This window comes from Diceros bicornis, chromosome 27 (genome assembly GCF_020826845.1).
Source record: "Diceros bicornis minor isolate mBicDic1 chromosome 27, mDicBic1.mat.cur, whole genome shotgun sequence".
Lineage (NCBI taxonomy): Eukaryota > Metazoa > Chordata > Mammalia > Perissodactyla > Rhinocerotidae > Diceros > Diceros bicornis.
Genome location: NC_080766.1, coordinates 5,138,834 through 5,427,191, shown reverse-complemented (window position 1 = coordinate 5,427,191; position 288,358 = coordinate 5,138,834). Strand labels below are relative to the sequence as shown.

The 288,358-nt window shown below is 37.8% G+C and overlaps 1 protein-coding gene and 1 long non-coding RNA gene across 2 annotated transcripts; both read left to right on the top strand.

Moving 5' to 3' along the window:
- Positions 1 to 128,544: 128,544 nt before the first annotated feature.
- Positions 128,545 to 230,784, top strand: LOC131423102 (uncharacterized). Its single transcript, XR_009224231.1, has 3 exons — positions 128,545 to 128,872; positions 142,786 to 143,040; positions 230,432 to 230,784. It is a non-coding gene; the product is annotated as an uncharacterized LOC131423102 (long non-coding RNA).
- A 31,726-nt stretch (positions 230,785 to 262,510) lies between these two features.
- On the top strand, positions 262,511 to 265,109 carry CSNKA2IP (casein kinase 2 subunit alpha' interacting protein). The gene has a single exon (XM_058523371.1). It carries the CDS (start codon positions 262,797 to 262,799, stop codon positions 264,981 to 264,983), a length of 2,187 nt encoding a protein of 728 aa, XP_058379354.1. The 5' UTR covers positions 262,511 to 262,796; the 3' UTR covers positions 264,984 to 265,109.
- The last annotated feature ends 23,249 nt before the right edge of the window (positions 265,110 to 288,358 follow it).

Genomic DNA, 288,358 nt, shown 5'->3' with positions numbered 1-288,358 from the left:
TTGGTCTTCATCCATGGTTCCTTGCTCACAGCTCCCCAATTTCCTGAGCTATACGAGCAACGGGAGCATCTTTTGTTATAATATTTGGTCTTTTGTCCTCACTTTTTGAAAACACTTCAGAGCCATAAAGTTGAAATGGGTGTCTTCTTATTCATAACAAGCCCCTTTCCACCACAACTGGGTTTATGTTAATAAGGTGACTTTTGGAAAGCACCTAAGGATGGGAGCTTGTTGCCAGGGGAACCAACCATGAACAGATGGTTGGAATTTTCAGTCCCACCACCCAACCTCTAGGAAGGGGAGAGGGGCTGGAGATTGAATTCAACCACCAGTGGCCAATGATTTAATCAAGCATGCCTATGTAATGAAGCCTCCATAAAAACTCAAAAGGATGGGATTTAGAAACTTCCAGATTGGGGAACCAGAACAATTCCACATGTCACCCTGCTGGGCCCCAAACTCCACGAGGACAGAAGCTCCTTTGCTCAGGACCTCGCCCTGTGTATCTCTTCCTCTGGCTATTGATCCATATCCTTCAATAGCCTTTGTAGTAAATCTGTAATCTAGTGAGTAAATGGGTTTCCTGAGTTTTGTGAGTCACGCTAGCAAATTAATCGAGTCCAAGGAGGGGGTTGTGGGAACTTCTGATTTATAACCAGTTGTTCAGAAGTACAGGTAACAACTTAGGCTTATGATTTGCATCTGAGGAGGGGGGCAATCTTGTGGAATGGAGCCCTTAACCTGTGGAATCTGATGCTATCTCCAGGTAGTGTCGGAATTGAGTTGAATTCTAAGATACTCAACTGGTGTCAGAGAACTGCTTGTTGGTGAAAAAATACCCCTCCACACACATTGGAATTCAGTGCAGAACCTAAATAGGCAGCCATAACAAAATAACACAGACTGGGTGGCTTCAACAACAGGAATTTATTTTCCATAGTTTTGGAGACTGGAAGTCCAAGATCAAAGTGCCAGCAAGGTCAATGCAGACGCCTTTCCTTTTTTGTGTGTGCTCACAAGGCCTGTCCTTGGTGTGTGCTCACAAGGCCTTTCCTTGGTGTGTGCTCACAAGGCCTGTCCTTGGTGTGTGCTCACAAGGCCTTTCCTTGGTGAATGTGAGTAGAGGAAACAAGCTTCCTGGTGTTGGGGCCCAGGACAGGCCACCTCAAGGTGTTCCACAATGGCATATTGACTATTTTGAGTTAAAGTTACTTAAAAAGCAAAAAGGGCTTTCTGACCCTCCTGTCTCTGTTCCCCCTGAAAGCAGGAAATAAATCTCCCATGTGAAAGGTGCTCTCCCTACATCCTTATCACTAGAGCTAGGGGATTGAAAACCTTGCTAATTACGTACCCCAAACCTAAGTTTCTTTGTCCTGTCAATTCTTCACTAATTTATTGTTTCCTTGTTTAAAAGATATATACACTGCCTGCTTTGTTCAATCTCCGAGCTTCATCTTTATGATTCTCCCATGTGCACGTAATTAACTAGGATTTTTCTCCTGTTAATCTGCTCTTGTGTCAATTTTACTATTAGTCCAGCACAAGAAAACAAGAAGGGAAGAAAGGGCATTTCCCCCACCCTAACATTGGTGTCTTCTTATAAGGGCACTAATCCCATCATGAGGGCTCCATCTGCATGACCTCATCTAAACCCAATTACCTCCCAAAGGCCTATCTCCAAATACCATCTCATTAGGGGTAGGGCTTCAGGATATGAATTTGGGGGTACACAATTCAGACCCATGGCAGATGGGGAGGGAGAGTAGGATCCAGATCACTGGAGTAGAGAAGGACAAGGAACTGTGTAGTTATTGGTTATTGGAGTGATCATCTATGAAATCACAGAAACAACGTTAGAGAAAGTAACAGTGAACTAGGATTTAAAATTCTTAAAGAAGAGGAGTGCCCTAGGATCTGTAGATGATTGCAGCAAGGAGGGCATTGTTTGGCACAGTCCAATGGCATGAGATTCAGAGCTGAGCGTTTTTAGGAAAGAGTGTGGAATAACAGTCACCCTCATGCCAACCCATAAGGGGAATGTGGGAGAGAAAATAGCTTCTATTTGAAGAGGCTTCAGAGAAAGAGAAATTCTCAAGTTAGCCTGTGAGCAAGAAGGTGGAGAGAGAACATTCATAGTAGAAGCCCAATGGACACTTACCAGGAAAGATACTTTATTTACCTGCACACAAAGCTTCACTGGCCTTGAGGGATCAGTCAACCTTAACTTGGAAAGTCTTGGCCATGTTTTCACAATTATAAGAATTGCCTTGTCTGATTTTTCTTTTATCAATATCTAAGTTTCTGGGAATTGTATATAATTAGAATTTTAATAAGTAAGATGTTAAGTGCAGTAGGGGAGTCTATTATTTAAAGAAGCCTAATGGTAAATCTTTCCGTGAAGTGCCGTGTCTTTATGAAGCAGATTTCCCATGTTCTCTTCACTGACAGGTCCACCATAAGGAACAGCTTCGACTGTGAGAAGGGGAATCACAGAGGCCATGAGGGGCTGACTGTGTGAGGACCAGGGTCGGGTCCTGGGGCAGATGCCAACAGTGGGAGTTATCGGCTGTGCTGATGCTGCAGCCAGGGGGATTTCATTACTGCTCAGGAGGAGTCAACAGGCACCACTGGACCCAGACAGGGGGAGGGGGAGGACACTGAATCAGCATTTTTTTTTTTTTTTTTTTGGCACTGTGTTATCTCCACGATGCTCGTTTCTCTTTTCCAAATTAACGTTTTCTGGGTTGACTTTGCATTCCTCCTTCATTAATATTATACTAACGATGGATGATGGCTATCTGCTGAAAGGAAGTTCTGGAATGCCACTCTACCTTATGCAAATCTGAAAAAAAAGTGATTTTGCCCACCAGAAATAACTATTACTTTGCTGGAAGAGATGTATTATAGAAGAATGGCTAACAATTTAAATTTAAATGAGTAGACATTTTGTAGCTAGTCGAGATGGTGGAGGTGGGGAAAAAGGGTTTGTAGAATGTGAACGTTTAATGGTCTACAGTAAGGTTGGCAAATACTTGATTCCAAACTCCTCTTCCCTCCTTCACCACCAAACCACAGCGGACACTAATAATCAATCTTCTCATTATTTCCCACTGGGCTTAAAGGAGGTCACACATTCTTGAATACATTTTTCCAGGCACCATTCCTAATCAATTGACTTCAGCAAGAAAGGCAAGATGGAGCCATCATCTCAGGTCTAGATGTCGTCTGTGCTTCAGGGCAAGTTCAATGTCCTTGTTATGTTCTTCAAGGGGAGCTGTGTCCTTGACCCACCGTCAACGGTTGTAAATGTGGTTGATTATTCAATAACGTTTATTTTTTATTCTGACTATGAATTTTATTGTGTCCCGTGAATATGGGATATATCCCTCAGCAGTTTGTAATGTAGATATATTTACACAGTGCCTCTGGTATTGGGAGATGATTATCTGTACAGTAAATCCTCTGTGGTGATTATCGTGATTGTATATAAGATTTGGTTTAATAATTTGAAATCTGTATTTCTAATATAATAAATAAATAGACTTTTTGGTTAATAACATTATGTCTAGTATTTACACATGAATAGATATTTGTTTATAGTTTTCTCCTACTGATTTCAGTGAGAAATTTTTCTTGGTAATTTAAATATGTTTATTTAAAATCTCATTTAATGTGAAAAATGCATTTCATCATATAATTATATGGTTTAGAGTTTGGAGAGATCTTAGAGATTATCTATTCTACCCTAAAAAGTAATACAGAAATTTCCTCTGGAGCATTTCTTACAGATAGTCACTCAAATTTCTTAGAATATAATGGGTAAGAGGGAGGTTGCTATCTCTCTAGATAGCTCATTTAGTGTGGGGGCAACTGTAATTATTAAAAGTTATTTCTTTTTTAAAAGCAAATCCCAAATATATTATTTCACCCTTAAATACTTTAACACATATATTTTTTAAGTGGAGGAGAGATTTGCTAACAAAACAACTACACTACTGTTACATCTAATAAAATTTAAAAAGGCAAAATGGATTAAATAATTATTGAAAAAAATATGGTTGGTTTAGCTGGGTGAGTGGTAAATGGGCATCATCATGCTCTCTACTTTTTGATTTGAAATTTTCCTAGTGAAATGATTTAAAAAATATTACTAGAAATAACCAAAAGAAAGTATAGGGGGCCGGCCCGGTGGCGCAAGCAGTTAAGCACGCGCGCTCTGCTGCGGCGGCCCGGGGTTCACTGGTTTGGATCCCGGGCGTGCACCGACTCACTGCTTGGCACTGCTTCACACTGCTGTGGCAGCGTCCCATATAAAGTAGAGGAAGATGGGCATGGATGTTAGCCCAGGGCCAGTCTTCCTCAGCAAAAAAAAAAAAAAAAGAGGAGGATTGGCAGATGTTAGCACAGGACTATCTCCTCACAAAAAAAAAAAAAAGAAAGTATATATACATATATATTTCATAAAAAAACAATCTTACGTTGAGTGGAAATCTGCCATTTTGTAATTTAAACCCATTTCATCCACCAGAGCTTTAGTGTGCATTTAGGTTATCTGGAGGGCTTGTAGTAACATATTGTTGTCCTCCACAATCCCCAAGACACTGGCATGTCTTAGCTCTGTGGTGACACTAATGTCTAGGGCCTCACTTTGAGGACCACTGGCTCATGGTAGCTCTAGTGCAGCCCGTGCTGTGGCCTCAGTACCATAAATAAGAATCAGGCAGCAAGTCAGCTTCTATGCCATGTTCTTGTGCATCACTTTACATTTCTAAATGTAGATACACAGGAACTTTACACAGCCTGCCCACCTGAACTGAGCTTTTGACTAGATATAAGTATGAATTCTACATATGAACATGTGCCTTTTACCATGCAAATGAGAATTTAAAATACTTTTACTGCTATGGAAAACCCAATTATTCTGATCCCTGAATTTAGCTGGGGTAGGTAAATAATTGTGGTAGGATGGTAGCGTCTTCCTGGATTGACAAGGTTGGCACCTCTGTAGGCCCGGTAATCATTTCAGTGCCAGTTATACTTGCTACACACTTTTACTTCTAAAAACTCATTTACTCACCTGGAAGATATAGGTGAAAACATAATTTAGAAATGATATGTGCATTTTTCACTTTTATATTACTCTAAGGGTTGAAGCAAGTTTTCCCTTCACAGTAGCTTCAGATGAGAAACCTGAAGAAACTGACTTTACTCATGATTGGCAAAGCTTTTAAAATGCCGATCTTAGGAATCATTTGGGATAAGGACATCTTGAGGAGACTTTGGTTTCCTCAGCAAATACGTATTGAGCTCTGTCTGTGTATAAGATAGTATGTTAGGTATACAGGATATGCAAAGATGAAAAGACGTGGATCTTGCATTCATGGCACCAGTGAGTAAGCAAGATATAATGTGTACGGAAGTAACTTCAAGTTATCTTCCATGCTCAGAGAGTTCCACAAAAGCTGCTGTTTACTGAACTCAGAATGTGCTCATCTGAAAATGCAGCTATGAGATATTCTCAGTTCTACTTCCTTATTTCTCTCCTTCACACCTAAGCTTCTGGAAACTCTACTTTGTGTTTGTTTCCTTTTCTTTCTTATCTCCAATTTACTTCTTAACCTACTGCAATTTGGCTTCTGCTCAAATAATTCCCCTGAAAACTCCTCTCAACAAGGTCATTAGTGATGATTTTAACTGCCAATTAAAAAAAGAAGTTTAGAGATTTTTTTATCTTACTAGATTTTTTTGCTGACTTAGTAGAGTTGGCAAATTTCCCTGAAGATTTCTATTCCCTTGAAATCCATGACACCCTGCTCTCCTGCTTCTTCTACTCTAGCGACTGGAGTAAGATCTTAATGAGAGCAACCTAGTCTGTTTAATCCGTTTTGTTGTTATATCACCCAAAGCTTGGCACATTACAGGTTTGGTGTCCTCCGGGAGGAGTTAGGGCAACCGGCCATGAGTCTTCAACAGCAAATGTATTCTGGACATTTTTTGTATGTAAGCATTTTTAAAAGGCACTATGAGAGAAAAAATGAGGAGGATGTGTGTATATTCTAAAGGAATTTACAATCTCTAGGATACTATGTAATCAAATAACCACATGATAAGGAAGATTAAGGCACAAGCTGTAAAAGAAGTAGCAAGTGCTATTTAGAGTTTCTTTTTGGGAAAGTGGCCATCAAGACAGCTAAAATCCTTCAGTTTTTTAGGAGGAGGGTAGAGACATTGATTAACTTGAGACTTTATGTAATCAGGCATGTTACAATTTTAAGAGTGACTACTAGAATAAATTGAATTTACAATCTCTAGAAAGCAAAATGAATGGGAAACATGAAGTTAACAGAAAGTGAGGTTAAAATTCCTGAAAAAAGCAGGACAATTAGAAAGCACAAAATAAGATGTTAGCAATAAGTCCAAATATTTCAGTAGCCATAATAAATGTAAATGGATTAAACTGCCAGTTAAAAGAAAAAGATGGTCAGACTTGATAAAAATAATTTTTTAGCTATTAGTACCAATGATGATCCATGTGGAAAAAAATTATCACTCCAGATCCTATAGAAATCACTTCCATATGATTTAAGGAACTAAATCAGAAAAGCAAAATTTGCAGTCTCTTAGAAGAAAATAAAGGAGAACACATATGACCACAAGATGAAGAAGTATTTCTTAGATAAGACATAACAGCACAAGCCACAAAGGGGAAAAATGACTATACTTTTTTTTTTTTTGGTGAGGAAGATCAGCCCTGAGCTAACATCCATTGCTAATCTTCCTCTTTTTGCTGAAGGAGATTGGCCCTGAGCTAACATCTGTGCCCATCTTCCTCTACTTTGTATATGGGATGCCACCACCGCATGGCTTGATGAGTGGTGGGTATGTCGACACCCAGGATCCGAAGCCAAGCACCCTGGGCCGCTGAAGCAGAGGGTGTGAACTTAACCACTACACCACCGGCTGGCCCTAACTACACATTAAATTGACTACACATGTGTAAATTATTTAATTTGTGTGAAGCATAATTAGACAATAAATATTAGCTAGAATAGTATTATTTTTAAAATTCTGTTCATCTAATGAAAACAAAAAACTACAAAGCTAAGCCAAGGTTGAGCAAAGATATTTGAAAGTGTAAGAGTGATAAAGGTTAGCATCCAAAATTTTAAAACTCTCTTACACTATATGTAAGGAAAAGACAATTCAATTGAAAAATTGGTAAAATAGGTGAACAGGCAATTTTCGGGAGAAGAAAGACAAGTGTCTAATAAACTTGTTCAAGTTCATATATAATCTGGAGAGTACAAATTAAAACCACAATAAGAAACAAGTGATATATCTCAGATTAGCAAAAGTTAAAAATCCCTGAAAGGGGCCGGCCCTGTGGCTTAGTGGTTAAGTGCGCGCGCTCTGCTGCTGGCGGCCCGGTTCGGATCCCGGGTGCGCACGGATGCACCGCTTCTCCGGCCACGCTGAGGCCGCGTCCCACATACAGCAACTAGAAGGATGTGCAGCTATGACATACAACTATCTACTGGGGCTTTGGGGGGGGGGGAAGAAGAGGAGGAGGATTGGCAATAGATGTTAGCTCAGAGCCGGTCTTCCTCAGCAAAAAGAGGAGGATTAGCATGGATGTTAGCTCAGGGCTGATCTTCCTCACACACACAAAAAAAAATCCCTGAAAGCACCAAGTTTTCGTGAGAATGTGGAACAATGAGAACAATGCTAGGAGTGAATATTGGAACAAATCCTACAACTCAGTAATTTAACTTCTAGGTATATAAACTCAGAAAAAAATCTGGAATATATGTACAAGAAAATGATTTTAGCAACATTGCTTTTAATAGTAAAATACAGTGGAAGCAATTTAAATGTCTATCAGCACAGAGAATGGATCAAACAATTATATATTATGACAATGAAATATTCTATATTGGTAAAAATAAATGAGTTAGGATCACATTTATCAGCAAGGCTGAGTGTGGAGCAAACACTCCTCCCCTACAAATCCCCCTAAGTCATAGGATATGATATACATCATGACATCATTTCAATATTTTTTGAAAATGAGAAACCATATTATTTGTTATTTAGGATTACATACATATATAGCAAAATTATAAAGAATGCACATGAGTGAAAAATACCAAAATTATGTTCTTGGTTACCTCTGTGACAGGAGAGGAATTCCTTTGGGGAAGGGTACACTGAGATCCTCACTATGTTTTTTGTTCTTTATTTGTTAGTTATATTCCTCTCTATACCTTCTTATATATTTGAAATATTTCAAAATATATGGTTTTTGAAGGACTATAAGAGCTGGGGGAGGGTGGCAAGATCCACTTTGACTGGAGGGAATCAAGGATGGTAACAAGCTTGCCAAAGAGGCCAAGGGATGAAAGGCAGAGATGGGAGCGAAGAGGGAACCACAGCTCGAGGAGACTCCATGAGCTTCTGCCCGGAAACTACGAGCAAGCTCAGAAAACCAAGGATAGCCTGGTTCCATGGAACATGGAGACGGGTAGAGAACAGGAGGAAACATAATTTAGGGTGCTTCAGGAAAAGCTTTGACTATTGGGGTTTTCTATTTTTTTCATATACAGTAGAGAGATATTTAGGGCTTATTAGTAGGGAATTGTAAGATTTGGTGTGTGCTTTAGAAATACTAAAATGGTACAGAATTAATCAAGACTTGGAATGTAAAAATGATAAATCTGATACGTGAAGATACTTGAGAAACCACTGCAGTATTCCAGACAGGAGGTGACGGAGAGTTACCTGCACATAGGAGAGGGCACTGGAAGTGGAGAGGAAGAGGTGGGCGTGAGAAACAGTATTGAGGTAAGAGTGAAAACTTCAGGGTCTGAGTGAGCGTGGAGGGTAGGGACGACATGTAAGATTCGCAGATAACTCCAGGCTCTTGAGGCTAGATAGCAGAATAGTTACGGCATTAATGGAAACAAATAGCAGGAGAATGCACTGGTTTTGAAAAGAAAGTTCAGTTTTATACACACTGAATTTGGTATATTCCCTGTAGAGATATTGAGAAGGCAACTGAGAACCATGTGCTCAGTGCTCAGTGGTGATATTAGAAGACAAGTACAGTAGTTATGATTCCATCCAAAGGAAACAAGTAAAGAAAATATTGGTGGGAATAGAATCTTCTAGAATGACTATTTTTAGAATGCTGGAAGAGAACCAGGAAGAGTTGCATAACCATTGCTAAGAAAGGGACTAAGGAAGTGGTCACAGCATCATGCTGACGTGAGGTGAGGAAGTAGAACTGAATTTCTTTTCCCCCAAAGTTGTATATCCTAGCTGTACGTGTTTCTAGCTCTTGTGTGTGGGACGCCACCTCAGCATGGCTTGATGAGCGGTGCGTAGGGCTGCGCCTGAGATCTGAACTGGCGAACTCTGGGCCGCCAGAGCGGAGCACATGCACTTAACCACTATGCCACCAGGCCGGCCCCTAGAACTGAATTTAATGATTTACAGGTCACTGTGCCTATTGAGAGTGGTTTTTAAAAAATGGCTAAAAATGTAACGCATTGTTTGAAAACTCTAATGAAGTTCTGATTATAGCTTACTTTTTAAACATAAAATTTCTAATGCTATTTTAATTAATTGTGGCCTTTGGTTGCAATTCTTTTACTGATTGTTTCTTACTTCTCTTCCTATTCATCACTCGTCTAGGGACTTCCTCATCCTCAGAGCATTTACCAAACAGCAGTTTGCAGAAATAGTTACAGGACAAATGAAGTGTAGTGAACAGTCTAGCTTCATTTTTTCCCCTGACAGAGGCATCTTCTGAAGTCGAAGGTTTTGAAAATGACTTTGCTCTGGTGATTTTAGTGGTAATGCCTATTATGTGTACCTCTTTTAGCAACATCCATTGAATTAATGGAATTAGCTTATGTTTTTCTTTTTAACTCAAGTAATCAATCTGTCCAGCACATGACATACCCAGTCCCTCAGATATAACAATATAATTGTGGTATTCCTTGTACTCAAGTCCTTTATCTAGAACATTTACATGGTCTAATTCATGTCTTTACAGATGCACAGTTGCTTTCTCCTTAAAGTATTTTTCTAAAAACTCCTAGTAAATCCTAAATATTTGGCATTTAGTTTAAAAATTTATATTTGTTCAATGATTATTTTCACATGCAGACTCATCATAGAATCCTAAATCTGGAAGAGGCCTTAGACAAAATGAACCTGCATCATTCAACACAGGAGAAATGAAAATCTCAGAAAAATAGAGGACTAAGCACAAATCACATGACATGTTAGCACAGCATACGTGGCTCAGAGCTGTGCGGTTACAAGGACCAGCACACAATGAGGCGGCTAGGAATGGCCTGCCCATTTCAGTCATTGTAAATATTATTAGATTGCCACCATGGACATCACACCACATTAGGAGCTGACGAGGACACGAAAGGAGGTAATAACATCGTCCCTTCCCTCCAGGAGGTACACACTTGGAGAAGTCTTGGCTGTGCCATCCATAAAATCTAATATAGAAAGTTGTCAGTGCTGGATGAAGGAAGAACGAATGAATGATTTTAGCTAACAGAATGTCTTTTCTCTATTATGTGGTAAAATTACTAACAAACAAGCCAGTCAAGGGATTTTATAGATTAATATTTTTTAAACAAAGCTGTCAAACCATCATCAAGTGCCAGGTGCTTTGAGGGCTGACTTCAACCAAAAAAAAAGGCTTTTTGTTGTTAAAAAGGCTTAACCAAGGAGGATTGGGAAATTTAGTTAGATTTTTTTCCTCCTTTGTCCTTCATTTAGGAAAACTCCTTACCTTGCACTCAATACCAGAAAAAGAGGCTTGTGCACAAAGGCACTTTGAAGTGGGTATATGTGACAACGGTAGATCTTAGGGATTCAATCTAATTGCACATAGTTTTGAAAAAACTGTAAAAGAAACTGAATGCTAAAATAGAAGAAGAGATATGGTATAGTTCCTTCTTTATTTTTTTTCTTCTAAATCATGTGTTTGAGTTAAAAAAAATTTCTTTTGGATATGTGTAGGATGAAAGGCAGAGGAGAGGACTATTAGGAAGGAAAAGTAAACTGTGTCAGCATGACATTAAGCCATTATGATTAAGGAACACTAATAAAATTCTGGACTAAGATTAATTTTCAGGAAACTATTCAAATGAGTTCCATTTAGTATTGAATAAATGCTTGGGTGCTTTACCCTTGCTTGAGATCTGAACAGCAGGCGTTCCCACAGAATAGTGAGCGATTCTGGGTCTGGCCACAGTGTGGAGATGTTGCAACACGGATTCATCCTGCCATGCCCAGGGATGCTGAGTTCTCACTTGGGAACATGGCTTCACACTGCCTGCACTGATTTTCCTTTTCATTTTATAACATCTTATCATAAACTAGTGCTCCCAGTTTCTAGCGTAAGTTCATAAATATGTGTGGCACACTGATTTTCGGAGGGAACATTAGAATTTCTATGCATCTGGTGCCTGTAACTGTTCACATGTAATATGATGCTTTTAACTGATCCTCCATACTGTAACTAGGAATCCACGTGATGCTAAATAAACCAATTTCAGTATATAGTGCTCTCGAGAGACCCACTAGAGCATATAAAATAATAGCAAATACCATCACAGTTCATGGATTTCATCTAAGAATGAAATGGCATTCCCTGTAAAAAACATTCATGAATTCATGTGCAAATCTAGCTGTTCCTTCATTCCACAAAGGTGAAGTGCCTACTCCGTGCCAGGCACTCTTCCTGGGTATTTGGAGAGAGACAAAATAGACCTGATACCTACCTATAGGAATAGAGTGACATTGAAAAGATACACAAGCAGGGGGCTGGCCTGGTGGTGTACTGGTTAAATTCATGCACTCCACTTTGGCAGCCCGGAGTTCGTAGGTTCAGATCCTGGTTGCAGACTTACACCACTCATCAAGCCATGCTATGGTGGTATCCCACATACAAAATAGAGGAAGACTGGCAACAGATGTTAGCTCAGGGCCAGTCTTCCTCACCAAAAAAAAAAAAAAAAAGATATGCAAACACATAATTACTATGTGAGATAAATATAATGAAGGGAAAATAATGAGATATAAGCTTATTTAGATGGGAAGAGAGGTAGGAGGGAAGTGATAAGTTAGCCAGGTGGAGAGTGTTCCCAGGCAGAGGGAACAACATTTGGGAAGGTCCTGAGGGGGGAAGGAGTTTGGCAAGGTCAACAGACTGAAACACTGTTACTAGGTTAAGAGGGCTTGAGCTGTTCAGCAGAGTAGGGTGAGAGCGGCAGAAGATGAACCTGCCAAGTCAGCAGGAGCCAGAACATTCAGGCCTGTGAGTGAAACGACAAGGATTGTAGATTTTATTCCAAGTTTTGTGGGAGGCTATTGGAGGGTTAGTAAGAAAGAGAGCAAGAAAATCAGCTTTTTGCTTTCTGCTATACTGTGTATATTCCAACTCTGAACATTAACAACTGGGCCTGCCCAGTGGCGCAAGAAGTTAAGTGCGCACCCTCCACTGCGGCAGCCTGGGGTTCGCAGGTTCGGATCCTGGGCGCACACCAATGCACTGCTTGGCAAGCCATGCTGTGGCAGCGTCCCATATAAAGTGGAGGAAGATGGGCACGGATGTTAGCCCAGGGCCAGTCTTCCTCAGCAAAAAAAGAGGAGGATTGGCAGATGTTAGCACAGGGCTGATCTCCTCACACACACACAAAAACAACAACAACAAAAAAATAAACATTAAGAAATTTAAGGATTTTTGCTAGCTTTCTTTTTTCTTCAATTTTATATTTCTTTTCCCAGAAAATACCTTAGATGGGGAATGCTTGAACTTCAAGGAATAGAGCTTTATGTAAAAAAAAAAAAAAAAAAAAAAAATCCCTTTGAAAATATGTATGATTCTGGTGATAATATTCCACTTTTATATTGCAGCATAATTCTCCACTCAGCAATGAGTTTGTATAGTTTGATAGTTAAAAGGAATTTAGCTTTATTTGAGAAAATTTTGGATCATTAAACTACTAAACTATATTTTAGCAGAGTGTTCAACAAATTTATTATTTAGGGGAAAAAAGGGCAAAAAAAAAAAACCCAAAGATTGTGTTCAATACATAATTTGCAGGATCCTGTAGATCCTTTAAGCTGAGGTGAATGTCTTTTGGTGGGAAGTGAGAAGAACCTAGGTTCTTTGCTATTAAATGAATTTGCTGTGTCACTCTCTGTAAACTATTTACCATTCTTTTGCATTCTTTAAGAATTCCAGCACCTACATTACCACACAGTGTGTCCTGGAGAGTGACTGTTATGTGCTGAAGTGACAGAAGGTGCATCAGAACCAGCTACATGTTCTTTCAATAAGTTAAATACCGTCCACCGTCTCCAGCTGCAATGCTGCAGCGTAAGGGGAGAAGCGGCAGAATGACGGAGAGCGGACATTAGTTACAGGGATGAAACTAAGATACGGAGTTCTCTCAGACTGACTCCGCTTGTAACCCACCCTGAGGACAGAAAGCAGAAAATTTGCAGAAATGGACGCATGGGAAACTTGTTTCAAAAATACACAGTTTTGGAGGGATTAATTTGCTTAATGTTTTTAAACATGACATTTTAAAGAAATTAAATTGGAGATGAAGGTCTTTTGTCCTTACCACACACCATTTTTGATGTACTTCTTTTCTTTGTGTAGATTCAAGTTTTCATTTGTTATCATTTTTCTTCTGCCTGTAGAACTTTCATTATCATTTTTCCTAGTCCAGGTCTGCTAACTATGAATTCTCTCAGCTTTTTTTGAAAAGTTCTTCATTTCACTTTTAATTTTGAAAGAGCTTTACTCTGGGTAGAGGATTTTAGGTTGACTTTTTGTTTTCTTTCAGCATTTTAAAGATGTAACTCCATTCTCTTATTTCTGCCAATGGGAAGTCTGAAGTCTTTCTTGTCTTTGCCCTCTGTACATAATGTATCTTTCCCCCCTCTGGCTGCTTTTAAGATTTTCTCTTTATAACATTATATAGATTTCAGGTCTACATCATTATATTTCTATTTCTGTATAGACTACGTCGTATTCACCACCCAAAGTCTAGTTTCCATCCATCACTGCACACATGTGCCTCTTTAACCCTTTTGCCCTCCCCCCACCCTCTTCCCCTCTGGTGACCACCAATCTGTTCTCCGTATCTATGTTTGTTTGTTGTATATTGTTAAAACCAGTGTTACCTCAATTTACAAAAAAGAAAACACGCATGTGAAAAATTCGATAATGATATGAATTAACTAACAATAAAAAAAGAATTTCTCCTCTTATCACTTGTTTTCAGCAATTTAATTATGATGTTCTCAGTGTAGTTTTCTTTGCTTTTTTTAATCTTGCTTCAGATTTGTTAAACTTTTTGAGTCTGTGGGTTTATAGATTTTATCAAATTTGGAAAAATTTCTGCTGTCATTTCTTCAAATGGTTTTTCTATCCTACCCCTCCCTGCCCCCTTTCACTTCCCCCAAGACTCCATAGACACAGCTTAGGCGCTTGGTGTTGTCCCACAGGACAGTGACACTCTGTTCCGTTTTTTTCCTTTTTATTTTCTGTGCTTTATTTTGGATAGTTTCTATTACTAAGTCTTCCAGTTTACTTCCCTTTCTTCCCCCCTAAAGTGTTTAATTTGTTCACAACCCCATCTACTGAAATTTTCATGACAGATCATGTATTTTTAATTTCTGGAAGTCTCATTTGATTATTTTTTATATCTTCCAGTTCTTTCCTCATTATATTTATGTTCTCTCTTAAATTCTGAGCATATTTACAATATTTATTGTAGCTCCTTTTAAGTCTTTGTCCACTAAGTTCATCACCTCTGTCACTCCTTGGTCTGTTCATAGTCATTGATTTTTTTTTCCAAGTTAACATTTATATTTTCCTGCTTCTTGGAACATTTAGTAATTTTTGATTGGATGGTCAATTTCTTACTGTTGAGTGCTAGATTTCATTGGATTCCTCTAATAAGTTCTATATTTTGTTCTGGCAGGCAGTTACATTATTTGCAAATAAGTGTGGTCCATTCAAGATTTGCTTTTAAGCCATTTTTGGGTGGGTAAATCTAGCCATTCTTAGGATTAGTTTATCCTCAATATAAAGGATAGTATTTCCTGAGGACTCTATCAACTCCCAGTGTATTAACCTGCTTGGGCTGCAATAACAAAATACCACAGACTGGGTGTCTTAAACAACAGAGATTTATTTTCTCACAGTTCTGGAGCCTAGAAGTCCAAGGTCAAGGTGCCGGCAGAGTGGGTTTCTGGTGAGAGAGAGCTCTCTTCCTGGCTTGCAGACGAATGCCTTCCCATCGTGTCCTCACATGGCCTTTTCTCTGTGCACGTGCTGAGAGAGATTGAACTCTTTTGGTGCTCTTCTTCTTCTTATATATAATGACAGCAGTCCTATTGGATTGGGGTCCCACTCTTCTGACCTCATTTAACCTTAATTACCTCCTTAAATGCTCTGTCTCCACCTACACTCACATTGGGGGTTAGGGCTTCAACGTATAAATATTGGGGGATCACCACTCAGTCCATTACACCCAGCATATTCAGTGAGGTTTCTCCACTTGGCTGGTGGGAACGTGAATGATCCTCAGCTCTGTATGAGCTGTCAGGTTCTTTGTCTTATGGGTACCCAGTAATTCTTCTTTCCCTTCAGTATTTTTCTTTTTTGGCCCACTTTTGTGGAGTTTCACCTTACACATACTCATATTGTTCTTCATTCAAAGACTTTAGGAAACTCCTATGCAGATTTCTGGAGACCTTTCTTCTGTTTCATCCTCTGCCTCATAAATTCTGGCTTTCTTGGTATCCCTGAACATCAGTCTAGGTTTTCTTACCTTAGTGAGACCACCAACGTATCCTTAGATTGACCAAACATGTGAAAATAATGAAGCTCTTTGTTAAACAATTGAATTTCACTGATCTCATGAACATTCTATAGCAATGTCACTCAAACTTTTGTGCAAGTAATTATACAGGTGCAAGTGTGGGGAATGCATCTGAGTTTAAAAGTTGCACAGGAGATAATTATGCACATCAATGTTGAGAATTACTATTCAGGAGCTCAAATGAGTGTGCATCGATCAGTTGGAGGCCTTGTTACAACACACATTGCCCAGGCTCTCCCTGAGCCTTTGATTCATTAGGTCTGACCAGGGCCTAAGACTGTGCATTTCTAACAATTTCCCAGGTGATTCAGCTGCTGCTCATCCTGGAACCGAACCTCGAGAATCACTGCTGCATAGCATAGTTATTTGTGCCATTGAACCCTGGCAATAGTAATTTTTCAAATAAAATATTTTATTAATAATGTGATAAATTTGAGAAGACCATATGGTATAGTTAAAGAAATATGAGAACTGGAATTAAAGTGAAAACAAACCACCTTGGTTTAGATCTTGCTCAACACTAACTGGAAAGTTATTTTGTGTCTCTGAATCTCAGATTCATCATCTGTAGAAAGGGAATTATAATATATGATTGGCTACCTCGCATAAGTAACACATTTAAATTAATTAATATTCAATAATAAACACTACTTTTACTCCATCTCTTTCCTCATACACACTTCACTGAAAAAAATTATACTGACAATAGTGTATGGGCTTATTTTAACGGAAAACTCTCCAAACAATTAAGGCAAAAGTCCCTGGAGGACCCTTTATCAGGGGATCTGGAACATAATAATCATTTTAATCTTCTCGGTCAGTTCTGGAATAGTCCCTAACAAGTACATTGGGCCCCTGAGTTCTGTTGGAGAGATTACATCTTGGATCTCTTTAACACCTTCTTGGAACACACAAATTCTGGATTTACTTTATAATTAACCAGAACTTTTGAGGTTCTAATAATCTGAGGCAGAATTATGAATATATCCACCATGATTATTTCAGACTGAACTGAAAACATTTATATCTACTTTATTGGACTTTCTGGTTTACTTTTGGTCATTTATGAGAAGTGAACATGCCTTCACTTGAGAGTTTGCTTGAAAGCTTCTGCCAGTAAGATGCGTCAGTCATTAGGAGGTTACTTCTCAAGATGGACACATTACACAATGTTCTTGACTATATTTGCCTGCTGGAAGGATGTGTAATGTATGTTACCACTTCTATCATTAAGGGTATGGATCTTGCTTAGCATGACATTTTGTGGGATCCTAGTTGTGTGGTATATTTATAGGCATCTAACTGGATGAATAACATCTGATGAGTTCAAAGCACACACATTAATGGTAGTTTGGACATCTTTCTGAATAAACTACAAAAACAAATCCAAATTCTGTGGCAATGCTTCCATCTGTCCTATGATATTCAATATTGTAGAATATCATACAGTGGTGGTGTCACAAATGTTATGTCTCTAGAGCATCATGTAACCTTGGGAGCAGAAATATCTGAAGAACCAAAGGAGAGTAAAGGCTATAATTAAAAATAAGCCCCAAGAAATAGTTTCCATGTGGTTGTGAGAAGCCCTTGAGCACAGCTGGAAAATTTCAGGCTGAAATATGTTGGAACAATAGTTTACAGAGGAAAGTAGCTGGGTTTGTGGTTACATTTGGAAGTGAAATTTCCTTGCTTGGTTATAATAGCAAACTAGCTATAAAGTTTGGAAGAATATTCCCTAAAGAAGATTGTTACTCCCTGAATTACAAAGAGAAACATAATAGAAGATGATTTCTTAAATGAGAGTATGGGCTTATCTTCACATTAAGAATAGTTTATTATGTACAAATGAAACTAAGTTTCAAAGTGTAAAGAAAAATACAGACTTATTTGATAATAAAAGGTTGAAGAATGCAAAATCCAGTAGGGGAGATTAGGATTTAGTATACAGTTGTAAAATAAGTAACATTTAAAAAGTCTTGGGGTACATATTTCTCTTTTTAGTATTTGAATAAACATCTTAATATACCCAAAATCAACTCATCATTTCCTTCCAGATTCGCTGCTTCTTCTGCATTTCCTTTTGTGTTGTTGTTACTGGCGTCATCTTCCTTCAAGTCATCTAATCTTGAAACTTTGGTGTTATTTTTTATTTCTCCCTCTATTCATCTTCCATGTTAAATCAATTGTTAATTTCTTTCAACTCTACTGCTAATAGGTCATTCACATCCATATCTGTTTATTAAATTCTTTTATGACGTTGGGATTATAGAAAATAGTATTAAAAGAAATGTCAGGCAAGCAGAGCAGTACTGTGAAGTTGTAAAGTCTTCGGGTGTGGATAATCACTTGGAAATGGGATGAGGGTGTGGCAGAGTGGTTAATTTGTCGTTGGTGAAATTTTAAGAAATCAATGCATTGAAAAGCTAGGGAGGGATCCAGGGGTAGGGAAAAAAAGCTAAAAACAGATGTGTGGCAGGCATATGTGGGTAATCATGAATAATATTTTGGATGATAGGGGTACATTTTAGAACAGGAACGTATACTGCTGCTGACAAGCAGTATTATCAAACTATAAAAAACAATTCCAAATATGGGTCTATCTAGGGTGGAAATGGAATCTCCCTTTTAAGAAAGTAGCCTCAATTACTATTTCTTCAACCTTCAGACATATTATTAGTAAATTGTTTAGTTGTTAGAATATAATGCTGGAGATTTTGTTCAAAGTTTTTTTTTTCAAATAATGGTAATATTTTTATTGTTGCTGAAAAGGAATTTCAAAGACCAGTGCCATGTATAGCTGTCTTAATGTGCATGCTGGCTCAGTGATTTGGATGTCAACATATGTCAAATTGAAGGACTTTGTCTGAGATCTGAATCATAATGGAAGTTCAGTGAGTCACTTGATGGATGCTAGGATTGTTCCATGCTGTATTAGCTTTCTATTGCTGTATAACAAATTGCCACAAATTTAGCAGCTTACAACCCATTTGTTACTCACAATTCTGTAACGCAGAAGTGCCAGATGGCGTGGCTGGGTTCTTTCCTCAGGGTCTCACAGACTGAATGCAGGGTGTTGGCTGGCTTTGTTCTCATCTGGAGCTCGGCCTCTCCCCGTAATTCCTGTTATGGGCAGAATTCAGTTCCTTGCAGTTGTGGTCGAGAGGCCCCATTTTCTTGTTGGCCATCAGCGGGTGGCTGCTCTTATCTCCTGAAGGCATTCCTTCTTAAGTGACTCCCTCCACGCTCATAGCAGCAAGTCCTCATACTTCAGATCTCTCTGACTCCCTCTTCTGCCATCAGCTGGAGGAAGCTCTGCTTTTAAGGGCTCATGTGATCAGATTGGACTCACCCAGCTAATCTCCCCATCTTAAAGTCAACTGTGCCACAGAGCATAACATAATCAAAAAAACGATATCGCATATTCACAGGCTCTGGGGGTGGGGGGAGCACCTTTCCTTGGTGGATGGCATTTTAGAAATTTGCCTTCACACCTGTGTAGTGTCAGAAATAGTATAGTGAGGTTGTGGGTTGCAATGTGATCCTGTAGAAAAGACAGAATGGAGTTGTTCTTCCTATTGGGTCTGTAGTGATACTCTTGTCTGACCGTAAGTTGATTTAAATAAAAAACAAATTGCAGCAGAAAAGCAAAATAAACCCTATTCCCAAGACCAGAATGCCTTGATTAAATGAGAGTTAATAATGCAGGAATTAATAATTTTCAAAGAATTAGAGTAAAATTCACTTAAGATGATATTAAACAAAATGAATATGAAGACATCTTTGGTAAATTTGAAGACAATGAAGTCACCAACATTTTATGCAACCAGTCTCATGATGCCAAGAAATTGCATAGATGTTGGCCAAAGAAGTGTAGTGAGATGAAAAAATTTATCCGTCTTATATATTTTCAAGGAGAGGCATAAGAATGAAACCTTGGATTGCCATAATTTTCTATGGTTTAAGAGAAAAACAGTGAATCAGGAAATACTGCTTTCTTAAGAAAACATTTCCTGATAAAATTAGTGGGTCTTTTCTAAGATTTCCTTAGGAACATGTATATACACTGTTTCCTCACCACACACATACATTGTGTTCTTATGATTGCTATTAAAAAACTCTCATAGAAAGAACTTTTCTGCAAAAAAAATTGGGCAGATTATACTTAATTATATAAACCATTATAATTTAACAAAATTCCATATAAGACACATTCAAATTCACACACATGATTCGATCCTATGAATATGTCCTTTGGAAATGGTAATGGATGTTTCCTTCTGAGAGAAAATATGAAATTGAATTACTAAAAACCATGAGTAACTCTGTTTCTGGATTTAATCATAAAGAGGAATCTTATTTTTTCTGCTTTAGCAATGGACAAATAATTGATTTGAAAAATTTTAAGATATTGAGCTGAAATTGAGTGAATTCCCATTTCCATTTTCTCATAGGAAATTTGGTGGTAAGAGAAAAGGACAAAAGTTATTAAAGAGTTATGAGAGTTGGAAAATTACGAGTTATTGGCAGAGCCTTATAATGTGTGTCACATGTGATTGTAATGTAAAATAAACTAATTTTAATGAGATTCAATTTATTTTTAAGATTTTTAAGGAATATTGTATAAACATCAGTACTTTTTGTTTTTTAAAATTTAATATTGTTATTATACTGGTCCCTACAAATGTAGTCAGATTATCATCTATGAATCTTTTCCTAGAATATTAAAGCCAAATTATATCATAAATTTGGAACATTAGTTACACCATGGAAGCACAGAATGCTTTTCCTTCTTTTCCCTTTTTATTCTTAAATAGGTAACTTTTCTTTTAATTTAACAGGTCAGTTTTTTTCCTTATCATAACATATAATACCATGAATATATTCTTATTCATGAGAAATGTTATTCAATTATCTCATTTAAAAAATACTTATATGAATCAAATGATTATATATGAATGATTCATATTATATATAAATGAAGGATTATATATGAACTTATATGAATTAACGATTTATCAGCATGTATCATTTACTTCTAGTTTAGAATAAACTGTAAGTACAGAAAAACTCATTAATCAGAATGTCATTAATTCAAAATGTGTAAATATTCAACTTGGACTAATTGGAATTAACCTTTGTATGATCTGTAAAGAGATAATTAAGACATATTTTATTTTTATACAGAGCCAGCATTGAGACAAGGGAAATGTTTAGCTTGATATAAAAAGAAAAATTTTTCCTTAGTTCTTCTATGTACTACTACCTTATCTTTCAAAATATATCTTTTAAAATATGTAAAATGTATATAAAATATAGGACATCACAGAGAAATGTATTACCTTTCTCTAAAGCAATGTTTAACTTTCATCATTCATTCATCCAACCATTAAATACTTATTAAGCACCAACAGTGTTCCAGGTACTGGGCAGGATATAATAATAATAATGGAAATTCCAGTGGAAAATATTTACTGAGCAGCTGCTATCTGCCAGACCATTTGCTAAGCTCTTAACTCTCATTATTTCATTAAGGCTTTCCCACAACCCTATTAAATAGGTGCTATAATTATCCCCATTTGTCTGATAAGGGGACTGAGAGTACAAGGTTAAATAACTTGCCCAAAGTCACAGCTAGTGCTGGATCCAGAATATACATGAGGTAGTATGACTCCAGAGGGAAAAATTATCACCATTAAACTAACAATAGTGAAAGGAAAAAATAGTATTCTTGCCTTCATCAAACTTACATCCTACTTCCTGGAGACAACATTAAGGAAATAAACAAGCAAATATATAACTATAATTAGATATATATTTTATGAAGAAAAATGGTAAGGAATTATGGAAAGACCTAATTTAGGGAGAGAGGTGAAGGAGGTTATCACTTCGGTGATGGTATTTAAGCTTAGACTTGAAGTAGAGTGAGTGGGAGTAAGCCAGGACACAAATGGGAGGGATGGATGGCATTTTCCATCTGGGGAGATGAGTGTGGAGAAAGATCCTAAGGTGTTAAGAACATGGTAGGTTGAGGAACTGAAAGAAAGTCAGCAAAGGGAGAATGGCATGAAGTGAGTTGAGGCAGGACTTTGTAAGATTTTATTTTAAGTTCTTTGGCACTTAAATATGAACTTTTCTTTGGAAAATAATCCAAGTGTTTCAAATCTTTACATCATTGTTCAGGGCATAATTTGAAGAATAGATCAGAAGGGGAAAGAAGGTGTTGAGGAAGACCAATTAGGATGCTACTTCAGGAGATCAGGTACAGGAGAGTTTGGCTTTGACTAGATTAGAAGCAGTAGAAATAGAGATAAATAAATGAATCTGAGTACTAGTTAAAACAGAGGTAACAATTGATGTAGGTGTTTGTGGGGATGGTGCTGGTGACGAGGAAGAGGGACATGCGTGGGGAAAAGGGAGGAAGTACGGAAAACCAAGAAGAAACAACCAGAGAGATAGGAGGAAAACCGGAGAGTATGGGGTCAAAAAGCCTAGGAGAGAAAGTGTTTAAAGAAAGTGTTCAACTGTGTCAAACACCACTTTGAAATCAAGAAAAAGGGTATTGAAAATTTTACATTATATTTGCTAACATGGAGGTCACTAATAGCTTTTGCAAGAAGAGTTTTAGTGGAATAATGGGAGCTAACCCCAGATTAGGGGCAGTTAAGAAGTGAGTGGAGATAGCCGGGGTAAACAATTCTTTTGTGAAGGTTGAAGAATGGGCAATATCTAGAAAAGGCTATAAAGTCAATGATTTATTGACTTGAGATAGATTAAAGGACACAAATTATTTGCTACATCTCCCACTTCTAATTTTCCTCTCCTTGATTTAGAGCTGGCTTTAGTGACTTACTGATCAAAAGAAAGTGGCAAAAGTGATGTTCTGGGGCTTTTGAGGGTAAGTCATTAAAAGCCTTGCAGCTTCTAGCTGGGCTTCTTGGAAAACTTGCTCTTGGAGCTGTGAACCATCATATGAAAAGTCTAAAAACTGAGAAGGCTATGCTCTTGGAAGCCCAAGCAAGCCACATGGACAGGCAACGTGAAGAGAGAGGTACCTGACTGGCCCCAACAGTTCTGGCCATCCCAGTGCAGGCAACAGGCCTTGAGTGAAGAAGCCATCTTGAATGCTAAAGCCTCAGCAGATGCGACGTGGAGGGTTGAGAAACCCAGCAGACAGCCGGAAGTGCAGCTCCAGACATATGGCCTCAGCTGAGCTGTGTCAACTGTCTTAACCCAGCTGAGACCTCAGTTTTTAGGGAGCAGAGGCAGACCGTTACCACTGTGCTCTGATCCACAAGATAATAAGCATAATAAAATAGTTAATGTTTTATGTCACTAAGTATTTCCACAATAATAGATAACTGGAACAACCTTACACATAGTAGTCATTCAATAAATATTCATTTAATTGAATAGTACAATTCACAAAAATTCAATGTATTTAAAATTTTGCAGAAGCACATGCCAAAATTGGACATATAATTATGTACAAATTAAAAATTTCTTAATATAATATATAATTCAGCATTTCAATTATTTAATTGATCATTTTCCTTACTAGTCAAAATTAGTGAAAAATTTTTATATTCATAAATTATTTACACTCAAATTACTTAAACTTCATGTACATTTCAAGCAACTTTCTTTATCCCTAAATGCTGAAAAGCGATTTGCATTCACTTGATATTCGCTTACTTTGTCCCAGCCATTATTCTAAAGGCTTCATGTGTATCAACTCATTGAAACTAAGAACAACCATGCCTGGTGGGTATGATTTTTATCTGCATTTTACACAAGAGCAAACTGAAGCACAAAGAAGTTAAATAATGTCATCAAGGTTGTACAGCAAGTACCTGATCAAACAGGGATTTGAATCCTGTCGCAGGCTCCAGACCCTGTGTCTTAACTACTCAGCTATGTGACAAAGCCGCCTGGTTGTCTTAAAGCAGTGACAGGCCTGCCGTCCCCTACCCCACACACATGTTGTTTGGGCCATTTCCTCTCATGTCTGGCTGAGAAAGAATATGTTGATTGGAGTGCTTGACTATCAAGATGGGAGGAAAGTGAAGGAAAATTCTGGAAGTATGAGCACTTCCCAGACTGGCTATAACAGTGAGATCCTAAGGGGAAGGAGGTAGTCGCCCAGAGGGATGACTTCCCCTTTCTATCTCAGCCTAGGTCTGACCCTCACACCGTCCTATGCCCCAGGGATGGATGTCCTGAGCCTGTCTGTTCTAGGATGCATTTAAGATTTCCTATCTGCTCCAGTATAAAATCTCTGAGACCAATTTTACTTAGAGCCTCATGTACATTTTAGTTATGTGTTATATGGGGTCTGAATATTAAGTCACACATCCAAATAGAACTTAATTGTTAAGCTCTGCAGTCTCACCTATACTCAACTCAATATTCAATATTTATGAATAAATCCAACGCCCCTTCTCCCAAAGTAGGCATAAATAAAGGTGCTATACTGTTCTTCAGGAAGGTCTTGGCAGCTTTCGAATATTCCTTAGCAACAATATCCCACATTAACCTTCAAGGAAACGACACTGAACTGCTACCAAAGCTTTGTTACGTGTTACCTGGAAACATGACTCTCAGTGGTGAATTCTTGTAACTTTCTCTAAATGGGTTATTCCCATCAGCAGAAGTGGTATGTGTTACAAGTGACTACTGATTGCGCTGGCAGGAGATAATTCTTTAGGAGGAAAAGCAACTTGAAATTTTTTATGTAAGGTTGACTTTATCCCATTGAAAGTGATAGTATATGAAATTAAAATATCTTTCTAAGAATGAAATTGTATAGGACCAGCCCTATGGCCTAGTGGTTAAGTTCCGCTCACTCCGCTTCAGCGGCCCGGGTTTGGTTCCCGGGTGTAGACCTACACCACTGGTCAGTGGCCATGCTGTGGTGGCGACCCACAAACAAAATAGAGGAAGATTGGCACAGATGTTAGCTCAGGGCAAAGCTTCCTCAAGCAAAAAGAGGAAGATTGGCACAGATGTTAGCTCAGGGCGAAGCTTCCTCAAGCAAAAAGAGGAAGATTGGCACAGATGATAACTCAGGGTGAAGCTTCCTCAGACAAAAAAAAAAAATGAAATTGTATATAGAATACAATGTCTGTTCTTGCATGCATTTATTTCTTTTTGCAGTTAACAGTACTATTCACCAAATAATGTTTTCAATTAATTTTTTGGATTAAGCAGATGTAATTTCTAGAATAATAACATTTGTGACCAACAATACCCTCCCCATCAGGCATGGCTTTGCATGGGGACAGGAGGGATAGCTGTCAGTGTGTGTGGTGGTGAACGTGAATTTATCGTGCGGAGGAGCAGGGCAATGAAGAGGAAGATGAGGCCACGCACGACAGGCATGTAGGTGAGTGTGCAAGTAATAGAAGGGAAAGCCAGGTTCTGTCAGAAGGCTAGCATGATGGTAGTTAGGCAACAAAACAGTTTCTGGAGACTACTGAAGGGGGGATTAGAGAAACCTTTATTGATGGGTAATTGAAGTTTTCTCCCATTCTCTTTTCATTTCAAGCAAAGATTATTTTCCCTTCTTATAAGAAGCCTTTGGTTTCTAGACAATGATAATTTTCACATCATGAAAAACTTACATAGAATCTTCTAACTCAGCTGCTTAAATATTATAAGATTCTGTTCTCTGGTATCATCTGCTTTCAGATGCTTTTGCTGTAGTTATTATATTTCAGAGACCATTTTCTTATTTTTTAGGAGAAAATGGCCTCGAGGTTTCTGCCATTCATTTCCCAACCATGGGTATCCCAGACCTTTGAAACAGAGGGCATGGGGTAGCACGCACTATCGGCTGTCTGCCCATTCTTTGTCATTCTCAGGCTCCTTGCTGCGGGCAGGGCCCCGAAAGAGAGCTCCTTTTCAGCCGGAAGAGGGTAAATCTTGATTAGTCAAAGCCAAATATGGGGATTAATTCCATCCAGTCATTGGTTTAGGCATGTGCATGTCACGCACTTCTGGCCAAGGAGACATGAGGGAAAGTCATCGGGGCCGTGTCAGTTATTGATCGCCTCTCCGCTCTGAACTCACCCTCGGATATATGCTCTGTGATAGGAACGGAATTCCTTGGACCACTTCCTGTTTAAGGTGAGTATGGTGTGAAGCTTGCTCGGTAGGGGGCGCTGGAGGGACACTGCAGGAGGAAGAGGCTTCCTGCACTTTGCAGCCCGAGTTGTGGGTGTAGGAACAGTGGGTGGAACCTGCCTGAGCCACAGGCCCAGAACGCCATCTCTCTGCCACCTTGTAGCCTCGGCCGGGCCATTACCGGCTGGCTGCGTGCAGCTACCTGTGACCCAAGGGGTGGGGGCCTGGGAGGGGAGAATCCGTCCAGAAGGCTCCCTCTGCAAGCCCCTCCCCGCCAGCCCTGCACTTTGACGGCCTTTGCTACCTCCTCCCTCCCGCCGCCGCCCCCACAAGGGACCCCGGACCCCCAGTGGACACCCACACCACGGGGACCCGAGCCCCTGCTTCCTGGCCTGCCCTGGGCGGGGCTGCCTATGGTTTGCCCAGCAAGTCCCACCCCGCAGATCTGGCTGAACTAGCCGCTTCCCTGCCCTACGGGGCTGATGCCCTCCTTCTCCCAGGCCTGAAGTCCATCCCGTTTGCCTGTCCTTGGGAACTCGCCCTTAGTCCTGCGTACGTTTCGCGTTCCTTATCTTATCGTTCCTGTTTGATTGTAGTGAATAACCCCATGTTCAACGTCCCGTGGTCAGCCCACCGTGTGAGGTCCAGCTCCTGATGAGGTCCGGGCTGCGTGCGCCAGGGGTTCTGGGCACCGGCCCTTCCCTCAGAAAAAGCAATGAATGCATTACGCTGCATTTTTCTGCCTCTGAATGTTAATCCGTGTAACCTCTGGAACTCCAGCAGTCATTTTTGGCCAATGGGAAGAGACAAATAGAAAGAACCTGGGTTTGTGATGACATCATTGTGCTATTGAGTCAACCAACCCTGGTAGGGTCCTACCCACAGACTTCTTATGGGAGGTGGGGTAAAAAAATACCCTCATATTTAAGCTGCTTTTGGTTAAGATTTCAATTACTTGCAGCACAAGGCTGTACACAAAGATGTATAATATTCCCTTGTTTCAAGTCGTCATTATTCTAGAGGTTTTTTTTTAGCAGTCACGTTGTCTCGGCCATCCTCTGTGAGGTGGGCTGTTCCTCTTTGGAGTGGTTAGGTTGTATTCCCCACATCGCTGGGCAAATTTCACTGTTACAACCCATAAGATCCTTACTTTCCTTTCACTGATACACATATACAAGTTCCTCAGATCATAAAAGTATATAGGCATTTCTTTTTTTATTTTAGCTTTCCTTTCTGATTATGTTGAATTTCTATCAGTTTTTGTGGCAAAAAAGCCATTGACATGACGGCCATGTGTGTCATTTTTTTTGAGACTAAAACATCTCTTAAATGTCAGTCCTTCCTCAGAAACGCAGAATGGTCTCCTGGGAAGCAGACACCTCAGCGGATTTCCAGATTCTCTACTTGCATGAAGCTGTGTATAACCTAAATCTACTTAGAATTAATGTATTTAGAATTAAAAATATACACGTAAAAGGAAATTAAAAAAGAAATACGGCACTCTAAATTCTGTTGTCTCACACTGCCTGTGTCCTATAGCAAGGACTTAGACATTTCATCCTCCGTTAGAAGGAAATCTTTCCAGAGTGGGGTGGGCTACAGGGAAGAAATCAGCCCATGGCTTTTGCAGGTGTGCTGTGTGCGGCACCCTGTCCTTGCATGGCCACTCTGCTCTGTTTTCAGTGTGTGGTTCCCGGAGTTCCCTTTGCTCACTGTGACTTCTCTGAGGCTTCCTCCAGAAACATGTCCAGCACGCTAGGTGTGTCCAGCCCAGCTCAGCCGGAGCAAGCAAGTGTGACTTCTTCTGTGGAAGAACAAAGATCTTAAAATAATTCACCCATCCCATCCCACCCAATCCACGTCTTCAACCTCCCTCCGCTGCATAGGATAATGCATCTGATTATTATTCTGCTCTCTCTGCCAAGATCTTGTCAATGAACTGCGTCTTTTTTCCTCTTCTTCCTCACAGAGTGGCTTGCTCTGCGCTCCTTGAAAGCACTGCTTCTGTTCTGGGCTTTGGGAGACCCAGCATCCCCGAATCCCTTCCCAGACCTGGTAGCCTGCAGAAAAACCTTCCAACTTGCACACATCTTCTAGTAAATGATGATGTACATGCTTTCTCGTGGAGTTACCTAGGCAGTCTGGCTCCTACCAAAATTCATCACTGCCTTACTCACAGGAAAGGAAGATTCAGACTCTTAATGTGGAAAATTAACTCCTTGATGTCTGTCTCAAAAGAACTAGGATTCAGAACTTGGATACGGTTTAAGGGGCAGGAGAAGAGTAGGAGAAAAAATAGGACTTCCTCTTACTGCCCACCTTCAATGCCTCCCCCCTGCCATGCTTGAGTCTAAGAAAATGAAGGTGAGACCCTGGATACCTAGTGAGTGTGGGAGGAAGGAGCACCTCAATAGGAGGTTATGAACCCCCACAACCAGAACCCCTCAACAAGCCAGCCCCAGGTGAACAGTATCTCTACATTTCATTCTCAACCCTGCAGTGCAAAATTGTCATCACTGATGACCTCCTGATCAGAAAATGTCTTGATAATTGATTTTTAAAAATCAGAAAAATGAATGTCAATGAACATACCTCTTTGGAAGTCATAGAAGCCTCCAAAGATGAAACACGAAACTCAAGATCTGAGTTTTGAGAAGCTGTTCATTTAACAATGGGGGCAAGGAGCCTGAAAATTAAAAATCAAGAGTGTAGCTTTCTTTTGTGACTTTAATGTAAGGCCTGTCCACATGCTCAGTCCTTGCTCTATCTTTGTTGCTTTTTTCTTTGGAGGGAAACGAAGAACTCCTAAAGTAATACTGCAGATTGGAATCTGTGGCCCTGTTCTACTTCCATCACTAAGTGCTCTGCCTCACTTCCTCCAGAAGTGAATGGTGACGAATTAAATGAGGGCAGCTGCTGTCGCCCTATCTCGGGACACTTCACAGGCCATCTTCTCACGCTTCAGCACAGCCAGTCCTGCATCTCTCTCCTCAGGAGAGAGACCTCTAATCTCAAAACCATTAAGGTCGAGATAGGACAGGAAGCTTCCTGACTTCCCACTTTCCTTTGTACTAGGGACAATGTAACTTTATCCTAATTGTGCCTCGGATCCTTAATAAAGTGTTAATTAATGCTTGACTTATCAATTGTTGTCAAGTCTGAAAATTTTGCATAGCACTCCCATACTACTTTTCATAACCAGGAATTTAACCTAAAAGTTATGGATGTATATAAAAATTCAGCTATAGAATATTTATTATAAAATTACAAAAATAAATATATACACATATATATGAAATATATCTACATATAGCATATACATGTATAATAGTCCTTAATCATGTTGCTTTTGAAAAATATTTAATAATCTAAAAAAATATTTATGTTTAAGTGTCAAATCAAGTTAAAAAATGAGAACCGTATGCTATGTCTACGTCATCTTGTGTCATGTGTGTCTACGTGGGCCGTGTGTGCATCTGCGTCTGTACCAGCCTCATCATCTGTTAGCTCTGTCACCCGCATCATCTGTCTCTTCTTCCCCCAGCCAGCTCCTTCACCACTCATTTACCCTCCTCCCCCTTCTACCCACGGAAATCTGAAGAATGTACTGTCTTGGAGTTAAGATTATGGCTGGTTTATATTTTCTTCTTTCTTCTTGCCTGTATTTTGTAATTTTTCTGTAATAATTGTATGTAATTTGGCTTGCTCTATGACTCCTACATGACTTCCTGTAATGATTCATCGTTAGAACTTCAGAAGCCTCAGAAATATTCTTAGCTATAAGGATTACAATAAAAAAAAGACTATTCTGCCTGAATTATTAGCGGTTTCTTATGGTTTGACTGGTTCTCAGTTTACACAGACTCTGAGATCTAGAAAAACCTGAGAGGCTATCCAAACCAGTCCCGCATCTTAAGAGGAGTGAACTGAAACCCAGAGAGGCTGACGCTCAAGCAAGGCCACAGAAGAAGTCACAGAGTTGGCAGTGAGTCCAAGATTCTCACTGTACAGTGGCTTTTATGACTACAATATGAACATGTTTGAAATTCTGTTGTTTTATGTCGTTGGCTGTTGGAAAACATGAATACCTGATATATACATGCTTAATCATGGCAACAGGGTTGACATCTCTCAGAGTATTTAAAATGGAAGTCAAAGTCATAATTCCAATGTAAGTATGACAAATTTAGATATGCTGTGCTCAAAATGGCTTCAAATTGTGAGTTTAATTTTATTTCATTTTGAAAGGGAAACTCATCAAAAATGTCCATTATAAAAAGAGAATCTTCCTGAAGATACTATGCTAACAAAACTCAAGCTGTAGCCTTTACCCTTAAGAATGGAATGTCAGTATACCAAGAGATTCTTCTCAGCAATTGTTATATTTTAGATCAAAATTTATCGTAAAAATCAAATGTGAGCTTAAAATAATTCTTGTGCTTATTATACGGGTGTGTGGCTGAAGATAATTGTTGCCATGGTTGAAATACAGTAGTAGCTTTACCTTCCTTGAGCTACTTTTTACGTCTTTGAGAAGAGAACCTCTATGCTCCTACCTACCTCCTACCACCCAACACATACAAATTGACAATCTAGACCTGACCATGCTCAGTAAAATTGCACCAGAGAAATTTTCAAAGAGCTCTGTTTGAGCTCCTGGTTCCCTGGTTCCCGTTATTTGGTCTGGCTCAGTCTGGCATGTTGTTTGTGTTTATACAGTGTAATAAGACATCTGCTGCCCATCGGAACCCATCATGATCTGTGGCACTTCCCCGCTGACTGCTGTCCTATTTATATTAATTGAACGCAGTGTATTCAGCATACACTGCTGATTACCCTCATTTATTTCAGTTCCTAAAGACCCAGGATTTCTTACATGCCCTTACAACATTGTTCTACTCATTTGGCTCCAATTAGCTTCAGCTAACGAAAATACATTACAATAAACCCCCGGTTAGCCATTGCTGTTTCTAATGACATAATTTGTGAGTTTTTAGTCCTTGAAAGAAAAGACACTGGGAATTAAGTTATAGTATCTTCTGTGGGGCTGAGAAATATTAATTGCAGGCATCTGGGCTCACTTCCTTAAAGAAGATTTGTGATTTCTATTTAAGTAATCAATGTTGACATAATTGAAGAGCTATAAGCTCCATATGTTGGACTTTCTGAGGAATTGCTGATTACACCCTTATTCAGTTAAGTAAGAAAATACTTTGACATTAACACTATATTGTGGTTTATTTGCACTTAATATTTTATGATTATACCAAATGGTTAAAGCACTCATTCGAAAGAGTTTCTTCAGGAGTTTATTAAGAGATGCAAATTTATCCCAAAACTATTAAAAAAGTCATTAGTTTAGTGAACAGTTATATTTTTAACTTAAATTTTTCTTCTCAATGAATTGATTTTTCCATTCTAGTGCCCTGTTTTAGCTGTGGAGTCTGGGATCAGAGTCTAGCAGCTTATTATTAAAGATAATAGTCTTTGCAATGAAGTTTTTGAATATGGATGATTACTTCAAAGGATCTTTTTAGATGTAATCTAGACATTTGAAAATAATTGAGTGGATCATAACAGATTCTATAACAAATTACATTACCTTATTCCTTATTAATAAGAAGGTTATAACCGAGACATTCAGCAATTTTCCTATTTTCCAATTTTCTTTTCGTCTAGGTTTTGCATATTGCACAACTGTCCTTCATGGTATAAAATCTGGATTTTGATCTGTTTTGAAATATAATCAATTACCGCATACTAGTCTGAGGAAATTTCATTGCTAAATTATAACCCCAAGCAAAAAGTCTTTCCACTTATCACTGCTTTCAAAGTTTTAAAGTGGTGTTCTCATTGTATTTTATGTTTTTTTCCTCTTCCACCCCAAACTTGAAAAGACAAGGCCAATCATAGTCAAATACCATAAAACCTGTGTTCCCCTGGTTTTTATGTACAGTTAATAAAACAAATAAGAGGCAGCCGTGCATTTCAGGACCTCACTCCATTCAGGAGCTCTGGGAACACTGTAACCGTGGGTGTGAAGCTAGAGTCGCCAGAAACCCGCAATGGAATTACAGCTCCATAAATCAAAATGTACTCCTTCTTACCTTTATGATAGAACTCTGCGTTCTCTGTGGTGCCTATGCTTTACAGTATTCCTACTGCTATCTTTTTATTATCATGGAACTTCTTGCTTCCTGTTCCTGCAGGTTGGGATTAGGGGGCGCAGGAGACTTTTGCTGAATGCTTGGTTGCAGTGGGTCTCAAACATTTTGGGTCCAGGGACCTTGGCATGGTAGTAAATCCCTCTCACTTGCCACCACCCAATAAGAAAGGAAGAAAGAATGAATATGAAGAACTGTGAGGCATTTTGATAACATTTCATGGAGGCATATAATAAATACATCCATGCCACATTATACTATCACACGTGGTGACAGGTCTGTGGACTGCCAAGTGGACCACCCAGAAGCCCCAGCAGACTCCTGAGTCTTGTAGTTGCCTGATAGGCTGTAATTTACCGTTTCTGACAATCACTGCAATACAGTTGTCATTCTTGTCTTTAACTCATATATTCCTTGGTGACAAACCAGGTGAATTATCTTTTCTCAGCAGTTCTTGTTCTCATGTTTTCCTCACCTCTATTTTCATTTAAAGTAATAGCAAAATCTTAGTTTCTTTAATTAAGAGAACACTAGACAGATTCTTCTAGCTAAGCAGACCAAACACCAAAAAATATGCATTAGTATAGAGCCTGGGTTCAAACCCTGGTCTTTCTCATTTCTTGCCTCTACAACCATGGACAAATTACTTAGTTTTTACTATCAAGTCTCAACTTTTCCCTCAAATGGCAATAGTATTAGTACCCATCTGCTAGAATTGCAGTGAGGTTTATCAATTCTTCTGCTATGTAACAAACTACCTAAAACTTAGTGGTTTGATACAGTAAACATTCATTATGTCTGTAACTCTATGGATTGGCTAGGAGGTTCTTCTGATCTGGAGAGGCTTGGCTGGAGATGGATGGGTTTGGATGGGTTATTTACATGTTGGTGGTTGGCAGGCTGTTTGTTCTAAAGAGGCCTCACCTCATGTGTGCCAGATGAGCAGATATCACTGCCACATGGGCAATGTCTCTCTCACCCCGCAACAGGCTGTCCCAGGCTTCTTCCCATGGTGCTCTCAGGGCAACAGAAGAGAGCAAGTCCGCTTTCAAGCCTCTGCTTGAATCACGTTTGCTGATGCTTCTTGACTAAAGAAAATCACTTGGTCAAGCCCACATTTAAGGGGTGCAGAGAAAGACTCCACCCCTTGATAGGAGCAGTGGAAATTCACATCGCAAAGGAGCATTCAAGGATGAGTGGAATTGGTGGCCTTTTTGCAATTTGCCACATAAGGAGCCCACATTAGTAGTGCCGAGAGCAAAGCGCTTGGAATCAGTGACTGGCGAATAGTAAGAGTTCGGATGGATGTTTTCTGTTATCATCTTCACCGTGTTCATAATGAGCACCATTCTCACACTTAGCCCTTGCTGTTAGAGCAGGTTTTGTGTAGTTATCTCTTTTACACGTAAATGAGAAATTATATCAATTTAGATGCTGTTGAAATTCTGGTCTTCAATTTCTGCAGTTGCAAATATTCTCCAGGTGTACTCTCTTTAAGAAGGTGAGTAACATGGTCATTACAAAAAACAAAACAACATTTTCTCTCTTCAGTTCATCCTCCACACTGCTGCCAGAGTGATAAATATAAAAAATCTGGATTTTCTTCTGTTTAATTTCTAACTTTCTGGCTCCATTTTCCACAATATTCTCAGCCTGCCCCTAAACCCAATCCACATGGCTTGAATTACTGCTTGAACTTGCTGGAACTTTTTGCAAATGCATTTCCTTCTGCCTGGAACGTCCTCCAGTCTCACCTAGAGAATTGGAACTTGTTGAAATGTCATGTTTTTTGCAGACTGTCCCTCACCTTTCCTGCAGAGAGGACTCCCTCTTCTGAGTTCTCCTAGCATTCTGCACACGCCAGAAACCTAACCCATGTTTCATTTGGCCAGAAAAAAAGAATCCTTTTCAACACAGTACTTCAGGTAGCTACTAACGTTTAACTGTTCAACACATGTGCTTACAATCTAAGGCTGGATTCTGACTATTGTGAACATCTTCCTTTTTTACGTTTTTTGAATGCTCTCTATGCTCACTGTTACAGAGGAACATAAACCAAAAGTTTGGTAAAAGTGAGGCAATCACTCTTTAGTGGTAAGAGTTGAAATAAGTGCATGATCAGGATATCTCAGTGAGATTGAGGGACCTATGGGGTTAATTCAAGCAGGACTGAGATGTCAGAAAAACAAACTCCATCTTTCGGAGTAAGGGGACAGCTGCCGTAGGAATATACACGCTTCCCTGCGTGAGGCCAGGATCTATCAAGGGGCAGTAGAGGGTGGAGGTCGGCTGGAGGGATGCTGAAAGGACACCAGACTAGCATAGTTCGTTAGTTGATTATTAGCTCCTTGAAGGTAGTGACAGTACTGACAATTTTTCTATGTTTTGTTGTTGTTGTTGTTAGCGCATAGTACCGGGCAGGAAACCTGAAATAACACTGCAAATAACTATGTCTGTGGGATCAATGAAAAGATTCATAAGGTAGTACCCAGTTTCAGGTCATACAAGGAATACAGACTTTCTTGCCATTAACACGAAGCGTGAGAACAGCTTCTGTCTGAGGAGTAGCTTCCATCAGAAGACATGAATGCACTTGGTCAGTGTTGTCTAACTCTCCCTGAGGTCTATGGACTCTCTTGGAGATAACGATCTGAAACTACATCATCTTTGTAGAGTCTGTTCAGACCACTGGAGTTAGCGGGAGATGACCCTGGACTCTGGAGGAACCATCCAGATTAGATGAGTGACTCTACCTGTTGAGACGTGTCTGCTATAGGATTGTTTCAGGATAGGCCTTTTAAGTGGGCCATTGTGCATGCACATGATCTGACTTCAACTCAGATAATCTTGGTGTTATTCTTTCTTTAGACAGGATTCTCCACTGCTGGTGATTTTGACCCCTCAGGGACATTTGCTAGTGTCTGGAGACATTTCTGGTTGTCACACTGGACAGGGAGTGCTACTGGCATCTAATGGGTAGAGGCCAGTGATGCTACCAATCATCTACAATGCACGGGACAGGTCCTCACGACAAGAGGTCAATAGTGCTGCTGCGGGGAACCTGCTGTAGAGTGTAGCTAGTATCGGCCTGGCTCAGACTTTTGGATTTACAGGATTATGCTTGATAGGATTATGCCTAAGCAATGAAGTAAAATTCTTTTTTCCCCCAGTTTTATTGAGATATAATTGACATACATCCTTAAGTTTAAGGATGCATTGACATGCATCCCTGTGCAATGTAATGATTTGACTTACATATATTGTCAAGTTATTACCACAATAAGTTTAGTTAAAATCTGTCATCTCATATAGATACAAAAAAAGAAGAAAAATTTTTTTTGCTTGTGATGAGAACTCTTAGAGTCTATACTCTTGACAACTTTCCAGTACACCATGCAGCAGCGTTAACTGTAGTCACCATGTTGTACAGTACAGCCCTAGTGCTTCCTGGTGTCTTAACTGGAAGTTTGTACCTTTTGACCGCCTTCCTCCAATTCCCCCTCCTGAAGTATAATTCTTTAATAATATGTGTTAGAATGACAGTAATTGTATTAAATATAGCATTGACTATTTTCTTTTCTTGAAAGTAAAATCTTTAAAGATGTGAAGTTAAATGGTTTTGAAGAGATTTTATTTTAAATGAAGCAAAAACTTACCACTTGAACTTAAAATGTCTTTGAAATAAACTAAACTGACTTCCCTCAACTGGAGTCTCTAACTGATAGTAACTGGGTCGCAGCTAAAAGCACTGTTCACAACCGGGACCTTTGGAATGTGAAGTGGAGCCCTTGAGGCTGATACAGTAGATGAACTCATATTGGTTTGGATTTCATTATACTTAATAACTATGATGAATGCCAGTCATGGATTCTTGCAAATTCAATCCTGGGAGAGTTTCCATAAAGATGTGACTCAGGTAAAACAAATGTGTTTTAAGTATCTAATCTACAGCAAACAATTTGTCCTATCCCCGAGGAACAAAACAATAATTTCAAACACATGTTTGGATAACTGGACAGTAAAGGCAGCATGAGGATTGCCATAGTGGCTTGTTTAAGAAAGCAGTATTTATTTGTAATCTCACCAGCCAGATTCTACTTGGACAGTGAAAATGATACTGTCCCATGAGGAGAGACATTGTTAGCTCCCAAGAGCACCTCCCTCTCCTCCCACCCCAGACGTGCGCCTGACAAACTGGGAACCAGCAGTGCCATGGAACTACCTCACCGAGCCCCAGAGGACCACCTGAGCTTCCCCGTTCACAGGGAGACCGGCGCTGGAGTCAGCCCTTTCCTCCCGCCTCTCATCCACCGCCGGGGGATCTCCTTTCTTTCCCCTGAAGCGTTTGTGGGGAGATCCTAGTGGCTTTGACATGGAAACCATGCAACTGTTTGCCTGTTTGTTGAAACCTGGTAGAAGAAAAAGAGCACAGCCTGACTCAGTAATTGTAGGAAGATTGAAAAAAATATCTGCACCAATGTCAGGGGACATAAAACCTATTTCTCTTCCAAATATTATGATGATTTAGCTGCAGAACATTTCTCTTGTAATTAGACTTAGAGTAACATCAGCTGAAAACTTCAGTTTCTTTCCTTTGGACACATAGGCTTCTTGGTCGGGGTGCAGGAGAGGGAGAGGGCCTGATGGCTGAGGTGGATTTAGAGGGCAAGGCCCCACCCTGACCCTTGGCCCGTGCACCTCCTTGGGCACGGACTGATGGCAACGTTACTGGTGCCTTAATATGGTTGAATCTAGACTCACAAGGCAAAAGAATTTTTTTTCCTTCAATGAAATAGCAAGAAGCTCCTTGGGAGCAGCGTTTTGAATAACCACAGGTGATGGATGCTACTGGTATAAACGGATTAACTACCTCAATCTTTACAGTAAGATTGGAACCAAGGGCAGGAGCTTGTGTGTAGGGGCGTGAATCCCAGGCAGGAGCAGGAGTTGAGGCTTGTGCCGCAAACAGTGTGTCCTTAGGGAATAAGCAGGCCTGCCAGCATCCCCACTCATTAATTGGGTTGGAAAGGCTGCTATTCAGTCCCGCCTTTCTGCCTTTCTTGCCATGGGGTCCCTTGTTTCACCCTTTCCCTCCAGCTTGTCCCTCCCTTATGTACTATGGCTTTATTGGACCAGAGGCCGAGGTAAGGAATCACCTCTTCCCTCCTACCAGAGGGGGTCGGCTGGAAGTGAGATCTGGGGTTTGGCCTGGAGCTCACAACTCAACTACAAAGTGAGGAAACCTGGGGAAGTCAGAGCTAAGACCTCTTCAGCAGGGTTTCTTTAGATGCTCTAACTCGACTGTACCCTCTTCTCAGTCTTTGAGGGGACAGTGGCTCTGGAAGGAGCAGGGGTGGAGCAGGATCCTTTGCCCTGAGAGAGTCCGAGGGCCAGTCCTCTGCACTTGCTCAGGCCATCTTTGCAGTTGTGGAGTTCCACTGGGCCATCCCAGCCCCTCCGCACCCTCTGACGGATTTCCTCATAGAAGCCCCATTTCACTTTTGTTTTATCTACCTCTTAGCAAAACAATAGAGATAAATTAGGTAGTGGCACCTCCACTTGCTCAGGTTGTGGAGGGAAATGCTTTTTTTCCCCAAAAGAAATAAATCACATTATTTAAAAAATTTTGAATTACTCTCAAAAAAAAAAAAAAAGGAGAGAGACGTTTTCCAGTGACCATTGGATTATTTTAATTTCCCAAACTTTTCTCTTTTTCCCCCTGTAAATAGGTTTCACTCGTTGGCACCTTTCTTCACTTGTCTAAGGTAATGTGCCATTCTAACAGGCACAGCTTTCAGAGTCTGCCCCCCAGCTTGCTTTACCCCCCACCCCATTCCTGCCAGTGATTCCTACCCGTGCTTCTCACCCCTTTGCCCTCCCACCCAGGCGACTTCAGTGACCCCCACCAAGAGCCAAGATTTGTATGCGTTGGCAATGCTTAAGTCTTTATTCACCATTTCCCCCTTTAGGGGTTGAAGGGTGTGTTGTAACATTTCTGTGCAAATTATATGTAACCTACTGTTATGTGAAGATGTTCAAAATGAGTTTCAGCAGGTAATACATTAGCATAATGAATAAACTTCCTGTACCACCATTTGGATTGCCCCCTTTCTCCAGTATCTCCATCCTGATCCTAGAAACCAGAGTAAGTCAGCAGAGTCCCCTCCCCTGAGGAAAGTGAATTGCTATCCAGTTCTGATGCATTACTTACTGAGGATAGTGAAAAATTCATTTTCATGGACGGGAATCAGAGTGAGGGCTAGAGGGGGCGCTCCTGCTTGTGATTGTTTTTAAAAATAAGTGCTACACTGTTCTGAAATTGTGGCAACTTTGAACATTGTACTTTACTGGAAATCTGCCAGCCATCACCACTCAAATTTTGATTTTACACTTCCTGCCATCCTTTAATCTTGTTCTTTGCCTTGTCCCAGGGAGGTGGGGCAGCTGGCTCAGACTTTGGGGGTTTATTCTTTTGATGGATGAGCACTCCAGTTTTCTTTCCTATGAAGGTTGTTTCAGCCACAAACCACTTCATTCCACTCTTTCAGTTTAAAAAAAAAAAAAAAATTCGTATAAAAGAAAGATACTGTCTCAGTTAAGTTTGCTAATATAAACAAAGAGAAGACACTAATGAAAACTGTCACAGTGGACTGAGGCTAGTCTATGAACCTGATAAGAGATGTATGCGGGAACCAGGAGTGGGAGGTTGCAACTGGATTTGGCTGCTTGGGAGACTGCAGTCAGGGGAAGCAGGATTTCTCACACTCAGATGTAATAATTCATTTCTTCCTTTGTGCATTCATTCATGACAGTCTTCCTGTGCATCAGTTGATAAATATACACTGAATGTCTAATATAAATAAGGTACCATGTTAATCTTTACGAGGCAGAATTTACAAACTCAAATGTCTTCAGTGTCAGGCAGTGAATAGGTTAGCGAAGTCGGCCAAGTATTAGGCAATAGAGAATGGTGGGGACTTTGTCAGGTGGACTTCATCCTACCTGAATAGGCAGCCACTCCTCAGCTCCTGTTAAGTCCAATATTTTCCAAGTCTTCTGATTTTTCAAAAGACTATGGAATTTCAGACTTTTTTTGTGTGTAAAATTTATTGATTTTAAAATGGCATGTCATTCCATTAAATATAATACTCGTGGTTCTAGCCACAGTAATTAGGCAAGGAAAAGAAATAAAAGGCAGCCAGGTTGGAAAAAAAGAAGTAAAACTGTCTTTATTTGCATATAATATAATTTTTAATACAGAAAATCCTAAGGAATCCACTAAAAAATAAAGCTATTACTACTAATAAATGAGTCTTCAGCAAAGTTAGAGAAATGCCAGATCCATGTACAAAAATTAATTGCATTTATATACACTTGTAATGGACAATCTGAAAATAAAATTAAGAAAATTATTCTATTTACCATACCATCAAAAAGAATAAAATAGGAATAAATTTAACAAAAAAGTTCAAGACTTGTACATGAGAACTAAAAAACATCATTGAAAGAAATTAAAGAAATCCTAAATATGAAAAGATAGTACATATTAATGTGCTGGAAGACAATATTCTTAAGATGGTAATATTCCCCAAATTGATTTACAAAATCAACGTAATCCTTATCAAACTTCTAGCTTACTTCTTTGCAAAATTGATAAGCTAATTCTAAAATTTCTTTGGAATTTGCAAGATACCCAGAATAGCCCAAACAATCTTGAAAAAGAATGACAAAGTTTGAGGGCTCACACCTCTGATTTCAAAACTTACCACAGAGCTACAGTACTCAAGACAGTGTGGTACTGGCATAGGGATGGACATACAGATCAGTGAAATAGAATTGAGAATATGGAAACCAACCCTCACATTTTGATCAATTGATTTTTGACAAGGGTGCCAAAACAATTCAATGGGGAAAGAAGTCTTTCAACAAATGGTGCTGGGAGAACTAGGTATTTACATGCAAAAGAATGACATTAGACTCCTCTATCAGACCATACAAAATGAAGAAAAGATTAACTCAAAATGGATCATAGACCTAAATGAAAGAGTTAAAACTCTTAGGAGAAAGCATAGGAGTACATCTTTGTGGCCTTGGGTTAGGTAATTCTTTCTTAGATATGACACCAAAAGCATAAGTGATGAAAGAAAAAATTAGATACACTGGACCTCATCAAAATTAAAAAAAATTGTGTTGCAAATAATACCATCAAGAAAGTGAAATCACAACCCATAGAATGGGAGAAAATACTTGTAAATCATGTGTTTGGCAAGAGACTTGTATCCAGAATATATAAAGAATTTTTACCACTCAATATTGAAAAGATAAACAATCCAATTAAAAATTGGACAAAGGATTTGGATAGACATTTTTGCAAAGAAGACATGTAAATGGCCAATAAGCACATGAAAGCATGCTTAACCTTATTAATCATTAGGGAAATGAAAATCAAAATCACAGCGAGAGACAGCTTCACACACACTAGAATAGCTAGAATCAAAAAAGTCAGACAATAACAAGAGTCGGTGAGGATGTGGAGAAACTGGCCCCTCATACACCGCTGGTGGGGGGTGAGGATGTGGAGAAACGGCCCCTCATACACCGCTGGTGGGGGGTGAGGATGTGGAGAAATGGCCCCTCATACACCGCTGGTGGGGAGTGAGGATGTGGAGAAACTGGCCCCTCATACACCGCTGGTGGGGGGTGAGGATGTGGAGAAACTGGCCCCTCATACACCGCTGGTGGGGAGTGAGGATGTGGAGAAACGGCCCCTCATACACCGCTGGTGGGGGGTGAGGATGTGGAGAAACGGCCCCTCATACACCGCTGGTGGGGGGTGAGGATGTGGAGAAACGGCCCCTCATACACCGCTGGTGGGGGGTGAGGATGTGGAGAAACGGCCCCTCATACATCGCTGGTGGGGGTGAAATGCAGCTACTTTGTAACCAGTCTGGCCGTCTCTCAAATGGGTAAACATAGAGTCACCCTGTGACCCAGCAATTCCACTCCTAGGTGCATGCCCAGGAGAAACGAAAATATATGCCTGCACAAGACTTTGTACACAGATGTTCATAACAGCGTTATTGATGACAGCTAAAAAGTGGAAACAACCTAAATGTCCATTAACTGATGAATGGATAAATAAAATGTGGTTTATTGATAAGCAGACTATTATTTTGCAATATAAAGTTGTAAGGTACTGATATATGATACAATACGGGTGGATCTTGAGTATATTACGCTCAGTGAAAGAAGCCAGCAACAGATGAATCCATACAGTAGGATTCCATTATATGGAGTAGCCAAAATAACCAAATATAGGGAGACTGAAAATAGATTAGTGGTAGCCTAGGGCTCAGGGGAAAGGGTGGGGAGTATCTATTGATAAGTTTCTAAAATTAGACTGTTATGATGGTTGCACAATGCCTTGAATATACTTGAAAAACAACTGTGTGGGGGAAGCGCACGCGTGGCGCACGCACGCGCGCGCGCGCGCACACACACACACACACACACACACACACACACACACAAACACATTAGGCCAACCAAACCAAATACATTTGCAGACTGAATTTGCCATGCAGGTTGCTGATTCATGATTCCTGTTGGGGATGGAAAAAAGACAAAAAACAGATGTTCTTGCCAGATGTTCTCTCCTTCAGATTAGTAGGACAAATGAGTAGATAGACATAAATAATTATAAAAAGAGAATTCTGAATGTAGGAAGCTCTGGCCATATGATCAGGGAGAAGGTGTCATGAAGGTGAAGAAATAATTCTATTTTAAAAAGAAAGAGAGTAGAAAATTTATAGCCACATAACGCATCAAAAAATTTAGTTGAACTGTGTTATGGTTTTAGATATGTACTCCAAAAGTCAATTCTTCTCTAAAAGCTCAGTGATGGAGTGATAAGATTGGTGATTTCCCAAAGCCAAGGCCAGATGCAAACATCACCATAATAGAATGAACTGTGAAATATGAGAGTAGATCTGAAATTTTATTTAAATATTGTTTAATATTATGATTATTACAATTTAGGGGAGTCAAATTATAAAAGTTGAATATTGTGGACCCAGAGTGGTTGTTTCTCTCACCTCTTAGCTACCAGATGGCTTGTTTAGTCATTCTGGTCACGTTTGAGGCATTAAATGCACATTTACTTTCAACTGGCTGTTTAGTAATATCATTAATCTTTTTTTATCCAGAAGAATATAATTCAAGAAAACAGTTTTTAGTTACATTTTATAAAATGAACTTAAGTCAAATCTTAAAAGAGTCTTTATCTTCAATATATGTATAATAATCATTTAAATTAGTTTTTGTTTAATTTTTAACCCCATAGACTCAAAACTTAAAGCAGTCTTACAAAATTATTATTTTGAAGTTTGATTAGTGAGAACAAAATATAATGTGGTTGAATCCTTTTTTTTTTTTTTCGCTGAGAAAGACTAGCCCTGAGCTAACATCTGCTCCAGTCTTCCTCTATTTTGTATGTGGGCCACTGCCACAGCATGGTCGCCAACAAGTGGTGTAAGTCTGCGCCCAGGAACCAAACCCTGGCCCCTGAAGCGTGCTGAACTTAACCACTAGGCCACCCGGCTGGCCCCAAAATGTAATTTGGAAAACCTATTTTTCTTTAACATTTTCTTTTTTGTTTATACTTAGATTCTTTATCATATTTACCTTGAAGATAATTTATTATGGAAGTTGTTATACAGGATTTTGGATATTTTCCTCTTTGTGAAATGTCAATGTGGCAAAATTGACATTCTAATTTTAATTTATCTCATAAACTACGAAAATTCTTCAAGCAAATCTTTTTCCTGAAAGTTTTAAGGCTTCCATGGAATTAGGTAACTGATAATTAAATAAAATTCTTAAAGATTATTTTCTTTCATGTTGTAACTGCTCACACGATAAGCAGTTCTGATACGATTAGAATGTGACAGTGCTGAGTTGTCTGTTCTTAATCCGGCACCAAGGCCTCCCCGCTAAGGCTGAGAATCCAGCTTTTCAGAATCCTCTTTGCTGTATGGCTCTGCTCCGAGTGTCCTGTGGAGAGTAGCTTGTGTGGGATGTGGAGGAGGGACGTGAAGTGGAAGACATGTGCTTGAGGAATCTTAGTGCTAGACACGGTGGCTTTGCAGGCCGCGTTACGAGCTCTCGCCTCTCGGTCGGAGCGGTGGTTTCTCAACCTTTCCTGCAGCCTCGTCACGCTGCGGGCCTTCGGGCTGGCGTCGCTCGTAGCTGCTCCTGATCGCTTGGCTTCGTCCTCGCAGACCTTGACTCCCCAGCTCCATTTCCACCACGGAAGCCTGAATTCCTGTATCACCCACCTTCCTTTCAGAATTCATATAGTGGCTCTCTTTCTGCCATCAAACAGTTTTATTCTAATCTCCATTAATAAATTTTGTATTATTATTAATATTTTTATAAGCATTTCTTGTCTCCAAAAGAAAGTGTTTTTCCTAGCTTTATCTGATTAATATACTGTCTCCTAATATTAATTTAGCTGTCAGTCTGTTTTCTGTTCAACCATTGGAAATATCTTAACATTTTTTAACCAATTTGTTAGCTATTATCGTTGATTATTATTTCTGCAATTAATTTTGACAATAATAATGTATTGTACTTCAGCCAAGTGACAGAATTTCAATGTATGAAGCACATAAGATTTTTTTGTTCAGGTTATATCTAGAATGCTTTTATCTATATGAATGTAAATTTTCAAAGCATGACACTAAATCTGCATGACACGTCTTATCTATGTTACTGATGTTGTTTTACTGATTAGGTATGTTGGTAACTTATCAAACACCTGTCGTCGATTGATTATGCACAACTTCAGGAATGCCAATGGTTTTTTAGCTTTGTGATGGTCCAAATGCCAAGGCTGAAGCTGTAGTCAAAGGGAAGATTTTGGTAGAATTCTGGGGGGAGGTTGAACGTCAGTGCATCCTGAGAGGGCTGTGCATAGTGGGGAACTCAAGAAATATTCACTTTCTGACTAGTTGAGGATATTAATTATGATTTACAAAAAGCAGGGGCAGTCTCAAAGACATATAGCATGCATCAGGAAGTATAAATGTTGAGAAAAATAGGCTGGCTTCCTCAACCCCAGTCTTGTTTAGAGAAGACTTGCTTTCATTTCCCTTTGAAGTTCATTGAAAGGGCTGCTTGGAAGCTGTCATAATCGACTCAGCATTTTGTAGCAATTGGAATACTGAGGAAACACTTGTCATTTCATGTGAAAGAACAACAGACATTTGAAAAAATAAAATGTCTTCTCCCAGTTTCAAGATCACTCAATGGTAAGTAGAAAATTGCTTTGCATTAGTAAAATACATTTTCATTTATAAGATGCCAGAAGTTTGATTCATTATTATTTTCAGTGTCTGGGTCATCTCTATGTAACTGTCCTGTAAGCATCCAGAAAAGTGAATTATAACCTTTGGCAATACTAGTATTATCTAGAGCACACTTATGGTATTGCTGAGGAACTTGAGAGACAAAAGTTGTCTGAGTTAGAAGCGTATAATCATGCATGTAGGAATATATCAAAATTCTGAAGGCTTTGTCCGAATCCTTAGGAGAAAAATCTATTAATCTCCCACTTTCCAGAATGTCTTCAAGATAACAAGAATAGCATTCTTTGACTTTCGTTTGCTGCAAATGGGTCTAATAGGTGACAACGGATGTGCTCAGTAATAGAACAGAAAATCAACACGATTATTTATGGAAATGTCTGCCCCCAGGCATTCTGGGGAAAGCAGGGACCTCCTGCCAAGATTGTTTTCCTCAAGGACCTAAGTACTAATAAAAATTGGTGCAGACACATTAATCAAAAAGAGAAGTTTTTAAACAGTTTATTTTTGAGGTTTATTGTCACTATTCTTAGTGAATTGATAATCTTAATTGGATATATTTGGAATTGATCCAAATTCTTATTTGTAGATTGAATTGTCTTAGTGATTAAACAAAGTAACTGAGGTTACCACCCTATTCAATAAGATATTTTTTTGGCATGTAATTAATTATAATATCATTGTAAATCCTTTTGATTTAAAGATTAATGTTCATTCTTTGCTTTGATTATGCTATTCATTTGTTTTTTTAATTAAAATTAAGGCATGAAACAGATCACTGTACAACTTCTTTAAGATGTTGGTACTATTCATTTAAAAGCCTGTCTTATTTTTTAGTCAAAAGCAATGGATTTGGCATAACTACATTGCTGCTGTTATATTGTATAGGGACTATGTATAGAGATTATGTATTTTGTCACAATTATTTTCATTTATAAATGTTAGTTCTATTGTTTCAATTTTTAAAATATGATCAATTCCTCTAGGTTTTTTTCCAAGAATTTATGAATATTTTACTCATTTTCTTGGCCATACTTTCTTTTTACACACACACACACGCACACACACACACTTAAAAAGAAACTATGTTGACAAGGATGGTTGACTTCATTGTTCCTTAGGCTCAGGTTAAGTACTCATGGCAAGCTTTTCTGTGGCGTTTCAAACCAAATGAAATGAATGATGTCACATATTTTCTTACGCTCAGAGTTACTATTCTATTTAGCAGCTTACAACTCTTATTCGGTATATGATTTTTTTGTCATCAAGAGGGATAATGCTAGAAATTAGAGTTATAAATTAGGACAGTATGTTTTGCTATATATATAGTATTATAGATTTTAATGGTTTACGTATTTACTAAATATGGAAATCTTGTAATAGTAGTAATACATACTACTAATTTAACATTGTCACGTATATAAGAATGAATAGAAAAATGACATATAAGAAAGCCATCCATTTATTCTTAGGAATAGAAACAACTTAGGTAAAATGCAAAAGAGACACCAGCTTCTGAAGCACATGATACTATATCGCACCTTCTAATAATAACTTTGAGGTTATTTCAATATCTTGTAGTCATAAGATTAGCCCGTTGGCCTGCCTCCTGCAAAACGGAAGGAATGGAGATCAAGTTGTGCTGATGGTGAACTTCAAGGCACTGGTAGTTGAAGGGCCATAAAAATCACTCTTCCTCTGCTCCTTGGAGTGGGCTGTTTGATTTCCACCAAGACAGTGGATGCCAGAGACAAAGGTCAGAAACTAAGGGGAAGGTGTGCCAAACCACTGAGTAGGAAGATGACAAGTAAAATTTGGCAGTTATTTGAGCTTCAGAGTCTATAACACTAGCAGTGAATTTTAGGATGATGCAAGGTCTACCCAGAAGCACTTGGACCCAGGAAACTGGAGGGGCTTCTAATTCTGACCTTCGTATTCTCAGCTAACTTCTCCCCTGCGCCTGGAGGTCAAAGCAAAAGTGTGAGAATTTTCTTTGCCTCCACCCCCAGACAGAGCTCTGTTCTTTCTTTCTCACAGGGGGCCTGGGTCTAGTCTAAAGATGTAGATAAAGGTAATGTAGATTATTACAGAGATTTTGTTAGGTGATTCATGAAGGTGAATCTTAAACGTGGGAAGATAGCATAATTTCAGGACGACTGTAAACTATTTAGTGGGCAATCTATTTAAACCCTGGAGGTGGTCTCCTCCCCTGGTAAGGATCTTTGGGGTCTTGCAACCCCCTCTTAACCTCTCTGTCTGCCTTAGGGCTCTTGGGGTCCTACGGTGAGGATAGTTGAGGTCCTGAATATGGCCCAGAGAAATCTGCTTTGCCAATTATCTAGTTATCAACTGAAGTCTGATCCTCAAGAGAAAATGGAATTTCCTATTTCTATATTGCATAGTCTCATGACAGTTAAGTGAACCAGAATCCATCATTGATCTTCCTCAGATACAATCCTTCTTCACGAAGGCAAGGTATTTTCTACTAATAGTGCTTATTTATAAGGAAACTGCTCAGTTCACCACAGGGTGTTGTAAGGTGTGGTCCATGTCACTCGTGGAGTCAGGCATTTGACTGATAATCAAGTAAAAGAATATAATATGAGGTAAGGAGTACGTAGGATCACAGACCATGACCTCAGCTAATGTTAACTTATATAAGCCATTGAGTTGGGACATTAATTCTAAATTTACTCATGTCTAAACTTACTTATGGAAAATAGATCATTGTGATTACTTTCTACTAGTAGTCAAGAAGGTCAGTTAATTATAATGATGAGACATGATTTATCAAGTTTTTTATCCTAGGTTTTTGAAAAGCATTTTACCAGGAGTGGAGATGATTAGCCTTATTATTCTATCATCCATCTATCCATCCATCCAAATGTGCAGACCTATATAATGTAAGACATTTACAGAGGGCCTACAGTGTTATGTGCACTGTACCGTGATCTGGAAATACAGTAGTGAATTAGACAAGTACCTGCTCTGAAGATGCTTACAGTCTATATTTAGGAAATATTTGAGTAGCAGACATTATTTGATTGCCTCCTAGCATCCAATTGTCTCCCCTTTTTTCTTAGGACTGGTTAGTACAACCATGATGTTTGGGGGAAGTTGATGTTAAACTAACCATCATATTCCATCTCTCTGGTTAGTTGTGGGCATGGGACCTAAGCTGGTACAATCAGAGTAAATCTCTGGATTTTTGCTTGGAATTCAATTAATGGTCTATGTCTTTGGTCACTGCAATCTTCTATTACAGACAGGATCACAGGGTAGAAAAGTAGATAGGACACAGGTGCCATCTGGCTAATAAATGGGCCAGATGTCCTAGTATATTTGGTCAACCTATTGTGAAGTACCCAATAAAATGGACATTAGACGTTCTGGAACTTGCTTTATTTACTTTTTAAAACACAAAGATATGGAAGTCAATTTGCCTTGTTTATTGGATTTGAAAAGAACCATTAATTTAAAAAATAACATGAAATCTATTAGTGCATTCTTATTAATAAAATCTGGGGCAACAATTTGATGTAAAATCACTGATTAAAGCAGGACAAGAATTCATATCTTTAAGAGTTACCAGAAAGATGTATTTATTTATTTTGACAAAATTGTAATATATTTAAAGTATACAACGTGAAGATTTGATATACGTATATATTGTGAAAGGATTTCCACAATTGAGTTAATTAACACATCCATCAATCACATATTTACCTTTTTTTTTTTTGGTGAAAACACTTAAGTTTTACTCTCTTAGCAAATTTCCATTATACAATACAGTATTATCAACGATCCTCAAACCTTATTCATCTCATGCACGTAACCCCCGGCAACCACCATTCTTACTCGATGTTTGACTTTTTTTTTTCTTTAGTTTCCACATATAAGTGATACTATGTAGTTTTTGTCTCCTTCTGCCTGGCTTATTTCATTTAGCATAATGCCCTCCAGGCTCCTCCGTGTTGTCAATTGCAGGATTTTTTTTCCTTTTTAAGACTAAATAATATTCCATTTTATGCAAATACCACATTTTCTTTATTATTCATTTGTTGACACACACTTAGGTTGTTTCCATACCTTGGCTATTGTGAATAATGCTGCAGTGAACATGTTGTTGTCAGTGCTGTGAGTGGATTCCAACTCCTAGGGACCCTGTGATAGAGCACTGGAAGGTGAGAGGATGGCGCAAAAAGACCAGGCAGGCTCCACTCTGCTCTACACAGGGTCGCCATGTTACTCACAGGGATTTCCTGACCAATTTTTTTCGTAAGTTTGCCAGGTCCTTCTTCCTCATCTGCCTTAGTCTGGAAGCTCTGCTGAAACCTGTCCACCATGGGTGACCTTGCTGGTTTTTGAAATACCATTGGCATAGCTTTCAGCAACTCAGCAACACACAGCCGCCACAGTATGACAACTGACAGATGGGTGGTGTGGTTCCCTGATTGGGAAATGAACCCACAGCAGCAAGAGGACAAGATCTTAACCACTAGAGCACCAGGGCTGGCTGGAATGGACATGGGAGTACACATATTTCTTCCAGATAGTGACTTTGTTTCCTTTGGATATATTCCCAGAAGTGGGATTGCTGGATCATATGGTATTTCTGTTTTTAATTTTTTGAGGCGCCTCCATACTGTTTTCCGTAGGGGCTTTACCAGTTTACATTCCCACCAACCATGTACCAGGGTTTCCTTCACTCCACATTCTTGCCAGCGTTTGTCATCTCTTGTCTTTTTGGTAATACACATCCTAACAGGTGTGAGGTGATATCGAATTGTGGTTTTGATTTGCATTTCCCTGACGATTAATGATTAGCAGTGTTGAACACCTTTTCATGTACCTGTTGGCCATTTGGATGTCTCCTCTGGAAAAATGTCTATTAAGATAGTTTGCCTATTTTTAAGTTGGATTATTTGTTTTTTTGCTATTGGGTTGTATGAGTTCCTTGTATAGTTTAGATATTAACCCCTTAATGGATACATGGTTTGCAAATATTTTCTCCCATTCCACAGATTGCCTTTCATTTTGTTGATGGTTTCCCTTGCTGCACAGAAGCTTTTTAGTTTGATATAGTCCCATTTGTTTATATTTGTTTTTGTTGCCTTTGCTTTTAGTGTCAAATCTAAAAAATCATTGCCAAAACTGATGTTAAGGAGCTTACCACCTATGTTTTCTTTTAGGAGTTTTATGGTTTCAGGTCTTACATTCAAGACTTTAATCCATTTTGAGTTATTTTGTGTATGGCGTAAGATAGGGATTCAGTTCCATTCTTCTGCATGTTGCTTTCCGGTTTTCCCAACACTGCTTATTCAAAAGACTATTTTTCTCTATTGTATATTCTTGGCAGCTTTGTCAAAAATTGACCAAATAAGCATGGACTTTTTTCTGGGCTCTTGATTCTCTTCTATTGATCTCTGTGTCTGTTATTACGTCAATACCATACAATACTATTTTGATTACAAGGCTTTGTAATATAGTTTGAAATCAGGAAGTGTGATGCCTCCAGTTTTGTTTTCTTTTCTCAGGAAAGGAAACTATTGGGGTCCTTTGTGGTTGCATACTAATTTTAGTATTTTTTCTATTTCTGTGAAAAATGCCATTGGACTTTATTTATAAAGATTGCACTGAACTTGTAGATTACTTTGGGTAGTATGGACGTTTTAGTAATATTAATTCTTCCAATCCATGAGTACTGGATATCTTTCCATTTATTTGTGTCTTCTTCAATTTCTTTCATCAGTGTCTTACAGTTTTTCATGTATAGATCTTTCACTTCCTTGGTTAAATTTATTCCTATATTTTATTGTTTTTGATGCTATTGTATGGGACTGTATTCTTAATTTCTCTTTCTGAGTTAGTTGTTAGTCTATAGAAAGGCAGCTGATTTTTTATGTTGATTTTGTTCCCAGAGGATTATCAGGTCCCAGCTCCCTCAGCTATCTGATGCAGGCTAATTCAGGTACATATTGTCTAGCCTGTATTAGGGAGAAATCTAGAGCGGGGTGTTTTGCTTACTTTCTCTGCTGAGCCAGACGGAATAGCTGCTGCGAGTGTTTGTGCGCCCAAATAGAACTGCCTCTTCGTTTTGTATGGTCCCAGGGGATTTGTGGATGCCCAGCCCCGTTAGCTCCCAGAGCTAGGTGATTTGGGAGCCAGGGGCTCGGGTGGCAACTGTAAGAGTTGAGGTGCTAAATGTGTGGACAAGATCCTTCCAGGGAGAAGCTTGAGACTTGGTTTTGCTGTTGGAGCTTGGAGGAGGAGACCACGGGTGCTGAGCCCACCAGCCCTATCCCAGGAGGATCCTCGTCAGCTTTCACATGCAGGCTGATTAGAAGCCAGACCCTCAGGCAGCAGCTGGGAAAGTGTGCAGTCAAACCCCTTCTAGAGAGAAGCTGGGAGATGGGCATTTTTGCCTCTTTGCTGAGCTCCGGGGAGATACCTGTAGGAAATGCTTTCACGCCCATTTGAAAACTGCTTTTTTTTTGTTTAATATGGTCCTGTGGAACTCATGAGTATTGAGCCCTGTTGGTTATTAGAGCTAGATAATATGAGGGTCCATTCCTTAGGCGGCCACCACAAGGGTCTGGGGACTAGAAGTGTGGACAAGCTCCTTTCAGGGGGAAGCTGGAGACCGGGTTTGACTGTTGGAGGGAGCAGAGGGAAATGCAGGCGAAGTGCCCACTGGCCCTCAGGCAGTAGCTAAGAGAATGTGCAGTCAAACCTCCTTCATGAAAAACCTGGGAGAGGAGTGTTTTTGTCCCATCTGTCTGTACTTAGCCCAGGGGAGATGGCTGTGGGAAGTGCTCACATGTATGGGTAACAACTGCTTCTTGTTTGCTATGGTCCCAGGGGACTTGTGAATACAAGCCCTGTTGGCTTTCACAGCAAGGTGATTTGGGGGCCCATCCCTCTGAAGAGAGCTATAAAAGTTGGGGCGCTAGATGTGTGGACAAGCTCCTTCCTTCTAGAATGAGACTGATGACTTGGTTTTATTGCCGGAGTGACCCAGGGGGAGAAGGTGGAGGAAATTCCGCCAGCTCTTTTGGGCTTGGGGGGATCTCAGTCAGCACCCACGTGGGGATAATTAGCAGCCAGACCCCCAGGAAGCCGCTGGTGAAGGATGCAGTCAAACCCCTTCAGGGAAGAACTGGGAGAGGGAGTTTTTGTCTGCTCCCTCTACACAGAGCCTGGTGGCCATAGCCATGGGGAGCGCTCACGTGTCTGTTTTCAAGGATGCGGCCTTGAGAGAGCAACATGTTGGCAAGACTGTCTGGTTGGTATATGTGGCTGAACCCAGTCAAGGCCTCCATATAAACTTTTTTTTTTTTTATTAAGGTCCTGTTGGTCTATAACATTGTGTAAATTTTAGGTGTACATCATTTATGTCAGTGTCTGTATAGACTGCATGTGTTCACCACCAAAAGTCTAGTTTCCATCCGTCACTGTACACATGTGCCACTTTACCCCTTTCGCCCTCTCCCCACCCTCTTCGCCTCTGGTAACCACTAATCTGCTCTCCTTATGTATGTGTTTGTTTATTTTCCACTTATGAGTGAAATCATATGGTGTTTATCTTTCTCTAACTTATTTCGCTTAGCATAACACCCTCAAGGTCCATCCTTGTTGTTGCAAATGGCACGATTTTGTCTTTTTTTATGGCTGAGGAGTATTTTATTCCATATATACCACATCTTCTTTACCCATTCATCTGTTGATGGGCACTTGGGTTGCTTCCACGTCTTGGCTATTGTGAATAATGCTGCAATGAACATAGCAGTGTGTAAATCTCTTTGAATTTTTGATTTCATGATCTTTGGATAAATACCCAGAAGTGGAATAGCTGGATCATATGGTATTTCTATTTTTAATTTTTTGAGGAATCTCCATACTGTTTTCCAGAGTGGCTGCACCAGTTTGCATTCCCACCAGCAGTGTATGAGAGTTCCCTTCTCTCCACATCCTCCCCAACACTTGTTATTTCTTGTTTTTTTAATAATAGCCATTCTGATGGGTGTGAGGTGATGTCTCATTAAAGTTTTGATTTACATTTCCCTAAATTGAAGAGTATGGGACACTTCCTAACCCATTTTACAAGGCCGACATTACCCTGACCCAAAAGCCAGACAAGGACAATGCAGAAAAGGAAAATTACAGGCCAGTATTGCTGATGAATTATATAAACTTTTAAGATTCTGGTGGGCAGGTGCAGAGATATACTCATCCTGCAGCTGCTCCAGACAAGCCTCACATGTGAATTCCCTTGCTACCTAGCAATCTGGAGTGGCCTGCCTCTTTCCTGGATCTCTTGCCCCGTGTACGAGGCCAGTTTCAGATTTCACCAGGGAAACTCCTACGAACCAACATGCTTAGCCCACCTCTTTTAAGAGGATGCAAGAAGGGATGATAACTTCATTTTTGATTTTTGAAATAACTTAAGGAAAGAAACATAACTAAATAAACAGACTGAGAAAGCAGCAACATAAAACATGACTATTACATAAGGCTATCTTGCATATAAAATAAAAGGAGGTTGGTTGGCAAAACTTTTACTGATATATACATTTAAATTTTTTGCATATAAATGGTGTCAGCTGATTATTTTAGAGTCTGAAAGGATGGAGGAGTCATTCTTGATCTTTGGCTGCAGATTTCCATGTAATTGTAGGTCAACAGTGGGAGTGGATAATAATGGATGTCGAGACAGATGTCAGCAGTGGCTAAGCTATCATGGAGTTTCTCTCTATGCTAAGGACCTTGAACTTGATTCTGTGAAAAATGGAGAAGAATTCAAGAATTTTTAATAGGAATGTATGATCTGACTGCATTGTTTGTTCTTTTTGATTTTTTGAAAAATCGCCTTTGCTATTGGGTGGGGAATGGATGGGGGATAGGGTGCGGATAGTGCAGAAGTGTTAGAGGCAAGGAAGGCAGGCGGCTGGGGTTAAAATACAGACAACAGATAGTGCAGAAAGACCTGAACAGTCCGTAACAGTGAGGTTAGAGAAAGAGAACAGATTTAGACTCTTGAAGTAGTGTAATCAGCTTTTATTGGTGAATGATTGAATAAGGTGGTAAAGGAGAGGCAGAATCCAAGGCAATTTCCAGTTTCTGTCTTGGTCAAATGTAAGTAAGTTGTGGTGCATTTCACAGACACAAGAACAATGGAAAAAGAGTAAGGATGAGGAGGGGGAGAGATTGATTCAGTTTTGGCCATGTTGGATTTGAGATTATTGTGGATCCTGGACCTAATTATGAGTAATTGGCAAAGGGACGCTTCTTTTGACTTTTGGGGTGTGGTAACTAGGAAAATCACAATCATATAAACAGTGTTTAGCAAACCTCTTTGAGACATTTGGTGTGTAAAAGTTATGAAGATTTATAACAGACTCAATGTCTTCCTGCAAAGCCTCTGTATGAAATAGGCATGTTTCAACATCAGAAAGAATTGGAAGGCTGGCTGGGACAATACTGATGTCAGACTCAACTGATATCTAAAATGTAGAAGCAGAAAGGAACAAACTTGTTAAATCTATCAAACCTTCGTTTTCTCTCAAGTTTCTGCATTGGAATTAAAGAAACATATACAATCCGTATTGATTAACTGTGATAACTTTTGACTATTTTAAATTTGCACTCTGTGTTAAAGAGGAAGGTGAAAAGTGAAGACTGTTACGGAGCTGGCCCGGTGGCGCAAGCGGTTAAGTGCGCGCGCTCCACTGCGGCAGCCCAGGGTTCGCAGGTTCAGATCTCGGGCACGCACCAACGCACTGCTTGGCAAGCCATGCTGTGGCAGCATCCCATATAAAGTGGAGGAAGATGGGCATGGATGTTAGCCCAGGGCCAGTCTTCCTCAGCTAAAAAAGAGGAGGATTGGCAGATGTTAACATAGGGCTGATCTCCTCACAAAAAAAAAAAAAAAAAGTGAATACTGTTAGACAAATAACAAAAATAAATATGGAGAAGTAGAGATGGGGTCTACAATGACTCCTGAAGAAGTTAGGGTCATCTATATACATAGGATTCTATATATATATCTGTATCCCCTATTGGTTCTGTTTCTCTGGAGAACTCCGACTAATACAGGTCATTAAAAAAATACTAAGGTTGGCCCTGAAAGTTCTGTGTTTTTGAAAAAAAGTAAAGACAAGTTTGGAACTTAGTCCTTGGAAAATCCAAGCCTAGACTAACAGCAATTGATAATGGTTGAAATTTAAGAAGATCAATTTACCATTCTGAATAGAAGTGGTTCCATTTTATTTGAACAAATTTAATGGTTAATATTTGTGCTATTATTAAAGTTTCACACTTTCAAAAAAAAAATGAATTGAAGAGTTGCAGAAATATGTATTACCAATGTTTCAATGGAAGTACCAGTAGTACAGAATCCTGATGTCTGATCATAACTTCACAGGGGTTTGGCCTAGCCTCGGGGGTCAATAAACAGACTTACATATGGGAGGAAGGAAGAGGGAGGTGTGTATTTTAAAATCAGTGTGCAGAGGTGACTGAATAGATAATTTCATCTGGAGGAACAAACCTCTGCCTACTCTATTTTTGGACAGGGATTTATCAAGTAAGAATTTTCATCTACTTTCCAAATAACCTAAGAAAATACTTGCAATATTTGTGCAAAGATGTTAATTGAAGCAGAGACAGATTGCAAACAAATTATATAGCTATAAAAAGTGATTGGTTAAATAAATAATTGTGGAATATTATGCAGTCATTAAAAATGATGCTGTTGAATACAAACTGGTGCAGCCTCTACGGAAAACAGTATGGAGATTCCTCAAAAAATTAAAAATAGGAATACCTTATGATCCAGCTATCCCACTACTGGGTATCTACCCAACGAACCTGAAATCAACAATCCAAAGAGGCTCATGCACCCCTATGTTCATTGCAGCATTATTCACTATAGCCAAGACATGGATGCAACCCAAGTGTCCCTCAACTGATGATTGGATAAAGAAGATGTGGTATATATATATACCATGGGATACTACTCAGCCATAAAAAAAAGACAAAATCGTCCCATTGCAACAACATGGATGGACCTGGAGGGTATTATGTTAAGTGAAATAAGCCAGAAAGAGAAAGACAAAGAGTGCATGATTTCACTCATATATGGAAGATAAACCCACACACGGACAGATAGAACTGTTTGGTGGTTACCAGGGGCTAGGGGGGGTGGGGGGGGTGGGCACAAGAGGTGGAGGGATGCACTTATATGGTGACTGATAAACAATAATGTAAAACAAAAATTTCACAATAAAAAAAATGATGCTGTTGATCTCTAATGATGACATGACATGATGTTAAACCTACCTATATATGAAATTAACATGTACTAATAATTCACACCAATTTTCCTGTTTGGAAAGGAACTGTCTTTGTTTGTGAGAACACTCAGGGTAGAAAGCGAGAACTGGTGGAATGAATGGAGAGAACAGAAGACTCAAAAAGGCTATTCCATCTGCTCTGTGTGACCACGTGGGAGCAGAGGAGAGTGAAGGGAGTGAGAGGATAGAAGGTCCAGTGAGATGTGGAGAGAAAGGGATTCCTTACAATTAAGGGCCAGTGCAAATTTCCTAGCAGTGGGTTTGCCAAAGGTCCATTTGGGAACTTGGATGTCTGATGTTTGATTTGTTTATTTATTTATTTTCCCCCAAAGCCCCAGTAGATAGTTGTACATCATAGTTGCACATCCTTCTAGTTGCTGTACGTGGGACGCGGCCTCAGCATGGCCGGAAAAGCGGTGCGTTGGTGCGCGCCCAGGATCCGAACCCGGGCTGCCAGCAGCGGAGCTCACGCACTTAACCGCTAAGCCACGGGGCCAGCCCCTCTGAAGTTTGATTTAAATGCTGGTGTTGCTATGATGTAAACTTGTTTTTTGTCTTCCTGATAAATCCTCAGCGAAGTCTACTCCCAGATGCTTTGTGCAAGCTGGGCCTTTTTGTGAAAATCAAAAAAGAGTCTGAGTCTGATATTACACATGGAAGAAAACGTATAAAGGCTGGAGCCTGGCAGCAGAGGTGCTCAGAACAACTGGGAGCTTGGATGAGGGCGCTGCACAACGTTCATCCACAGGGTGTGGATTTCAGGCTTGAAGCAAGGAGGCATTAGCTGACACTACCTGACATGTGATATATAGTGTCAGCAGAACACCAGGCAGAGTTACCAATCCCAGGGAGGACTCCAACTACATGGAGGACAGCAAAGATCATCACCATGCCTGCCACCAGGAGAAGTCTAAACACGTTGCAACTTGGTATTGGAGTCACCGAGGGAAACACAATGCAATCAAGCCCTAGATAGAACAATGCTTTACTTAAAGAAAAGACAGAGCAAGATCAGCTTCAGTGGTGGGCATCAGCGCCCCAAGGCCGGTAGGTCTGTCCGGGCAGCTAATGCAGGGTAATTTGCTCACCTCTCTTGTACCACACTGGAAAGACCCTGTCCCCTCCGTGTAGAGGACAGACATAGCAGTGGGGTTGGCCAGGTGCCACATGACACAACACAAACAGAACAAAGGAACATACGTTGAACTTGCAGTAGGGACAGACATTCCCATATAAGGTAATCATCCCTGCATAGTCTGTGAGAGCTCTTTATTTCTTGGTAAGGAAGTGTTCCCGGCCCAAGGCCCCTTCTTATGCGGCTGGGTGAGGGATGAGATACTGTGCATGGGACTGCCTTTCCCTACGTATAGGTTACTCCAAATGCTAGTATCTTTATGTACAAGGTTGAGGCTTCACTCAAGTATGCACAGACATTCACACACATACTCCCAAATATTAAAACATTGTATACCAATATGTAAACAGTGTTTCTGAGAGGTTGGATTTAATGTTCTTCTTTATATTTTCCTGTGACTCATGAATCTTTTTACAATAAATGTTTCTTGCTTTTTGAATCAGAAAATGAACATATTTGTCTTGAAAAAAACAAGTTTTGTCTGGAACAAAACTTCATCATGCAGAGGTTGAGCTTGCAGACTTTTTCAAGAATGGAACAATATCATGAAACCACCTTATGCCTTCTTTGTAAATTCAGCGTGATGTTTGACATATATTAGAAATGGTATTTGCACATCAAGCCTTTTTTCCTTTTCTCTTGTTGCTTTGCTTTAGACAGGTAAATTATAGCTTCAGAAGGTTTTGTGAGATAGACGATGTTCTGCTCTTTCAAGCTGTGCTTTTACTTATGGTGCTGTTCCCTTTTTCTGGATGTCCTTCTCCTCCTCACCCTTCTACGTACACTCTGCGTGCCGCTTCCTCGTTAGTAAGGCTGTGTCCCGCTCCGGTAGTGCTTAATTGCTTTGTCTGTGTCCCCAGGTGCCTGGTATATTCCTGAAATAGAGTCTTTATCACAGTATTGTCTGCTTATTCCTATCCACAGCTGTTTTCCACTAGACAATTAATTCCACAAATTGCCATTTCATTCTTTGTGGAAAGACTATTGGTATGCTCAACATCTCTATGAGTTTTCAAGTTCACTTCTGGCCCCAATTTCCTGCCCATACGGAATTTGATGAGAGATCACCTTGTCTCCTCACATGTTCTGTCCTGAATTACACAGGGCAGAGAGCAAAAGGAGTTTACTGTGTATTTGTATTCCTTCTACATAGCATGGTGCCTGGCACAGAATGGTTTTTCAATTTGTGTTGCATGGATAATAAGCACTGGGGTCAAGTGCTTAGAATATGGAGCCCACCCTCACTCAATGCAGTCATGGCTGTAAGGCTATTCCATTGCAAGAATCTACAGAAAGATTTAGAATAGGCTTTCAAGTAGAAGTAGTATAAGCACATCTTCAGGAATATTTTAGGTATAGTTACATGACTGATGCTTTAAGTAATGCATACTTATTAAGAATAAGTATGTATATATGTCATACCATCCCCTTCAACATGGATATTTGTAAAAAATTGATACTTTCTTTTATCTCTCTAGTGTAATATTTACTTTGCAACATATTTAGGATTGTCCCATCTGTATTAAGTTTAACTTCAAAAATATTTGGGATCTGTTCTCTATCCAGCTCCAGGAGAGAACTGCTCTGTCCTACTATCATCCATTATTATTATGTTTTCTGCAATGCATTATACCATGTGTAACTAATATTTTAGAATTATAGAGAAGCATCTGCTTCTGTTTTAATGTCTTGATAAAAGTGTTGTAAATATTGTAGCTGTAGAAGGTTCCTTCCCTTAATGAATCTGTTTCATTTCACCTGGAAACTATCTGAATTCTTAAATCCTTTACCCAGATGCTGCATCTAGTAAAAGTACATAACTTTTAATCAACTTCTTTGTTAATTAGTAATGGAAAATATGCAGCTTTACATTTTCAAGAAGTGATGTTAAAATTCCAAGATAAACAAAGAGCCAGTGATATAACAGTTACTCCTGTACCATACAATTAACCTTTTAGAACATAGTGTTCATATTCATTTAATTACTCAAGGCAAGAAAATTATACTTATAAGGCAGAAATAACTGGTTAGGGCTAGCAGAGAGTACTGTCCATATAGCCATGATCACTTTAAACAAGCTTGGGGACAGCTGGAGGGTTGCCCTTTCTCCATTAAGATGTATCTCCCAGTGGGAACTGGGAGCAGTTAAGGATGTTGCAATAAACTCAAGTTGGCTAATATTCAGTTTGTTGCTTTTAGGTTGGAGGTGAGGGGGCAGGGGCTAAGTTACTGTGCTTTCTCCTGGAAAAACTTAGTTTCACAGAATGTTAGAGCTGAAAGTACACTTAGATCTAGTTTAATAACCTTCATTTTGTGGGTAAAAAACAGTTTCATAAATGTTAAACACGTTAACTCCAGGGAACAATCATGTCATCCTGGTGTTATGATCTACATAAGATTAACACACGCTGCCATTTCCCTCTTCTTTGTAGAAAGACCATTGATGTGCCCAAGGCTTTTGTAAATTGCCAAATGCACTCTGGCCGTGACTTCTTGCCCAAGCTAACTTTGATGGGGTCATCTTGCCCTCTCGCAGGTGTGCTCCTGAATCACACAGGACTTCATAATTTTTCTTAATTTCTCCACAAAACGGTAGTTTCTCCAACCTCCTCCATTCAGTTTAGCTCTGCTCTTTTCTTTGTCCCAAAATTCCTATTTGATTTTTAAACTGAGTATTCTATTTCTTCTCATACTTGCCTTCCTCCTCAAATGGCTTATTAAGTTCTTTTTTTTTTGTATAGACAAAGTTCCCTTGTACACTAGAAGGTGTCAGGTGCTAACTATATATCATGTAGTGTAAGCCAATAAATAAACATAAATAAAAATAGAAATAAATTGATTTTAGTAAATATTTATTGTTGAGTGAATTTACACGTAATGTTAGAGCTATCCTTTCGATTTAAGGGACACTTTTTTTACACATGGACTGTTTACTCCTCTTTCCATCTGTGGTATGTAATTGTCTGGTAAAACCGAAATTCTGGTTAAAGCTAACTCTCTAGCTCTCTGTGCCTGTCCCCGAACACCTGAACAGGGCTGGAGGGAAACACCTCACTGTTGTGAGTGATTTCTCACTAATTCATGACTCCGTGGGCTCTCGGCAGTGCCTGCAGTTGGACTTCACCCCACTCTCTGAGGTGGCTATTTCACACTTTCTCCTCAAACCTTCAGTACTTCCTTCTCTCTTGTCCTCTCAGTGGATGAGTCTGCCTCCTTTGTCACTGAGAAAATAGAGGCGAGTTAAAGAGATATTCCGTCTTTCCACATCACCCAATCAACCAGCCTCCGTGCATCTGTGCCCATAAACTCGCCCTCCCTCTTGTTAATGTGGATGAATGCTCTGGGCTTGTCCCTGAGGCCAGCCCTTCCGCTTGGGCCCTGTGGGATCCCCAGTACTCGGTGCTGTGCTTGGTGCACAATGAGTTTCCAGTAAATACTTATAAACGAATGAATGCCACTCTTTCTTTGGTTGACATAGATTCAAGGGCTGTCTGGTGAATACAAGGCTGAGCTTTGAGAGTGTTGTTTCTGTGACCTCTCTATCACTGCCCTGAGGCTCTCGTGCTTCCTCTCTGGGTTCAGGGGGATGTGGCTTCCATACACCTGAATTCCCTCTGGTTGCAACAGAAGCTCCAAGGGCTGCGCTAGGGGATGAGGCTGGAACAGATAACATGACAATATCTCTGTGAAGTGAAGCATTATTCTATTTAAAATTTAGTTGACAGGTTTTGAGACATTTCAAATCTTTCCCCAAGTTTGTTAATTAATTAAAATATCAAGTTAAACAAATATAGATGGATATTTTCCCTTTCTGCTTGTCTGATTGCCTTTTTTTAATAGCTTATTTCTTTGGTTTGATGAATATTGTTTTTCTTTACAACGTCTTTATTGCTCTTTTACCTGAATTCCAACCATGGCAGCTGCTTTCCCACTGTACTTTACCCCATGATGTGTAATTAAGCTGCCCATTTTCCTGTAATTAAAAAGGTTAAAGAATTGATTGTAATCATCACTCTCTGAGGAAAAGCAGCAGGAATAAAATTACGGATGATAGTTTTTTTAAACCAAACATGTTTAATATATGTTTCTTTCAAGTGGATTTCGGGATTATAGAGTAGACCTTCTTACCCATCCCCAGGCTTTTAGGCAGAATGGGAAACTCTTGTTCAGCTAGATATTCTCTTCAATAGTTTTAAGAGGAGAATCTTTGTTTCGTTCCCTCTTGGTTTTATGTTTTATAAATTTACACCTTTATATATATATGAGTTTTTGAGTATATGAATTTTGAATATATGAATTTTTTATTATGTCTTACCTGGCTCTTTTCTGCAGAAATTTAAGCTCAAGTTTTCATCAAATATAACAGTAACCTCATTTATTTCATCCATTTGGCTTCCTTTCTTTAGTCTAAATGATTTCATTTCTCTGAAACTTTCCTTTTGGGCTTTTTCTCACAACTTTCTCATTACTTTTCTATAAATTTAACTATCAAATAGCAAAATATCACTCTGTATTTATTATTAATAATTTTTTATTTGGACCAAATACAGCAGATAAAATACCCCTCCTCCATGTTTTTTTTTGGGGGGGGGGCGGTACAGTTTACTTAAATGGCCTAGGAGGGTATTATAAAGTATTATAATGTCTAGGACATTCTGACTGTATTAAAGCGTTTACAGCTGTGTAAGAAATACAAATTTAAACACATAAGTATAATTAAGAGAATGGACTTTGGAGTCAATCTGTTGCTAAGTTGCTATTTCTCCTCTTAAACTTATAGCCTAGTGGGAAGTTAATATATGTACATGAAAAATTATAGATTATCGATGTTTGACTCTGTGCTAAATTATGTGTTATGATGTATTAGAGGTCTTTACAGGAAGAAAGGATTAGGGTGAGCCTGAGCAATTGGGAAAGTAATCGTGCTGCTGGTGGGAGTTTGGGCTCAGAAGAAGGAGTAGGATTTGCCTGGGGAGAAGAGAGAAGATATTATAGAGAAGGGAAATTCCTGAGTGGAGACAAGGGGCCTTGGGAATAACAAGCCATATTAGAATACTTGGAATTTTGGCTAAAATCTTTTGAGAAGGGCAAGGTTATTCCTTGTATTAATCAGAGTTATCCAAAGAAACAGAGCCAATAGGATCTATCTATCTTTCTGTCTATCTACCTATCTATCCATGTACCTATCTATCTATCTATGAAAAGATGTGTTATACGAACAGTTTCATGTGATTATGGAGGCCAAGAAGTGCCACTATGTGCTGTCTGCAAGCTGGAGACCCAGGAAAACCGGTGGTATAATTCAGTCCAGGTTGAAAGACCTGAGAACTGGAGGGGCCAGTGGTGTAAATTCTGGTCCCAATCTGAAGGCCCAAGAACCAGGAGTGCTGATATCCAAGGGCAGGAGAAGATTGGGTATCCCAGCTCAAGCAAAGAGAATAAATTCGGCCTTCCTCCACCTTTTTGTTCTATTCAGGCTCTCAACAGGTTGGATGAAGCTCACCTGCAATAGTAAGGGCTAGTGAGGGCGATCTTTCCTTAGTCCACCAATTCAAATGCTACCTCTTCTGGAAACACCCTCACAGACACACCTGGAAATGATGTTTTACCAGCTATCTGGGCACCCCTTAGCCCAGTCAAGTTGACACATACAATCAACCATCACACTCCTAGAAAAAAAAATATTTAGGTGATTCTTCCAAAAGCAATGCCTTTTCTGATTATTACAGGACACAATTGGGGGTTTTGGAGAGCAAGACACTTGACTAATCCTTTACGCTTTCTTTGTCCATTTGTGGCTCCTTTCTAGCCATCTGTCCATACCTACTCTTAGATGGATTTTAAAATGTATTTTCCTTAAATATAGTAATAATTATAACAAAATGATAACAGCTTCAAGGACTCACTGTGTGCTGGGAATTGTTCTAAGTGCTTTATAGGTGTTACCTCACTCAGTCTCTTAGAACGGCCTTACAACATAAGTACTGCTGTTATCTCCAATTTACACATAAGGCCAGTAAGGCACAAAGAGGATGCATGAGAGGTTGGTCAGCGTTACAGACCTGTACTGGGCAATGCCATGATCTGGTTCCAGACACTGTGCTCTTCATCTTCCCGGAGCCTGTGCCCTGGGAAGCATCTCGTAAGTGCTAGACACGGTGGGGCTCAACAAACATGAGATATAGCTCCACCCTTAAGGAGCTGACAACTTGCTGCTAAATTGTGAGGGATGGATTCACAGGCCTTAGCTGTTGAGGAGAGAGATGGTGAATGATATTAGGAGAGTCAGTGAGGTCTGCATTGAGGTTCAGAGAGGAGCTGGATGAATCTGCTGGGGTTCATTTAGGCAGGTGCCCATTGGAGTGAACATACAGAGGTGGTATATTCATTTTCTAGGGCTGCCATAATGAAATACCACAAACTTGGTGGCTTAAAACAACAGAAATTTATTTTTCATGGTTGAGGAGGCTAAAGTCTGAAATCAAGGTGTGGGCAGGGCCATGCTCCCTCTGAAGCCTCTAGGGAAGAATCCTTTTTTCCTCTTCCTAGCTTCTGGTGCCTCCTGACATTCCTTGGTGTTTCTTGGCTTGCAACTGCATCACTCCAATCTCTGCCTCCATCTTCACATGCCTTCCTTCCTGTGCCTCTGTGTCCTCTCCTCTTCTTCTAAGGACACCAGTCATTGGATTTAGGGCCCATGCTAATCCAGTATGGCCTCATCTTAACTAATTACATCTGCAAAGATCCTATTTCCAATAAGGTCACACTCTGAGGTGGACATGAACTTTGGGGGCACGCTGTTCAAGCCACTGTAAGTGGTAACAGCACAGGGAATGGTGTAGGTACCATGCTCTTTGAGAAAAGGGAGTAAGTGGGAGATCTTTGGGGGGAGAAAATGTGAGTTGTACTTTAAACAACAGAGTTTGAAGTGACTTTTTTGGATATGTTTCAAGGACAACATGAAACAGCTTTGTTTCCTTGAAAGTATCACCCATTTCCAGGTACTGTAAAGCACTTGGTTATTGCCATACAAAAAATTAAGTAGGTTATTTCTCTGTTGAAATGTGCTTTCTTCTCTTTCGTAAGTTTATATCCTGCAGCTGTTTTGCATGCTATTCTGCATCCTCCTCCTCTTCCTCATAATTAGTATTGTCACGGAATGGCAAGCATTTATTGAGTGCTTGTCACCTGTCCAGCACCATTCAAAGTCTTTACGCTTAATCTTTACAAGAATCTGATGAAACTGCCCTATAACCTTTGCATAGGTGAGGAAACTGAGATGATTTTTATTTCAATGCTGCATTTTAATGAAAATGAAATATTCTTGGGATATTTTACCTCATAACTAGCAATGCAAATTTTAGTTAAAATGTAACCATACGCTGTACTACCAAGACAATAATCAGATGAGCAGATACCTCTTGTACTGGGTAAGTTCTCGAAAGCTCGGGAAGTACTCTGCCTGGAAATGCGTAAGTTTCTTTGACTTTGATCACAAGACAAAATTCAGAAAATGTGGGAGCTTAAAACACATATTGTAGAATTGAGGTTGTCTGATATATCTAGTTTATCAATTCATAAATTATACTATACGTTTCTTCTGGTGACATTAAGTTATTGGGAACTTCAACTGCTAGTTGTTACACACATATATTCAGAACATGTTACCTTCCGAACGCTATTTTAAGCTTCTATTTCTCATAATCTTATATGAGGGATTCTCGAAGGGTGACTAGAACATCAGTGTTGGAATCCATCTCCTGACTTCCCACGGTGGCTTGCTACATGGATGTAGGAAAGCTGCCTAAACTCTCTGAGCCTCAATAACCTCACAGAGATAAGGGTAATTAACATATGGGACTATTTAAAAAATTAAATAAAATTATATGTATTTGCCAAAACAGAGCAAGTGCTAAGTTTATTAACAAAAATTTAGTAATGAACAAAGAACACACATTTACTTCATTATTTATGAAATTGTACTTTATGGCTCTTTTTTATGCTTGGGTTTGTTGTTTCAATTTCATTAACTGGTAGATGCATTGTAGGTTACCTTCTTTCAAGTCGCAAGATTAAGTGTAAAATTCTTTCAGGTTTCAAATGTGGACACTCATGTAAGGAAACATGAAATGTTCGATTCATACGGTTGTTAAATTGCTTGTAATACGTGTGCAACTGTTTTTATGGATTCTAGTTATGCCTTTAAAATATGTAGCGCACATTAGAGTTTGATGCAATCAAGTGGTCTGGCATTTCTTAAAGTCTTTGAAAAGATATCAATATTATTAGTAGACTGCTGGCATTGTCTCCATTTTAGGTGGCTCTTTAAACTCTGGTTGAAGTATTAGTTGATAATGACTATAATTTCCTAAATCCCAAGATAATTTATTGTCTTTTGATGCATGTAATGTTTATTCATAATTTTTCAAAATAAGATTTAGCCACTTTTATAAATAGCAATTTTTGTATATAAGTGGATTTTTTCTGTTGTAGATTATCAAACATTATGTATGTTTGCATTGTCTCTTGAATCCAAAATTTTCTTCTTTTTGCCACAAATATGAATATTTTAAACAAAATAATATTATTTATACCTCTGTGCCTTTACAGAAAAGTGACCAATTCACAATTGGATGCCTTAAGTACCACCTACCCCAAGATGACTTAATTCCCAAGTGATTAATTTAGTTCTCAGTATCTCAGGAATCAGAAGAAGTGAAATTCTATTAGGTGATTTATTTTTATTTCTCTCATAAAGTAATATGAAACCTGTGGACATGTCTTGGATCAAAAAGCACAAGGCATTTGCAGACAGAAGCTAGAAATCAATAGAGACACATGTTTGTTGAAACATTCATCTGGCTAACGAGTTTTAAATTCTATCAGGGTTTGGGCTTATCAGGCTAGTTATAAAATTATCTACTCCTATATAATAAGCCAAACGTAGGCTATGAAAATGTCGTGCATAGTTTAGGTTTTGAAGTTTCCGTAGATCTCCATCCTCATATGTAACCAAATATTATTTCAATTTGTCATCTCATTTATAGAAAAAGGACTGAGTAAATTGTTTTCTGAAGATTGATATATAAAAATCAGTTGCTTTATTCTAATTTTGATTTTTAAAATATCTTAGACAATAAACATTATAAATTATTTTTCATATTTGTTTAGATTTGTTTTAAAGTGACACAATTGTTGACTTACATTTTACACCAATATATGCTTTACAGGAAGACAACTCTAAACTACAAACAATTAGATTTTAGGTTGTTTATTTAAACATTTGATCCATGTATAATAGAAAAATCCATTTAAGAAAATAAACTTGTCAACATCCGCTTTCTAAGGGGTGGTGTTATAAGTCATATCAGTGGGGACATAAAATCTCTATACTTTTCCTTTATTTCAGCAAATATTCAGAGGAAGTGACAGAGTGAGCACAGCTCATTAATATGACCTTGGATATGCACAGGGTATTGCTTGCTGAATCGGGTACAGGGGCTGGCGACAGCTAAATTACTCTGTACAGAAGATAAGAGAATCTTTTTTTTCCTTCTGCAAGGGTGGGCAAACAGAAGAGCAGGTAAGGGAAAGGGAGCGAGGCGACAGTAAAGGCGGGTTGAGTCACACGATGGGGAGCATGAAGGGCTTTTAGGAATAAGGATCTAACATTGAATTTTAAATATTTGATGCTTCAAAGTCTAACTTCTCCCTCTCTTCCAGCTTTCCTCAAAGTCCGCAGCACCAAAGGTCTTTTGCATGTGTGATAAATCAAGGAGAGGGGCTGGACATGAAGTCATAGCTATTACTTGTGTTTAAATTAGTTCTCTCATTCTTTTTTTTTTTTTTTTTTTTTTTTTTTTTTTTTTTTTGTGAGGAGATCAGCCCTGAGCTAACATCCGCCAATCCTCCTCTTTTTTTTTTTTGCTGAGGAAGACGGCCCTGGGCTAACATCGGTGCCCATCTTCCTCCACTTTATATGGGACGCCGCCACAGCATGGCTTACCAAGCAGTACTTCGGTGCGCGCCCGGGATCCGAACCAGCGAACCCCGGGCCGCCGCAGCGGAGCGCGCGCACTTAACCGCTTGCGCCACCAGGCCGGCCCCTATTCTCTCATTCTTTTTAATTAGAATTAATATATTCTTCTCATTTTTTATATCAAATTTTGAAATAATCACCAATTCGACAGTATTCTCAAGTAGAACGCTGTGATCGTATGTAGTTTCAAGTGACACAAGCATCATTTTAAGGTCTCCCAGGAGTCCATGGCAGTGGCACTATAGTCGATCTATACCCAGTGCTCATGTAGGCAGTCGTCAGCATTCTGCATGGTGGTGTGCGGCAAAGCCTGGAGTGGTGTTAACAGCTCTGAGTGCACATTTACAAACTTCCTTAATGACAGGGAAGCATGATCCACTGGCAATTCATGCACTGAGCTTATGTCACTAAGGAGTTACAGACCGATTGATAGTGTGCACTATTATTATCCTGTGTCACAGAATGTAGAAGTCAGGCACCCATATGCGTATGGGGGCTGTGCAACCATTTGACATGCCATCAAGCATTTCCAAAGAAAAGAGGATTTCAAGTAATATTAATGGTATTAGTGATAATATTAGGTTGCACAAACTATTCTTTTATTTGATTTTTAATGTATTAAGCAACAATCATAAAATCTCTTATAACTGGAGCTTTGTTGTTGTGAGGTCAACATGTGTCCTTCATATAATGTGGTACAAAATTCATCTCAATTGCTACAGTGCAGTGAAGTTATAATGGGATTACTCTTTCTCATGCAGAATCCAAGGATTTCTACTCCTTTTCAAAGTACAAATCTCAGGAGATTATGGTTAAAGACTATGTTATTGACCTAATTTCTCTGATGGTTTAAATTCATTCGTGTTTTCATCTGAGGAATTTTATGCTTGTAAGTGTAAGCTCATGCAACGTGCCCTATATTCTAGTTTATGGCAACTTTGCTTCACACAATCCTAGTGGATGACCTAGTGGGCTGTTTGAATAATTAGAGCATTAGTTATATGAATGCCGGCATATACATGTATGCACATATATTTAAAACTGAGTAAACAAAATGCCAGCTTTAATTTACATTATATGGCATGACTTCATTATAGATTAGTTTTCTACTATTAAATAAAATATGCCATGGGGCCAGCCCGGTGGCGCAAGTGGTTAAGTGCATGTGCTCAGCTGCAGCAGCCCAGGGTTCGCCGGTTCGGATCCCGGGCACACACTGACGCACTGCTTGTCAAGCCATGCTGTGGCAGTGTCCCATATAAAGTAGAGGAAGATGGGCATGGATGTTAGCTCAGGGCCAGTCTTCCTTAGCAAAAAAAAAAAAAAAAAAAAAAAAGAGGAGGATTGGCAGATGTTAGCTCAGGGCCGATATTCCTCATCAAAAAAAAAAAATATGCCATGTCATATCATGGTTCAAGATAATTGAAAATATCTTTAGGATTTTTGTGAGAAGAAGGATCATACAGAAATACTTTAGAATACAATACTTAAGTTTACCATAACGTTTAGTATCTGTACAATCGTATAGAGAGATTCAAACTAAGTATAAAATATTGGATAATTTATTTCCATTTTGTATTAATCAAATTCCAATATTTATTATGTCAAATCTATATATTATTCATTATTTCTAAAGCTAAAGATCTTTTTCCTTTCCATTAAGGTAACTAAGTAATTTTTGTTGATAATAAGATTGTATTATTTTGGATCTATTTATTGCTATAATTTGGTTTTGGAAAGAGGTGATTAGGGAGAGTTATAAACTGTTAAGAGAAGCATATATTTACATTGTGATTTTTTAAATTAACATTGAACGTTGTTCAATATTTAAGATTTAACATTGCAGGCGCTGGCCTGGTGGCGTAGCAGTTTGCACACTCTGCTTCGGTGGCCCAGGTTCGCCGGTTGGGGTCCTGGGTAGGGACCTACACACTGCTCATCAAACCATGCTGAGGCAGCGTCCCACAGAGAGCAACTAGAAGGATGTACAACTATGACATACAACTATCTACTGGGCCTTTGGGGAGAAAAAAGGAAAAAAGGAGGAAGATTGGCAACAGATGTTAGCTCAGGGCCGATTCCCCTGCCCCCCCAAAAAAATCATAGTCTCTAAAAAAACTTTTAACATTGCAAATAGTGTTACATGTAGGCGCTCCTACATACATTCCTAGCGGGCTCCCCATGGCAGGGTCTGTGGGGACAAGGATGTTGGTGCTTGCGTCTTCTGGGAACTGTTCTCCAGCTGCTTCATTCCTGTTGCTCTGTTGCCCTCCCTCCTTCCAGACATGTTAGCTGCAAATGGCAGAAGTGGGCTAGATAGGTATTATTCTGAAAGAAAAATCTATTCTTTCATCAAATATTATATAAATATTACAAAATGAAGAAGAGCATGTTCCTGTGGTTCTTAAAATTTTTATTGGTTTAAAATACATTTTTTTTTAAATCAATGCCTGTGGCTGACCTAGCCAGTTAGCAAATATAGTTCTATTTCCAACTTCCTTCCTCTTATACTTCCACTGGAAACCGGAAAAACCTACCCTCTCACTTTCCCAGCCCTCCTTGTGCTGTGCTGGGACACAGCTGGCTGACGTAAGCGGAGGTACTCCCGCAAAGACTTTACTGGTGGTGACTCGTCTCTGTTCTCGCTTTCGATCCTGATATGATGTCTGGCACTTTCGTAACCATTCTGTGAATCTGAGGTGGTCAATATGAGGAAAGGCGCCGAGAACTGGGACTCCAACCCCAGCAGCCACTTTCCTCCTCTGTGTGGTCCAACATGGCGGTCACCAGCCGCACGTGGCTAATGAGCGCTTGAAATGTGGCTAGTCTGCGTTGAGATGTGCTGTTACTGTAAAATGCACAAAGACTTCAGAGACTTAGTATGAAAAAAAGAAAGAAAATTATGTCAATATTTTTAATATTGATTGCATGTTGAAATGATAATATGTTGGCTATATTGGATTAAATAAAATGTTATTAAAATTAACTTACCTGTTTCCTTTTAATTTTTGATGTGGCTACTAGAACTTTTTACTATTATATACGAGGCCTGAATTTGTTGCCCACATTATATTTCTATTGGACAACACTGCTCTTGACTTTTTTGTGAGTAGGAGAGATATGTTCAGGCCAGTAAAAGTTAGGCTGGTGTTCCTTACGGCTGAAAGCTTTCCTTCCTGCTACCAAATGCCTTTTGCGGTCACTGAATAAGAGGACCATGGAAGTCATTGATTGTGTGTTTCCTACACACATAAAGATGTCGTGGCTTTGATCAAAACGCAGTACGGGCTTTACCACTTCCGTGCTCATCCAGTACGACCTTCTGGTTATTGTTCCTTTTAAACAAGTACATATTTTAAAACAAACAGGGTAATGCCCGATTTGTAAGATTGTGTAAGGATCAAGTGACACAATTTAAAGAAAATGGATAACTCGGTGCCTAGTGTGTAGTGTTGCTTAAGGTATGTTAGCTCTTATTATAAAAGGGTAACTGCAGTCTCTAGCAGTGGTTGGGTCAGTAAAGGAGGTGAGGAGAGAAAGCTGTTAAGAAAAAGTGTGAGTTGGTTGTTGTCTGAAGGGGTGAAACTGCTGGAAGATGGGGAGAGCTCTGCACAGGAGAGGGGGCTTGATCGTCCACTGGGGTTCTGCCAGCCGCCCTTCGCCCAGCCCTGCTGCACTGGCTCCACTTTCTCTTCCCAAGGCCCAGGAAGACTGGGATCCAGCCTGGATAAAGTTTGGGAATAGCAGTGAAGCACCAGTCAGGAAAGGAAAAGCAGTGTGATCATGAATTTATGGAAAAGGAGCTTGTTTGACTTAGGGAAGCTCCACAATTTGATTTGTTTTTTGTTTATTTGTTTTTCTAGAGTTTGTGCTGGCAGAAGTGTTTAGGAACACAGTTTTATATTGTCTCAAATGTTTTAAAAGGAAAAGGGGAAGGTAAGAGAAGAGCACAGCAGTTGCTGGTGTTGATGCTGATGGGAGAGAAGGGGCCTCCGGCAGGCGCTCTGGGGAGGCAATGGTAGTCCACAGAATTACGTCTGTAATCATATAAATGCATCCTCTCCACCCCGCCACACGGGCTGCGTGTGGCCCCCAAAACACCCAAATGGGTAGCAGGAACACCGCTCAGATACAGATGATTTACTAAGAGAGTCAATGGTGGTCAATATTTCAAATGGGACGTTCTAAGAGGGGCACAATTGGGAGAGAGATGGGCGCAAAATGGATTAAAATTTAAACAACTTCCAATCAGATGAAAATGTTCTGGGAATAATGCCAGAGAGTATTGTTGAATTGGTATTAATATAAGCATTCTAAATTTAACCAGCTGGAATTATTTGCATTTTTGAAGAAATTATTTATGTGCATATGTTGTGTGGATATTTAAAATACAATATTTATTCTTAAAAAAAAAAATCAAACCTTGCTCTTGGTGGCTGAGGCATCAGAGTATATATTACGTCCAGAACATAGACTCACTGAATTTTAAGATGGGATGGAATCTTAGAGGTCAGTGAGTACGGTTCTGTGCGCACGGTTTCTTGACAGGGAAACACATCTGCAGAAACAAAGGCTTATAATCAGCAGCTAAGACAGGCCTGGAACCCTGCTCTGATCACGACACCCAGCTGCCTTCCCAATAAACCCTGTGAAGGGCTGCCGCCGGCCTGTTTCTGGACAAAGACGTGGGCTCCTCTGTTAACCTCCTGGGTAACAGACGTGCATCTTAACAACGGCTGAGGGGTAAACGCTTAATCCAAAGTGGTGACAAATGTGGAAGACCCCGAAAGCACCGCCATAGGCTGGGAGATCTCGTGGCATTATCTACAACTTGGGGATTGTCTCTGCGGAAAGGGATAGAAGGCTGCGTCAAGTTCACCTTGTGTGCTGTCTTGGTAAATGACTGAGTGATTGATGTTGAAAAAATAAAAAGGCCCACTGCCCAGGATCTTGACAGTTGTCTCCTATCACGGTTGTATTATAATGATAGTAACAATAATAATAAAGGTACTACCTCTTTTCCCCCCTCTCTCTCTTTTTTTATTTTTTTGTGAGGAAGATCAGCCCTGAGCTAACATCTGCCAATCCTCCTCTTTTTCCTGAGGAAGACTGGCCCTGAGCTATCATCCGTGACCGTCTTCCTCTACTTTATATGGGACGCCGCCACAGCATGGCCCGACAAGCAGTGTGTCAGTGCACGCCGGATCCGAACCAGCGAACCCGGCCACTGCAGAGGAGTGCGCTCACCCAACCGCTTGCGCCACCAGGTCAGCCCCATCCCCTTTCTCTTTTTATATAAAGAAAAGTTGGATTGTAGAGAAAGAGACACCATCTGACAAGAATACGGATTACGTTACCTCTGGGTACAAAGCATTCCATGTGTCTGCTCCGCACTCCTGGCTTCTCGAACATTCTTTTTCAGGTCCTGTTTCACAGTCACCCCTGAGTGCAGCTGGCACCCATCCTCCAGATTGCACCTAGAAAAGGAAGCCAGAGTCACACTGCCTGCTAGGATCTTGGTCTACCCATTGGCTTCCTCCATAGGAGAGTCGTGAAGTCCTACCTCAGAAGCGCCGGGAGCCGCATCTCCCCACCCACTGATGGCTCTGGGCATTGAATTGCTCTAGTGGTGGAGAGTGGGATGGCAGAGGGAGGCTTGTTGTTGGTGGGACAGTGGGCAGTGCCAGAGCAAGGAAGAATTGATTTTGGTTGCTGCTTAAAAGCTGGCAGTGGAAGCACTGGGAAAAAAATTACGAACTGTTAAAGAGGCAAAGTATAAAACAATTAGAGGTCACTATCGGCTCATTTGAATATCAAGCAAACTTTTGAAAGTCCAGCAAAATATAGGAGGAGATAGGAAATAAGAGTATCAATTACAGACCTCATTTCTATTCTCAGGTGGCCAGATCCTCTTCTACTCTGAAAAACTAAGAAACTAAGCCTTCTTCCCTAACTACCGGAATGGGTCCTTTACAAGGACCCAAGCCGTCTGTATGTGAGTGTGTGTGACCATGTGTGTAAACATGTGAGCTTGTGAAAATGTGTGTGCAATTTTTGTGCACATATGTATGTGTGTGCGCGTGTGTGTACATGAGTGTGTGTGAGTATGTATGTATCAGTGAAGAGGGCTCAGAAGAAAAAAGGGCTGGCTTTCCTCACCCAGTGAACATACTGAGTATATAGGCCGAGACACTGCCAAGTGGCTCTTGTTTAAAAACAAAAAAAAAATCTGAAGGCAGGAACCAAGATAAAAGTAAAATGTAGCAGTTGATGTCTTATGATTATAATTAGATAATAAGATTGTCACTACCTGTATCATTTAATTCTTTTTGACCTTTGGAGAGAGGGATTGCCTCTAGCTTTTTATATGTCTGATGGTACCTCGTATAATTCCTTGTGTTATAAATACTTGGTCAAATACGTTAAATTTATTCTTTCCATTACTGTGTTCTCATATTCCAAAAGTCCACAATTACAGAATCTGATGTTGGCCCTGATTTGCCCTGAGCTAACATCTGTGCCCATCTTCCTCTTCTTGCTTGAGGATGATTCGCCCTGAGCTAACATCTGTGCCCATCTTCCTCTATTTTGTATGTGGGTCGCTGCCACAGCATGGCCACTGACGAGTGGTACAGGTCCGCGCCCAGAAACTGAACCCTGGGCTGCCAAAGCAGAGCACGCAGAGCACAACCACTAGACCACAGGGCTGGCCCCTGATGTTGACCTTTTATTTCACCTGTTGGTTTGGTCACTTGATGGGCTCTTTCGAGTTGAAACTCAAATTCCTCAGTTCTGGGAAGTTTTTTGTTTGTGTTTTTGTGGGGAAGATCAGCCCTGAGCTAACATCCATGCCAATCCTCCTCTTTTTTTGCTGAGGAAGACTGGCCCTTGGCTAACATCTGTGCCCATCTTCCTCCACTTTATATGGGATGCTGCCACAGCATGGCCTGACAAGCGGTGCATCGGTGCGTGCCCAGGATCCCAACCTGCGAACCCTGGGCCGCCGCAGCGGAGCGCGCGCACTTAACTGCTACGCCACAGGGCTGGCCCTGGGAAATTTTTTGATTCAAGTTTTTGAATCTCATTTTCTCTATCTTTTTGTTTTTTTGTACTGGAACTCTTACTATCTGTTAAATTCCCCCTATTGATATACTACTATTTATATCTCCTTTTCCTTATTTCCATCATTTCCCAAGAAGTTTCTTAAACTTCATGTATATTTCTGAATATTTTTTCTCACATCCTATATTTTAATGAGAATTTTTTAAATTTAATTTTACATATTTTTTATCTCATGGTTTTTCTTTTCTTATTTCAAGGATCTTCTCTTCAATCTCTGAGGATATTCAGTATAGTTTATTTAAGTTTGCTCTACCTCCTGCCTTATATCCAATCTCTTCTTCTTTTTTATTTGTTAGAGGCTTGTCTCAAACGTCAGGTGATGTTGGTCTGTTTACATTTGAGAGTGAGGCAGTAAAAAGCTGACTGGAAGTTGTGTGTGTGTGTGTGTGTGCGTGCCTGCACGTTATGCCAAGAGGATAGTTTATTGAGTAAAGGGCTTCAATATGGTGGGCTCAGCTTGGACTGTTTTGCTGAACAGTTTCATTATCAGAAGATTTTTGTTTTTCATTTGAGATAATCAGTTTCCTCAGAGAGGAACCCTCCAGTGTAATATCTGAGGTACATAAGCCTGGCTTTCATTGTTCTCAGTGCAAAGTGGGAGAAAGGGGTTTTCAAGTCAGCCCTTCATATGAAGACTTTCACTTAATCACCTCATTTTTAGTGTGATATCCCACCCTGTCTTAGTCAGTTCAGGCTGCTGTAACAAAAATACCATAGACTGGGTGGCTTAAACAGCAACATTTATTTCTCATAGTTCTGAAGGCTGGGAAGTCCAAGATCAAGGCCCTGGCAGATCCAGTGTCTGGCGAGGGTCTGCTTTCTGGCTTGTAGGCAGCTGCCTTCTCACTGAATCCTCACATGGTAGAGAGGGAGAGAGAATCTCTCAGTCTCTTCTCAGAAGGGCACTAATCTCATTCGTGAGAACGCCACCCTCGTAACCTATTACCTCCCAAAGGCCCCAGCCCCATAACACGGGGGATTAGGCTTCAACACATGAATCTAGGGGGACACAAAACATTCAGCACACCCTCAGCTGTGCTTAGTGTCCCAGTGACTGCTGCAGCTTCTCCACAGGACACTGCTAGGACGTTCACAGTGGAAGAACGTGGAAGAAGCTGTCACCCACCTGCATGCAGGGGTATAGGAAAAGGGACTGAGAGGTCTGATGGGTGTGGTGCACCTGTCTCTTTGTGAGCTACCTGGCACCTCCAACCCCTGGGACTTCCTGGGGTTCTGTAGAGTCAATCAGCAGGCATCTAAGACCACTCCACACAGGCCTTGGTTTCCTTTTTCCTTCTCTGTTATGCTAAATCCATTACAACTCACCCATTTCCAGATTTCAGAATTTTGCTGGTTGTCTTTTCTTCAATTCTCTTTCCCTTGGGATCACCCTCTGCCATGCTCTTAAAATTTCGTAATTGTCCTTTTGGTAAAGTGTGGTTAGGAGATAGGGTGAAATTGTCTTCTATCAGCCATGTTTTACTGGAATAGATCCCTAAAATATAAAGTCTGGGGCAAACGCATGAATGTATTTAGAGCTATTGATTCATATTAGCATTTAAAATTTTTTTTAATTATTTTTAATAGCTTTGTTGATGTACAATAAGCCGCACATATTCAAAGTGTAAAATTTCATTAGTTTTGACATATATATATGCATGCAAAATTATCATTACCATCAAAGTAACAAATACATCAACACCCCCAAAAGTTTCCTTGTATGCCTTGTACATTGTATCTATAGATCATCATATCAGGAAGAATTAACATATTAACAATATTGAGTCACTTGACCCTTGAATGTGGTATATCTCTCCATTTATTTAAGTCTTTTAAAATTTCTCTCAGCAATGTTTTGAAGTTTGTAGTATACAGGTCTCAAATCTTTTTTGTCAGATTTATCCCTAAGTATATACTATTTACTTGTACTATTGTAAGTGGTATTTTTTTAAGAATTTCAGTTTCTTATTGTTTATTTCTAGTATATAGAAATATAATTGATTTTCAATTTTGATGTTGTGTCCTGCAAAATTGCTAAACTCACTTATTGATTCTTGTAACTTTTTTGTAGAGTCTATCAGATTTTTGCTAAAATTTTGTTTAGAAAGTTTGCATGTATGTTCATGAGGCATATTGATCTGTAGCGTTCTTTACTCGTAAAGTATTCTTGATTTGATATTAGAGTAATACTGGCATTATAGCATGAATTAGGAAGCATCCCTTTATTTTCAAGTTTCTCAGAAAATTTATAGAGAATTGGAATTATTTCTTCTTAAATGTTTGCTGGCTATCATTAGTAAAGCCATTGGGGCCTGAAATTTTCTTTGTAGGAAGGTTTTTAACTATAAATTCAATTTCTTTAATAGATAAAAGATTGTTCCAGTTATCTATTTCTTCTCAAGTGAGCTTTTGTAGTTTTTGTGTATCAAAGAAGTTGTTCATTTCATTTAAGTTGTTGAATTTATAGGCATAAAGCTATTTATATATATGATATTGATGATATTCCTCTATTATCTTTTTAATATCTATAGAGACTGTAGTGATAGCATCTGTTTAATTTTGAAATTGGTAATTTGTGTATTCTCTCTCCCCCCCCCGAATCAGTTTAGCTAGAGTTTTACCTATTTATTGATTACCTCAAAGGACCAGCTTTTTTTCTTTAGGAAAAAAAGGCATTGTTTTTAGAGCAGTTTTAGGTTTACAACAAAGTTGAGAGGGAGGTTCAGAGATGTCCTATATATACCCTGCCCCCACACTTGCATAGCCTCCCCCATTATCAACACCACTCACCAGAATGGTGCATTTTTTACCAAGGATGATCCTACACTGACACATCAAAATCACCCAAAGTTCGTAGTTTACCTTAGGGTTCACTCCCGGTGTTGTACATTCTATGGGTTTGGACAAAGATATAATGACAGATATTCATCATTATAATATCATATGGAGTATTTTCACTGCCCTAAAAATACTCTGTGCTCCACCTATTCCTCCCCTAACCCAATCCCTGATTTTTTATTGTCTTTTAGTTTTGCCTTTTCTAGAATGTCATATAATTGGAATCATACAAGTATGCAGCCTTTTAAGATTGCCTTCTTTCACTTAGTCAAATGCATTTAAGTTTCCTCTGTATCTTTTAATGGTTGGATGGCTCATTTCTTTTTAGTACTAAATAGTATTCCATTGTCTGAATGTACTACAGTTTATTTAACCATTCACCTACTGAAGGACATTTTGGTTACTTCCAAGTTTTGGCAAAGATGATGAATAAAGCTGCTATAAACACCCGTTTGTGGGTTTTTGCGTGGGCATAAGCTTTCAACTCCTTTGGATCAATACCAAGAAGTATAATTGCTGGATCGTATGGTAAGAGTATGTTTAGTTTTGTAAAAAACTGCCAAACTGTCTTCCAAAGTGGCTGTATCATTTTTCATTCCCACCAACAATGTATACAAGTTTCTGTTGTTTCACATCCTCAATTGCATTTGGTGTTGTCAGTGTTCTGAATTTTAGCCATGTAATAGGTGTGTAGTCGTGTCTCACTATTGCTTAATTTGTAGTTCCTTGATGACATGTGTTGTGGAGCATCTTTTTAAGAACCAGCTTTTGATTTCATTAATTTTCTCTCTTGATTTTCTGTTTTTTTTATTTTACTGAATTCTGCTCTGAACTTTATTATTTCCTTTCTTCTTACTCTGGGTTTTATTTTTTGTTCTTCTTCTAGGTTTGTAAGGTGGGAGCTGAGTTCATTGATTCAAGACCCTTCTTCTTTTCTAATTCAGGCATTTAATGCTGAAAATTTCCCCCAAAATACTGCTTTGGTGACATCTCACTAATTTTAATTTTGATTTTTCTATTTTTCAACATTTAAATTTCTTAAGAATTTTAAAGTACAATAATATCTTTAATTTGTCTAACACTTTACACTTTCTAGGATTTAAAAAATAAAATTTTACCTCATTTTATTCTCAGAATAAGTTAAAACAAGCCCTTAATATATCTCCAGTTGAACAGTCAGTCATTCAGCAAATATTTGGTGAATGCCATACTTTGTGCCAGGTACCAGGGATATGGCAGCAACAGAACAATGTCCCCTTTGTCAAGGAGCTTACTTTATTTTTAGCAGAATAATAATTTTAAAGATGAGATGTGGATGTGGAGCCACAGTCAAGTTAATTGGCTCACTGAAGATCACACAGCTATACATGCTAAACCCTAATCTCACAACCAGTTTCAGGGTCTCTTTCTTTTACCATAACACTTTAGAATTTTTTTTCATTAAATATAAAAATAAAAGGTATTAATAAAACATATGCATGTTATTAAAGCAGAGTTATATAAAGAACCCTCAATAAAACTATAAACTATTGTTTGCTCAAGCTGATGTGAAATTAACTAAGTTTCTCACTGTAGATTCAATGAGAAGAGATGTACTATAGTGTTAATACCACCTGATTAGAAGGGGAGAACATTTCTACCAACACATATTCATTCTGGGCAAATAGCTTTACTTTCTGGGTTTCAGTTTCCACATTTACAAAAATGAGGTTAGGTTAAATGACCTTCCACATTCCTTCTAACTTTTACATACTAAGAATTTAAATTTTAAATATTTATTGAGTATTCACTACAGTGCTCTATCAGGGATTCAAAATACAGTAAGACCCAATATTTGTACTAAAAAAAATCTAGCTTAGGAGGCAGGAAACATACATTTGAAATATTTTAAAATATCAATATAAGTGATACAGACAATAATGATCTGGAACAACTGGGGATGATTTTGACCCCTGTCCCCCACAGGGGACATTTGACAATGTCTGGAGACACTTTTGCTTGTGACTACTTGGGGGTAACTCCTGTTGGCAGAGTCACCAATAGAGTAGAGGCCAAGAATGCTGCTAAATACCCTGCAGTGCACAGGACAGCTTCTTACACAAAAGTCACCTGGACCAAAGCATCAGCAGTGTCGGCTGAGAAACTGCTCTAGGAACTTATAGGAAAAATCATTGTGGGAAGGAAAGATCAGGAAAGTTTCATGGAGGAGCTTTGTTTTTCCATGAACTTCTCACATGGTTACATCTGGAGAAACACAGAATAAACAAAGTAATGGAGAAGGGAATCAGCATTGTTTATTTGGGGAACAGAGAGAAACCCAGTGCATGTTGGAGTGGAGGGCTCACATATCAGATAGAGATCAGTGCCGTATTGTGGAGAACCTCAAATGCCAGGATGAACACTTCTTACTTTATTTATTAGACAATGGGGAACCATTCAGTGGGCATACTTTAGAGCAAGCATTGTTTTAGTTAGATAAGTCTGGCAGTGATCTGAGGATCTATTGTAGTGGAGAGGCTGGAAGACCAACAGGAAGTTATAACAATCAGGCTTGAGGTATTGAGTGTTAATTCAAGCAGAACTAGACTTAACCATGATGCTTGTACCACATATCCTTGTCTAAATGTAATTGCAAATGAGGGTAAAACCGTTCAGCAGCAGTGGCACTGAATCATGTTTTCACTCAAGTGCATAAATAATGAGTTCTCATTTATAAGTGACGTGGGTTTGTTAAGCCATGCAATTTTCCTGATGTGTTTGTATCAAGTGTCTTTGATATATGTAAAAAATTGTGATTTTATTTCACAAACTGAAGCAATGAGAAACTCTCATTTGAGAACATTAGCTTTCATCACCTTAATTTCGGATTCTTTCTGTCCCTGGTCCCTGTGTCCTATCTAGAGTAATGTTCCTTAAACAGTGGGTTCCATGAATCACAGTCTACAAACACATTGCTTTGTAAGTTTGCCACCATGTTTGTTTCCACTTGCCTAGACAAAAATAAACCACTGCCAAAAAGTTCATCCCTTAGGCTTTCAGCGGGAGGTAAGGTGAAAATGTTATCAAACCAGGTTCATTTTGCCAGCCACACGAAATGCCAATCACCGAGATGACCAGTTTGCAACAGAGAAAGGGTTTATTCACAAGGCAGCCAAGTGAGGAGACGGAAGAACAAATTTCAAATCCACCTCTCAGAAAATGGGGATTATGGATATTTATGGGATAAAGGGCAGGGTGGTCTGAAGTGTGGGAATAGATGATTGGAGGGAAGGAGAAGTGAGGTAATTGATGATCTGTGCAAGTGTAGTCAAGCTTCACGGCTCTTCATAGGATGCATGTTCACAAAATAGTGGTGTTAGCATGATCCAAGGGTGGAGTTTTCGGCTCCCTGACATCAGGAGGTCGCCTATTGGACACTGGCACAGGCTCAGTTGGTGGGTTGGTGGTCTCGACTGGCCTGAACTGGACAGGGAGTTGACTCTTAGCTCCTGAGAAACAACTCAAGCACCCATTACCATGGTGGCAAACTGTTAGAGATGGTATTTATGAGGAACCTAAGGGGAGTCAGATAATATACGGCCTATCTACATGAGTTGTTTTTAAAAGAATAAGCAGGACAGCTAACAATGAGCAAGTGAACAACTAAAGGCTACAATTAATAATTGCCTGAAAAAATTTTAGTTACTAGCTACCTAATCATTAATGGCTAACTTTCTACCTGTTTCAAAAATACTTCAATGCTTATAAGTTTCATTATTGACTTTATATCAGTAAGGACAGTACAAGCAACAATTTTTCTTCAATGCTTGTAAGTTTCATTATTGACTTTATATCAGTAAAGACAGTACAAGCAACAATTTTTCCCCCTTCATTCTCTCATTTCCCACTGCTCTGATTGAATAACTAACCCTACTTATATCAGTGTAATTAAGGCATTCACTGTTAGATTTGGGCAAGAGAATTGTTCCTTTGAAGTCTGGAAGAAGCAGTCTTGTGACCATCACCACAAAAATAAATTGGGGGCCGGCCCTGCGGCACAGCAGTTAAGTGCACACACTCTGCTGCCAGTGGCCCGGGTTTGGATCCTGGGCGTGCATCAGACGCACCACTTGTCAGGCCATGCTGTGGCAGCGTCCCACATAAAGTGGAGGAAGATGGGTACAGATGTTAGCTCAGGGCCAGTCTTCCTCAGCAAAAAGAAGAGGATTGGCATGGATGTTAGCTCAGGGCTGATCTTCCTCACAAAAAAAAAAAAAAAGAGAGAGAGACAATAAATTGTTCTACCCAGTTGTGATAATCACTTTGTTGCACCCTGTTTGTAGTAGGACCTCAGTAAACACCAAAGGTCTGAATGAACAAATGAATGGATGAAAAGTGCCTGATATAGCATGGCAAAGATCCTGGAATTGATTTCTGGCTTTGTCAACCATTAAGATTTAGGAAAAATGTAATTTTTTAAAATGGAAAGAAAAAGTAAATGTTCTTCTTCTTTTTTCCCTATTAGAAATGACTTTCTGGAAAATTCTAATTTAGAAAATCAGCTGCTTTCAAACACTGGCTGTTTAGTGATGTTCATGACTGATTTAGATATGAATTTAAATCACAGAGAAGAAAATTGAAAATAACTGACTCAGTCTTTTGAATTGAAATTTTCTTTCATGGTGAATGTCTGCCTTTTGGAAAATTAGATAAACTATGAATTAACTGTTCTATGAAGAAAAGTATTGAAATGATTTATATAACTAAACAGCATGTGTTTGATCTGTAAACTAGTTCAAGTACAATCACTGCCCAGTAATCATTCTACTGATCAGGTAGGTCATTCTATTGATGGGAACACAGTCTTACTCTGTGATAGGCATTGCACTCAGGAGTGAGAAGACCTTTCGCCAACAGCCTGAGGAAAGATAAAGGAGGAAACACAAGTGTCAATACATATGTACATTAACACACCACAATTAGAGCTAGCTCATTTGGCAATGCCACCTGAAATATTCCCTTATTTGGTTTCCATGTGCATAGAATGCTCAAAATTACTTCATAAAACAGATAAACAAATGGGCAAATAATTTCTTTAGCAACAAGAAGTACTGTAGGTGAAAACACACTCAGAATTCACTTGTCTGTGCTCACTCAGAACAGCATTAAAGTTGCCTGGGAGTTGGCTGCCTACCATTGCTGCAAAGATTTCCTTAGATTATTGCTGCAGGTGACTGCAAAGGCCTGGAGCCCCTGTGGGTGTGATGGTACCAGCACGTTGGTCACAGAAAACCACATTTTAGGGATCCTTCTTTGCAGAGGTTGCCTGCCTCCCATCCAGCAATGTCCCTCATTTCAAGCGCTCACTTTCTAGGGGCAGCTTGTTGCCTGGCTCATGCCAATCACAGTCCATAGTCTTGCCACTGTAGGCCTTGGTTCAAGGAGATGCCACCTCATTTTTATTTAGACGTCTGATAAGCTCCCTCAAAACTTCTAAAACAGAGAAAATTTTTAAATCAAAATATTGGCTTTTAAAATTATCTAAGGCATCCGTTTTATACCCCGGTCCACCATGCAGGACCTGATTTGGGAGGCACAGTTGTAACAGCTCACAGTGGAGAATCTTCGGGATGATTTGTCATTCCTGAGATAGAACACAAGGCTTGAATGAAGGTACTTCCACTTGCTAATCCGCCTAAAGTGACTCCGCTTCTCTTAGACACATAAAAGCTCACAGTTTTCATGTTTGGAGAAAATAGTTACTATTAAAAAAAGAAACACGTGCTGCTGCCCTTGTATCCTATATATTCCTATATTCGCATAGGAATGTGATAATTAATCCTGGCAGCATGTAGCTTTTTGTTTAAGAAATTTCATTAACAGGACTTCTGGTTACATAAAAATAGGCCTTAGAACTTAGTCTGAGTGGAGAATAAAATAGATGTGAGATAAATTATGCTGCATGATTTAGTAAGAGGAATTTGGGATTCTAATACAGCATCTGGAAGGAGGGATAGGTTGAAGGGACCTAGAAGTGGGTAGCAGAGAGGAGACAGGTATTGGGACAGAAGGCGAGAGCGGGACTCAGCAAAGTTTACTCGACAGGAGCCAAACAAGACGAGTGACTGCTGGGAAATCCCCTGTGGTGGTGACAACCAAGGAACTTCAAAAGAAAAATGTCTAAATATTCATTTTAAAGTGATTTTTTATTTGGTCCTGTGCCATAATCTTCTTCAATTATTCCCGTCCTTTAGTAAAAATAGATACAGGAGCCTTGAGTTAATGGTGTTCTTGGAGCCGCAGGGGGAGAAGCTCCATCTTCGTCTGGGCTAAGTAGAGGAGACCGGAGCTGTGGTGTGCAGGACAGCGGGGGGACTGAGATCTAAACCTGCCTAAACGGTGGAGCTGGAGTCAGTGCTCTAAAGAATATTGTGGAAATGCTGGATTTCCCACTGTAATGCGCTCTGGGGGCTCTTTTTTTTTTTTTTAATTTATTTTTTAAAAGATTTCATTACTTTTTTATAGCAGTTTTAGGTTTATAACAAAATTGAGAGGAAGATACAGAGATTTCTCATCCATCTTCTGCCTACACATGCATAGCCTCCTCCATTATCTCTATCACTTACCAGAATGGTACATTTTTTACCAAGGATGAGCCTACACTGACACACCAGAATCACCCAAAGCCCACAGTTTACACTAGGATTCACTCTCGGTGCTGTACATTCTATGGGTTTGGACAAAGGTATGATGACATGTATCCACCATTATAATATCATACAGAGTATTTTCACTGACCTAAAAATCCTCTGTGCTCTGCCTATTCATCTCCTCCCTGAGCTCTTGTTATTTTATACAGATATTAAAGGGAAGGAAGACTTGAAGACTGCAAGATCTGGGGAAACTTGCTTGTATTAGGCATAAGCCCCAAAGCCAGGCACAGCCTTAAGAAAGGAAAATGTAAAAAGATAGCAAGTAAGCAGCAAGCAGTCTGAGGACAAAGTGGTGCTCGGTAAAACCGGGATGAGTCCACGCACTTGGCCTCTATCATAGGTGTTGAATAACCATTCAGGCTTTCATTTAGCACCATATGGCAAAGCCACATCTTCTCCCTTGAGGCCCCGGGCCTTTCTCAGTCTTCCAGTTTTAGTGCCCCTTAGGGCATCCCTGAATGGAATACACATTGACAGAGACAGAGAGCAAGGCTTAGAGATGCAATCACACACAACGGATCTTCAGCCAGTGGTCCAGACGGAGGGGACATCCCTTCCTGTAAGGAGCAGGAAGTATAGGAGATAGTCTGGACCAATGTCTTTAGTCCTCCTAAAAGGGGTTTGAACACTAGGGTGGGATTTGGGAGGACAATCTTAAATGTGCATTATCCATTTAAGTGGTTTTATTGGGGTGTCCGATCATGCAGACCAGTCTTCGAGAAGATACCTGACAATATGACTATCAAAGGTTAGTCAGAAGACAAAAGTTATTCTGAAAGGAAAGCAAAAGTGGAGTTTTATGTATGATGTGGAAAATTAACCCCCTAAAGTTAGTTTCCTCATCTGTGAAATAAAGAGATTGGAATAAAAGATTTTTTAATGATTCCAGTTCAAAGATTTTATGATTTGATAATGTTAAACACACAGAACTTATTAACACTGAGTGCTAATTAAATTCAAGGCCCTCTGACAGATTCTAGTGAAACAGGAGTTTAAAGACTATCTTTGTCTTCAAGTATCATAAAAGTAATTGGAAAAACAGGGTAAAGGAGTAAATTAAAAAGTATAAATTCCATTCCACGAGCTCAGCTGTACAAAAAATAAGGCAACTTTTTGTTTTCTAAAAAGTAACTCAAGGGGCCAGCCCAGTGGCGCAAGCAGTTAAGTGCGCGCTCCGCTGCGGTGGCCCGGGGTTCGCAGGTTGGGATCCTGGGCGCGCACCGACGCACCGCTTGGCAGGCCATGCTGTGGCAGTGTCCCATATAAAGTGGAGGAAGACGGGCACGGATGTTAGCTCAGGGCCAGTCTTCCTCAGCAAAAAGAGGAGGATTGGCAGATGTTAGCACAGGGCTGATCTTCCTCACAAAAATCTAAAACTAAAACTAAACTAAACTAAACTAAAATTAAATTAAAATTAAATAAAATAAAAAGTAACCTAATTTAGTACGAAAAATCTGATCTCAGTTGCTTTGGGGGATTTCCCATCCTTCTCCAGAGTTGTGCCACACAGTTCTAGGGCTTGTACATGCTAAACTGGGGTGGCCTCTGGTATGCAGTTCTTAGTTCATATCAGTTAATGTTAAGAATTTCAGGATCCCACTCTTCATGGTTTTCTCAGATCCTGTGCCAGTCTGTGGCTTCCTTGTCATGTTTGGGGCATGGGGAACTTCTTCAAGGATGCCTGTGCCCATCTGGCACCTACCACACAGGCCACACTGTCTGGGGTCATGAGGTGTTGTGGGTGCCTTAGGAACCTGTGTGCTCTGAAGAACTGTGGACATTACCCCACTCTCCTTGCCCAGGGTTTATCCTCAGCCTGAGGTGAGTCATTTTCTCTTTACATTCTTCAAAGCTACTGTGTTTACATTTGTGAACTCTCTAAGTTATCCACTGGGTTTTGGCTTTCGAAATTCCAAAATAAGAAAAACTTTCGAGCTACTTCTTGGTCGGCCTCCCCTGAAGCAATGAATCATAGAGGCTATCATCTTCTTTAAATGGAAAGAAGAGGTAGGGAAAATATATAGAGAAAAAAATTAATATCTGAAATAACTTGATTCTATTAATGATTAAAAAATAGTGGAATGCATAAGAGAATGACCTTTTCTTCCTGGATGAGTATTTATTTATTTATTTATTTTGGTGAGGAAAATTAGCCCTGAGGTAGCATCCGTTGCCAATCCTCCTCTTTTTGCTGAGTAAGATTGGCCCTGGGCTAACATCTGTGCCCATATTCCTCCACTTTATATGTGGGATGCTGCCACAGCATGGCTTGATAAGCGGTGTGTAGGTCTGTGCCTGGGATCCGAACCTGTGAACCCTGGACCACCAAAGCAGAGCACACGAGCTTAACCACTATGCCACTGGGCCGGCCCTTGGATGTGTCGTGTTTTTATAAGTGCATTTTAACACTGCCTAATTGTATTGTGTATATTTTTGCAAGCCCTCTGGAGGAGGCCACTTGGAGGACCTGAGAAAGGGGAAGAATTGTCAGCTTCTTCTAAGAAGGATTAGAGGATATCCATCTTCTCTGCTTGATAAATTTACAAAAAATTATGAATATTCTTTCCAGAGAGGAACTCAGTGAGAGTGCCAGGTGAGGGCGAGGGGCCTAAGAAATCTGCTGCTGTTACTGTTGAGTGAAGAACAGGAGTGCAAGGGGTGAAGCGGGCAGCAAATTACATGAGGGGAGACTTCTGGGAAGTGGTGCTCCCCATCGGAGGCCATGAGATCACCAGACTCTAAAATGTGGATTCTGAACATGAGCTGCAAGGGTCTGTGAGTGCCTGTAGAGAGCATCCAATATTCTTGTGTAAGTGTTAGTTTCTCTTAGAATCTGGTGAATGTGTTCGAATTTTGGGAGAGAGGTTGGTGGAAAGTCATCAGAGGCATGGTGACTTGCCAAAGGGTAAAAAAGTTTTTCTCAAGGCACAGAAAGTCAGAACTTGGGTTTTTATGCTGGGCTAGCTGTCCAGATGCAAGACAGGGCAGTCTAAAATCAGAGGAAGCATCAAGGTGGCCCAGGACCCAGAGAGATGACCAGCACAATGGCTCCAGTATGAATATTCTTCAAAGTAGGTTTACGGCGTCTGGGATAGACAGAGCTGGTGAGGACAAGAACCAAGGGCCTATGCCCAGAAATTAAACCAGCCACGCCAGTCTGTGCTTAAACCAAATTTATATGATGGTTAAAAAAATGTGCACTGTGAATAGGACTGTTTCTATGATGTTAATATGTCGTTGTTGGATTTTTTTTTTTCAGTTTTGCTTTTCCTTTAGCATTTTAGGAGAGCCCCTTTTAAAGGAATAAAGGAATTCTCCCTCAACTTGGAGTATGAAAGGGTCAGTGTGAGGGCTGCAGTCGCCCAGCAGACCAGTGGCAGGAAGAAGTGGTGGAGCTAAGAGCACACTTGAGGTGCTTCTGAACTAAAGCCAGGGTCTGCTGAATGCTGAATGTGTACTTCTTAACCTGAGCGCTGTAGAATGTCGAGTGGGGTGAAATTGCTGTGGCTGGGTTTGCTGGGAAAGATTTCATAAAATAGTTTTCATTTGAACTGGACCTTGAACTATAGCCAGAGAAATGTACTTAGGTACGAGCATGCCTTATTCATACATATTAGTTTCAACACTCAGTTGGCTGAACGCGTGTGTTCCAGGGGCAGCCTGCTACAGTCCTGATTTTCACACTCTGGACCCTCAGGCTTGGCTATGTGTGAATGAGGAAGGTGGGCCAGTTACTTTCAAAGTTACCAGTGTAAAATAAGTTGATAGTGGATTAAATGAAGATATACGGAATGTTCTACAGAAATTCGTTTTTAGGAAATCTGGAAATGGGGATGAATCACAGTTTTAATATCTCTTTATATGAGTTATGAGATGGAAGATAAATATTAACAGCAGCAAACTGCTCTGCTTCAGCGTATGGGTAAGAGACCTCTCACCTTGCCTTTTGTAGCTTTATGTGCGGTGGGCAAGGTAAGGAAATCATTTGATTAGTTTCTTATGTATGTGTATATTTTTGCAGGATTTCAACTGGGAAATTGATCACTGAACTATAGGTATAAAACTTTTAGATGATTTCTTTAGAGAGAGAAGCTTTCATTTCAGAAAGACTGGCTTCTAGATCTTATGTTACTAACTACCACTGTGACCTCGGGCAAGATACTTAATCTCTTTTTGTATTTCCTTATTTTGAGAGTTAGATTATGTCAGGAGTCCCTGATCTTTCTCTAAGTAGGAGTTACTTTTCTTCTCCCCTCTGAAAGCTTAGGTCTGATAAAAAATTCTAAATGCTATTTTGGTTCTAAAGACAGCTAACAAAGAACTGTGGTTTTTTTCTGGCTGAGGAAGATTAGCCCTGAGCTAACATCTGTTGCCAATTTTCTTCTTCTTCTTTTTTTTGTTTTTTGCATGAGGAAGATTAGCCCTCAGCTAACATCTGTGCAAATCTTCCTCTACTTTATATGCGGGTTGCTGCCACAGTGTGGCTAATGAGTGGTGTAGGTCCATGCTGGGGATTCAAACCCGTGAACCCAGGCCACTGAAGCAGAATACAGTGAACTTAACTACTATGCCATGTGGCCGGCCCCACAGAGAGCTGTTTTTGACTTGATTTCATAATTTAATGTAACTTGCAGTGGAAAACTTTAACTCTCCCAACTCTGTCAAGGTCTCTGAGATTAGAAGAATTTTTAAATAATGAAATTGACAGATCATAGAAGTGACTGTTATTAATAAAATTCCTGAGCAGAATTAAAGAGGGGCGCTATTGATTTCTTTGCTAGGAATCCTAGAAAATTACAGGAAGTGGGCATTTGTTGTCAAAAGTTTCATGATGTTTCAACTGTTTACATCCCAACTGTGTTTACTTTTCAGACCTGGAGCCTATTTACTCTGGACTGGGGACTTCAGCTAACTTCTGTTGACCTTAGGCAGCCAGTTATTTCTCCAGCAAAAATGGGTTTATTCAGGATCAGCAAAGAATGGCAACTCAAGGTCTGAAACCATGGTGAGCCACATGCAAGTCCTGAGCAGCAAGGGAAGGAGAAACTCTTTTATACAGGGAAACGGGAAGTTGGGAGGGCTATTGTAAACAAAGAGTCCATTGGGGGAAATGAGAGTTCAATGTATAGTCGCTTTTCGTTGGCTGAGTTGTGACAGCCTCCCATTGCCTGAACTTCTTGCTGGTCCAGAAGAGGAAGTCTTTCTTCTTCCTGTTGGGCTCTGCTATCAATGTCGGGCATGAGAGCACCCCCTTTTTGCCTCCCAACTCCTGTTATTAATTCCTACACTTCTCCCTCTTCTTAAAAGATTCTGTAATTAACTCAAATCTGGAGATGAAATGGGTTATAGCCCCTTAAGATCTCCATCTCCCTCTTCATTTTAGGATTTTTACAACAATCACTTGGGGAAAGAAACATGCTGAAAATCCCTGAGATCACTGTAGACGTGGTGTGTGTTGCCTGTAGGTCCTGTTCTCTCGGCTAAGTGTTCTGCCGCTTCTTCTTTAGCCAGTTCTGATTACAGGCTCCACATAGCCAGGCTGATGCCAGAACATTTCCGCTGCTCTCTCCCTCCCTAAACTGGGCTCTGCCTTCTGGCCTCTTTGAGTAAAGAGCACTTTCAGTCTGCTCAGTACTGTTGTGTATATATATCACCCTTCCTGACAGTCACTTAGTTCCAGTCCCCGGAATTTCCATTGCCACTCTAACTTATCGGTTTGTGCCTAAGCTGACAGTAGATAAAGTTGATTATCTCTTTATGAGGTGCCTGGCTACTTTTAGATTCTAAACTCATTACTCCTTTTCTGAAGTTCATATTGTCTAATTTCAGCCAAGTGCTCCCAGAAGCCATTTTTGTCCTATTTCTTTTCTCTGCTACAGTCCCAAAGAATGAGGTTTTTCTTGGTTCAAGAAGTCTTCATTTCTTGTGAATATTCTGACCAAGTTCCTGTTTCTAATATATTTGGATCTTTTGTGTGCAGTCTATTTGTAGAGCCCAGTGATACACACAGACACACAGTGTAGTAAAGAATTTGGCCTTGCCCAAAGAGAGGTCTGAATTTTGTTCCTGCTCCTGGCAGGTAACTTCTAAACCCTTGGAATTTCCTAAGTGGTAGGAGTGTCTTTGTTGTTCATGGTGGGCCCCTTGGACCACATCTGATAGTTTATGCTAGTGAGTGACTTAGGGTGGTGCCAGTCACACCCGATAGTCTTAGGGTGGGGGCTGGCCATACTGGAGAGGTCAACAAAATGATTTAGAGGGGGGTTGGATCATGCCATATTAGTCAACCTAGAGACGAAATTCAAGCCCATGGGCAATCAATCAATCAATTAAGCCTACGTAACGAAGCCTCAATAAAAGCTCTGGATACTGAAGATCAAGTAAGCGTCCAGGATTGGCAATACTCTGTGTGTATTACCACACTTCAATGCCGAGAAGGTAATGTGCCCCTGATGACAATGGAACTTTATGTCTGGAACCCTCCCAGACTTTGCCCTATGCATCTCTTTCTTTGGCTAGTTTTAGTTTGTATCCTTTCCTTGTAACAAATGTAACTGTGAATATAATGGATTTAATGAATTCCGTGAGTCTTCTAGTGAATTACTGTACTTGAGCGTGGTTTTGGGAAACCCCTGAACTTGCAGTTGGTATCAGAAGTGAGGGTTGGCATGTGTGGACTCTTCCTTCTAACTCTGTACTTGAACCCTAACTCCTTGCAGTTGAGGTCAGAAGTCTTGAGAAGACTTGGTAGTCTGGAGGACTGTGCCCTTCACCTCACAGTTTGGCTAATGCTGAGCACACACATTTTGCCCAATGGAGGAAGGACAGTCCTTTCTCAGGTACTAGCTGAACCCTGGGGCTCTGGTTTTCTGAGATGACTAGATAATGCGCTTTCCTAATTATCTGCAACCTACTTCCCTTCTCTTCCAGAAGTATATTAAATCACATTTGACTGCATAGCTTATTTTAAATCATAATTTGACACATTGTTACAATTATTTTGCTCTATGTGTTATTAAATATTTAAAAAGCATTAAGAGGTATGCCGGGTCTTCTCTGCTTTACCCCTCCTGTAATCTTGTGATATAATAATAAATATATCTTTGCATTCCAGGCTCCTGGTCAGAGCTCCTAAAACCCTTGTAATTTCCGAAGTGATAAGAGTGATAGGAGCATCTTTTGTTACAATGTTTGGTTTTTGTCCCTGGCTCCTGAAATAGCTCTGGAGTGATAAATGTGAAAGGAGTGTCTTTTCTTATTTATAACAAAGCCCTTTCAACCACGCTGAGTTTATGTTAATGAGGCAACTTTTGGAAGTTCCTAATGATGGGTGGTGGGTGTCCAGGGGAACCAACCATGTGAGTAGAGGGTTGGAACTTTCTGCCAACCGTCCCAACCTCCAGGGAGGGGAGAGTGGCTGGAGATCAAGTTCAATCCCCAATGGCCAATAATCTAATCAATCATGCTTATCTAATGTGGCCTTCATAAAAACTCTAAATGATGGAGTTCAGAGAGCTTCTGGGTTGTAAACACACTGAGGTGCTGGGAGAGTGGTGAGCCCAGAGAGGAGGCATGGAAGATCTGAGCCCCTTTCCTATACCTTGTGCTATGCATTTCTCCCACGTGGCTATTCCTAGGTTGTATCCTTTATGATAAATGGATAATGGTAAGTAAAGTTCTTCCCTGAGTTCTGTTAGCCATTCTAGTAAATTATTGAACCTGAGGAGGGTTGTGGGAAGCCCCAGTTTGTCGCGGGCTGGTCAGAAGTACAGGTCACGACTTGGGCCTTGTGATTGGCATCTGAAGTGGCGGTAGTTTCTCAGGACGGAGCCCCTTAACCCGGGGGCCTGTGCTAACTCCAGGTCGTTAGTGACAGAAATGAATTAAACTGTCGGACATCCAGTTGGTATCCACAAAGACCTGGAGAATTGCTTGGTGTGGAAAACACACTTTTGGTGTCAGAAGTTGTCTTAGTCTATCTAGGCTGCTATAATAAAATTTCTGAGACTGGGTGGCTTACAAGCAACAGAAACTTATTTCGCAGAGTTCTGGAGGCTGGTAGTCTGAGATCCGGTGCTGGCAGATTTAGTGTGTGGCCGGTGAATGCCTCTTCCAGGCTGCAGACTGCCAGCTACTTGGGTGGTTGGAGGGAGCTAGGGATCTTTCTGGAGCCTCATTTATGAGGACACTAATCCCATTCAGGAGGTCCCTGCCCTCAAGACTTAATCACCTCCCAAAGACTCTGCTTCCTGATGCCATCACTTGGGCATTAAGATATAATGTATAAGTTTGGGGGGACATAAACACTCAGACCACAGCAGAAGTGTCGTGCGAGTACAGACAAAGTTTTTTCTCTACCTGCCTAATCCAGATTTGACTTTGTGGCCTCTGGGTAATGCGTGTTGCTAATACTCCTGTGTTCCTATCAGAGAAATACATTGTTACATGGTTTCTCCTCTTTCCAGTCTTGTCAGCACTACACTGGCAGGTAGTATCCTGGGAAGAAGGGGCGCTAGGAGTCATGTCCACAGTGGAGGCTCATGATGTACTTCTAGTCTGCTGATCTAGGCTAGTCAATGTCCAAGATCTCTTCTAGCACTAGAATGTCAAGATTCTACATGAAGGTTGAGAAATATTAATACTTTTTTTTTTAGATTAGTGTGTAAATTTCTGAGCTAGAATGGGAGCACAAAGTGATACAATAAGTGGGGTCAGGACATAGCTCCTTCCGTAAGGAGAGTTGAAGTCCCCTTTTCTTCATGATGCTGAACATCAATGACTCATGTTTCTGTACATGAGGTTTCCCGTCAGCACTGAGCTCTGTCTGAGTCTCAACATTTGTGAAAAGGGGCAGAGGCTCTCACCCTGTCTCCAACCTATCTTTCTCCTTCAGGGATGTTACAAGTACCCCCATATAAAGTACTGATTCTTCTCTGGGCATGAGATACTTGCTGACACAGAAGTTCAGTGTTTGCATTACTGTCTGTGTAAGGAATTGGGTGGGCAAGTTTTACACGGTATTGAGAAAGGAAGAAGTTCTGGAATTTTACATGAGGTGAGATCTTAGGGTTTTTGTCCTGTTCCCACTTCAGGAACACTTCTCTGTCTTCTAATTTAAAAAATCAGATGCAGATAGAAACATAGCAAAGTTTTTAATGATAGTGACATTTTTCCACATTCTTATATTTTTCTACCTTACTTTAAAAAACATGTGGGTCAGCTCTGAGAGAAGGATGCATAGAAATCACTACCTCTGCCCCATTGGACCTCAAGCCTCTGAAATTATTGATTCCTCAATATAGTGAGAATTCATACCCCTGATTATATTTGTAACAATTGAAGTCTCATGGTCATTCCAGAATTATTACATATTTATAGTGTACAGATTATATGATATTATAGTTCTAATTTAATAGCAAACACACAGTTTCCATGCTGCAAATGACTATTAAAATCACGGGAATCCTGGAGATTAGATTTATTTGGGCTTCTGTGGCTGCCCGAATTCCACAAAATAAATGCCAGATTAGTTTTTATTGCCAGACTCCATACTTAGGGAAACCATGAAAAACTTGGAATTTCCTAAATAACTGTCACTAAGATACAGTTCAATTTAGACTCTAAAAAATACCCTATTATGCAGTTTCCTCTTCCCCACCGCAAACACTGCCTTGGCTTCCTTCCCCTCTGGCCCCAGGACTCCTGCCGGCTGCTCAGATTCTATTGGCTTCATATTTGACACAAAGGTCTGAAAATATTATGACTATGGATTACTAGTTTTATTATTAAATCAAAAGTCATAGCTAAATTTTATCATCTTAATAGTCTTTTATTTTTTTGGGCTAGATTCTTCAGGAGAAATTTCAAGATGCATCTGTCAATAAGTATTTATAAATCACTTGTTATGAGTTCAAAAGTGTCCTCAGATTGGCGGGCATACAGTAAACTCTCAGGCATTATTCCTATCTTCAGAGGGCTGATGGTGGCAGGCGTGATAAACAATATAGAAGAAAGACTGACGTTAAAAACCCACTCGTAGGAGACTATTGTGGGTATATGAGCTTTGGGTAATGGTGCTTCCTCTTAGTTTAGTACATTGACAAGAGGCACATAGACCAAGGAATCAGAGATACTCTGATTGCTGCTAGTGAGATGTGGAAGTCAAAGGAGACAGACGACTCCGGGATTAAGTTTCATGGTACAGACATAAATTCATCTGAGTAGTGAGTTTTGAGTAGATTTTGCTGTCTCATTGAGCTTTGAGAGGTTTGCACCATATCCAATAGAAATTATCTGTGCAAGTATAAGATATATGCATGTGTGTATGCATACCTATATAAAAATATCCATGTATTTGTTGATCGATCGATCTATCTATCTATCTATCTAATCTACCTACCTATCCACAGACATACATAGACAAATACACATATATAGACACCCCATTAAATAGTCGTACTGATCCTAATCCAAAGTTTAAAAATATCTGGGGATATTTCTGAAGAAATATATCTATTAACTGTCTTTCATTTTTCAGATTGCTGTCTATATAGATGTGAGTGATTCCTTTTCCCTGAAGATTTTCATTCTTTGTTCGTTATTTATTTCTATAGAATGCACTATGCATGTCAACATCATTTAGATATTCCATATATCATTAATAAGAAATCATAGTCTATATTCATTCTTCTTTTTGATAAGCTCTAACTTTCTGATTTATTTTTGGCACTATTGTATTTTTCAGAGAATCTTGGATTTTAATCCATAGATGTGTGGTAGAATCAAGTCTCTGCCTCTCCTCTCATTACTATATTATTTCTAAACAATGGAGTTCTAGGATACATAAACATTAATTTCTGGTTGACCACTTTTCCAAGGTCGTATTATTTTGCTTCAATTAATATTATATTTGCATATTTGCATATCCCCTAGTGTCTGGATTAAATAGAAAACATATGATTAATTCCATTGGTAGCCACATCACTGCTCCAGATACCTGATTAACATATAAATGATTCAGTTGAAAATGGAATGTATTCCCACTACATTTAGTCAGAATGTGGTAAAAGCCACCTCGTTAGTAATATTTCCCACGTATCTCTCCACCTAACATCCTTACCCTTTTTTTTCTGATACCTATTCTTGCAAAATCCTTGCTGATCAATGTTAGCTTCTGCTCTGTGCTCAAAATTGTACCCTTTACTTTTTTCATTGTTTTACAATAAAATAGATAAAAGTTTATATATATACTAGCATGGCTTTTTCTTTAAGGAAATCAAATATAATCCTAAGTAAATTGTCATTAGTGTGCATTTCAGGAAAGGTCTCAATTTTGATTGGTTGTGCTGGCTATGAAATGAAGACAGTCCAGAGAGCAATGCAGCCTTAATGCTAGTTATGCCGTGTCCTCTGGCCTGGACTTAGGGGGAGGGGGCATCTGGAAGCTTTCTCAGAGAAATAACTTCTAAACTGACCTGAAGGACCAAAGTTAGCCAAAGAGAGTGGGAGGTAGGTGAATGATAATAAAGAGAGGAACAGATTGTAGAGAGAAATCCGGTGATAATAAGTCTGTCAGGGTGGTGTAAGGTAGAGTGGTTCAGTGAAGTTGGGACATGGAGACTGAGGTCAGCCGGGACAGCTGAGTGGAAGCCAGCCTCACAGGCCTTTGAAATTAGCTAATAAGATGGGATTTATGGCAAGAGCCACTGAAGTGAAACGACCCACCAACATACTTATATGTTGTTAAATTAAACATGAGGGGGCCATTAGACTGAGGTGGGTTTAATGCCGTGGTGGCCCACAGAAGTAAACCAAAATCTAAGCCTGTAAATGCTCAAGGGTGCAAAACCGAATGCTAAGGACAGCCAATCACAGTCAGCCAGACTTTAAGCTATAGCCAATCCAATAACTTCCTTGCTTTGCTTCTACACTTTATATAGGCCTTTCCCCTGGCTCCTGTCGGCACAGTGCTCCCAGCTACTTCTGGTTTGGTGCTGCCAGATTGCAACCAACTTTTGCTCAAATAAATACTTAAAAATTTTAATATGTCTCAGTTTATCTTTTAACAGTTCCTAAATAAGAATGCTCTTTCAGTCCCAGTAACCTGAGTGTGGTGCTGTATTTTTTTTTTAATGCCAAATCATTGTCTTTAACAACTTTCCAAAAGTTCAACCAATAAATTAATCAGCTGGTATCCATCAATAGAATGTAACTTTTTTAAAGCAAAGGCTACCGTTAAGGAAATGATCTTATCTTGGCATTTCTTAAAATCTCCAATATGGCTCTGGATCATTTCCCTGCTTTTAAATGACATCTCATTTAGTTCTGAGGATGTGACTGGTGTGTAATAAATTCTTGTTGACTTAAATGATATTTCTGACTTATTCGTGCCAAAAAGGAAGTCTTTTAGAAATAATTTTTTCTGATACAAGCAATATAATTAAAGGAAAGGAATTTTCCATAAGTATTTTATATTTTGATATGAAACATTAATATCATGGGAAAAAAAAAACCCAAAAGAGGAAACAATTATCTAGAGAAAAAGTTGGGAAATGCCTTAAAGCTCGAGGAGGAAAGTCCACATTTATATTATTATAAAAGGTAAGACATTAGTCACTGCAGACAGAGCCCCCCAGGTGTTTGGCATTCTCAACTGCCTTAAATAATCAGAAACCAGAAATAATTTGAAAATAAGGCTGCTGAGCATGAACACCAACCAAAGCTGCCAAAAAAGTTGCCAATGCAAAAGTTACAGGAGAGGGGCCAGCCCCCTGGCTTAGCGGTTAAGTGCGCGCGCTCCGCTGCTGGCGGCCCGGGTTCAGATCCCGGGCGTGCACCGAAGCTCGGCTTCCCTGGCCATGCTGAGGCCATGTCCCACATACAGCAACTAGAAGGATGTGCAGCTATGACATACAACTATCTACTGGGGCTTTAGGGGAAAAAAATAAATAAGTAAATAAAATAAAATAAAAAAACTTACAGGAGAAAAAATAACCAGCATTCACCATTGTGGGGCTAGCTTTCAAAATCAGTTTTATCAGATGAAAGTGAAGATATATGAGAACTGTGAAGAAATACAAAGGAAAATAAGAAAGAAAAAAATAACGTGAGTAGAAGAAGGGAAGAAACTGACAGAACAGAGGAATGGGAGTTGAATTTAGAAGCAATGATAACTACTGAGAAGAATATCAAAGGAGGATGAAGTTGGCCACGTGTGAAAGAAGAAAGGAACACTGACCAGACAAATATTGGGCTCTGGGCACATAGCAAAAGAGAAAATTCTCCCTACTTCAGTAATTCTGAACACGTCTCTCTCACATTTAAATCCTGCAGCAGGATTTGGTCAGTCTCGGGACACAGTTAAAAATTCTTTTTAATACGTGAAAATATCTCACATCTATAAAATAATCATAACATTAAGGAAAGATCAGTATGCTCGATTTCTTTAAATACAATAAGGAATAGGGTAACATATTTTAGAAATGTTTTCATGCAGTGATTAAAACGAAAGTTCCAGAATTTCTAGTATCAAATCTCCATTTGTCTGAACTTATTCATCCAAATAACCCTTTTCTAAGCTCTATCCACTCCACTACTGCATTTGTCTCAATATCAATAAATGAAAATTTATTTGTCTGAATTATCCAGCTAATTTTGTTGTTACATTTCACCCATCTCCTCATTTCATCTGGATAGAAGTAGCCTGATTTTGGTTCTTATTACTTCTTATCTCTATAACTGGTTTAATAGAAGGTCATTTTAAAAATTGTTTTAGAGAAGGATATAATCACTTGCTTTCTCAACCGTTAAAAATTAGAAATCAAGGTTTCAATAATGCATTATGTGTTCAACTGGCATCTAGAGCATTCACTGCTAATGAAAATTGTAATAGTAATCCCCTGTGCCTTAATGCATTGCCTGAAGAACCAAATGAAACGGAATGCAAATGCTGAGACTTTTCTACAGTCAGAGGGTTTGGACGTTTTCCATTTTTATCTGCCCAAACCACCCTGCCAGGGGCTGCCTGTTTCCTTATCTTTAGTTTCATACCTGACTTGGAGAAGGTTAGTTGTTTTCTCCATTTTAAATGTGTGATTCAATTTTGAGAACTTCTCAAAAATAGTCTAGGGATTCTAAAAATCCTCACAGTGGGGCCAGATTTCCCTGAATTATTACTCTGCCCTGCCCTCAGTTACACACGGCTGCCCCTGACATTTGTGGTGCACCTTTCCGTCCCCATCGCTAATGCGCCACATGGTGCCGTGGCGCTTCACAAACACTGCTCCACATTAGCTTTAAGCGAGGAGAATTTCATTAACACGTGACAATCTTAACAGGAAGATGTGGTCAGAATCCAGCACAATAAACAGAAAAGGTGCAAAATCAAATTCTGAAAGGTCAGCAGCTTCTTCTTGCTACCCACATCTTTGCCTTGCTAGTGACTGAAATTGGCATGTGTATTAGCAGGAATTTTTTGTCTCATTTTCAATTTCTCTATTTGTAATCTGGAAACAAAATTTCCTTTGGGGACTTCATTTTATCTCCAGTGTTCTCTGATACCCCATGCTATTCATTTTAGAAAATATTTGGCATAGTCGTTTATTACAATGCACCGATTCTGAAAAGATACTAAAATGTGGTGGAAAGATCATTTCCATTTGTTTTACTTGTCTGTTTGTGGGAGAGTGTGTATAAATGTTGCATGAATATTAATAAATGTCTATTCACAATAATGTTTTCATGGACTGCAAACCTTTAAAAGGCTTCTACCTTAAGACAAATGCCTAGAATGTGATGATACACCGTTCATTAGTTTCAAATGTGCAGGAAAGATTATAAAGCTTCACATAGAATTAACAGATCTGTAAGGCCTTTAGCATGTTCTGTGACTAACCATTTATTTGCTCCAATGTGTGGTGAAGGTAATGAGGACCATATCTCAGATATAACACATAGGATTCCCCCACCCCAATAAAAAGAAAGTAATTTATGGTAAGTATAAAGAATATATGTTCTAAAGAAATATTCTTAGTATTTGCTGTGGGCTTGGTGTCCCTTCCAATTATATTAATGTGTACTTAGCACTAGATATTGAAACACAGTTTCTCCTGTTTGATCTGCTGAGAATTTTCCTTTGGAAGAACTACTGCACCGCCACTATTGTGTACCTGCACTACAGCTCTCTAAAGTCCTCGTGTGGCTTTGCACAGTTAGTTACATACATTTCAGGTAATGGAAGGCACTCAAGTATGTCAGGTTAAGAAGCCAATTCATCAGAGTGTGGAGCTATGAATTCACTGGAATAGGGGAGCAACCACATATGAAATAGAAAAATATCTCTGATAACCTATTTTTGGAAAGGAGATCATGCCGATGTGTGATTGTGGTGATGTTGCAGTAGAAGCTGGTGGTGTTTTACTCAGATTCCCCCCAGGTGCCAGCACCCAGGGTTCAGCTGCAATGAGTGTTGCTACTAGAGGCTCACTGGTATTTCCTTTTACAGGGAATTGCTCTCCCCGGGCTGACAGTAGCTACTCACCTGGAAATGGAGAGGAAGGCTATGCTTCCCACTATCACTCCCCTCCAACCTTGGCAGAGTGTCACTGACAACTAACACAGAGGTCCAAAGTCCTGGCCCCCTTGGATCCAAGGGACACAACTCTACCACGTCGTTCATGCTCCAGAGCTCCCAATGGGGTCAGGCTGAGGACTCAACTAAAACCACAACTTTGTTTAGTGTTTTCTTGGCCGTAACCTGTTTCCTCACTGCCCTACAGGTTGCCTGGCATGGACATGTAATTCCAGGCTCTGTTTTGAGGCACCTGGACCTAAGACAACATTGATTTCACTCCTTCAGTTCTAAACCCTAATTTAACAGACAACTATTGCAGACATTGTGCATTCACATACAAAGTTGAGTAAGAAGTAATTTCTGCTCTTGAGGCACTCGGGGTGTGGTGAGGGTGAGAACATGTGACAGGCCATTACAAACAATATCTGCTATGGTAGAGGAAAGAGCAAGAACAGGCATGAGGTGCGGTCAGGAGGCTTCAAAGAGGAGGTGATAACTGAGCTGCATATTTATTAGCAGGAATTTGTTAGGTAACAAGAAGGAAAAGACAGAAAAATGGTTTTTTCAAAGACACGCAAGAATGATGTCTTTGTGAAACCATCGTAAACTCAATGTATTCAGAAGGAGCCTATGGTAGGGCAATGGAGGGTGAGATTGACTTGGGCAAGGGGGCAGACTCTGTAGGGCACCAATGCAAAGCGATCAGACTTTATAGGATGCGGGCTTCTGAGGAACGTTAAACATGAGAATGACAGGATCTTATTTAAAATTTATAAATATTGAAGATATAAATCTAGAGAAAGGAGGTGCGGTGAGGAAAAGGAGGAGGGGCAGTGAGAAATATTGATGATGTAGGCAGTGGCAGAGAGAATTCTTTGAGGATGTGGGATATGAGAGAGAGAATCAAGATATTTAGAAGAATCTGATGAGTTATTAAATGTAGGGGATGAGGGAGAGAGAGTCTAGGATGAATTCTGGGGATCTGGCTTCAATAACTGGCTACTCGATGGTCCCAACAGGAATATGAGAGGAAGATCTATTTATTCTATCATCACCAAACGTTTTTTACTTATGTTGTCTTGCAAGTTTCTAATGCTTCTTTAGTAGGGAAGTTCACTGATAGCTAGTAGATACGGAGGAGAGATCTGATGATTTTTACCGTTAAAAAATCTTTACTAATGTCCCTCTTTCAAGTTGCTAATGCTGCCCTATTGACAAATTTAAATTTTTCCCCCCACTTTTTGTTTAATCCAACTCAACCATTCCTGTCAGTTGAAAAATTTTATAAACCTCTATCCTCTGGAATATCTTGTCTCCTTATTTATTTTTAAAGTTATTAACTAGTCCTTAAAAACTACAAATTATGTTTCTATTTCCTTTGCCAATATTGCTCAGTTTAGAAGTCTTTTTGTAAAAATAATATCCTTTCATAGCTTTCAACATACTGTTAGTTCAAATGGTTTTGTTTGAAGATGCTAAAGCAGTGGTTTCCACTAGAATTTTCCCAGGGTTTCTTCAAGGGCATGTGATAGAAGATTCATGAGCATATTTCTATGAAGTTTGCATGGTACTTGTAATCTACGAGGGCAGCTGAAACTGAGGGCACCGCAACAATCCCACAGGCCTGGCTGTGGTGGAAGCCTGTGCTGAGACATCAAGGACGTGGAAAGCCAGCAGCCTTGGGTGGAAAATTCCAAGACAGGGGCCCGGAACTGCAGATACTGATTTGCAAATGAAAGCCTTCTCCAATGGGCAGCTCCAGTGTAGCCATGGCAACGTAGCCCCTGCACCAGAGATTGGTTTGTTTAATGACTCTCCCCAGGAACGCTGGAGAGACTCGGTCTCTAAATAAAGTATGTGGCTAAACTGAAACTGAAAGGAGTATGTGTGATCACTTTGTCAGAATAAAGTGGGGAGGACTTCTGACTATTTCCAGATCATCATTTTTGAGTTGGAAAGTCTATTTTTAGAATAACATTCTACAATAATCTTTGATTATTAACTATAAATTTCGATTAGAGTCAGAAGAAACCCCAAATAATTCAAATGATTATGGGTCAAATTGTTTACTTTATTCCTGAAAATAAATAATATCAATCTGACTTTGATTGATTTCTTAGCATTTTATCAAAAAATACATCTACGAATAAGTATTTATGGAGCATGTACTAGGTTTATGACATTGTGTAATAATTTTATCCTGAGGTAAGGTGCAGTTCCCTAAAATGTAATATAAAACTGTTTTTTAAGCCATGCCATTCTGGTACTTTAATTACTAAACTTTCTATTTATACGAACTAGTGTGGACGGACTCTTGTGCAACCCCAAATAGATTTTAATATTTTACTAATGAGTAGAACAAAAAAATTCTCTCTAGGAATAATTCCATCTGAGTATTGGTTGATGACAAAAATCATCCTCAGTTCCCTAAAGACATTTAGAATATATGATTTTAAATTCTGAGACTAACAATAAATCAATGATTACTGACTTGGTAAAGAAATAGAACATGGAAACCAATCAAAGGATTCAAATAATGTCTGATTTGGTGAATCTAGTTACGAAGTGCTCTTTTTATTTAGTGAGGAACTGGTATGCCATAGGAAATTATTTTTAAACCAAAACACAAAGTAAATGGACATTTTTGCTTCTATGTTATTTTACAAAGGGCATTTCTGTTTTACCACAATCAATTTTGCCAACCTGTTAATGCCTTTGACCCTGATCTGAGAACCTTGTACTTGAACTTGGTCTCCCAAATAAGATAAATATGGTCATGGTTGTGGTTTGTGGAGGGCAGAGGGACAGCCAGCTTGGGCTTACCCAACTGATACTAAGTGCAATATTATGGTGTAGGGGAGGAAACACGCCAACTCAGAGGTGAAAGAATTTCCTGTGCTCCACTTCTCAAAGCATTCGGAATTATGAGTTGGCCCCTGATGCACAGAAAAATACTTTCAACTGGAAAGTAATTTGCTTGAAAGGATTTTCTCCCATGGTGAAAACCCATGAAAATAGCATTTATGTATTATAACACAGAAGGAGAAAGTTGATATCCTATATCTCTAAGTAATATTTTTCTTACGTGATGGAAGTCTTTGGAGTCTTGATAATTAAAACTACCCCATAATACTGGCAAAGTGGATGTAGGTTGAGATTTTTCCACCACATAAGTATGGGCTAAATTTTATTGCCTGAAAAACATGTACTTTTTCATTAGTGAGTTTCTCTATATTACTCTGTGCCAGTTGTAACATTTATTTTTGTTTTTCACGAGTTTCCTCATATAATTAAATTCAGATTTTTATTGGCTGGAGTTGGTTTCTTGGAAATTTTTGTCTTCAAAATGATTCCTGCAAATAACCTCTGAATGGCACTGTTTTTGCCCTGAAAAACGGTACGATTTAGGTAGAGAGGACAGAGGAGAAGTGAATGCTGCTATCTAAATACCACTTTCATCATGCTCTTCCCATAATTAGGAACCTGATGTGTCTTAAAGCTTGTCTCAAAGAGTACCGACTCGTTGATTTTCAGTGGGGTTCCTTCAGCAACAGGTGCTGTGTGACCCTCATTTTATTTTTCTCCTGCTGTCAGCATCTGTCTTCCTATCAATACTTAGCCATATTGATCTGTTTTCTCCTTCTGAAACTTTTCACATGACCTTCCTCCTGTCTGAAAAGCCTTTTCTTCTGTTTTCTGCCCATTCAAATCGAACAAGTTCTTCAAGGCCTTGCTGAAACAGATCTCTTGGATGAAGCTTTCATAGATAAACCCTGGCCAAGAAGACTCTGTGTACCTCCCGTATTTTACATGCCTTTAATCATATATGTGCGATGATATCTGTCTATCTATCCATCATCTATCTTTCTATTGATCATTTATCTATCTAGCTTGGAGACAAACGCCTAGATTTTGGAGTCTAACTGCCTGGATTGGTATCTTAGAACTTTTTGTCTCTTGAAATGTGTAAGCCTAGGCTGCAATACCAATTAGAAGTAAAGGGGAGGGCCGGCCCGTGGCTTAGCGGTTAAGTGTGCGCACTCTGCTGCTGGTGGCCTGGGTTCGGATCCTGGGCGCGCACCAATGCACTGCTTCTCCGGCCATGCTGAGGTCGCGTCCCACATAGGGCAGCCAGAAGGATGTGCAACTATGACATACAACTCTCTACTGGGGCTTTGGGGAAAAAAAGGAGGAGGGTTGGCAATAGATGTTAGCTCAGAGCCGGTCTTCCTCAGCAAAAAGAGGAGGATTAGCATGGATGTTAGCTCAGGGCTGATCTTCCTCACAAAAAAAAAAAAAAAAGTAAAGGGGAAATTTATGCATAAATTCAGGTTAAGGAGATAGGTCATTTCATTTCTTAGATTGCTCCCAAACTTTGAATTCAATAAATTTTTTGGGAAATTCTTCATGGAAGTGAGGTTGAGCTAGCTGAGGCTTGGAGTCCAGTTGGATACCTGAAGAAGAGAGAGTATTTTAAGCAGGAGAATAGCACGAGAAAAGTTCTGGAGACAAGAAAGAACAAAGCGTGTTTATGCAAACAATAGCAGATTAATTGAATATAATCTGCACAATTGGAGACATTTAGCCTGCTGGTCCCTAACAGCTTTGTGTTTTGTGTGTGTTCCCTTTGCTTCCATCCTGTGGTTTTATGAAATAATCAAAACAAAGCAGGGATAATGTGCATAGCACATTTCTCCAAAACTATTTTGAGAAATGTGAGCAAGCAGATAATTTTGGCTTGAAGAACCTGAATATGTGCATGAGTCTTCTGGTTCAGTATATTAAATTCTTTCTTTATTTAGCAGTATTTGCACATGGTATTGAGTTCTGTACTTAATAGATTACTTAATTTTATATATATACTTTAAGCCTACCCTAAGAATTATTACTATGTGTTTAACAGGAGCAAAAAGATCTTAGTCTTTCTTTTATCATAAATACTGGAGAGAAATCATAGGTATGCAACCTACCATCAATGTTCTAAAACGTTTCACTTCAGCAAATAATGAGGCATCTATCAGACATGTGGTTGGCGTGAGGAATTCTACTGTAACTGACTCCATACATCTGAACTACTCTTCGCTTCAGGTTAATATCTTGCTTCTAACTTTATTGAGTCAAAGACTGATTTGAGAGGATTGACATAGTGTTCATGTAAGATAATCCTCATTATTTATCATTCTTTCATTCAACAAGTATTTATTGACTACCCACTATGTGAGACAGGCATTGAACTAAACCCTTGTGAGATATCAGTGTACCAAACAGAGAAGTACACCCACCCTGGTGGAGCTAACATTCTTGTGGTTGTGCATGATGAAGGAGAACGTATTATGATGATTAAAAGCTTGAGCTCGGAAGTTGGACAGAATTGGGGTCAAATTTCAGTGCTAACTTTAAATTAGCTTGGGCAAGTAGCTTTTCCTCCTCATGTTCCAGTTTCCCCATGTGTAAGTCAGGGATAATTATACCTTCATGTTAGGTCTATTGTGGGAATTAAATGAGATAATGCTTTTGAAGAGGGTAACACTAATACTACCGTAGAACTTATTGTGTGGTTTATGTCACTTAACAACCTAGGGTATTATTGATATCATCTCCTTCAAAAATAGCATTTTAATAGAATGAGAATGAATAAGGAAGCTTCAATGAATGTACCAACCATGCAAGTTCTTTTGGAGTTATTAATATTTTTACAAAAGATAATCCTTTTCTCCTATGAAATTGGAAAAGCAGCTCCTTGCTGATTATTGCCATAGTTCTGAAGGGCAGTTTTTACTCTCCAGAGCCTTCGTTGCTCTCTGATTATAAAGGAGTCAAATGTTACATGACTTTTTCACATGTACAGAGTATTATTTAGTAAATGACTGTTTAATATACCAAATGGTAACTTTCTGGTCTGAAAAAACTTTCCAAATGATCTAATATGTACCGAGAGGAGCGAGTTAGTTGACTAATAACCTCGCTAAAAACTCTGGACTCTGTCGCTCTTTCTTCTTATTTCTATTTTCGTATTAGTGGTTCTTAAATCAAAGGATAACATTTATCTAAACAACTGTTCATCTGTGTTTGTGACAGATAATGGACTTGGTTCATGTACTTATTCATTCATCCTTTCACTCTATTTGCTCATTCATTCATTAGATTTTTTCATGTTATTATATTGAAGTCTGTAATAGAAGTAGAAGCTTGAATGAGAAGTTGACTTGGGGAGACATGTAATGAACAGAGCAACTAGAAAATAAGGCTGCAGTATTGGTGCAACAAGAGTGAATGACTCACGGTGGTCAGGGAAGTCTCCTTGAGTCCAGGTTTCAAAGCAATGAACACTGTGCATTGGCTAAAAAGTAGTCAGGTATGAAAGGTAGGGTGCATAATTAATTTTTTATATTGAGATGTTTTATAATAAGGCTATTTTAGTCTTTTTAGAACAAGACACCCTTTAGTTAGGTAATGGTATTTAAAGTGCAAATAACCAAAATAAAGCTTGCTGTTTGAGCATTCTCTCTAAAATGTTGAAGCTGGTGGAAAATTTTCTCTATATGTCTAAATTTGCAATAGTTAAACCTTTTCTTTTCCTTGACATTCTTTTTTTTTTTTTTTTTTACCCTTACCAATAGGAAAATATGTCAGGACTAAAACACATTCACATACACACTGAAAACCACTTTAGCAGTACGCACAATTTTCCCTCAACCCATGTGGCCTTGAAAATGAGCATGTGAAGGAAGAAACTGGTCTATATAAAAGTGTCTCTGATTCTTGGGTGGCTTATGGTTAGCGTTATTATTTTTAAAAACTGCACTTGGCTTCTCTGGTACATTGACCTGTGTACAGAATCTCAAAGTAAATGTTTTCCACTTTGTGGGACACTGGGTCAGAGATGAAAGGTTTTGCTCCCTTTCCAGTAACAATTTTTTTTCTCATGATGATTTAAAGCCCTTCTCTTTATTTGAGGGAGACCTTCTTTCTTAGCATTCCATAATTTGGAACAAGCATTTCATAGTTTGGGAAGCCAACTTTCAAGGCCTGAAGTCCACTGTAAAGCAGGGTGAATCAATCCTCTATTTGGTCTAATTTTAAGGGTATAGAGGGCTTGCTTTCCACTACAAGGAGCTGCTGTTCCCAGCATCAGCCTTGAACATTTTGGTTAGGCCAGGTTTCTCCGGAATGCTGCTACTAACATTCTCTGATTTAAGCCGTTATCAGCTTGAGCACAGATTAATTTATTAGATTCTCTAGAAAGACTGTGAAGGGATGGACAGGGGTGCATACATTTTTATATGGATGTGGGAAAGGGCAAATCAGGAGGTTAGTGTATTATCTAGTTGGATGATGGAAAATAACGAGACACTATTTATTGGAGGCAGCTGAATGGATGCCTTATATAGGGGGAGAAGACAGAAAGTGAGAAAAGAATGGTGAGAGAGAAGGACCCTCAAACAAACTATCCATATAACAAATTTGTCTGAGGTTTTCTCTGATTACAGTGAGACGCTGTCTGGATTTCTGCAACTAGAGTGAGGCCATGTCTTACTCACCAAGACTTTTGGCCTATGAGAGAGCTACTCTAGGGATTCTGAGAGTTCAGATGTGGCGTTAGGGCTATATCATGCAAAGTTGGAGTAACCTAAATAATTCAAGACTGTATTATTTCCGTAAACGAAAATCTGGAACACCTTTTAGAAATTCATAAGGACTGGATCTTTGTTGAAGTCTGAGCCCTTCAGATATAGCCTGCTTATGAAACACTAAGGTAAATATCCGAACTTTTTCACGTTGTTCTCCCTGATGGAGTATGCTAGAGCCATGTGACAGTCCTGAACTTCTGGTTTCACATGTCCTTTGCCTCGTATGCCTAGCTTTTGCCTATTCCAAACACTTCCTACATTTGTCTCCACCAATGTCCCCCATCTCTCCTTAGCTCTGCACTCATTTCTTGCTCCACCTGACTGTAATATCTGAGAAAACAGAATAACAGTAGTGTAGGGGAGGAAAAAATTTCTTCCTCTACCCATCTTAGGTTCTACAGCTGGGGCCTTGTAAATTATACTGGCCAAAGACAGATTAACAAGAGAAAAACAAACAGAAGTTTATTAACATAGGCATGTGCACACAAATGGAAGCACATAGAGATGAGTAACTCAAAGGGGTGGTTAGAACTTAGGCTTATCTACCATCTTAGGCTGCAGGAAAAGGGGATTGGGCTTCTCAGCTAGGGAGGCAAGTTTTGAGAAGGTGAGCAGGAAAAGTATGGTAAACAAGGGATTTTTAGTAAGCTTTGTCATGTAGATTTAAGTCAGCACCTTTTCCATTGATAAGGGTTGTTAATAGTCCACCTCTTCCTGGTACTAGTGAGAGAGATACCTTCACAAATGGAAATTTTCTTTACAAAAGGAAAACTATTTTTAGAGCTTTTCCAGCCTCTGCTGGTTCTCAATGGCCTTTAGTTCAAAATAATCCATATGCCAAAGAGGCATATGATGGGGGGGCATCAGCTTCAGCTTTTTGCCTTTGGATATTAGAGTTAAGTAATGTTCTTATGGCCAAGACTACCTTAATTCCTCACTCTGAAGGCTTTTTAGTGTCCCTGACTAGGACTCGGATTTTTCTCCTTTACCAGGTGGCATCAAGATTTACTTAGTTGCTCATGCTGCTTGTGTGTGATCCTTCCTATGACTCATCCCTATTTCTGGGGTTTCTGCTGACTCTACGTCTTGAATCCATTCTTTCCTCTCTGTCTTCACTGCTACCATGAGACAAGGCCATCACCATCTTTCACGTAGACTATAGGATACCCTCTTTATATGTCAGCTGATTTCCACTGTTGCTTTTCCACAATCTATTTCTCACCTAGTCCCAAAGATGACCTTCCTAAATGCAAATTGGGTTCATATCATTCCCTAGATTAAAGGCTTTCAATATCTTCCTGTTGAATTTAAAATAAAATCAGCTTCTTACCAAGGTCTACAAGGCCTGGTGTGACCTTGCCCTAATCCTGTTTCCAGAGCTTCATTTTATCATTCTCTCTCATACTCACTGTTTGCTATGCCTCAGGTGTGATGATTTTCTTTGAGCTCCTTGGTCACATCAGGCTCTTCTGCATCTTGGCACATCTGCCCAAAATGACCCTTCTTACGTTTCTTCCACGACCAGATCTTTCTATTTATCAAGCTTTTGACTTTAGTGCCATCTCAACCCTCAGTGTTGTCAGTCATGGCACTTACAACATTCAATTAATTATTTTTTCTGTTTGCACATTTGTTCTGTCTCTTGTACCCATACCTATATGTTCTTTTTGAGATGATAGTTTCACCAGTCTTTTTCACTCTTATGTCTTGAGATTGTAGTACAGTCCGTGACACATGGTATCAATTGAGTGAGTATTTGATATACAAACAGCCAAGGGCAAGTCCTGTTCCCCATACTTCTGACACAGAAGACTTCACTGCCAACTAAGGGCTGCTCCTCAAAACACACCTCTGATTCTACCTTCTCTCACCATACATTAAATTTGCATCTGAACGAATTGGGTTTACACCTCTCAGAAACTGTTAGACTTTTAGCCATTTCCCTCTAAATAAACTGCTACACAAGATTTTTTGTCCTGTCCCTAAGGAATTATCATTGACAGAATCTTAGGTTTTAAAATGTACTAGTCAGCTAATACAAAGCCATGAATAGACTGATTTTATAGAGTTTCTGCAAGCAAATCATGCATGCCACTAACTTTTTGAGATTTTACATAAAAGATTGCTTTCCTAGCCATGCATATCCTTCTGTTTTCCCAACTCCTCGCATCTCTTATCTATCTAGGAGAGCTAATTGCAAAGAGTGCACAGATGTAATTGCATTGAAACATCAGAATAAGCTATTCTTTTGAAGTGAAACTGAATATTTAACTATAGTTATTAGCTCCAAAGTATATCTGACCTAATGGCATTCAATAGCATATATCTCATCACTATATTGTGTAAAAGGCTTGACTCCAATTCAGGAGTTTAAACTTTGCTCACCGTACATTTACTTTTCAGTAATGTTAATTAGCTAATTTATGAGACACAAATAAGCTATAATTAGCATGGTGCTTTGATATTTTATTTCTAACAACAGGAAGATGATTACCTTCAAAAATAATAAAAGATTTAAATCTAAGTAAGGATCTAAATTACAGTCGTTGAGTTGTGAAGAAAAGTGAATTCAGTTAATCCCCATTTGCATGTGCCAATTAGTTAAGTAGTAATCAATTTCCTATATAAATGGAAATGAGGATACCAGGATTCTTTGGTAAGATAATGTTTCTCATTAACACAAACACGACCTCCTGACAGTTCATGAAAAAAATCTTCCCCTTTCCATTTTCCTTCTTCAAAATATCTATTGATCTATTTTTCTATAGTTATGGAATCTGTGCATTCTAAAACATTTATAGAAATTTATTCAGAATTTCTCTTAGACCCTAATAAAGAAGAACTATTAACCAGAATGTAGAGTGTGCATTAAATTATTTTTCTTTATTAAAAATACTTCAAATCTCAAAACTCAATTTGATATTTTAAGATGTAGGAAAGACAAGTAAGGAGAAGCTGAAAAACATCAGATGAGCCTGTGCTTGAATGGATTTACCTCTTCTCCGTCTCTCTCTCCCGTAGATATGTAGTATGCACAACTATAGATGTCTAAAATACTTACATTTAAAACAAATATTGGGTTTGAAAAATCAATTAAGTGGGCCAGATTTTTTAGTATTTAATTAATGTTGGAAATACTATAATAAGGTGAATAGACTAGTGGTTTGTTTTTCCATCTTATTACAAATTTTAGTTTTAGGTGCTTCTAAGTATCAGCTAGCCTATAGATTCCCAAATTATACTTTCTTGACTAACCATCAGATTTTTTTTCCTGTACCACTTATAAAAGGCAATATCAATCAGTGTGATTATTTAGAAATTTTTTGACCCAGTAACAAACTTATAAAGATAATGATGTAGGCTACAGGAATATCTGATTGTCCTAAAGTGTTTTCCTTGTTTCTATTTACTTAATAAGAAAACAAACAAAAATTACCCATAATCCTAAGTCTTAAAGCTAATTAAAGTAATAAGAGAATAGCCTCCTCTGCCCACTCCTGTTCTTAAAATTTTAATCCCCAAAGGCAGCTACAGTTAATATTTTAGTGCCTATCTTTAAAACTTTTTCTTAATTTTATTAAAAAATATCCACACATACGTATATGCAAGTATACATATACTTTTCAAAAATGAAGTTGTGTCAATAAATATGGTTACATTATTAATTTATTCCACTATTTCCTTATGGATATATAATCAGGGTGTTTTGTTTTTCCTGTTACAAACAGTGCTTGGGTGGGAATCCTAGTGCGTGTGTTTATGTGCTAGTGGATATTTCTGTCTTCGTTTTGTCTGCCTGTTTGTTTACATCACTTTCAAAACAGGTGGACTTCTCTCAGTTCCGTGAAGGGTCTGTGAGAAGGTCCCTTTCCTTGCACCCTTATCATCCCTGATTATCATTCTTCTTCATTTCTGTCAATCTTATGATCATGTTATTTTATATTTCCTTAAATACTAATGAGGCAGAACATCTTTCAAATGTTTGCATATAGTCCATTTGCATCTCCTCTTCCTTGAGGTCCCTGTTTCTCAAGGTGTCTTACACATACACGACTGAAAAAACAATCCATTTGTGGTCAGTATGAAGCCCCCAAAATTCAGAATAAGGCTTTAGTTCAGATGGTTTCCCTAGTCATATGATAAAATAATCAAATTCTCTTATTCCTCCTTTTATCATCCTCTTTGGCTTCAACATCTAAGCTTGTTCTTCATTTGGCTAGGATATGGAACCAGCTGACTGGTGGTATGACACGTGAGCCTACAAAAGAAGATATTTGAAAAAAACATTGCATCTGAATTGATGACAGCATATATTTTGTAATGGTACTAATGATTAAATGCCTCTCTTAGGGCTCATCCAGCTGTAACCCTGAGTTAACAGTTCATTCAAAGCCCAGAACCTAGGACTATTTCATGATTGTACAAGAAGGCAGTCACTCAGATCTTAATTTATCCCTGAAAATGTTTGATTTTGATTGCGGTTGTCTAGATGGGGGCCAGTCTACGCACCCACACACACTTATATGTATGCATGTGTATGATGCATTTGTATATATCTATATCTATAAATAGATTTTTTTTTTTTTGCCAAAATGTGTATCTGTGATTTAGGAGAACATCTGTTTTAGCAAGTTCACTGATTACAAGGTCAATCTGCAAAATCAATTTTTATTTTTGTATACTGGCAACAATTGAAAAATGAAATAAAGATATACCATTTTCAAGGCATCAAAAACAAAAAATTCCTGGGAATAAATCTAACAAAAGATATGTGAGACCTTTGCCTACAAAACTACAAAACATTATTGAGAGAAATTAAAGAATATCTAAATAAGTGTAATAATATATCCTGTTCATGAATTGAAAGATTCTATATAATAGAATTCAGTTCTCAAACTGATTTATACTTTCAACACAGTTATTAAAAAATAGCCAGAAGATCTTTTGTGTGTGGAAATTGATACACTAATTCTAAAAGTTCCGTGGAGGGGGCGGCCCAGTGGTGCAGTGGTTAAGTTTGCATGCTCTGCTTCGGCAGCCTGGGGTTCGTAGGTTTGGATCCAGGGTGCAGACCTACACACTGCTCATCAAGCCATGCTATGGCAGTGTACTACATACAAAAAGACAAAAATTGGCACAGATGTCAGCTCAGCAACAATGTTTCTCAAGCAAAAAGAGGAAGATTGGCAACAGATGTTGGCTTAGGGCCAATCATCCTCTCCTCCTCACCAAAAAAGAAAAAAACGTTCCATGGAAAGTTCAAAGGTCCAAGAATCACCAAAGCAATCTTGAACTATAAAAACAAAGCTGGGAGACTTGCACTGCCAGCATTATATTATACATCATAGAGCTATGGTAATTTAGAAAGTCTGATATTACACAAGGACAAATAGACAAATGAGACAAAGAACAGAGTCCAGAACAAACCTTTGCCACATGGTCATTTGATTTTGATGAAGATAATTCCAGTGATATGAGGAAAGGATTTTTTTTAAATAAATGAGGCTAGGTTAATTAGATATCTGTATGAAAAATTGAATCATGATTCTTAAATCATATCACATACAAAAAATTAATTCTTGACTTTCTAATTAAATATGAAAGGTAAACCAATAAAGCTTCTAGAAGCAAACATAAAATAACATCTTCTTGACCTTGAGGTAGGCAAATATTTCTTAAATAAGACGTAAAAAATACTAACCATAAAATAAATGACAATAAATTGGACTTCATTAAAATGAAGGACTTCTGCTTATCAAAATACACAAATTAGAGATTAAAAAGGCAAGCTTTAGGTCACAAACTGATAAAAAGTTTTGCTATATTTGTGTGTGTAAGAGTGTATAGAAAAATGTGAAGACTTGAACAGGAACTTCACAAAAGAGACCATTCAAATGTCCAGTAAACATAACAAAAGATGCTTTAATGTGGGATTGATCAATTTCTGCTGTAAAAGCCCAGATAGTAAATATTGTGGGGTATGGTAGGTTGAAAAATGCCCTCTCCCCTAAAAGATATCTATGTCAAATTTCTGGAGCCTGTGAATATTACCTTATGTGGAAAAGGGTCTTTTCAGATGTAATTAAGTTAAAGATTTTTAAGATGAGATTGCTCTGGATTATCCAGGTAAGCCTAAATACAATAAGTATCCTTGTGAAATACACACAGAAGAGAGCAGACATACAGAGGAGAAAATCATGGGAAGCTGAGGCAGAGATTGGAGTGTTGTAGCCACAAACCAAGGAAGCTAAGGAATGCCAGCATCTACCAAAAGCTGGAAGGGACAAGGAGACTCTCCTCTACAGCCTCCAGAAGAAGTGATGCTCTGTCAGCACTTTGATTTCAGACTTCTGGTTTCCAGAACTATGAGAATAAATTTCTGTTGTTTTAAGCCATTCAATGTGTGGTAGTTTTTCATGGGAGCCCAAGGAAACGAATACATGGGCCATGTGACCTCCGTCATAACTATTGAACTCTGTGGTTGTTGCACACAATCAGCCATAGATAATAGTAACTAATGTGTATGCCTATGTTTCAATACCATTTTATTTCTAAAAGCTTGGAGAGACTGTGGAACAAGAGACTGCTCATACACTACTGGTGGGAGTATGAACTGGAGCAAGAATTTTGGAAAATTGTTTGACATTCCCTGTGACCCAAAAATTTTGCTCCTAGATTTAAATAGAAATTTAGACATATGCACACCAAAACACATATACAAAAATGTTCATAGTAGCACTATATGTAGTAGTTCTAAACTGGAACAAAAGTCCATCAGTGGTAGGATCAACCAATCAATCAATTGTGGTTTATCTATAGAGATACAGGCACACACACATATACATTAATGTAATACTGTAAGACTATGAAAATGAATAAATACTGCTGCCTGTAACAAGATGGCTGATTCATGCAAAAGATATTGAGAGAAAACAGTTACAAAATAGTACATACTGTATAATCACACTTATGGGAAGTTCAAAAAAAAGGCAAAGTACTGAGTGTGATAGGGTCACAGTAGAGATCACCTTTGGAAGGCCGTGACTAGGAGGCGGACGTGGGGATGTCTGGGGTTCTATTTCTTTTCCTATCTGGTGGTTATCCAGTTGTACTTACTTTGTAAAAATTCGTTGAACTGTATGCTTTTTATTCCTTTCTGCGTCTATGTTATACTTCAACCAAACATTTATATACTTATAATGTAACTTGGATCGATAGTACTGTATCATGTGTCAAATAAAAATCTTCAGTAAAGTTGAAATAGTGACACTTTCTGAATACCATTTCTTTAAGAATCCGCAAAACTTTTATTGATAGTATTCTCGACAATCAACATTTTAAAGAATATTCATTCTGACCTGGGAAAACTTAAACATCTTAGTTAATTTTGTTGTTTTTTTCAGTGATTTTTTTTTAACATTTCCAGTAGTTGATGTTTTTTCTCAAATGTGGTGAATGATGAAAAATTGAAAATGGGGACCAGTTTTTTTAAATTCACAGAAAGTTTTTAATTATGAAAAAAATTATATTTTTAAAATGTAAAATCCTAGGCAGAATTAATTACATAATAACTCTTTGAGAAGAGCAAAGGTTAGTAAGGAAATATGGATTGTTGGCAATGGCCATCTATTCTTTGAAACGCCATAGTTGAAAAGTGGCTAGGACTGTAATATGATATTAATGTGCTCTGCTGTCCCTGTATCGTATACACACAGTCAACTCAGGGCTCAAGCCATTTAGTTGAAACTTTCCTGAGGTATTGATATTTAGATTTTCTAAAGTCTTTCATTGCCTTAAGCCACTTTATTTAATTCCTTCATTTCAGAAATGGGAATTCCACCACCTTCCTGACATCACAGTGACATGATGATTAATTGCTTAATGTTTGTAAAGTGCTTTGAGGATGTAAAGTGCTAAATAAGTGTTAAGCACTGTTAAGTATCACAATCAATCAACATAATGTTTTATTGTACAGAATCTCATACATTACTTCAAATGCAGTATACTAATTTAGTTAATGTGAAAGTTCTTATGAAATTAGAACTAGATCACAAAACTGGCAGAAATTTTATAAATTATAAAGATGCAGCAGGGATCAGAGAATTATTCTGATTTATTTATTTAGTGTTTTAATTTGTGTCCATTATTAAGTTTTATTTTTAATCAAAAAAAGTAAAATTTCTCATCTCAACTTCCCATTTTAATTTTATATATTAAAAATACTCATAAAATAATCTATGCTGGTCTCCTTAGCCATTCTCAATTCTGAATACAGTATTTCCTTTCCAAAAGTATTATTGATCTCCGTTTAAGACTATCTGAGGGCTGGAGTTGCAATTAATTTATCCTTGTATCTTCATAAAATATAATAAATGGCTTTGCATTAATAAAAAATAAATGGCAAGAATTTTGTAATATGGCTTCTAGGTAATATGAGACAACATTTCTATCTACTAGAGGTAGTCTAAGAGTGACTTAAAGAGGGTTGATATAGTCCAGATATACTGACTCTAAGCCCAGGTGTACAGAATAATGAAGAAGGTAAGAAACATAAATTCTTTTTCATTTCTTTAAATCCCAGAGGACATTCATGCTCTTTGTGTAGGAATGAAGAGTTAAATCAAGTTTATTTATCCATATTTAATATAGAAACAAGCAAATGATAACTTGAAAATAATTCTTTATTATTAAAAATAGTTAATAATCTATTCTTAATACCTGAAACAGATAATGTGAGTACACCAAAGTATATTGTTCTCTTTGTTGTAGCATATAATTTCACTCTTTTGGGGGAAAGGTTAGAGCATATAATAAACAAAATGAAAGAGCAAACAGAGTTTATGCACTCTAGACAGCTTTCTCTTGCCTTCGTAGACTAAGGAAATTCCTTCTCTGTGTCGACGTCAGTACCTGAGGGAGAAAAACCTGAGAACAGCAAAGGATTTAATTAGGTAACTGACTTTGCAAAAACAGACCACACTTTAAGAAACATACAGATCCTAGAATCTTCACTCATTCTGGGAAATTATTTTCCTGGGTTCCTAAAGCTTATCTAGCGTAATCTTATGGATGAGAACAGAGTTTAAACACATTCCCTGTACTTGCCTGGGGCTCAGGACTGTAGAGTGCAGGCTGCTCAGTCAAGGGCCCTCACCTTGGTTACCTCTCCCTGTCTTGGTGTGTGGGGGACTGGGCACAGGTTTTGGAATTAGGCAGGTTAGGCCTGGGGCCAACCTCTGGCTTTGTCACTTTCTATGTGTGTGACTTTGAGCGTATCACTTCTCTGAACATCAGCTTCAGTTCCTTACAAAATGGAGAAATGATGCTGCTTTTCATGGCTGCTGTAAAGGTTAGAGATAATGTACTGTAATCACCCAGTGAGGAGCCTGACATACAGTCAGGAACTCAATAATTGAAGGCCAAATAATATAACTAGCCTTTGGTTCCTTTACACGTATTATCTTCACTAGAAAATCTTGAGTATTATAATAACTATATTAATATAGTCTCTTATACTCAACAACACTCTACATTTATGCCTTTAATTTCACAATGACCATTAGGTTGTATTTTGGTTCTATTTTACAAATGAAAAAGCTGAGACTTAGGGTAATGGATGTGTTGAACACAATCAAGACTCATGGAAATTAAGTAACCAACCCAAGGAAAGCCACACAACTTGTGCCCAGGGAGCTGGACCTCTGTCAAATTAGTCCCTCTTCCCTTCTGCACCTTATACTATAGCTGCCCACCTAGAGGGCTGATTAATTTTACCCTGTGGCAGTGATCCTAAATATAAACAGGAGAAATCCGTCTTAAGGGAGAAGAGTCTGAAAAAATGAGGGCAGAAGAAAGAGAAATAGATAAGAGGAGAAAAATTAAAAATGCGGTAGTAAGGTTCTTGAGATTAAAAACCCCTATCTAATGCCCCTTCAGGTTTATAATCATATTATGCTTTACAACCAATGCCATTGACACATTCTTTTATATTAATTACAGATTTAAAAAGCCCTGCTATTATGGTACTCTGGTGTAAAGTTAATTCCATAAGAATTTGAACTTTTCTCTGAGTCTTAGTGTACTATCAGTTAGACAAGATCAGTTTCCATAATATCCTCAATTTGTCACCAATTTTCCTGACTAAAATAAACTCAGCGTAGTATCTGTTACTGACACAGCACTCATTTGTCACTGGTGAACGCACACTGTGTCCTCCACCGTGGCAGTGACTTTATCCGCAGTTCCTTGGGGAACCAGAGTGTATCAGTTACAGTGTTTGGTGAGCTCATAGAGCTATTTATAATGTGTAACACAACCATTAATAGTTTAAATATTTATAACCATATTTAATGGCTATATATCAGTGGTACAACAGCAAAAAATACATATGGAAAGAAAAGCGTTTCTTTCTCAAAGGCAAAACTGATATCCTGCCTTGAAAGGCACTTGGGAGGAGAGCTAGATTAGCATGTGCACAGAACTGGAAATGGCCCCTCAGGAGCCGTGTGTCCTAGGATTTCTATAGCGTTTCCTTGTAGCATTGTTACTTATCTGAACACTACATTTTTTGTTTGTTCGTTTTACTCGTCTTATCATCCCGTGTCCAGTTAGTGCACGTTGGCTCAATTTATCTAATAGGCATCTCAAAGGTAATCCATACAAAACTGCACACTTGTTCCATTCTCTCTGCTGCTTGGGCCACAGACCCTCCAGCCATCCCTCACGCTTGTCTTTCTCTCCTTTTCTCTCTCTCTAGATCCTCTAAATAGAAACATGCTCATCAATGTGAAATATCTTACAGCTTCAGAGGGTTCACAGATGCCTGGAGCCTAGAACTTTATGGACTTTAGATTAAAAACCCCTATCTAATGCCCCTTCCAGGTTTGTAATCACATTATGCTTTACAATGAAGGTTTTTATTGTAAAATGATACAAAATGAAATATGATTCACTTCCCAACAAATAAATGATACTTTAATAGTTGGTTCTTTCAATCAATAGAAAATAATACCTTAATTGGGACTTATTTTCTTTTCAAGTATTGGTAGTGAGAAAAGTCTTATGTGGAAAATGCGTCATGAAGGAGCATAAGGATCAGATAAAGGACTGCATGTTGGCGTTACCAGATTCTAGAGAACTTAAATATTCACCATGTGACCAAAGAATAGGGTTTCTTTGGCTCATTAGGTTTTAAACATTAATTTAAAATTGCAATATGCAAAGAGTGCCACCTACCGTATATACAAGCAAGAGACATTAAAAACTTGGATTTTTCTTTGAAAACTCACTAGGAACCTTATTTTCTGGTAAGTTAATCAACAGTGATCAAATAAATTTTCATTATACAATTAGAAATTGCAATGTTATCATACAAACTTTGTTGAGTGTGAAAAACCCTGAGATTCTAAGTTCTTGACCTTAAAATTTAAGGTAATAGATAAAGTCTATTTATTGCCCTAGAATTCTGCTTATCATTTTAAGTCTTAAGCAATAATCAAGGGCATTGTTTTTATTTGGTTATATCTCTTTTCTATTCCTTTCATAATATTCTTATTTCTAACAAAATTTTGTTTTTATTTTAAGCCTTTAATGGTTAATCATTTATAATTTAGAAATTCAACTTTTAAATTAATGTTCCCAAATTTAAAGCAATAATTGAAACATTTCAATTGAAATATTGGCTATTAACCCTCTGAGATGGCAGGGATAAAATTTACTTACTATGAACAGAACAAATTGAATTTAGACTCTTTTAGGTGTACTCATGTATTCTTATAGCAAGGTTGGGAAGTTCTAAAGAAATTTTAGTATTAATTAGCATAAGTTTGGAATATAGCTAACATACTTGGAATTCTATTTTTTAGAAGAGTTTATGGTTTAAGAAATTAATGGATTTTTTAAAAGTCCTAGTGGGTTAGGAATTTTTAAGAAGCTAAAAAACATATATGTGTCTGTAAAATCATTTTGAAATATGAACAGTGTGGAAATTAATAAAAGAAACAACTAAACTGGAGTTGGGAAGGCCTGCAGGGGGAGCTCTCATGCCCTATCATTCATTGTCAATTACACCAAACAGGAAGAGACGGATGCTTGCATCTTTGAGACTTAAAACTACTTTACCACTGAAGGAAGATTTCTCTCCCTACCCAGCAACAGCCCAGCCAATGAGAACCACTGCAGCTCAGCCAATGAAAAGCCATTGCTGCCCTGAACTGTTACTTTCCGCTAAAGGATTTTCAGTTAGAACAGCCCCCCCCCCTGCTCCTCCTTTTCTCTATAAAAGCAGCTCCTCTCCTTTATTTGCTGGATTTGCCTTGGTTTGCCACAGGATGCACATCCTGAATTGCAATTCTTTTGGCTATTCCTGAATAAACTCATTTTGAGATAAAATAACAGGTAAATTTGCTTTTTATGCTGACATAGATGGTGTCAGAAGTAGGATCCGATGGAGAAAACCCTCGGGAGACAGCGAACCCCAGGGTCTCACAGGCGCTGCACTGAGCACCTTGTGCTCCTCGCTTCTGTGAGCTGCCTGCTTTGGGTTTGGTGAGTCTCCTCTTGGATTCCAAGCTCTGCTCCTTTTGTGTTCTGAGCTCTCACGCTTTATTTGGGATTGGGAGAAGCTTTGTCCTGTCCAGGCAGGGACTTTGTCCTCCAGGTTCAAGGCTATGTCCTTGGGTTCAAGGTGTCATCCTTGGTGAATACTCAGTTGTTTTCTTTTTTTTTTTGGGGGGAGGAAGATCAGCCCTAAGCTAACATCTGTTGCCAATTCTCCTCTTTTTGCTGAGGAAGATTGGCCCTGGGTTAACATCCATGTCTATCTTCCTCTACTTTATATGGGATGCAGCCACAGCATGGCTTGACAAATGGTGTGTCGAAGGATCCAAACCTACAAACTCTGGACCGCCACAGTGGAGCACATGAACTTAACTGTTACGCAACCAGGCTATAGCCCTACTCAGTTGTTTTCTGAAGGTAGCACAGTTCCTTTCTGGGCTCAGACTTGCTGAAAATCCAGTTTTTCTTTGGTTTTCATATTCCTTTTGGAATCACAGCTGGGATTCCAGCAGCTTTTCTTTTATTTTTAGATTCCTTCAGGGATCAGGGTTAGGACTCTAGCAACTGTCTTGGGTTTTCAGAGGAAATTTCAGAAATAGGATCCGAGTCATCTAAATGTTCTGAGGGAAATCCTCCTTCAGTGATCCCAGCAGAGTTTATGTTTAAGAACTTTGGGCCCCCTACATGTGCATTTTTAACTAAGTGGGCCAAACAGACCAAAAGCAGTCCGAAATTGCAATGGCCCTTATAGGGGACTTTCAATCTCCCCAAACTAGCTTTTCCTTTTTTTTTTTTTTTTGGTGAGGAATATTGGCCCTGAGCTAATATCTGTTGCCAATCCTCCTCTTTTTGCTTGAGAAAGATGGTCCCTGAACTAACATCTGTGCCAATCTTCCTCTGCTTTGTATATGGGATGCCACTATGGCATGGCTTGATGAGTGGTGTATTGGTCCATGCCCAGTATCTGAACCTGTGAATCCCAGGCCACCAAAGCGGAGCACATGAACTTAACCACTACACCACCAGGCCAGCCCCCAAACTAGCTTCTCTTAAAACCAAATTGGAAGACCATGGCTCTAAAATTAAGCATAACAAATGATATGTCTATTTTTATTGGTATCTGGAGGCTTCTGGATATGCACAAAGCTCTAAAATTGCCTCACTATAAGATACCTTGTCTAAATTAACCAAAATAACTAAAAACTGAGGGAGAACAAAATGGCTTCTGAAGCCTCATGTTCCCCTCTTCTTTCTTCTTTGTCTCAGCTGCCATCTTGTTTGTCTTCCCAGACTCCTTTGTCTCAGACTCCCTCCCGGCAGCCGTCTTGTGCCCAGGCTCTACTCTTGATGCCGTCTTCCTCTCCTCCCTCCTGCAAAAACCTTTCCTTTTAAAATCAGACCCTCTGAGAATTCAAATGCTAAACCCCTAATTACTATTTCTAAGTTAACTGGAGAAAAGAAACAACTAGAAGGAAAAATTTAAATAGCAATTACCCTAGACTTTTGATAATAGAGAAGGTGACTCTAAAAACAGCTCTAAAAGAATCCTTATAACATGCAAATAAAACTCTTTAGTGAAAGACTTTGGCCATCTGAACAGGTAACCTTACTTTAGTCCATCTGCCAGAAATACAATTTGGATCCAACTATTCTTTTGAATTTTGTACCTGAAACATGACTAAATGTTTTGAAATGAAAACTATGAGATCTGTATGTGTCTATGTATGTATGTTATAGAGATGTGGTATTTTTCTACTTCAGATGGTGTTTCTAGAATTGATTGTAAAAAGCTCTATTTAATTGGCTTGAGGGCCGGCCCCGTGGCTTAGCGGTTAAGTGTGCGTGCTCCGCTACTGGCAGCCGGGGTTCGGATCCCGGGCGTGCACCGACGCACCGCTTGTCCGGCCATGCTGAGGCCACGTCCCACATACAGCAACTAGAAGGATGTGCAGCTATGACATACAACTATCTACTGGGGCTTTGGGGGAAAAATAAATAAATAAAATTATTAATTGGCTTGAAATTCAGCACTTAGAAAGTAAGTATTCCTAAATCTCAGAAATATAATAGAAAGTAACTTAAATGCTTTTTAGATTCACATGATCTAGGGTTAATCTTTAGTAAATAAAAACTAGCTTAAGGTTGTTGATGTTAAAAAAAAAATGCATGTCTTCAGAGTTGTTACTATGGGGTGTAATGCAAATGTGCAACTTTTCTCTCTGTCTAGGTTCACTAGTCACATAGGCTCATGCTGTCTCTGTTACAAAATTTGTCAGCAACAAAGTAACTTTGGATGATGGTTGCCTTTTTAATGTCTAATCCAAGCACGATTGTTAAAAATAAGTAATTAAAATAAGTGTAAATAAAATCAAAGTTTATACCAAGTTAAACTAAATAATGAATAGTCATTGAATACCTAAATCATTTACCAAACAAGATAAAATACTAAAACATTAATTACTGAACATGGGTTTATCTACTTGTGGCTTTTTATTGCAAAGAAACTCAAGATAAATTTGGGTCTGTTGGCAACCATGTCTTGTGCCACATTGAAAGATTACCTTATTCGATAGGGTATATACTCCTAGAAATTATGAAATGCATTCATAAATCTGTCAGTCTATGATTGCTTACTTCTTAGTTTTCATTAAGAATTAGGGATTCTAAGGGTTAAGAATTCTAATATATGTAACTAAAACTACTAGAAACAAAAAAGGAAACATCTCTGTAAACAAGGAAAGTAGGATGTGTGTTTTGGTAAAAGAAGTTGTAAGGAATGAAAATGCATTTTGCTGAGGAAAAAGAAAATGATTTTGTCCTAAAGAGAGGCTGGTTATCACAGAATGGAAACAAGAAGAACATAGGACAAAATCTGAATGTAAAAAGAAAGTTGTGGAAGGCTTATGAAAAGGAATCTTGGGAAAAAGAATTTTATGAGCAGTCAGGACTGGCTAAGATTGGAATTAATAAATTTTAATATCAAAATAAGCTGATGCAAAATTAAAAATTGGTTTTCTTTCCTGTTAAGAGGACAAGATTTTCTTGGGCTATTGGTCTGCTCTTGATAACAGATTGTGATGAAAACTTGTTTACCTTTAAGAATATGCTTAGAAAACAGAGATTTTTGTGTTTTGTCAAAATAATTTCATGTTTGTTTCTATCAATCAGGTCTTTAATTACTTAAGAGAACTGAGTCTTCTTAATATTGAAGGAGTTAAGTTTTGCTTACAACTATGTACCCTTTTGTATTTGCCTTTGAAACCTGTTATTGTTACTTTGGTCAGATAGATACTTAAGTATTATTTCATAATGATCTGTGATCCTATTTGGTCAAGGGTCCAAACTTTTGATATTTTTGATAAGCTTCCCAAAATATTCAAATTCTAAATGAAGTCTTTTCAACCTGGATGTAACTTAGGGATTTTCCAGAGGGCACCTGGGACATCTCAAAAGATTTATTCGCTCTCTTTCTAAAAAGAGAGCTATTACACTTATTAGGCTTATTTGATATGTCAAATTACATGGGAAGCATGGTTGAATAGGCTATAATAAGCCTTTCAGGTTATATTATATGGGTGAATTACTAAAAAGTTTTAGAAATTTTATAAAATTCCTAAAAATCTGATACATCCTAACATAATGTTATTACCTGTAATTCTAGTTATTCTGTAAAATATATGTCACAAAAATACCCAAATTTTCTTGTCAATTGTATTTTCCCTTTGCCTTCTAAAAAGTCTTTTGTCAGTTACAGACAGTTATTGTTTTACTCTGATGCTTTTGTAAATATGTTTCATTTTCAAAGAGATTCATGGAAAAGACTTTGACAAGTACTCTGGAATACAGGTTTTGATAACTTTAAGGTTGTAACACTGAATTCTGGAAACTGAGTGAAAGACTGATCACTCTGATGTTTTGTTTCCAACTGTGAAGGACCACTTTTTCTCCTCTCCTTTAAGCTATCTATAATTTACATTAATTTGGTAAAGTGTACCTTTGCAACAAGTGTTGAAATGTTTTTTTTCTCTCTATCTGATCCTTCCAGAATTTGGAAATTCTTAAGTTCTATTTTCATGACAATATATGTATTTGCGTGGGTTCAATGAAGGTCTGTTTTCCTTGTAACAAAACACAATTAGAAATATTGGCTACATTACCAAGGCTTTGACTAGAACGATATATCTTAAAAAGACGTACATCGACTCAGATATGACCAGACAGCTCTAAAGAACTGCTTGAAAAATCGGCCTAGTACCTTGCTTAAAAGTTTCCAACAAAGCAATCTTAAAAAAGAGCTTCTATGGTCAATCACTATTTTTGCTGCGTTTGTATAAACAATCAGGCCAAACTTAACACAAAGGAATTAGTTTTACTATGAGTATTTTTAATAAAAATGAGGGTTATTATGGGGAGAGAAGTTATGTTTGCACCTTTGCAGATATTAAATTCTAGTCCTATTAATTATCTTTAAGGTTTTATTACATCTCTATGCTGGACTGGATCCGAAATTCTTCTAGTTTCTCTAAATGTCTGGCTACGATACTCCAAACTAACGTTTCCAATTTTACTGGCCTTCACACCTCCTCAGAAGGGACTATATCAAGTCCTCCTCACTACCCAGATGGCAGCCATGCTTCAGGAACTCAAACCTTGGGTACATGTCTCACAGCCAAAGAAGGCTCCACCTGACATCTGGTCCTGACCTGAACAAACGCTGGAGGCCTCCAAATTGAATTGACTAGGAAGAGAAGCTGCTGATGTATGAGGCAGACAGCTTTCCCAAGATGACTGGACCGGGCCTGTGTATCCTCTTTCCATGGCTGGTTCTTGCTTTATTTGCTCCCTCTCCTTCCTGGAAGGATGATGCCCTTGTCTGCATTTCCCAATCCCTCCAGGGGAAATCTCTCTGACTGCTGAATTTGCCATCAGAAACCTTGGTCTGTCCAAGACAGTAATGACCCCTTAGTTCACTCTATAAGTAATTTCACTGGGATCACAGATGCTGTTGTTTGTCTAAATTGATCTGCTGGTCCATTTTACCAACTCAGGGTGCTAAGCCTGCCTAAACTTGTCACTTGCTTTAATTTGACCCAGGAGGGGAAGACAAGATCTTTTAAATATTTTTATGAAAAATTTTCTGGGAACATCAATGTAAGTCAAATCATTTGTGTATTTCTTAACATGCCCACATATTTAGGCATAAATCCAAAAATACTTTTCACCATTAACTGTGTGAGGCACTATGAACTGTAAAAGAACTACGTGACACCATTTTATTATCATTATCTCATGACAAACAGCATGACAAATTAATATTTGCTACTATTCTCTTCTCCCCCACCACTAGCAATCACTACTAGCAGAAAGCTGCATATATCTGCTAAAACCTGGGAGTGGCCTCAAAATACTTTTCAACACATTCCTTAAAATAGTCACTTCTTCTTGTTCTGAGTTGGCGGTTAGATGAAACCTATTTACCATTCTCTCCTCTTAGTGCAACAGCCTCCAGATAGCTTATGATCTTGTCTGGTTAAGAATTATGTCTTTTTTGTTGTTGTTGGAAAGATTTGACAATGTCTCACACAACTTTTTCTCCTGGATTGTCCAATACACTGCTGTTGAATACTCCAGCTTTCTCCTTAAGTTCCCCTATGTCTTTTGAACAAATCAAAGGATACAGCTTTCACATTTGTAAGGAATAGATGGTGTAATATATCTAACAATTTTCTGGATGCCTAAGAAATGATCACCAATCCTAAAATTCTGAGTATAAGTAACCTAGTTCAGGAAACAATATTGAATGACATTACTTAAAAATATTAAAAGATTAGGGCATATTTAGATATACCTTTGGTACCCAGTGTAGCAGCCTGTCCATGCTTACTAAAGATACATTTTTTCCTTACTTTTACTGACGTGATTTTAAAAGTCCCTCTAAAAGATCAATATGCTGCTAAGGAAAAAAAGAATCCAAGAACAAATAGCATGCATATCTTCAATGTAATATTCTTTGCTTTCCTTAACTTGAAGCATAAAAGCCTTTCAGTAACTGATGTTAAATTCTTAAAATAGACTACATTATCTTCAACTATATTATCTATTTCCATATGTCATAAAATGATGAAGTTTCCACTAGAATACCAGGAAATATACAAAAGGAGTCAGTAAGTGGTATTGTTTTCCTAATGCTTTCTAGAGCTGCTAAATTTCATTCTGGTGTTTTAATATAACATAAAATACGAGAGGAAAAAATATATTTTTGTTGTTAAAATCTTCATAAGTTGGGATATACTATGTTGAATTTTCTCTGATTTCAAACATTATGTAAACATGTGAAAGGATAGATTACGCATTCCCACTAATATTCATTCATTCATTGAAATACTTTGAGTGCCTTCTGGATTACAGCAGTGGTCGGCAGCCTTTAAAATGGCTCCCAATGATTTCAGCCTCCTAGTGTTCACAATCTTGCCTGACCTCCTTCCCTGAGTGTTTGCTGGACTTAACAATTCACTTCTTTTTGTTGTTGTTGTTGTTGAGGAAGGTTGGCCCTGAGCCAATGTCTGTTGCCAGTCTTCCTCTTTTTGCTTGAGGAAGATTGTCCCTGAGCTAATATCTGTGCCAGTCTTCTCCTATTTTTGTATATGGGACATCACCACAGCATGGCTTGACGAGCGGTGCGTAGGTCTGTGCCTGGCATCCAAACTTGTGAACCTCAGGCTGTCGAATCGGAATGTGTGAACTTAACCACTACACCACTGGGCCAGCCCCACGATTCACTTCTAATGAATGTAATATGGCAAAAGTAATGGGATATTGTTCTGAGATTAGACTACAAAAAGACTGTGATTTCTGGTCTCTCCTGCTCTCTTTCTCTCCAGGAGCGCTCACTCTGGGAAAAACAATCCGCATGCTGTGAGCTGCACTCCAGAGAGGCCATGTGGGGAGGAACTGACATCCCTGAGCAACAGCTGCTGAGGCCCCGGGGCAGCCAACAGCCATCTGAGGGGACTTGGGAAAGCACCTGTGAGACTCTCCAAATAACCTGAACTGGGAAGCGGAGCCTTCCGCACTTGAGCCTTCAGTTGACTATGGTCCCTGCTCATACTTGGATTGCAGCCTCGTAAGACAGCTTGAGTCGAAGGTGCCCAGCTAAGCTGAGCCAGGTTCGCGACCCACAGGAACTGCGAGGTAATAAATGTTTACTGTTTGAGCTGCTAAGTTTTGGGGGTAATTAGAGACACAGTAAGAGATAACTGTTATGCCTGACCTCATTGTTTATATTCAAATGTATATATCTGACCTAAGGAGACAACTTTTTAAGGTTAGGTGGATATAAGAACTAATGTGAACAATATGGCAGTCCCCCCCAAAATTAAACATAGAATTACCGTATCACCCAACAATTCCATTTCTAGATATATACCCGAAAGGATTGAAAACAGGGACTCAAACAGAGATTTGCACACTTATCTTCATAGCAGCATTATTCACAACTGTTTAACCCAAGTGTCCATTTACAGATAAATAAACAAAATGTGACATATCCATGCAGTGGAATATTATTCAGCCTTAAAAAGGAAGAAAATTCCAACATATGCTACAATATAGATGAAACTTGAAGACATTATGCTAAGTGAAATAATCAAATACTGTATAACTCCACTTATATGAGGTTCCTAAAGTAAGAATTCATAGAGACAGAAAGTAGAATGATGACTGCCAGGTGCTAAAGAGAGGGGGGATGGGGAATTATTGTTTACTACGTATGGAGGTTTAGTTTGGGAAAATGAAAAACATTCTGGAAGTGGGTGATAGTGATGATTGCACAACAATGTGAATGAACTTAATGTCATTGAATTGTACACAAAAATAATTAAAATGGTAAATTTTATGTTGTATATATTTTACCACAGTAAAAAAAAAAAAGCAAGAACGAAATAATAAATGGAAAAAGAAAGAACTAACGTAAAGGACGACCCTCCTCTCGCTCCCACACTTTCCCTCGGCTCAGACAATTGCGGGTGCCTGTTGGAGTAGCTTCCACACTTGGGTGTGTGGGAGAGAGACAGGCTGTGAGGCCACCGCTCCTGGCGGTGACTCGTGGTGCTCCTGGAGGCACCGCCCGTGCTCCTGCCCCCGCAGAGAAGCGACTGCACACGGAAACGCGGCAGCGGCCTTCAGCGGAAGAGCACGGTGGCGATGCGGCCAGCGCAGACGGCAGAGCTTCCGGGCCGGCGTGGGCAGCGGGGAGGTCAGACGAGGCAAGTGAACAGAGCGCCACGGAGCGCGTTGTCCGGGAGACAGACGCCGAAGCCTTGACTGCCGGGGCTGTGGAAGCCCAGCAACTCCTCCAACGTTTCGAATTCCCCGGAGCGCGCTCTCAGAGGGGCGTAGGTGCGCGGGGTCGTCGGGGCTTGGCCCATCACGGCGCTGCACGTAAAGCTGCGTCTTCCCGCCGCAGAGCCGTGAAGAGGCGGAGGGGGAGGTGAGAGTCTGCGGCCAGAGCGAGAGAACAGGTTCGGTCAGGAACACGTGGGTACACACAGGGCGAGGCCTCTGCCCTCCCGGCAGCTGAGGCGCGGAGGACGCCGCCACCCGAAGGGCGCCAGGCCGCGCGCGCAGCCGCGGGGTGCCGCCGCCCGGAGCGCCGCGCCGCGCCGCCCCAGGTCCGGGGACCCGTCTCCCCGTCCCGCGGCCGCTGTCTCTGCCTCGGGCCTGTCTGCTTTCTCAGCGCCTGACTGGTGCGAGCAGGACTGAACCCACCACAGGGCTGTGTGCCGCCTGCTGCCTCAGGGCCCGCGGCGCCGCGCGCGCGCACCGCGCGTGGGAGGAGCCTCCGCACACGCCTCGCGCGGGGGCTCGGGGGCGGGGGCGCGGGGGCGCGGGGCACAGGCTGCCACGCCGTTCTCGGCGGTGACGGACCAGAGGAGGCCGGCGGGAGAGCACGGGGCACGTGGGACTGAAGGGCAGGGGAGCATTCGCCTTCTCTGCCGATGCCCCGCCTCCTTTTATCATTCGTGCTGCTCGTTTGGGTCTTATCTCACCAAATACTGACATTTCAATTATTAATAAATGTTTGATTAGACCAGATCAGTATAATTGTGAAGTGAGGTAGATCATAAATTTGCTGTCTTCCTCCATTTATATTATCAGGTGTATACAAGACACTCAGTTGATCGCAAGGACACACAGACGATTAAAAGTAGACTGCTGCTCCTTCCGCAGCCTGAAGTGAAATGGAAGGAGATCACCCGTTGCCTTGCACCATGACCGGTAGGTTGCTACAGGTGTGGACGGGGTGCGGCGAAGGAGTGCTTGTGGGGACGACAGAAGCCTTCTAGGAAAGGTGAGTGTTTGCTAGGCAGCAAAATGCAGCTGAGTACATTCTAAAGATCTTAGTGGCGTTATTCAGGGATTCATGAATCGGACGGCATGCAATCGAGCAAACAGAGGGGAGCTCCGAAGAGCTGTCTGAGGCGAGAGATTTCTACAGAACCAAGCGAGCGGGGGCAGGGATTGCCCTGGGCGTTTGTGGATTGCGTAAAGCAGGGCTGCGGCCCTTGTATGCTGCACAGGGGTCTTGGAGCCGCTCGGGGAACCTGTGAACCTGTGCAGAGTAGGCCGGCGCTGACTGGTGGACTTAGGCCCTGCTTTTCTAGGCCTGCTGAGCGTAGGAACTTAGGTTCTGTCTTGCTGACACAGCCCTCTGTGGGGCCTAGCACGAGCGACTCCATCTCGGGCCTCATCTGGGTGTATTAACATTAAACAGTCTTGCATAGGTTCTAGCTCACGGAGAAGCAGGCGAATGTGAGTGAGCATGAAGCGAGCAGGCAAATATTTTAATACTGCTGTAGCCCTGAGTGTGGATGGAGAGGAGCCTGAGACGTGTTGGGGAGAGGGGGTTGGGGCTACCAGGCCTAGTGTGCCGGCTGTGTATCTTTGTAGACAATGGAGGCACTGCTGATAGAAGTGACATCAGCAAATCTGTAGTTTTTTTGTAGATGAAAATCGTAAAAATTGTTCAACTATAATAGTAAATGGTGTTAATTACATGAATTATGTGGACCTTCTCCCTCTACTTCCTGTATCTACCTCCACATTTTTTTTTTTTGTTTTTTGAGGAAGATCAGCCCTGAGCTAACATCTGCCAATCCTCCTCTTTTTTCTGAGGAAGATTGGCCCTGGGCTAACATCCATGCCCATCTTCCTCCACTTTATATGGGACACCTGCCACATCATGGCTTGACAAGCAGTGTAGCGTTGGTGCGCGCCCCAGATAGGAACCTGGGAACCCTTGGCAGCCGCAGCGGAGTGCGTGCACCTAACCCGTGCTCCACCATCAGGCTGGGCCCCCAACTACCTCCACATTTTTTAAGGTCAGCTGTAATTACTAATTACTAGATAATTCCCACCCCACCTCTCTCCCTGTCCACCCACCCCCGATCTGGGGAGATGTAGAGGATTATGGTTGAATTAGAGGTAGAAAGGTTAAACAAAATGGTTGATTTATTTGTAAACATTCATTTAATACTACTATGATATATTTTAAAAATTCATTTCTGGAGGCCTTTTCATTTAGGGGACAAAACTGATCATTAGGGTTCCTGAGTTCCTATATTTCCAAACCAGAAGAAAGTAAAAATGCATTTTCTTTTCTTCAATTTTAATTCTCCCTCTTTTCTTCTATTATCTTATTCCTTCTTTCTATTATATGCACTATTATTTTTAGTTTCAATTAGTTTTGAAATGTTATTAAATTAATGGTAATATGGTGAAAGTTTTATTTATGGAAAGGATAACCATAAAAGAATTATAAGAATAATATTTCATAGACACTGGAAAAAATTAAGTTTTGTCTTCTTAGATTACTTAACTATATCTTTAGACAAGCCAGTTTGGTTTCATTAATTGTATGCTATTTATTGAATTATGGCAAAAATAAGATGCTTGTATTATAAAATGGAATATAATATATAACAATTCCCCTATCATGAAAATTCTCTACTGTAAAAGTAATATAATCACCAAGGTAAAAATAGCTTGAAATCTTATAATATGAGGATTTGTTTTATAACGAGCCTGAGAAAGATTAGTTATAGCTAAATATTTTGAATTATTTGATAGGGTTTTCTGTTTTTCTTACTTTGGAATTGATTCCCAAGAATAGTGTGGGTGGAAAATCAGTTCGAAGAGAATATTCAAGAAATCTTCCAAGATCCAGTGAGGAAATATATTGCAAAATCACGTACATAGTAATAGCAATAGCAAAGCAACAAAGACAATGAAAATAAACAAAGCTAAAATCCTAGGCACATCTGAATTAGTTTCCAGGCTGAAGTCTAAATATTTATTTTCCAAGGGAATACATTTACCTTGCTGTAAATTATGAGTTAGGTAGAACTACTGCTTTCTGTGTCTTTCTATTATTCGTTCATTAGACACTGTTTTTTTGGGTGCGTTCTGTGTGCTGGTCACTATGCATAGGTACCCTTGTAGAGCTAGCGGTTGAATGGAGGACACAGACCAGAAAACAATAAACTGGAAATGAGAACTGAGAAGGTCCCGTTGGATATAGCTTGGAGGAGGAGGTAGTGAGGAGGTAGCCTTGGTGGGAGCTGCTTCTATAGAGTGTTAGTCATCGTGTAGTTTGAGGAAAGATGGATGGAGAGATACTGGAGACAGACTGTAGACATTTTCATCAAGTTTGGCGATGAAATGTTGAATGTTGACGTGGGAGAGATGGTAGTTTACCAAGGGCTTATGGGTGGAGGGAAGACTTTTGTATTTCAAGACTGAAGAGAGTTGAGCTCGTTCAAGTGTTAACTAGAGGGAATCAGAGGAGAGGGAGAGTTGAAGATACTGGGGAGACAGTCACAATATACAGTGACATACTTATGTGTGGAACTAAACAGTGAAACCCATGGGCTAGTGAGGGTAGGGATTAGGTACCATTTCTGAAGTAGAGAGTCGACTAAGCATCCTTCGGGATGCTATTTTCAGGTAAGACTAGTGGAATCAGTTGATAGGAACCTCCTTACTTCTTCAACATATTTCTATAATATGAAGAGTGGGGAGGGAGAAATCACTGAAAAAAGGACTATTTTTGTCAGACTCTACCACCCTTTGTTTCCCCTATAAAGGGCATCATGTCTGGTCCTAAAAGAATTACAAAAAACAAGAGCAATCAATCTGGATTAGCGGAATAGGGTTTTCTTAAGAGCCTTCATGTATTTCACATGAGTTCAGCGAAATAAAAAAAAGTGAAGTGAAACCTTTGTGGGCTGATAATATTTTGGGATGTTAATCTATAGTTTTCCTCTTGTAGTCTTTTTTTCTATTCCTTTTGTCCATTTAAGGAGAAATTTCTCTTTTGTGATCATCAAACCAGGCATGAGTAGAAGGGAAAGGGGATAGAAAATCTGTCTGGACTTTGTTTTCTAAAACCTAAGTCTTTAGAAGAACTTGGAGGCATGATGCAGGAGTTAAAAGGAAGGGGATTCATACTTATGAACAAAATGATTTGAAGCCGTTGGATTGAAGAGTGATGTTTTCCCTCCAGACTGGAAAGATTTCTACATGCTTTAGAAGTTCAGGGAAGATGCTGAGGAGGAAATCTCTGGGTACTGAAATTAGCAACAACCACTGTGTGTATTCCGCAGCACTGCTGGTGAGGCTGCAAGATCTGAGGGCGGAATGGCTTGGGGTGCCTTGGCAGGAGGGATCACAAGCAGCTTCAACAAAGTGTCCTGTGGCCCGTAAGCGTGGCTTAGAAGCAGTAGAGCCATGCGAGCTGGCTGGGCCACGCAGCAGAAGCAATGGGTAGCTCAGCAGAAATCTGTTATGTCTGAAGCCCAAAGACCAGATGCCCATACCGCCCCAATGCCTTGGGACTGATCTGTTTCAAAGTCACTAGAAGAATTCTGCTTGGTGTGACTTACTCTCCTAGAAGGGATATTTATTCTCACTTTGATGAATTTTGCAAGACAAGAAAGGCAAGCCCCATGGAGACACATAGAGAAGTGGAGAATCAACACCTTGTAGGTGCTGCTCTCCTCGAAACTTTGTATGTCTTTAACCAGTATATTCATACTGAAGTTTTCACCTTGGGTTCTCTTCACTACAGGTGTATGACTCACTAGCACAGAACGTAACCCACTCTCTGGGTACGTGACTAAATTTCTGGGTTCCTGCTGCTGAACAAACAAGTCATGTAGCTTCTTTATAAAGAATTTAAAACTGAGAATGCCTGTATATTAGCAACCTTCAATAAAAAAGGGATGAGTATTAAATTACTTTCTATTTCAGTTTTAAGGTAAAAGAACCCAGTGTACGTTAAATGTTTTACATACATTTTCTCATCCTTCTCACATCAATCATATGAGAAAAATGATGCTCAAGAGGCAAGAAATTTTTCAAAGCAAAGCAACTAGTAGGCTGCAGAGTTGGTTTTTGAATGCAGGTTTTTCTTCTCTAATCTCTCTCTTTTTCCTCCTCCGTCCTCCTCTTTCACCCTTCTTTCCACTAGTGTCTCTACCTTCTTTCCACAGTGATATTTATTTTTGAAAAATAGGCATAATTTATAGACTCAAGCTAGTATCTTTTGTCGCTAAGGTAGTGACTTTGTGCAGATAATCTAATAATATTACTTTTTACAAAACAAATTTAGAACACCTTTCTCCATTTGCCTTCAAAATCAGTTTGTGAGCCATGTGAAAAAAAGAGTTTTATTTCGTGTCTGATCACATCTTACATGTCTCAAATTGACACTGGGTTGGTCAATGACAATTATTATAAGGTTTGGTACTGAATAACTAGTGAATAATGTAAAAAACTCTTAATGGATAAAAGATATGACATTTACATTGACTTGAGAAAAAAACGTGTTATGAGCTCTTGAGGCAATTAAAAAAAGGCTTATAGCGTGAGATCATGGCATTTTAGAACTGAAACAGATCTTTGTCCAACTTCCTTCCTCAGTTTGAAGTTACCTTTAAGTGGTTGAATTGTGGTTTAAAGATAACACACAGATTATCACATTAGAAACACGAAGTTATTCAAAAAAATGTTCACCAAAAAGATTCATTTTCTGTCTTTACACATTCTTAAGACATTTAATTCCAAGAAGGAGATTTAATGTCTACCATGAGAGCTAATGGAACAGTGAAGACAGATTTCTACCTAATCCCCATGAACCAAAGAAAGCTAATTTTTCAGGCTTCATGTAACAATGAAGATTAAGAATTTCATGAAATCCAGGTGCATAAACAATATCTATATTACATCCTTAAAAATGTATACCTTTTCTTAAACATGTTTTAATTTCACTTTAAAATATAGTTGAGGATTTAAATACTCTGGATTTTAATCATTATTCATTACTGTTATTTTTATGATACAGAAATATTGCATGTATTATGCTTCCCGATAGTTGAGTTACACATCTGTTTGTGTTGTCTAATAGCTCTATAATGGACAATCACTTCTGAAAGTTTGAGAGTTGCTCATAATGAAATTTAAATTTTCTTAGGACTAAGGACTTTTTACTGAATTTACATTAGGAAAAAAAATCTCAATACTATACAGTTGTCCTATTCTACTAATGGAAAAGCCAGTAGTATGTACTTTTATTTATAGAGGCCAACTAAGTAATAACTCTTTAGTGTTTGTTACAACACTTTTTATATCTGTAGTATTCCATGTAATATTAACAATTGCTCAAGAGATTACGTATGGTCTAAAATCAGCATTTTAAAAAAGGTTCTGAAGAGGGGCTTTTAAACCTGTTAGATTTCCTTTTCTGGAGTATGTAATCGTTAAAACTGAAGATTCTTTTTTGCCACATGTAAAAATGTATGTTGCTGAGGGAGTGCTAGTATTGATTTGCTGAGTGGAACACATGTTATAACCAAAAATTGCTTGTGTTCTCTAAAACAGCCAAAAATTTACAAAAGTGTAAATATACTTCTCTCATAAAAATATAGATTAAATCAAATGTTTAGGCCATGAAAATCCCTATTAAAATTTGAAATGAGATAAAATATTTTCAAATATCCATATAATATTTATTATTGTCTGGCATTCAATATATATTTTAAAAGTTAATTTAAAAAATATCCTGTTAAATGGTTTATCTGATTTATCTAATGAAGGAAATATTCTTCAATAAGCTCTTTATATAGCCCTTGAAATGACATGTGGATTTTTAGCTTTTAATACCTTTTTCACCAAAACTTGCAAAGTTTCTGAGGCAATTTTATTTAAAAAATATGTTGTTTATGATGTTATTTGAGTAGATTGCAGCTTTCTGAAGTCAGAAAATGTCTTATTCATCTTAGTGTCCCTGGCACTTAGCACAGTTCTTAGGAATTGGCCTATTTATTCAGTCTATTGAATGAATAGATGAATGATGTCTTTTTTTTTTTTGGTGAGGAAGATCAGCCCTGAGCTAACATCCATGCCAGTCCTCCTCTTTTTGCTGAGGAAGACTGACCCTGAGCTAACATCTGTGCCCATCTTCCTCTACTTTATATGGCACGCCGCCACAGCATGGCCTGACAAGTGGTGCGTCGGTGCACGCCCAGGATCCGAACCCGGGCTGCCGGCAGTGGAGCGCACTCACTTAACTGCTACGCCACAGGGCCGGCCCCAGATGAGTCTTTCTTTATAGAGCATCTTCAGGATATCTACGTCTTCTTTAACAGATTGTATTTCTGTTGTTCAGGTGGAAGCGCATCTTTTGAGTTTCTGAATGCAGCTACAATCATTTAAAAATACATTGACAAATAAGAGATAAATGAACACGTTATTTCCTGACTACCCATATGAAAATGAATTACAAGCTACAATACCTAAGATTTTGTCTACTTGGAGAGATAATGAATAATGGTATTGCTTAGGAAAGACAAATTGGGCTAAATTATGAAGCCCTTGAAACTGAGGCATAAAATTTAGGCTTAGTGAGGTAGGCGATAAAATCCATGCTAGGTCTTAATCAAGGGTTTAAGTATGATCAACTCAGGATTTAGAGTAAATGAGCTTCACTACACTGTGATAAACCCTGAAAGAATGATAAGGTTGAAGACAAGGAGATCAACGAGAGACTGTTGCTGTAATTCAGGTGTGAGCTATATGGGGGAAGTGTGAATAGAGAGAGATGTAACAGAAGACATTTATCAGGAAATATCGATGAGAAAGGATATAGGCCAAAGAGAAGTTGAATTAAAAATATCAAGCTGTTCCTACTGACAAAAATACCTTGAACAATTAAGGCATAAGGGAGAGGGGACTGAAAATTTGATGGCAGGTTTTAGGCTCATTAAATTTGAAATGACAGTAAGGAATCAAAGCGTCCACATGAAAATATATATATAAAAACACAGCAGGCTATTTAGAAATGTGAGTGACAATGCAAAGCTAAATGTATATTTTTGGGCATAAGCAGCAATGAAGTTATGCTAAACGCCCGTGCTGTGGGGGAGGTAGTGTCAGAAGAACAGAGTCACACTGCGTGCCATAAAGTGACAATGAGCATGGGACAAGGAGCTCCCGGAGAATAAATAAGGGAAAGGCATGGAGGAAAGAAGAGAACCAGATTAGAGGAGGCGGTGCAGAGGGCAAAGAAAGTGTCAAGGAAGGAGATAGAGCTGTGGTGGTCAGAATCCTATTCCTGTCAGCTCAGGAGAGCAGATTGTTAAATTTTCAGGAATTTTATGAGTCAATGTTTAAACACAGCCATTTAAAAAACTTATATAAACTTCAAGTAAATAAAATATATTAAAAACAAAGTTAATAAATACAACTCATCACTTTCTAATTATTTTACTACCCTTTGTTGTTATCCATACTCTTCAGGTTATTTATATACATTACATCTGTGTAGTGGAAATACTATATAATGGTGTTCTGTTCTATTGTCCATCACTTTCCAACTCAGCATGCAATGATGTCACATTGGTAGCTCAAAATCAGCAATGTGAGGCACATTGACTCCAGGAAAATGGCAAGTGCTAAGATTCAGGCCTGGTTTATAGTTGTGTTAAATATCCAGGCAAAGGATTGGTAAACTACATCCTTTGGGCCAAATCCAGCCCATTGCTTGCTTTTATACATAGTTGGACTATTTGTACATAGTTGGACTGTTTGTACATAGTTCTACTATTGCACATAGTTCAAGTTTCATTGGAACACAGACACATCCATTTGTTTATTTACTGTCTATGGCTCCTTTTGCATTATAATGACAAGAAGGAGTAATTATAACAGAGACTATATGGCCATATAGTCTAAAATATTTACTATTTGATTCTTTACAGAGAAAGCTTTCGTACCCCTGGTCTACGCACAAGAAAGTGGTGAATATATCAGTGAGGAACATATGACTAATGCAGATTAAACTTAAAAATGTGTTGTGTGTACAGATGTTGCGTTGTGAAGACCACAAGAATTTGAGAAAATATTCTTTCAGTGTTTGAAAGCTATTATCTGACTCAGCAAAAAAGTTGCTCACATTATTGACAAATGTGTGAAATTCTGACATATATTTTTGTTTTATCAGTCTTATTGTACTCAAAAACATAAACAAAAATATCAATTGATATCCACATTGGAATTACAACCACTTGTCAGTTTCAAATATAGATTGGCTATGGATACAAGAGTTCGGCAAAAATTACAAAAGCATTCTGTGAGAATAATTGGCTACATGGAATTTTCAATAAAGAATATTGTATATTTTATTATTATTTGTAAATTGTAAGCTATACATCTTTATGTCAGTAAGATTTACAATAAATTTATGTACATATATACATGCATTACTTTTCATTTAGAGGGCAGGTTGTTAAACATTTACGGCATAGCTCTCTACAGCAGTTTCAGAAGCAATGGAGTCTTGGAAGAAGATAAGAATGGAAAAGATTGTTATATTTAATAAGTCGTAGTGTATCTGTCATTCAGAAAACTATGAATCAGTTAAAAAATATTCTCAGAGCAATTAACTGCATATTTCATTTCTTTTATCTTTTACTCATTTAACAAACATGTAATTGATTACCTGCTCTGTACTAAGCATTATGCTAAGTGATGGATATACTTTGAAGAATTAAGTAAAAATACAGCTTGTTTGGTGGAGTTTATAAAATTATAGAAACAGACTACAGAGTTAGTGAATAACAGAAATGAGATGGAATTGACCTTCTTGAACAGGTCATCCAGGAAGTTCCTTCTGCTATTTTTGCTGAGGCTGAGTCTGGGCTGGGGAGATTGTGCCTGGCAAATGGAAAAGCCTGTAGAAATATCCTGAGGATTTAACTTTTTAAAAAAATTTACTCCTTTGCAATAAAAAAGTAATCACTTTCAATTGCTTCATTAATTATAAAAGAAACTAAATTTTAAATAATATTACCTGGGATATACACAGTTACTTTCCACTAAAAAAGTTAATCATGTGTGGAAGTTAATTTCCCAAGTTTCCTTTTAAAACTAGTGTAGAATTCTCTGTGTGTTTACATATGACCTTCATTAAGGCTCAGAATTTCTTCATTTAGATTTTGGCTTTTTTTGATGCTAATATGTTACGCCAGGTTGTTTCTCAATACTTTATGTCAAAGAAGGAGAATTCTTTTTCTTTCTTCACTTACGTGTCCCTGAATCTCTAAACCATACTTGTAGGCCCAGACAGGGAGGCATTCACAGACTTATCCAATTTGAAGATTTCTTAATTCAGCAGACCTTCAGGGTTAGCAAATGGCTTGTGCTTTAGTTTCATGAAAACATTGGATAAGTGCAGCATTACTGTGGAAATCTACCTTGTGAGAAAAGATTAATTGTATTTTCTCATCTTTTATTCTCTTTACTACATGATTATTTTTTAACAAAAGGCTAAGTCAAGTATAATAAGTTCTTCAGGTGATAAAAATTAGAGCTAATATTTGTGAATATTTTGAAGTGTTGCCTGAAATATCCTCCTTACCATCACTTCCTCCCTCTCTGCCTGACCTCATTCCCCCACATTTAAAGTTCTTTGATTTTCTTTTCTTGGGCCTTGAGACCCTTCATTCCAGTGCAGGCTTCCAGAAATTAGTTGTTGGATGCTATCATGGGAGGATTGGGGGGAAAAAAAGGCAGCAAATCCTTGGCATTCAAACTCAAAAGCTTCACCTCCTGTGCAAGAAGGAAGTATTCAGGAAGAAATGTGTTATCCAGTTCCAAATTCCCTCCACTCCTGCCGAGAGCTCCTCTGAACTGTTGAGGAGAGTGGAACGGGAGAAGAAGCAAGACCATTAAACCTGCTTAGAGCTGGGCCTGTGCTCTGCTTCTCATCCCTCCCCAGGGTTATTTCAAAACGGCGTGTGTAGGGGGGTGTTTATAAAACCTCCAAGATAAGTTTGGATATCCAAAAGTAGAAGGGACTAGTTATGAGATGTCAGCAGGCTCTAATCCTGAAGATATTTCCCATATTGACAAGGGTGTGAGCCCTATTGGCTTTCTATGGTATCCAAGACAATAACGTCTTGATAAAGATTTAGGGTGTTTGTGACTCCAAAGAAGCATAGGAAAATAGCTAAATTTTTCCACTGCCTTCAGAGAGGGTGCAAAATTGGCTGAAAGAAGGAACCAGTGGTCTAAAATGAGTTCTCAGTTTGGTTGTCTGATGATACTGTGGACCATGGAGTAATGACGGATCTCAGAGAACAGAGTAGGGATGGAATCCGGGAAGAGAGGCAAGGAGAGGCAGAGGCCATCTCAGCAGATCACAATGCAGTACAGAGGGCAGCCATGGGCCAGACATCCTCTCCTCGCCTCCCTCTCCTCCGTATAAACCCCTGAAAATTAGGTACCAGGTTGAGGAGAAAGAAGAGGAAGGGGAATTTTGAATAAACTTGACTAAAATGACCAAGGATAGCAAGAAATGACTAAGATTCTGTTTTCTGCCATTGGCAGGGTGGGGCTTAATATTCATTTATTCAACATATATTTATTGAACAATTACTATGTGCCGGCCACTGTTCTATGTACTTGAGATATATTGGGGGCAGGGCTCTCTGCCCTCATGGAGCTTCATTCTAGTAGGCTGATGAGACAGAAGTGATGGGGAGAGTGGGATGGGGGAGATAGTTGCAGTATTAAATAGATGGTCAAAGTCGGCCTTATTAAAGGTCAGATTGGAGCAGACACTTGATAAAAGTGAGGGATCAGCTGGCCTGGTATTCTGGAGAACAGTCTTCCAGGGATAGGCAGCAGCTAGAGCCAAAGTCCTAGAAAAAGCAAAAGTTTAGGGGAGCAGTAAAAGAAGTTAGAGAGGTTGTGGAGAGCAGATTGTTAGGCTTACAGTTCATTTTACAGGATTGGCTTTTACTTTGAGTAAAACAGGACCCTGTTACAGCATTGAGGAAAGGAGTAAAGTGGTCTGATCTGCCTTTTCAATGGGTCCTTCTGCCTCCCGTGGTGAATATAGACCAAGGGGCAAGCGTAGTTACAATGAGAACAGTGAGGAGATTATTGCTGTATTCCAGGGAAAGCATGAGAGTGGCCACCGTGAAGGTGAGCACAAGTGATTCGATTCTGAATATATTTTAAACGGAGCCGACAGGATTTTCTACTGTACTGGATGAAAGATATGAAAGGGAGGAGTCAAGAGAACTGCAGAGTTTTCTGTCCTGAGTTACTGGAAGGATGTAGTTGCAACTCAGTGAGATGGGGAAGGCTGCTTGATAAACAAGTTTGGGATTGGAGAAAAGATCAGGAGATTTATCTTGGATATATTAAGTCTGAGATGTCTATCTGACAGCCTGTTGGAATGTTGAGCGTGCAGTTAGGTACATGAGTCTGGAAGAATCTTGATTGGAGATATTAATTAAGGAGTTTTCAGCATAGAGATAGTATTTAAAGTCATAGGGCTCAATTGAGGGCTAGTTCCCCATTAATACGTGTAAGTAATCTTCTAACAGACCTTCATCTTGCAAATAACAACAATAAATTCTAAACAAAATACCAAAAAGGAATACTTAATGGTTCTGAGGAGTTAACAAACCAGGCAGATTATGAAGGAAAATTGAAACTTGTAAGAAGTAATTGGCATTGAATGAGTTTCTCATTTTTTTACAACTTTTAACTTGAGTATCATCTTCAGTAGTTTCTGCAAGGAATGTTTTAAACTCTAATAGAAAAGCTTAAGTTTTTCTGGCCTGAAGAATCGGAAGATAGAGTTTGGGGCAACCATGAGAGAAACAGAGAGCCAGAGAAGGGGAGCCCTCCTCTGTGTATAAACTCTTTCAACTCTCTGGCTGACACTTGAACTGTACATGATTGAGAAAGATTTCAGCTAAGGACAAAAAAAAAGTGAACTGACATTTGAGCTACCTCTGGTGAGATGGTTTGTAGTTCGAGTTCAATTAAATTAACTATCTGATGAAACAAATATTCTACTCTTTGGAGGAATGAAATAGATTATAGAGTCTCTACAACATAACATTTACAAAGCTCTGAATAGAATGTGAAATTCAACATATGAAGAATCAGGAAAATGTGACCATTCTAAAGAGAAATAACAATCAGTGGAGGCCAACTCTGAGATAATGCAGATGTTGGAATTAGCAGACAAGGATTTTAAAGTAGCTATTTTAACTGTGTTCAGTGAGGTAAAGTAAAGATGCTTATAATGGTTGAAAATATAGAAACTCTCAGCAGAAAAACAAAACATAAAAAAAGAACCCAGTGAAAATTCTAGAACTAAAATCACAGTATCTGAATCAAAGAATTCCCTGGATGGGCTTAACAGTAGAATGGAGATGACAAAGGAAAGAGTCAGTGAACTTGAAGAAAGATCAGTAGAAATTATTCTGTTGATGAATAGAATTTTTGTTGCTGAAAAAGCAAAAAAAAAAAAAAAAGGAAAAAGATTCAGAAATTTCAGCAGAGATTTAGAACCTATGAGCAATGTCAAAAGGACTAACACAACTGTAACTGGAGTCCAGAAGAGAGGAAAGAGAACAGACCAGAAAAAGTATTTGAAGAAAAAATGGCTGAAAATTTCTCCACTATCAAGAAAGATACAATACCACAGATTCAAAGCTAGGTGAAACCAGATCCAGGTAAATACAAATCAAACTATATCTAGTTACATCATTGTCAAACTTCTGAAAACCAAAGCTAAAGAGAATATTTTGAAAGTAGCAGGAGAAAGATGAGTCATTACCTACAGGGGAATAATGATTCGTAAAATCACAAACCTCTAATCAGAAACCATAGACTCCACAAGATGATGGAACAATGTCTTAAAGTGTTAACAGAAAGTCCTGGAACTACATCAGATCACTAAGGAAGTAGACAGAGGAGAGGAACCAAGAAGTTAGGTGAAGTGATAAGAGAGAGAGAAGGAGAACTGAGTGGGAGGTAGCTTGGAAAAAATATATCAAAAAGGAGAAAATGATCAACTGTGTCAAATGCCACTATTAAGCAAGGGCGGAGAACTGACTATTGGATTGAATAACAAGGCCGTCAGTAACAATCTTGACAGGAAGTTTGGGTAGAATGGTGGGCTTAAGGCTTGACTGGAATGGGTTTAAGAGAGAATGGGAGGAAGGAAATTGGAAATTATAGGTAAAGCCAACTCTTTCAAAGAGTTGTGCTGCATAGGGAGGAAATGGAGTAGTAGTTAATGTGGAGAGCGGGGTCAAGAGAAGCTTTTGTTTGTTAACATGCTAATTAGTATAATCCAGTAAAAAGCAAAACAAAAATGATAATTTGAATAAAAAGGGAGAGTATTGTCCAGTGTTACCAGGTCTGTAGAAGAAAAAAACAAAACAAAACAGCCAGTTAAATAAGAATAAAAAATAACACAAATGAAAATGTGACTTAATTCTCATATCTCCTCTATATTGGGCAAAGCTCTCTGCTCCCGACACTTTACTATTTACAATTTGGTCATTTGTCAATGGAAAATACTTGAAAAGTGTGTCCAATAAAAATTATGAAAAATTCTATGATTTTATAGAGTGCTAACTGATTTCTTCCTTTGTTTTTTAATTTATGGACATTTCCCAAATTATGAACAGTATATATTTCAAAAACTGGTTTTTAAGTTATTTTAAAACTCCAAATGCATTTTTCTAATAATATTGGTGTTATGTGAGGTGGTTTATCCTGACCAGTTAACAAAATCCTGTAAAGTAGCTGAATCATAATACTAATCATCTGGGAAGTTTCAGCTGTCCAGATTTTTATTTCTATGGGAAAACTTATTCTAATTTCTAACTCAAGGTTCTGGAACACATCTCCCATTATGAAGTGGGCCTGAAGGTGTGAGTGGAAACACAGCTTCTTACTCACACTCCCCACCCTCATCTTCCAGCAGTGAGGGAAGGATATCAATGTTCCCATGGCACCAAGGATTCAAGCAATGGGTTAATGGGGATCCTGGACATGTATTTCCTCACCAGTGAAAATTAAATGAAGACCCAGGAGTTACTACAGCTATAGTGATGAGAAGAAAGCTTCAGCAGCTAGAGTGTGTTGGTGAGTACTTGGGTACACGGCTGCTTGTATATATAAGGGCATATTAAAGTCTTGCTGTGCTGTACAAATTATGTGTGTGTGTGTGTACACACACGTGTGTTATTATTTCTGTATATACTGAAATCTTGTTGACCTGCCAATCCAACATATAAAAAATGTCAATGAATAAACTTTTGTTCAGATCTTTGATTTTATGATTCAGAGATAAATGTCCATTAAATAAACTAAAAGCAGATTTATTCTCACATACATTTTAAAGTATGTACAGGAAAACCCCATTTCCCATGCATTCTGCACCTACAAGATTGTGCAGTGATAATGATGTATGTGTTTAATGATGATGCTCAGGGCAGGGAAAAAATTCTGAAGGGAATTCTGAATGATCCATAGTTAAATTATTTTCAGCATAGATTCAGTACTCTGTCAATCTTTGAACATTGATAAACTGTATAATTTTTGGGTAAAAGTAGTGTTAATCAGAACAGCTCCCAGTTATGGAGGTGAGAACTTAGGATTGTTTCCTTAAGTGGAGAGACACTTTATTTAGATCTGTGGAAGTAAATTTTTGTTTTTTACTTTTCTGCTTAATGTCCTGGGTCATCATTATAACCGTCTCCATTCAACATTTTCTACTTACCTTAAAATGTAAAGCTGATATTTTTAGATACACCTTGGACTTCAAGAATTGGAGGTGCGGGCCGGCCCCGTGGCTTAGCCGTTAAGTGCACGCGCTCCACTATTAGCGGCCCGGGGTTCGGATCCCGGGCGCGCACCAACGCACCGCTTCTCCGGCGATGCTGAGGCCGCATCCCACATACAGCAACTAGAAGGATGTGCAGCTATGACATACAACTATCTACTGGGGCTTTGGGGAAAAAAATGGAGGAGGATTGGCAATAGATGTTAGCTCAGAGCCGGTCTTCCTCAGCAAAAAGAGGAGGATTAGCGTGGATGTTAGCTCAGGGCTGATCTCCCTCACACACACACAAAAAAAAGAATTGGAGGTGCACTCGCCTGTTGTGAGGACATTGGATGATTTCGAACTTGCTGGAGGGAATTTTTTTTATCTCAATGGACTAGGGAAGCGCTTGAGTTCAAAAGGTTTAGAGTCGTAATTACAATTCGTTGAGAGTAAGAATTACAGCTAAGTAATTTTCTTTTCTTGTCTCAAAAGAAATGGGTACACAGATGTATATTCTGAGTACTTACAGAGTCTTAATTGCCTGCCATGAGGTAGCATTTAGGAGCATGATTAAATAGGTTAAGACACGTCTATAGAAAGGAAACCTCTAAGTAAGGAGTGCACTTAACACTGTTTCCGGGATTGAATTTAAGATTTATAGCATTCACCAACTATTTTTTAAAGTTGCAGGTGGTTTATGCACATGTTAGAAACTAACTGAATTGTTCACAAATGATACATTTTATGCTGATTCATTGGCATTGTTTCTCAAATAATAGCTGCTATTTCAAATCTTACTTTTCAAAAACTGCACAGACATTCTTAAACACCAAAATCTCTTCTCTATAATCTTGTTCTTCTAAGCTATCACTGGTGGTGTGATCAGGAGCTATTTGTTCAGTCATGACTTGTGGGGCTTTCTTAACCTCTTGTAAACTTAAGTGCCCATCACCAAGCTGGATATAATTACGTTTTGGTGATTTCTTTGAGCTTTGAAGGCTAATGGATAGCCTCAAGTATTTAAATAACTGCTTGAACTCTCTTAGTTGATACAAACTGTCTCTGATAATTCCACTTTGTCTAGTATGCCACCTGAACAGCTTTATCTTAGTTTTAATACTTAGTTGATAATGTTCAATGGTACATGATATTTATATGAACCTTTTTCTTATTGAACTGTATATGAGATAATCATTTTAAGTTATGTTTTAAAGCTGTATATTAACATCATAAACTAAAACATTAGAATCAATGTTTGTATGCTAGATCATCAAATTTAATATTTTATATCAAATTTTGTTAGTCTTTTGTAAACACACTAAAACTTATACAGCCAAATGATTTTTCCTGTTTTTTTATTGCAAATTTATATGAACACATATTTACTTTTTAATTAAAATTAAAGTATCCATGTTAAATTTATGAAAACTATACCAAATGATTTAATATTTAATTAATACTAAACAATGGTTTGAAGATTTTTTAATTTTCATTGAAGGGTTTTATTGATTTTCTGCATTAAAAATAATCAAGATATATTTGGAGGAATAGTTGGCTTCATAGCTTATTTTTCTTTAAAAAATAACATCATGGGGCCGGCCCAGTGATGCAGTGGTTAAGTTAGTGCGCTCCACTTTGGTGGCCTGGGGTTCGCAGGTTCTGATCCCGGGCGTGGACCTACACACCACTTATCAAGCCATGCTGTGGTGGCGTCCCACATATAAAGTAGAGGGAGATGGGCACAGATGTTAGCCCAGGGCCAATCTTCCTCAGCAAAAAGAGGAGGATTGGCAACAGATGTTAGCTCAGGGCTGATCTTCCCCCCGCATACACAAAAAATAATGTCGTCATAAAATGTACATTAGGTATTGACCTGAATCATGATGTAATATATAAATTGTTATAACAGAAATTGTGAAAGTAAAAAGAATTATAAATAAGAAAACAATTTTTGGAATTTCTCATTGAGAATTACCCTTAGCATCTCAGATTTGCACTAGCTAGATATTTTAGAGTCCAAATTCTCGTTCTGCAATGTGCCTGCCATGTGATATTAGGCAAGCAGGAAGCGTCTGTGAAGAGCTGTTTCCTCCTCTGGAAGCTGGGAATAATTCTACAGACTGGAATGGTATGTCTCACACTCACCACCTCTTGGTATTTTATGGACGCTCAGTAAATGCTGCCTCATCATTACTATTATTCCCAAAAAAGAAATGTCCTATTGCTTTTTAGTTTCACCTTGATTATAACCAGAAATTATGACCCAGATTTGGCTTTAGATGACCTTGAATTATTTTCGAAAATAAAAAAAAGTTCCCCAGAGTATTAAGATCTGACACCGCTAATGTTATCCATAAGAGTATTTCAGAGAATGTAAAGGCAATTCATTTCTCTGAAAAGTGACTCCTTGAGTACCATTTATTTGAATGTGTATATTCTTGTATGTTTGAAAACAATGGTGATACAATGTAATTACTCATATATTGACATTTTTATTCATTGTATCTCTTTCTTAATAAATAGAGTATTTTATAAAATATAATTCATTAACTAGATATTATTAAATCTAAGGTACTAAACTTAGATCATTCTCGGATTGCTTGCTTATGTACTAGTTTGAATATGTTATCTTTGGTATTAGTTTTTGTTTGATAGTTTTTATTTGAAAGGTGTTTGTAGTGTGTGTCTTTTCTTTCTTCCTTTTATTTTTTATTTTTTGAGTATCAGCAGCTAATATACCACAGTAAACTTTTGCTACAGTATTATATATGTATATGATTTGAGGGTTCTGCATGAACACTAAGACATGCTTTAGTATTGAAGTGCATACATATATGTATATATACTCAGAACTTTTTTATTAAAAAGGAAGCAGAGTCATTTGCACATGTCTTACTCCATTGTCAGAAAAAAAAAAGGATAAGAACCTTGGTTACAAAAAGCCAAAACTGTATATAAATGACTCTGCTACATTCATCTGTTCTTGGAAACAGGTTGTCAATTTTGGTATCATCCCCAGTTCCAGGAACTAATGAATATAGCAGAGTCATTTATGAAGAATTTTCTTTTTTATGGATAGCCACTAGCAACATGGGGCGATGAGCACTTGACATTTGGCTTGTGGACTGAGAAATGGAACTTTAAATTTTATTTACTATTAATTTATTTATATTTACATTTAAATAGCCACATGGGGCTAGGGGATGCCTTATTGGACAGCACAATTCCAGATTCATGAGCAATTTTCATATATGGTTTCATTTTTGCCTTGGGTTGCTGCTGACAGTTCTCAGGGTACAAGTGCCTTGGGTGGCATAGCCTTAAACCAATCCCCTCATCTTATAGACATGGCCCAAAGCAACATAATGGCAGAGACGAGACTCAGATCTCCAGATATTGTGTCCCAGTCTCAGAATCCCCAACAGAACTTCATTTCTGATTTCCTCATGACAAGTGATAAACTTGGTAGATGGTGGTAATGATATTCAACAACCACAATTATTAAACTCTGTATCCTTTTCTGTGGTGTCTTGATAAGAAATGAGAAAAAGGAGACAGAATAAAGGGAATATTCTTATGACTAGTCTCTGCCCCTTATCTCTCCAGTGAGTCTATTGATAGAAATGGCCATATTCTTAATAAGCACTATCATTGGGCTTCGTTACAAATCATTAATTGAGTTTGTTATGTAAAAGTCACTAATTTGAGTAGCACAATCTATTTGATAAAGAATGACATTGATATATAAATCCAATAGGGAAACTTTTCATAATTATTCTCTGATAATAAAATATAGACTATTTTAATAATAATAAACTCACATTACAATGAAGTACACAGGGTCAGTGATTTGGGGATCAAAGGGCCATTGCACGTAAATTACTAAACAAATGCCAAAAGCCATCTAGTGACTGAGACAAGAATCTTTATGTTTTCTTTTCAGTTATATACTAGCTGTAGAACAGAAATCAAATAGCTAGTATATAAAAAGCAAATAAGTGCAATATGTGCTTCAAAGTTACCGTAACTGTGATGGAACACAGAAGAAGTCGCCACATAGCTGTTTCCATTCCCCAGTATAGGTCTCACAATGGATCTCTCTGGTCAATCAGTCTTCCCCATCATTAAGGTTTACTTAGGTTATAGGAGGGCATACAATAAGAAATTCTGATCCCTGGCATTTCAATAATAATAACTTTGGCAATGTCTTCGCAAGATTAAACTTGAAAGATTTCATGACTTCTAATCCCAAGTGCTAGAGTTTGTGGCAGAATTTTAGTAGGTATTAATAACATTTCTGCTAGAAATTGTAACCAGCCTCAAGTTCTATTTAAAAGGTATTCTTGCAGTTAAGAGTAGTGACCTGTTAACTCTCTGTAGGGATCATCTTATGTTAAAAACTATTTATAATATTCTAGTGATACATATGAAATCATTCCTGTCACCAACAAAATTTTGTTTGTGGAAAGGGCAAATGCTCTGAGCTTTAAATGTTTATGTATTTTGAACTTGCCACGAAGGCATGTGCTTTTTATTTCCTTGAGACATTGTTTTAAAATCCTCTGTTTAAATTGTTCTTCTCTGAGCTTTAGTAATAATTATAGGTTCCTATTGAGCAGCTCATCAAATCTTGGGCAGAAAACAACAGAAATAATAGCAAGAGTGATTCTGAGTTTAGAAAAACCGAGCCCAAAACTGAATTCAAAGTTAATCACCTTTATTTTGGGTTTATATGATCCAAATTGGACATCTATATGGATTTGATATGCAACTTTTTTTTTATCTTTGTAAGTAACCTATGATGTAAAACTGACACTCAGTTAAACTTGCTAGCTCCTATTCTGTTGGAAAGATCTCTGTTTAGAGCTACAGGAAATAAGGGCAAGCATACACATTTCACATAATAAATTAATAATGAAGAGAGAGCTATCATTACTACCTTGTAAATTATACAGTAAGTCTTAGGTGATTTATTTAGTACCTTAAACACCTAGGAAATTTCACTACTTGGCAGCAATTGGAAATGCATATTAATTCCATGCTGTATCCCACATCTGAAATAAAAGGAGAATGTCAGGAATAGACTAATTCTGGTTTCCTTTTGAATATCATATTTTAATTTCTTTTCTGTTTCTTTAATCTTTTCAGCAGTGCTTAAGGATTTGGAAGATGTTGATTAAAGCATTTCCTCTGATTAATTATATTTTGGCTTTCAACTGTTTTATTTTATTTTAAAATGAAATGAAGACACATTGTCTGGATTATAGGAGCATCTGCTCTTCCCAGTCTCTGCAAATATTTATATAAATCTTACTGCCACCCTGTTCCCTCCAAGTTCTCACTGCTTAGCTAATCCTGATTGCGTCTCCTCATTAAGCCATCTTCAGGATATGGAAACAAATAAAACAGACTAACAGCCTACATTTCAGGGATATTTGTGTGCATGGCTTGCTTACCATTTAACTCATGTTATTAAATTCTCAGAATTCATTCTGAAATCACAGAGTTTCCTTTACCTCTGCTTTCTTCATTTATACATCTGATTATTATTAACCTAAAAGCTATTTTGGGTATAATGGCTACGCCCTTATCACGGAGATATGCTATTTTTTACTCAAGATCTAGGACATTAACATGACTCAAAATTTAGAATTTAGTAGGAGGCTTAAAGGTAAACGCATGAATGTTAAATATCTCCTATATCTGTTTCCCTTTAACTATCTTCAGTATTTGTCACTTCCTTTTTATTTATCTATGGGCTAAGAGAATATATGAAGATAGTACCTCTCCACAGGGATGAAATGTTAGTATTTTCTGTAAAGACTGTCCTTCACCTGGGTTTCCTTAACTAATTGTGGCTTTCATATGGGGACAGGACTTTAATCTGGCTCTTGGCTTTCTTTCATGCTTTGATACAGAGTGAGAGAAATCTGTTTGACTTCATTTTACAAACTGTCCTCTGACCATGTAGTTTCTGTAGACAGATGATTTTTTTTGATAGTAAATTTCTAAGACTGAGAATTTCTGTTCTTGCAGCTTTATGTAATTATGTTCAAAGGGGTTTGAATTAAAATGGAACAGATGTGTCCATCTTTAATTATGGTGTAACAAATTGTGTTACTCTAAGGCTGTATTAAGTGAAACGCTCATCTTTATATAATAATGAGTCAGACAGTTTCAAAATGATATCGGTGAACACAGTGTATTGCCTATTCCACTTAGACTTCAAAAGGACTGTTAGAACTCTGAGGCTGTGCACGTGGAGCCAGAGGAAACTATGGAAAATATACATATTTGTTTTTTTATTTCAAGTTAAGTGAAAATAATCTTTAGAAACGTATGATGAATCTTAAGGTCATCTAAATAAGACAAAAAAGGCAACATTTGACTTGACAAATGTATCTCAGGGGTAGTGGGAATATTCAACTCTGTATTGGAAAATATCATCTTAGGGTTTCCTAAGGACTCTTTTGTATCTTTTGTGTAAACACTCTCTTATAAATGAGTGGCCAGGAAAGGTTTTTTTTTTTGCACCACTTCTAAGTCAGTAAAATAAAGTCTTTTTTAGGACTAGCTGGCAGCTACTTAGAGAACCAAAAATTAGCAAAAAGAATATGGATCGGCACAAATCCTGTGATGTGAGTCCCATCCCAATGTTTTCATTTCTGTCATTAATACCACAATCCTTTTATGCTTAGGGACATCTTCAACTCCTTATGCTTTTTCTAGTCCCGTAATCTAGCCTGTCACCGATTATTATTTCTTAATTTTTTTCTTGACATACTCTCTCTGCTCCATTATCCTCACCACCCTAACTCCAGGCTCCATTACCCCATACCCCAATCATTCCAACAGTTTTCTAATGAGTTTTCTTGATACTACTCTCCCTTTTCCATTCTCTTCTTCGAGTCTTTACCAATGTAATGTAAAAATAATAATTCTATGTTGACACATCTTTTCTGAAATATTGCGATAGATCTAAATTATCTATTATACGAAGTTGTGCTTTTAGGTCTAGTCTTCAGGATCATCCATAATCTCTAAGCACCTTCTTCTCACTACTTCTCAGTAAAGCTAGTAATATGATCTTCTTTTCATAAAGTGCCTTCACTTTCAGTAACTAAACACAGCTTCCTCCAGGCAGGGCTGGTCACTATGTCCCAACACATATGCCTGTATCCTCTCCCCTACGCTCTCACTCCAGCCTGGGATGCCCTGGTAGCTTGCTCATTCAAAACTGCCCCTTTCTTGAAAGGCCAGATTCTCCATGATGCTTTTTTTCTTTTTTCACCTTTCCCTGTACTCTGAGTTACCAATTCAGTTTTGATTCACACCCTGCTTGTTTTCTGAACTGGTTTTGAGTCCTTATCAAGATTTTAATCTCCTTGTGAAGTAAGGTCTATTTCACAGAATGACTCAACTATAAGTATAAATTGGTTGATCAATTGACATGCCTTCTTTGAGGGATTCATTGCTGAGACTGTCTTCATGTTTATTGGGATGGGCAGGGGGCAGAAAGATGAGATGAGCAAAAAAGACAATTTGAGAAATGAACGTTTTATTTCATTGCAATGTCTGCAAAATTGTAGGTCTTACGGGAATAAATACACTAAATTCAAAGATGAGGAAAAAAAGGTAAACTTTACAGAGCTGTAGCAAACGCCAGATGTTGAAAGGAAACCTTACCAGGCTAGTCTTCTACAGCTTTCATCTTTAAGAGACGAATTACAACAAAGAACCAAAGTAAACATTAAGAAACCGTACAATAAGGACAATAAGTGAGAGCACAGAGCTATGGATTTCAAAATAGAAGACACGCCCAGGGAGCCGTGGTCAATGTGTCCCTTCACCATCCAGGGCTGCTGCTCCAGGATCTTCTGCTCCCACAAGGACCTGCTGGTCTCTGTCCTTTGCTTTCCCCTCCCTTCTCCCAGTAGACATGCACACTCACATTTCCAGGATCCAAGGAAAGGAACAAAGCTTAATTTTCTGGGTCAATCAGAGCAGCAGGATAGCTGATGTAGTTTGGTGCTTTCTCCTGCTGATCCTCAACACGGAACTCTGGATTCACATCTAAGGACTAAGAACATGTTCAACTCTGATGAATTAGAAATAAGACAAGAACTACAATTGAGTTACTTACCTAAAATTAGAAAATGAAAAAATGTTGATCATTGGATTCATTTGGTTCACTAAGTGCATTTTTATGACTTGAACATATAAAACAATATAGGATTTTTCTTATCCTTTAATAATCAATTTAGAGGAATATAAACCTCATTTATATTAAAAAGTATGGAGTAGAGATGGAAACTAAAATTAATATGCCAGAATGGGATGCTACAATTTAATGACATCTTATTAGACAAATACATCTGTTCTTGTAGATCAAATAATAATGAGGTGCAAAATGGACATGGCTTCAGAGAAGATGTTGATTTCTTGTCTTTTATTTTTCTAATATCAAAATTCTTACAGTGTTTATTGTAGAAAACTTGGACGGGGAGAAAAACATGAAACAAAACTATTACCCTTGATCTCATTCCACCACCTAGTGATAACCACAGCCAATATGTTGGTGAACATATTACCAAGAGGTAGCTTTGTACAGAAAGACATTTATTCATCACAAAAATATGACGTTATATGCTGTTTAATAAAAATGTTTTCACTTAACACTGTATAGTCATTTCCCATGTCAAATAATATTACAATGTATACTAAACCTTTTATGCTCAATATAAAGCAACACTAAATGTACGCTAGTTCCCATTTTCCCTATTAGAAGGCCAATTTATTTAGTTACAAACGTTTATTTAAAATCACATATTTTAACAAATACTGAATTTATTTTAAAATGTTAATTTTAAAAAATCTCACATTTCATGAAATGTCATTAGTTTTTATCATTGGAAGCGTTTTTTTGAGTCAATAGCTTTTCAGACCCCATCATCTATACTTTTGTATCTGTTTATGATGCTATTACTGGAAATTTTATCCCAAGCTATAAGTATTCATTTACATAACATTAAGACTTTCAGTATTTTTGTTAATGTCCACAATATAACCATTTATGATATTTTATTTTTTAAAATTTTTTGTTTATTGCAGTAACATTGGTTTATAAAATTGTATAAATTTCAGGTGTACATCATTATACTTCTATTTCTGCATAGATTACATCATGTTCACCACCCAAATACTAATTACAACCCATCACCACACACATGTGCCGAATTATCCCTATCGCCCTCCTCCCTCCCCCCTTCCCCTCTGGTAACCACCAATCCAATCTCTGTCTCTATGTGTTTGTTTATTGTTGTTATTATCTAATACTTAATGAAGGGAATCATACGGTATTTGACCTTCTCCCTCTGACTTATTTCACTTTGCATAATACCCTCAATGTCCATCCATGTTGTCACAAATGGCTGAATTTCATCGTTTCTTATGGCTGAGTAGTATTCCATTGTGTATATATATACCACATCTTCTTTATCCATTCGTCCCTTGATGGGCACTTAGGTTGCTTCCAAGTCTTGGCTATTGTGAATAATGCTGCAATGAACACAGGGGTGCATGTATCTTTATGCATTGGTGTTTTCAAGTTCTTTGGATAAATACCCAGCAGTGGAATAGCTGGATCATATGGTAGTTCTATCCTTGATTTTTTGAGGAATCTCCATACTGTTTTCCATAGTGGCTGCACCAGTTTGCACTCCAACCAGCAGTGTGTGAGAGTTCCCTTCTCTCCACATCCTCTCCAACACATGTTGTTTCCTGTCTTGTTAATTATAGCCATTCTGACAGGCGTGAGGTGATATCTTGTTGTAGTTTTGATTTGCATTTCCCTGATAGTTAATGATTTTGAACATCTTTTCATGTGTCTATTGGCCATCTGTATATCTTCTTTGGAGAAATGTTTGTTCAGGTCTTTTGCCCATTTTTTAATTGGGTTGTTAGTTTTTTTGTTGTTGAGATGCATGAGTTCTTTATATATTTTGGAGATTAACCCCTTATCAGATGTATGGTTGGCAAATATCTTCTCCCAATTGTTAGGTTGTCTTTTCGTTTTGTTCATGGTTTCCTTTGCTGTGCAGAAGCTTTTTGGTTTGATGTAGTCCCATTTGTTTATTTTTTCTATTGTTTGTCTTGCCCGGTCAGACATGGTGCTTGAAAATATGTTGCTAAGACCGATGTCGAAGAGCATACTGCCTATGTTTTCTTCTAGAAGTTTCATAGTTTCAGGTCTTACATTCAAGTCTTTAATCTATTTGGAGTTAATTTTTGTGTGTGGTGTAAGGTAAGGGTCTACTCTCATTTTTTTGCATGTGGCTATCCAGTTTTCCCAACACCATTTGTTGAAGAGACTTTCTTTTCTCCATTGTATGTTCTTGGCTCCTTTGTCAAAGATTAGCTGTCCATAGATGTGTGGATTTATATCTGGGCTTTTGATTCTATTCCATTGATCTGTGTGTCTGTTTTTGTGCCAGTACCATTGCTGTTTTGGTTACTATAACTTTGTAGTATATTTTGAAATCAGGGAGTATGATACCTCCAACTTTGTTCTTTTTTCTCAGGATTCCTTTACCTATTCGGGGTCTTTTATTGTTCCATATAAATTTTAGGATTCTTTGTTCTATTTCTGTGAAAAATGTTGTTGGACCTTTGATAGGGATTGCATTGAATCTATAGATTGCTTTAGGAAGTATGGACATCTTAACTATGTTAATTCTTCCAATCCAAGAGCACGGAATATCTTTACATTTCTTTGTGTTTTCTTCAGTTTCTTTCAGCAATGTTTTGTAGTTTTCCGTGTACAGCTCTTTCACCTCTTTGGTTAAGTTTATTCCTAGGTATTTTCTTCTTTTTGTTGCAATTGTAAATGGGATTGTATTCTCAATTTCTCTTTCTGCTACTTCGTTGTTAGTGTATAGAAATGCAACTGATTTTTGTATGTTGATTTTGTATCCTGCAACTTTACCATATTCGTTTATTACTTCTAAAAGTTTTTTGGTGGATTCATTAGGGTTTTCTATATATAAAATCGTGTCATCTGCAAATAGTGACAGTTTCACTTCTTCCTTTCCAATTTGGATCCCTTTTATTTCTTTCTCTTGGCTGATTGCTCTGGCTAGGACTTCCAGTACTATGTTAAATAGGAGTGGTGAGAGTGGACATCTTTGTCTGGTTCCTGTTCTTAGAGGGATAGCTTTCAGTTTTTCACCATTGAGAATGATATTAGCTGTGGGTTTGTCATATATGGCCTTTATTATGTTGAGGTACTTTCCTTCTTTACCCATTTTATTCAGAGTTTTTATCATAAATGGATGCTCTATCTTGTCAAATGCTTTCTCTGCATCTATTGAGATGATCATGTGATTTTTATTCTTCATTTTATTAATGTGGTGTATCACGTTGATTGATTTGCGAATGTTAAACCATCCCTGCATCCCTGGAATAAACCCCACTTGATCATGGTGTATAATCTTTTTAATGTATTGTTGTATGCCATTTGCTAGTATTTTGTTGAGGATTTTAGCATCGATCAGTGATATTGGCCTGTAATTTTCTTTTTTTGTGTTGTCCTTTTCTGGTTTTGGTATCAGGGTAATGTTGGCTTCGTAGAGTGAGTTAGGGAGCTTCCCCCCCTCTTCAATTTTTTGGAAGAGTTTGAGAAGGATAGGTATTAAGTCTTCTTTGAATGTTTGGTAGAATTCACCAGGGAAGCCGTCTGGTCCTGGACTTTTATTTTTGGGGAGGTTTTTGACTACTGTTTTGATCTCCTTACTGGTGATTGGTCTATTCAAATCTCTACTTCTTCTTGATCCAGTTTTGGAAGGTTATATAATTCAAAAATTTATCCATTTCTTCCAGATTGTCGAATTGGTTGGCATATAGCTTTTCATAGTATTCTCTTATAATCTTTTGTATTTCTGAGGTGTCCGTTGAAATTTCTCCTCTTTCATTTCTGATTTTACTTATTTGTGTCCTGTCTGTTTTTTTCTTGGTGAGTCTAACTAAAGGTTTGTCCATTTTGTTTATCTTTTCAAAGAACCAGCTCTTGGTTTTATTAATTTTTTCTGTTTATTTTTTGGTGTGTATTTCATTTATTTCTGCTCTGATTTTTATTATTTCCCTTCTTCTATTGATTTGGGGCTTGGTTTGTTCTTCTTTTTCCAGTTCCTTTAGGTGCATTGTTAGATTGTTTATTTGAGATTTTTCTTGTTTGTTGAGATAGGCCTGTATTGCTATAAACTTCCCTCTTAGAACTGCTTTTGCTGTATCCCATAAATTCTGGCATGTCATATTTTCATTTTCAATTGTCTCCAGGTATTTTTTGATTTCTTCTTTGATTTCTTCGTTGACCCAGTCGTTGTTCAATAGCATTTTGTTTAATCTCCACGTATTTGTGGCTTTTCTGATTTTCTTCCTATAGTTGATTTCTAGTTTCATACCGTTGTGGTCAGAAAAGATGCTTGGTATTGTTTCAATCTTCTTAAATTTATGGAGACTTGTTTTATGGCCTAATATGTGATCAATCCTGGAGAATGTTCCATGTGCATTTGAAAAGAACGTGTATTCTTTGGTTTTTGGGTGAAATGCTCTGTATATATCTACTAGGTCCATCTATTCTAGTGTGTCATTTAAGGCCAATGTTTCCTTATTGATCTTCTGTTTGGATGATCTATCCGTTAGTGTAAGTGGAGTGTTAATGTCCCCTACTATTATTGTGTTACTGTCTATTTCTGTTTTTATGTCTGTTAATAATTGCATTATATATTTACGTGCACCTACATTGGGTGCGTAGATATTTACAAGTGTTATATCCTCTTGTTGGATTGTTCCCTTGATCATTATGTAATGCCCTTCTTTGTCACTTTCTACAGTTTTTGTTTTAAAGCCTATTTTGTCTGATGTGAGTACTGCTACTCCAGCTTTCTTTTCATTGCCATTTGCATGGAGTATCTTTTTCCATCCCTTCACTTTCGGTTTGTGAGTGTCTTTAGGTCTGAAGTGTGTCTCTTATATGCAGTATATATATGGGTCTTGTTTTTTTATCCAGTCAGCCACCCTATGCCTTTAATTGGAGCATTTAGTCCATTGACGTTTAAAGTAGCTATTGATAAGTATGTACTTACTGCCATTTTTTAACTTTTTTTTTTTCTCAGTGTTTTAGTAGTCCTTCTCTGTTCCTTTCTTCTTCTATACAGAATTGATGGTCTCTTTAGTTTGACCTCTGTCTGAAAGCTCTACTCTTCAACTCCCCTCCTCCCTCCTTTTATGTTTTTGATATCATATCTAACCTTTTTTTTGTGCATTTGTATCCATTATCCTCTTATCATGGAAATAGATAATTTTCCCTATTTGTGGTCTTCTCTTTTCCCCTTAAATCAGTCCCTTTAACATTTCTTATAGCACTGGTTTCTTGGTAATAAACTCCTTTAATTTTTGCTTGTCTGGGAAATTTTTGATCTCTCCTTCCATTTTGAATGATAACCTTGCTGGGTAGAGTATTCTTGGCTGTAGGTTTTTTGCTTTTAGCACTTTAAATATATTGTGCCACTCTCTTCTAGCCTGTAAGGTTTCTGCTGAGAAGTCAGCTGATAGCCTTATGGGGGTTTCCTTTGTATGTAACTTGTCTTTCTCTTGCGACTTTTAGGATTCTCTCTTTATCTTTAATTCTGGACATTTTGATTATGATGTGTCTTGGTGTGGGCCTCTTTGGGTTTATCTTGTTTGCTGTTCTCTGTGCTTCCTGTACATGAATGTCTGTTTCCTTCCTTAGGTTAGGGAAATTTTCATCTATTATTTCTTGAAATAGATTCTCTGCCCCTTTGTCTCGCTCTTCTCCTTCCGGGACACCTGTAACACAGATGTTAGTGCGCTTGATATTGTCTCAGAGGTCCCTTAGACTGTCGTCAATCTTTTTAATTCTTTTCTCTTTTACCTGTTCAGCTTGGGTAATTTCTTCTAGTCTTTCGTCCAGCTCACAGATCCTTTCTCCTGTATCCTGTACTCTGCTTTTGAGTCCCTCTAGTGAATTTTTCATTTCCAGTATTGTATTCTTCATTTCTGATTGGTTCTTTTTTATATCTTCCATTTCTTTGTTGACATTCTCACTGAGTTCATCTATTCTTCTCCCCAGATCAGTGAGCATCCTTAACACTCTTTGTTTGAACTCTCTGTCAGGTAAGTTGCTCATTTCTGTTTCACTTAGTTGCTTTTCTGGGGTTTTGTCCTGTTTCCTTACTTGGAATGTATTCCTTTGCCTCCTCATTTTGCCTCTTTCCCTGAGCTTGTGTCTATGTGTTAGGTAGGTCAGCTACGTCTCCTGCTCTTGGATAGGTGACCTTATGTAAGTGATGCCTTAGGAGGCCTGCAGTGTGCTTCCTTCAGTTCTCAATGTTCCAGGGGTGACCCCTATGTGGGCCACGTGTGTCCTCCTGTTGTGGCCTGTTTGCTCTCCCTGTAGGCACCCAGGGAGGCTGAGTTATGCTCCTGGCCAGCTGTTGTAATGCTCAGTTGCTTGTAGTTGTTGTGATCTCTTCAGTCTCTTTATCAGGTGTGGGGAGCCCTAGCACAGTTGGCTGCAAGTTCTGATATCACATTTGTGTTGCAATATTTCTTTTAAGTGAGTAGGCCCCCAGCATGGCAGGTTGTTAGGCTCAGGGCCTTACAATTGCTATAAGCCTCCAGCCTTTAGGTCTCTTGTCAGCTCTCTGAGGATTGCAGCTGGGTGGGGCTGGCCTCAGGCTCGGGAGCACGCACTTGTTTCAGGCTTTGGAAAGTGGGGCTAACCCCCTATGTGAGTCTTTGAGAAGCACAAGTCTTCTGCAGCTGACAAGCCCTGCCGCCCACAGGTCCACAGACGCAGTCAACACAGTCCTGCCCTATGTGCACACCCCGACCTCCCGAAGCAGACCCAGTCTCTCCCTGGCGGGAGCCCCACACACTCCACCACTGCCCCACACTCTCCACCCACTACTTGTGCACACCCTGCCCCACTGAAGTGGGCTCAGTTGCCAGGCTGCAGAGAATCCAGTCACCAATCTATGCAGGCCCGCAAATTGCCCCAGGGCTTGTTGTTGGGCAGGGCCAGTCTCTAGGGTGGGCTGCCTGCCCTGGCTGAGCTGGATTAAATCGGTGCTCTAGTGGGTGGGGCAGACCCTGGGCTAGCAGGCCCCAGGGAGAACTCCAATGGCGTCTGTGTCAGCACACCCACACCACCCACAGTAGGCCACGACAATGGCCGCCGCCAATGTCCCAGTCACTGGAGAGGTCTCACCTCTCACCGAGATGCACTCAGGGTCTATTAGGTGAGTCTCTTTTCACCAAAGCACTGTGCACCTTTCTTTCTCGTGATTTTAGGTTGCTTTCTGAAACGGGTGAGTTTGCGCGTGGGCCCTTTAAGAGCCGGTTTTAATTTCTTTGTGAACCAGCTTTTCTGGGGGTACTCCCCAATGTTTTAGTAGCAGGCAAAGTCAGATATTATGCCACTCGTCTCGACTGTGCTGGGTCCGCACAATGCCCACAGTGGGGGCGCTCCCTGGCTCGGGCCCCCGCTGCTCCAGGGAGGGCTGCGTACCTGTGGGCTGCTCCTGGCAGCCATGAGGCGCTGCGACTTGTGAAGGTGGCATTTTTCCTCTCCAGAAGGGAGTCTCTGCCTCTTCCACCTCGATTAGGATTGTCCTTTGTTGCAGGAGTACCTCTTATCCAGTTTTCAGTTCTGTCTCAGGGGTAATTTTTCCACGAGTAGTTGTAAATTGGCTGTGTCCGCGGGACAAGGTGAGTTCAGAGTCTGCCTACGCCGGCGTCTTGACTTCCTCCTATTATATTGCTTTTAAAAGTGATCTTGTTTACCACAATATCAACACTTGGAATTGTGTGGTCAGACTCCAGGAATAACTATTAAATATGTGTTAATTTCCTATAATTCCATTTTTTTACTCTTTCAGTCTTAATTAACTCTATCTCTCTGTGTTTGTCTATCTGTTTATCTATCTATCTATCTATCTGTCTATCTATCTATGTAAATGTATACACACATAAAGCTAACATTGATGAAGGCAATTTTGGGTTAATGTCTTCGCCCAATCCCTGCAGTGCTATTCAAGCAGAGCAACTGAGAAAGCACCCTTTGAAAGGATTGCTTTTAAGCTGATTCATTCCTTGGGAAGGATCATTTTGGGGTAAAGAAATTTGTCTTATATTTGAGCATGCAGGTCATAGGAAAGGGGATGGCAGGGTCATATGAAATATGTATTTTGAGTTTTTTGTTTGTTCAATTCTTTTTTGTGTGTGTGAGGAAGATCAGCCCTAAGCTAACATCTGTGCTCATCCTCCTGTTTTTTTTTTTTTTTTTGCTGAGGAAGACTGGCTCTGAGCTAACATCTGTTGCCAATCCTGCTCCTTTTTTTTCCCCAAAGCCCCAGTAGATAGTTGTATGTCATAGTTGCACATCCTTCTAGTTGCTGTATGTGGGACGCGGCCTCAGCGTGGCTGGAGAAGTGGTGCGTCGGTGCACGCCCAGGATCTGAACCTGGGCTGCCAGTAACGGAGTGCGTGCACTTAACTGCTAAGCCACGGGGCCGGCCCTGTTTGTTCAATTCTTAATAAAAACTTTTCATACTTCACAATCAGAACTTTTTCTAAAAAAGAAGCTGAAAGTGACTTTGTAGATTATCTAACCTGATCTTTTCATTTTGGAAATGAAAAAATAATGGGACTAAGAGGCTAAATGACCCTCTCAAATTCCACCTATAATTTATAGGGAGACTTTGTGTTAGGTAGGTCTTCTGGCAGACAGTTTACTGCTCTTGACCCAACACCATATTGATATGTAGAGTTCTGTATAGAACAAATTCATCCTAAACTTGTTTCATAAATTTTGAAACACACGCAAACAACCAATTCTAAAAATTCTACCAGTCTAGTCAAGTCTACTTCAGGGTAATTTCCCCTCAAGTTCCTCTTAAGAAATCCTGTACTACTTATTTTCTAAGACAGTGAGGGTAAACTTCTCTCTTTCCATTGAGAAATACTGCCCTCTGTGATCTGGATGAGCACTGTTTCCTCTATCATACTTCCTTATTTAGGGGAGATTAGTTAGATGAACTAAGCTTAAACTTCTTTTCCTAGTCTTTCAGCCCTGCGTATCTCTGGATTCTGGAAAAGCATTCATTCATTTATTCATTCGACAAACTTACACCTATTGAGTCATCTGCTGCTTTGCTCTAAAACTGTGCTAGGCACAGGTGAAACAAACATAAGAAGATAAAGTTTGTGACAGTCACTAGGACTACTCTCAATATTCCAGTACTTCTCTTTCTAGGTATATGATTGAAATGCATTTCTCCCCTCCTTCCCAATAGATAGAACTTTGTTATTTGCTTGTCACAATTTAATTGTCTTTTCTGCTTGACTCTGCTGGCTCTCGATTCCCTGCCATGGAAGCATGTGTCAAGAGGGAACCGCTGTGGTCTGGGTCCCCGAGTGACCACAACACGCATAGCTGTTCTCCTGGCCAGTGCTGGGCAAGTACAATAAGCAGATTAAACTACTGAGATTTTAGGGATTCTTACCAGCTTGACTTAGCCTATCTTGATGGACAGAAAGTCCTTGCTTTCAAGATCCCCTTAATTTAGTGAAACAGGTAAATATTGAAACTACACTACAATCAGATCTAATATAAAGATATCCTTGTGTATGATGGAAGGACTAAGGAAAGAATTTCATGAAGTTGATAAGAGATCAGGCTTGGGAGTCGGATAGCCCTGAGCTGAAATCTTGACTCCTCTCTCTTTTAGCTGTATCTAAATTACTAAACTTTCCAAGTTTAGAATATGGGTAATAGTACTATCTATCTGTCTGTCTGTCTATCAATCTATCTATCTATCTATCTGTCTATCTATCTATCTATCTATCAATCATCTATCTATCTATCTCTTAGGGTAGTTGTAATAATTAGATGATCTGCTTGATAAGCACTCACTAAAAGGTAGCTGCTATTATTATTATTATTATTATTAATATCATCATTTTGTAAATCTGTTTTTGTATAGAATGGGTGATGATGGTCTGCCAAAGCTTCCTGTGAGTGATGCTGAGCAGAATCCTGAAAGTTGAGGAGTTGGGGAGATGATAAACTGTGAAGGAGGCATTTCAGGCAGAGGCACAGGCAAATGTGTTAGGTGAGGAGATGTTATGGATAAAGCACAGGTGAGTTGTGAGAGTGAAGCTGGAAAAGTAGGCTAGAACCAAAGAAAAAAAGACCTACCTCTGATGGCTAGGAAGTAATGATTACCCTGATGAAGTAAAAAGCATTAAATGTTTTAAGACCAAATTAACATTTTAGAAAGATAATTAAAGCAGTAGAGTGAAAAGGGGATTAGAAGAAAACATGAGATTGGAAACAGAAAGATCTGTAAAGATGAGACTGAAGTCTTCCAGGAAGAAATATGAGTGTAGAATATGCTGATCATAATTGAAACCATGGATGTGTGTCAATTCACAAGGAGGAATCTTTTGATGGCAGGGTTGGGAGTGGAAACCTAGGTACTGCTAACATTCAAAGGGCTACATGAAGTCAAGTGTTCTTGGGGAGAAGGACAGGGAGGAGAAGAAAGGCAGGAACCAGGAGCCTTGGTTATATGGATGTCAGGGTCAGGGAGAACGTGAGCAGGGGATGACCAACACTGGAACGTGGCAGAAATGCAAATAATACTGTCTTAAGAGTCTTTATGTTATGTGACAATTCGTAGGTCATTGTTGATTTGTGTGGAAGAATTTTGATATATTGGTGGAGGTTAAATCCAGATTGCAAGAAATAAATGAGGGGCAGTGATGGTGGTGTGGAAGTAGAGAAAAGTGGCCGAGTGTAGATGATAATTTCAAGAAGTTTGGCTGTAATAATAGGGGAAAAGTGAAGAAAGCTTTTTTTAAGTAGGAGAGATCTGAACATATATATGCTCTGGAGGTTCCTCTTAGATCCAGGCAAATGGAGCTCTTGCCCAGGGTCTACACTTTAGAAGGACCCCCTTTGGCCTGTTGGCTACATCTGTACCCAAGACAGAGAATCTGCAGTCCAAAGGGACACACCCTACTGAAGAGAATTCTGGGTCCAAATGTCTCTGATCACACTTCCAGGACCTACAAAGACTTCTTCCCGGAATTAGTCCCCTGAGGTCGTGGGCTGCTAGGTTTAGGTGGCTGTAGGCTAGCTATTGTGAAGGTGGAGAGGTGAGTGGGGGTGAACTCCGAGTCTAGAAATTCTAAATTCGAACCTAGCCTTCCAGATCATTCTAAAGCAGTAGTTGTTAAGGCAAGATAATAAAATATATCTAGGGGTCGGCCCGGTGGCGCAGCAGTTAAGTGTGTGTGCTCCGCCTCGGCGGCACGGGGTTTGCAAGTTCAGATCCCGGGCACGCACCAACGCACCGCTCGTCAAGCCACACTGTGGCGGTGTCCCATATGAAGTAGAGTAAGATGGGCACAGATGTTAGCCCAGGGCCAATCTTCCTCCGCAAAAAAAAAAATACATATATATGTATATCTCTAATGGTTTGTTAGCTGGATTGATTTCTTTTTTAAAAGCTTTGAGGTTTAGTTGACATACAATAATCTGCACATATTCAAATTGTACAATTGATGTTTTGACATATGTACATATGGACCCCTGAGACATTACCACACTCCAGATAGTGAACATATCCATTATCTTCAAAAGTTTCCCTGTGCTCATGTAATGCCATCCTCCATGTCCCCCTGCCAGTCATGTTCCCAGGTAACCACTAATATGCTTCCTGTCACCCTGGGTTAGTTTGCATTTTCTAGAGTTTTATATATATTTGGAATCATATACCACGTATTCTTTTTGTTTGCTTTTTGTCTGGCTATTTTCACTCAACATAATTATTTTAATATTTATTGTTGCATTTTCAATAGTTTATCATTTTTTATTGCTGAGTAGTATTCCAATATATGGATACACTACAATTTGTTTAGTTACTAACCTATAAATGGGCATTTGTTTCCAGTTTTTGCCTATAAAAAATATAGCTGCTATGAACATTCTCGTGCAAGTTTTTGTATGGATGTATGCTTTCTTTTCTCTTAGATAAATACTAGCAAGGAAAGGGTTGGATCATACTGTAGGTAGACGTTTAACTTTTTAAGAAACTGCCAAACTGTTTTCCAAAGTAGTTGTACCATTTGACATTCTGACCAGCAGTGTATGAGAACTCCAACTTCTCCACATGCTCAACAACATTCGGTATAATCAGTTGTCAGTTTTAGGCACCATAATAGGTGTGTAGTGGTATCTCACTATAGTTTTAATTTGCATTTCCCTAATGAATAATGATGTGGGCATTTCTTTCATGCACTTATTTGCTGTACATATATCTTCTTTAGTCAAGTGTCTATTCATATCTTTTGTTTACATTTTAATTGAATTGCTTGTTTTCTTATTGAGTTTTGGGAGTGTTTTACATATTTTGGATAGAAGTCTTTTATTAGAGATATGCTACACAAATATTTTCTCGCAGTCTGTGGCTTGTCCTTTCACTTTCCTAATAGTGTCATTTGAAGAGCAGAAGCTTTTTATTTAGATGAAGTCCAACTTATTTTTTTTCCTTTAGAAAAGATGCTTTTGACGTCCTATCTAAGAAATGTTGGCCTCACCCAAAGTCGCAAATAGGTTTTCTCCTAGAAATTTTATTGTTTTAAGTTTTACATTTAGGTTTGTGATCCATTTTGAATTATTTTTTGTATATGGTGCAAGGAATGGATCAAATTTTCTGTACCACTCGTTGAAAGGACAATCCTTTTCCCTTGAATTAATGTTGTACTTTTGTCAAAAGAAACCCCAGTTTTTTACATTTTTAGGGATCTGTTCTGTTTCATTGATCTGGTGGCTATCTTGAAGCCAGTACCACACTATCTGGAGTACTATTGCTTTATGAGTCTTGACATCAGGTAGTATTAGCACCCAAAATTTATTTTTCTTTGCCAAAGTTGTTTTGGCTATTTTAGGTCCTTTGTATTTCCATATGAATTTTAAAATTGGCTTGTTAATTTCTACTAAAATGCCACTGGAATTTTGATTATGATTGCATTGAATGTAAAGACCAATTTGGTGAAAAGTGACAGCTTAACAAGTTATATCTTTCCATTTCTTTAGATCTTTTAATAATTTTCTAAACACCATTTTGTTGTTTTATTGTACATTTCACATCTTTTGTCAGATTTATCCCTAAGAATTTCATTTGATGGTATTGTAAATGGCTTTTTTTAAAAATGTAGTTTTCTATTGTTCTTTGCTAGTATTTAGAAATACAAGTGATTTTTATATATTGATCTTGTATCTCGCAATCTTGATTAACTTATGACTAGCAGCTTTTTGGTAGATTTCATTAGACTCTCTATATAGACAATAATATCAACTGCAAATTGTTGGGTTTGTCTCTTTATCTTATGAATGCCTTTGTCATAGGGATAATTACAGTAGCTAGAAATTCCAGTACAATGTCAAGGGTTGAATAGACATGGTAAGAGTGGACATGCTTGTTTTTGTTCCTGAACTTAAGAGGAAAGCATTTCATCTTTATTAAGGATTTACATTAGCTGTACTTTTTTCTTTTTTGTAGATTTCCTTTATCAGCTTGAGGGAATTCTTTTCTATTCCTAGTTTGTTGATTTTTTTTTTTTAATCAGGAGTGAATATTAGATTTTGTCAGTAGTTTTTACTACCATTATTGAGATTATAATTTTTTTCTTTTTATTTTGTTAATATGATGAATTACATTGATTTTCAAAGGTTAAAGCAACCCTGCCTTTTTTGGATTAATCCCTATTTGGTCATGATATATTAATCTTTATATATATATTGTTGGATTCCATTTACTAAAACTTTGTTTACGATTGTTGCATCTGTGTTCATAAGGAATATTGGTCTTTATTATTTCCTTCTACTTACTTCGGGTTTTATTAACTTTTCTTTTTCTAATTTCTTAAGGTGGAAACTGAAGTCATTGACTTGACCACTTCTAATATAGTCATCATTAGTGCTATAAATTTTCCCATTAGTACTGTTTTCTGATATAGTGGGTTTTTTAAAGATTTTTATTCAGTTTAAAGTATTTTCTAATTTCCGTTCTTATTTCTTCTTTGATCCATGGGTTATCTAGAAGTGTGTTATTATTTTTTAAATAGTTGATGATTTCCAGAGATTGTTCTGTTATTGATTTCTAATTTAATTCCATCGTGGTCAGAGAACATTTTTATGCCTTGATTGCTTTTGAATTTATTGAGACTTGTTTTATGGCCTAAACTCTGGTCTGTCTTGGCAAATAGTCAGTTCCCTCTTGAAAAAAATGTGTCTTCTGATGTTGAGTGGAGTGTTTCATAAATATTCTGTTAAGTTTGTATTTTAGATTGCTTGAACTTGTTCCACAGCTAATTGTTACTCTTTAATTTTTTTATATTATGTTTTCCTCTCTATGTTTCATTTGTAATAGTTTCTATTATGTTCTCAATTTACTAATCTTTTCTTTTGCAATGCCTAAGCTACCTTTAGTCCTATTCAGTGTATTTTTCATCTCACTCATAGTAGTTTTTATCTCTAGAAGTTAGATCTGAGTCTTTCTTATATCTTTCATGTTTCTACTTAATTTTGTAACATATTGAACACAGTTATTATAACCACTTTATTGTTCTTCTCTACTAATTCTAACACCTATGTTAGTTCTGGGTCAATTTCATTTTGTCAATTATTCTCTTTATTATGGGTCATGTTTTCCTGCAAGTTTGGTAATGTTTGGATGCCATACATTGTGAATGTTACTTTTTTGAATGCTGGATATCTTTTGTATTCCTATAAATAATCTTGAACTTCATTCCAGGATGCAGTTAAGTTATTTGGAAAATGTTTGATCCTCTCTGGTTTTCCTGTTATGGCTTGTCCACTGGGCTTAGTTCAGTGCTCAGCCCAAGGTTCATTTTTCCTCCCCACTGAGGCAAGGTCCACCTAGTGACTGTGAGTGGTGAGTTTTCTTAGTGCGGATGATGGAAAAAGACAGTCTTCCTGACCCTGTGTTAGTGTCGAGTATTGTCCCTGGTGTTTTCCCCGGACTTTAGGTGGTTTCCTCGAGAGCATGCGCTGATACTTTCTCTGCCTACACTCGAGGGGTCCCCTGTAGACACTCAGGGTTCTGTTTCTGTGCAGCCTCCTCCTCACCATGTCTGCGCAGTGAACGCCAGCAGCCTTATTGTCCAGGTACTCTCAGCTCCGTCTCCTCAAGTCGGGGAGCCCACTGGGTCCTCCTGGACCCTCCCTCCCCTGTGTGCCCTGAGGACTCTCCCGAGGCAGTAAATTAAAGAAACTGTAGGCTCACCTCATTTGTTCCCATCTCTCAGGGATCACTGTCATTTGTTGACTAGTGTCCAAAGTCTTAAAAAACATGGTTTCATATATTTTGTCTGTGTTTTTGGAGGGGGGATTTGTTTCAGGTGGGATAGTAAATCCAGTTGCTGTTACTCCATCTTGGGTAGAATCAGAAGTTTCTGTTAGCTTGATTTATAACATTTAAAAATATTGTATGTGGGCCTTCATTTGTACCATTGCCCTGGGCTCAGCAAATGTTTTGATGGGTCTAGAAAAAAGGGAGAAATAAATATTAAAATATATGGCAAAAAGAAGGATAATTGATAATAACAAATGATAATGAAGTAATTGTAATAACAATCTCAAAAGGAAGGAATTAGTACTCTTAAAATTTTCACAGAAAGGAGATAATGTAGGATATTTGAGGAATGTGGTTTGTAATATGTGCTCTCACCGTTTGGAGCTGTTGCTGTTTGTGGAAAGGTACAAGGCTTACTGATCCATGGCAACAGCACAGTAGCTTTTGAAAGACTTACATTTTTGATAGTTAACACCCAGTTTGTGTTTTCCCATTGGTTTTTAGCAGTCCTGGTGTAGAGCAGAACAGCTAGTTGGCTAAATTTGTCTATGTCTTATGTGGAGAAAAGGAAATAATAAAGGACAGATTTTGGCTGGATATGGAAGAAATTAGAAGAAAATTAACAAACTTAGGAAGAAATAAATGGGTGAAAAATAGCTAACATTTATTTATCACTTACTATGTTCCATACCTACACTATGCTAACGGTTCCAGATTATCTCATTTTATCCTTATAACCACTGTATTAGGTGGGCATGAGTATCTGCTAGATTAAACATAATTCCATTTTCTTTAGATGAGGAAATTGAGGCCTTGTCTTTAAGTTTGCACAGCTAAGGAGCAACTGATCGGGGATGTGGATCCAAGTGGCCAGATTTAAGAGCCCACACATTTAACCACTGACTATATTGCCTACGAGGTTAAAATGGAAATGGGTTAAAATACACAAGAGGGCTGGAAGGATTGAGGGCTGTGGTCAGAAAGCAGGATATTAGTGTTAAGGATGTCGGAGGCAGAGCTGCTGTGGATGTTGGATGATGGCGGATCTAAGGTGAGGGGCTGAAGTAGAGTTGAGGTTAATGTAGTTAGAGTTGAGATAATTTAAGAACCTTTAGCCCAGGTTTTGTGTAATTCATGTTCATAGATATTAAAATCTTCCATGGTACTGGCTGAATTTCAGGTGGAGAGTAAGACTAATGAAATTTTATTTTTCTATTTTATCATACTGGCAGGCTTTCCCTGGGCCTTTAGGAAAATTTAAGAAGTTAAGGAACCTAATATCAGACATGTTATATAATAGGTCAGGAAAGGTTTCCAGGTCCTCAACCTGCCAGCAGACAATTTAATAAATAAATATACTTGCTTTTCTGGTGTCCACTACTTGCCATCACTCCTGAAGTAATCTGGGTCTCAGTTGTGTCTCCCTGTCCCAAGGAGAGGTCTTGATCAGAGGTCATTGTTTGGGCTTTAATCTCTGTTCAGTGACCTTTTGGTCCCTTTAGTCAGATACTTCATCAGTGCCAGAGAGGAACTCCAACACCTGCTAGGAGTAGGGTCATCTGAAGTTTCCTGCTGTAATAGGGAGTTAACCAGAATGAGTCTATATTGAAGGGCCAAACCTTGTGGAATCCCTGAGTTTCTTGGCTATTGATTTAATATTTGTCAGCTAATCAGCTCTCCAAAGTCATCCTAATCCATAGTATTATACTATATTAATATAACATATTATTATTGTTATTATTTTAACAACAAACTCTTTTAAGAGGCTTATTATTTATATAAATTCTTTGATGGGTATTGAGGGAAAAGGTGGTGCCAATTTCAGCCTAAGAAAGGAGATGCTCATGGGTGCTATACTGTACCCGACAGGATTATAATGTGAAAATCAGTCCAAAAGTAATTGCATTTTGGCAATATTCTCTCTCTGATTTTTAGTGTGGATTTCCTACTCTGTAGCATTTGGCCCTCAGTGGAAGATTTTAAACTCCAGCTCTTTGAGGTTCCACAGACTCACAGACCTGGGCCAGGTCATGAATTTCCATCTGTGGCCAGTTCTCTGATTAAAATGCTTCAGACCATATTGGTGATGTGGGAGATCAAGATTTGGCCACCCTGAAATCTATCTCTTTACCTTGGTTGTTTTCTCTGAGGACATTTGACCTCCCCCACTAATTGCATAAAGAATTTGACATAGTAACTCCTTCCTGGAACAGATCTTCTATCTGATGGCTGTAATGTAATGTAGAATAGATGTTACAATAGGAAAGGCACCAACAAGCCCATCTTATCAGAAGTTCTATCTCTCTGGCCACATTCTCTGGATGGCCCTGTGAGGAGTTGCCAGACAAACATTTACATTTATAAGGGAAATCTCCATTTGTAAAGGTATCTCCCTCTCTGTGTTGGGAAGAGGGGGGATGACCTCATTTCTAGAGACTTAACAATGTGGAAGGTGAGGCCTTAAATCTGCATAATAACCTTACTCTTGTTTACTGTGCTTTAGCGGTAATCTCCTGTAACTGACCCCCCCCACCCCCAACATCCTCCTTTGTCATTAGCTGAACATGGTATTTAAGATGAAAATTTCTGCTATTGTGTTGAGAAACGCAGTGTCCCTGCTTTCTCCCATGTATACATGTTATTAAACTTGGTATTATTTTCTCCTGCTAACCTGTCTTGTTAATTATTTGGCCAGCCATAAGAACCTTAAGGAAAAGGTCAGAGGGAGATTCTCCCTCTCTCCCGACAGTGACAAGGCAGCATTGGCATTCCAGTGCAGTCAGTTTGTGTAATGATTAAGCCACAGTTGTATGTGGGCATCCTGTTGTCATCATGTTCTAGAATGAGTGAACCAAAAACCAAATGAGGCAGGGCAGGCATAAAATCAACCTATAAGGCAAATTAAGAAAGAGAAATTTGTTTTTCTAAAAGAGATTTGAAATTTTTATGTTAGCGAGTCTTAAAGTTTGGTTTGTAAGTGGACCTTGAAGTTGAAAATGAAATACTTTATTTCCTCAAGCAATAATTCTGTGTCCCTCACCATGTTTAGATTTTAATAGAGAATGGGTACTTAGAGTAATTTTAAGTGGTGTATTAAAGTGATCAGTATTTTCTAGGATTAAAAGGAGGAATAGGGCTGGCCCCGTGGCTTAGCGGTTGAGTGCGCGCGCTCCGCTACTGGCGGGCCCGGGTTCGGATCTTGGGCGCTGTCGGGGGAAGAGGGAGAATCTCCCTCTGCCCTTTCCCTTAAGGTTCTTCTGGCTGGCCAAATAATCAACAAGACAGGTTAGCAGGAGAAAATAATACCAAGTTTAATAACATGTATACATGGGAGAAAGCAGGGACACTGCGTTTCTCAACACAATAGCAGAAATTCTCGTCTTAAATATCATTTTCAGCCAATGACAAAGGAGGATTTTGGGGGTGGGGGAGTCAATTATAGGAGATTACCACTAAAGCACAGTAAACAAGAGTAAGGTTTATTATACAGCCCCAAGGCCTCATCTTCCACATTGATAAGTTACTAGAAATGAGCTCACCCCCCCTCTCTTCTCCAAACAGAGAGGGAGATACCTTTACAAATGGAGATTTCCCTTATAAATGTAAATGATTGTCTGGCAACTCCTCGCAGGGCCATCCAAAGAATGTGGCCAGAGAGACAGGACTCCCGATAAGATGGGCTTGTTGGTGCCTTTTCTATTGTAACCTCTATCCTAAATTATCTTTTATAGCAGTCATGATAATAACCCCTTCCTAAAACAGATTTTTTTTGGTTTTAAATTCTTTAGGCAGTTTGGGAGGGAAAACTCAAATATTTTTCCTGAGCTCTCTGAGTCCTTATTGTCTTCAGCTCGAAATAATCCGCATACCAGAGTGGTGCTTCCTGGGGCAGCTTGCCCTGAGCACCATCAGCGCGCACCGACGTGCTGCTTCTCCGGCTATGCTGAGGCTGCGTCCCACATACAGCAACTAGAAGGATGTACAGCTATGACATACAACTATCTACTGGGGCTTTGGGGGAAAAATAAATAAACAAAAAAAATTAAAAAAAAAAAAGGAGGAATAGGTAATGGTTATATTGAAGGGGGAGAATGAGCGTCAAAGTACGGGTGAAATATGTAATCAGAGCCAATACAAGGAACAAGGGAATGTTTCTTAAATAGGGGTCTAATGAATACTGTAGGTTAAAGTGTTCTCTTCAGAAACTTAGCTTGTGCCTCTGCCTGTCTCCTTGCTATCCTCAAGAGGAGTTTCTAATTCACTCGAGGGAATGGAAAAGGAAAGCAAGGTGGAAACGAAGAGTCACATAGTTGCTGGGTAAACTCAGGCTTCATTTGTGAAAGTCATGCTCAGAGCGAGTCTTAATTGTGGATGGGGCCCTCGGTAGTTAAGGTTGAGACAGGGAGTGGGGAAAGGATGCATTGGAGACAGTGCTTGGGTACAGTGGCTTAGCACATGCTGAGTTTTATTTTTCATGCATTGTTACCCTGTAGTATTTGTAATTCAGATAAAAAAGAGTCCAAACTTTTTAGAGATAAAAACAAAAACAAGAAGTTCTAAGAGACCTCCACATTTCATACTTCCATTTTCTTAACAGTTAAAAATCTGTGTTTTCAAAGCTGGCCTTTAACTCTGTTGTAGACAGTGTTTTGAAAACCAAATCCCTGAGTCTGAAAAGGTCAATGCAAACCCTTCACACCAACAAAATGTACTTTCCTTCCCATCGCTCAGGAATAGTTCTTCTGATGCTGTTGCGTGTTAACGTAATGAGGAATTTCTGTGTTATCTAAATTATTTATTTTGTTTTCTGGGCATATGAGCTAGTGCTAATTTGCAAAGGCTGGTTGAAAAAACCTCATTTGGATAACATTTAATAAAAATGCAAGTCTTTTGACTAATGGTAAGATGATAGTATTTGGTTCTTCTCCCAAGTAAACAGATTTGTTTTCAGGAATTTGAGTGATGGTGATGACCTTTAAACCTATTTTTCAAGTGGAAGAGACTGTTCTGTTGTAAAAATTCATAGACAAATATTTTGGAGAGTACAAATCTCCTAGGAATTATGGGGAGTAAAACACTCCGAGCTAAACAATGCAGACTTCAGATGGTATTATTGACATTTTTCTCTTTTAAGTAAGCTTCTTTTATAGTGTAAATTTGGAAGATTTCAATTCTAATGAAAAATGAGTTTCACCATTAAAACTGCTTCCAGCTACAGGGCTGGCCCCATGGCGTAGTGGTTAAGTGCACGTGCTCCGCTGCTGTCAGCCGGTGTTCAGATCCTGGGTGCGCACCAAGGCACCGCTTGTCAGGCAATGCTGTGGTGGTATCCCACATAGAGTGGAGGAAGATGGGCATGGATGTTAGCTCAGGGCTGATCTTCCTCACAAAAAAAAAAAAAACAAGAAACTGCTTCCAGCTAAATTGACACATTTCTGTAATTTTTCAGTTGATAACCATTTGTTGAGGGTCTGTTAGCTGCCAAACTCTCTTCTCGGCACTGAGGATACGGTAGTGAATGAGACAGTGTTTGCTTTCAAAGACTTGATTTACTTACTGGGAAAGATAGATAATAAAATGAAAAATATGAATAATATAATATCAAATAGTGATAAGTTGAAAGGAGAAAATAAAATAGGGAGGGAAGTTGGCTGGATAGTGACTGAGAGGCTACTTCAGCGAGGCTGCTTGGGGAAAGACTCTCTGAGGTGGTTGTACCCGAATTGGAATCTGAATGATGACAAGGAGGCGGGCAAATTAAGATCTGGGGGGAGAAGCTTTAAAAAGAAGTAATCATAATTGAAAAGGCCTGAAGGCAGGAACAAGCTCGGCATTCTTGTGGACTGGAAAGAAGGCCAGCATGCTTTCTTTCCCAAGGAAGAGAAAGAAAATTCCAACAGTTTAAAATGATTAGGACACTTTTTGGCTCACGTGACTAGCAGTGCAAAGGTCAGGTAGTTTTTAGGGTTGTTTGATCCTGTTGAACAAGTGTCATCTGTTGCCTGTTTTATCAGGAGAAGTTCAAACACTTCTGCCTACTGCATTTTGTAATTGGAGTCATCAAGGAAAACATAATGCAAGTCGAGCACTGGACTGGATGTAGAGAAGGGACAGAGCCAGATCAGCTTCTAGAGTGGGCATTTGTCCCACATGGCCGGCAGGTTCTTTCTGGCATCCAATGCAAGGCAACTGGGTTGCATGCACCCGTCTTGTGCTGTAGCACAAGGACCTATCCCCTCTCTACAGGGGCAGGTATAGCAGTGGGGTTGGCCATGTGTCATATGATGCACATGCTTAAGCAGAACAAACACATTGAGTCTGAAACAGGAAAATATATTCCCACACAAGGTGATGAACCCAGCACTGGCTGTGAGGACTCTGCATCTCGTGGTAAGGAAGTGTTCCAGGCCCAAGGCCCATTCTAACGTGGCCAAGATGAGGTGGAAAGACACAAGCATGAAACTGTCTTTCCCAACAGATCCCATCATTAGGAACCCAGAGTTTTTTCCTTCTTTCCGCTTTCCTCCCAATATGCTTGCGTTAACCTCTGATCTCTACCCCTGGAACACCAGTTCATCTTGTGGCTGTAGGTTAGATGCTAATAACTATCAGAGTTTCCTCATTCAGGTTCAGAGAAAAGGGAAATTCCCAAATGTCTCTTAGAAGAGTAAGGAAGAACTTTCTCAGAAGCTCTGCCAACCTCTTCTTACACCCTACCCAAATCTTCCAAATGACCAATGCTGAACTAATCACTGGTGAGGGGAGTAGAATTACCCTTTGGTATATCAGGCCCACCTCTGTATACGTCTGGGAAGGTGGAAAACCCTATATATCCCACATTCTTGAGATCTGTAGCCTGCGTGGAAGAAAGAAGAACATAAAAAATATCATAATCATTTTTAGAGGAGGTTGGGGCAATCTGTTGGTTATGTGATACAGCTGTTATGGCTATAGTCCTGTGGTGAACAAGGAGGAAAGTGGAAAGAAATGAGGCCAGATATTTAGGCAGAGGGTAGATTACACAGAGTCTCGTAGAATATTGAGTTTCATTCTATTCTAGTTGAAGGGAAAAGCAATTTTTGGATTTTTAAGCCACTTTGTGTGTGTTTGTGTGTGTCAGACATGATCAGACTTATGTGTTAAATTGATCACTGAGGATAGGTGGTATGACGAGTTTAGGCAGTTCTTCCTACAGAAAACAATTACAGATACTGGAAAAATATCAAAAACAGTAATTTGGAAACACTGGAAAATTATCAAAGTCAGGCAGAGATTTGAGAGTGTATTACTGAAATATTGCTACTATGTCAGGTGGAAAATACAATTTTGTGGCTTTTTAAAAAAAATCTCAGCCTAAAAGACTCAATTTCAGGGCAGGCAAATCACTGGATATTTAAGGGAAAATTCTAGAAGCAGGAGCACCATAAAAGGTCTGAAATCTGAAAATCTGAGTATAAACTTTGTCTAAATCCTTGGATGATCAGGGAAGTGTGCATGTATGCAGGTGACCCAAGGAAGTGTGGGGAAAAAGCAGCGAGAAAATAGAGATGGGTCTCTTGAAAGACAGAATTGCTTCTGCTGAAATGTTGGAGTTGTTATGCCTTTGATTGAGTGCATTTCCTAGTCCACAGAGAGCTTGGATGGTAGATAACAGTAGTCTTATAAGAGTGATTTGTCAGAGTGGAGAATTCTGGGATGGAAAAGCAACTGGAAATTTACTAGGGGGACCCGGAGGCAAGAAATCACCAAAAAGGTTAGCCTCAAAATTTGAGCATCAACTCAGCTAAATTCCTTGGTGGACATCTAAACTAAATAGGTGTAGAGGAGACCAACATGGGGCCTAGGCTAACAAAGCAGCAACTGGAAGCCAAGAAAACTTGGCACAGATATCAGCTTTTCCACACCATGGGGGAGACAAATTTTAGTTTGAGGCCAGGCAAGTTAGTGGCTTACTGGAATCAAAAACCAATAACCCTAAGAAGAAAAGAGATTTCAGAGTCAATATAATATATTATCTATTATGGATTGAATGTTTGTGTTTCCCCAAAATTCATGTGTTGAAACCCTATCCCCCAGTGTAGCTGTATTTGGAGATGGGGCCTCTGAGGAATACTTAACGGTTAAGTGAGGACATAAGGGTGGGGCCCTGATCCAATAGGATTAGTGTTCCTCTAAGAAGAGGCACCAGATCATTCTCTCTCTCTCTGTGCACACACGCTGAGGAAAGTTCATGTGAGGACATAGTGAGAAGGGAGCTATCTGCAAGCCAGGAAGAGATTCCTCATCAGAAACTGAATTGGACAGAACCTTGCTCCTGAACTTCTAGCCTCCAGAACTTTGAGAATTGGCGAGAACTGGAAAATAAATTTCTGTCATTTAAGCTAACCAGTCTATGGTATTTTGTTATGGCAGCCTGAGCTAGCTAAGACATTATCTATCATGACAAGTTTGCAACAAAAATTACTAGCCATGGAAATAAACTGGAAAGTGTGATTGATATACAGGAAAAATTCCATCAATACAAACTGATTACAAGTGGGTCAGGATGTTAAATTAACACAGATTTCAAAGCAGCTTTTATAAATATTCAATGAATTAAAGGAAAATATGTTCAAAGATTGAAGAAAATGTGTTATTACTAAGTGAACAGATAGGGAATTTTAACTAACAGAGAAATGGAAACTAAACAATAACCAAATGGAAATTCTAAAGCTGAAAATTACAATAACTGAAAATAAAAATTCCCTAGATGAGTTCAAAAACAGACTGTGGACAGCATAACAAAGAATCAGTTACCTTGAAGATAGTTCAGAAGAAACTATACAATCCAAAGGGCAGAATAAAAATAGATTAAGGAAAAATGAACAAAGCTTCTTCAGAGACCAGCAGAAAGTATCGTGTGGTCCAACATATGTGTAATTGGAGTCAAGAGGAAAAAAGAAAAAGGGACAGAAAAAAAATTTCCAGAAATGAAAACAGAATGCTTCTGAAATTTGAGGACAAACATTGCCTTTCAGATACAGGAATCTCAATGACTCCAAATTAGAAAATAAAGAAAAGCTACATGTACACACATCATAGTTAAAATGTTGAAAATCAAAGGTAAAAGAGAAAACTTTGAAGGCAGCATGAGAAAAGTGACTCATTATATAGAGGAGACTATGATACAGTTATAAGCTGACTTCTTATCAGAAATAATGGAAGCCAGGAGACATTAGAATGACTATTCCAAGTGCTGAAAGAACAAGCAAAAAAGGCCAACCAAGTTTTCTACATTCAGCCAAGCTATTTCCCAAAAGTGAAAGAGGTTTTCCAACAGACAAAAATTGAGAGCATTTGTTGCACTACCAAAGAAAAAAGGTTGACCTACACCACTAAAGGAAGGCCTTCAGGTTGAAAAGTAATGAACTATACAGAAAGGAATAAAAAAGACTAGAAATTGTAAATAATTGTAAGAATGTAAATATATATTTATAGTTTTCTTATACTTCCTAATTTCTCTAAAAGTCCTATGACTGTAAAGCAAATTTATAACACTGTATTGTTAGGTTTATAACATATTGATGTATTACATATGACAATGGTAAACAAAGGATGGGGGTGTGTTAAATGAAACTATTCTGTTGCAAGTTTCTCCTATATCAGCAAAGAATGTCAATATTGAAGTACAGTCATGTACTGCATAATGATGTTTCCGTCAATGAAGGACGGCATATATGACGGTGGCCCCACAAGATTATAATGGAGCTGAAAAATTCCCATTCCCTAGTGACATCACAACCATCATAATGTTGTAGTGCAACACATTACTCATGTGTCTGTGGTGTTGCTGGTGTAAACAAACCTACTATACTGCCATTCGTATAAAAGTATAGCACAAATAATCACATACAGTACATACTACTTGAAAATGAAAATAAACAACTATGTTACTGGTTTATGTATTTACTATACCATACTTTTTATCATTATTTTAGCGTGTACTCTTTCTACTTAAAAAAAACTTTACTGTAAAACAGTATGATGTGTTATGCTGGCAGCAGCCTCATACATTTGTGTTTACTGCATCTCTTGATTGCATCATTTTCTCTCGTGCTTGATTTAATCTCATGTTGTTTTGTTTATCATGGCCTCTTAAGTGTACTGCTAATATTTCTGGTAAGAGACTATGTTGAATGACTGAACTGGAAATGAAATTAAAAGTGATTAATTTTTGACTCTGTGACTATGAAAGTGAAAAATCAGTGATGGTTATTGCCTGCCAGTCAGGTGTGTCCCATTCCACCATAGCTACTATCTTGACTAACAAGAACAAAGAACAAGAACAAAGTGATGAATGTTGTCAAAGGATCTGCTTCATTGAAGGCAAGGAGACTAACAAAAATTCGAGAAAGGCCTGTATCAGACGTGGAGAAACTTCTGGTGACCTGGACTGGAGACCAGACACAGAGGCCTATCCCTTTCACCACCATGACAATCACAGCCAAAGCAAAAAGTTTGCGATGTTGAAAGAAAAGGCTGGACCCAACTATGATGTTGAATTTACTGCTGGCTCTGGGTGGTTTAAACGATTCAAGAGTTGTTATTCATTACATACTGTGAAAGTGAGTGGTGAGGCTGTGAGTTTTGATGTGAAGGCAGCTGAAGAATTTTTGTAAACACTAGATAAGCTGAATGTGGAGGAGAATTATGTGCCAGAGCAAATATTCAATATGGATAAAACCTCCCTATTTTGGAAACAAATGCCTGAAAGGACTTTGATCCATAATGAGGCCAAGTCAATGCCAGGTTTCAAAGCTTTTAAGGACAGGATAACGGTCTTGCTTGGGGGCAACGTTGCAGGCTACAACTTGAAACCCTTTGCGATCTGGCACAGTGAGAACCCCAGGGCCATCTAGCATATCGATAAGCACACACTGCCAGTGTACTGCAGGAGCAAAAAGAAGTCATCGATAACCTTGCTCCTTTTTCAAGATGCCAGTGAATTGCTATGCCAGTGAAATGGAGAAGTACTGTTTGGAGAATAACATAACTTTCAAGATTTTGCTTATTATTGTTAATGGTTCCAGACATCCTCCTTTTATTGATGATCTTCATCCCAATATCAAAGCGGTGTTTCTTTCTCCAAACACCACCTCTTTGATCCAACCAGTGGATCAAGGATTTTTGGCAGCTTTTAAGGCCTGCTACCTGAGGAGGACCTCTGTCCAGGCTATTGAGGAAGACATTTAGAAGACACTGATGCAATTCTGGAAGGATTACAACATCTATGACTGCATCAAGAACCTTGCTTGGGCTTGGAGTGACGTCTCCAAGGACTGTATGAATGACGTCTGGAAGAAGACACTCAAGGTTCATCCATGACTTCAGAAGATTTGCCAAGGATGAAGAGCTTGCAAAAATCAATAAGGCTGTGGTTGAGATGACAAACAACTTTAACCTAGATATGGATGAGGATGACATTGAGGAGCTTCTAGAGGTGGTTCCTGAGGAATTGACTAATGAGGAGTAGTTGGAACTGGAACAGGAATGCATAGCTAAAGAAGAAGCAAGAGAAAAGGAAAATACAGGAAAAGAAAAAGAAGAAGAATCCCCAAGAAAATTCACAGTGAAGGGTTTAGCAGAAGCTTTTGCAAACATCAACAAGCTCCTTAGAATGTTTGAAAACATGGACCCCAACACCGAAAGGTTTTCATTAATAAAGAGTGTTCATGGTGCATTACCTTCTTACAAGCAAATCTGTGATAAAAAAGAAACAAACCAAGCAAACCACCATGGACATATTTCTGAAAAGAGTGACACCTCCTCAAGAAGAGCCTCAGGCAGGTCCTTCAGGAGGTATTCCAGAAGAAGGTGGTGTTATCCTAGGACATGACAGTTCCATGCATGTTATTGCCTCTGAAGACCTTCCAGTGGGACAAGATGTGGAGCTGGAAGACAGTGATATTGATGATCCTGATCCTCTGTAGGCCTGGACTAATATGTATGCTTGTATCTTAGTTTTTAACAAAACATTTAAAAAGTAATAAAATAAAAAATTTAAAAACAGAAAAAAGCTTATAGAATAAGGATATAAATAAAGAAAATAATTTTGTACAGCTGTACAATGTGTTTATGTTTTAAGCTGTGTTATTACAAAAGCGTCAAAAAGTTAAAAAAAAATTAAAGAGTTTATAAAGTAAAAAAAGCTACTGTAAGCTAAGGTCAATTTATTGAAGAGAGAAAATTTTTTTTATAAACTTAGTATAGGTTAGGTGTACAGTGTTTATAAAGCCTACCGTAGTGTCCAGCAATGCCCTAAGCCTTCACACTCACTCACCACTCACTCATTGACTCACCCAGAGCAACTTCCAATCCTGCAGGCTCCATTCATGGTAAGTGCCCTATACAGGTGTCCCATTTTTTATCTTTTATACTGTAGTTTTACTGTACCTTTTCCATGTTTAGATATGTTTAGATACACAAATACTTACCATTGTGTTATAACACCTACAGTATTCAAGCTGTATAGGTTTGTAGCCTAGGAGCAATAGGCTATACCATAGAGCCTAAGTGTATAGTAGGCTATGCCATCTAGGTTTGTGTTAATGTACTCTATGATGTTCACACAACAAGGAAATCACCTAACAATGAATTTCTCAGAATGTATCCCCGTCATTAAGTGACACATGACTGTAGGTTGAAATAACTTAAAGTTTAGTGTTTTAATTCCTAGAGCAACCATTTCAAAGTTTAAAGAATTGTAGCTAAAGAGATAAAAGAAAAATTAAATTGTGTAATAAAAATTATTTGTTTAATAGAAAGTGGGAAGGAAGACCAGAGGAATAAAATAGAAGTGAGGCAAATAAAAGATGAATAGCAAAATGTCAGAAATAGGTCCAACCATATTGATAGTTAATTAAATGCAAACAAACTTCAATCAATAGAGATTGTATCCAGTCTCTATTGGATACAATAGCATCCAATACAAAAGCAAGACCTGCATTTATTTTGACCATGAGAGATGGATTTTAAGTACAAGTATGTCAAAAACAAAATAAGAGAAGAATGTAACATGCAAACGGTAAGCGTGTGGAAGCTGAAGTGGCTATGTTAGCACAGGATAAAAGAGACTTAACACAGGCTTATCAATAGAGACAAAGGTCGAGATTTCATAGTGATAAAAGGGTCAAGAAAACAGGAAGATATAACAATTCTAAATGTGAATGCAGCTAATAACAGAACTCCAAAATACTTACAGGAAAACTTTATAGAATTGAAAGGAATAATAGACAAATTAACAATTATAGTTGGAGATTATATTATTACTACTCAGTAATTGAGGGAACAAGTTGACAGAAATTCAGTAAAGATACAGAAGAATTAAATAATACTCTTAGCTAATTTGACCAAATGGATATTTATAAAATACATTACCTAACCAAAGAAGAATACATTTCTTTTCAGAAATACATGAAATATTTAGCAATGTAGACCATATTCTGGGCTATAAAACACAGTATAAATATATATAAATTTAAATATTAAATATATAAATTTAAAAGGACATTTAAAAATAAGTCGTAGAAAGTTATGTTCTCTGACCATGATGGAAATGAATTAGAAATAAATATCAAAGATATCTGGAAAATTCCCATATATTTGGAAATTAAATAATGCACTTTTAAATAACTCATGAGTTAAAGAAGAAATAGAAGGAAATGAGAACATATTTTGAACTGAATAAAATTTAAAACACAACATCAAAATTGGTGGGATGCAGCTAAAGTGGTGTTTAGAGGGAATTGTAACAGTAAATGTTTTTCTTACAAAAGAAGAAAGGATGAGAATCAATTATCTAAGCTTCCACCTTAAGAAGCTCAAAAAAGAAGAGCAAATTAAATCTAATGTAAGTAAAAAGAAGGAAATAATGAATATGAGTGGAAGTTATTGAAATAAAAATAGAAAAAATGAATGAAATAGTGAAACTTAGTGAAACCAAAAGCTGATTCTTTGAAAAGATAAAAAAATTGATAAATATCTAGCTCAACTTTCTGAAGCAAAAATTAGAAAACACAAATTACCAATATCAAAAATGAAAGATGAGACATCAGTACAGATAATATATTTAAAAAATGAGACTTGACAACTTTATGCCAATAAATTTCACAAATTTAATGAGATGGACAAAATTGTTGAAAGAAAAATTTGCAAAAATGATTCAAGATAAAATAGAAAGTGTGAATAGTCCTATATCAATATAGATTGTCAAAATTTGTAATTTAAAATCTTTCCACCAAGGAACTCTAGGCCCATATGGCTTCTCTGGAAAATTCTGTCAAATTATAAAGGAATATATAATACCACTTCTATGCAGATTCTTTTAGAAAAGGATTACTTAGACTGCTTGATACAGAATGGATTGTAGAGGAAAGAGAATTGAAGCAGGGAGACTGGTTAGGAGTCTGTTAAAACCATGCACATTAAATTGATGATGAATTAAATTAGAGTTGTTACAGTGGACTCGATGAGAATTGTTTAATTGGGAATATATTTTGGAGGTAAAGATGATAGGACTTACTGAGTTTTGACAGATGTGGGACATGGGAGAAGAACAATCAATATGCCTCCTTAGTGTTTGTCCTAAGCAATTAAGTGGGTGAAAGACGTATTAACTACAAAAGAGGAGATGAGAGAAGTGCGTTTGAGGGTGAAGGAGTAATGAAGAATTCTAGTTTTATGTGTTGAGTTAGAGATGCTTCTGAGATATCCAAGTGGAGTTGCCAAGTGGGCAATTGATGGAATGGTCTTGTGTTCAGTGGAGAGGTCTTGGATGAAGACATGGATTTGGGAGTCATCAGCATATAGAAAAATTTTACTGAGGGACTGGATGAGATCATCTAGGCAGTCCATATAGATGGAAGAGTAAAGATTGTTATGACAGATTGTTGAGGTCCATTAGTCTTTTAGAAGCATATGTGAGGAAGAAAAGACAGTAAATGATGTGACTCTATATCTATTCAATATTATTCATTTGTCTGTATCTCTTCCAAAATTCTTCTATTTCACAAACACTCAAAACTCACTCCTGACACTCATATTCACTCATGACACTGTGCTTATTCTTCACTTTGACTATGCAATGGCCACTCTTTCCTTTTCCTATTCCTCCAGGCTAAAATCGTCCCCATTTTGGACCTTTATACTTGCTGTTTCCTCTTTCTGGAGCATTCCTCCCCCTGGTCTCCCCATAGCAGACTTGATCACATTCAGATTCCAGCTCAGAGTATCCAAACTCAGAGGCCTCCCTACCTTCCCTTGCTGACCACAAGCTACTCCCTCAGTGACTGTCTATACCATTGTCTGATTTAATTTTCTCCAAAGCCATCTATTTAAAATTATTTTGATTAAATTGTCATTTAATTTCCTCTTTTTTCCTACTTCCCCCTATTTCTAAATATTGATGTCCTCCACAATCTGACTTCAGCCTTCTTTTATTTGCACATTGTGTTTCTCCTGAAACTCAGTAAGTTCAGGTTCCTGCCTGTCTTGTTCATTTTTGTATTACCAGCTTCTAGAACAGTGTCTAGCTGGCACATTTTAAGTGCTCAGCAAATATTTTTTGAATAAGTGAATGAATCTTGAGCACTTTAGTTACCTAAAACGACTAATTTCAGTCTACTTTCTATAGATCTTCACTTACCTTCTTCATCTTTTCTTCCCAAAGAGAAATTTCTCCTCCTTCTCCAAGACTGAGCTCTCTTGATGCTTTCTTGATCCACTCCTATTTCACTAGCTTCAGGATCTAGCTCTTTGAATTATATTCTCTGTTTTAGTTTTTAGTCACCCTTCATGTTCACTATTTTTTTCATCCTACAAAGAGTGTGTTCAAAGCACATACAAGCAAGAACTTTCCCTTGTTCCTGCCATTTCCTCAAGCTAACATACTCTCCCTCATTCCTTTCGTGGCTAAACTTACTGAAAGAGTACCAACATTTGACCTTCAAGTCAAGCTTGAGCACTGGTTTCGGCCTATACCAAGCTTTTTATTCTGAGGTTACCAATAATTCCTAATTATTAAACCCCAGTGACTTCTCTCAATTCCCAACCTCCTCAACCACTCTGCAGCGCTTAATACTGTTTATCCTTTCCTTTTTGTAACTCTTTTGTACTTCAGTTTTCATCCACATCTCTGAATTCTCTATCTCAATCTCAATCATTGTCTCAGTTTCCTCATTTTACCCACAGAGAAGATGTTCTTTAGGAATCCTTTTCTCCACACTCTTTCTAATGGCAACTTCATTCGGTATCATGGTTTTAATAATTAATAATGTGCTCATGATTATGAACCTATAGTCTGACTTTTTTGCAGAGCTCCAGATCCTTATTTCCACTACTTTTTGGATACCTCAACCTGAAGTTCTTGCCATAACTTCAACATCAGTATTTCTGAAATGGAACCCATCATCATTCCTCCCAACATCTGTTTCTGAGTGTATTGGTGCCCCTCTACCTAGACTTGGGAACTTTGGCATTTCCTTTGACCTCTCTCTTTCTTTCATCTTCCTATTAAGTTATTTATCAAGTCCTATTTTATTCTAGCTCTCATATCTATAAACTTGTCCCCTTATCAACATTCCTATTGCTACTACTCCATTCAGGCACAGCACTACCTTTGACCTTTGCATGATTGAATCTGTATTCCAACTGCTTTTTCTAGATTGCATCATCTCCTTCTCTCATCCATTTTGTATTCTGCTGCTAGATTAACTTTCTTAAAACATAGATCTAATAATGTTGCAAATTTCACTTTTAATAGTAATAATAGCAGAAACGACTGCTTACTACATGCTAAGCACTCCTTTAAGTGCTTTACAATTAGCCTTTACACAAATGCTGTAACATAGATACTCTCAATATCTTTCTCCAGAAGAGGAAACTGGAGCACAGAAAAAAGTAATATGCCCATGATCGAACAAGTTGGAAAGTGTTAAAGCTGGTATTTGATGATTTTAGCCAACATAAGATGTACTGCCTTAGCCACAAAACCTGAAGACTCTTCACTGTCTACACAGTGACAATCTGTGAATTTGATCCATTCACTCTATTTTAATCAAAAAGAATTCAGTCTTGTCTTAAGCAATAATATCAGTGATATAGCAGATTCCATATGTTAATAACATCTCTTTTCACATACCCATAAAATGCATATAAAACTGTTAAAATAAAAAAAAATGCCGTCAATGTACCACTTAAAATGATATTACATACCATACTTCAGGACATATTTGTCTTCAAAACAAAGTTAAAATTGTTATGCTGTTATGCAATTTTTTTGCCATTCAGATTTATTAATGTTGCAGTTCCAACTTAAATATGTAACTTTATTTTCCACTTCTACCCTTTATTCTCCCATCTGTAAAAATAAATAAATGAATAAATGCAGTCCCTCATCTCTGTATATTCCCCACTCTTTCTGGTTTCTTGACTTTTGTTCATGGTATTTCCTTATCTTTAATACTCTATTAACTGAACTTTGAATATGTCAAAATTTTATCCATTCTTTCCACTCGTGAGAACTCAACTAAGTGGTTTTAACAGATTCCTGCAGTTCGATAGGATATTTCTGTGTTCTAAACCAGTGCTTTGCAATAAGCCTCTTCACAAGGATGGAAATGCACTGTCCAGTGCAGTAACCATTAACTCATGTGGTTATTGAGCACTTGAGATATGGCTCGTGAGATTGAGCAATTAAATTTTTAGTCTTATTTAATTTTAGTTAATTTAAATTTAAATTTAAATAGCCACATGGCTAATGGCTCCTGTACAGAACAATACAGTTCTAAACTGTCAATTCAATACATTAGTATTGCTGAATGACCAATATATTTTAAAAATTTATACTAAAGTAGCATATAACTATATTTCCTTATTGTGTGTAGTTTCCTGGGAGAAAGAATCTGCATTTTATAATTTTTGTGTGTATTCTAATGCATCTAGCACATTTCTTTGGGTGTAAAAGTACACGATAAATATTTGTTATGTGACTAAATAAATGGATGACCATCTGTTAACTTTGTTTAATTGTGTATTAGTGATATCAAAAGCTGCTCCATAATTTAATTTTTTCAAGATAATAAAGGTAAAAATAAATGCTTATAATAAACAACTTGCATTCCTCTTTCAATTGCCTATACAATTCTTTAAAATAAAGTGTTTTCATTTCATCAGTTCATCCTTATTTTCCCTGGCGTTGCTAGAAATGAAAACATCTCTTTTGTTAACAATCTCAGTTCCAAGGTCACCAGACTACAAAGCCCCAGATTTACTATAGCTCAGTCAACAAACCCCGAACATGTTAGCCTGGATTCAGCAAGGTTCTAATCAGCATTTTGCACATGGAAAGCTCCCCATGTGGCTCATACCCCTGTGACAGCCATCTCTTTCTAATGCAACTGCCTGCTTCTCCCTCTTCTGGTTTCAGAATAAACGCCTTGTCAAAAAAAGAATTAAATTTTGACAGCTTTTTTCCTATGGTTAATTGAGGTGGTAGATATACTTGACATTTATCTAAGTGCAGAATAGAAGATTAAGGCATATTTTCTACATACATTTTCTGTTTTAGAGGAGGTCACTTTCTGGGGTCCTTTTAATATGCCTGTGCAATTAATAGTAGTGATAATTCTGCTTCCTATCACAATGTCTTTAAAGTTCTTCTTTCAAATGACAGATAAACTTTTCTTTTTTATAGGGTTTGAATTATTTGAATCTTCTTCAAGTTCATTCCGTAGGTCTTTTCCCCTTCAGTCCTGTAAATTAAATTAATGTAGTTGGAAAAGTACAAAAGATAGTGTGCAAACCCACTCAGTTCAAGGAAAATAAGGAAAGAGTGTTGTATTTGAGATTACCTTATTATTGTCCCTAAATTTGTAAGGGCAATCCCTGGCATTGTTAGGCTGACAGTAATAACTTGAAATAACTTTGTAAGTTTCAAAGCAATAACTTTGAAATTTTTTTGTATGTATTAAAATTTCCTCAGCATTTAGTTGTGTTTGTTGTTGTTAATAGAAATGTAGACTATCATTTTTTAATTTCCAGGGAGACTTGTTTTATTTTTTATTTTTTTAACATGCAAGGTTGTTTCATGTAGATATTCAGTAATATCTTCAATAGTGATTCTCATCATCCAATTGAATGTTAGGTATGTATTTATTATAGATACTATATTAAACATTATATTACAGTTGTAATATTTCATTTCAGTCTGTAAAACATTTAAATAAACTAAAATATATTAGTATAGTTTTAAGGTGTCAATTTGTGAAGGGATTATGAAAACATATATGCTTTTGAAACTTAATGAAATTCTTCATTGTTATAAATATTATAGGTGATGTTAATATTTATTGAGAAAAGAGTCAATAGAAATAAATAGATGACTAGAAAAATGTATTTAAAAAGGAAAGCAGGGGCTGGCCCCGTGGCATAGCAGTTAAGTGCTCGCGCTCCACTGCTGGCGGCCCGGGTTCAGATCCCGGGCACAAACCGATGCACTGCTTGTCAGGCCATGCTGTGGCGGCGTCCCATATAAAAGTGGAGGAAGAAGGGCACGGATGTTAGCCCAGGGCCAGTCTTCCTCAGCAAAAAGAGGAGGATTGGCATGGATGTTAGGTCAGGGCTAATCTTCCTCCGAAAAAAAAAAAAAAAGGAAAGCAAAATCAATTTTCAACTTAGACAATGTAAACCATTCTATTTAAGCTAAATTCCAAGCATAGGTAGTAGGCTAAGGAGGTTAAGTAGTAACGCTGAAAAAACACGTTTGCAACATAAGAGACAAAGTATTAGCCAAAAGAATATTAGATTGTGTCAATAAATACTAGTGGCTTACAAAAAGGATCTGGTAGCAAGGGCTTCAAACTACGTGTTAACTCTGTCTGAAGTATTACATTTGATTTTTATATCACTTATTGAGATCATTAAGGACAATAGCACTATTTAGCAAACTATTTAAATAGTACTACTAAAACCTATAAAACTATTTTAGAAAAATATTAACTATTTCTAAATAGCACTACTTAAAAAATAAGGCTATTGAGTTATGTTTTTATTGACTGGCAATACTCGTGAAAAAGTGAGCAAAGTAGGTTAATATTTCTAAAATAGATTCAGAATTAAGGCAAGAAAGGAAGATAATAACTGTAAGGAATAGAAGGAAAATAAATAATAGCTTTGTGCCAGGAAAAGAAAATGAATGGTATAGATTCATTATCTAAGATTTTAGGAAGCAAAGGATTCACAGATTTATTTTTAGTCCTTTCACATGTTGAGCTATTAAGAATTATTGTTTTTCTGCTAGTGTTTAACTTATTCCTGCCAAGAAGCTTAGATATTAGAAAGTTTGGGCTTAAAGTATCTCCTTTATAGGTGTGTAAACAGGGTGTCAGTCAAAATAGAGATGAAATCTTTTCTCCATGGAAGATGTTACTTAAAATGCCAGGCTCTTGCTTGTCCCAGGTGGAGCCAAAAAGCCCCTAAAATAGGGAAAAGACACTTAGTGGCCCTGCACATGTGCCAAGGTAGGGCCAGGATCAGCTGCCGCTGAGATTAGAGTGTGGCAGAAGCTTTGTGGTTCAAGGCTGCCCCTCTCCAATGTCCCTGCTCAGGAAACGAGTTCTTTGAGAGAAAGGTGTATCTGTTTGTAAATGAAGACTTGAGGCCTTCTCGAAGGGAAAAGGTCAATACCTATCCTAAATATACCTTCTTGAAATTTCTAGTATGGGAGTCCAAGTAGAATGACTGAATCGCCCTGGTCAAGACCCAGTGACAGCGAGGGGCAACCTTTCTAATATGAGACCCCTGAAATAAAATTTCCTGCATGAAAGAAGTAGTATGGGCTGGTTCTTTGGATGGTATACAATGGGCCAACTTTTTTGTGGTTGTTGTAGGAGGAGTGAGGTCTGCTGGTTAAGATAGAGCATGGGGCTGTGCAAGAAGGCCCTCAGGAGCCTAGCCTTGGAACTTTAAGTGAGGAACAGTCGCTGGAATATGTGAGTGGTTCCTGAGAGAGGTGTGTCTTCACACTTCAGCATGGAGACCCCTGTGGCTACCTTGGCAGAGAAAACAAACATCTGCAGGATTGGGCAAAAAAAGTAAGCTTCAGCAGTAACACAACTTGAAAAGTGAGCAGCAGTGGCAGGAATGGAAGGACCAGTTATGAGATTCTTATAAGCCTGATTTCAGAAGAGGGTTGACTTTCATTCTTTGGGTTCAGCCCTTAGTGTTTCTGGGCAATTGAGGAAGAAGTGGGTCGTAACTGAGAGAAACCAGACTTCCTTCTGATAAGGCATATAGGGGCTCAAACAATGAGTTAGAAGAGTAAAAAGAGATATAATTGTACATGATACTTCAGAATAGTTCAGATATAATGATAGAAATAACTATTATTCAACTAATTAGAACTAAAATGATAGCCTGTACTAGCCCCAAATCAACTGTGAGTGCCTTCCCACCCGTTCTGACAGCAGTGGTCACAGTCAGTGCCTTCACTCTGGTCCTCGTCTTTGTTCCTCTCCCCACCTGCTTCCTCACCCAACTTTCCTACCAAATGAGGGCTTGTTCTGTATCGCTGTCGTTCAAAGACCTTATGAGAGAGGAACTACCTTGTTCAGTCCGTCACTATTCAGTATATAACATTTCTGTTGGATATGGTTCTTGGGCTAAGTCATGTCAGAGTTAGCTACTTACATGAACGATGGCTGCCTTTGAGATAGGAACTGATCCTTGGTACAATCCTCTGCAGTCAGGATATCAGTACCGAGAACTTGAAGGGTAACTTGGTCCCCATGAATTTGTGCCATGAATTTGTGATTGAGAGATTCAGTAGGATGATATTATTACAGCCTTACCAGATTGAGGATGGCAAGGCAGAAGCTGCCAATAATGGGGCTTCGTTAAGACTTCTAGAGACTCCAAGCGCTGAGAATAGTATGGTACTTCTGAATGTGAAATCAAAATATATTAATCTGCAAAATACCTATGCAAAAGTTCAAAAACAGTTCTGATTTTTCCTATTGAGCATTTTTCTTTTCTTAATTTTTTGCTGTGGTTTCTGCTGTTGTGGCTTCTGTCTTACAGGAACCCTTGGCAGCTTCTTAGTTTATTCATTGACAAAATACTTATGAACAAATCTGAACATGTAGCTGGGCAGGAGAGGGGTGTTGGGCCCAGCTGTGAAGACCTGAGGATGGAAGGTGCAGAAGAAACGCAGCGTGGTCTCGTCAGGACTCGGAGTGACTTTGTCCCCATGAGGAAAATCGTTCTTGTCCTTGAAGGGTCATATTCAAGAGGTCTAATAGCAATCTTATTACTATTTTTTTAAACTAATGGATTCTACTGCTGATTTGGTTCACTTGTGCCCAGTGCAAACCTAACCTTCCGTGTTTACATATTTTTAGCTACATGTTTCTAGTTCATATTATTGAGCTATTTGGATTAGAGAACTGGACTAAGTCTAGAGGCCAGTTTCTAATTTCACACTTCCCATTAACTAACTCTGTATCACACGACAGCTTACCTTTGTGGACCAAAAATTAGTCTCAAGTGTTTCTTCCCTCTTTTCCTTCTCTCTCCTCTTCCTCCTTCTTTCTGGAGGTCCCTTAGGAGGTGAAAAATAGGGCTACACTTTAATTCTCAGATTCAAAAGGCACTAACAAAATTATTAAAATAGGAAAAAAAGATGAGAAGTTATGCAGTATTATAGAAAGAATATGAGCTTTGGAGCTGGGGAGACGTAGTCTCTAATATAAGATCCATTATTTACTATTTATGAAATCTTAGGCAAATTCTTTCTGAGGTCAGAATTTTTATCTGTAAAATGGTGATGACAACGCATACTTCAGTGTTGTATTAAAGGAGGTAATATAGATAAAATACCCAGCACGGTGTTTGGTGCACAGTCAATTCTCCGTTATTTTTAGCCGCATTTCCAGATGGACACTCAGGGAGACATTTTACTGTTTACTCATCAGCATGTGGCCTAAGTGGTGTTTCTTGTGCTTGGTTAGTCATGGGCTAGATCCTGGGAATTATTCATCATTTTGAACGGCCCACGGAAACCTGTTCCTTCTCATGCTGTAGCTCTGCTTTTGACACTGAAGATATTGGTGCAGAATATAAAAAATAATAACTTTCCCAAATTTGCCTTTACAGCTCATTCATTCATTCATTATTTCATTTTGTTCAGAAATATTTACCAGAGTAGCTATTTTGTGTCAGGCTCTTTTCCAGATTGGGAATACCGTGGTGAATAAGATAGATGAAGTCCCTGTTCTGATGAAAATTATGTTCTAGTAACCTAAAATGGACAACAAACCAGGAAACAAATGCATAAAACAAGATAATTACAGATTGTGAAAAATGCTAAGAAAAAAATAGTATCTTCAACTAGAGTAACAAGAAGCAGAAAGGGTCCTTTTCTTTTTTTTTGTGTGTGTGTGAGGAAGATCAGCCCTGAGCTAACATCTGTGCTAATCCTCCTCTTTTTGCTGAGGAAGACCACTCTGAGCTAACATCTATTGCCAATCCTCCTCCTTGTTTTTTTTTTCCCCCCAAAGCCCCAGTAGATAGTTGTATGTCATAGTTGCACATCCTTCTAGTTGCTGTATGTGGGACGTGGCCTCAGCATGGCCGGAGAAGTGGTGCGTCAGTGCGCGCCCAGGATCCGAACCTGGGCCACCAGTAGCGGAGCGCCCACACTTAACTGCTAAGCCACGGGGCTGGCCCAGTCCATTTTTGATTGAGTGGTCAGGAAGTCTTTCTTTCTTTCTTTCACCCACACCTGAAATTTAAAATAAGGCTAGCCATGTTAAGAGCCAGGAGAAGAGAATTGCATGCCATGGGAATAGCAAGTGAAAGACTCAGAGGCTGGCAAGTACTTGGCAGAAATGAAGAGAGTAAAGGAAGCCAGTGTGGCTGTTGCATAGTGAGATGTGAAAGACTGGTAAAGTGATATATTATGAGATAAAAATAACCTGACAAGAGTCTTTTTTTTTTTCCCCAAAGAGCAATAGGAACTCCTAAAATCATTTCATACAAAGAAATGATATGATTCAACTTATATTTTAAAAATGAATCATTTTTGTAGCTATGGAAATGGCCTACAGTGAGATAAAAATGGAAGCAGGGAAATTAGAGTGAGACATGCAGTTATTCAGGTTGGAGATGCTGATGGTTTATCTAGGATGAAGACAATAGAAATGGAGAGAAATGGACGGTGGAATTGAAATGACACGGTGATAGAGTAGATGAAGAGAGTGAGGAAAATGGAAAAATGAAGCCAGGCTCATGAGGAAATAATAAGATGGTGTGTCAATTGGAGATGCAAAAGATTGGAGGAGAAGAGTATTGAGGAAGAGGGAACAAAAGTTCTTTTTAATGAGATGTATTAGAAGACCCTAGCTTAAGCCATCCGTGATGGAGATATAAAATGGAGAGTTAGATACAGGAATTAAGAATTTAGGCAATTAGGAATAGGAATTTGGAACTGGAGAAAGGTGTTAGATGGAGATGCAGATTTGGAAAATACCCAGCATAAAGATATTCCGTACTATAAGATCATCTTGGGAAAGTATAAGACAGAGAAAAGGTGATTCCAGATTGTATCCTGATGCAATCCAATAATTTCACATTGGTCACAGGAAGAAGAGCCAGCAGAGGAGACTGAAAAAGAGGCACTGGTGAGGCAGGAGGAAAGCTCAGAGTGTGTAGTGATATAGAAGCCAAGAGAAGAGAGGTATTCAAGAAGGAGGGGTGTAAAGGATCTTTAATGTCATTAAGCCATCTTGTAAGTATAGAATAGAGAGATTCAATGGAATTTGGGGAGTGTATAGGTCTTTAGTTACCTTGAAAGGAAGAATATCAATCATGTTGGGCAGCTAGAAACCATATTGAAGGAAGTTGAAGAGTAATCGGAAAATGAGGAAATGGAGATGGCAGTAGTAAACAACTCATTAAATGAGTTTTTAAAAATTCTATTGTTATTTTTTAAATAAGCTGAAAATGAGATGGTACCTGGAAGAGAATGTGGAGTTAAGAAAGTTCGTTTTTAGATATGGATGTTACTAGAACATATTTGTAGCCTGATTGGGAATAATTGAGAGAAAGAAGTTGGTACAACAGGCAAGGGGAATGCAACCAAATTCCTTGCAAAGATGAGAGCAGTTGAAGTCTGTAGCTCAAGCTAACTTGACCCTGGTCAATCAGTCATGACTATATGACACTATTCTAATGGGAAGAATAAAAGATATAGAAGATGGGTGTATAAGAAGGTGATTTTTGTAGATTTGGAGATGGGAGATGGGGGGAGTTACCTTTCATGGCTTCTACTTTCTTGATAAAGAATGAGATCATTTACTAAAAATGTAAGAGGAGTTATATAGGTTTGTTTGAGGACATTAGAAAAGGTGTGAGGGGCCAGCCCCGTGGCTTAGTGGTTAAGTGCTACTGGCGGCCTGGGTTCGGATCCCAGGCGTGCACTGACGCACCGCTTCTCCGGCCATGCTGAGGCCGCATCCCACATGCAGCAACTAGAAGGATGTGCAACTATGACATACAACTATCTACTGGGGCTTTGGGTGGGGGGCGAAGGAGGAGGAATGGCAATAGGTGTTAGCTCAGAGCTGGTCTTCCTCAGCAAAAAGAGGAGGATTAGCACGGATGTTAGCTCAGGGATGATCTTCCTCACAAAAAAAAAAAAAAAAAAAGGTGTGAAATATGACCTGGAGAGTAGGAAAATAGGTTTACTTGGGAAATGACTGAGAGTAGTATGGAAAATTCAATTTGGGTTGAAATTTATGAATGGAAAATGAAATATGGCAGTTCTATTTGTGAAATATTTTTGCAACAATATTCAATTTCTTATGTAGAAAGTACAGAGAAAGCAGATAATTTGATTAAGCCAGGTTTGAGGTTTGGCCAGGCGAGTATGACAGAGAGAGGACAAAAGAATTGAGACCATTTTCAGGAATGATTATAATGACCAAACATGTATTCTAAACTGGATTAAGAAGGTGTGAAGATGGAATGTGGAGAAAAATGAAATAACAGAATCAATAAAAACTGGTGAGTTTAATAATATAGAGCTCAGATGTTACAGTGGAGGTACAATTGTAAGTGAAATGGAAGAAAAACGTGGTGGTAAGCGAATGGAATGCTAACATGCAGATTTTTAATGTAGTATAGTTATTGGTAATGATGGAGTCCAGGGTTTGACGATGTGAGTAGGTGGCTGAGGTTGGAGGCAGAAAAAGGTAGTCAAAGATAACAAAGTCAAGGAACTGAGAGATCAGGTGTTAGGTGGGTCATCCACATGGATAATGATATTACCAATAATAAAGAAGGCATGAACATGGATGGAAGATCTAGGATGGAAAGGTAGTGAAACAGAAGCTAAAATCTGCAACCAATAATTAGTGGATGAGAAGTCACATGGAGATGAAAGTGAGCAAGAAACTTGGAAACTCTATTCTCAGTCCATTCATTTTATAATTCTGGTTTTAATTTCAGCATTGCAACAACCACTATCCTTTAAATATAATTAGCTGCAAACACATGCTTTTACTAAACCATTCCCTTTACAATTATATGCTTACATATTTGTATCCCACTGTGGAGGCTAGATGTAGCCCCATGATTCTCATTATATCTTAAACCAATTTTTTTCATGCAATGCATTGCAATTTTGTGTGTAGTGCATTGTTGCGACACTTAATCTACAGGATGATATTGGTATGTGAATTTTATTTCTTTTCATTTTCTCCCATCTGTAGCACTGCCTTGAGATAATCTATAAGCCTTATTATAATCCTACCTTTTTTATAGTGTTCCTCCACGTTTGGCTTCTTAATGAACTCTTTCCTACTTGTTTCTACACAGTACTTATCCTTGTTTTCCTGAAGGCAGTGGGATCATTAGACTTCCACCTCTACATTCCTATTTTAGGCTTCAACAATTCCCATACTTCTTTACTGATTACTTTTCTTTTCCATACAAATTCCTAATTAAATCACACACACACACAAACACACCCATACTGTTAGTGTCTTACATGAAAGAGTGGTCTGTTTAATATCTACATTTTTAGAAACGTAACTCTTTTAGTCATTTTTGGTGCTAGGCCAGTTATGTTAATTAGAGTATAGTGAACAAAGTACATATTTCCAGTCTCTGCACATATATTATTCAATTTGATCAAGCTTCAATATATAAAAGCTTTTTGCAAAATGTAGTGTCAAAATGTTATAGTCTTTGGTCAGAATCTTGGCAGATTAAGTCAATTAAATAGGTCAAAATAATGGTCCTTTATTTTACAGGAAGTGCAAATGTGCAGAATTTATTATCTAATTAAATGTGAGTCTGTCCTTCAGTATTAGGATAGAGAACATAAATGCGTCCACATCAGGAAGTGGAAGAAGTTGGTTTATTCATAGTGACCAGATGCAAGACGGCCTGTGCAGCTTGTTGCCATCTTATCCATCCTCTGTTGTTCTGCAAAACCCTCATGTCCCCATTTAGACATATACATTTTCTAGTTGGGCAAGTTGTCTTCATCCTTAATTTTCGATTGGTTGAATATCTGCCAAATTAAAGTTATCTTGTTTAGCCACAAAGGAGTCTTCCATGGACGTGTGTCTACTCTCTGTATAAGATTGTTTCTTCCCTCTGCCCAGTTTAATACCAAATAATAGTATTGATTGACTTAGTGGTTTAACAAACATTCATTAATTATCTGCAGTCTCCCTTGCCCTGTTCTAAGAGCTGAGCATGTATCAGTGAACCAAATAAACAAAAAACAGACTAAAACCCCTGCCCTCATCGTTCTAGCAAGAGAGAGAGATAATAAAGGGTCACCCGTCGGTCATCTGTGCAGGCCCAGTTGATGAGTCGGTGGTCTTAACCGGTCTGAACTGGACAAGGAGTTGGCTCTCGGTTCCCGAAAAACTTAAGCACTGTTACCATGGTGACCCAAGCGTCAGACATGTTATCTATAGGGTGGGCTTTATATCTAACTACTTTTGCAAACAGACAACTAACTGAGTATAGTTAAAGCAAGTTGGCCCCCGGTTTCAAGAACAGTTAGCATATCTTGAAATAATCCATGTGGGAGATTATAGTGGCTCATACCAGGGTGTTGGGGGCAAAAACAGTGAGGAGTGGTTGGATTCTGGATGCAAAAGATAGAGTCAACAGAAGAAATCTATTACAAACGTAAGCATTGGAGTACATGGTGGTGAAAGGAAAGAGACTGAAAAACCTGTGTTTTTTTTCTTTTTTAAAGCTGAGGAAGCATTATTTTTTCTAAGCTGGGGAGGCATTCTATACAAGTAGTAACTGGTTTCTGTCCATTGAAAAGAAACTATGCTCGAATAATTCCTTTCTTCTGAGAAAATTACCAGAATAGCTTGTGTCAATGCACAAATATAAAACAAGTACTCGCTCTGTTTTTTTTTGTGTGTGTGTGTGTGAGGAAGATTAGCCCTGAGCTAACATCCATTGCCAATCTTCTTCTTTTTGCTGAGGAAGATTAGCCCTGAGCTAACATTCATGCCCATCTTCCTCTATTTTGTATGTGGGATGCTGCCACAGCATGGCTTGATGAGTGGTAGTTTCCCGCCCAGGATCCGAACCTCCGAACCCTGGGCTGCAGAGGTGGATTGCACGAACTTAACCACTATGCCACTGGGCCAGCCCCAAAACAAGTACTCTCTTAATGTTCAAGGGGGAAAAATAATGTAAAAACAGTTCATCTGAATCAGAGAATAGGCTCTGCTCTGAAGTTGGATAGGATTTTACAGCCTCTGCGCCCCCTCCCCCCCCATGGATATAAGAAGCAAAAAGAGCTTAAATTTTGGAGAGGGGAATCTGGGTGATGTGGAGGGTGGGGTGATACGTTTGGATAAATTCAAAATTATTACGGCAGATCTGATTCACTTGACTGGAGCCAAGTGAGGCTAGCAAACGGGACTGAGGAACAAAGGGCTCTCTTACACAAACTTACTCTACATGTAGCGTATTTGGACCAGTGCTAAGGAGTAAACTTCAGGACATGAGATTTTGAAGGTAAAAGCTTTATCCAAGGCCAGAAAGTGGTTGAATTTTCCCTAGCTCAGTTGTACTAACTTGGCACTCTGGCATGTACTGAGAGAAAATGATTACACAAATAGGAAATAAAAGAACTGGTCATGAAGCATTGTAATACTTCATTAAGCTGTTGACCAAATGTCACATCCAATGAGAGGTCTTCTTAGAGGGACATACCAGCTACATATATTTGACAAAATAAAATTATAGCAAAAGAATTAATAACTAAATGAAGTAGAGATTTGTTAATGTCACATTAATTCTCTGGTCAGAAGTTGCATACTTTGGAGGTAATGAATCCTATTAGGATTTGGAGGTACTACTTGTTTCATGAATTATTAACTAAGGAGTTCTTGAGCAGCCTGAAATAATTAGTGCAGCAATGTAAGTGTCTAACTTTTTTTTACCATGGACTATTTTAAGGTCTAGGAAAATCTAGGTTTCTGCATCATGTATTTTGATAGATTTGCACATGATAGTACACTGAGAAAATCTGACTGTTAATACATTAACAATAGCATTAATAACATTATTTTGATATTTTACAGTTCCTTCCTAAAATGTAAAAATTAAAAAAAATCAGCCAGTGCTTATTTAAGAGAAAGTCTTGCATGATGATTAAGAATTTGGGCCTTGGAATCAGACTTCCCTGTGTTCAGTCCCAGCTATCATTTTCTAGCTATATGATTGGGAAAAATTACTTAACCTTTCTGTGCCCAGTTTTCTCATAGGCAAAATGAAGATAATAATACTTAATAGGCATCTGGCACAGACCAAGTGAGTCTATATCTATATCTACATTTATATCTATTTTATCTATCTAGATTTATAATAAATCTATAGATTTATCTATAGATGTAGAGAAAAGGTGTATAGATATCCTGATATCAATGCCTAATACATAAGAACTAGAACTAAAAAATGTTAGCTATTATTATTCTTGAGAATAATTTTTCCAATAATGGTTTTAGATTTTTGCATTATTGAATTATACTATCCCCTCATTTATTAATGCAACAAATATAGAGACTGTACTATGTGCCATACAATGTGTAAGGCAGTGGGCATATAGCTGTGATCCAAATGGACATGCTGCTTGCACTCATAAATGTTTCAGTGTAGGACATAAGGTATTTAAAATACTGAAAAAGTAAATGCAAATCTGAAAAATGAAATAAAGGTTTTTAAAGGTCCACATAACAGGTCAAATCTAAGCTAGAATAGTTTTTTGTTGTTGTTCTTAAAATTGTATTTAAGATAAGACTGTATGATTACGGGGGGGAAATGTCCAGGTGAAGAATGGGAAAAAAGAGTGTTCTAGGCAGAGGAAATAGCAGGGGCCAAGAATCAGAGGCAAGAAAGAGAATGATTTGTTCAAGAAACCAGCAAATCCATCATCAACGGAGCAGAAGCTGTATTGGGAGACCTCTATTGATGAGGTTGTAGAAGTAGGAGAAGATGAGATTGTGTATAGTCTCGTAAGCCACACTAGAGATCTACAGCTTCAACCTGAGGGCCGTGGGAAGTCATTGTAATGATTTATGGCGAGAGTAACATGATCATATATGCATTAAAGAAAACATTATTATGGAATTAGATAATGAGGGTGGAGGAAGGCAACTGAGAGTGGCTGCAGTGGGAACAGTGAGGAGGCCGTTACAGCAGTTCAGTCAAGAGATGGTGGTGGCTTGATGATAAGTTTGAATGGAGGAAAACGGATAGAACCAAAAACTCTTTTAGGATATATAATCAAAAGAGTGTGAGTTATTTGGATACGAGAAGGAGTGACAAAGAGAGAATAGCTAAGAACAGCCCTAGATGTCTGGATGGAATGTCTGAGAGGATTGAAGTGCCATTTATAAAAATAGGAAATACGGAAAAGAGCAGGTGGTGCGGGGCTGGCTAGAGCAATAGAGGATAACAACTATTGCTTCAAACCGGGGATTGTGAATGTGTTCACGTCAAGTAGAGCGTTGGATATGTAGTTCAGAATTTGGGAAATAATTTTGGACAGAAGATAGCTAGTTGTTGTTACACCCAAAAATAGTAATTAAAGCTCAGTGGAAGGAATGAGGTATCCCCAAGGATAGAGTATAGGGTGAGAAGAGAAGGAGGCTTACGATAAAGCTTGAGGAATTCATTGACAGAAAGGGAAGAAGAAACAAAGAAAATAAGGAGGAATAGCCAGAGAAACAGTAGAAAAACCAGGAGAATACAGTAACACGAAAGTTTAAGAAAGAGAGAGTTCCAAAAAGGAGGAAGCAGCCAACAGTTCAAAATCCTCCAAAAAATGAAGCAAGGTTAGAACAAACACATATATATTGAATTTTAGAGCAGGGAAAATATTAGTGACTTTTATGAAAGCAGTTTCAGTGAATGTGTGGAAGTTGAAGCCAGATTGGAATGGGCTGGAAACTAAAAATGGAGTGAAGAAGTGGAAAAGAGTGCAGTCAACACACTGCATCAGTTTGGATGGAGAGAGCAGAGATAGAATACTAGCTGGATTGGTGGGTCAAAGAAAGATGCTTCTGTTTTATTTTATTACTTTTTTTTTAGATGGTGCAATATTAGCATTCTTTTATTATTATTATTATTATTTTTTGCTTGTTTATTGTGGTAACATTTTGGTTTATAACATTGTATAAATTTCAGATGTACATCATTATATTTCTATTTCTGCATAGATTACATCATGTTCACCACCCGAATACTAATTACAGTCCATCACCACACACGTGTGCCTAATCATCCCTTTCGCCCTGCTCCCTCCCCCTTTCCCCTCTGGTAACCACCAATCCGATCTCTGTCTCTATGTGTTTGTTTGTTGTTGTTATTATCTACTACTAAATGAGTGAGATCATACGGTATTTGACCTTCTCCTTCTGACTTACTTCACTTAGCATAATACCCTCAATGTCCATCCATGTTGTCACAAATGGCTGGATTTCATCGTTCCTTATGGCTGAGTAGTTTCCATTGTGTATATATACCACATCTTCTTTATCCATTCGTCCCTTGATGAGCACTTAGGTTGCTTCCAAGTCTTGGCTATTGTGAACACAGGGGTGCATGTATCTTGACGCGTTGCTCTTTTCATGTTCTTTCGGTAAGTACCCAGCAGTGGAATAGCTGGATCATATGGTAGTTCTATCCTTAATTTTTTGAGGAATCTCCATACTGTTTTCCATAGTGGCTGCACCAGTTTGCACTCCCACCAGCAGTGTATGAGAGTTCCCTTTTCTCCACATCCTCTCCAACACATGTTGTTTCCTGTCTTGTTAATTATAGCCATTCTGACAGTCATGAGGTGATATCTCATTGTAGTTTTGATTTGCATTTCCCTGATAATTAATGATGTTGAACATTTCATGTGCCTGTTGGCCATCTGTGTATCTTCTTTGGAGAAATGTCTCTTCAGGTCTTTTGCCCATTTTTTAATTGGGTTGTTAGTTTTTTTTTTGTTGAGATGCATGAGTTCTTTATATATTTTGGAGATTAACCCCTTATCAGATGTATGGTTTGCAAATATCTTCTTCCAATTGTTAGGTTGTCTTTTCGTTTTGTTGATGGTTTCCTTTGCTGTCCAGAAGGTTTTTAGTTTGATGTAGTCCCATTTGTTTATTTTTTCTGTTGTTTCTCTTGCCGGGTCAGACATGGTGCTTGAAAAGATGTTGCTAAGACCAATGTCAAAGAGTGTACGGACTATGTTTTCTTCTAGAAGTTTCATGGTTTCAGGTCTTACATTCAAGTCTTTAATCCATTTGGAGTTAATTTGTGTGTGTGGTGTAAGGTAATGCTTTACTTTTAGTTTTTTGCATGTGGCTGTCCAGTTTTCCCAACACCATTTGTTGAAGAGACTTTCTTTTCTCCATTGTATGTTCTTGGCTCCTTTGTCAAAGATTAGCTGTCCATAGATGTGTGGGTTTATTTCTGGGCTTTCGATTCTATTCCATTGATCTGGTGTGTCTGTTTTTGTGCCAGTACCATGCTGTTTTGGTTACTATAGCTTTGTAGTATATTTTGAAATCAGAGAGTCTGATACCTCCAGCTTTGTTCTTTTTTCTGAGGATTCTGTTAGCTATTCCGGGTCTTTTGCTTTTCCATATAAATTTTAGGATTCTTTGTTCTATTTCTGTGAAAAGTGTTGTTGGACCTTTGATAGGGATTGCATTGAATCTATAGATTGCTTTAAGAAGTATGGACATCTTAACTATGTTAATTCTTCCAATCCAAGAGCATGGAATATCTTTCCATTTCTTTGTGTCTTCTTCAATTTCTTTCAGCAATGTTTTATAGTTTTCAGTGTACAGATCTTTCACCTCCTTGGTTAAGTTTATTCCTAGATCTTTCATTCCTTTTGTTGCAATTGTAAATGGGATGGTATTCTTAATTTCTCTTTCTGTTACTTCGTTGTTAGTGTATAGAAATGCAACTGATTTTTGTTATGTTGATTTTGTATCCTGCAACTTTACCGTATTTGTTTATTACTTCTTAAAGTTTTTTGGTGGATTATTTAGGGTTTTCTATATGTAAAATCATGTCATCTGCAAATAGTGACAGTTTCACTTCTTCCTTTCCAATTTGGATCCCTTTTATTTCTTTTTCTTGCCTCATTGCTCTGGCTAGGACTTCCAGTACTATGTTAAATAGGAGTGGTGAGAGTGGACATCCTTGTCTGGTTCCTGTTCTTAGAGGGATAGCTTTCGGTTTTTCACCATTGAGAATGATATTAGCTGTGGGTTTGTCATATATGGCCTTTATTATGTTAAGGTACTTTCCTTCTAGACCTATTTTATTCAGAGTTTTTATCATAAATGGATGCTATATCTTGTCAAATGCTTTCTCTGCATCTATTGAGATGATCATGTGATTTTTATTCTTCATTTTATCAATGTGGTGTGTCACATTGATTGATTTGCAAATGTTGAACCATCCCTGCATCCCTGGCATAAATCCCACCTGATCATGGTGTATAATCTTTTTAATGTATTGTTGTATGTGATTTGCTAGTATTTTGTTGAGGATTTTTGCATCAATGTTCATCAGTGATATTGGCCTGTAATTTTCTTTTTTTGTATTGGTTTCTGGTTTGTGATTACCGTGGGGTTCATATATAGTAACCTACATATATAGCAGTCTATATTAAGTTTACAGTCTCTTTAATTTGGCCTCTGTCTGAAAGCTCTACTCTTTAACTCTCCTCGTCCCACATTTTATGTTTTTGATATCATATCTAACCTCTTTTTTGTGCATTTGTATCCGTTGCCCTCTTATCATGGAAGTAGATAATTTTTCCCATTGGTGGTCTTTTCTTTTCCTCTTAAATAAGTCCCTTTAGCATTTCTTGTGGTACTGGTTTCTTGGTGACAAACTCCTTTAATTTTTCCTTGTCTGGGAAACTTTTTATCTCTCCTTCAATTTTGAATGGTAACCTTGCCAGGTAGAGTATTCTTGACTGTAGGTTTTTTTATTTTAGCACTTTAAATATATCATGCCACTCTCTTCTAGCCTGTAAGGTTTCTGCTGAGAAGTTAGCTGATAGCCGTATGGGGTTTCCTTTGTATGTAACTTGTCTTTCTCTTGCGGCTTTTAGGATTCTCTCTTTATCTTTAATTCAGGACATTTTAATTATGATGTGTCTTGGTGTGGGCCTCTTTGGGTTTATCTTGTTTGCTGTTCTCTGTGTTTCCTGTACCTAGATGTCTGTTACCTTCCTTAGATTAGGGAAGTTTTCAGCTATTATTTCTTCAAATAGATTTTCTGTCCTTTTGTCTCACTCTTCTCCTTCTGGGACACCTATAACACGGATGTTAGTGCGCTTGATATTGTCCCAGAGGTCCCTTAGACTGTCCTCACTCTTTTTAATTCTTTTTTCTTTTATCTGTTCAGCTTGGGTATTTCTTCTAGTCTTTCATCCAGCTTGCAGATCCGTTCTTCTGTATCCTCTATTCTGCTTTTGAGTCCCTTTAGTGAATTTTTCATTTCCACTATTGTATTCTTCATTTCTTATTGGTTCTTTTTTATATCTTCCATTTCTTTGTTGACATTCTCACTGAGTTCATCCATTCTTCTCCCAAGATCAGTGAGCATCCTTAACACTCTTTGTTTGAACTCTCTGTCAGGTAGGTTGCTCATTTCTGTTTCACTTATTTCCTTTTCTGGGTTTTTGTCCTGCTCCCTTTCTTGGAACGTATTCCTTTGCCTCCTCTTTTTGCCTCTTTCCCTGTGCTTGTGTCTATGTATTAGGTAGGCCAGCTATGTCTCCTACTCTCGGAGAGGTGACCTTATATAAGTGATGCCTTATGAGGCCCAGCAGTGTGCTTCCCTCTGTTCCGAATGTTCCAGGAGCGACCCCTATGTGGGCTACATGTGTCCTTCTGTTGTGGTGGGGTTGTTCTTCCAGTAGGTGCCCAGGGAGGCTGAGCTATGCCCCTGGCCAGCTGTTGTAATGCTCAGCTGCTTGTAGTAGTTGTGGGCCCTTCAGTCTCTTTATCGGGTGTGGGGACCCCCAGCACAGTTGGCTGCAAGATCTAATAGCATATTCCTATTGCCATATTTCTATTAAGTGAGTAGGCCCCCAGCGTGGCAGGTTGTTAGGCTCAGAGGCTTACAATTGCTATAAGCCTCCAGGCTTTAGGTCTCTTGTCAGCTCTCTGAGGATTGCCACTGGGTCGGGCTGGCCTCATGCATGGGAGCCCCCTGTTGTTTCAGGCTTTGTAAGGTGGGGCCAACCCTCTATGTGGCTCTTTGAGAAACACAAGTCTTCAGCAGCTGACAAGCCCCACTGCCCACAGGTCCACACACACAGTCACCCAGTCCTGCCCCGTGCACACGTCCCAACCTCCTGAAGTGGACACAGTGTCTCCAAGGCGGGAGCCCCACACACTCCACCAACCGTCTCACTCTATCCACTTGCTCCTTGTGCAGGCCCTGCCCACGGAGGTGGACCCAGTCTCAAGGCTGTGGAGAATCCAGGCAGCTCCCTTAGCAGGCCCAAAAGTTGCCCAAGGGCTTGTTGTTGGGTGGGGCCAGTCCCTAGGGTGGGCTGCCTGCCCTGGCTGAGCAGGATTAAATCAGTGCTCTAGTGAGTGGGGCAGACCCTGGCCTAGCAGGCCCCAGGGAGAACTCCAATGGTGTCTGCCAGTGTCTGTGTCAACACGCCCACACCAGGCCACAACAATGGCCACTGCCAATGTCCCCGTCCCTGGAGAGGTCTCACCTCTCACTGAGATGCACTCAGAGCCTATCAGGTGAGTCTATTTTCCCCAAAACACTGTGCACCTTTCTGTCTGGTGATTTCAGGTTGCTTTCTGAAATGGGTGAGTTTGCGCGTGGGCCCTTTAAGAGCCGGTTTTAATTTCTTTGTGAGCCAGCTTTTCTGGGGGTACTCCCCAATGTTTTAGTAGCAGGCAAAGTCAGTGTTGTGCCACTTGTCTCGATTGTGCTCAGTCCAAAAAATACCCACTGTGGGGGTGCTCCCCGGCTCAGGGCCCCGCACCTCCAGGGAGGCTGCGGACCTCTGGGCTGCTCCTGGGCGTCCGTAGAGCTGGCGGCTCGTGAATACAGTGTTTTTCTCTCCAGAAGGGAGTTTCTGCCTCTTCCACCTCAATTAGGATCATTGTTTGTTGCAGGAGTTCCTCTTATCCAGGTTTCAGTTCTCTCGCAGGGGTAATTTTTCCAAGAGTAGTTGTAAATTGGCTGTGTCCCCGGGAGGAGGTGAGTTCAGAGTCCGCCTGCGCCGCCATCTTGACTTCTCTCCAATATTAACATTCTTAAAAGCATATGGGATGGAGGTTAAAAATACAGTTGTAATATAATTCAGAGGTAGATAATTAACAGTACAAGATTCAGAGAAGGAAACAAGAACTGGAATCTAGAGAATAAATGTGAGGATTGGCCTTGGAAAGGATGACGGGCCTTCTTCCCTTCGCATCAGGAGAGAGGGTGAAAGGATGGGTATAGTTGTACACTGGATTACGTCTTTGGTGGTAAAAGCTGGAAGAAGTCTCACATATTTGCAGATGATATGAAAGAAGGTGGAGGGTTTTAGTTTCAAGCAGATTAAAGAAGATTTGATGTAGTTATTACAGGAAATGGGGAAGAAAGCAGCTTAGGTAAACTTGCTAAGAATCATTGAAAATTTCAAAAGCCCTAGTGAAGACTATTAATTTTCTTGATATCAACCTATGTAATAGTTAGATGTTCCTCCACCTAGATTATAAGCACGGAGAAAGTGCATAGGGGAGTCCTCTGGGGTTAGGAATTTGGCATTTATGTATGGGCAAAGGAATTTTAGGAATGGAAAGAGTGTAGCGGATAATATGGATCATTGAACCAAAATAGATGGAAGGGATATAGAGATACTGGCAGACAGATATAGATAGGCTTGGTAGATAGATACAATGATAGATAGAAAAGGCAATGGTTTGATGGACTCAGCAATATTTTTAAAAAGTGTAATTACAGTAGCAGAGTGACATACCCAGAATTTTAGGAGACTGAGTTCAGACTGAGATTTCTGAAGTAGTTTGATGTGATTATCTGGTTTATCCTGTGGTTATAAACATTTGTGTATAAATCTCTTGGGTACTGTTGGTACATATAATGATATATGTATCTTTACCTTTATAAGAAACTGCCAAACTTTTCCAAAGTGGATGTACCATTTTACATTACCACTGGAAATTTGTGCAAGTTTAATTTTATCATTATCTTCACCAATATTTGGTGCATTATAAATTTCATCTATACTAGTGGGTGGTGGTGTCTCATGGTTTTAATTTGCGTTTATAAGATGGCTAATGATATTGAGCATTTATCTTTCCATGCATTTATTGGCTACACATATACCTTCTTTTGCGAAAAGTCTGTTCACTTTTGCCTAGTTTTTTTTTTATTAGATTGTATTCTTATTGAGTTGTAATTGTTCTTTTTTTCTGCTGAGGAAGATTCACCCTGAGCTAACATCTGTTGCCGATCTTCCTCTGTTTTGTATGTGAGCTGCCGTCACAGCATGGCCACTGAAAGACAAGTGGTGTAGGTCTGCGCCTGGGAACCAACGTGGGCTCCTGAAGTGGAGTGTGCCAAACTTGACTACTAGGCCATTGGGGCTGGCCCTGTAATTGTTCTTTGTATATTCTGGATACAAGTCTTTTGTCACACACATACACATACTCATACACACACAAATACACATACACATGCACACACACACAAAATATTCTCCTAGTTGTCTTTTCATTTTCTTAATGGTGTCTTTTGAAGAGGAGACGTTTTAAATTTTTGTGAATTCAAATTTATCAATTTTTTATGGTTCTTTTTGTTTCATATCTAAAACATGTTAACTTATCCTAAGATAATGAAGATTTTCTCCTAATTTTTCTTATAAAAGTTCATAATGTTAGCATTTACATTTAAGTCTATGATCCATTTTTTTTTTTTTTCCCCAAAGCCCCAGTAGATAGTAGTATGTCATAGTTGCACATCCTTCTAGTTGCTGTATGTGGGACGCGGCCTCAGCATGGCTGGACAGGCAATGCGTTGGTGCGCGACAGGGATCCGAACCTGGGCAGCCAGTATCGGAGCACGCGCACTTAACTGCTAAGCCACAGGGCTGGCCCCTATGATCCATTTTTAAGTTAGTTTTGAGAATATGTGAAGTAAGGGTCAAAGTTAAATTTTTTTCAAATAGATTTTCAATTATTCTAACACCATTTGTTGAAAATACTATCTTTTCCTCGTTTAATTACCTCAACAACTTTGTGAAAATCAATTGACCTATTAAGGACTCTTCTCTCCCATTGATCTAGATACACTTACAGGTAATGTAAGTCTTCCAAATTTTTTCTTTTTTGAAATTGTTTTAGCTATTATGAATCCTTTAAATTTCTATATTAATGTTAAAATCAGTTCATCAATTTCTAAAAAAAGTCATGTAATTTTGATTGGAATTGAGGCGAATCACAGATAAATTTGGGGAGAGCTGGCATCCTAACAATATTGAGTCTCCCAATACACTAAAATGGTATATATCTCCATTTCTCTCTTTCTCCTTTACTTTGTCTCAGAAATCTTTTCTAGCTTTTAGTATACAGATCCCTCACTTATTTTTCTAAATATATCCCTTAGTGTGTCATGTTTTAATGTTATTTAAATAATATTGTTTTAAAATTTATGTTATAATTGTTTATTGCAGTTAGCTACTTTTAATTGGTAGTCATATTAACTAAGAAATATTTTTGAGCATCTACTATATGCAGTCACTTGCTTTATCCTGAACTTATCATGGTGAGTAAAATCATAGGCCCTTTCTGCCCTTTTAGAGTTTACAGTCTAGTGAAAGAGACAGACCTTGATAAAACAGTCACAAAATAAGCACAATAATAGAGGGGTGCCTAGTTCTTTAGGCCATATAATCAGTCAATTTGACCTTGCCAGGAGAGTAGGGAAAAATTTCCTGTGCAAGTGCAAGGGGGTTGAAGTCTGAAGGATGGACAAGAATTGACTAGGTGAAGAGGGGAGAGGAGAGCAGTCTAACCAGAAGAAAGAATATGAGCAAGGACCCTGTGGTGGGAGGGAGCACACTGAGGAGGATTTGGTACCGAGAGATGGTCATGGTAGTTAGGAGAGAGCAAGAAGAAATGTGATGTTAGATTTGGCTTGAAAGATACCTTAGTGGCTAGATCATGATCTTGAAGCCATGGTTGTCTTTATCCTGAGTGGTTTTAGGCAGGAGCATAACATCATTATTATAATTACACTTTATAAAAGTTAGTGTGTCTGCCATGTGGATAATGGACTGGAGGGGAGCAATACTAGAATTCGAGAGAACTGTTAGATGGATATTGTGATAGTCCAAGATGGTGGATTGGAATAGGGTGGTGAATTGGAAATGGAGAAAAGTTGATATATTCAGGAGATAATTCAGAGAAAAAAACTAATAAAAACTAATAAGAGCTAGTGATAGATTGGATATGGCAGGAATGGGAGAGGGCAGGGTCAAGAATGGTATCAAGGTACCAAATATACGGCAGTGACAGTTTAAAGACAAGCAGGAGGAGATGCGAAGTGGATAGTTGATAAGTGTGTTGCTCAGAAAAGAGATCTAAGTGATAGAGAAATATTTATTTCCCAAAGGAGTATAGCTGGCACTTGAAATCTTAGGTGAAGATACACTTACCGGGGTGAGGGATTATAGAATGAAAAGAGAAGAAGGCCCCTCTCAATTCCTGTTCTCTCTCTTTCTAATTCAAATACATTTTAGCTATGAATGTGTCAAGACTATGCTGTTCATCTTGTTTTTTCCCCCTGAAATTTCTAATATTGTCAATTTTTCTCCTTTGGTTTCTTACATTTTGCATTACATTTGTAATAGTCTCCTTACGATGTTACACTTGTACCACTACTAATATTTTGTTTTTAATCAAGTTTTATTGGGATAATAATAACAAGAATAATGATAGAGGATAATTTGTCAAAATACTAGTAATTCCTCATGAGACACTACAAAATTGACAAATAATGGGTGTTTGTTGAACAAACCTCTGGGTGGGCATATTTACTTTGTAGGTGATCACTAGAAAGATATAAAATGTGAAAGTTTACCTTAATTTAATAGGCTAGGGAAGAAAAATTGAGAATGAAATAGATGAGATGTGTTATAGAGTCTAAATTCATAAAATATTAAAATTATCAGAAGATATGGGTATTGTGGAAAATCAGACTTTTAGTTGTTTATTATTATTATTATTAGGATATCTAGTTATATTTTTTCCTCTCTTTCTGGGCACAGGGGGTTACGAGTAATTTTTATTTCAATACATTTCTACATCTTTTGATTTCTTAATATTAAGTGTGTTTGACTTTATTATGCAACAGATGGCACACAAGAGAGTGCTAACATATGTGTAAGCTGTGAGGCATAAAGACAAAATGGACACCTGTGAGCCCACCACTCAACTTAAGAACATTGCCATTGCATTGCTCTGTGTCTGTAACTTAAAATCAGGAGGAAAGAAGGATAAAACTATTAAAATAATGGCTCTTCTCTCCCTTCCTGGGCACCTGGGACTGCAAAATACCACCACAGTTTGAGGTCTCTCAGTTCCAAATAGTAACTATTTCATTACTAAATGGGAAAAGTAAGTAGGATGATAATATATAAATTGTCCATTCCTCTTTTAGATGCTATCTATTATTTTATTTATTCATAAAGCAATCCTTAATCTGGGAGCTGAGCCAGTAAATTGATTTCATTTTCGTGACTTATAACAGCTTTTTGGATAAGAACCATTGTTATAACTTAGTAAAATTGGGTAACTGTTTCCTGACAACCTACAGGAAAAAATACAATTTCCTATAATAAAACACTGAACTACATCCAATTCAGAGAAATACGCTGAATTCATAAACAGAAAATTAAATCGTCTAATGTAGAATGAATATAGATATTATGGCCGCTGGACTTGTTCTGAAACTTGAGCTGCTATTACTTATGCAAAATGTCCAAGGAAGATGAATGGCCCATTGTTGAACCCAGTGAACAAAAAGCTTTGATTTCCAACAGTGATTTTAATCAAGACTCATTATATGACTTAGAATAAGATACTTAAAAATTCCATGCTCCTGTTTCATCATCAGTGAACTGGGAAGAAAAATATACTTTTTCTCTGTCCTTGAACTCTTAAAGTTGTAAAGAATAATAATGCTAGAGTACCCTACTAATATAAATGCAAGAACTTCATAATTTAAAAACTATTTAAATCCAAGCACCAGTTATACAAGTTAATCTTAAAATAAATTAGGTGCATACAGGACTTTAACATTTTAAATGCTGTACATACCAAAATCTATGTCCCATCTTTACCAGTGCAGCTCTTTCCACTCAGACAGGCTCACTGTTAAGAACAGAGGAAGGCAGCCTCTTGAATGTGAAGAGAGACCATAAACATCAGATCCAAAAGCCAGGAGTCTTTATTTAATGATTGTAAGCTGAAAGCTAATCTGGTCATGAAGTCTTGAGATACTGGAAGGGATGCCTTGATTTATCTATAATTAGGAGCCTTATGTATGGAGATGGATAATTCTTTATTTGGAGTTGATTTTCACTCTTGCACCACGATGGCAGGAAACACTTGCAGCTCTCACAGCCCGTTGCACATATTAATGCTCAATAGATATCTGAGGAAGGCGTGATACCAAGTGAGACAGCACTCATAAATATTCATTTAAAGTTTTTTTAAAGAAATAGTTCTAGGTTCTAAGGATATAAAAATGTATCAGACATACCAAGTTCAAGATCTGGCAGAGAAAAAAGACACACAAAAAAGTGTAAGTACAATGAAATACTAACTTGATAGGACATCAATGTTGATATATGTGGTATTTTTGAATGAAATCGTTTTGGTGGGATGCATTCTCCAAAAATAGGTTAAAGACTGAAAGCATTTTTGAAATGCTTTTGTAATTATTCTGTTAGTATGAATTCTGTTACAGATTTTACTACCTCCTTCTTAGGCCAAAATGGTTGTCTTGGGCTTCTTCATTAACATTTTGTAGCAGACAATTTATTGACTTTTAACATTTGAAAAAATCACATCTACATCCTAAAAAATATATTATCACCAATGCATGGGCTTTTCAGGAATGAGTATTCAGGGTGGATTGAGAAAAGTGGAGTAGCCACATTTACCTACTCACTCTGCTCTTGCATCCAAAGCTTGGACACACTAACACAGACCAATAAGAGTCTATTTTCATGTCAATCTTTCACTCATCATTTCATTTATTCATTTGATAAATGTCAAACATTAAGCGCTTACTCTATGCCAGTAATGTGCTAGACATTGGGCTGGCAGTGATGAATAAAACTGATTCTTCCCGGTAGAAAAAATAATGACAGCGTGTAGGCCTAAGACTGAAGTGAGGCTTCCTCCTTCTTCATAAATTAAAGACGGCTACACCCAGGGTGCTAACCCAGCCTGAGTTACCACCCCAGTTACAGTTAGAAATGCTGGAAAAGAGAAGAGAGAATGGAAAATCTACCCTTGTGCAAGATCCCCTGCTCTAGCGTGTTTTCTGGTGAGAGGAGTTATAAAGGCAAGCTCAGAAAGGAACATGAACTGGGGAGCAAGTCTTGCCTTTAGACACAGAATCAACCCAGATGAGTACAACATGACACATACACTATGGGAAATGCACAGTGAAATGAATAATTGAAAAATGAAATCAGAAAATATAAAACATCATATAATAGAAACATCATAAAGTGAAACATATAATGAATATAATATCTGAGAGTAGAAAAGTAATATTTGTCTTATATAAAATAAGTGATTAGAAATTAGTGGTCAGATGATAATTAGAGAAACTTTGGGTGAGAAATCCTGTTAAGCTGACGTAATTAAATGATGCTTTAAAAAAATGTTACTGAGCTAGATATAGAAAGGCAAGTTACTTCATTCAGCATTTAAAAATATTTGCTAAAAATCTACCTGGCAGCAATGAGACCAGTGGCCTCACTTATAAAATGAGAGGTTGAACTGAATGATCTTCAAATAAATAATGATATTGATTATTGATATTGAAATATTGATCTTAAAAATGATCTTCAAATAATCTTCAAATAAAGTCTGAACCACCAACTTTATGCTCTAATTCTATAGGTAAAAGGTAAACTTTGTTAGGTGACAGAAATAGAGGAAAATTTTGCTAGGCAGAGTAATGGTCCCCAAAGATGTCCATGTGCTAATCTCTGGAACCCGTGAATGAATTATTATACAGGGCAAAAGTGACCTTACAGATGTGATTAAGTTAAGGACCTTGAGATCAGGAGGTTATCCTGTGAACTCAATCCGATTACATGGGTCCTTAAAATTGGAGAAGCTACCTTAGTGTGATAAGAGAGAGGGAGATGTGACTAAGAAAGAATGGTCAGAAAAATGCAACATTGCTGGCTTTGAAGATGGCAGGAGGAGGCCACAAGCCAAAGACTCTGGGTGGCCTCTAGAACCTGCAAAAGGAACACAGCCCTGATGACACCTTGATTTTAGCCCAGTGAGACCTATGTTGGACTTCTAACCTACAGAACTGTAAGATAAGAAATTTGTGTTGTTCTATCTAGGCCACTAAACTTGTGGTAATTTATTGTATCAGCAATAGAAAACTAATGTAAAAAGGTTCATGTAAAGGTTACAGTAGGTCCATGACCCAGAGGGAGAAAAATACAAAGTGATTTTGATGAATATAGGTAAGAAATTGGTAAGAAATTTAGATAAGGTGTGGAGTATGTGAGGAGGAATAATAGAAGATGAATCAGTACAAATGGGTTGGGTTAGGTTATTGAGGGCCTTGAAATTTAGACAAGAGTTTTATTTACTTATTTTATTATTTTTTATATGATGAAAAATAATAGGAAGTATCAAAAGTTGTTGAGCAGGGGCCGGCCCGGTGGCATGGCGGTTCAGGTCACACACTCCACTGCGGTGGCCCAGGGCTCATGGGTTCAGATCCCAGGCGCAGACCTACACACCGCTTGTCACACAGAAAGTAGAGGAAGATGGGCACAGATGTTAGCCCAGGGCCAATCTTCCTCAGCAAAAAAAAGTTTTTAAGCAGTATGTAAGTTGACTTAAAGGAGAAAGAAAAGGCAAAGTATTTAATATTATTGCTATCTGCTTTTTGATAAATCTTAAAAGTCAAATATAAAGCCTTATAAAATTGATAATATAGAATGCATATTTAAAGAACTATATTCTGATCATTTCACAAGAGCTTAATCCTTCTTTATAATTTTTTAAACAAGATTGATTCTAGCAAACTTTGTCCCTATTTAAGTAAAACCATGACCATGTGCATACATAACCTGCACAATTACTTGAATATCAACAATAACAATGAAACAGAAACCTATTAGTTAATAGTCCTTAGTTCATGTAGCTCTTGCTGGTGTGTGGCATCTGATAGAAATTTTCATTTAACTAAAAAAAACTGTCTTCTAGGACTAACCTTCAGAACAGAGATACTTTTTGCAGAAAACTTTATTCAGAACAGGTTTTGACATTACTGTAATGGAAATATAAATGACTGGATAAAGTCAGCCTTTTAGGAGAAAGATAGGTTTAATAGGGATTGTCAAACTCCAAATAGTTAATGAAATCCTCAAATCCTGCTGCTGTATTAATGAAAAGAATCAAATGCCAAGTCTCTGTGGGAAGTTGTGATCTTTACCAAGTTTAAGGAGTAGCTAACTAGTCCAACTTTACAACTGAGTATATTAAATGGGTTTTTGTTAAGAAAAAAACCAATGAACAGGAGGAAAAGGCAAAGGAGGAAGTAGGGGAGGAGGAGGAGAGGAAGGAAAACACAGGGTTTCTAAGGACGCTACTATTTATGAAAGTATAAATTAACTTAAAAGGTCTGATTTATTAGTTGAGTGAGCTCTTGTGAAGGGTCTGGGTGCTTTTGGACATGAGGAAAATGAGATGGAGCAACCTCTTCCTCTGCTATGTTACACTCATTATTCTTTGGCCAGCTCAAATAGGTACAAAATGGGCGAAAGGGAAATTTAGTAAGCTACTTCAACTCCGTAACCCAGTCATTTACTGCTTAAAAGACTCAGTTGAAAATTTGCTTTAACTTTGGCATTTAAATAAAATCTAAATAATGTTACTCGATTTCACATTTACCAGAACAGTAAACATTAAAAAACAATTCTGACAGTATCAAGTGCTGGCGAGGATATGGAATACAGGGAACCCTCTTATGTTGGTAGTGGTTGCATAAATCAATACACAAATTTTGAGAACAATTTAGCAACATCTAGTTAAGTCGTTGTATTTACTTGTAAGTGCTGTATTTGCTTCAGAAAAACTCTTGCATATGTGCACAAAAAATATGCACAAGAGTATTCAACGTAACATTTTTGTTTATAGTAAAACACTAGAAACAACCTAACTATCCATTGTTAGAAGTGAATAGTTTTATATACAACAGTCACAATGAATAAAGAAAACAAACAGAAGAATATGGAAAGAAAAAGGCAAACTCGTAAGAATTCATACAATATGATACTTGTTTAAAATTTGAAACACATACAAATAAAATACATTGTGTGTATATATTTGTATGTAAAAAGTATGAAAACGTATATAGAAAGGATACATTTCAGTTTCAGGTTGGTCACTGTGTCCAGGATGAATGGGGAATGGCATGGAATTAGGACGTTGATCAAACCTTTACTGTTTTATGTCTTTCCACAATTATCTACAGAAAATGTGATAACGTTTATTAAATCTGAGAGGTGGGTACATGGTGTCTGTTAGATTACTTTTCTATACTTTTCTGTATTTTCAGATATGTCAATTAAAAATAAAGGACAGTATTTAATTATTTTACCATGTATACTAATTATCTCATGCATAATCTGGTAGTGTTTTTAATTTGGGTTGTTTTGTGTGGTTCTGTTAATCCTATTTCAGGCTCAGACCATATTTTTCATTTCCATCAGCTGGCCTATATTCCTGCCTACATTGTGTGCTTATAGCACAGAAGTCTTCCCAAGACCATCATGCATTTGATGATTCATTTGCAAAGTTATTTCTCGAAGATTTTCAAAATATCTATAGAACTATACTCTGCAATATTTCTATTAGTTTTTTTTTTCAAGATTAAATTGAATGCCCCAAATATGATTCATTAAGCACAAGCTCTGGAAAAATAAGGTCACCATTAAAAAATGTGACTTGATTCTGAACTGGCTAGACTGATTGATGGAGATAAATATGTGCCATTTCTGAGACAAAGATGAACTTATTAGAGATGATCTTACTCGACACCAAGGGTTTATAGTGGGGGCAGCATAGTTCTCTCATCTTCACCCTTGGGAGAGCAGCCTTGACCCCTTAGCTTGCTTCATTACCATCTTTCACAATAAATCATTGGCCCATTATGGACAGCCATTTAGAGAGCAATAATAATAATAGTTAACATTTAAAGAGCTTTTATTATTTGCAGCGCTGTGATCAGCACTTTACATGGATTATCTCATATGATTTTAACAACCTATGAGGAAGAAGCTATTATTATTTACTTTTTATAGATGCAGGAACTGAGGCACAGAGGGGCCAGCGAAATCTCAAAGAAAATAAAACCTCTACACAAATGACTACATAATCCTAAATTAAATTGTAAGCAAAAAATACTTCATTCTTAGTTTGTAAAATGTCTTAGTAATTGAAGTCTAAGTTTTGATTGGCAAAGAAATCTGGAAAGAAATTGGAAAAGATGCTTGCTGGTGGAAGAAAATGGAGAGCTATGGGTATGTGGTAGGGGCAGAGAAACAAACAGAGACTTCCAGCAAAAGGAGCAGTTTCTATTCTTTCCTGGTAATATTGGGGGACAAGTCCCACATACTTTGTTTTCTATACAGCTTGAGGTTGCTGTGGAAGACATCAAATCCTAAATAACCAGAAGCAAGACAGAATAAGAGCAGAAGGAAAATGGTGGCCCAGGGATGGTTTAGGATGCACATGGCGTGTGTAAGGGGTGGTCTTGGGGAAGATGCATATGGATGACTGTTGAGGAAGGGTGTGGGGCTGGTCATGGATAAACGCAGCACCAGGCACACAGGGCAATGCCAGGAACACAAAGGGAAATGCTGGGAAAGTCTTCTGTGCCAAGCCAGGGGAGGAAAAGGATTTCAAATGAAGTGAACTTATTTCCTAGACTGAGGTTAATTTGGAAGTTCTCAATATTTGCATGAAGCCTACATGTTTAATATTGACGTTGCATAAATGTTAGAGCAGTGCTGCCCAACAGAACTTTCTTTCTAGCCCAGGCCCAACTGAAACAGGTTTATATGAAAAGGATTTTTTTCTTTAAACTTTTATCTGTTTACACTCATCGCACCCTCAACCTTCTCTCTCTTTGCCTCAACTTTCCCTCCTCCTCTCCACTTACCCTTCTTTTTCTCTCTTTCCAGAAACCTGACTTTACAATCTAGTAATTATCCAATGCAACTTTCTTACTCTACACTGCTCTGCCCCTTGCATGGAGTTAATACTTTTTGCTCCTAATTCTAAAATGGATGTCTTTTTCTCTTCTGGCTCTTCTCCTGTCCCTTTATCCTTTGTTCACATTTGACCTGCATGCCTTCATTTATCCTTTTAGATCCGCACCTTGCCCTTCCACTCTGCCCCCTGTCCAGGGAGACTGACCTATATGGACAATATATCAAGAGGTCCTCTTACCCTCTAGTGAGCTTACCATGAGAAGTCTGCTGGGAGAGGTCAGAGGGTGGGGAGAGAGGCCCGTGAGTCCAGTCCCCTGCTGCCTTCCCTGCAGGATCACTTCGTATTGGTTCTGCCTCTTAACCACAGGTCAGAGCTCCTGTCAGGTAGCACTTCACACAAGACCCTCTGTAGCTTTCAGGAACCACACTCTTCCTCAGGTCAGGGCTAGGAATAGCCATAGCTCATCTTTTCCAGCCCTAGACTCTGGCGATACCTCCAGTGATTTCTTTACACCTTGCCCACATCTTGGTAAATAGTTTATTTATTAGACCCTCTTCCAATTATCCCAATTCGAGTGTGTCATCTATTTCCTGTTGGACTCTGACAGAACCAATTGTTTTAAGGCACTTTCCTCTATTTCTCGCTTTTCTGATTTAGTTGGTCCGAGGTACCCATTTATCTATCATGTAATTATTACCCTGTTTTAATCTTTATTCCATTAGATTGCTTGTAGAATAAAAATATTTCAAGACTGAAAGTCTGAACATTGTGTTGTTAGCTTTGCCATTTGCTAGCTGTGTGATCATAAGCAGATTGCTCATTTCCTCTGAACCTCTTTTCTTTTCATCCAGAAAATGAGAGTTGTATTAGATGATTGCTAAGGTTATCTTCTGGCTTTAAGATGCTATAATTTCATGAAATAAGGAATATAGGATTTCTTAATCTTATTGATTGCTCAACTCTAGTCTATGCTTTATTGTAACTTTGTATGAGGACTATTTCTTTATGTGAAAAATCATTGCTTTTTATATTATACATAAAAAACTTAAATGGAAGAAAATAAATGTGAATAATTTCAAAATATTAAAATACCAATATAAAAACACAAAATAAATGCTATCATGATTATGTGGCTTTGAATTTGAAATTTAAATAATAAAATTCTAACCCAAACTAGGAGCACAAGAAGAGAGTGAAGTGCATTATTTGATGCACATGATGGTATGAACTTTGAACTTTAGATTCAATGAATACAATTTACTTATATTTTCAGACATGGGATATGGGAAGTGCAGTTGCTTTAAATGTTATCTATAAAAGGTTTAGCTGGCAGTTGAAGTTTTCCATTCCATTTTCCTCTTATCGCTTTAGAAGCGAAGAGATAATTTTTTGAAATATATACCATCCTAAAAGAGGGGAAAGAGACACTCTACATTGAATGGTCAGATCTCAGGGAATATTTTGTCCATATTTTAGCTGAAGGATATAAGATTGAATAAGAGGGGATTTGGGCCATTGTTTCTTTGGACTTGATATTAAAATACCAAGTCATAATATGATACTACTATTTCTAAATAACATAGTGCATCTTTCTTTAGCTGGAAGGTGTTTTCTTTCAAAGAAGTCAAGCAAATACCCTATCTTATTAAAATTCTTTATTTTTGATAGCCCCTGAAAAAGAAAACAAATGTACATAGTGCTCAATATTTAAATTTCCTACTGGAGGCAGACCCATGCTGCCACGCGATTGGCCACAGAATTCAGTTTCTGTCACGGAATTTGCTCTGTGGAGATCACCATGCAGCTCTGCTCTCATGTGGCTGACTGGGAGGCCAGGGGGAGTATTGCATTTGCTCTGCCTTGGCTCTGGCTTAGGAAAATTGCTCAGGCAATTGCTCTTTGCCGCATGTAACACTGTTAGTTCCCATCCCACTGCTAACAGCCTCCCACTCCCAAGTGGACCACAAAGCAGATGGAAGAAAGAAAAGCTACTTCTCCTAACCATATTGGCCCATGCATCAGTAGAGAGCGGTAGCTTTTCAGTCGTACCCCCTCAGACTCTGTGCTGATTCCAGGACCCAGCGCGGAATCACTTTCTCACTGTTGAGCCAGGTATTACCCAGCTTTGGGCCAACATTCTTTTTCTAATTCAAATAGATTGTAAGTTTCAGAAGGAAATAAAGAGAAAACTTCAGAAAAGGTAGAAAAAAGAGGGGAGGTTCTGAATGCATATTTATAAGCATTTCTTGTCATATTTATTATGCTAATATGTGAATATGTGTATTTTACATTTTTGTGGATTGATACAAAACAAAATTCTGCTACTGGAGTCAAGCCAGCAAAATGGGAAGCCGACGTGGAAATCTGATCAGCTTCTTGGTGGCGTAGGTAGTGCTGACAACAATCTCCTTCCGTTTTTGGCGTCACAGTCCCTGCGTCTGACGGTGGCCAGCCCACCGGGCCCCCTGCAGTGCAGGCGGTGACAGACGTGGCCATGAAGGCCGAGAACACACACTTTTTTTTTTTATGGCTTAGAGCTTCTTTCACAAGCAAAGCTTATTTACCGTAAAGGTGATATCCTTTGGAAGAGATTCAGGGAAATACCATGGAATGGATTTATTTTTATATATAATAGATTAATTTTTAAATATACATTAAAGCAGTACATTTAGTAGAACAGAAAGAGAAAGCAATTCATTCACCAGTACCAATTTCACTTCTTAATGGGCAAATTGCTCATTAAGAAATAAGAGATAAGAAATAAGAAAAAGGAAGGAAACACTCGGTCTTCACTGTCATGTCTACTTGGGTAGTTTTCATGTAGGCAGTAGGGTGAGAGAGACGTAAGTTTTTCCTTAAAGAAATGCAGGCAATAAATGGAGGTGTGCTTGTTTTTGTTGCTCACTGCGAGTCTGACAAGGCTCACTTTCTAATGGTTTGTTTCCCTGAACTCAATAATGAAGCTCCGTTTCCCTGTCTATCATAACAGTTTTTTTCTCAGACCTGACCTTATGAAAATATTAATACCTCAAGACTTTGTGGGGGTGGAAAAAAGAGTAAATCAGCTGATTAATCTTAGATAAATAGTATTACAAAAAAAATAAAATTTGAATTTGCCTTGATAATCCAGAACCATGTCAGTGCCTGAACAGGCCCTCAAAACTATTATTACTGTAAAGAAAAGTACCCTATTACATGAAATAAAGCACTCTATTAACTGTCCCATACAGGGAAGACAGTCGAAATTCTCGTCTCTCAAAATGTGTATGTTCAAGGTTGCCCATTGTAAGAGGAGCTGCTGGGATCTGGGAGTTGCCTCTGTCCCATACCAGCCACCTCCAGTCCATTATTAAATGGTGCCAAACTATTCCTCTCAAAGATCTGAGCACCTAACAAGTTAACTGGAGGACTCCCTTTTGTTTTAATGTTTTGGTGGGTTCATTATCAGAACCAATTTTCTTTAGCAAATACATAAATTTATTATAACTTCAGACCCCTGAAAGTAATTCAAGATAAATCAGCCATGACGATTACTGCCAACTGAGACCATTGGAAAGGGCCCTGAAACAGCGTAATTAGTTGCCATTACATGGCTGCAAGCCTGCAATTTTCCTACCGACGCTGACCCACTGCCTTGCTTAAGTAAGTATTTGCACGCAAACTCATGATAATTGATCCCCTTCTGTGTCAAGTGTCTTCATAACTTTAAAAATTAAAGATCCGGAGTGTCTCAAGTGGTTTGGGTAGGCAATTTTATTCCAATTTTATTATCACAATGGGTCCACAAGATTCATGGCATGTCCTTTCTGATTAGCCATGCCTCAGCAGTTACTCGCTTTATTTCCACGTCTGCCCGTCTTTCCCTCCTTTCTTCCTCCTCCTCTTCCAATCCAGGCTTCCCCTCATTTTCTGAGAAAATGGAAGAGGCTGCTTGCAGAAATTAACTAGCTATTCAAATCAGCTGCCCCGAATCTGGATTGGCTAAGCAAGATGGTTCCCCGCTAAATCAGCAGCCTTGATTACATGTGAAAATGATTTCTTTCCATCACTTCAAAGATTGAGGGAAGATGTCTGGGTGGATGGGTACAAATGAAAACTTTGCTCTAAAAATTAGAATATACGTTCTTAATTCTCTCAGTGCCAAATTATAGAAAGTGAAACAAGTAGAAAAAACATTAGCTTATTTAGCAGAGTGTGAAGTGACAAAAATTATTCTTAGAACAAATTGTAGCACACATGCACAATACTATACACAAGCTGGGTATAATTTAAGGAGCAAGTTATTTAGTCACAAGATCGTTTTATTTTGTTTTTTTCAGGTTCTTTTTTCGTATTTCTTTTTTTGTTACATTTCCTAGAAAAGTCGGTGGTCTTGTCTTTGTGTAATTAGGATGCATATTATTCATTTTATTGGTCACTTATAAGATGAAACAATAAAAACTCAAATTATCCTTTATGACAGGAATAGCTGTAAAGCAATGATAATATCCAATTTCCGTAACAAATGCATCAGAGTGATGTATTTTTAGCTATCCTACACCATCATCTGTGCCTGAATTAGGACCCTTGTGGGTCACAAAAGGCCTTTCACCCAGCAGTAGTTGAGAAATCCGGACTAAGTCAATAATAAATCAGAAAACTCCTAAGTCTTCAATGGAAAGAATCCAAATTTTGTCACAAAATGACTAAAAACATGAGGGTTCATTTTATTTCACAGGAAAATGTGGTTCATTGATCTCGAAAAGAAGGCTCTGTGTATGAACTCACGAAAACTGCAGTGAGGCAGTAACTTTAATCAAATGCCAAAGTTGAGAATATCCTAAAGATGACCCACACCCACATATTTCCAAAACTAGGAGGGTTTTCTTTTATGGTATAGAGATTTATTCCTATTGCTGTCAATTGAAAGGGTCTGTTCCTTTGTAGCACGTGTGGAAACCAGTTGAGGCATGTGAAAATCAGACCCCCTACTTGAGATCCCTGGGAGTCTGACGTTTACAAAGACGTCTACTTACAGGAGCTCTCGCCTTCCTTTCGTGAGTTGCTGCAGTGGGAACGACTGGTCTATTCAGGAGGCTCTCCTGCCACTGAAGTCCTTTAAAGGAACTTGCCTTTTGTGGCTACCTGATTGACAGCTGTTCAATAAATCTTCAAAATGATGGTTCATGAGATTATAGACATTGTTACTATCTTTAAAACTTGTCCTTTCAGGTTAAATACAAATTACTTCCTACAAGTTCAGTCTTTTATTTTTATTTCTGGTCCCCCATCCTCATTATTGTAACATGTGAAATCCATATATGAACTTAATTATTGTCGAATACTGCCATTTGATTACTTCCTGTCTCTAATGACAAGAAGTCAACTTCACAATGAGTTCTTAGCACAGTGGTAGCTTATTGTATGGGATTCTGGTGATAGACACTTGACTTGGGTACCGAAGATTACTCATCTATAAAATACTTTTGTTATGCTCAGAGAGATGGAGCAAAACAAATAACAATGGAATAAAATGTTCGTGCTGTCTTAAAAAATAAAGCTATTTCCCGTTTTAACTGCTGATTGGGCAAGACATATTTAGTGTTTACGATTACAAATATTTGTGGTATAGTATTGAAAAATAAGTTCTTGTTACCTTAAATTATTTACTGTAAATTTCTTTATACATAGAATTGAATCTTATATTTATTATTCATTTTTAAATGAATGAGATAACTTTTTATCATAATTAGGATAAAAATTTTCTTTTTATTAACACTAATGAGGAAAACATCAAAGAATGAGGTCTGATTAAAAATATGTTTTAAAGGTATAGTTTTTTGTGAGGCCCAGAACAAATATCAACTTTCTCCTACCTGATACAAACTTAAACCATGTTGCTTTTTCTATTTCTGAATATTCTATAAAGTCTACAAGTGACATGAAATTTACCACACAGTTTAGTCTGTCTGTCTATCTTTCTGTCTATCTATCTATCTGTCTATCTGTGTATCATCATCATTTCTGCTTTGTCTCCCCTAAATGATTAAGTTCTTATAAGCCTGGACTACAAGTTTGATTAAACTAAGTCTGTAGTAAATACTATATACTAAAGAGATCCACTAAATTGAATCTCTGCTCAACCACTAAGCGATATGGATTCTCTAGACAGTCTTGTCTGCTACTACAGCAACAAGCCCCATGTGGCTATTGAGTACTTGAAATGTGAAGTGTGTGACTGAAGAACTGAATTTTAAATTTTACTTAATTTTAATTTCAAAACTGATACTTGATTCACTTATTGAAAAAATTTTAAGTGTCTTGGGAAAGCTTGGCTATGTGAATCTACTTTTTCAACTGTAGATTTATTAAATCTAAATACACAGTAAGTGTTGCTGATGAATATTTAGTGTCTGAAATGAGATGTTTTGTAAGTGTAAAATACACTCAAGATTTCAAAAACGTAGTATTGTTAAAAGGAAATTTCTGAGCTAGTTCCTTTTATTTAGCGATTTGTGAATCGGGAAGCATCCAGTCTAGGTAATAGAGAGGAGGTTCAAAGAGCTGTACAAAGTGAAGAGGTTTTACACGAAAGTGAGCAGGAACAGGCATTACACTGGGCATTTGCCAGTTGGTTAAAGCAGGGTTACTTTCCTTATATGGAGCACAGGGAAGTCTTGCTGGTGGTCAGGTAACCTGTTCGGAGCAGGCAAGCACTGACTGGTCAACCCAGGACTTCCTTTTCTGGGAGAGCCCAGCATAGAAATGTAGTAAAGTTTTGGTTGCTGACTTGGGGCTTAGCATGAACAACTCCATCCTGGGCCTCATCTGGAGACTTTAACAATATGAAGAAGAGTGTATAATATTTCATTAATAATTTATTTTTTCTGGGTTAAATGTTGAAATGACAATATTTTGGAAAGATTGGGTAAAATAAAATATATTATTAAAATAATTTTCACATGTTTCTTTTTAATTTTTTTATTGTGGTGACTAGAAAGTTTGAATGTGTATATATGCCTTGCATATATTTCTATATAATAACACTGCTAGAAGAATAACCCAAGAGAAAGGGTAATATAATATGTCCCATATATAAAAATAAATTTGAAATGAATTAAAGAGTTTGGTGTGAAAAAATATCATGAACAATTAAATAATAAATATTCATTTTATCTTTGGCTGGGTAATGGTTTTATCAGAATTGACAAAAAGGAAAAAAATCATAAATAATATATTGACCACTTTTACTATATATAATTAATGACCTGTGAGCTTCTGTGTGTGTCTGTTTTAAGAATCTCTTGTGAATAAAATTAAAGAGCAGCAGTTCACTGTGTTGTGGAGGTGGTTCTACCTTCTGTACAGCGGAATGGGCTCGTGCTCGCTCCCCAGAAGTGGGTAGTGCTGGGGTCATCCTTCTGGACCCTTATTTCTTCCATAGAGAAGGAGTAGCTCACCTCATTCTTATGATTGGATGAAAGATCATTGCTCATCTTATGACCTGGTCTTTATCTTTCTTTCCTTGGAGGAACACATTGCCTTTCTTCATTTGTGTTTTGTGATAAGTTTCAGTTATTGCGAAATATATAAGTATGCTTAAAACAACTTGGGTATGCAAATCTGCTTTTTCAATTGTAAATTTATGAAATCTGTATGCCTGTGAGTGGGGATGGGGGTACATGGTTTGTCATTTTTCAGCCACTCATGGTAGGATGGATGGATTAAATGAGTATATTTCAATGAAAGAAGTAGGTATCTCTATTTTGGCTTTTGGTTCAAGCTATATTCTTTTTTTTTTTCCAATTTAAATTTGTTTTATTTTATTGAGATATAATTGACATATAACATTGTGTAAGTTTAAGGTATGCAATGTATTGATTTATTACGTTTATATATTGCAATATGATGACCACCATAACATTAGCTAACACCTCCATCATGTCACGTAATTATCATTTCTTTTTTGCGCTGACAACTTTTAAGATGTAGTCTTGTAGCAACTTTCAAGTGTATATTCTTTAATCTAGCTTTCCTGGGGGAACGTTTTGGGTAATACAGCTGATAGTGTATTAACCCCAATCTTCCTCGTCTGACTTTAATTTAATTTGCTTTAATTCAGCAGGCACTGACTCGTGATTTGATGCACTGAGAAGTATGCCTAATCTCCTATGTGTGCTCTTGTCAGATATGTTTGACCTAAAGCTAATGATGAGAAAACAGTCAGATACATTTAGAAAATGGGAGGTTCTACATGTTGACTGACCTGGACCCTCTGAGGAGTCAATATCCTGGAGGACCAAAGAAGGCGGGTAGAGCTCTCATAGATTGAGGGAACTAAAGAGGCGTAAAAGTCAAATGCTATGAACCACTGGATCCTGAAAAGATATTTTGAAGATAATTGAGGAAATTTGTGTATGGATGTTGGATAATACTATTGTTGTTGATTTTCTTAGGTGTGGTAATAATGTTGTGGTTTTGTAGGAAATAATATTGCACTTCTTGGGAGATGCAAGCTGAAGTATTTAGGGATAAAACGTGATGCTATCTGCAACCTACTTTGGAAGATTTGAGGCAAAGGCAAATGTGTGCGCGCATGTGTGTGTGTGTGTGTGTGTGTGTGTGTGTGTAGACAGATGGCAGGTATGGCAGCATGTTAACAGTTGGTGAATCATGCAGGATTTTCTGTGCTGCTTCTTCAAACTTTCAGTGGATTTAACATTTTTTTTTAAAAAAATGTATACATAGGCACTTTTATGTATATGTGGCATAGGGAATAAAAAATGTGATTAATTAATTATCCCAAAGCCCAACATAGAAGTGAGAGATATTTGCAACATATATGACAAATGATTAATAAAACTAGTATATAAGAAAATTTTAAGATCAATAAGAAAAAGGTAACCTCCTTAATAGAAACATGATTAAATAATACAAATAGGTTATTGACAGAGGAATAAAGACAAATGGCCAATAGACTTACCAAAATGGTTATCACTGGTAATCAAAGGCAGGAACGTAAATACAATACCAAGGTAGAAATTTTGCCTCTCACTTAATAAAATACTTTAAAATTATAAATAATAAGGCAGTCCAAGGAAATAGATCCTCTCAAACTGCTGTTAAAAGTATAGTATCTTGGGGCCGGCCCGGTGGCGCAGGCGGTTGGGTGCGCGCGCTCCGCTGCGGCGGCCCGGGGTTCGCTGGTTCGGATCCCGGGCGCGCACCGAAGTACTGCTTGGTAAGCCATGCTGTGGCGGCGTCCCATATAAAGTGGAGGAAGATAGGCACCGATGTTAGCCCAGGGCCGTCTTCCTCAGCAAAAAAAAAAAAAGAGGAGGATTGGCGGATGTTAGCTCAGGGCTGATCTCCTCACAAAAAAAAAAAAAAAAAAAAAAAAAAAAAGTATAGTATCTTGAGAAAACTATTTGTAAATTTGTATTGAGTAACATATCCTGAGAAAATCAGAAATAGTAAAAATGTACCTGTAAAGATTTTTAAAAGCAGAATATTTTTTAAAGGCAGAGTATTATGATTCTGGGCTATGTTTCCTCGTATTTAGAATAGAAAATATTTTAAACGCCTGCCTCTTGGCGGTGTTGCAGGTATTCAATGAAATAATGAGTATAAAATTAAGAGGCTGAAATGAGATGATGAATGCATAGTAAATGGCACTTAGTCAATACCGTATTAAAATAGGTATGATGATCACAGACCCATTTAGGGGATTATGTAAATAAATTAGATAATTTCTATACAATAAGGAAACAGTGGATTCATTAAAAATTGTGTTCAAAGACTTATGGCTGATTTTTTAAAAGAAGAAGGGTTACCAAAAAAAAGTATTCAGTATGATCTTAATTTTGTAAAAAAATACATAAATACTTAAATTTTTACTCATGTAAAAGCATAGAAGTCCATGTAACAAAAAACTAGCAGTAGTTTTTAGATGGTAGAATTATGGATAATGTTAGTTTTTTTTCTCCTTATCTCCCTAAATTTCTCACAATTATTTCATTTACTGATGTAAAATGTCCAACAACATAACAACATTCTTCTCTGAAAATGGAATATGATTTCTGTTTCCCAGTCCAGATTAGAAAGAGAAAATTGATAAGGACGATGAGCTCAAGGTCCTGATACAGCTGGAGTTCAGCGTCGTGTGAGGGTGTTTCCCTGTTCTTATGAAGGACTCTGCAGGGTGAACACAATGAGGATGGTGTCAAATTTTATTAGAAATATAGTGGTGTGGTGAATCAGATGGGCTTGGGTAAAAACTGATTCCGACGTTCGTCGTGGTATGATTTTGGGAAATTTTCTTTAACCTCTCTGAATGTCCTTTTTCCCATTTGTAAATTGAGAATAATATTACCTAAATAAGAGTCCTGTGATCTTTAAATGAGATAATGAAAGTGGGGAGGGAGTGGGAAAGGTACTGAGAAGCCAACATTTGTTCACTAGCTACTGTGCCAAACTTTAAGCTGTTCAATTTACATACATAATCTCATTAAATCCTCATAGACCAGTGAGGCGCTCTAAGTATAATTCCTTGCAAGGTTTATCAGACTTCAAGAGGTGCATTAATGTATACAGACTGCTTTACAAGCCCTAAAGGCAGATCCTGGAGGTATAGTGTTTGCTTTGTCCCTACAATCTGAACTGAATCACTTTGGCAGGTGTGATGACCTGAGAGGGTAACATTCTCCCATCACACCTTAAATTCTGTTGAGATGCCCTAATGAGAATCTATGCCCAAATTCAGAAACATGGAAGCCAAGATTAGCCTCGTTGCCCTCTAGAGGGTTTAGATGAAACAGGACAGTGGAGCCTTCAGCCAGCCACAGAAGAATGGAAATTAGAGGAATTCAAGGAAATGCCACTTGCATTTGCTCTTTGTGTTTAGCTTTTGCATCGCGTCGTCCTAGTGAATCAGATTGTTCCTGTAGATTCCCGGGCTTGAGTTCAGCACACGGCTGAGATAAGGAGACTCAGTAGCATTCTCAGACCTCAGATTAACAGGTCAAGGTAGCCTCAAAATTAAGAGACAGAGAGAGACCAGTAGTATGTTGTTATAGCTTTGAGGCTGGCTGGAAACTATTGTACTTCTACAATGTCTTTGCTCCCAAGGCACTTGCTGTACTGTATCACCGAAGCATAGACATTTATCACCGTTAATACATTTACTATGCCCAGCAGCTTCTGGGCATAGAGGGAGTGACGCTCAGTTTAAGACAACATAACTGTACATCCTAACCCATTAATTTACTTTTTTTAAGCAAAATTATTGCAATTCAAATTGCTTGGTTAAAAAGCTGTTATTTTATCATTCACAATAAAGGCAGCTTTTCTTGTGTGCTTAATTTCCAAATTAGATAGCCTTTCTCCTTTTTAATTGCCCATGCTAACAGTTTTTAGTGTATGGGATCATATGGAATAGTAAGGCATGAAAATACCTTAGAGTCCCATGAATGTCTCTGAATTCTCCCCAGTTTACTGCATTATTAAATATTATGTAAATTATTCAGTGTCCTTTATATCAAACAAATAGTTTTTTTTCTTGCAAACAGGATCAAAACTAAGTGGCATTATTTAGGATTACTAAACACAGATTATATAATATCTCTTTTTTAACTAAAAAAGGCCTGCCCTTAATTTATATACTTCACTGATGGAAGCACAAGGGATAACGTGATGACAGAAAAATAGGGAGGCAATTTAGTTTATTTACACAATAAATAACCACATTTGTTGGTATTTAAACATTTACTTTTTTTGCTGCCTCTGTGCCCTGAGATAAAGATTTGAGTGCGTACTTTCTTCTTGGTTATCTGGCCCCCACAGAAGGTTGCCTGGGAGCTGGAAGGGTAAGCATTTAAAAATCCAAATATTTAATTACCTCTCCTGGCCTGGTTAAGAAGGCAGAATGTCCTTTAGAGAAACAATAGTGCTTCTGCTTGGGCTGGTGCCTGGTTGAGTCTGAGAATGAGTATTTGACACTGTCTCCATGGGATGGGGAGCAGGCTGAGAGCTTACCAACTTTACGTCACCTCCTATTTGTAGCTCTGTTGTTTTCAAAGATGGGAAATTCCCAGGTTGGACATACTGAGAACCAACTACAAGTATAATAGGCATGCTGAACCAGGTGGCCCCATTTTTAGTCAGGTCTACTTGTTCATTCTATTTATATTCGCCTCAAATTTGCCTCCATGTAACTGCCACCCACTGGTCCTAGTTCTTCTTCCTGAAACAACGTAAAAGAGCCCTTTTTCTTTTCTATATCATAACTCTTGTGACATTTTTTACGATCCACGGAGGCCCATGTTAGACTGTGCAATATTTCAACTTGTATTGCTAAAGCAATTATGTATTTACATATCCATGTTAGAATAGAAGATATAAAATTATTTCTTTTTATAATTTTATTTATTTATTTATTTTCCCCCCAAAGCCCCAGTAGATAGTTGTATGTCATAGCTGCACGTCCTTCTAGTTGCTGTATGTGGGATGCGGCCCCAGCATGGCTAGAGAAGCGGCCCGTGGGTGCACACCTGGGATCCGAACCTGGGCCGCCAGCATCGGAGCGCACGCAGTTAACTGCTAGGCCACGGGGCCGGCCCTAAAATTATTTCTTAAAGATCGAAGACTAGCCCTATGTGAGACCTAAAATAAAATGTGAAATATTTTCAAATTAACAGTATTTAATCACAGCTTCTTTGTGGTCCTGTAAAGAATTTGGGAGTTGGTGAAAATGTGATTATGCATTTTAACAAATTTGAGACTTTAGTAGATTTTGTAGTCATAGGTATAAGGAAATCTCTTGACCAAACTGAATAATAAAGTATATCTTTAGGGCATTAGAATTCTTATGAAGTTAGAATATTGGTAATTCCTTTGGAATGTGTGAGAGGGTGCATGCCACTGGGGTGGTGAGAGGTGTTTTGATGAAACCAGTGGAATATTCCTAAGAAATTCATTTTAAAAGAAAAGAAAAAGTCCATGGTGCAGTTAACACATCGCATGCCTGTTGGCATCTTGCTCTAAAAGCACTCTCCACACAAGAGTAATTTTAATAATTAGGACTGTCATTATGCTGCTGCTGACAACTTCCAAATCTCTCCAGTGAACCGAAGGTCAGCGTGTGTGTGTGTGTGTGTGTCCGCACGCGCACATGTGCACACGCACCCACTTCTGCACCTTTGTCCTCTACTCTTCAGCGACATTTAGTCTGGCATAAAATCCAATTCTACTAGTTACAATTAGCCTTAGTTAATGAGGTCAGGCGAGGGGAAAGGAATTAAAATTTTAGGATTAATGTTATTTGAAATTAGCCATTTGTTTCATTATTATTGTTTCTTTGTGTTTTAAATTTTTTTTTTCTCTTGAATATGGAGAAAACTTAATGGCAAAGAGAATGTTCATAAATCCCAATAATAAAACAAACATCAACAAAAAATCTTTTGCTTTAAGTGTCAAGTCAGTCCTTTTAAAGTCTTGTTTGATATTCCTTTTGGAGCAGTTGAAAGGATGTTCTGAGGTCCAGAGGCTCTACAGGGGTTACGCAGAATTAAGGCAGAGGGAAAAACCAGTACATTCTGATTCTCACTCCCACTGCATCAGAATCACCTGGGAAGATATTTAAAAAATACTGATCATGCCCAGGCCCCTCCCAGAGAAATTCTGATTTTATTAGTCTGAGATGGGGCTTGGGCATTAGTATTTTTTAATATCTCCCTAGGTGACGCTAATGTGTAGCCATGCATTGGAACAATTAGTCTACTGTAGAACATCATAAACATAAAACTTATACTTGGCAGGTTCCACACTTGAATCAGGCACTTTCATGGAGAGACATCTCATTGTTTCTAACTAGTTGTGATGCTTTATTCAGTTCCAAGAAATATGATTAGTAGTTAATAAATGGTTAGCTTAATACTACTATACCGTTTCATCTTATGTCTGGCCATCACTTACCAATAAGACTGAATGGCTAATCTGTCTTGCCCATGCTACCACTCTGCCCTTCCCACACCCAAGGCAGGCATTCCTAATAGTTCTTGGTCACCAATTAGCCTAAATAAAGCATCATGATCTTTCTCAATACAGAATTTAAGGCATCCATGTCTAATGAGTCAGAGCTGTCATGTGATATGAAATCTATATACTGCTTCTGCACAGAACTTAAAACTGGGCATTTCCTCATAAAGATGTTTGAAATGAGATTTATAAAAGTTTTGTGTTCATTGATTACAGTATATGTAGTAACAAGCTATATTTTCATTATTTATTATGAAATGAATGGGGATAAACATTCAGAAAATTCTACAGCAAAAATTGTTTAATCAGTAGATTCTTTCATGAGGGCAGCATAAGATGATTTAGAGGGAGAGTGAAGTGCAAAATTCTGGAGAAGCAAGACCAACATGTAAGTTCTATTCAGTGCCCAGACTAAAGGCTACGTCCTGGGGAATCTACACTACTTGGGGTTATGACACATGGGTATATGACAGATAGGAAAGGATGAAGTAAGAAGAATACAACGTTATTTGATAGGGGACAATGAAATAAATGTTTGTTTGATCCAATCTGAAATATCTCTTGTTGATTTATGTAGGATCTACCTTATGTAACAGAAGTTGGGGAAAACACAAAAGTCATATGCAAAACACTGACATAAAGATTAAAATATTTTAAATAAAAATTATTATTAAAACTCCCAAACTTAAACACTAGAAAATATGTTTAAAGAGCACGTGTGTTCTCCTTGTGCAGGTACATTTAGAACTCATCTCATTGATCATGTCCTTTTTCCTCCTCTTGTCTCAGAAGCTCCTTTTTTCACTTTCTTCCTTAGTATTAGATCCACCTGGTTTGCATACTGTTCTTTGTTTCTCCAAAACTTACATCCTTAATCAGTGAGAAAAAGCCCTTTTTATGATTATATCCAGTCATTGTGTCCATGTCCTGGTTCCTTCTTTCAACATTGAAGATACATATGTATATAGGGAACCTCGCTATTAAGTTCATCTAGTACCATCGTAATTCCACAAGGCAGCACTGCCTCCGTATACAGCAGGTTTCTCTTTAGTTCGTATCACTTTATTTCATATATTCAGTACTTTAAAATTATTTTTCTTTTACAGCAAGACAGCACTTCCCTCCTTCTATCAAGAAGTTCAACTCCACCAACATATCACGACTCCCAAAAGCCATCTGGATTTGTCCTTAGCAATATCGTAAGCCTACTCATAAGGACGACTTTTAACAGAAACTCTCCTAGAAACAATTTTATTCAAAGGGTCTGTATATTTTTCTTGGAAAAAATGTAAATATTGTTTCAACAGTGTTTAAAGCATAGATGTAATAGCATAGCAGTGCTAAGAATCCATGTGCTATTTAATTCCTAAATTAGCAAAATATTATGTCTCTACATCTGACAGTGTATGTGTCTGTAATAGTTTTGAGGGCTTTTTCTTAGTATTTCTTTGTATATTTGAGTATATGTCTTTGTATGTATGTTTCTTTTTTCTACATGGCTCTGTATGAGTTAATTTTGAAATATTTAGAAGGGACTTTCTTTATGCCCATCTGTTTCTGTCTGTATCTTTGATCTTCTGGGTCCTGTGATGGGCAGAGCACTCACTTCTCCCTTTATCTTCTTCTCTATTCATCTGACTTTTTTCATTCCCCTTTTCTCATTTCATGCTCATTTATCTTTCTCCTTTTTACTTCTTGTATATCTTTATTTGATTAAAAAATCTTTTAATTTCTGTTCTTAAACCTAATCATGGATGTTTTGGTTGGTTGTCTTTCTCTTAAAAACAAACACCCAGCCAACTCTCCACTCCTCTCCTACAAGACAATGTCAATTGAGTTACCCCTTTCTTGTGTGGCTTCAGTGAGATTTTCTCATTCATGAGAAAATAAATGTTTTTCCACACCCATGACCTAGAAGCAGTCCTACAAAAACAAAGCAAAACAAAAACAAAAATACAGCCTTGGAATTAAACATTTAAAAATATTATCAGTTTAACTGCTATGTCAGAAAGATCAAAGTAAATATAATTCCAGAAAAAGCAACTGTTAATTTGATGTAGATGAATTTCAGATTAAAACTTTTTTACATATCTAAGAAACAACAAGCTTTTGGTCCACTGTTTCTCCCTTATTTTCTTCTTCTTCTGTTACTGAGTGAGTGGGGGCAGAAAAGACATCCTAGCGGGCTAATGGCCTGGAGAGCCTTGCAGGCCATACATTTGAAAAGTTACCTTTTCTGACCTATGTTCCTTTCAAAGTACAAGCTTTGACAAACGACTTTTTAGACATTTTTTCTGTTACATTTATAATGATTGTGTCCATTTGAAAGTAAATTTGAAAACAAATAAAAACAACAAAAACCAATGCAACTGAAGTTCCATCTATCTTTGAATCTCCAGGACGGAAATGTAAACTATTGAATTTAGTTTTAAATATTAGAACTGGATGATCAGTTTAGACAGTAAACTCCGTGAGGGCAGGGGATCGTGTCTGTCTGGGTTATTGCTTATTATTTGGTGTCCAGCACTTACCATCCGGTACTCAGTTGAGTATGTGCACAATATTTGTTGGACAAATTCAAACATTTAAAAAGCAATTTTCTCTTTGATCTTCAAGATATCAGTCACAGAAGAATCTTAGAAATTGGGTAATTACCTCAAGTCTAATGCTTATCCAAAATAATGGTGGGTAATATCTTTTTTTTCTATGTTGGGGTCTTAATATACAGTTTATTACAAAAAATGATTTTGGATAAAAGGAGGCACATATAACTATGCTGTCACCTTTTCTGACAGAATAGTCTCATCATTAATTTGGAAAATTCTCAAGTAAGTGTTTATTTTTATTCTCCTAATAACAAAACAAAGTGCTTTAATAAATTAGGCGAAGCCCTGGTGAGCGGTGGTTCTTTGTCTCCCCTCCTGTGTTTCTCTCTTCAGAAATGAATTCTATTGCTTTTAAAAACATTTACTTTTTCTTATAATATTTTCCCTTATGATCATGTTTTCTCTCTTCATTTCTTTTGCACTAGAAATAGGAATGAGATTTCACACTAATGTTTATTGTTTTACCTTTCTGGAAAAATGAATATTAAACAAGAAAACGTTTATTTTGAGCTAATCCATTTAACTTCTCATCCTTCCAACAGGTAAAGAGGTTTAACAAGTGTCTGTGATATTCTTGAGCATTGAATACATGAGGAGTGTGTAGCTCACAGTGCCCCAGTTTTTAAGGTTTCTTTATGTGTTATGTCCAGATTTCTGGCTTCCTGCCCCAAGTTGAGCAATCCTTACAAAACTTTTGATGTATTTATGAACATCTTCATTCATTTATTTTTTCATTCATTGTCCCTATGGAGTAGATATTGTAATGTTCACAGAAAATATAAACATAAAAACATGACTGATGTTTGTATGACAGAATATAGAAAGTCATTCTCCAGTTAAGGATGGAGAGAAGTGGAGACTGATGGGTACCCTTTTGTCTCCTACCTGTTGTTGTGGCCTCTTACAAGCTGTAATAAAGGAAGATTAAGGTTACAACAGATGAGAAGTTTCCTTTGCCTCATTGCACAGACTTGGGAGTCTCTGTGGCAGATCAGTGGACTATATTTGGTAGCAAGGAGTAGATGAAATGGGCCCCACATCAGAACAGTTCCCTATAGCAGGGGAGAATCCCATTGTAGATGAGAATCTGAGCACCTACGGCATGAAGAAACCTGCCCAAGTGTCTGTGCACTCTCATTCCTGGCTCTCTGTCTCTCTCAAAGACAGTGTGTTTTACATGCCACTCTTCAAAAAAAGGAGGCAGTTTACATTTGTTTCCCCAGAATGTTATTTCTCTGAAGTGAATTTTAACCTTACCAGCATCTTGGTGAAGCTGTAGTCAAGATTGTTTTCCATTTTTCTCTCCTCTTTTTCTTTTTCTATCCATGCTTCCTCCCTGTTCCTGTCCCTCACTCTCTCCTGGATAACTTTGAAGTGCTCTTCCTGTTGTCTGATGAGTCGTGGTGATGTACTGTGGATTTTCATGGATGAGTGAGTGCTGAAAAGACTGCCTTGTCTTGGGAATCATAGTGCACAAGGGATCCATAAGCTGGTGTAGCAGATATGTCTTATTCTAGGGTATTTATGTTTTCTCAGTTTTGCTTTCTTGAAGCTAGTACTAAAGGAATTTATATGTCCATTTGACCCCTTATACTCTGGACATATCAAATGAGAAAATATTCGTTGGATTAATCCATCTCTGAGGTGATAAGGGAGCCAAGTCAGCTGTAGCTGCTGAAGGAGGGGGCTTAGACTTCACCAGGCAGTGAGAAACCCTTTCACTAGAATTCAGAAGAAAAAAACATGAGAGAGAAAAACTCTTTCTACAGATTTTGAGTTTAATTTTTCAGTAGGAAATAAGAGGTTATAGAGACTGCATTGAACTTATAGATCAATTGGAGGGAATTGCCATCTTGAAAATAAATATTGAGTCTTTCAATCCATGAACACGAAATGTGTCTTATTTATTTTGATCTTTAATATTCTTCCGAATGTTTTGTACTTCTCGGTGTACAATTCTAACTCATTTCCTGTTGAATTCATTTCTACATGTTTTCTTCTTGTCGATGCTATTGCTAATGGAATTGTTTCTTAATTTCATTTTCTAATTATTCATTGCTGGAATAAAGAAATGAAATTAATTTTGATATTGATCTTGTATCCTGTGTTCTTGCTAAACATGTTTATTAGTTCTAGTAGTTTATTGTGAATTCCTGGGGATTTCTATATATAGGATTATGTTTTTGGCAAATAAAGACAGTTTTCCTCCTTCCCTTGCAATCTGGATGTCGTTTATTTCTTTGTTTATTTACAGCATTGGCTTGAGCCTCCAGACAATGTTGGAGAGAATTTATTTTTGGAGATTCTTATTTCTCTGTCATAATAAAGGACTGAATTAATTCTGGGAGGGACTTTATATTTCTCAAAATTTGAAGTTGGGTTTGGCCTCAAAATTCAGTTTTGTAAATCTGTACTTATGTAAATCACAGTACTTATGTTCCACGTAAACTTACTGTGAATTCTCATTTCCCTGTGGAGCATCCCATGAACTTTTTAAGGGCTCTCTTTGTCATGGTCATCTCTGGTTTTTATTTTCCACCTCCACTAAATTCTTGTTCTTTGCTACTATCTTGGAATTTTTACTTTAGGGCTTATATTCTGCCTATCCACTGTTCCCTTGACGAAATAACTATCAAAATGAATCCTTGCATGTACTAAAGCTTTATTTATTGTATTGTATTGTATTGTATGGGAGAACTTCCATCATTTCCTTAATATCATTATCCCAAAGTATGCAAAGTTCTGTCATTGCCTTTTACATGGACCTATGCCTGCTTTGTTATTTTAACTCTTATCAATAAAGGAAGGTAAATTCAGGAACATACAATTATTGGAAAATGGCTTCTCAGATTTGGTGTATGAAAAAGTAATGTCTACCAGTTTACCAGTTATGACTTCATGAATTATTTATTCAGCCACAACTTGTAACACAACTTTTTTCTGCATGTGAAAATCCTATAACATAAACTTAAAGAAGTATAATGATATAACATTTTAAGGAAAAGATTATATAAGAGATGGAGAATTGAAAAATATTTCCAACTTAAGGAATGAGCTTAAAGAGGTAGGCAATGCAGATTTGGGGTTTCAAATATATGTTATACTTTTAATTTCTTCCTAGAGTAAATCTAAAGATAAAAACAGAAGCTTCTCATGAAAATTTGTATACATAGAAGCACGTCATTAATGTTCCATTTCAGAGATATTACTTTAGTTATTTCCAAAATTATTCTTCTAAATAGTTTTAAATATTATGTAATTAATTACAAAAAATTATATACCATACAATCATAATCAGAAAAATCACATTGTCTAGAGATTAGCAACAACTGTGTTATAACATACATGATAAAGTTGATTTATATTTGAAAATACTTTATTAATGCTGTTTACATCAGATGTAATTAGCTCTTTGTGACATTTAATATTCTGAATAATCTATGCTTCTCTCTCCTTTTTGCATTAAGATGGATTAAAAGCAAAGTAATATATGCTCTTCTTTCTTTCCAAGTGATGACTTTTCCAAACCTAAATAAGTAATAAAAATAGTTATAATTAACATGTTATTCTTTGATTCTTTAAATTCTAATTTTAGACATTTATATCACCAGTAGCATGCCCTAAATATAATTGAGATTAACTTTATTCAGTGAAGTCAGTTTTCTTGTCCGTTCTGCAATATACAAACTTGACTGTAGAAAATATCTTCTGTCTACGTTAATGCTACGTGTGTTGAAGGGTCAAGGTGACCAGACATCATTAGAGCTACTGAACTGCTCCCAAATGGCAGCAACACTAGTCCCAGCAGTCGTCCTAGTTGGAGGAGGAGGAGGAGTAACGTAATAAGCATTTGTATAACACTTTTACAACATATTGACGTAGTTCTTATCTCATTTAATATTCAAAACATTATTACATCTGCATTTTACAGATGCCTGTTTGGAGACACAAGGAGTTTACTTTTCCACCAAGATTACTTGGTAGAACTCCAACCTAAGCTTCTGACCTCCAAACTAGCCTTCCTTTTGTTATGCTTCATGTTGTTGTAGGGTGGTAGGCAAAAGTTAATATCTTGATTTTACCCAACAGAGAAGCTGAAATCTTGAGAAGTTAAGCAATGCATTTACTGAACATTCATTTATCCTACACACATACTGGGTGGGTAATTTGCTAGTTGCTGCAAAGGAACCAAGAATATATGGACTAAAGTTTCATAATAAACATTCTAAATATTTTCACATGACAGATGCCTACTTTTAAGTAAAAATAGTCTTTTCTTCAAAGAAAAGAACACAAGGGAATTCCTAAAATGTTGTGTCTTGATATTTGTGCAAAACTATGAAAACCGTGAATTTTTAACAACTTGCTTGTGCTTACATGGTAAATGTAGTAAAAGTTGCCCCAGTGGCCAGAGTTAAAATGACTTTCTGAACGTCTATGTCAAGTGTCTGTCTGAAGTACTGGGAAGATTGAATACTCCGTAGCTTTGTCACTTAATATGTGGTCCAGGGACCAACAGCAGCAACCGTAGCTGAGGGCTAGATAAAAATGCAGATTCTCAGAACCTACTCCAGACGTGCTGCATCGGAATCTGCATTGGAACAGGACCGCAGAGTCATTCTTCTGAGCATTATGAACTAGTCTACAGAGGTACGGAGGGAATGAGTCAAGGGTTTGTGGGAAATAGCACGGTTAAAACTACATTGGAAATTGAAAAAGCAGATTTTGAGGGCTGAATATGCTATTACTTAGCAGCTACAGGACGTCTGACTAAGAAAATAATCAAATGAGACTTAGCAGCCTTATCTATAAGACATAGGATAAAACTAGATGTTGCTAACTTGTTTCCATTTTCTTACCTGCATTTATTTTTCTAAATTAATTGGCACGTAATAATTGACTAACAACATCTGCAGAGAAATATAATATTTGCATGCATTTAAGCGCTTTATAAAATAATTAGCTCCTTTGACATCAAAACCATGGTACAGCTTACCTCCCCTTGGGTCAGAGCATCTGTTAAGAGTTTAGCAAATATTGGCCCTGGATTTTAGATTTGGGGTTTCATTGGTAACACACTTATAACACCTCAGTAGGCTCATGCTTTATTTGCATTCTTTGATTCCATGGGCCAATGGCTAATAACCCATACCAGAGTTCTGTCCGAATGTGGTTCTCAAATCTAGTCATCACCTAAAAAGTCTCCAGCATGAGCCTTGGCACTTTGCTCATTGCATGTCCCTTAGCTTCTGCCTGTTACACAACAAGCTGGGGCAGTGAGATGCTGGGGCATTGGGGCAATTTGGCTCCAAGCTCTGTCCGAAGACGTGAATCTTCATATTGATGTTATTTACTTTCTTAGGCAGGTGGTGCCCAGCAGAATGTGATTAAGGGAAGTCCCTGGCTGAGAGTCCCTTTTCCCACTTCACTGGCTCTTCTCTTTCCCAGTCTTATCTCCTGCCGTACTTTTTATCACTGTGACTTGGCTTACAGTAACTTGAATTTAGGGCAGAGAATTCATCATTTGCAAACCTTGAAATGATCTGATATTCAGTCTAGCTAAATAGCTGGCTCTCTGAACAAGACTGTGTTCTCCATAACTTTTGGTTTCAAATGCGACAGCTTGGGCTAAAGCTTATCATTTTCTAGTGCGTCTTTAGTGCGTCTTTAGTGAAGGTTTCAAGAAATTCACCAATCTCTTTAGAGCTTGACATTCTTCTAAATAGATCTCTAAACTTTTGCCTACATAGGTGCATTTTCTAAAACTTTTTCTACAACAGGTGGCAGTTTGACATCTTAATTTGCTAGTACTTTACAAACATGACTAGTTTTCCAATGAAGGATAGAGAGACTCCTCACTGCTCAGCACTGCACTTTCCAACTAGTGTTAACTATGCCCTTAAGAGAGGTTTGAGAGGATATTGTATCTACAGGACAAGAAAAAGCTGCCACATATCTGCATACATGTATATATACATATACATACATATGCACACACGTATGTGTATATATGTGTACATAGTTTGTGTATATCTCTTATATAACAAGATAATGCTCCTAAAAATTAAAAAGGCGATTGCTGAAGAGTCACATTCAACAGAAAGGCTGAAAAAATCTATTAGTAATCCAGAAGATAAATTGATAAATTTAAGAAAATTTACCAACATGCAGAGGAGAGACAAAGATATAGAAAAGCAGAACAGGTAAGAGAAATGGAGGCCAAATACAGAGGGTCCTATGTGAGGCTGATAAGAACTTCAGAAGGAGCAAATAAAGTCAACAGAGGAGAGTAAATACAGAAGAAATTTTCCAGTTTTTAGAAAGCAAACTAATGGAAAGGAGCAACTTTGGAAACTAAATAACAATGAATCAAAACGAAGTGGGGAAAAAAACCTCACACACAGCCTTCCCCGGGCCCACTGCTTAGCCACATAATAGTGACATTTCAGGCCTCCAAGGATTAAGAGAAAATTGGAAACTTGCAAGAAAAAAAGTGCTTTTTTTCCCTAAACCGAAGAATGACTTTGTTTAGAAGTCTATTTAGACTTCATATCTGCAATATTGAATGGTGGGAGATTATAAAGCTGGGACTTCAAAATTTTGGAAAAATTATTTGAAGATGCACTCTACCAAAACAATTTGAGAAAGATAAATGATTAGACTTTAGGAATTAGTGGAAGTTATCCAGGAATATAATATATAAAATTCCAAGATAACAGCAAATGCAGTAAATTTATAAGGAATTGGTCCAACTTGGAATAAGTTTGAGGTTTTTGAGTAAAATTAGGAACCTTTACACAAATTATATGACTAGATCCTAGAAATTCTTCATGAGCTGTAGGCATGTGTCTTCTGCTAATAAGAAAAGAGAAAATCAGTAGGAAATTCTGGGAAAGATAAAACTCTAAAAAACATGTTCCAAAAATGAAGCAAGAAAATATGTGGCATGCTTTTAGAAAAATAAAGCTACTAGGTATTGATGATTCAAGAGAGGAAAAGAGCACCTACTGTAATTTATGTAAAATATCTTTGGATTTATAATGGATAAGACTCTAACCATTTCCCCCTGATGTAGTGTCTTTTCTTCTAAAAGTATGCTATTGTTATAGGATATTTTAGTTATATGGCAACATTTATCTTCCAGCTTCTCTAAAATTTTTGTACTTATTAAAAATAGTTTATTTTTGCTATTTAGACAATTGAGATTCCTTCTAATTTTTTATGAGATACTGAATCTTATTTTTGCAGAAAAATTAAACTATGCTCATTTACAAAACATATACCTTAAAAAACACACACACACACACACACTAGTGACCCCAACCATTTAATATTTTCAAAATTTTTAAATGTAGAAGAAGGCTTTAGGAAAGGATTTTTATTACCAGGAAAAATATTTATCTAAGGTTCAGTAACTTATTTAATTTCACATTTCAGTTGATTTCTGTTTAACTTAAAATTAATTAAATTACATATATAATATATATGGGCAGAGAGAAAATATGAAACCTATCTATCATCATCTTTCTGAAATTTATTGCATAAATAATTGAATAAAAATTTTCAAAATACATACAAGCTCATTTGGGAAAAAAAGAGTAAAGTGAAAAATAAACTATCTTGAAATCTTACCACTAAGAGGTAATTACATTTTAAATTTTTCATGAATCTCCTTTGTACTACAGCGTAATTTGTCAGAAAGGAAAGCTGAATTCTCCAAGCTAAAGTTAGGGCAAAGACAGAGAAACAAGAGCCTTAGCTGGAGGAAAAACAGTCCTCAATTCCCGAGTCTCTATCGAGCATCTTCTCTTAGTCATTCTCTTCCTGAAACGAGAAAAACCAGGTGTAATGCAAAAACAGGTTACAAGTGGTGAATCCTCTCTAAAGCTACTTTTACTGTTCAAGGCAGAGATTCAGGGAGAGGAGCAGCTCATACAAGCTTCTGTCCGATGGGGCACAGAAGTTTGAAGATTCAAAACTATGACAATCACTTTGACCTTAGATACTAGCTTGTGGAATTGGGGAAGGTCAAAGCTTGCTAAAGTATTTATGGATTTCTGTATTGCCAAAGAAACCCCAAGGCTGACAGATAATAGCCTCAAAAGTTCACTCCCTAAGGCAAATCCTTTGTCACTAAACTTTACATAAAAGGAAAAGGGCTGTCAGAACTATTGAGCCCGTCTCAGATGTGGTCTACAAGGAGATCAGGGCCCAAGGAGGCTAATGGGAAGGAGAGTTCACCTCAGACAGCAGAGTTCCAAGCGGGTTCTGTTGTTTGCCTACAGTATCCATTCCACTCCACTTCCCACTTCCTAAATGAATCCCTCCTCTGTTCAGCCAAATGCCAAAACCTCTTTTGTCTTCAACTTCAGGGACCAGAAGTTGAATAAGCAAGCCTGTTTGTGTAATGCCAACTCTCTGAACAAAAATTCATTTCGGAATGGGCAAGCAATCTGATGCTGGCCAATAAGATACGAGACGATGTTCATTAGTGGGCTTCTGGGAAGAATGTAATTATTCTTAAGAAAGAGACACGAGAGAAAAAAATGGTCTCTTGACTGTCTTTGAACATTTCCACATGTGTCCAGATTAGATACTAAAAGTATAACGTAAAATCATCTGGCTCCCAATCTGAGGCTAAGCCAATACAGGGAGGCAGTCAGAGACCAATCACAGGTTTACAGAGAAGTGAATTCAGAGGTTACTTCACTCAGAATCCACTACCACTCTGATTTAATGCTATTTGAAATGTTTCCTCATTTGTTACCTGGCAAATTGGATTTTCTGTTACTTGTAGCCTTTAAAAATCTCCTAACTGAACATTCTCAAGGCACATGTAGTACCATATAGACACAGCCAGAACTTCATTATTGCATGGCAAGGATCTATAGTGACTTAATGTGGATATTCCCCTAGCTAATCAGGTAAATGAGAAAATCTGGTTCTTATAAATTGAAAGTCCAAATCAGCAGAACATCTTGAAACTTATAATTAATGGAACACTTTTTGAGATAAATTCTAGTGTGCATATTATGTATGTAAAAAGGAAAGGGTGAAGAGAAAGAGAGAAGAAAGAGACAAATAAGAGAAGAGAAAGAAGGAAATGCAAGAGAAAAGGCAGTCATATTTACTGCACAATATTCCTTAAAACCTGAATTACTTTATCCAAATGAGCACCGTGGAACACATTATGTTTAAACCTTGTAAACACTTTATCTGATATGCATTACCAGATGCCAAATATCTCCTGAATTTTAAGTGGTAAAACATTTGAAAGAATGAAAGGTTAATCAGTTATTCTGCACTGAAACACTGGATTAAATGAAATTTAAAAAGTCAAGACCATTAAGAGAGATTCCAAAATAGAGAGGTCAAGTGACACACTACCAAGATAATTTTAGGGTTCAGAGAAGCTGATATGAGTTGAAAAGCGGTATAAATCAGTGTTTTTTTTTCTTTCTTAAAAAACATCTTTGATCCTAAAAGGCACTTCTGGCCACATTTCATAGTCAAACTGATGGTTGAGTTATATCATGCTAACAGGATGGCTTTTTCATTAAACATAATCTTTTCATGAAATTTAAACAAAATCTAAATTTAATTATAAAATACAAAAGTGTACAAACTTTTAAAAGAAAATAAATGTACATAAGTTCATAATTAAAATAATGAAAACAACATTGGGCTGTTTCAAGCTGATGGCCTATATCTCCCGTAAATGCTCTCTGATTATCCAGGAAGAAGGAAAACCCTCAGATGGTCCTGATAGCTCACACGCTTTGGTGAGTCAGTCAGTTTGCTGGATGGTTACCTACTGCATTGCAGCACGAAAAAAACCAAGCAACAAACTAGAATTCAGGGTATACTGTTGTTATGCTCAAAGTCTTAATCAATTTCATAAAATGTTCAGTACTAAAATTTGGGGACAAATCTGTTTGCAATTGTATATATGTGTATGTTTACAAAATTTTTAATAGAAAAGTGTGAGTAACACTGTCCTCTAGTCAAAATTCTTGGTGTTCACGATCAGGGAAAATTGACGCTAGGTTGTTTGAAGTCCAATAAGCGTGAAAGTAAAACTCCGTAACTGACCTTTATTTGTTTGGAATCTGCTGCTTAATTCAATAAATGAACCACTAATTAGAGCAAAGAATGATTGGTGCCTTTTTATTATCAAGTGGTAAACTACTCTCTTTCAAAACTTTAAGTAAATGCCAAGTTTAGTTTTTTCACACTCATTTAATTTTCCACTTTTCCATTGGATGTCTAAGTAATATAACGCTAACGTTACTAGACTCTCCTCCTGCTTTCTGTCTGTCTCTCATAAGATCACAGCCTGCTTTGAGGGTACCTAAGAATTTATCTTTTTGGAGGGCCATTAACAGAGAACAAATTCAAATCCCATCAATGGGCCTGCTCAATTAGCGGTAGGTGTTTCAGAATTCATGGCATACTGCCCTCAATTAAACGGAAGCTACTATATTTTAAGTTCGACTGGAGTTTAGTAGGAACTAGCAAATTGTGTGATACCTTCATGATTATGGGCCAAGAAGAGACTCTTCAATCATAATATTACTACAAAACTATTCTTAAACACCTTCAACCTAATCTCCTGTTGTATACGTGCTATGTATTATATTATAAAATATTATACATTAGCAATTTTTTTCTAAGTCAAAATAATTTCCTAATATTAGAAATACTAAAATGTTTTGAGTCTTGGCATAAAAACAAAATCAATTTCAATTACTGTTGTCAAGGACTGATCTATTATTCATCTATCTCAGACCAGTGTTAAAAATGTACTGCCGCTATTATTCACTCCTTTAATAGTACCAATCTCAATAGCATTTTACAGTTACTAAGTCCTCACTATTTTCTAAGTCCTGAGCTAAGTATGTTCCGTTTCACTTAACGTCATAACAACACTGAGTTCCCTATCAATCCTTCCTAGATTACAAAGGAAGAATCTGGAAAGGAATTTACAAAGGCTAAGAAATTGTGCAAAACACTCAATAAATGGCAGAGACTACTCAAACCCAGATCTGACTAATTCCCAAATCTATGTTCTTATTGATTCTAGCATAGCATTTTCCTTTCTACTTCACAGCTAGATATTTGCAACAACTTTCTAAAACAATTTCTATTGAAATCTACAAACTGCTATCAGATTATCACAAAAATGTATTTATTGACAACTTCTCTGAAACTTGGCCTAGCTCCCCGTGGCTCCTGGATTGTGTGAGATGATCATGCATACATTCACACTGTCCTCGTCCTGCCCCCACACTCCCGTCTCAGCACTCCCACAACCCTCAGCTCTTCCTTGATCTGCCTCACCTGCTTCATTATTCCCGGAGCGTGTTCATGATTTTCCCTCTCCTCTGATTTGCTCTCCATCATTCTGACTTTTGAAATCAAGCCTCCTTAAAGGCTTTTCCCAAATATGGCCATCTTTCTCATGAAATCTTGTTTAACTCCATCTACCTTCTATTCTTCAGCCTCCCTCAATGTCTATAACCTCACATGTCCCACTTTTCTTTAACTTTCCATCCACTGCCCTGTTAATACCAATATTATTGCATATCTGTTATCTAAGTAATGTAATGTCTTGTCAATAAGTTGAATATGGACACCTCAGAACTGTGCCTCATATGTTTCTATGCCATTTCATTCTTGTAAAACTTATTTGAGGTCTATATTATAAAGAGACAGAGTCTAATAAAATGAAAAAATAATTTGGTAATATACTTTCCTCTGTAATAGTTATTACATTTTTTACAGGTTGGTTTGATTTTAGTTTTACTTTTAAAAATCAGAGAGTTGGAACTACCAATAATTGCATAGGGACTAGGATTCAGTGCTAGGAGCCAGCCCGGTGGCCTAGTGGTTGAGTTCTGGGTACTCCGCTTCCACGGCCAGGTTCAGTTCCTGGGCATGGACCTACACCATTTGTCAGTGGCCATGCTATGGCAGCAACCCACATACAAAATAGAAGACTGGCGCAGATGTTAGCTTGGGGCAAATCTTCCTCAAGCAAAAAGAGGAGGATTAAAAAAAAATTCGTTTTGGGGAGGATGGGGAGAAAAAGTTCTAAACTGGAGGTCAACCAGTTGACCAGTAGGTCAACTACTTGAGTAGTTATGTTAAGTAGGGTGACGTTATGATTTCTTTTCCAAACTGAGACAGCTTTGAGAGGTAACAGGGTAACCATAATTCAGTCAGGATAGTCTTGGAAAATCCTGGTCCCATTAACTAGCTGGGTGATCTTAAGCAAGTCATTTAATCTCTTTGGGACTCAGTTTCCTCATCCATAGATGACAAGTTTGAACTAAACATTTGAGATTTCTTCTGGTTCTAAAATTTGTGAAATCTGTAAAGTATTTAATGTGCTATAAAATTTACAATGGTATTGCAAATTTGTTATATTTTCTTGTTAATGCTTCACCATATGTTTTGCAGTTTGGATTTTGAATTCAGGGATATGTGAATGCAGAAAATGGTAGTGGCCAAGAACTCTTGGAAAATGATAACATTTAGAAAACTATTAGTTGGAGTCAAGGATGAGATTCTTTTTAGATTAACTGGAAAAAGTTTTAGGAGCAATAAAAATTGAGTAGTTAGTAACATACAACAGCCTGTTATAGATTAATACAGGTATTGAATATGATCTTCAGGTTTCAAAGAGGAGTTGTATAGGAGAGGTTTGGGAGATGTCTGGAAGAACTCTGGTAGATAAGAAATGGGAACTGCTCAAGGGAATATGCATGTGGCAGTGGATATGAGAAAAGGACATATGATGCTTCGGGGAAGGGTAAATTGTGCTAAATGTTTTAGATCTTTCTGGATCATCAAGTCTAAGGGTACTAGAAATATACTCTCTTGAATGTGTTTCATCCAAATTAAATATTAGTACTGATTTAATTTTGATTTTTTTTCTTTTCATGTAGAAATCAAAGTCCGGCCCCCCACCCCCAAAGTGGATATAGAGCTATGTGGTCTGTTTTCATACTGATTGTTCCAATATCTAGAAGTGCCTGCATTTCTGAAGTTGCCTAGAGATTATCTCAGCAACTTCATGTAGCATTTTTATGCAGTCATCCTGTTACCTCATCCCAAATGCCAGGAAATAGCCTGACCAGATGCAGATAAAAATATTACACTCTGTTTTAATGCCATTATTTGAATTTCAAAAAAGAGGAAATGATCTCTAATTGTAGATTCAATTGTTATTTGCAGGTGCAAAAGGGAAACTTGGCTGCTTCATTTGATAACCTGTTCCAAGAGTTCAAAGGTAAATTAAAAGGATAGTAAAATTTAATAAATGCCTGATTTAACTAGGTGTTGCCTAGAGAAGTTTATGAGTCCTTCAGGGAAGGAACAGTACACGCTATTAGCAAAAGGAACTTCTATTAGCTAACCACACGACGTCAGAAAGGTGTAAACCTGGTTTTCTTTTTTAAGATATCCCTGCTTAATTTTTTATCTCTTGCCAAGAAAATGATTAAAGTTTGTTGTTGTTCATGATCTGGGTTTGGAAGACTTAAGCGTGACTAAAACTTGCCTACTCCACATTTCTACTCAAATAATTTAGCTTCTGCAGAGAGGGGTAGTTTATTATTGTTGGAATAAAAATAAAGAAACACAGGGATTAAATAGAATATGTTTCTTGGTTTCCTACATTAACTGATTTTGAGGTTATTTCTTCCTTCAGCTGTTGTATCAGGAAAAAAAGCAATAAAAAAGTGTATTTCCATGATTGATTATATACTGGGATAAATCCTTAAACAGTAGAGTTGTTTTCTTATCAGATTCTTCGGTTTCAATAGCCCAATATTTTGTTGAATATTTCTATACATTTTAAAAATCTGATATGAGTTGGAAGATAACCTTTTAGATGGAGAACACAGTTTTTCTCCTTAGTTAAATAGAGTTGTCTTACACTTAAACTGTGAAATGATCATGCTACATCTAGATAGAACAGTTTTGGTTTGGACATAAGGTCTTCCTTTTCCATTCATTGTGAACTGATAGTCTGTGCATGACTCGATCTTTTTATCCGCATGCATGCTGCAAGTACAACAATCAGAATGAAATACCAGCATGTGGCTATGTTTTTACAGAAGTTTTCTACAACCAGAGTTTAGCTTCTTGTTATTATCTTCATGAAATGTAGTAGAGATTTCAGTAAAAAAAAAAGACCATCTTACTTAAAAAGCAAAACAAAGTTTAGGCAAACTTTCATAAAATAATTCATGAGGCTTTAAAAAGTTATATAGTTCTTAGGAAAAGTTAAAAATTAAATAGCTAGACAGTAAAGCCAACACCAGAATTGGAAGGCCAAGGTCCATACATCTCTTGTACACTTGTCATGCCAGATTGGGATATACATATCCTCTCTCTATAGGATACACATACGCGCACACACACACACATTAATCAGGTCCTGTTAATGTCTATTTGGCCTCTGAAATCTTTATTGAGTATTCACACATATATTTCAATATTTTATTTCCTTATAATTACATAGCTAAGGGAAACCATCATCAGTTCCCACAGACGAGAGCACTCAAACACAAGTTGACTATAAAGAATTATAATTTAGGTTTCTACTATACAATGGAGCTGTGATAATTATTTTATAATAATAAGGATGACAACTTATTGATCATATATGCTTTACTAGACATTATACCAAGCATTTCAACTACTTTTTCACCTTTATTGCTTATAGCAACCATAAGAGATATGCACTACTATTGTCTTCATTTTACAGATGAGGAAACTAAGGTTTACAGAGTTTAAATAATTTGTCCAAGGTCATAGAGCTAGAAAACAACAGATATGGCACTGTAATTTTGGTTTATCTAACCTAGGTTTTTTTAATATACCATATCAAAAGTATGAAAACTCATTCAACCCTGTTGCATAATTTTCTTCCTGATCATAGTGAGTTCTTATACAGTCTTGTTATATTTCTTAATATAAAGAAACCTGGGTACAAGCAATAATCACACAGTTAATTAATTAAAAAATTGAGATATTTTCACTGCAATTTTTCACAATATAAATAAACTTCATTTTCTTGTCTAATTGCTTTCATAATCAGTCCTTCAATTGGTTTAAAAATAGAAATAAACATGTTTGCTTTTTAACTAACATGTTGTTAACAAATATAATGCTTTTTAACAAACATAACAAACATAAAGTAAACTAATAAAAATTTTAACAAACATCATGCTAAAATACAAATTCCATATTTCAGGTAAATCCAGCTGAAAGAAGTTGTGAAAATAGGGGGCCGGCCCGGTGGCGAAAGCCGTTAAGTGTGCGCGCTCCGCTGTGGCGGCCTGGGGTTCACAGGTTCGGACCCTGGGGGCGCACCGATGCACCACTTGTTAAGCCATGCTTCGGCGGCGTCCCATATAAAGTAGAGGAAGATGGCCACGTATGTTAGCTCAGGGCCAGTCTTCCTCAAGAGAAAAGGGGAGGATTGGCTTCAGATGTTAGCTCAGGGCTAGTCCTCCTCACAAAAAAAAAAAAAAAAAAAAGAAGTTGTGAAAATAAAACAAGCATGATTTTTCAATTTTAATGATTTTTCTTTCTTACATACATTCAATATTCTGGCTAGGTATATGAGTTTAAAAATATTCTCTCTGGTAAAGGGGGTTTGTAAACATATTGTTTATATTAAATGTCTGGTGTTTGGCCCTGCTGTTCAATATAAACTTCTGGATTTTACCTCAAATACTTAAAATTGTTGTCATAGCGATTTTTGAGGTATTGTAAGTGAGGAAGCATATAAAAACAATGAGCTTGATATGAAATAGAAAAAGGGTTCAGGAGTAGGAGTTAGGAAAAATGAGTGCAAATTGAGAAAAGAGGTGCATAGATCTGGGCCAGAGAGAAAAGGTCAGAGAGATGAAGAGAAAAGTCTTGGAAGGTATGCAGAGGATGACTGAAAACAGATGCGGGCAGCAGTCAAGGGAGAGCAAGAGAGATGAGATGACGATTCTGAAGGTTATTTATCCTTGGAAGAGAGAAACAAAAATTAAATGGCCTTCTATATCCAGGGGGAAAGATAGAAAAGAATATTTCATATCCACCTTTGAAGAGAAAAATCATGAAGTCTAACCTAGTGTGTGGACCACAGGGCCAGGTCATTGTTCTTCCCCAAACTGGAATTAATATTAATATCTACTGAAAAGGGTGGTTCTAGAGCACTAAAAGAGCTAATGCATATAGCAAGGACTGAGTAAATGCTGTCCATTATTGTCATCATCATAATTATTTCAATATTTCTGCATTTGCCATTCCCTGGTTTGCTATGAATAGAAATACTTGGGAAGTAGAGAGAGATAAAAATAGTAAAGGAGTAATGGAATCATCCTGATTTGAGACATTAGTGATATCAAAGATCTAAATAGAGTTTTTCATTTTTTATTTATACTTTCAATGTAATGTTTTAGGAAAAATATATAGCAAAATTCCTTTTATATTATCACAGATAACGTTTTCAAGAGAAAATATTGCAAGATTGTCTCTTATATGAAGATTTTTTAGTTTGTACATTTTAAAATGGAAGATATTAACTAGGTAAATAAGATAACTAAAAGTTGATTTATCTTATAATTAGTTTGTTTTTTTCCTGGTATTATTTGAAGAAATATTGGAGAAAAATGCTGGAGCTCAGGCAAATATCTTTTAATCATAAAATCAAGGGGATAAAAGAATTAGATTTATTTTTTAAATGGAAGACTTTTTGTAAAATGATATAAACTAGTGAAAATTTAGGTGAAGACATTATTAGCAATTTATTTCAAAAAATCCTATAAGCTTATTTTCCAATAAGCAAGAGGTTATGCAATGCTTGTGCACAGTAAATTATGGACTACTAAAATGTTACCTGCCATCATGACAATATTTTAGTTTGCTATCACGATGAGAAAACTAATCTCTTGCATTTGGAAAAGAAGACTAATATTGCTAGCTATTTGCCAGGTATGATATTTTAAAATATCCTATTTCATTCTTATCTTGAAATGAGTAGTATTATGCCATTAGCAAATACACGAAGATACGGAAATGTTATGTATATGCGTTAACTAGTTTAGTGCATTTGGAACAAAATCTGCATTACTGAAATCTAATCATTTTAGATTTGGACTGCAAGGGGTATTCTGTCAAGTGAAAAACACGAATCAAGCAATATGAAGGCAATGTGTAACCTACCAAATTATCCATTGGAGGCTATATTCTTGATTTTGTATAAGCAAAACATCTTGAATTAGACATGCAATGCAATCAACAAGTCTCTTAATGTGTCATGGTTTTCCATAGGGTTCGTCCCGGTGTTTGCACAGCTGCTTTCTAAAGACCTGTATATCACATTTCCCTTATATTATTGTCACTGCTGTTTTAAACCTAGAGACCATTTCCAGGAAGAAAGTTGCTTGCACAAATGTTTGATTTTATGAAAATTTGATCCACTGTTTCATTATCATTGATAGTTTCAATTTTCGTCTAGTCAAGATGTTCGGATTGTTCAATATACTGTTAAACTGTGACTTCATTAAAAAGGAAAAAATGTGCAAATTCTAGCCCAGACAATATAGTATTGCATATTCTAATATGTAGTTTCATTCAATCATTTTGTTAGAAATATTATGTTATGGGACATTTAATTTACAGATTGATTTATTGGCTTTGAAGAGGTATCTCATATCTCAATCTCAAAGGCTGTATGCCTCCAAAATCAAATTGATAGATAGGCCAATAAGGATATGAGCTTAATACCAAATTACATAATTGATTTTTTAAGCATATACACTTCTAATAAAACACACTGAGGTCAATAAACTCTGCCTTAGCAACAAGCAGCTGATTAGCAAGACACTCCGCTGCTTGGTTCCCACCTAGGGAATTTACAGTCTGATTTTTCATATTCGTCTTAATGGTTTCACTTCTCTAGTTGACCATTTCCCCTGCTCATCATTTACCCCCAGGATAGCATGTATCTATTTTTAGAACCACACACATGGCCCTTCTTCATCTGCTTCTAACGTCGTCTTTCTGAGGGTCATCACCTGTCCCTCCTCTTCCAGTGTCCCTTGTTACTGCCATCGTGAATTTCTCACTGTCCCTCAATGTTTTAGGTTCTTTCATGCTTTTGTGCCTTTTCATAAGATGACCTTCCTCGGATTTTCAATGGTGAAATGATCCTTCAAAAATCCAATTCATATGTCATTTCCTCTTTGAAGAAGCGTCCTTACTGGCCATCCCATCTGACAGAGAAGTTCACACATCTCATTAAACCGTGACTATGAAGATGTGACACATTCTTGATTTGACAACACACACACACACATCTGTGTTACTTGAAAGTAACATGGAAAGAGCCTTAAAGCTTTTTCATTGTGCTTTTATGTTGAACAAGTTGATGGTCCTTATAATTAATCAAATCAATATTATCAGACATCACTTTCTATTTACTTTAGTGCCTGGCATCTTGTGGATTTGTGGTACTAACATTGTTGGAACTCCTGTTTATGTTCTCACACACGTCACAAGTAAAAACTGTTAGAAAATATAAATCTTAAATAAAATGATCACATTGGGTGGATCTAAGCCAATCTCTTAGGTATGATGAATTTTTTAAGGCAAATGACCTAGGGAAAATATTTGTAGTATTTGTGAAAAAAGGTAGACATTATAATATATAAAGAACACATACTCAATAACAAAAAGATGAACACACTTATTGAAGTATAGTTAAATAAAATGACCAACGACTTAACAAGTAGAGAAATAAATTTAGCCAAAAATTAGTTGATATTCAAGATAGGAATATTAAAACAGGTGGTCATAGGGTTAAGATCAGCAAAAGATAAATATATATAATATTCTAGAGCCAGAGCTTGCAAGGTAGCTAAATGTCACTTGTCTATTACTGATGGGAATGTAATCTTTTTCTTTCTACAAATTTACTGGAGGAAAGTTTAGCAATATATTTAAAAGTCTTAAAATATAAAATTTGATCCTAAAATTCTAATTCTAGAAAGTAATCTAAAAGAAACAGAAATGCATAAAAATTTTAGTTGGGATAATGATCTTCAAAGCCTTGCTTTTAAATAATGGTGTTTGGAAAAGAATAATGGACTATGGGTATTGATTAAAATTATATTTAAGAATAATATTTAATAACATGAAAATGTCCATAATATTATGGACAAAATGTCCAAAATGTCCGTGTTATTTCACCAAACAAAAAAGAAAATGCTTAATATCTCATATTTGTGTAAAAATACAGATATATAGAAACATTGGAATGATATTCACACACAGTAACTTGGTGATGGGATTATGGGTGATTTTTATATTCTTAATCAACTCTTTTCTTTCTTTCCTAAATTTTCTACAATAAATATGTATTACATTTATCATCAAAATATTTAAATGATTAATCACCCAGGTGTTTAGTTATTCCTATCTTTGCTAGGACAAAAACAAATAAAATTTTATTTTAAGGAGCTACATTACCATACGATTGTATTAGAAGATTTATTTAGTTGCCTAAGTAGATGACCCAAAATAATGCATAATTAATTTGCTTTCTAAAATTTAATTTAATTTTAAACATACAGAAAAAGAACAAGAATATTTGAAATAATCTGCTACATACCTAAAATATTGTGTGGGGTCAAATTACATATTTTCTGTCTTTTCAATATTTTCTAGTATCCCAATAAAGTATATGGTGGAGGAGATTGAGAAATTATTGGAATTGGATAGGAAGAAGTTTAATTGGGTAGGAGAGAATCTGGCTTCTCGAACATCACAGCATCTGGATGTTGTTTCACATTTGTGGTACTGAGGTCCTGGGTCATATACCTCAAGAAACCCTTGATTCCTACACAAAGTGGAACAAAGAACTTTTGCTTGAAAATGCTCTTGAAACGGGATATCTATATCTGTATCTGTAGCTATATCTTTATATCTTTGTCTTTATCTACATCTATATGTTTAAGCCAATTAATGTTTATCGTAGGTAATCCCTAGATCCTAGTTAGCCTGTCACTGACCTATCAAGAGATAAGCCTGGAATACTGAAATCCTATAATTTCTCCCGAAGTAGATGGAGAATCCCCTCTGTGACATTTAGGCCATGATGTGTACCGCTGTGGTGCAGAGTTCTGAGAAGGAGCTGAAGACTGATCCGCTATGGGACCTAACGTTTCGTGTGACAATAAGGTTCTCCCCTCGCGGACTCCCGTCGCGCACGCACGGTCAACTCCCGCTTCTCCGCTGTGAGGGGTTTTTCTACACGGAGGGAACCTGCAGTCTCTAAGCAAATTTAGAATCTTTGCAGTAGGTTTGAGATTTTGCCTGGCAAACCAAATGACGTGAAATATTTTCTAATGTATAAAGTACCACTCACTACTTTATAGGTTAGGGGGAATTGAGCTGGATTTATGGCTGTTTTGATTTACGATTTTGACAGAGGTATATATAATTTTGTTTATGCGCGTTTCTGCAGCAGTGGCCTCTCTGTCCTTTGACTGGTGGGTAGCATTCAGACATTGAAAAACTATATATTTTCTAATAGTGCCCCCAAAAGAGAAATTCCTTTTGGCCTTCCTTCCTTCCTCCCTCCTTCCCTCCCTTTCTTCGTTCCTTCCTTCCCTCTTTTCCTTCCTTTATCATTTCTAATATATATGATAGATCAGGGAAAAAAAAAAGAAACTTTTTTTTATTTGTAGGACTACTTTTGTTTTAACTTCCTGAGTTATTTTCCTTTCAATTCTAATTCAACAAATGGACAACATCAAAAGTTTCCCATTGTCCAACCACTCCTCCTGCCTCTGGGCTATGTTGGAAGCTGTCACTTTTCCTTGTGGTTCTCCTTTTTCTTCTAACCAACAGTGTACTTGAGTGTTTCTCTATTCTAACAACATCAGCCAGACTTCCCTCAATGGTAACCTTTTCCCACTGTGCTTAGCTGTTTACAGTTGAGTTCTTTTGTCAGGCTCACTGTAATGGCTCCACCTCACACACATTACTCTTAGAACTGTCCTCTCAAATAAGTCAGTGAACTCAATGACTTGTCACCACTCTTGAAATCTCTTTATAAGTTGAGTCTATGGAATGCCGCTTAAAAAATTATTTCCTGGACTTTTGTAAAATTTCCTTTCACATTTGCTTCTCTTATTGCTGCTGTACTGGATCCTTTATGGGTCCTCCTCCTCCCCGCTCTTCCTCCCAAATGTGAGTTACTCAGAGGTTCTCAACTGTTAGACTCTGCAATCTTTCCTTTTTTGCCACCTTCTGTTACAGTTCCTGAAGTCATCTTTATTCTTCATTTCCAGAACACTTTCTTCTTTAGTTTGCTACTTGTTGGTCTGTTTTGTTTTATATCTGTACCTGGCTTACTACCACTTCTTTAGGTTTAGACCCCATATGCCCTATTAATCTTTATATTTTTATACCTATCATACTTGGCTGTAAAATAATTCATCAAATTGAATTCCCTATTCTTTCTTCTCCTGTGCCTTTAACATTTCAGAAAACTCTTTTTTGTGGCCGCAAAATGCTTTACTGGATGGACTGCTCTGAGATGTTTCTAAACAGGGATAACAACAGTAGGATGCTGTGGGTGGGACAGGCTGAATGCTAGCGATTTGTATTGATTGACACCATCCCGGGATCCCACTCTCTGCCTCTACTCTCCAGTCTCTCCCATGTTTTGGACTAGGTTTAGGCTTACTGCACCCCATGCCCTTGTCATGGGGACGGGGCAAGTGTGACACTTTTATTCTGTTAACATGGAAGGGTGATGTTTTAAAGCTGTTTCTGAGGAAAATTTCCTGAAATTAAAACCAAAAGAAATCATACAGAAGCATGAAAATTGATGGATTTTTACAGAGCATATTATTCTGTAGCCTCGTTGAACATATCCGATATATCTAAAATGTAGCTAAATTAGGTTAACTCAGCTCTTCACACACCAGCTTATGGTTCTTGAACTTGTCTAGAAGATGAGAACAGAGAGGATAGACAATGTTGAATACAGCTACATGGTGATGCTGTTTGGCTTCTGGATGAATTCCTGCAGAGCTGATGGGTAGGGTTGCTTCAAGTCCACTCTACTAACAGGTCCCTACATTTGGGTGACAACTTGATTGTGGGTCAAAAATGGGAGAATTTGCTCAGAGCTCTTATTTCAAATAAAGAATTGTAGAGCTCTTTCTGGAAATGGTAGCCCAGGAATTATACTTATTTTTCTGTGTGTTAGAACATAGTTCTAGAGCAATTTTCCTCACCGGTAATGAAAGGGTCACATAGCCTACAAGATTACCTAACTTGAAAGTAGCTCAAGTCTCTGTTTCTAAAATCATCGAAATAGCCAGATTCTTAGTTTTCATGAAACTTCTCTTGGTTAAGAGGCATTTTTACAATCAGAAGTATGTATAAACTAGTGTGCATGTATGATAGAGTTCAGAGAAGGTAGCCTTGAAGTATAGATCTGAGAGACATTCTTGTGGGTTTATATTTGGGAAAAGATGAGAGCTGAATGTCTGAGCTGGACAAGGTGGAAATGTCGGGTCCTCAGGTCAAGTGCTCGTGTCAGGCTGGAGATAAGCCTCAGATTACAGAGGTTTCTTCTGAAGTATTTTCTACACCTCAGCCAGAGCATCTTACGTAGTTGGTTCCCAGAACAGGATTATCTTCTTAGAGCGATTGATCCTCACTCTGAGTTTGGTGCAGTAAAAATTGGCTTCCAAGAAATTCACCAAATTCAAATCTCTTGAATTGCAAACATATTAATATAGGCCTAAAGGTATTTTAGATGTTGAGAGTTTGGCAGGCAGGAGTCAATTCAGTTTAAACAAAGCAAACAATTGAACAGATTAAAACAAATAATACACATTACTCTAGACTAAAATAAAAAAAATTAGATACTGCATATTCTGAGTATTAAGTAGAAATTGTTAGAAAATGAATGTATACGTACAATAAGAATACTGAATAGTTATAAATACTAAACCAATCTTCACCAATTTTTAAGGCATCTATGCATTATTTATGTTTTTATTGTATGCGTTTCCTGAAGGCCTACATCTTCGATTTCTTTTGAACTCGGACCATGCACCTATTTCTCTTTTGATGATTTATTGAGAACACAAAACATTTGCCTCATTGTACTCTCTTTGTTTAGAAGGTCTTACATTTGAAATATTAAATGAGGTTAGCTTGTGGGACTGTCTGTTTTATATCAGTCCTTTTTGTCTATCAGTTTGTGAGCATCTTGCTCCCAAACACTCAATTGCAGATGGGATTCCTGAGATTAGTAGTGGTAGTATCCATTACAGAGAATTACTGCACTTTGTTGATCCATTTGCTTGCTGATGGACATTGGGTTCTTTCCAGTTTGTATTATGAAACTAAAGCTGTAATGAGTATTTCTGCAAGATTTTGTATGGATATATACTTTCTTTTCTCTTGGGTAAATACTGAGAGTGGAATGACTGGATCATATTATACATGTATATTTAGCTTTTTAAGAAATGGTCAACTTATTTTCCAAACTTCTTGTGCTATTATATATTCCAGCCAGCAGTGTTTGAGAGTTCCATTTCATCCACAGCCCTGCCAACACTTGGTATGGTCAAATTTTAAAAATTTAGCCATTCTAATAGGTATTTAGTTGCATCTCATGTGGTTTCAATTTGAATTTTCTAATGACTAATGAAGTTGAGTGTATTTTCATATGCTTATTTTCCATTAACATATTATCTTTGGAATGCTGTCCAAATATTTTGCCCATTTTTTACTGAATCATTTGCTTTCTTATTGGGTTTTGAGAGTTCTCTCTCTTTATTCTTAATAACAAGATATCAGATTTATGCTTTGCAAATATTTTCCATAAATTTCTGGTTTGTCTTTTCATTTTCTTAACAGTGTCTTATCAAGAGCAGAAGTTTTTAGTTTGAGTGAAGTTCAATTTATTTATTTGTTCTTTTATTGATTGTGCTTTTGGTGTCACATCTAAAAATCTATGCCCAATCCAAAGTCACAAAGATTTGCTCCTACATTTTCTTTCAGAACTTTTATAGTTTTGGGTTTTATGTTAGATCTATGATCCCACTATGAATTGATTTTTGTATATAATTTGAGGTATGGAACAAAATTCTTTTTTTTTTTTTTTGCAGTTGTATATCCATTTATTACAGCACCATTTGAAAGGATTATTTTCCACTGAATTGCTGTTGCACTTTTTAAAAAAAGCAGCAGTCTATATACGTGTGGGTCTATTTCTGAACTTCCTATTCTGTTCCCTTTATCTATTTGTCTATTTTGATGCCAATACCAGACTGTTTGGACTATGGTTGCTTTTTAATATGTCTTGAAATCTGTAATGTTGGTCGTCCAACTTTCTTCTTTTTCAAATTTGTTTTGTCTATTCTAACTCGTTTGCATTCCAACTCTTCACCCAGGTTTTCCTAATGTTAACATCTTACATAACCATGGCACATTTATCAAAAGAAATGTTAGCGTTGGTACAATACTATTAACTGCACTACAGATTTTAATAGAATTTCACCAGTTTTCCCATTAATGCCTTTTTGTTGATCCAGGATACCATGTTGCCTTTAGTCATTATGTTTAGATTTCTCCAATCTGTGGCAGTTTCTCTGTCTTTCCATGTTTTTTATGACTTTGATACCTCTGAAGAGTACTGGTGAAATATTTTGTAGAATTTTCTTTAATTTGGGCTTCTCTGGTGTTTTCTCATGATAACATTGGGTTTGTGGATTTTGGGGAAGTATATTACCCTTTTTATATATTGTTGGATTTGACTTGCCTAAATTTTTTTTGGAATTTTTGCATCTATATAAAGAATATTACCTATAGTTTTTTTTTTAATCTAATAATATTTTTGTTTGAATTTGGGATCAGGTTAATGCTTAATTCATAGGATGAATTAGGCAGAAATTCTTACATTTAATTTTCTGGAAGAAAGTGTGCAGAATTGGTGTTATTTCCTACTTAAATGTTTGGTAGAATGCACCAGTGAAGCCATCAGGGTCTGGTGTTCTCTTTGTGGGAAGGTTTTAAACTCAAATTTATTTTGTTTAATGGATATAAGGATCATCAGATTTTCTATTTATTCTTCAGTGAGCTTTGACAATTTGCGTCTTTCAAGAAATATGTCCCTTTCCTCTGAGTTGTCTAATATATTGTTATATATTATATATATATATATATATATATATATATATATAGGTAGAATATTACCCACAGTATTACCTTATTATCCTTTTTAGTATTTGTAGAATCTTTAGTAATGTCAGCTCTCTCATTCCTGATATTTGTAATTTATGTCTTCTTTTTTTTTTTTTCTGATATATCCAGCAAAATGTTTTCAATTTCATTGATCTCGAAGAACCGGCTTTTGGTATCCTTCCTTTTCTGATTTCTATCTTACTGATTTCTTTCTTCTTCTATTCTTTCTTCTACTTAATCTTGGGTTAATGTGCTCTTCTGATTCTGGTTGCTTAAGGAGCAAGCTAATGTCATTGATTTGAGAACTTCTTCTATTCTAATACAGTCATTTAATGCCACAGATATCTTACCCTCCTAAATTCTGCTTTAGCAACATCCCACACATTTTTATACGTTGTATTTTCATTTTTAGTCATTGCAAAAGAATTCCTAAGTTTCTCTTTGTCTTCTTTAATCCATAGGTTATTTGAAGTATATTATTTAATTCTAACTTTGGTTATTTTTTCACAAATATTTCTGTTATTGATTTATAATTTAATTTCATTGCCAAACCAAGAACATACTAAGTATGACTTGAATCCATTTCAATTTATTGGGACTTGTTGTATGATGTATAATATTTTGATGAATATTCCACATGCACTTGAAAAGAATGTTTTGGAGTGGAGTGTCCTATGAATATCAATTAGGTCAAGTCAGTTGATAGTATTTTTCAAATCTTATGTATCCTTACTGATTCTCTGCTTGTTTCTAGCCATTAACAAAAAAGTTACTGCAATTTCTAATTATAATTTTCTATTTATTAGAAATGTGTTTTGAAAAAAGAAGTACAATGAAAGAGCAAAGAAAATCTGTGCATTGAAAAGGGGAATGAAAGATCCAAGAGAACCAGACATACTGTTGCCTTTCTTTGATTACTAGGCATTTGTATTTCTTTTCTATAAAATTTTCAAGTAATTGCTCATTTTCATAATAGGATGTTTGTGTTTTTATTCAATTGTTAGAGCTAATTATGTATAAAGTATCTATGGTCCTTATATATCCTATTAAATGTTGGTATTTAAGAAAATTCTTGATCCATATATATTGACTTAGTAAAGAGTGACTTCACTGAACTTTCTGAATTTTAATGTATTATTTAATGTAATGTAGTATTGATTATAGGTTTTCTATATTCTAAGTTGGGTTTTCAATCATATAACATGCATATAGAGATCACTTAATTTCTGCTTTTTCAATAGTTGTGCATTTTTTTTTCTGTTTCCTTTTTTACTACATTGGCCAGATCTTCCTAAACAACATTAAATTGTAGTAGTGGTACTGAATATGCTTGGCTATTATCAATGTGTAATCGGACTAGCTCGTATTTTAGTACCAACTGAATGATTTGATTTTGCTTTCAGAATTGATGTTTATTTTCATTAAATAAATAGCTTTTTCTCAGTAAATTACTGAGTTTTATGAGGAATGGAGGTTGGATTCTATAAAATGACCTTTTTGAGCATCTATTAAGATTTATTCGTGAATTATAAACATGACAAATTGTAATGTTTCCTAATAATAAATAATCATCACATTTGTTTGAATAAGATCAAGTTGGTGACAGTTGATTATTATTTTATTGTAATGTTAAATTAAATGTTTTATTTTATTTTGAAATTTTGCATATGGTACAAATGATATCACTTTATTATTTTCCTTTTAATTTTGAACTATTTTGTCATGTTTTAATATCAGAATTATGTGCAATAGTTTCACAGAACAAATTTAGAATATTTGTATTTATCATATTATAAAAAAGTTCATATAGCATTATAAATTTCTCTTCGTTGAAAGTTTGAAGGAAAGCAACTGTAAAAAGAATTTGGGCAAAGACTATTTGTGAGTTAATTCTTTCAAAAGTGGTATTCATTTTCTTCCATAGTTAGAGCCTCATTCAAATTTCCACCACTTCTTGGGTTATCTTTAATATTTATATGCTTTAGCAAAACATATTCTTTGAAATGAGAGTGTTGTTTGCTGAGCAAGTCTGAAAGTAAAAAAGTTCAGAAATGTTATTTTTCTCTGGTTTTTGTCTTAAATGGATTCTTGTTAGTTCCATTTGTTTTGAATTCCTTTATTCCTCTCCATATGATGTCAGGATTTCCACATTGCATTCTCCTCCTTTTCTTCTTTTTTTTTAAGTTTTCGTTGCATCTGCGTGCCAGAACTTGGTTCATCCTTTAATGTTTCACCTTTCAGTGCAATTTTGTGTCAGATGTGTCTTTTCAAATTAGAATCAAGTTATGCATTTTTAAACTTTTTATTGAAGCTAAGAAACAGAAAAATACACATAGCATAAATGTTAGAGCTCGATTATCACAAAGTGAATTCACCCACACAGTCATCATTCAGGTCAAGAAACAGAACATTATCACCACCCTCGAAGCTTTGTGCTCCCTCCTATTCTCTACTCCCCAAACATATCGTTATCTTGACTATTAACACCATGGTTAGCATGAACTCATTTTGTACTTTCATACATAAAATTATGAAGCATTTTTTGTGCATATGATTCTTTTCATCCAGCATTTTGTATGTGAGATTCATCCATCTAGTTGTCTGGTGCTAGAGTTTCTTTTTATTTTAATTGTTGTTTGGTATTTTATTGAATGAATATATCAAAATTTATTTATATATTCTGCTCTTGATTATCAGTTAATTCTAGTTTGGAGCTATTATGAATAATTCTCCAGTGAACATCATAGTTCATGTATTTGTACATAGTGCAAACATGTATGCATTGCATGCCTGTTGGAATGTACCTAGGAGTGGAATATAATATATACATATATGTGTGTATGTGTATATATATATATATATAATATATATACTTAATCTATATAATCACCAACCCTTGGCTTTGTCAGTTTCCACTTTATTTTAGTCACATTCTGACAATGGGTAGTAGTATCTCTCTGTGGTTTAAATATGCACCTCACTGGTTTCTAATGAAGCGGAGCTTTTTTCATACGTGCGTTAGCATTTGGATATCCTCATTCGTGAAGTGCTTGTTCATGTGTTTTGCCCATCATTCTAATTGCATTGAGTGTCTTTTTCTTAGCAACATGCAGAGGTTATCATGGATATGAGTCTTTTTTCAGATATATCTATTGTAAATATTTTTTCACATTCTTTAATTTGCCTTTAGTCTTTCTAAATATGGTATCTTTTGATGATTGGGAGTTCTTGATTGTAATGTACTAATTTTTAATGGGTATTGCTTTTTATGTTCTGTTTAAGAAATCTTTGCTTACCTCAAGGTCGTGGAGCTATTCTATGTCGCCACTGAGATGCTTGTTAGAGTGCCACACAACATACAGTGGGGTATGCCCTTTACCCCCTCTTTAAAACACTGGACATCAAATCATACCATACAAAATCCAGGCATAACGAGTAACTTCAGTGTTTATTACTCATGCAGACATAAGACAACGAAGGAAATCCCTGGATGAGCAGCGTCTGTATCTCACCAGCAAGAGTCTGCTCTTGGAAGTCTGGCAGAGGAGAAGAAAGAGAATGAGTGAGTTTATGTGGGCAAGATGCGTAGAGACTAACATAATAATGTATTAGGCTGGATGAGATGTGCCTGTAGCACAAACTGAAATGGTGGAATTGGTTAGAAAAATGTGAATTAATATATGGAAGAGGTAAAATCAACAAGTCTTGGTGTCTAAATTGTTTTGGACAATGGAGCTGCCCGGGATGATTTAAAGATTCTGAGGGAGGTGACTAGGTTTTAGGAGCCAACATAGAAGATAGAGAAAAAGAATATTTCTCTACCAGGATAATACTTTATGGAGTTTTTATGTTTTGTGTTTGAATTGTCTTTAGGACTTTTGGGCAGAGAAGTCTGATGACTAGTTGGAAATATAATTTTGAAGCTAAAGAGAAAACCAGGACTAAAGACAAAAGGTTAGAAAGTCATTCGTGTGTAAATAATATTGTTAGTACATTCCACAAAGAATGACTCAGGACTTGGAAACCAGTGAATTAAGATACTAATAAGGTATATTTTTAAATAAATGTAAATAAGATCAGAGTAAATATGTGAAAAGCCACCTTGACACAAGAGAAAACATTCTAGCAGTAACAGAAGCACTAGTAAGTTAATTGGGTAAGTTGGCATATATGAGGAACAAATATGTCCATCAGAAATTGGGTTGGTAAGTCATAGAAGCATAGAAAGAATCATGAAACCAAATTCTGACAGCTCTCATTCTTCAAGGTCCTTAAGGCCAATGATTTAAATGACTAATCCAAGGGTCTGTTGCAATCTCTCTCAAGGTTTTTTTTTTTTTTTTTTTTTTTTTTTTTTGTCATATCATGTGTCTTAGCCTTAAAATCTGAGGAACAAATCTTTGACCATGAAAAATGCACTAAAATAGCGTCATGTTACACTATGTGTTGCATTTTAAGAAGCAGCATATTTGTCTTTCCTGAGTGATAGATACCTGCATTGCTTTTGGCCAGCTACAAGGTTCTGTTTTTCTGTAAAGTTTCTATAGTTCATTTTTAAATCCTAAACATAACTTATGTGATTACTTAGGAATAAAATGAAAATAGAAGAGAACTGGTTATATAACTCTGAGAACTACGTTGAGGTTAGCAAAAAAAAAGAGTTCAGTGAAGACTTGGAGAGAAGTAAGCAAATGTATGGGAGAATCAGAATAGAAAGAAATAATGGATGTGAATTAAGACAAGAGTTTTAAAAAGTAGCAGTCAACAGCTTCAAAAACTGCAATGGTAACAAGAACCAGACTGAAACTAGGCAATAGACGTTCAACCAGAATTATGGACTTTTGGAAGTAAGCTAAAAGATGATATTGATGGGTAATTGAATCTCAATTGAAAACCAACACATCAGAAGAATTTCCATTTCACTTGTCTCTAAGATTCTCTTATTTCATGCAATAAACTTATCACAGATTTTTTTTTTTTACTAAAGTAGTCATTAAAAGAGTACCAGAAATAGCTATTACCTTTTATTGAGCATCTCTTATATCCTGGGCACTCTTACACATTTTATACATATTATCTTTTTTAGTCTTTCTTAATAAATTAAAGATATATATATTTATTTTACAGATGGGCAACTGGGGCTTAGAGGTTTAATTCAAAAGTTACACATAGAGTAAGTGGCTGAGATGTAACATGAAGCCTGTGTGGTGATCATACAACAAATTGTCTGAGAAAATTAATATCCCTACCAGGATCTCTTCTGAACTCTCTTCACTATTTTGTTAACAGGCATTATTTCCTCAAGAGGAAAAAACTCTGGGAAACTAAAAAGAAGACAGAAGAGAATTTCAAATGGTGATGCTTTTTTTCAACTTCATTTACACCTCAATTTTGAGACAGTCTATAATATTTGAGAATTAACAGAGAGGTTACAAGATAGAAATTAGAAACTACCAAAGACTATTTATTTAAAAGTATCTGTTGTCCATGAAATCCAGCTGAAAGGCTCTATCAGTTACTAAAACATCCCTGCAAGCCAACTGCTTTCAAAAAGACCTCTACCACTCGCACAAGACACAAGATGGTGCCACTTGCATATTACGATCAACACTTTGTGCCATTAGATCACTCTTACCAACTGGCTGCAACCAACTCATTAACACATCAACATGCAGGTGAAAAACTAAATCAACCCAATAACCAATCTGTGGTCAGAGTGCAATCCCGTAATAATCACCCTGCAGTACCTCCACTAGGCTCTAATCAGAAGGTGCAGAGGCGCTCAGTATTGTCCTCTGCCAAGTCTCAGGACACAATTTCACAGGCCTTTTACAACAAGGTTCTGAAATCACCATTGTCCCATCCCAAATGTCAGGCCACACCCTCACTAGACCTCCACCGGAGAACTTCACTGTGGCCTAATCCGAGAGCCTGGAGCTCACCTTTGTCTCACCTCAAACCTCAGACAACATCTTCACTTGACCTTAACAAGACATCTTCATCACTGGAGCCCAATCAAACAGCCTTGAGGTCACAATTACCCCTCCCCAAACCTTGGAATACATCTTCCCTAGACCTTTGCTTGACATCGCCTTCACTGAAGTCTAATCAAAGAGTCTCAAGTTCATCATTGTCCCCCCTCAAATATCAAGAAACACCTTCCCTAGACATCCTCTGGACATCATCTTCTTTGGGACCCAGTCAAAGAGCCCTTAGCTCAAGGTTACCTCAGTCCAAGACTCAGAAAACATTTTCATTGGACAGTCTTTGGACATCTTTATTAGAGCGCAATCAAAGATCTTTGAGCTCACCATCACTGAATATGACACTTCAAACAAATGACTTGCTTCGGTCCTCACCTTCAATGGAGCGCAGTCAAATGGCTCTGAGCTCACCGTTACCTGACTTCAGACCTCAGACAACACCTGTATTGAGCTCTAATTCCAGTATTCTGAGCTTGTCATTGTCCAACTCAAAACCAAGGAAGTCACCTTTACCACACTCTGTCCACCAGACTCAGAGTTTGCCATTGTTCCAGCCCAAACCTCAGACAGTGCTTACACTTGATCGTGACTTCAGGACCCTGAGCTCACCAGTTTGTCACTCCGAGTTTCAGAACACCACTTCACCAAATGACAAACACAGGGCCACAGATTTATCTTCACCCTATCCCAAACCAAATGTCTCAGGTCAAGCCTTATCAAGCTCCAAACACTGCGTCAGGAACATAGCTACCTCAACATTGGGCTCCAGACTCCAGAGTAAATGCAGCTTTGATCTTTGTGCAAAGACAGAATCAAATAAGGAAATTCCGTGGACTTTAGATTATATTTATCCCTGCATTGTTAAAGGTGGAACGGTCCCTGATGATGTTGTCAATAAAATTGTCAATTCTCTCTCCAAGACTAGAATTCAGAGGGATCTCTGTAGGCAGATTCTCTTTCGAAGGATGAGGGGAAGGCCCAATCCTCGTCCTGGTCCCCGCCTTTCTTCAAGTTATGTGGTTTGTTTAGCTTGTGCTTCCTGCATAAAATCTCAGTGTAACCATCTTACAGGAAGGAAAGATCCTCGTGGTGCAACACTATTTGTCATACCAACACCTGAGCCTAGTTCTGAGGGGGAAATAAAGGTGAAGTTAGCTCTTATCCTATCCCTACCAGAGACTTTCTCATCTTGTCTCCCATGCCCTGTGAAAGAAAATCAGCCTGAAGAAACCTCTGAAGACAACTTTGAAGAAATGGAGAACATATCACAATTTTTCCCTACATCTGAACCTGATATCACCCAGGGGCTTAATATGAGGAAAACATGGCTGACAGCAGCCCCTGAAAAGGAAGTTGTAAGCCAACAGCCCCAGGCTATTGACTGGCTGCTTTATGTTAAGAAAAGTAGCAATTATCAGCCGAAGTCCCTGCTCTCAGCCTCTTCCTCCTCCACATCCTCCTCCTCATTCTCCTCTTGTTCATCTTCTTCTTCCTCCTCTTCCACTTCACCCCCTCCTTCCAAAGAGTCTACCACATCTACCCTCTCAGGTTGTGTGTTCCCTAAGGTACTTGGTCACCACAGGTTGCCTCCAGGGGTCTCCTGGCTTGAGTTTATATGTAGTAAAAATCACCAGCCACTTCCTGGAAAGCCACATTCAAGTCAATCACCACCTCCCCAAACAAGGCCTAGGAGGACTAGCACCCCAATAAAGCGGCCAAAGGGGCCAAAGATACTGTTCAAATTTTTCCAGACAAAGTTTCAAAATGAGAAAAATCTTGATTAAATCAACTTTTTTTAAAAGCAGTTGACCTCTTAGTTCTTTGACAGTAGAGTTTCATTTCCTATTACACTTATTAAAATTCTTAGTAATAAGTGTGACTCTCTATTTTAGCTGAGTGAAGCACCTAGTTAAGGGGAACCATTACTTTTAAGTCTATTTTCTAGTTAACTAATAGACCATGATCTCCTAGAAACTAAAACTGACTCTTCTATGTTTTCAACCAAATGCCTGGCTTATAGTAGCCACTATATAATCATTGTTAAGTGAATTAATCATAACAGGCTATAGACCAGAAATACTTCATCTGTCTTGCCCTGAACAGTATCTAGCTCATTGTTATTCTCCTCCCTCATAAGACATGATAATGACAGTATCCTTAAACCAATTTATGCTAATCTATTCCCCTATCTCTAAAGAAAATTCAGATCATGTTCAACAGGTAAGAATATATAGAGAGAGGATTCTCTTCAGTTATGTGTTCCTAGGGAAAATTCTTCTATACTAAGATCCCACACTGAAATCCAATGATTTCTTCAACCTTAGTTAACAAATCTCAGGACAGAAGAACTAACTGGTACGGATAACCTTACCTCATGCTTACTGTGCCAATATTTAAATTATGGCCTCTAAAGTCACCTGTTCATTACTTCTATCTATACAACCAAAATGGGTTAATAAAAATGTTTAAAAAATGTTTTTGTTTCACTGGGTCTACTAGTAGTGGGAAGAGAAGGGAGTTGTCTCAGCTACTCACCTTAAGTGATCGTCTCTATCCCACCCGGGGCTGGAATTAGTACCTCTTGCATACACTGATGACTCACAGTTCTGCCTCTCCACCCCACATCTTTCTGATCACCAAACTGCATACTAGACATTTCCAATTGGAATATCACACAGTCATCTCAAACTCAACATGGCCAAACCAGAATTTATCATCTTTATGCTTACAGTTTGCATTTTTATGCTTATAATCCTTTGCACACTGTGTTCCCTGTTTCAGTAGATGTACCACCATCCATCATGGAGTCATGTTTGACTATTTTTCTCGTTGCCTGCACCTCTCCAAGTCCATGAGTTCTGTGGCCTTATCGAGTGTAGAATCCAGCCTTTTCCTCCAGCCACATTGCCACTATTCTAGTTATGGTCACAGCCATTTGTCACCTGGATTACTGCAATAACTGAACATGCACTTTAACTTTTGAATGCATTTCTGAGACACAGATTTGATAATGCCACTCTACTGCTTATAATCTTTTCATCATTGCTCACTGTTTTCTGGGAAAAGTCTAAATTCGTTTTATGACTGAACTATGACAACCTCTCAAAATTGAGTTTTTATTCTTATCCATTCTCCTACCAAGTGCCTCAGCCACGTTAACTTACCATGCATTCTACACTTTTTTTTTTTAATTTTTATTGCAGTAACATTGGTTTATAACATTGTATAAATTTCAGGTGTACATCATTATACTTTTATTTCTGCATAGATTACATCATGTTCACCACTCAAATACCAATTACAACCCATCACCACACACGTGCCGAATTATCCCTTTCACCCTCCTCCCTCCCCCCTTCCCCTCTGGTAACCACCAATCCAATCTCTGTCTCTATGTGTTTGTTTATTGTTGTTATTATCAACTACTTAATGAAGGAAATCATACGGTATTTGACCTTCTCCTTCTGACTTATTTTAAATCAACAATTCTGCTGCCCAGGAAGATCTTCCCATCTATACATTTTTATCCTACCGGGCTCTATTTTGTCTTGACATCATCTGGGAAGCCTTTTCTTGATCCATTTACAGAGATGTTAGTTGACCTTTTTACTACCATGAAACTCTGTTTACACTCTTTGTACTGCTCTTAACCACATTACAAAGCAATCAATTCTTGTCTGTCTTCACTCACTAGACTGAAAACTCCTTGTTTACCATTTTATTTCTGTTATTTTTATTTATTTATTTATTTATTTTTACCTAGTCCTTGAAATAGAGTACATGCCCTAAAATATGTGTTGCTGTTGAGTTAATGCTATTGAAGCTCTTCATCTTTTTTAATTCTCTGAAATAAGTAATGTTTCATCAGTCTGCTTCTTTCCCATAAGATTAATGTTGAATTGTTCTTTGTACCTTTTTTTGGTGAGATGATACATAAAAATGTTACTGAAGACAGCAGTTATCCTTGTTTTATTTCTTATGTTAAAAGTGTTTCTTTCTAGTATTTCTAGTGTCTAAATATGATATTGGCTGATGCATAGCTGATCAGTGATGATAAGGCAGAACTTACGTACGTGAAACGTGTTCAAGGCTTGCTCCAATCTCTTTAGAAAAGCCTTGACATGTGCTTCATTCATCTTGAACAAATTTTTGGAGACACACATCACTTTTGTAATTACTTGTTTAATATGTTCTCTGCTAGACTAAACTTCCTGAGTGGAGGTCCTGTGTCTATCTTGTTTACCACTAACTCCTCAGGACCTAGTGTTACCTGGCACATACCAAGTAATCAATAAATATTTATGGAATGAAATTAAACCAAGGAGTTCAATGATTTTTATTTACTGATATAATTTAGATGTTTAATTTTCCATCTTTTAGCTTGTTTCCTAAACTTTATGCTTCATTGTAGTTTCTTTTCACATTTTGCCTTTATTTTTTGGACTTGGATTTAGTTTTGTTTTTTTTTTTTCCTTTTTTTTTTTTTTTCTTTTTGATAGACTTTATTTTTTTTTTATTTTTTTTTTAATTGATGTTTTAATGGTTTCTAACATTGTGAAATTTTGGGTTCTACATTTTTGTTTGTCCATCACCCCATATATGACTCCCTTCACCCCTTGTGCCCACCCCCCACCCCCACTTCCCGGGTAACCACAGTCCAGTTTTCTCTGTCCATGTGTTGGTTTATATTCCACATATGAGTGAGATCATACAGTGTTTGTCTTTCTCTTTCTGGCTTATTTCACTTAACATAATACGCTCCAGGCCCATCCATGTTGTTGCAAATGGGACGATTTTGTCTTTTTTTATGGCTGAGTAGTATTCCATTGTATATATATACCACATTTTCTTAATCCAATCGTCAGTCGAGGGACACGTAGGTTGCTTCCACTTCTTGGCTATGGTGAATAATGCTGCAATGAACATAGGGGTGCATAAGCCTCTTTGGATTGTTGATTTCAGGTTCATTGGATAGATTCCCAGTAGTGGGATGGCTGGATCATAGGGCACCTCTATTTTTAATTCTTTGAGGAATCTCCATACCGTTTTCAATAGAGGCTGCACCAATTTGCATTCCACCAGCTATGTATGAGGGTTCCTGTTTCTCCACATCCTCCCCAACATTTGTTGTTTTTTGTCTTGGTGATTATAGCCATTCTAACGGGCGTGAGGTGGTATCTTAGTGTTGTTTTGATTTGCATTTCCCTGATGATTAGTGATGTTGAGCATCTTTTCATGTGCCTATTGGCCATCTGTATATCTTCCTTGGAGAAGTGTCTGTTCATTTCCTCTGCCCATTTTTTGATCAGGTTGTTTGTTTTTTTTGTTGTTCAATTGTGTGAGTTCTTTATATATTATGGAGATCAACCCCTTGTCTGATGTATGTTTTGCAAATATTCTCTCCCAGCTGGTTGGTTGTCTGTTCATCTTGATTCTGGTTTCATTTGTCTTATAAAAGCTCTTTAATCTGATAAAGTCCCACTTGTTTATTTTTTCTTTAGTTTCCCTAGTCTGGGTAGGCATGTCATCCGAAAAGATTCCTTTAAAACCGATGTCAAATAGTTTGTTGCCTATATTTTCTTCTATGAGTTTTATAGTTTCAGGTCTCACCTTCAGGTCTTTGATCCATTTTGAGTTAATTTTTGTGAATGGCGATAGCACATGGTCCACTTTCATTCTTTTGCATGTGGCTGTCCAGTTTTCCAAGCACCATTTATTGAAGAGACTTTCCTTTCTCCATTGCATGTTCTTAGCACCTTTGTCGAAAATTAGCTGTCCGTATATGTGTGGTTTTATTTCTGGGCTTTCAATTCTGTTCCATTGATCTGTGTGTCTGTTTTTGTACCAGTACCATGCTGTTTTGATTACTATCGCTTTGTAGTATGTTTTGAAGTCAGGGATTGTGATGCCTCCTGCTTTGTTCTTTTTCTTTAGGATTTCTTTAGCTATTCGGGGTCTTTTGTTGCCCCATATAAATTTTAGTATTCTTTTTTCTATTTCTGTGAAGAATGTTATTGGGATTCTGATTGGGATTGTATTGAATCTGTAGATTGCTTTAGGTAATATAGACATTTTAACTATGTTTATTCTTCCAATCCACGTGCATGGGATATCTTTCCATTTCTTTATGTCATCGTGGATTTCCCTCAATAATGTCTTGTAGTTCTCATTGTATAGGTCCTTCACCTCCTTGGTAAGATTTATTCCTAGGTATTTTATTCTTTTTGATGCAATTGTAAATGGTATTATCTTTTTGAGCTCTCTTTCTGTTAGTTCATTATTAGCATATAGAAATGCAACTGATTTTTGTAGATTGATTTTGTACCCTGCAACTTTGCTGTAGTTGTTGATTGTTTCTAACAGTTTTCCAACAGATTCTTTAGGGTTTTCTATATATACAATCATGTCATCTGCAAATAGTGAGAGTTTCACTTCTTCGTTACCTATTTGGATTCCTTTTATTCCTTTTTCTTGCCTAATTGCTCTGGCCAAAACCTCCAGTACTATGTTGAACAGGAGTGGTGAGAGTGGGCAGCCCTGCCTCGTTCCTGTTCTCAGAGGAATGGCTTTCAGTCTTTCCCCGTTGAGTATGATGTTGGCTGTGGGTTTGTCATATATGGCCTTTATTATGTTGAGGTACTTTCCTTCTATTCCCATTTTATTGAGAGTTTTTATCATAAATGAATGTTGTATCTTGTCAAATGCCTTCTCTGCGTCTATTGAGATGATCATGTGGTTTTTATTCTCTGTTTTGTTGATGTGATGTATCACGTTGATTGATTTGCGGATGTTGAACCATCCCTGCGTCTCTGGTATAAATCCCACTTGATCATGGTGTATGATCTTTTTAATATATTGTTGTATTCGGTTTGCCAATATTTTGTTGAGGATTTTTGCATCAATGTTCATCAGCGATATTGGCCTGTAATTTTCTTTCTTTGTATTGTCTTTACCTGGTTTTGGTATCAGGGTGATGTTGGCCTCATAGAATGATTCAGGAAGTGTTCCGTCTTCCTCTATTTTTTGGAATAGTTTGAGAAGGATGGGTATTAAATCTTCTTTGAATGTTTGGTAAAATTCACTGGAGAAGCCATCTGGTCCTGGACTTTTATTTTTTGGGAGGTTTTTGATTACTATTTCAATCTCTTTACTTGTTATTGGTCTATTCAGATTCTCCATTTCTTCTTGGTTCAATTTTGGGAGGTTGTATAAGTCTAATAATTTATCCATTTCTTCTAGATTGTCCAATTTGTTGGCATATAATTTCTCATAGTATTCTCTTATAATCCTCTGTATTTCCATGGTATCCGTTGTAATTTCTCCTCTTTCATTTCTAATTTTATTTACTTGAGCCTTTTCTCTTTTTTTCTTAGTAAGCCTGGCTAAGGGTTTGTCGATTTTGTTTATCTTCTCGAAGAACCAACTTTTTGTTTCATTAATCCTTTCTACTGTTTTTTTGGTCTCAATATCATTTATTTCTGCTCTGATTTTTATTATTTCTCTCCTTCTGCTGGCTTTGGGCTTTGTTTGTTCTTCTTTTTCTAGTTCTGTTAGGTGTAATTTAAGGTTGCCTATTAGGGCTTTTTCTTGTTTGTTAAGGTGGGCTTGTATCGCTATGAGTTTCCCTCTCAGGACCGCTTTTGCTGCATCCCATATGGATTGATATGGCATGTTATCATTTTCGTTTGTTTCCAGATAGTTTTTGATTTCTCCTTTAATTTCATCAATGATCCATTGGTTGTTCAGTAGCATGTTGTTTAATCTCCACATTTTTGTCACTTTCCCAGTTTTTTTTTCCTGGTTCATTTCCAGTTTCATAGCCTTATGGTCTGAAAAGATGCTTGTTATGATTTCAATCTTCTTAAATTTATTGAGGCTTGCTTTGTTTCCCAACATATGGTCTATCCTAGAGAATGTTCCATGCGCGCTTGAGAAGAATGTGTAGTCAGCTGTTTTTGGGTGGAGTGCTCTGTATATGTCTACTAGGTCCATCTCGTCCAGTTTTTCATTTAAGTCTAATATTTCTTTATTAACTTTTTGTCTGGATGATCTATCCATTGCTGTAAGTGGGGTGTTAAGATCCCCTACTATTATTGTGTTGTTGTTGATTTCTCCTTTTAGGTTTGTTAATAGTTGCTTTATGTACATTGGTGCTCCTATGTTGGGTGCATATATATTTATAAGTGATATGTCTTCTTGATGGAGTGTCCCTTTTATCATTATATATTTCCCTTCTTTGTCTTTCTTAACCTGTTTTATCTTGAAGTCTACTTTGTCTGATATGAGTATGGCAACACCTGCTTTCTTTTGTTTGCCATTAGCTTGGAGTATTGTCTTCCATCCTTTCACTCTGAGCCTGTGCTTGTCTTTAGTGCTAAGATGTGTTTCCTGAAGGCAGCATATTGTTGGGTCTTGCTTTTTAATCCATCCTGCCACTCTGTATCTTTTGATTGGAGAGTTCAATCCATTTACATTTAGGGTAATTATTGAAATATGAGGGCTGAATGTTGCTGTTTTTCACTTATTTTCTGGTTCTTTTGCATTTCCTTTGTTTCTTGTCCCATTTGTTTTGGACTGCCAATTCAGTTTGGTTGTTCTGTCTTATGATTCTTCTAGTTTTCTCTTTGTTTATCATGTGTGGTTTTGCTTTGATTATTTGTTTAGTGGTTACCTTGAGGTTTGGGCAAAAAATCTTGTGTATGAGATAGTCCATTATCTGATAGCCTCCTATTTCCTTATACTAAGTCAATTCAGTCACTTTCCTCTTCCCCTTCTAAGTTGTTCTTGTTATACCTTATTCTATCTTGTGTTGTGGCTGTGTGTTTACAGTGATGAGGTTAAATTTATTTTTGGTGAATTTCTTCCTTTGATCTTTGAGTTTAGTATTTAAGTGGTTGCTAACCTATTCCGGTAAAGATCTACTATTTCTCTGATTTTGTCTACCTGCTTTTCTCCTTCCTCCAAGCTTTGTGTTCCCTTTCTCTTCTTTTTTTCAGGCCTGAGGGTCTTCTTGAGTATTTCTTGTAGTGGGGGTCTCGTGGCCGTGAACTCCCTTAGCTTTTGTTTATCTGGGAGAGTTATTATTTCTCCATCATATTTGAAGGATATTTTTGCTGGATAGAGTATTCTTGGCTGAAAGATTTTGTCTTTCAGTATTTTGAATATATCATTCCAGTCTCTTCTAGCCTGAAAAGTTTCTGTTGAGAAATCCACTGAGAGCCTGATGGGAGTTCCTTTGTACGTTATTTTTTGTTTTTGTCTAGCTGCCCTTAATATTGTTTCTTTGTCATTGACCCTGGCTAGCCTTACCACTAGGTGTCGTGGTGAAGTCCTTTGTCTGTTAATATATATAGGTGTCCTGTTGGCTTCGCTTACTGGTATTTCCTGCTCCTTCCCCAGATTTGGGAAATTCTCAGCTATTATTTCCTTGAATAGGCTCTCTGTTCCTCTTTCCCTCTCCTCTCCCTCAGGAATACCTATAATTCTTATGTTACATTTTCTAATATAGTCAGATATTTCTCGGAGTCTTTCTTCATTTCTTTTTAGTCTTAGTTCTCTCTCCTCTTTCATCTGGAGTATATCTGTATTCCTATCCTCTAAAGTACTAATTCTTTCCTCCATATTGTCAGCTCTGTTCTTTAAAGATTCCAGATTCTCCTTTGTCTCCTCCATTGTGTTCTTCATCTCCATCAGCACTGATTGGTTTTTCTTTATGATTTCAATCTCTTTTGTGAAGAAACTCCTAATCTCATTGAATTGTTTGTCTGTGTTGTCTCGTATTTCGTTGAGTGTTTTTATGATAGCCATTTTGAAATCTCTGTCACTTAGTTTATGGATTTCTGTGTCTTCAGGGTTGATTTCTGGGTGCTTGTCATTTTGTTTCTGGTCTGGTGATTTCATATATTTTTGCATTGTGGTTCCTGTGTTGGTTTTGTTTTTCCTCATCCTGGAAGTCTCTGGTTGCAATTTCCACCTGCCGCCACTGTCTGGTGGTAAAGGGCTGTGTAGTCTAAGCCCCCTGCGTTCTGCCCCAGTGTTTCTGCTGCGATCCGCAGTTTTGTTTTGTTTTTTTTCCCTGCTGCGATCCATGGGTCCAGTTGTTTGATCAGGTCTGCCTCGGATCGCTAGATCTGGTCAGTTGAGCTGCAGAGTCCGGGTTGCGGGGAGGGAGGAGCTCTCTCTTTTGCCCTCTGGGTCCCTGACGTGGGAGGCTTCTCGTTTGCCCCTCTTTATCCGCTCTCTGGGGTGCTCCGATGTTGATGGTAGCCCTGTGGCTCCTCTGAGTCCTCTGTGCGGGAGTTTCCCACTGGCTGAGAGAGTCCGAAGAGCCACGGTTTCCCGCCGAGGGCCGCCCCTCCCCCCTCCCTGGGAGCCGCGTGGACCGGGATCACTGATCTGATGGGGAGGGAGCGGAGTTCTCCTTACCTCTCCCCACTTCCTCTGGGGGCCCAGCACGTTCCGCTCTCAGATGTGCGGCAGTGTGGATCCCTCCGCTCTAGGTTTTCACTGTCTGGGATTCCGTTGTTGGTCTGTGACTGTTGCTTTTGTTGTATCTTGTCGGGGGAAGAGTTCACGGGAAAGCTCACTCCGCCATGATGCTGACGTCACTCGGATTTATTTGTTTTAACATCTACATTGTATTGACAATTATTTATCTTGTTCTTGATTATAACTGTGTCTACTTTCAAGATTTTTTCAAAAGCATTCTTTAACCAATATTTTCTTTTTTTTTTTTTGTGAGGAAGATCAGCCCTGAGCTAACATGCATGCCAATCCTCCTCTTTTTGCTGAGGAAGACTGACCCTGAGCTAACATCCATGCCGATCTTCCTCCACTTTATGTGGGACGCTGCCATAGCGTGGCCTGACAAGCGATGCGTCGGTGCACGCCCAGGATCTGAACCCGGGCCACCAGCAGTGGAGCGTGTGCACTTAACCGCTACACCACAGGGCTGGCCCCAATATTTTCTCTTTTTTAAATTTGGAAATAAAATCACAAGAAACTTAGGGGGAAAAACACATGAGCAACAAATGTCCAACTCTCTCTCTCCCAGCTTCTATTGAGATACCAATACAATTTCCAAATAGAGAATAACTTATATTATGCCAGAAAGATCAAGAAGTTTCTGTCGGATCTTGTACAGATGAGATCAGATTTCAGAAGTTCAGAAGAACTGAAAATTCACTGTATTTAAAGGAAGAGATCATCTGAAAACTAAGAGAAAAAGATATTAATTGCATTTCATTAATGCCTTTTCCTTAAATGTAAAAGGCTGGACATGAGAACAGACTATATAACATTTGAGAGGTGGAAAGTGGATCTTATGAGTTGTCATTTTGATCAAAACAATTGATGTAAAGTGGTATGACATAGCTGGATGATAATTTGATAATAATATCAAAACCTTAATAATATACACAACCATTTTCCTTATGGTTACCTTCCTTGGAATTTATTTTAAAGAAATCATGGCTATGTAGAGTTGTGTAAACAAGTAAGCATGTATTTCCTTATAATGGTAAGAGACTGGAAAAAATCTGGATGTTCATTTATAGAAAAGTGTTTAAATACACTATGATCCATACATGTGATGTTTTTCCTAGTGGAAAGAAATTGTTATTTATACTATTGCACCTATGTTTATGTTAGGAATAGAACTACCTTCTTTAGGAAAATGTCTTGTTGAGAACCCTTGGGCATGAATAGTGAACCTGTTTAAGTTCTTTTTTTTTAAGAACTTTTTTGATGAAAGACAGTGAAAAGAGGAGAGCAACAACATCATTTATGATCTAAGTGAAAACGTAGGCAGATTATAAGACAGATCATGTGCAGTGTATATGATTCCACCCGGCAAAATATTGAAATTATGAATATATGTATACATGTGTATGTATTTATATAAAATATATTTCGTATGTATGAGAAAGATGGAGTGACTGAAAGTAAATAAATAATAAATGTGGATATTACTGAGGAATAGTTATAATGAAGTGTTTAGGAAATGGGTAGATTTTTTTCTTTATCTTTTTTTATATTTTCCAAATCTTCAATGAGTATGAATTTCTTTTATAATCAACATTTAAAACAAATGGTATAAAAATAAAAAATAAAACTTGCTTGGTCCCTTCTATTTTAGATGAGGTGTGTAGCCACGGTTTTGCTGTTCTACTCCTTTCCATGTGTTGATACCATTTGTGGCTTTACAAGTTCACAGGAAATACATATTTTTTATGAGATATATACTTTGTTCAGGAGAAATGCATTTCTATTAAGTTTTAAAGTCTATTAAAATATTTTTAAAATTCCATATTCTCTACCTCAATATTCATTGCCAGACTTCTTACACCATTTTTTAATTTATTTATTTTTAATTATGAAATATTTCAAGTCTATAGAGAAAGATAGACAATACGTTGATGAAAATCTTTATACCACCACTCAGCTTTGTCAAATCTTATTGCTTGGTTACATTTACTTCCTGCATTAAGTAAATAAAACATTATTGATAAAAGTGCTAACCTCTGTGTATATAACCATTCAGGATCCTGATCCTATCTTGCACTCCCTAGAGATAACCACTATCATGGATTTCCTGTAAGTCATATTTGCCTTTTTTTTTTTTAGAAATTTACTAATATTTATGGAGCCATAACAATCTATTCTTTGGGATGTTTTAAAGCTATGTATATATTTTATCATAATGTATTTAATATTTGAAATCTGTGTTTTTTGATCTGGAATATGTTTTCGAGATGTATTCTTGTTGTAAGATATAGGTAAGTCATTCATTTCTGATATATACATGCATACATGTACATACACACACACATATATATACATACATACATATACATACATGTATATTATATAACTGCATGGTGTGAATTTATTACAATTTATGTGTTCATTTTTTGGTTGAACAGTTAGTTTACATTTTTCATTATCACATACCGTGTTTGTTGCATTGACATTATTTAAAAAAATTTTTTTTTATTGAGGTAAAATTGACATATAACATTATATTAGTTTCAGGTGTACAACATAATGATTCAATATTTGTATATATTTTGACATGATCACCACAATAAGTCTAGTTGACACCCATCCCCATATATAGTTACAAAATTTTTTTTTTCTTGTGGTGATAACTTTTAAGATCTGCTCTCTTAGCAACTTTCAAATGCACAATATAGTATTATTAACTATAGTGACCATGCACATTCTTTTTCATGCCCTATTTTTGCACATGTGTAGGAAGTTCCCAGGAGTCATGCTATGCAACATTTGGTCCATGGATTAGCAGCATCAATATCACCAAGATCTTGTTAGAAATGCAGAATTTCACACCATCTCAAATATACAGAAGCATTGTCTGAATTTTATAAGATCCTCGGGTAAGTTTTATGCACATTAAGCATTTGAGAAACGTTGTGTTAGAGTATATAATTTAGAGTGGAATTGATGATTGCAACAATGCTGTCCAATAAAAATATAACATGAGTCATATAAAATTTTAAAATTTCTTGTAGCCACATTAGAAAGTAAAAAGAAATAGGTAAAATTAATTTTAATAATATATTTTGTTTAACACTGTATAGCTAAAAGTTTTCCATTTCAACGTGTAATTAAGACTTGTTCTCAACCAGGGTTGATTTTGCCCCCAGGGGATATTTGGCAATTTCTGTAGACATTTTTGATTGCATTGACTGGGAAGATGTTTTAGGTGCTCTAGGTCATGACTAGGTAGAGGCCAGGGAGGCTGCTAAATATCATACAATGCACAGGATAGATACCAACAAATAATTATCCAGGCTAAAATGTTAATAGTGTCAAAGTTGAGAAACCGTGAATTAATATAACAAATGTTAGACTGCTATTTTTTTTTTTTGTCTCTCAGTCTTCAAAATCCGCTGAATTTAACACTTAACACATCATGATTCAGACTACCCACATTTTAAGCACTCAATAGCCACATTGAACAGTGTAGTGTTATAGCGTGAAAATATTTTAAAATTTACAGGATATTGCCAAATTGGTCATCAAAGTATTGATTATAATATACACATCTACAAACAATCTATGAGAGTTCCCACTGCTTTGTAGTCTCACCAGCACTAAATAAGTTTTAGACTGTTTAATTCTTGGCTTATACTAATAATATGGTTCATACTAATAAAATGATCTCCTTGTACTGTATTTTGTTTTTATTTTGGTGAGGAAGATTGGCCCTGAGCTAACATCTGTGCCAGTCTTCCTCTATTTTATATGTGGGACACCACCACAGCATGGCTTGATGAGCGGTACATAGGTCTACGCAGAGGATCCAAACCCATGAACCCCAGGTCGACGAAGCAGAGTGTGCAACTTAACCACTATGCCACCAGGCTGGTCCCACATACTGTATTTTGAATTTTTATCTCTCTTATTGCTAGTTAATATAAACACCTTTTCATGTTTATACCTTCTAGGTTTTCTCTTCTGTGACTTGCCTTTCATAAGCTTTGTTCATCATTCTGTTGAGTGCTCTATTTCTTATTAATTTGTAGAAATATTTTATATGTTTGTATTTCAAACATATACTCTTAGTTTTAGCTTGATATTAAACCTTCCTTGCACTATCTCAATAAAGTCTACTTTCATCATGTGTTTTTATTATATCCTACTGAATTCAGTTTCCTGTAACTGAATTTTAATATTCATCATGTTCCAAAGTATTGTAGAAATAAACGAAGACCAACTAAATGAGAACAAGCAAAGGCTATTTATTCAGAGTTTGCTATAGCAAGGGAGTTATCCATTATTACTTGCATTTGGGAGAAACTCAAAGGCAGGCAGAGAAGTGGGAAAGCTTTATAGTGGAAATAAAGTAAGGCTTCAGGTGTGCCCTGATTAGAAGCTGTTGGCATGAGGAGGCTGTAGACAGGCTAACTAGCAGAGGGGCATCTTATCTGATTGGTAAGGGGAGTACATTTGGCTTTCTCTGATGGGTCCTAAGTTGGAAGTGAGGATAAAAATTAGGGGAGCTGTCAGTTATTAATCATGTCCTGGCAATTTGGGGCCAGTTGTTACGGGGCTCATTGTTTGGCTTCCTGGATTGTTACCAAAGAGAGTGGTCTGACCTCCCACAAGTGTGACATAGAGACAGCGGGCTCACTACCTGGGCTGGGTACTGCAGATAATGGGTTGGTTTCCTGGGCTGTTTGTCGCAGGCTGTAGGTCAGAGCTCTACTTTTGTACACGGCCTGGCCATTGTCTGTTTTTATAGTCAGTCTCGCAGTATGACATATCTATACTTTTCTATCTTTTTTTTTTTAATAATCTTTTTATTTTTATTTTTTAATTTTTTTGGTGAGGAAGATTGGTCCTGAGCTAACATCTGTTGCCAATCTTACTCTTTTTGTGGAGGAAGATTGGCTCTGAGCTAACTTCTGTGCCCATCTTCCTCTATTTTGTATGTGGGATGCCGCCACAGCATGGTTTGATGTGTGGTGTGTTGGTCCGGACCTGGTTTTCAAACCTGCAAATCCCAGGCTGCTGAAGTGGAGCACACAAACTTAACCACTATGCTACCAGGCCAGCCCCACTTTATACTTTTCTTATACTGCCCTTGACAGTTTTGCTGTAGAATTATAAGTGAATAGAGTAGTTTTTCATATTTTCATTCTCTTAAAACACTTTGCGTCTCAGATTTTGATAGGTAGTAATTTTTTTGTTTGGTTCTTAGAAATCTCTACATAGATTTTTTTCCTGGTAATTAGTAATTTAGATTACTCTGATATTTTATATTTTGTAGATCAGTTTTTCTCTGCCTGGATTTTTAATGAATTTTTTTCTTTGTCATTTTAACTTAAAAATATTGACAGCAAGTACCTTTGAATGCAGTAAGCTTCTTCAATATGTATACATACTACTCTTAATCTGATTAATTTTATTCTATAACTTTTAAAATAGCTTTATTTAATCTGTTGTGGCATCCTTTTTATGCCCACTAGTCAGTTATCTGTTGGATTTCTAACCTCTGCTTTAATATTTTTCATCTCATTGCATCATTATTCCTTTTTTTCTGAATTCTGAGAAATCATCTTAAGTTGTTTCTGACATCTGTAATTCTATGTTATAGTTTGTGTTCCTGACTACCCCCTCTGGAGTTTTAATTCTGTTCTTGTATTTTTCAGTTTCCTTGCTTTACTTTAAAAAGTCAGCATCACCAAGATATATTTCTCTATGGCTCTGAGTTTTTAGATAGATTTTTTTCTCTCCTATGTTTTATAGAATATTACAGAACCATTTAAAAATCTCCTTCTACACTTTTGCACATGGAATATTTATCAAGATTTATGGTTATTTGATGTGACATAACATTGGAATACAGAAAAACCACAATCCTCACAGGCATGGCTGGCAAGCTCTTCTTTTCTCTGCACCTCGGCTTGGAGAAATCAGATACCCCAAGATCCAGTATACTATATGTCCAGCTCCATTCTTTTGGTTTTTCTCTCAATTTTTCTTTAAGGAGAGAAGCTCCCTTTCTCCTTACTTCTCTTTTTATCATTCCTCTTCTTCCAACAGTAGCTTTCTATACATTCATATTTGGCAGCAGAAATGTTCCAGCAATATAAAATTATAGCCAAACACATTGGTGGAACATTTATTTATTTCTCTAGTTGATAGATCCTTTGGGTCTCAGAGTTGGGAAAAATTTGGAGGGGATTTATAAGGAGTCTACTCATCTTTCTTTTTGGCATTCATTCACCAAATATTCCTTTCAAGTGCTGGAGGGAAAAATTTAAAGTAGCTTGCCTGGGATTCATGATCCATTTATTCCTCTTGGGGAAAGAAACCACCCTCAACCCTACCCCCCACCTCCAGGGAGAAAAAGAAATCAAGTGACTCAGTCTATTCTTCTTATCAAATGCAGTTTCCTTTAAGTAGATGAATGGCATTTGGTATGAGGAATAGTCCTTATTTGTAGAATGCCTTCCCTGTTTAATCATCACTTACAGTAAATAATGTATGAATTTGTAAAGCATGACCCACTAGAGAATGTCAAATAAACTATGCAATGATTTTTCATAACTTAAATGTGCTTCACTGTGTAAGAACTGTTACTGGAAGTAGTGGTCTGATTTCCTACAAGTAGGAAGTGTACCTGACATAGGTAGCAGGTACCTCACAAATCATCTCTTGCAATCCTCAGGTTATTCTTCTGGAACAGAGAGTGTGTGTTAGATGCAGGAAGGAAGAGCACAGGAGCTTCCTGGAATGTCCAGCTTCTCTCTTACTTTGTCTATGCCCTTGATTACCTGGACTTTTGAAATCTTTAGGTAAACATTGGTACTGGGTAAGATCTCTGATAGTTTGAAACTGACCTGGCATCTGCTTCTTTGTGTGACCTCAAGTGCCCATTATCTGTCAGGCTCTGATTTGGTGATGGAAAGAGGGCTGATGTAGCGAACCAGTTGATGTAAAGTGGTATGACATAGCTTTATGATAATTTGACAATAATATGAAAACCTTAAGAATATACATAACCATTTTTCCATATTGTCCTCCTATGTAGAGTAGCATGAAAGCAGCCATGGACAATATGGAAACAGATGGGTTTGTCTGTATTCCAATAAAACTTTATTTATAAAAACACGCAGCAGACTGGATTTGGCCCCCAGTCTGTAGTTATCTGAGTCCTGTTCCTGATAGCGTGGTTGAGAAAGCTTCTCTGAAGAGTGACATTTATGTCTCAAGTAAAGACAGGATATGCCATGGAGAAAATCCTTGATAGATTTTTTTCCCTCCGTTTACGGTACGTGCAGAGGTAATAGTTGTTCTGCCTTAGTTTGAGTGTTGAGTTTTACCTTCAATAGCTTTAATGAAAATTTGAGAGGATGAACCAGTGAAAGTTAAACAGGTAATTTTTTTTCTTCAGTGTGCTGCTTTTTAACTTATAAATAGTTTTAAAATTCATTAACTTTTAGAATGATATTTTGCCTACTTTTAGCTTAATATAGATGAATAAAATAAATCCCAAAGGAAAAAAATGGAGAGTTGGGTGCCTGGAGATTCAGGAAAGAAACAAGGGGAACACTTCGTGAGAGTGGAATGGACTTTGAGACATGCTGGTGGACGAGAGCCTTGGTCTCCCTGTCTTTCCCTCATTAGTGCTCTTGAGTAAGTTTCGCCTCGGTGCCAGCTGGATTGGCTGTCTTTCTTAAAAACCAATTTTCAAGTTGTTGAATTTTATTGCAATAAAGTGCTATTTTTCTCTTCTTCTCTTTCTTCTTTTCCTTCTCCTCCTCCTCTTCCTCTTTCTTCTTTTTCTTCTAATCTGGAACAATCTATATAAATTATTTGTCAACAGATGATTCAGAAAAAAAAAACAGCTCAGCTTTAAACCTCTTTCATTGGCTTCTTCCTTTTCTAAGAAAACACGTCAATTTGTCTTCTGTTATAGTTCAATGTCAAATTTCATTTACCTTTCCTGTCCTTCCCCAACAACCAAAGCCCCTTCGCCTCCCTGTCCCCACAACACGCACGAAAAGAAACAGTGAGTTGGTGAATTTCCTGTACAAGACACTGGATGTGGTTTTTTACACTAACAAACTATAGAATCCCTGGCAAGTAATTTAGCCTCTGTTAATCTGTTTATACATCTGTAAAGCAAAAGAGTTAAAGTGTGTGCTTCTTAGAATTCTTTCATATGCTTGCATATTATGTCCTTAAATCCAAAATTATAGGTAACTCTAACTATTCTGCACTTAATCAAATAGTATGTGACTTTCTCTCTTCATGTTCTTGTTCACAGGATTCCAAACACTGTAATAACTATATAGTTACTAATGTCATGTTAATTGATCCTGTGTACATTTAAGAAAAGCCATTTAAACCACCATTTATTTTTTATATTATTTAAATTTATGAAAAATGTGAGGTGCTGGAAAAAAAGAATGAAGATGGAACCAGGCTCATTCCTCCACTCATTCATTTACATAATATCATGTCCATGTTTTTTATTGATGTCATAATAGTTTATAACATTGTGAACTTTTAGCTGTACATTATTGTTTGTCAGTCACCATATAAATGTGTCCCTTCACCCCTTGTGCCCACTCCCCAACCCCCTTCCCCCTGGTAACCACCAAACTGTTCTGTCTGTGTGTTTGTTAGTTTATCTTCCACATATGAGTGAAATCATATGGTGTTTCTCTTTCTCTGTCTGGTTTATTTCACTTAACATAATACCCTCCACGTCTATCCATGTTGTTACAAATGGGACTATTGTGTCTTTTTTTATGGCTGAATAGCATTCCATTGTATATAAATATCACATCTTCTTTATGCAATCATCAGTTGAGGGTACTTGGATTGCTTCCACTTCTTGGCTATAGTGAATAATGCTGCAATGAACATAGGGGTGCATTAGCCTCTTTAGATTGTTGATTTCAGGTTCTTTGGATAGATTCCCAGTAGTGGGATAGCTGGATCATAGGGCATCTCTATTTTTAATTCTTTGAGGAATCTCCATACTGTTTTCCATAGAGGCTGCACCAGCTTGCATTGCCATTAGGAGTGAGTGAGGGTTCCTGTTTCTCCACAACCTCTCCAACATTTGTTATTTTTTGTCTTTGTGATTATAGCCATTCTAATGGATGTAAGGTGATATCTTAGTGTAGCTTTGATTTGCATTTCCCTGATGATTAGTGATGTTGAACATCTTCCCATGTGCCTATTGGCCATCTGTATATCTTCCTTGGAAAACTGTCCGTTCATATCCTCTGCCTGTTTTTTGATCAGGTTGTTTGGTTTTTTGTTGTTCAGTTGTGTGAGTTCTCTATATACTATAGAAATTAATCCCTTGTCGGATATATGACTTGCAAATATTTTCTCCCAGCTTGTGGGTTGTCTTTTCATTTTGATCCTGGTTTCATTCACCTTGCAGAAGCTCTTTAGTCTGATGAAGTCCCACTTGTTTATTTTTTCTTTTATTTCCCTTGTCTGAATAGACATGGGATTCGAAAAGATCCCTCCATGACTGATGTCAAAGAGTGTGCTGCCTATATTTTCTTTTAGGAGTTTTATAATTTCAGGTCTTACCTTCAAGTCTTTGATCCATTTTGAGTTAATTTTTGTGTATGGCAAAAGAAAATGGTCTACTTTCATTCTTCCGTGTGTGGCTGTCCAGTTTTCCCAGCACCATTTATTGAAGAGATTTTCCTTTCTCCATTGTATGGTCTTAGCTCCTTTGTCGAAGATTAGCTGTCCATAGATGTGTGGTTTTATTTCTGGGCTTTCAATTCTATTCCATTGATCTGTGTGTCTGTTTTTGTACGAGTACTGTGCTGTTTTAATTATTATAGCTTTGTAGTACATTTGAAGTCAGGGATTGTGGTGCCTCCAGCTTTGTTCTTTTTTCTCAGGATTGCTTTAGCTATTCGGGGTCTTTTGTTGCCCCATAAGAATTTTAGTATTCTTTGTTCTATTTCCGTGAAGAATGTCATTGGGATTCTGATTGGGATTGCATTGAATCTGTAGACTGCTTTAGGTAGTATTGACATTTTAACTATGTTTATTCTTCCAATCCATGTGCACGGGATATCTTCCCATTTCTTTATGTCATCATCGATCTCTTTCAATAATATCTTATAGTTTTCATTGCATAGGTCTTTCACCTCCTTGCTTAAATTTATTGCTAGATATTTTATTCTTTTTGTTGTGATTGGACATGGGATTGTATTCTTGAGTTCTATTTCTGTTAGTTCTTTGTTAGAGTATAGAAATGCAACTGATTTTTGTGAGTTGGTTTTGTACCCTGCAACTTTGCTGTAATTGTTGATTATTTCTAATAGTTTTCCAATGGACTCTTTATGGTTGTTTATATATAAAATCATATCATCTGATAATAGTGACAGTTTCACTTCTTCGTTGCCTATTTGGATAACTTTTATTCCTTTTTCTTGCCTAATTGTTCTGGCCCAAACCTCCAGTACTATGTTGAATAAAAGTGGCAAGAGTGGGCACCCTTGTCTTGCTCTTGTTTTCAGAGGAATGGCTTTTAGTTTTTCCCTATTGAGTATGATGTTGTCTGTGCGTTTGTCATATATGGCCTTTATTATGTTGAGGTACTTTCCTTCTATACCCAGTTTGTTGAGAGTTTTTATCATAAATGGGTGTTGGATCTTGTCAAATGCTTTCCCTGCATCTATTGAGGTGATCCTGTAGTTTTCATTCCTCATTTTGTTAATGTGGTTTATCACATTGATTGATTTGTGGATGTTGAACCATTCCTGCATCCCTGGTATAAATCCCACTTGATCATGGTATATGATCTTTTTAATGTATAGCTGTATTCAATTTGCCAATATTTTGTTGAGAATTTTTGCATCTATGTTCATCAGTGATATTGGCCTGTAATTTTCCTTCTTCTTATTGTCTTTGTCTGACTTTGGTATCAGGGTGATGTTGGCCTTGTAGAATGTGTTAGGAAGTGTTCTATCTTCCTCTATTTTTTGGAGTAATTTGAGAAGGACAGGTATTAAATATTCTTTGAATGTTTGGTAAAATTCTGCAAAGAAGCCATCTGGCCGTGGACTTTTATTTTTGGGGAGGTTTTTGATTACTGTTTCAATCTCTTTACTTGTGATTTGTCATTCAGATTCTCTATTTCTTCTTGATTCAGTTTTGGGAGGTTGTATGAGTCTAAGAATTTACCCATTTCTTCTAGATTGTCCAATTTGTTGGTATACAGTTTTTCATAGTATTCTCTTATAATCTTTTGTATTTCTGTGGTATCCATTGTAATTTCTCCTCTTTCATTTCTAATTTTATTTATTTGAGCTTTCTCTCTTTTTTTCTTAGTGAGTTTGGCTAGGGGTTTGTCAATTTTGTTTATGTTCTCGAAGAACCAGCTATTTGTTTCATTGATTCTTTCCACTGTTTGTTTGGTTTCAATTTCATTTATTTCTGCTCTGATTTTTATTATTTCCCTCCTTCTGCTGACTTTGGGCTTTGTTCTTCTTTTTCTAATTCTGTTAGGTGTAGTTTAAGGTTGCTTATTTGGGATTTTTCTTGTTTGTTAAGATGGGCCTGTATTGCTATGAATTTCCCTCTCAGGACCACTTTTGCTGCATCACATATAAGTTGGTGTGGTGTATTTTCACTTTCATTCGTCTCCAGATATTTTTTTGATTTCTACTTTAATTTCTTCGATGATCAATTTGTTGTTCAGTACTACGTTGTCTAGTCTCCACATCTTTGTCACTTTCCCAGTTTTTTTCTTGTAGTTGGTTTCTAGTTTCATAGCATTATGGTTGGAAACTATGCTTGTTATGATTTTAATCTTAGATTTATAGAGGCTTGCCTTATTTCCCAACATATGGTCTATCCTTGAGAATGTTCCATGTGTGCTTGAGAAGAATGTGTAATCTGCTGTGTTTGGATAGAGTGCTCTCTGTATATCTATTAAGTCTATCTTGTCTAATTTTTCATTTAAGTCCACTATTTCCTTATTGAGTTTCTGTCTGGATGATCTACCCATTGATGTAAGTGGGGTGTTAAGATCCGCTACTATTATTGTATTGTTGTTAATATCTCCTTTTAGGTTTGTTAATAGTTGCTTTGTGTATTTTGGTGCTCCTGTGTTGGGTGCATATATATTTATCAGTGATATGTCTTCTTGGTGGAGTGTTCCTTTTATCATTATATATTGCCCCTCTTTGTTTCTCATTACCTGTTTTATCTTGAAGTATACTTTGTCTGATACAAGTATGGCAACACCTTCTTTTTTTTGTTTGCCATTAGCTTAGAGTATTGTCTTCCACCCTTTCACTGTGAGCCTGTGTTTGTCTTTAGAACTGAGATATGTTTCCTGGAGGCAGCATATTGTTAGATCTTGTTTTTTAATCCATCCCACCATTCTGTGTCTTTGGATTGGAGAATTCAATCCATTTACATTTAGAGTGATCGTTGATATATGCAGGCTTAATGTTGCTGTTTTATCGCTCATTTTCCAGTTCTTTTGCATTTCCTTTGTTTCTTGTCCAGTGTTTCAGACTACCAATTCAGTTTGGTAGTTCTATATGATGGTTTTCTTAGTTTTCTCCTTATTTATCATATGTGTCTCAGTTCTGATTATTTGTTTAGTGGTTACATTGAGGATTGCATAAAAAATCTCGTAGATGAGATAGCCCATTTTCTGATGGCCTCTTATTTATTTACACTAAGTTGATTCCATCCCTCTCCTCTTCCCCTTCTAAGTTATTATTGTAACAGCTTATTTTATCTTGTGTTGTGAGTTTGTGGTTAAAGTGATGAGGTTATATTTATTTTTTGTGTTTTCCTTCCCTTAATCTTTGATGTTATAATTGTTTGCTAACCTATTCTGATAGAAAGCTGCAATTTTTCTGATTTTAGATAAAATTTAGATAAAAAAATAGGTAGATACCTATTTTTCCCCTTGCTCAAAGCTTTATATCTCCTTTGTCTCTTTTTTTTCAGGCATGAGGGCCTTCTTGAGCATTTCTTGTACTGGGAGTCTTGTGGCAATGAAGTCCCTTTGCTTTTGTTTATCTGGGATAATTACTGTTTCTCCATCATATCTGAAGGATATTTTCACTGGATAGAGTTTTCGTGGCTGAAAGTTATTGTCTTTCAGAATTTTGAATACATCATTCCACTCTTTCTTAGCCTGTAAAGTTTCTGCTGAGAAATCGGCTAAGAGCCTATGGGAAGTCCTTTGTATGTAATTTTTTTTTTTTTTTTTGTCTTTCTGCCCTTAATATTTTTTCTTTGTCATTGACTTTTGCCAGCTTTACTACTATATGCCTTGGAGAGGGTCTTTTTATGTTGATATATTTAGGAGATCTATTGACTTCATTCACTTGTATTTCCAGCTCCTTCCCCAGGTTTGGGAAGTTATCAGCTATTATTTCTTTGAACAAGTTCTCTGCTCCTTTTTCTCTCTCTTCTCCCTCTGGAATACTTATAATCCTTATGTTGCATTTCCTAATTGAGTCAGATATTTCTCAGAGAATTTCTTCATTTCTTTTTAGTCTTAGTTCTCTCTCCTCCTCCATCTGGAGCATTTCTGCATTCCTATCCTCAATAATGCTAATTCTTTCTTCCATATTGTCAGCTCTGTTCTTTAAAGATTCCAGATTTTTATTTATCTCCTCCATTGTGTTTTTAATCTCCAACATTTCTGACTGTTTTTTCTTTATAGTTTCTATCTCTTTTGTAAAGAAGTACCTGATTTCATTGAACTGTCTGTCTGTATTTTCTAGTATTTCGTTGAGCTTTTTTATGACAGCTATTTTGAGTTCTCTGGTGTTTAGGTTATAAATTTCTGTGCCTTCAGGATTGATTTCTGGGTACTTGTCATTTTCATTGTGGTCTGGAGATTTAGTATATTTTTGCATACTGTTTGAGGGTGTGGGCTTGTTTTTCCTCATGCTGAAAATATCTGGCTGCAGCTTCCACCTACCAGCACTGGGTGGGGGTCAAGAGCTGTGTATTCTGAGCATGCTGTGATCTGTGGGAGCTGTGGCAGACCAGCTGTGCTGGAGCTCTGGGTGGGGGGAGGGGCTCTTTCTTTCACTTGCCTGATCCCGGGAGCTTCTCACACTTCCCTTGCTGTCTGCTCTCCTGGGGTGCAAGTTTGAGGAAGTCACCCCTGTAACAATTCAGTCCCCTCCATATGGGAATTTCCCACAGACTGTGAGAGAACTTGGAGAGCAACGGTTTTCCTATGGAGGGCCGCCCCCTCCACCCTTTCTCTCAGAGATCCGCATGGTCCTGGCCCCAAGGTCACTGTCATTGGGGAAGGAGAGGAGTTTCCCTTACCTCCTTCCACTTCCTCTGGAGGTTCCAGCACCTCCACCCTCAGACATAAGGCTGTGTGGGTTTCTCAGACATCTTTTGTGTTGTGTGACTATTCTCTATTGGTATGTGAATGTCCCTTTTGTTGTATCTTAGGGGGGAGAGATTAAGGGGGAGAGCTCACTGTGCTATGATGCTGACATCACTCCTCAGGTCCATTTTATAAAAGTTATTTTATTGAGGTCACATTGGCTTATAACATTGTGTAAATTTCAGGTGTACATTGTTATATTTCAGTTTCTGTATAGACTGCATAATGTTCACCACCAAAAGTCTAGTTTTTATCCCTCAC

Excerpts from the sequence above, each read along its gene's own strand:
- CSNKA2IP (XM_058523371.1), top strand. The coding sequence starts at position 262,797 with ATGGTGCCACTTGCATATTACGATCAACACTTTGTGCCATTAGATCAC.